This window comes from Spodoptera frugiperda, chromosome 12 (assembly GCF_023101765.2).
Source record: "Spodoptera frugiperda isolate SF20-4 chromosome 12, AGI-APGP_CSIRO_Sfru_2.0, whole genome shotgun sequence".
Classification (NCBI taxonomy): Eukaryota; Metazoa; Arthropoda; class Insecta; order Lepidoptera; family Noctuidae; genus Spodoptera; species Spodoptera frugiperda.
The window spans coordinates 206,678-411,427 of record NC_064223.1 but is presented as its reverse complement, the minus strand read 5'-3'; the positions used below and the strand labels follow the sequence as shown (position 1 = coordinate 411,427).

Below are 204,750 nucleotides of genomic sequence, written 5' to 3'. Positions count from 1 at the left end.
GTGTATACGTAGGTAATCGATCACGGACTCCTAATTGTATTTAACAGGCAATCTATCCTTGGACCTAACCGCGTGCTAACTTAATAATGACATAAGTAAGAACTACTTCCATTCACTATCACCTCCGTTAGTTCCTTTTTCGATGAATAGCGTACCTGTGAATGGATTTTCCGATTATTTATTTTTTTCATTTCTTATTTTCGATATAGGTAAGTACTCGAAACCTTTCGGTTAACAGGCGCACTAGCAAATATGAAGCTCTAGAAATATTTATTGCACGAGTGCCTAGAAAGCCGTCGCAGCGAAGTATTCGTTTTTTTTTTAAATAGTAGTCGCCGCCTCCCGTCGACTCGAGGGATTTAAGGGTTTTTGGGGAGTTGAAGATTGGGAAGGGTTAATTGGGGCTCCGGTAACCTCACTCACACAACAAAACACAATGCAAGCGTGGTATCACGCAGGTCAAGCCGACCCATTCGTGCCGAAGTATCGGCACTCCCACACTTACATTTTTTTAAATCTCTGTGAATTTGAAATTGTTTATGTGCGCCAGACATGTATCTACAGAAGCGATCACTTCTTTACAAACATTAATTTTTCACTCATTCTCTGTATAGAAATGTTTTTGTTTCAGAGGTTCCATGAAGGAAATGTTTGATGAGATGATACCAAGACCAATTTTATACTACTATTATTTGGTTTTAATAATTTTAAGATTTTTTCTTTTTACAGCTCGATATATCGAATAGTATGATGATAAAATATAAATTCGCGATAGTGAAATGTTGCTGTAAAACAACTAACTACTTTACTTGTTAAAACCATCAACATAACTCTGCATTACTTACGAGTTAGAGAAGTTCTAGTAACGTCAAAAAATGGTACATTGTAGAACTTCATTTCAGTCCGCTTTTTTAAATCCTCATGGACTTTCCACGACCGGGATTCTTACTGGCTTAAATCACTCACCAATGAAAATTAAAATAAAAGTTGTTTTGGTAAAATAATTCCAACTTAATTCTACATAAATATAAACAGATTTAATAGTAGATTTAATAGATTAGATTAGATTTATAGATTAGATTACAGATTTAATAGACACTAGTTAATCAAAGAAATCTTGCAATATCAAATGAAATGGCAGAAAGAGTTCGGTACAGAATAAAAATATTACTACGGCCTCCAAGCCTCCATGTAATCTGTACCCGGACCTTCCTTAAGGCTTGCTTCAAAGCTTTAAAGCTTAACCAAACCAATTCGTTTCAGTTACGGCTTATATTTCAACTGGAATTTCTAGCACATAATTATAATTATCTTATTCGTGTAGGTAACTTTTTTATTTCTTTGAATTATATTTGTCAATAAACTAATAGGTACGTCTCTGTTTTGGTATTACGCACTGTTATTGGTGTAGTAGCTGGGCGACCGGCTGCTGCGCAACGTGTTGCGAGTTCGATTTTCGCATAATTATGTGTGCTGTGTATGGGGCTATCGATCGTACGCAAATTAACGCATTCTTAAATTATACTAAATATTCAATATCCAACCAACTTGAGATGATTAGTAAATAAGTAATTTTGGGCCAAAAAATTCATAAAAAATGTTTGTTTGTTGTTTGATTAACGTTGCCCCACACTAGAATTTTTCCTGTGTCGTGGGTGTGTTTACTAACATACAATTTCACATGCACATGACACCCAGACCCGGAACAACAATCTGTGGATCACACAAAGAGTTGCTCTGTGCGGGAATCGAACCCGCTACACGTTGCACGGCAGCCAGTTGCCCAGCCACCGCGCCAACCGTGCAGTCAGTCAAGTAATTACTTAGAGGTAAAAGTAGAGGTAAGGCTGATGGTAAAACTCTACCCTTTCGAAAAAAGAAAGGTGTGATGTTATTCAAATTTTGTGTCAATTACACCATACAAGGCTAATACCTTTTATGGTGTAAGGCCATGTAAGGTGTAGCTCTAAATTTTATAACTGAAACATTCTAAAAACTAATTCTCGTTACAAAATAGTAAATATAAGTTATCTAACTATTCTTGTTTTGAAAGCACTAGTCGATTAAGATTAGCTCCGGTTTTTATGATTTCATAATAGATATGTTATCCTTAAATATAGTGTCTACTTGCATTTTGCAGCCATATAAGTATTTTTTTTTATGTTTTCAAAAACCGGTTTTTGCACCGCGCGGTAGCGCTGCACTGTTGCTTGCATCATAGACTATGCTAGAGAAAGCAAAGATGAGACAGCGCAATGACTTATGAGTTCGACCTGTTAGGTACCTAATAACATACTTGTTGGTTGTTTTTTATTTTTTTATGGATCTCCAACAAATATAAATATATCCATTACCTATTATTTCAAAATATTGAAAATGTGGGTAGGTAGACGTGTTAGTGCTAGTCGATATTCCATTTTCAGATTTGGACAATAAATCTTAGATTTATGTGTAATAAAAATCCCTTTTTATGCCCAAAAATCTTTCTCAATAACTTTTCTATCATAATAATATCGTAAATTCGTAACGAATCAACATAAAGAGGCATCTGTATCTAGATTCATTGGCTTTTTGAAACCAGTTAAAGGCTAACTTTGCAATAGTTTTATGCAACTAATTAAATGTACCCATATCATTAAATAAATCTACCTGTACATAAATTCTCTCACCTGTGCACTGCACGCATGATCTTTGACTGCGCGGCGCCGTTCGTCGCCGCCGACCAGCCACCGCCATTTTTGCCTCAGTCCAGTTATACCCGCGCCGAGTTAACACGTGTCAGTGTCGATTTTGCCGCCAAAAACGATCGTCAACAAAAATGAATCAGTTTTGTGTAAATATTTAAATAATCCTACGTCTCTAATTGTGTAATATCGTTGAAAATAAACTTTTTTGTGTGTGTAAATCAGTAAATATTTAGATTTGTTTGCTAAAAAGTAGTGTTGCAATTTTTATCTAAAACTTTTCGAATAGATTTGTTCGGTTTGCTGTTTTGTGATTTTAAAGTGTTGTAAACAGTGATTTTCTGGTATAGTTAGTGTCGAGTTGGATTCTAATTGGAGCCGTAGCGGTCCGGTGGTGATATTTCGCCGTTCCCAGGCGTACTTTGGCAACAGGTTAGTTGTGAACATTCAACCCGCATGATTTCGGACTCGGTTGCATGTAAACTGTTTATAAATAACGGGTGATTATACAACGACGTACCTAAATATTACTCTTTGTTATTACAATATCTCACATGACTGTAAAGTTTTATTGATATTACGATTTCTGGAAACTTACTTACTTTTACATTTCAATCGTAAAATTTACGTCGATTTGTGTTGATATGAAACCATCACAGTTTAAATCAAGAATCAGACAAAAATCACGGATGTTTACGAATAAAATTCAACTACATTAACACGTTTAATTAAGACTTATCTGTTTGATGAGTATTTGCAGCGTTATGAAGACGATTCTTGGCTCCTAAACATACCTACCTACTTCCCAAATGGCTCCTGATCCTGAGATCCATCCAGTAATAAGGACCTGAGAACATTGTCTGGTATTCATCATCCCTTTACCTTTCTCCCGTCATCTTAGTGCCATTGCTCTAAGTTAAAAATAAATACCTAGGTCTGCAGTAATTATGACACTTACAATATTTTTACAGTAGAATCAAATACTAAAGTACTTAAGCAAAATAGGTCTTGTAGATGATGATTTGATTGATGATTGATTTGTCGCATTGCATAATCATTTGTAGTGTAGATTTTAAATGTAATGTGTGTGGTTATGGGACTCGTATTTTATATCAGTCAGTAACTACATAGACGTAAAAGTATTGTTAAGAAAGTAATGTACCTTTTATAGCCTAACATTAATTAATTTCACAAGAAATCAAAATATTTTTGTCCCAAGTACAATAACCCTATCAAAGACACACTCATTAGTTCTATTATGTAGCAATTAAGTACCTACCAGTCATTACCATTAGTTTTTAGATCTTCTAAAGTACCTTAAATATCTCTGCCGTACTTAGAGTCATTTAATGATTACTTATACAATTGTTTTTGGAACAAAAACGTTACCTACGGAATAGTTTAAATAACCGTTGGATGTCTCTGAGTTCGACAGTTTAGATACTTAACAAAAAAACCCAGTTTTCTCAGAAAGAAGGTGAGAAGAAAGAGGATTAGGTATACGCGTGTATGATGACGGGATCCCTAGTCAAGATTAAAATTTGAATCTAGGAAGATGAAGAGACATCAAGGTTTTTCCTTTAGCCACGAATAAACTTTATAGCATATAGTTAGGTAAAGAAAGTACCCAAGAAAGTGGTCCGTCAACACGGACAGTACCTATTATCGAGTCACTAGGTAACTACTTCGATATCTAAATACAGATAACAGACCCATACTGTTAACACGTTCATGGTCTGTTGATGTGATGTGACTCAACAATAGTTACTGGTTCCTCATTATCATTAGCTTGTTGTGATAGTTAACTGTTGGGCTATGGGCTTCCTCTACAGAAAGGGGTTGAAGATCGCAGTTTAAAAGGTTCAGGGTTATCAGCGACTTGGTCTCTTGGTACGACACCCGCGCCTTGGGAAGGGTATGGATGGATGGTGATACAATGTCTTCAAATGTAGCAGCGCGACAATCGCTGCGTCGTGTCGCGGAATGCTGCTCATGAATATGAGCCTCTAGCATGGCTTGAAACTAGTCGAGTTCCTCGTCAAACAATTACTTGAGTAAGTCGATAACTTACGGTTGACAGACAATACTATACCTATTTGAATAAAAGCAAATTGACAACAACTTGATGTGCTCGAGTCTATTCTTGCATCTGTTGTAAAGTCGCCAACTTAGTACCTAACTAGGTACTCGTAGCTTATGGCACAAACTTGTTGCCTACTCGCAACCACAGTCTCAACTTACAAGTTCCAACCTACAGCATTATATTGTTCAGGAAAGTAATTTCAACATTTTCAATTAAAACCTTAGTAAGCTCTTGTGATTTCTATTATTTTGTGTGCTAACTATGTTCTTTGTTCCAAGGTTTTGTCGTGTTATTTATAGATTTGTATTGGTTAGACTGATCTAGATTTTAGAATGTTTTCCGTAGTGTTGAGAATTCCGCTATTGATTTTTATGACGTGTTGTTGTTCATTCACGTAGTATATCACACTTGTGAATTTTTCAAGCAAAATCTATTCTTGTTAGTAGAATCTCTATTTACGTTACTCATTTAAGGATATCAACAGGTACAAAGGGTTGCGGTTATCAAATTCCTCGGGTCGTAGAGTCCTGGCATGTCTTCCTATCGATAGTATCAAAATATCTCAAGGTTTATCCGTATTTACGATATTAATCATTACCCACAATTTAATTACTTGGTGCAACATTGTTATTCATTGCTTTGCTCGTTAGATCACAACGCGTCACCCGTGTCTTTTCTACACAGAACAAATATTCTGTGTACCCTGTCCAACGGACCGCCATGTTTGTTTATACCAGAGCTCTGTGATTTTAAAACTACCCACGACAAAGTAAAATCCCAGTGCGGGGGTGCCAGCTAAAAATTAAACAATTTTAATTAAATCCTTTGTTTCATATTTTTTCGGTGTCAAATGTAGGTGTTACATTTTTGGATGACAGAAAAACAAGCTTGTTTTGTTTTTTTGAAATTGGTTTGTGAAGTCGAAATAGTCGTGTAGTCACCTCGAAGATCCGTTATGTTAGGTATCACGTGTTGGTACTCATGCGTGTGACGAATCGAGGCTCTAAAAAGAATCTAACTATCAAAACGTGAGTTAGGCTTACCTACGTTGTTTAATTTTTACCTGGAGACGATTTTAGCCGCCAAAATTAAAAAAGAAGGACCTACCTATAGGTACCTACTTTGATGAATCAGAGAATCTTACTACCAAATACCAATTCGTAAACGATTTTACGAGTTTTTTTTTGTAATCTTTTTTTATTTGTTTGTATATTTTGATGGGTCGACGTTTGGTCACTATCTCATATGGTGGTAAGCGATGACAATGATAGTTTTCTTTCAACCTCTTCTAGACATGATACATGATAGATTTCTCTACTAATTTAATAAGTTGGTATCTTAATTTTAAATTATTAGCAATTAAGTAACTACTTTGTCTCCTACTTAAACTAGACACGAGTTATTGCTTTAATAATGATGAAAGTAGTCTGAATTTGCAAACTCTAAGATGTTTAAAGACTGGTAATTCGATTACGTCATTAATTGCATGGTTTACGGACATTAAACGATTGACTTTTGATCATGAAATAGTTCATTAACCTTTGCAATTAGGCATGAACCGAGAAGTGACAAAAGATGCAATCAGTTGCCATCCAGCTAGTTAAAAATGTCGACTTAAAATTGTTAGTTTTTTACCAAATAATACATTTCAGGTATTAGTTATGTCGTAATAGTTTTTTTTTTTGAGGGGGTATGATCATCCAGTGCCTTTTCTCGCCTTTGAGCGATGCAAGAGGGAGTGTCAGACTCTTACTGACTAAAAACCACCCCATTCCATTTCCATCCTGCTTTTGGAGCCAGAGCCCCGATTATCCTGCTAGGTTGTCCGTAGTTAGCTCCAGATGGCAATAGGCTAGTCCTGCCATTATCTGTCTTCCACTATTAACATCCGCACTCGATGAAAACAGTCAATAAAAATGCTTTATTTAGAACTAAGTCAGTTTGTTTACCTCACATGGACAAAAATAAAAGTTGACCTACCTAGCAGGCAAATTGTACCTATATCTTGTTTTATACTCGTGTTTAAATGTTTACAAAATCGTACATAGGTAGTTAGGTACCTATTTTGATTAATTGTGAACAGAGTTCAATGACCTGGATTATATTCTATTGAATTTGAAGTCATTGATCGCAGTTTTATTACGAGTTTTCCTGATAAGCATGTTAATTGTACCACTACTTATTTGTAAAACAAGAAAGGGGATTTTATACTAACTTGTTTGAAAGAGTTTCAGATACCAGTACCCTTAGTATGAGTTTGTTTTACGTAGAAAGTAATCGAAACGATAGCGTGTTCGGCACTCTGATTGGTTGATTTATTCGAACCGGCTAATCAGAGCGCTCTCGTTTTGTTTACTTTAAACGTAAAGCAAAATCGTACTAAGGGTACAGTATTTATTATAGGCAGATTTCTTTTTGCTGTTGCTTGAAATACGAAATAAAACCAAACCCCCAAGAAGATATTTAGGTATTTTCTAACGACTGGACAGTTAATACATCGAGCTTTATAACGGTTAAAATAATTAGAAAACTCATTACTCCAAGAAGTCAAAGGAAATATATAAAATCAATCAATACTCTCCCGCATAGTTACCTCATTTTCACCTGAATAGGTCCATCAGACTATCAAAGCATAAACGCATAGACACTAAACACTGTACAATCTTCAGTCAATTTTCTACTTTAATTACAAACCGATAAAGATCATTTGCTATTAGACAGATTGGGTGTAGCTTGATGTGCTTGTACTAATACCTTTACTATTCTAAATGATTGAGTGTTTAGTCACAATAGGCAATGAATACAATGATCTTGGACACAAGGAGACTGATTTGCCATGTATGTTACGCTATTGAGTGATTGAATGCTCCTAGATTTCAGCCTAGGTCTATTGTCTAGAAGCTAACTGTACTAAACTACTAACTATATGGTGATTAGTTATGCTACAATGATGTTACCGTTACGGTAGTGATGTTTCGGATGTGGATATGAATATAGAAATAACATTAAGTGTAACTATGATGAAATAGTGGTTCTACCTATAATAAATCCGGAGCTGCTGAGTCCCTAGCAGGTTTTCTGGGGATCTGGCTCGAAAATCAGGAGTAGGAAAGGGGTGGTCTTTAGTAGTGTTGCCCAGCAAGAGTCTTGCAAGTCTCGCATTTACCAAATATACAACTTTAATTTTTAATACGATTATGATTTAACTGTATTAACTGAAATTTAACTTGCAGATTTAACTACACAGTTATATTGTAAGGTGTGGCCGCTATTAAATAACCTCAAAATATAGTATACTAGCTACTCTGTTTCGTCATTGTAAGATCAAAAACACCTAACATATAAAAAATAGCATTAGGCTAATAGGTATTTATTTGTAAGACTAGCAAGACTCTTGCCGGGTAGTTATTACAGTTAAATCATAATCGTACAAAAAATAAAGTTGGCTAATTGGTAAATGCGAGACTTGCAAGACTCTTGCTGGGCAACACTAGTCTTTAGTCAGTTAGAGTATGACACTCTCTCTCGCCTCGCCCAACGTGGGAGAAGTCATTGGATGATTTTCCCTCCTCAAAAAGAAACCTAGTTATAATAAATATCTCACGTAATAATTCCGTTTTTAAATAGGTATATTAGCTTTTAGATACCTAGATTAAAGTAGGTAAAATATAAATAAGCAGTACATCTACGTAATTACAAATCTCATTAAGATAACCTCCGAATCTTTTATATCTGTCGATGTAGATTACAGTTTACGGATACATTTAACTATATCGGATATCCAATACATAATTTCGGGAGCTCTATAACATCACTGTACTTTAACATAATGTGAGATCCGTGTATTGAGATTGATCCTGTCTGTGTCAATATGTGTCACTGAATTACCTAATAATTAGACAAGTGCTTAGTAGATATATTGTTAATAATGGTGAACGTTAACAATAAGATAGCTATAGTTTCGTTAATTGTCTAATAATTGCTTTGCATAGATACACATAATGTGTTGATGTTATCAGCAATTAGGCTGCTATTTTTCTTTGTTCTTGAAGTAAAATATTTCAAGGATTTCTGTTGATGTTATAAATCAATACAAAGGAAGACATTAAAAATATGAAATTGTCACCAAGAAAACATTAAAATGTACATCTTCAGTGTGGGAGTGCCGAACGAATGGGCCGGCTCGACCAAAAAGCCAGCAACGCTCTTGTGACGCCTCTGGTGTTTTGGGTGTCCGTAGGCGGCGGTGATTGCTTAACATCAGGTGAACCGTTTGCTCGTTTACCGGTTACTAACTACCATAAAAAAACATAGTCACGTAGATCTGACTAGGTAAATAACTTTGTAAGAAATCGCGTAGCTTATGAAAACTTCAATATACTTAACGTCTCAATAACTACATACATATACGTTGACTTAAGAACTTCATAATATATTTTAAGACCTACAGCAACTCGTTTAACTACATACAGATATAATTTCTGAAAGTTAAACCTTAATGTCGAAGCAACAAAGTAATTCAGACTTCATTTAATTACCGCGCCTTTAAAACTATGAGCCTAATTATATATTTTACGATTATTGTTTAACTAGCTTACCTACTGCGGCTTTGTTTGCATTGAATTTTATAGATGTTTTAGATCCCAACCCGATCTTGTAGGAATATCGGGAAAGTAGCGTAGATGTTACCAAATCTCCGAAGTTTTCCAATGGCGAAAGATATTGAAATATATTCAAATTAGTCCATTAGTTTAGGATGCTGTTCAAAGCAAACAAATAAATTCTTCCTCTTATGCGTAGTTTCGGTTTTCGGAGAAGGGAGTACGGGTTCCCAACTCCCAACTATACATCGAACTATGCAAAATTCCAAGAAGATCGGTTGAGTAGTTAATTGAAACGTAAAGAGAAAGAGCTATCAAACATACAAACTTACTTTCATTTATAATATTACTAGCTACTTCAACGCGGTTTCACCCACTCTGCTCGGCTCCTTTTGATCATAGCGTGATGTTTATAGCCTATAACCTTCCTCGATAAATGGACTATAGAACTCAAAAAGTATTTTTTCAATCGCGCGAGTAGTTGCGGCGTTTAGAGCGTTCAAACAAACAAACTCTACAGCCATAGGATTTAGTGTATTACTATTAGATTAGATGAAGTAAATTAGTATATAAGCTTTTGTATAATACATTACAAGAGTTGTAAACGGTGCACGATGCGAAAAGGTCACCATTGTCACAGTCGCACAGAACACAGAGCAGAGACTATTAAAGAAACAATAACCTCGGATTATTTTAATACATATTTGACAAGAGCCTCTGTGAATAACAATTGAAGGCTCGTGTTGGACTTCATAGCTTTTGTTCTGAGCTCGTAACAATGGCGCTTGATGGTTTAGAAGTGTTTTCGTTAATTCCCTAAGGTATTATCGTCCATTGACTGTTTTAACGGTATAGGTAGAACACCTAAATTAAGGCTGGTAACGCACTTGTTACTAATTTCTTTAGTTTTGTAGGTTATCGATATTTTTGGGATGGAGTTAATCACTTATCGTATAAAAATAAGTTAATTCTTCTAGGTTTACTACCTAATATCATATCTCTCATTTAGGTATCTCATCTTCAACAAGTAAAGAAATGTACAAAACTAAGCTCAAAAATGCCTTTTAGATACTTATTTCGAGACTTAATAATAATAACAGTAATTGGAAGCATAAAGGACAGATGAAACTACTAACTAATTTCCAACTTCCTGGGGAAAAGTTAGCAGCGCGCGCTCAGGTAGGCTTTGGTTACCGAGCGATTAGATTTAGCTACTGTTTCACTATTAAGTTACACTGTTCTACTGATGTAGTATGAAAATAGAATTGCATTTTAATTATTATGTTATCGGCTTACTCATATAACTGTTTGACAAGGAACTCGACTAGTTTCAAGACATGCTAAAGGCTCATATTCATGAGCAGCATTCCGCATTCATTCATTCACCGAGCTGATACTGAACAACGCGACAGCATGGCTTGATACTAGTCGAGTTTTCGTCAAACTAACTGTTTGACGAAAACTCGTGAGTAAGCCGAGAACATATTAATTACAATGCAAGTCGTTTTATCGTTCGTAGTCGATAACATAATAATTAATTTAGAATGTCTCACGAAAGTTGTAATAAAATTAGGCATTTTAATTCGTCAAGGATATTTGGGTCACCCATGGTTATGCAGATGGATATTTTTAGATTTCGGTATAACAGTCATTCTCTATTATCGCAGTAGGTACAGCACTTTTCGCCAGTTTTTTTATAAGCACCCTAATACAAAGTAACGAGGGTCCGTTAGCAGTTTTTAAACCCGCATTACAATGTAAATTACCGAATAATTCTGAGTTTACTTGCAATTTTTAACTTAGGATGAATACAACTCTGCAAAATTGTATTGTGAGGATTTTGTAAAAGAAGATTACTAAAGCAAGTATTAGGGGAAATTACTTCCCTAAAATTCATTACAATACATTACATTACAAACTTTCCAACTGGTCAAATTCATTACTTTTATAGAAACGTCAAAACAATATTTTCTAGCAGACTTACCTATTTCTAGAATATTAACTAGAAAAAAATCGAAAATCAAGTAGGTACCTAGATCATTAAATCTATGAATAAAAGGTGATTATTTTTGAATATTTTATCGTATTGAAAAATCTAAATATTTTATTTTTGACTGAGGAAACTACCCAATTTAAGGTATCGATCGTGTCACAAGAATACCAAAGACTTATTACCAAAGTGAAATGGTTACGTTTACCAATCAATCACATTACGTAACCAGTAACAGAGCTCTTTATCGAAACAATACCAAGATTTTATTTCTTCAGACCTATTTGGTTTTTCTCCAGTAAATATGGCCAGCACGTATATTCTTGACAGATAAATTACTTTTGCATGTACCCTGTCAGATTATGTATGTATTAAGGCTGAATACGAACGTGCAAATGCAATCTGTCAACCAAAAAGTATCGTTTAAGGTTTGAAGTCACCACTTACTTGCGAGGTGCTCCAAAAATAAATATCGAAAGTGGGTCATTGTAAAACCAACGTGATATTGTCAAATGTAACAGTTACTCGATATAGTTAATAATTGGCAATAAATTATCGAGTTTCGTAATAATAAATGGGTATTTTAGTGTTCGCTTTTATAAAGGATAACTGAAACACTAGTTAACAACCTACTCAGCATTTTATTTCTTTTTAACATTAGATTTTTTAGCAACATTACGTTATCGTTTGTCCGTAAATGCAGGAAATAACACCATTTACATTCGTCCCAGCCAAATTACTTTTTTTCCTGTTGGGCGCAACTTTCCAACTTCGAATCTAAACTCATTAAGGATCTTCGTATTATTGCGTCACCTGATGAGTCTGACGTTAAGATGGGAGAATTAATGTGATTTTATTCATCTTAGAAAAATGTGTCAGTACAAAGGCCGCGGTTAACAGTATGCTTTGGTCGATTTTTTCCATCTTGTTATCTGTAGGGTGGTGATCTAAAACACCTACAACTACCAAAATTTCGGTTGCATCTTTTTAGTGACTCTTAACCTATGTCAAAAAGGAGGTACCTAGTCTATTTTTTTTAGACCTTTAAAAAAACATTTAGACAGATATGGATCAGGTAGACATTACTGGTGTTTAGAACCCGTGTTAGGTTCTGCATTTGGACAAGAAAAATCATAACTAATATTCTCTTCTAAAGGGACAACCAATTACCTATCATCTTATTATATTCTAAAACTAATATCACACCACAAAACCCATAATTACTATTATAATAACAGGATATCGTTCCCCTTTCTATCCAACATAAAGCAATTTCCTCCATTAAACTATACACGGTAGGATGCAGAATGTTCTGGAAATCTAATATTCATCCCATCTCCTTGGTATGTTACGGCAGAGATAATAACGTTACATAAACTATCATAATGTTGGTAGACGCGTGGCGGGTGGGCGAGTCTACCGTGTTGTGAGAATACAAGGGCCTGTAGACATAACTGGTAGCTTCCTGGAGACGTCTGGAGATTTTCCGGGATCGGTATATTGAGCAAGTTTTGATATGGACTAAGAATGAAGTCATTGGGGGTGGTCTATATTCAGGTTTTGTGGTTGATTATGATGATATAATACTTAAATATGAGAAGCTCTACTCCCGCACGTTTTCACCTACTCTGCTCGGCTCCGATTAGTCGTAACGTGATGTTTTATAGCATATAGTCTTCCTTGATAAATGAACTATCTAACACAAAAAGAATCGTTCAAATCGAGAAATTACAAATGGAGAATATACATCAAATCAAGGCAGTCTATTTTTGAAGTATATCTGATAAAAAATCACGTTTTACCTTGATGACAAAACCTTGTACATTGATTGCAGTCGATTTTAATATTGTAGAGAGATTGGGAAACATCATCAGTATTCAATTAATTTACTCAACAAATCAATTCACGTGTGACATTATATTATGTATATTTAGGTAAAAATATTTTATCTCTGTGTCAACATTCCAATTTTTCTACATCGCACCACTTTATATATTTACTTAGATTAGGTATTTTTAAATGCCTTATGCACTCCGAGTCGATCAAATATTATTTTCATGTAACTAAGGTTTTCAGTAATAGGACAAAGTTTGACTTGTTCTGGTGTTTGGCAATTGGTTTGCTCTTAATCAGAATACTAACACAATTGGTATAATTAAGACGGATGATCTTAGTGCATCTAGGTGCCTCTACCCACTGCTTCAGAGAAACATTAGATCTCCTCAAATGTTTTCCAAAATAAACCCAAAGCCATTAGTTAGAATTCGCATCAATCTCCATTTGGCGTATCTATCGTATTTGAGGAATCTATATACAGGTACTAATATATAAAGTTGAAGAGTTTGTTTGTTTATTTGATAGCGCTAATCTTCGGAACTTCTGGTCCGATTTGAATACACAATTATTTTTGTGTTGGATAGTGCGTTTATCGAAGAATGCTATAGGCTATAAATATGAACGTAACTCACGTTTTTATCTCTTTTTTATACCTAAACATTTCTACTGATTTGAATAATTCTTTAGGGCAACTATAGACTAGATAACATCACGCTACGATCAATAGGAGCCAAGCAGAGCGGGGGAAGTAGCTAGTGAATAAATACACAGACACATTGAAGTTTTCCCCGAGGTCTTACACAACTCTGCACTTTCCGAAACAATAGTTCTATTTTTATTTTCAGCATTTCAGTAACTGTTTCTCCCAAAACACACATTGACTTTTCGCATCTAATATGAAAGAAGCCTATTGCTGCCCTTTACCAAAACATAATACGGTAGATGACTTATTTTTATTTTAATGTCCGTCTTGTAGATTATTTTAAAACATAAGACACGATTTTTTTTTACGGAAACTTATACTTACGGAGATAATATCGCGTCACGTCACTTCTAGAGAACTAACTATATTTTATACGTAGAAATGATGTACTTCTAAACTTAGTGTCAAAATAAAAAAAATACTTACATGTCTAATATTTTTTCATTACCTAACTGACGGTCTAAATAGATTTTTTAATTTTCATACCCCGTCATCATCCCTATTTAAAATCTGACATAGTTAGAACTTGTATACAATATCAATAAATTATTATCGTTAAAGGACCACCACCACAGTCCAAATACCTAACTAGACTACTACAAACATTAATTTGTCTGCAATATTACTTAGCTAACAAAACATAAATTGTTATAACGAAACTTAGTCCTAATCGGTGTACAGAATTAGCAACATAATTGCGATCCAGTAATAGTTTCTAATTAACAAACGTAATGCTTTAATTTATTAAACGATTTGCTTGAGGGCAAAACGCGCTAATTTCAACAAATATGTTCTTAGCCAGTTACTTATCATTTGTATTTCATCTTTAGATTATGTACGTGTAGTTAAGTAAATGTATAAATAGGTACCTAATTAGTTTACATTTAATGAATTTTTCTAATGAAACAGTAAACAGAAATACATCAACATACGTTCCCACTGAAACCTAAATATCAGCTAAAGTTACATAATATGTATGTCGAGTGGTCGCAAGTGCGACTGCCGGGCAAGGGGTCGGGCATAGTATTACTTTTTTCGGTTGTTAGAAAATTTCTCGGTAGTAGCACGGAGTCTGGAATTGTCCCTAGTATTAGTCAATAGGCTTACCCCCTATTATATGAGACTTATGTATAACATAAATGGTGAAAAGTGGGTGTAGGTCCATTTTACAGTGGCGTTACAAGCCGTAATGTGACGATTCTTTATTAAACGACGAACAAGAGCCTACAAAGACCATTAAACCTCGAAGAAACATAATCTTAAGTTATATAAAATAAACACCTACTAAACTTCCATTCAAAATCAGTAAACAAAACGTTAGGAACCATTGTCAGTCCATTATGTGTCCTTAGATAGCAAAACAAAATGGTGGACGAAACAAAATGGCCTCCAAATGACCGTCTTTTACCTGGTGAGGTCAGTATCATTAGTATGAGTTTGCTTTACGTTTAAAGAAATTGAAACGAGAGCGCGTTCGGCGCTCTGATTGGTTGGTTTATTCGAGCTGGCCAATCAGAGCGCCGAATGCGCTCTCGTTTCAGTTTCGTTCAACGTAAAGCAAACTCGTACTAAGGGTACAGATTAATGTTTGATGAAGGGAACGCAATAAAAATCCATAGAAGCAAGTGTTTGTTATGTACCTACTCTGTGTATAATGCTTGGCTTTGAATAAATAATAGCACTTTCTTGATTGAGTTTTAATCGTTTTCCTTTGTCATGTAACGAGGAGATATTGCTGCGGAACCTTTATTTATTAACCTGCTGAGATGTCGGGGAGTGTACAATGGGGAAATGTTTGAACAAGGAGATTTTAAGAGTGGCGAATTCTGTATTTTGTTACGTTTAAAGTTTTGGCAAATAAAGCCTTACCGTAATCAGTAAAAATGTGTTCTCTATATTTTCAATGTCATGGTGTCGTGTGGGTTCGAATTTCGAAACCTACCAACGACAAGTACCAATGTGAGTTTTTCCAAGTTGAGTATAGGTATGTACTTTATAAGATTATTTAGACACCACTGACAAAAGAAAAGCCTTGTGAGGAAATCTGGGATTATAATTTTTAATTGTCAGTTTGAAATTGCCAACCCGTAGTGAGCAAACGTGGTGATTAATGATCAAACCTTCCTCGTGTAAGAAGAAGCTTTTGGTAAGCAGTGGCCACTTAAAGGCTGATGAAGATGATGATGTTTTCAAGTAACTAGTTTAACCATTTTCGTGTAGGTAATTTTGCATCTATTCCGTGGGTTGATAATGGATCTAAAAAAGTGAACAATAGTGTTGTCTGAAAAATAAACTGAAAGTGCTGGAAGGAATTTCTTTATTAAATACCTATCTATTCTTAAGTACTTACCTATACATTGTCTATTTCAATAGTGCTTGGGTATCGGAAACTTGGAAAAACTGTAAAAGAGCGCCTCGAGGAGAGCACTTTGTCGGTTATAATGAAACATCTGTATTTTGTAGCCGGTATTTTTTGCTATATTTTCTTGGTTCACTTTTTAATCAATATTTTATTATAAAAGAGTTCAGTAATGTAAGTATTCTAGGAACGAAAAAGTAATTATGCTTTTAGAAAGCAAAAATAAATCAAACAATAAAAAAAAAAACAACAACAATACCTACTTACATATACTTAAAACACAGATTAAAATATATCATAATACTACTATTATTATAGTAGTCGATATGTACCTAATAGAAATAAACCTACTCGAAGGATCGCGTTTGTGGTATCGACAGGCATCCTAATGAGACCTCTCATCGGATTACGGTGCAGATTATAATATTCATATTAATTTATCCTTGGTTCTAACTCCGCTCCGTAACTAGGACTTACTTGCAACAACAACGTCACACCTTTTATCCCCGAAGGGATAGGCAGAGGTGGGCATTACGGCTCGCAATGCGCTATACAATGTATACCCAATTTCACCATTTGTGCTATAAGTCCCACGTAATAGGGGGTGAGCCTATTGCCATATACTGGACACAATTCCAGACTCCGTGCTACTACTGAGAAATTTTCGAATAACCGAAAAAAGCCCAGTACTTTGACCTACTTGCAACTAGTGAAATAGTCTTAATAACGTACAGGAATCAGCCCGATTATCGGATCATTTATTTTTATTTGTGATCTCTTAAAATATAGCGTACCTATAGCACAACCTTCACGGTTGTTACCTTAAGAGTATAACTGTAAAATACGGAACTGTGCTTTTATTACAGGAATCTTATTGTTCGCATTGACAGATCGTTAGAGTAAATTTTACGAGCACTATATTTTGTCGACTTTTAGTACCTGTACTTGGTGAAATACTGGTTCTTATTGCAGCCAGAGAATAAACACCATTGGCCACATAAACTAAGAACTTCTTGAAAAGTAAGTATCTCTATTACACAGGGTTAATGTTACGCCCTATCACTTTAAATAAACTATCTTTCAAACGAAACAAGCCTATAAAAAGTTAACAAGACCATTATTTTCAATATCGCAATCTGCGGGTAGTTGCAAAAATCGATTAAACGTACAAAATTACAACTACCCTCGCTCAGCTACAAGCTAATCGAAGTAAGTACTTGTAGGTAGGTAGATATTTGTTGTTCAATCGTTGTCTAAAGGGCAATTTGCATGAAATTAGCGCTTGCGGTACCTATAAACATGAATGAGTTGCGCTTTAACGTTTATCCGCGAATTAAGGAGGAAAACGTACCTATTTACTTGAAAAGTATGTAGTTAGTAACTGTTTTCTCAAAGATAAGTGGTTGCGGATAGTTGAGTGTACGGTTTTAAAGCCATTTTGCTGGTAAACTTAACTTAAGCGGTTTTAGGAGATGTCTTCACTACTTGAAGGTTAAACAAGATGTTTGCGTATGTACCTCATACATGTAGCTATTTGGTAAACATGCAGGAAAAGGAGGATCAGGTGACTCGTAAGTATTAAAAGCATTTGCGAAATAAAATTTTAAGCTATGTCAAAAGAATTGTGAAGTGTGGTAGAGCCATACTTCGGCACGAATGGGCCGTATAGACTGGAGTGATACCACGGCCTCACAGACAACCGACGTAAAACAACGCTTGCGTTGTTTTTTGCTGTGTAAGTGAGTTTTACGGAGGCCCAATTACCCCCTTCCAAATCTTCCCAACCCCGAATCCCCAACAATCTTCAATGTCCTAACCCCCAAAAGGCCGGTAACGTATTTGTAAAGCCATTGGTGTTTCGGGTGTCCATGGGCGGCGTTGATTGCTTACCATCAGGTGATTATACTTATACCATAAAAAAAATGTGCCATGGGAATCAGAATCAGATCCAAGAAGATGCTACAAAGAAATCTCAGAAGAATGCTATGGCTATAGTGTATGTGTCGTTATAGTTAAGGAGAAAGACCTCTAAGCTTGCAGTTTCATTAGAAATCGTTCAACGCTTATAGGAAGATAAATAATACTAGAACTCTGTGCACAAACAATAATTCTTTGACATTCAAAGGCAACAATAATTTGTAAATATTGATAGTAATTGCCTCATTTTCTTCGAATAAAACAATACAAACGGTATTGATTCTTTCGATTTACTCCGTAACAAAGTAACGTAACGGAATTTCTTTGTTATGTCTCAGTAAATCACTTCTGTTTGTTTGTCCATCTGTTTATCAGCTTTCAGTGTTGTTAGTAGATTGCTAACGTAATGGCTAATAATATATTTTTCCAGGTTCATCACAGTGATGAAATATTCTATCCATGAGTGTTGATTAATAATTTAGATGAGAAATAAGGTTACCGTATTATTCAAATGCTTTGATCTTGTAGCAAGACAAAATGATTCTTGCTAAATTATGTTTGTTTGTGTCTAATGCTTCCTGTTTCGAGTTTTTGCTGTACTAAAGATTACAAATGCGATAATCAGGTAATTTATCTTTTCATTATACCATAGACAGCAAATGGGTGTCGAAAGTCAAATCATTTATTCCAATTAAACCATATACTTAGCTAACTTTTAAAACGTCAACGGTGTAAAAGGAAATGAGCGAAGCCACAGACAGTGCTGCAATTCTGCATTTATAATCAAATCAGCATACAGAAAAGAGATGAAATAGCAACGCTACGTAACCATGACCTTGGAGCATATACCACTAAGTTACATACAATCAATATTCCACTAAAGTAACTCACCCAAACTTGTTATACCTACATAGTACATTAGTCAACACAGCTATTCTGTCTCCAACACAAAAATAAATGAAATATTCAGCGACGCTAATGGATGGAAGAACAAACCCGACATAAAAATATAATATTAAGATGCGGCTGTTTACATTAGCCTAGACATTTTCGTGACCTGCTCAAGTTGGGAATTGTGAGATGGAAATAAAAATGGCTAAACATTCGCTTCGGCTTAAAGTGATTAACCTTTCTTCTTGTATTTCATCCGTTCTTGATGTCATTTCAAATATTTGTTTTTCTCAAATTATTTAGGGATTGTACGTCGTCGTTGGTTTTTAACTAGATTTTGTTTTGATATGTCATTTTAATATTCTGTTCCTTTTGCTTCCTGTTCCACACTACACTAAAAATACAATAAATGTTTAGTTTTCATTTCGTTTATAGATGTATTTTCAGCATGCGGTGTGCAGTACATTAAATGTTCACGCACCAGAGGCAAAAACACGCACGAAACGCAACAAAACACTTGGACCATAATTGGTCTCCTGTCCCTGCTCTATCTAGATGTCAAGATTTATGTTCTTCAAGCCAAACATTAGGTATGTTGCTCAAAAATCAACATCTGCAAGCATTGCCTATATTCATTATTATGTTATCGGTTTACTCACATAACTGCTCCACGAGGAACTCGACTAGTTTTAAGCCATGCTAGAGGCTTATATTCCGATAACATAATAATAAAATTAGTATGTCGCACGAAAGTTAAAATGAAATTGCCTGTAAGCATTGTAACTCAACCACTACTTCCAAATACACCAGACTCCACAGTAACGAGAAATATCAGACTAGTTAATTCAATTCCAAGAATTCTAGTAAGACATAAGGAGTATCGATTTCGATTACCGCACTTTGCATAAGCAGGTTGATGGCCGCCAGACATTTTATATGCCTAATACGAGTATGAGCGAGTCAATCCAGTTTTAAACGTATGTTTTGATGTGTTCTAACCCATTCACTGTGGAGAAGGAACAACATAATCAAGTTTTATCGCGTTTTACTGAGCTATGATTTTAACTTCAATACTTAGTAACTAGTTAGAGTAGAGAAATGTATGCAAGAATCTGAAATTCAATCACTCAACTCTATAAAGTTTTGAACAGTTTTTATTTGTATTTCGGTTTTAATTTTTTATTTAATTTACAAGACATACCTAAATAGGTCTTTATTAAAGAGTAATAAATATATCTTTAACCTAAATAGTATATCCTTAATGAAATTTAGTCAAATAAATATCATACTCCTCAAGAAACGACGGAGAAACATCACCATAAATTACCATAAGGTGCTCCGTCTGCTCATATGCCTTCCCTATTCCATAAAAAAGAAAAAAGACCACATAAAGGTATGAAACGGCTTGATTACAAGATTTGCAATCACTGCCATCATATCGCATGGAGATCTGGAAATGCGTTCACATGCGAACCGGTGTTCTATTCCGGTCTTTGCATAGTAACGTAACGTGTTAGTCTCCTTATGATATAAATTATAATCCGCTGGTATCTACTAAGGGTGCATGACAGCAACATGGTTATGTACTTAGGACCCTTACGTGTGTGTTGTTATTTTAGGGATAACATAATTTTGCCAAAAGGTTTAATCATTAACGGCCCGTCTCATAAACCTGTTCATCGATCTAATGTAAATAAAATCTGCGGTCTGCCTATTCGGGTTATCGGGGCTCTAGGCTCGAAAAGCAGGAGTAGGAACGGCGTATTTTTTAGTCAGTAAGAGTCTGACATTCCCTCTCGTCTCGCCCAAGGCGGGAGCAGAGATTGGAAGATTTTTCCGCCATCTCTACTCAGGCTAAGGAAACTGCTTACCACTAAGCAGTCTAGTGTAAACTTTGTTGATACTGATTAGAAGAGGACACAAATAAATGTTCGGGGCAGTAATACCTAACATCTTTTCAGAGTAGTTCATTAGGAAATGCAACCTCATCTATTTTTTCTATTTATAATAATATTGACATGTAAAAGTTCTCTTTCGTAGCCCATTTTCAAAATAAATTAATTAATTTCATTACCATTTCGAATAGGAATTCTTCTAGTAATCAGTAAATATGGTCCAACGTCACCTGCCAACATTACAAACGCGACATAGATTTAGTTTCTAGACCATCTCATTCTCAATTCTGCTTGTAGGCGACCAAACTTCGTTTAATATAGTATTCGCATTAGTTTCTCTCTGCAACGTTGACAATTTGACGTGTCTGACGTTCAAATGATTGCAGTACGGCAGTAGTTGGTTCGGAACTTACAAACGACGAATTAGGTGAGAAGTAATTAGTTGGTTATTAGATGCCTCATCAACTATGGAACAAGTCTGTTTTTAATTAGTTCGGTAAGTAAAGTCTTGTTGGTTGTGCTACTGACTGGTAAGCAATAAATTATGTTTCGAATTAATTTGAGACTTGCTTTTTTATGAAACACGCCGAGCAAACGAGCCGACGTATCACCTGATGGTAAACAATCGCCGCCGTCCATAGACATTGAAACACCAGAGGCGTTACAAGTGCGTTGCCGGCTTTTTGGGGGTTAGGAATTTAAGGGTTGTTGTTCGGGAATTGGGAAGATTGAAAAGCCGGGAATTGGGCTTGAAATCTGGAATGGCGTATACTTGTGGATGCACCTTTATAAATAAAACTACGTTTAAAAAACCATAAACTAAAAACCGAAAAATAACTGGTTATTATTCGTTGTATTGCTTGTGTCTACCTACTGCTAGTTTAGATTAGAAGAATCACGCAAATCGGTCCATAAACCCTCGACGTAATCGATGTACGAGAAAAATAAAAACAATGACCGAATTGAGAACCTCCCCTTTTTGAGAAGTGGTTAAAAATTAAACGTATGTACCAGTTATTCATACATACAAGGTGAATGAATATTTTTCAAAGACACCTGTAAAATATCAATCAATTTTGTTAATCTTTCTACTCATACGTTAAAATCTATTAAAATACAGTTTTGTTTCATCGATCATAGTAATTAATATAGGATCGTCTTGTAACACAACTTAATTAATTCCCGTTAATCATGGGAATGGAATTGCAAGAAAAAAACATCTTGAAAATCGAGAAATTTGTAATTTATTATGAGAAACAGTCACTTGAGACCGTTTTTTTTCTTGATTGTTCATCTCAACTTTGTATAAAACGGTATTCTTGTCAATTAAGCCTATAATTGTGTGGCACATCGATTCGTTTAATTGTACACGAAATTTTTGCTCAGTAAGCCCACTCTATTCTCTATTTTTTGGATTAAAACTTAAAATTGTTACTGGTCTTCCAGTTTTCGATGCATTGAGTTCAACTTTATGAATCCTTATTGAAAGAGTTTTTTCCTGTTGGCTAAAAATTAAAGTTATGTGATGTGGACGGAGATTGCAATTTTAATACTTATAATAATGGCTGTCTCTAGTTCATTTCTGAAAGATTCGCTTAATCTGAATGAGAAAAAAGTTTTCAAAATCGACTATCTAACTAATAATCCCAGAAATTATTACTTTTAGCGCCTGTTTCACCACCTACATATAAGCCGCCCGATAAACTTATGTGACAAATATAGTGACTTATGTGACTTGACTGCACGGTTGGCGCGGTGGCTGAGCAACTGGATGCTGTGCAACGTGTAGCGGGTTCGATTCCCGCACGGAGTAATTCTTTGTGTGATCCACAAGCTGTTGTTTTGGGTCTGGGTGCCATGTGCATGTGAAAATGTAGGTATAGGTATGTTTGTAAACGCACCCACGACTCAGGAGAGAATTCTAGTGTGGCGCAACGTTTTTTTAAAAAAGAAGAAAAAATGAAAGAAGTAGTACCTACAAATTACGTTCTTAATTCAAATTTATCTGGGACATAGCGGCTATCCAGTTATGAAACAGCCCATAAAACTATCAAACTTAGCTCTTCTAACTACCTAATCACTGATTTAAGTTTGAATTACTAGTTACTTATTTAAGATTAGGTGTAATTTACACATCTCACCAACACAAAAGCACCTCTACATATCAAAAACCACGCTATCAGCCAAAAACAATCACATCAAGAAAACGTCCTCACTGTAACAATACCAATATGTAAATCAGCTATTATCTTTAAACGGATACAATAAATCACTTTCATTTGGACAACTCGGCTAGATTGGGACAACATGGCCGCACATATATTATACACGGCGTAATGTAGCGAAAACAATGGCGACCCGTTTGTTGTGTTGACAACACAACAGGTGTATTGCATGCAAAATCAATTGTCACACGTAATGGAATTAAAAAAGTTGGGTGGCAAATATGGAAGGCTGCCGTTTATAAACAGACGGTCTATTAAAGATGATAGATTGATAAAACTGTGGATATAAGTGTGGGAGAGCCATGCTAAGTATGGGAAAGCTATTCTTTTGCACGAATGGGCTGACCGGAGTGATACCACGGTTTCACAGGAAACCGACGTGAAACAACGTTTGCGTTGTGTTTCGTTGTGTGAGTGAGGTTACCGGACGCCTAATTACCCCCTCCCCAATCCTTGATTCCCCAACAACCCTTAAATTCTAAACCCCCAAAAGGCTGGCAACGCACTTGTAATGCTTTTGGTGTTTCGGGCTGCGGCCGGCTATTGCTTACCATCAGTTGATTCGTCTGCTCGTTTGCCGATTTATTCCATACAAAAATGAATTCTTGGGTGTTATAATCTTGGGGATGATTGGAATCAATACACAGACGTGGCTTTTAGTGATTGACACAAATAGCTACCTACACACGTACTTATACTACTTGAAAGATGACATAATATACTTGGAAGATAAGATAATAAGTTAGTCCTTTAACAAAATGTCAAATGACGCAACACGCCCCTGACGTTATGTGTCAAAACAATAAAACAAAATGAAAGCCAGCAAACAGCAAACTATCAATTTGTATGTCAAAATTAATTGTCTTGTCCGTTCACGAATTAATGGCTTTATGTACATACATACATAAATATATAAACATATGTATTGCATATTTATATTGATTGTGTATTTAATTAATTAATACAGCACTTTCGACATATTGTTGCTGCACTGACAAGGTAATGTAAATCTTTGTTTTACGCAAAATCTTACAAAATTCTTGACAAATTGTTTGTTTTAATTAAATAAATAATACAAAAGATTGTTTGTTTGGTTTCTTCATCTTTCTAATAGTTGTAGGAGCAGCTGATCAAGTATTTTAAAAGTTAATAGCTCAGTCACAAAGTGGTGGAAAGCTATATGTAACTAGTAACCTTTTCCTTCATTTGGGATTGCCAAGGATGGAATTCCACTCATTAGTGGTTCTCAAAGGGTATTTGATGTTTTGTATTCTAAAACATATTACAATTCTTGTTCGCACAGTGTTAAAATTGTACAAATATTGAATCTTAACAAATATATTTTAAATATATTTATAACTTATAAAAATTAATCTAACCTGTACCTTACCTTTGACCTATCTCCCATTGGTGCAGGCATAGACAATGAATCGCCAATTCTAACACACCTCTTTCGCTTCATCAACAGTCATCAGTCTTTTCATGCATACTCGTCGATTAAGGGTACTTTTAATTTGGCCTTACTTTAAATTATCGATCAATCTGATCAGTATATAACTCCGTCTAGAACCCTACCGACCATCAGACTAATTTAATAAAAAAAAGTACGTACGGCAATTTAGTCCCAACATTCAGCAATTGCTTTAACGATGCAATACGAGAGTACCTTCAGTCCATAACACGCTAATTGAATAGCAGTTTGTACCAAACGTTGTAGTGTTTGTGAATAGAAGTACCCAGTAATTCTCACGATCTCCTGAACTTTGAGTAGCACGACATCTGATAGTGCGGGTAATGTTGCAGAATGCAGTTGCTATGCCTTCGTGGATGCGTGGATGCTGGAAGGTCAAGGATTAAGAGGAAAGGATAAGATTGATTTTATAATCTTAACTATGTTGAATGGTAACAATTGCTGTGTAACAGCGTGTATCGTCACGCCTTTTATCCCTGAATGCGTAGATGCTCATTATGGCATTTTCACCATTTGTGTAATAAGTCTTATGTAATGTGATCCAATTGCCATATACTGGATACAATTCCAGATTTCGTGCTGATACTAAGAAATTTTCTAAAAGCCCAGCAATACTTTGCCCGACACTGGAATCGAACCCGAAACTTTTATAAGGACAAGGATACCAGCGGCAAGCGTCAGCGATCAAGCTATCCCAATTTTAAAATTATGCACCTTTGTTTGATTGGATGAGGGAATTTTGATCTTAAAAAGTTTTAATTCTTACAAATCCCTGAGTAGTTGTTATAGCTATATGACACCTCTGACGATTTAGATCTTGTAAGTCCAAGTTTTTCGCCACAATTACACCTATTTTATATCTATTATATTTTACAGGTGAAAATTCTTTCTGTCTAAGCATCCTCTCCTGGATTAAAAAGCTTAACATTATGTTAAAATTACAATTAATTACGAGAACCAAAAGCAACTTAATTGCCTAAGCATCACAAACAATTACGTTCAGTACTGGCAACGTTAAACGAGCCGTTTTAACTGAATACAAATAAGTAGTTAGCGTTTAATCTTCGAGCTAATCCTAATTGTCTAACATTGATGTTAATGTTTTATCGTTCAGAACAGCTGTTTGCTAAATACTCATTAGTTTCGAGTTAGTATCTCGTTAAATTGGCATTTTTATGGTATAAGCCGGTTAATGAGCAGACGGATCACCTGATGGTAAGTAATCGCCGCCACCCATGGACACCAGAGGTGTGACAAGTGAGTTGCTGACCATAACTATGGATACCTGAAACACTAAGACACCTGAAGCGTTACAAGTGCATTTCCTGCCTTTTGGGTATTAAGAATTTAAGGTTTGTTAGGGAATCGGGGATTGGGAAGATGGGTAAGGGGACTAATAGGGCCTGCGGTAACCTCACTCACATAACGAAACACACGCAAGCGTTGTTTCACGTCGGTTTTCCATAGCCCAGCCATGGACTTCTAGGGTTGTTGATGATCTTGTAGTTGAGCTTATTACTAAAAATGTTACAAGTGACAATTGGGTGTACAATAAAACGACCTCACAACTCATTGAGAAATAAAACTTGTTAAGTTTAGAAACAAATCATTCTAGAATCAAGTAACGCCCTTCTTCAACACTGAAGACAGACAAGCAACATTAAGCAATAGGCTACACCGCCAATGTAGCAACAAAGCAACAAAATTAATTGTAAAGCAATAGTTAAGTAATTAATTGTTCTCTCATTGTTTATGCTCAGTTTGGTCCGCCCCCTCGTTGATTGGAGCATCGGTGTGACGTCACTATTACTTGCAATCTTTTTTTTAAATCAGGGGCCTTAGTACGAGTTTACTTTACGTTCAACGAGATCGAAACGAGAGCGCATCGAAACTAGAACTCGTTTCGATTATTTTAAACGTAATGCAAACTTGTACGAAATTTACTGATGAAGTGCAAGTTGCTTTGTGTTTTTTTACGTGCTTGAAAGAAACTAGTTATTAGAGGTAAACTAATTAATGTCAAAATTATAAGTCGACACATCGGTAGAATAAATTATACCAAAGGAGACATTTTTACAATCTTCTATATAGACATCACATATGATTGTGTATAAAAACTAGAGCTCTCTCCACAGCCATAATCTTCATGTGACAGAAAAACCAAAACCGCGTAGTCCACGTGCTGTTCGAAGCTAGCAAAAGTCACGAGATAGTAATTTAATACAGCAGGCAGCATTAATTGAAATTGACAGACCGCAGACTGTCTATTTTTTTTCATTTAACTTTTTACGTTAATTATATTAAAGTAGATAATGAAATATGACAGAAAGGAGTAGGTTGATTCGCTGGTATCTTTATACAGCCTGATTTTTTTATGACCAACCAATTTTTTCCAAAACCGACTTCACTGAAGAAATGCGGTCAAAAAACATTAAAATAATCAATTTGACTATGATTTCTAAAGTCGGTGTTTCTCAGTATTCTTTGTTTCCTATTTAAAATCTGCCTTTTTAGTGTTCTTTTTAACGTATTTTAAAAAGGACACTAAATTTTCTTCAGTGAAGTCGGTTATCCATTTTTAAATAAAACATTTTTTTTGCAATAAAATAGTTTTATTTAAAAATGGATTGTTTGAATGATACCTAACTCTCAGAAAAAAAAATGGCTGGTGATAAAAAAAAATCAGACTGTATAAAAAACAAGAGTCACCGATATACACCATAGTGGCGCCCGCGCCGGCATAAAAAGATTGCCTAATGCCATGCCCACGTGGCTGTGGTAAGGTTACAAAAACTACGTTCCATATTGATCGCTTATCGATGTGAGGCCCAATTGAGGTTACTATGAAGCTAGTAGATGAAGAAACCATAACAGATTGATATTTATCTTAAGATGGAACAAAGAAAATGGAATAATTAAGAGCAATTTTTAAGTGTGGGAGAGCCATGCTTCGGCACGAATGGGCTGGCTCGACAGGAGTGATACCACGGCATTACAGAAAACCGACGTGAAACAACGCTTGCGTTGTGTGAGTGAGATTACTTTTCCCAATATTCCCTATCCCCGTTTCCCCAATAACCCTTAAATTCCTAACCCCAAAATTGCAACGGACTTGTCTCTGGTGTTTCGGGTGTCCATGGGCGGTGGCGATTGCTTACCATCAGGTGATCCCTCTGCTCGTTTACTGGTTTATACCATAACATAAAAAAGACAAAAAAACATGTTTCGCAATAACCCTCCGGAGTACCAAAAGGGTGTAGTTCTTAAACTGAGGGTCCAATTCAGAACCCACTCAATTACTATGATACCGAGAATTTTAGAATGGACAAAAATATATTAGACATATACAACATAAAGACACAACAACACATAAGATAGCCAAATGATAGCTTATCCAATTAGCCATTACAAGAACTTATTGCAGCCTACACAACCTATAAAAAATATTTGAAGAACAATAGTCACACTTTTTTAACATTTCGCAACACCACATTTGATGTACTCAAAATCAAAATACCTACAACTCCATAAACAACACATTTCAATTAACAAGCAAATAACATGAAAACATTATTAATCAGAGATCCTCGTTATGGATCGAAGTGATTAACGCGATTGCGCCGGAGCATCGAACGTGCGACCCACGCGGCTGTAGCAACCGGTCGTTATTTGCACTTACCGTGAGAACTGTGTTAAAACGGGCTGTTATACGTTTTTTATTGATTTCGAGGTTAGCTTTGTAACAAATGGTTATTTTGTGGTTTTTGCGAACGGTCTACCAATTTGGTATGTGCTACTTGCTTACCTTAATTCATTAAGAGCGGTGTTAAGTCATAGATATACTTGGTTTGTGTTTATACGCCGCCCAGCACATCAAGATACCCCAGAACTGTTTACTTCGATTTTATACAAAAATATTTAAGATAATCTACCTAATATACCATTAACGTTCCTTTAAGGTACGCGTCCATAGGTCCGTATCGCACGCATCGTACAAAGTCTGTACGATGCGATCCTCGTCTCGACGAGAAAAGCAATTACACCCATATTACAATAGTTTTTTTACTACCTAGGTATTACTCCTGATTAAAAACAATTCAGTCACACTCATAACAGTTATAATAGTATTTATACCTTATATGACTTCACAGTACTATAATTACCTTCTTTTGAGGGAGAAAAATCATCCGATGACTTCTCCCGCCTTGGGTGAGGCGAGAGGGAGTGTCAGACTCTTACTTAAAAACAACCCCGTTCCTACTCCTGCTTTTTGACCCGGAGCCACGGTAAACGCGCTGGATAGTCCGCGGCTCCAGATTGGGCATCAGCCCTAATGTGGTCTGGACCAACGCCAGACGCGAGAGGTCGCCGTCGCCGATCACATCCCTGAGAACACGGTGGTGCTCAGCCCATGCAGGGCACACCGCCACCGTATGCTTCATCGTGTCCTCCGGGCGGTCGTCGCAGTGATGACAGTATGACACCCAGGCGTTCCGGTAACCCGCTAGATAGTCCGCAGCACTATAATTACCCAAGTCTAAAATTGCGAGTCAATAGTTTTAATTAATACAATACAATTTTCACCAGTACACTCTCGCTTACATACAGAGTGTTGTTATTAAAATTCAGCCTCGCAAGTGCTTGTCGTAGTCGCCAATTAAGTTCCCTATGAATATTTAAAGCGGTACTCGCGTGAAATAATTTGGTTAGCTATACGTAATAGAATTCTTAATTAATCAACGTTCTTTGTGTGAATGCATGGGGTGGCTGCGTTACGTGGTCGCGGAGATGATAGACTGAGATGAAGTATTAAGGATCGTAAGCGGATTGGTTTCGTATCTAATGACAAGGTTAAAATTAACCCTAAACTTGTGCATCAACATTAATGATTGCGTATATATGACAGACGTCAGACGAAGAGACGAAAATTAGATTTATACCTAAGTGTGGGAGAGCCATGCTTCGGCACAAATGGGCCAGAACAACAGGAGTTATGCCACGGCATCAAAGATAACTGACGTGAAACAATGCTTACGTTGTATTTCGAATCGTTACGTTACCTAAGTTATCGGAGGCCCATTTACCCCCTTCTCAATCCCCGTTTCCACCTTAAATTCCTAACCTCCAAAAGGTCGACAACGCACTTGTAACGCCTTTGTTGTTTCGGGTGTCCATGAGCGGCGGCGAGCGTTTACCATCAGGTGATCCGTCAGGATCTGCAATCAAGATCAAACAATTATTGGATGCTATTAAAAGCATACGAACAAAAGAGGTTGATAGCATTACTTTGAGAGGCGCACAACTCACACAGTTACTAATTTGACGAGTTACTCAACGAAATAGACATTTAACCGTAATTGTTTTAGTGTTAAAATTGAAAGGTTTCACATGTACTCGTAATCGTCGACAAAAAGTGGTAAAACAAAATAAACCTGGTTGTCTAACTATAGCTAACTCTTGCGTAACTTCACACCTTTAGAAAGAACAAGGTACTTATGGAAAAAAAGAAAGAACGTAATTTTGTAAAACAGTTACATTAAGGTAAGCGTCCACAGGCCCGCATCGTACGCATCGCACGCATCGTACGCATTCCATATGACGTCATCAGTACACATCGCATGTAGGCATTACTGATGATGCGGTGCGTACGATGCGGATCAGTGGACGCAGTTGTACGAGTTTCTATACAAGACAAACTAAAATCCGTTGCGTACGATGCGGATCAGTGGACGCAGTTGTATGAGTTTCTATACAAGACAAACTAAAATCCGTTGCGTACGATGCGGATCAGTGGACGCAGTTGTATGAGTTTCTATACAAGACAAACTAAAATCCGTTGCGTGCGATGCGTACGATGCGGGCCTGTGGACGCGTACCTTTATTCTGTACAGCTATTTACTAAAGTAGGACATCTTTCCCGCCCAGTAAAGCAAAGTAACGCACGCTCTGGCTGTTTGTAAATACGTCTTTGTGCGCGACTTGTCTGAATAGAAATGTCCACTTTTGCGTAAAGGAACGTAGAGGCTGTGTGAGAGAACGCCTTTGTCTTTTTATAGTAAAGTGTAATGTTCTTTCTGTTTACTCTGTTTGTCGGTTTCAAAAATAGAATAATGGTGTATTTGGCGGGATTTTTGTTTCGCATAAAATCATTTCTGCATGCATTAAATGGAATATTTTATGTCCCTTTGTATGCTTAAATCTTTAAAACTACGCAACGGATTTTGATGCGGTTTTTTTAATAGACAGAGTGATTCAAGAGGAAGGTTTATATGTATAATACATGCATAATATATTACCATTGCACCCATGCGAAGCTGGAGCGGGTCGCTAGTTATTGATAGTTTCAAAAAAATCATCGTCTTACGTTACGTAACGTAAGACATAATTCTTAACTTCGTGCTGTAATAAAAAAAATAAAAATATGATTAAACCTTTATTACACCATTTTTCTTTAAGCAATAACCATTTTCATGGTTAAAAAGGTTCTCCAATGACGTTGTAAATCATTTGGAACGAAACACCTTAAAATATTGAGCTCGTTCGTAATTGAATTGGTTATTCAATTAAATATTTTTGCTACTCAAAGTCAATAATAAAAGCTTTTGTTTCGCAAAATTGAGAGCGATTTAATTAAGCTACTGCGCGAAATTTTTCGATAAAAATAGTTTCGAGAGGGGCATAAAATTTTAATAATGAATTTATAGTCCCTCTCTCTTTGTTATAGTGACTTTACTTCAAAGTTTATTTACGTTCGTTGAACTATATCTTTACTTTGTTACTGAAATTCAATTACTTTGGTATGCGTTATTATTAAATATAGAGAGTAGAGTCACTTTTGTGATATTATTTCATGAGTTACGATGCCAAGATAAACTTTGAAAAGAAAAAAACATTTGTTTAGTACAATACAGAGAATAAACATTGTACTTTTCAACAAATTTCTTGTTTTTTACATAAAACTTTGCCCTACACTAGGATTTTCTCCTGTGTCGTGGGTGCGGTTACAAACATAAAAGTTCGCATACACATCACACCCAGACCTGAAATAACAATTTGTGGATCATACAAAGAGTTGCTCGTGCAGGAATAGAACCCACTGCACGTTGCGTTGCAGCCGGTTGCCCAGCCACCGCGCCAACCGTGCAGTTCTCGATAAAAACAAAAAGATAGACGTAATCCAAATCTTTGTTCTACAACTCTACAGATAACCATCCAAACTGGATTTTAATGTAGCCATAATTTAAATCTGTCAACTTTAATAACAATCTGTTTGTCTTGTCAACGAACTGTCAAGATTAAGCAAGTGATTTGATAAACCAGTGTAACTTGAGCTGCGAGGTGGCGCTAGTGGCAAAGGGTAAAGTTTGGACTTAATTTGTAGATGCCTGTTCGATTTTTGAGATTATTTTCGAATTGAATGGTATAAACACTAATTTTTATGATGTTATTTAACATGATCATTATTGGTATCCACAAAAGCAAAAGGTTCCGTGAAGGGCATTAAAGTATGTTGTAGTTATCACCAATTGAAGATTGTGCATGGTAAATTTACTATTTTATTTTTACATTTAATAGGTCGACATTGGGCCGCTATCTCGCCTTATGGTAAGTGCGGTCTACGATGGAGCACGTCTGCCCATAAGCAATCTATTCACTCGGGCTTTGAAGTTACTCATGCACTATTGCTAAAAATAAAAGGCAAAAATATTTAAATCAGACAAAATGAATTCTTATTAATGACAAAATAAGACATCATTCTTCATTATATCAGGCATTGTATAAAAAGGAATACGTTAAGATTTTAGTTCCAATATCCACCGTGTACCAAGATATACTGGTTCTGGATTAACTCGAGTAATCGGAGTTTAATTAAAGTTTTGATCAGCAGCTTCATTTGTTCAGGCAAAGGGTTGCGTAATCGGATACGCCAATCGGTGTAGCAACGTTTTTACTCTGTAGTAATTAATGTTTGTACATTTTTCTGTCTTTTTTTCTGATGGTTACGTTTAATTAATTTGTCATAGGTACCTACTTCATCACTACATAGTATAAAACGAAGTCGCTTTTTCTGTCCCTATTTACAGTCTTTTCATCTCGTCGCTTAACGGCCAATTCTAATAATCTACCTATCGGTAGATTTGCCTATCAAAGGTAGAATTTTGACATTGCATTTTGTATGGAGCTTATGTCAAATTACTATCTCTAGTAAGCAAATCTACCGATAGATATGTTATTGGAATTGTCCGTAAAAGTACTTTTAATTCGGCCCTTTAATCATTTCGCTATATGCCCGTCTGGGGCGCCCTAAGCTATATGATATCTAGTTTAATATTTCTGGTCAAAATACCTATATATTGGTTCGGTTTGCAACCTTTTGGTTCAGTAGATATGGGTCGCAATATAGCTAGTTTTCCTCTTGCTACAGTGAGCATATCAGTCAGTGAGAATTCCTAAAATACGAAATTGATCTCAGAGGTAAGGTTGTTTGCAGCTTTGATCGAGTTATTTTTATAATGAAATTAGTGAAAAGCATAGTCTAGTTTAATTAATTTAGATCAACCCCATATTGGTTTAATTATAATCCATCAGCAACTTTTATATCTCTCCATCTAATCAAAATTTGTCCAGCTATTTCAGACGTGAAAGCGTAACCAAATTCACATTTTCATTTATTATATTATCCAAGTTTATTCGGTAGATTACCTTAATACCTTACCACCATACTCAGAGACATTTAATGATTACTTAACCCAGTCCTTAGCCATTGTTTTCGGAACTAATTCGCTACTAAGGAATAGTTTAAGTAATCGTTAATTAACTCTGAGTACGGTAGTTAGTGTTGGAAATATAGCCGACATAGTGTTTTTACATACATATACATATATGAGTGCCAAGCTTCATGGGATTAACAAAATTGCGCTGCAAATTGTAAATTATCATGGCGGTTAGCCAACGGTGCTAACTTCACTATAATGACTGGCATTTTGTGCGAAGCTAAATACAGTGCTACTGTGGGTTGTGGAGACAGAAGGTTTGCTGTATATTATGGGCACCGATGGAGCAAACCTTTATTGGGGGTTTTAATTAGACGAAGTTGGTTTTCTGAAAAAATGTTTGCTTCGAAATTTTAGTTTGAAGCTACTATAATATAGATACATCACCATCATTATCAAATCACCCACAAGAAAGGAGTGTGTAAGTGTGACAGAGCCATGCTTCGGCACGAATGGGCCGGCTCTACCGGAGTGATACCACAGCCTCAAAGAAAACCGACGTGAAATAACGTTTGCGTTGTGTTTCGTTGTGTGAGTGAGGTTACCGGAAGCCCCTTCCCAATCCCCGATTCCCAATAAAGCTTAAATTCCTAACCCCCAAAAGGCCGGAAACGCAATTGTAACGCCTCTGGTGTTTCTGGTGTCCATGGGCGGTGGCAGCGGCGATTGCTTACCATTAGGTGATTCGTGTCCTAGTTTACCACCTTATACCATGAAAAAAACAATAGTTACGAACGTCCTTGCACTATGTTATGTGAACCTTCTGAACTCTGCTGCATTGTGGCATTGTTTTGAGGTGTATAAGCAGTAGTATGCGAACTTAATTGGATTTTAGTGGCTAATTAACCTACTTAGCACTCACCAGGATCTGTGAAAAGAGTTTTTCTTGGTTTTCTTTTTGTTACTCACACTGAGTTTAATGAGTTGAGTGTAGCGTTGGTTTAGTGTTTACCGTACCCTTAGTATGAGTTTGCTTTACGTACTTTGCTTAGCAGTTACTATGGGTATTGGTTACAGATATGTCTGAGTTCTTGTATATTTCTGTGTGTAAGATTTTCTATGCCATATCCCTAATATATTTTCTCGGTTCTTGGTATGTATTAAGTAGGTTTCGATATGATATGTGGAATACAGAGTGTAAACGAAACGCTCCAAAGTGTGTGGCGTTTTTCGGGAGCTTTCCGTTTACACCCTGTAGCTAACGCCCATAATACGTGAGAATGATATAAATTAATTATCGACTTAGTTGTCAGCGGTACTGCATATTAGAACTTGAATTAACCCTAGTATCGAAGGTTACTTTTATCTATATATATTTAATATATAAAAATCAATTGCTGTTCATCTCGCTAAAATTGGAGAACGGTTGGCCCGAATTGGCAAATTTTGGTCTTGAATTATTTGTGGAAGTCTAGGGAAGGTTGAAAAGGTATAAGAAAGGTTTGAAGCAATACGAAGTTTTCCAGGTCAGCTAGTTTATGCTAGATTAAGTAAAATGGACTGTCTAGTTTTACATTAGGATTAATTAGGAAAATATAGGTAATAACGGGCTATAGGCATGACATCTACTCATTCAGGGACTAGAGACGTGTTAATATATTGATATTATAATATGGTTATTTAACATGAATAGAACATCAAAATAACATATTGGCATTTACAGCCGACAAACAAACATACAGTTTTAGTTATGAGGTAAACATTTACCCAGTAAACTTTCAATGTGTGTACGTAATCAGTAGGTTAGTAGTGTTTGTAATTACCGATTTTATGGTCCGTCTCGTGTTACTTACGTGGTTGATTCCCGCTGTGAATTGGTAGACTTAGTTATCTAATATTGGATTTATATTGAAATTGAATGTATGTATTAACTTTGACTGCTAATAGAAAACTGTTGAAGGCATATCCTCTGCTAATGTCGGTCATCGGTGACCCCCTTGGCGTTTAAAGTGCTCTAACTTTTGTCCGCGGTCTTGCCTATGTGTAATATGGCCATAGTCTACCCCCTGTTTCAAATTTCATCCCGATTCCTTCAGCCGTTTTGACATGATTGAGTAACAAATATACATACTCTTAAACTTTATGTAATCATTAATCATCTCTGAGTACGGCAGTTAATATGTAATTGTGGAGATTGTTTATTTAGCTATTTCACATGCCTAAATAACAAAAATAATTTTCATTAAAAAAGATACATTATCTGCATTCAGAGACATTTAATAATTACTTAAAAACTACGTATAGAGTTAAGTGACCATTAAATGACTCTGAGTACGGCAGTTAAACACATCTACCTATCTCAATACATTTTCTTCAATACATTGTATACTATCAGTGTTCCAATCGCCCTCTTATCGTTCCCATAAATTGTCCTTAACTTTAATATTCCAATAAAGTGTGATGCGTAGGAGCATACAAAGTTCACATGCGTAGGAGTCGGGCAAAAAACTTGCTTCAAGTTTAATGTACTAACAATGTTCTAGTACGTATTTGTATAAGGCTTTATTTAGACAAACAATGGCTATTTGTTTAGCTTCAACTATTGGAATTACTCGTATTGTGCCTATATTTGGGTATTTTTGGTCTGGCTTGTCTAGGTAACAAGGTAAACTACTTAACTTGAATTTCTTGGGATTAGCAATAATACCTAATATTGGTTTTAGTCATATGGCATAAACGCTAATCTCTATATATTAAAATCAATTGCTGTTCGTTAGTCTCGCTAAAACTCGAGAACAGCTGGACCGATTTGGCAAATTTTGAGTATATTTGTAGAGGTCCAGGGAAGGTTTAAAAGGCGAGAAAAAAACGTTTAAGACGTATGTGATGTGAATACCTACAAAAATTGGCTCAGTGCAGGAATCAAATAATATGGCATTGATACTCCTTGAAACTATACCTATCCTATCTACACCAGTTTTCAAACCAAAAGAATATACCGACCTACAAGTTCACAAGTAATTTGCGAAGTTGTCTGTCCCTCGCACAAGCTCCACTTACATGAAACCTCCGCTTTATTTTTACTGGCCATTCGCAGCGCCCTCTCAGCAACAGGTCTATAAGATCCCTCTCATAGATTAGAGGACCCTCTCTATGCTCCTCACATTGTAAGTCTTACAATAGACCTGAACACGGAGTATGGAAGATAAGGAGTGCTATTTATGTATCAAAAATAGTGTCCGTTAAAATGTGTTGAATGGAAGGGTACTGAGTAAAAAGCATTCTTTGAATGTTTTCTCACTTTAACTAGTTACTCCTCAAGCTAAAATTATTGGTTTTTCCATGTAATATGATATTTAGGTAGTCATAGTTAAAGTGATAAATCTAGCTGCCGTGCAACGTGTGGCGGGTTCGATTGCCGAACGGAGCAACTCTTTTTGTGATCCACAAATTGTTTCAGGTCTGGTTGTCATGTGTATATGTGAACTTGTATGTTTATAATCGCGATAAAATCCTAATGTAGGGCAATGATAAAAAAACACAAATAGGTACTTATGCTACAATGGCTGTACCTAATAAATTAGCTTAGCTGACACAGAAACTCTGGACCCCTTGTAGTGTTGTCGGTGTCCATGGGCTGTTCTGATTACTTACAATGAGTCTCTACATTTCTCCAATTTTTAAAAAACGACTAGTAATTTCAAGGTGGTACTCCTTTCAACCATACTCTATGGATCTTCCCGCGTATTTTTATACATTACTCTCTGTCTCAAGTCGTTTTGTGTGATGTTCAAAATGTCTGCCATTTTGTGGCGCGAGATAAGTTACATTTTTGTTTGTCAGTGAAACTGTTTACTCTGACTACATTGTGTTTTGGCTCTTTATGAAACTGATAATAGATTTCAAAGCGTCAACCGTCGTCTTTTCGTTTAAAAATATATTTTCGTCTAAAACATTTCAATTCAGGCTTAGGTCACTAGCCTTTACTTTTAGGTCGTCTAATATTATTAACTTTACAGAAAAAATAACAATATTAAAGGCGAAATGTCACCATTTTTCTATTAACGCAGATATTTTTCTCATTACTTTAAATTATGTCAACAAAAAGGTTACATAATACAAAATACGGAAAAAAAAGAATTGAAAGTAACTGGCACATTAATGTACAAAAATAGATAAGTAAGTAGTTATTCAAATTTCGAACACGATCTTTACCCTTACCCATACACAGCACGCAAATGCCAAGTCCGCAACAATCACTCTTCCGACTCGTCTTGACGTAAAACGCAAGTTTGAAAATGTTACTTATAAAATGTTACTTCCTAGTTCCTACACCAATTAACACTAACTGTCGGGTAAACCCGTAGATAGTGAGCGCTGTCTTCGTGTAACAAAGTCGTGATTTTAATTCCGAGCTCTTGGTAGAAATAAGTACTAAGTTACTAAGTACAGTGCCGGCGTTAGGGGGGGCGTGATGGGGCGATGGCCCAGGGCGACAAATTCTGGGGGGCGCCAAAAAAATTAAAAAATATAAAATGTAAAAAAAATATATACATATATAAAAAAAGAGGAGCTACAAAACTTTCTACGTCCGCGTCGTTAGCTCTGGGTAACGCTAAAGGAAAGATGAAATTCTTAATATAATTTTACTTGGGATCAGCAAAAAACTAACACTTGATATTGCTTCCCTCAAGTGGGCGCCACAATATTTTCGCCCGGGGTATCAGTGGCCCTTACGCCGGCACTGACTAAGTACGTAGGGTATTGGAATCGTTCGATAGTCGGATCGTGACTGGCTGGCTTTATATTTTATAGCGGCTCTGGATTGACGAGTCGAGTCTGACATTTCAAAGGAGAAAATCGTTTGGTTGTTATTTCAGTGTTTTGTGAAATACGGTACTTTAGGCTTCGTAGGTTTGAAGTTCCTCTTTGAACTTTATTAGTCCAATTATAAATCGATCTTAGAGACTCGGAGACGTTTACTTTTGATTTTAATGGAGTTTTGCTTATGTTTAATACTTTATTGGTTTGGTCTAAATAAAAAAATATACTTTAATCTCAGTCTTATATAGTCTCTTAATCTAATATACTTAAATAGAAATATAAGGCGAGTCGGACGAAGTATTGCTGGGCTTTTTTCTGGAAATGTGCCCGGTATATGGCAATAGGCTCATCACCTATTACATGGGACAACATAAATTGTGAAAAGTGGGTGTGCACAGTGGCATTACGTGTCATAAAGTGCACCTCTGCCTACCCCTTCGGGAATAAAAGGCGTGACGATATAAAAAAAGAATTATAAGCTCATCTAGAAATCATCATTGACATGCAAATAATCTTGACAAAACACAATCATATATTTCTGTGCCCATGTCTGTTTGCGCGAAAAAAGCCATTATTGAATAACTCATAATAAATCACTTTTCAGCTCACAACTCTAACGAAATATTTTCTTGTTTCAGGTAAACACGCAGATTTATTTGGGAGGGCAGACTAAATGTATTCAGGAATAAGACATCAAGAGTATTACAGGGGCCACAGGGGTCGGGGGCCGGTTCATTCGTTGGGGTCTCGACATAACAACGGGAAAGAAAAGGGTTTAGTCCTGTTGGGTACTGTGACCTCCAATTTTTAGGGTCCCGTTCTTAAAGGGTGTAAATGGGTCCCTTTTATTATGAAACTATTGTCCGACCATAGCGTGACTAGGCTGTATGTCATGAACCATGGTAGCTAGATGGTTGATAGTTGCAGTAATTGGGTATAACAAAAATCTGAATAAAATAATAAATAATGAATGATATTTTAACAGGTGATTGTACTCTTGATTACAAACAACTTTACCAAAGAAACTTTTTTGTATACTCACTAGTTTCGTTTTTATCACAATAACAAAACAACTGAATTTCGTGCGCGCGTGTCCTTTCGCATCTGTTAGGAGCTAAAGTTCCAAAATACCTACCTAGTTACTAGTCTTCCGATATAGCGGCCACGGACGCCTCGGCTCGCGAAAATTTGTTGTTGAGCAACAAATTCGAATATTTAGTTAAGTACTTATGGACTTTGAAAGTTAATTAAATTATAATAAATCTTTAAGTTAAGATCCACGACCAATTAGCTTGATTTTTTGCTGTTTTCTTTGTCTTTGATAAAATGGTACGGAACTCCTTCAATCGTGAACCCAACTGGAACTTGTTTTTATTTTGTTTTGTCGAAGTTTTCTCATGACTGAATTACGTTTGATTTTCCCTAAAAGGTCCTTCCCCTTTTCACTAGGTATTCAGACCTTTTGTAATAGAATACGAGTCTATTGAAAAACAAGAATTGAGTTCTAGATTCTGAGAATTTAGGAAACCGAAAAATGTTTTTAAGTGTGGGAGAGCCATGCTTCGGCACGGATGGGCCGGCTCGACCGGAGTTACACGGCCTCACAGAAAACCGACGTGAAACAACGCAAGCTTGCGTTGTGAAAGTGAGTTTACTGGAGGCCCAATTACCGATCTTCCTAACCCCTGATTCTAAACAATCCTTAAATTTCTAACCCCCAAAGGTCGGCAACGTACCTGTAACGACTTAGGTGTTTCGGGTGTCATGGAGCGGCGGCGATGCTTACTATGAAGTGATCCGTCTGCTTAAACGAGCAGCGGGTAAACACCGGCTTATGCCTTAAAAAAATGTGCAACGCAAAACCGTTAACAAAGAACCACAAAAATATTTAACCAATTCATTTGAAAACATGAAAAATGTCTGTCTCATTAATTTACTTAATCATACATACATTCAGGAAGAAATGCATCACGCTCTATTTTCTTTGATCACCGTAATATTTTGACGTTAGGTCCACGACAGACAAACGTTACGATCGCGCGTAAATCGACACACGTTTCCATTTGTGTAGTTAAATATTCTAGTCACGTTAGCTGTATGGAGAGTGAAAATTGGCATAGTCGTGCGACATGTGGTCAATCTGAAGTGAGCCTTAAGTCTGTTAGCATTGAATAAAGTCGCGTCGCATGTCGACATTTTGTCTGATCACGCGATCGCAGTTGCGTTTAAATATGCTTATCTATGTACGATTTCTTTGTTTTGTGAGGTTCGAAGTAACATTGCGTAAGAGTTTTATTGACAATATTAGCTTCTGCCTGTGTCTTTGCTCGCGTTCTCGTGGGATATAAAGTCACCCAAATCAGCTCATGCCCTGTCTGTATACTAAATTTCATCAAAATATGTTCAATAGTTTCAGCGTGATTGACGGATAAATATCCAAACAACAAATTTTCATATTTATAATATTAATGTGATTAGTTGAAGAGCTTTTTAATTGTCATATTTATTCATCAATCATAAAGTGACACGATTTAAAAAATCATACTATCATCTTGTCTTTTCGCTATCAATTATTTTGATTTCTTTTCCAAAAAAAACCTGTTCAATACCCAATTAAAGAACAAAACACCAAAACAAACGAAGATAACATTAAAAATCTAATTACCTACATATTACATTACAATATCTAATAAAACGTCTAATTAAACAACGTTCCAACTCATTTGCTCCATAAAAAACATGAGAAGTCTATAAAAAGCAATCCAGCAGCGCTCTGGTTTCCTAACCTTGTCCCGGTCTCGAGTTTCCATCCCTGGGCGAACCTTGGCGGGACCCTGAATCAGATACTGAGAGCCTTCAACTGACATAAAAACAACTGTTTATGGCGTTTTTATAGATTAAAGACTTATATTAGAACTCGAAACGGGATATTTACCATGTTTTTCTATTTCTATGAGTTTCTTAAACTTATAAAAACTTTTTTAATGCGTTTTATTTTTGTTTTGAATGTACTTAGTTTCCGCACATTATGTTTTTCGTCATGTGTCATTGTGTTGTGTTAAAATGTCTAGATTTTAAAATTGCATTAATTTGTGACGTTGGGGAATAAATAGAGATTTAAAATTCGATTGTGCTAATGTCGGATAAATAAATATAAGATTTTTTTTTAGTACCTAATTTGTCATTCATAAAATAACATAGGTAGGTAAATAACATGTCTCTTATGGTATGCAGAAACAATGAACCGCCAATTGCTACGAATCTTACACACTTCTTTCGCTTCATAAACAGTCATCAGTCTTTTCATGCATGCTCTTCGGTTAAGGGTACTTTTAATTTGGCCATTCTTTAATATAAAATTTTGTTTTCTATAAAGTTTAGTGTAATTATACACAGCTCGCAATTCTATGTCTGCACAAATGTGTTCGTTAGTTAACCAATATTAACAACATACAGCTCATAAAATAACTGCAATATTTTAATATTTTGTCCTTCTGGGAACATAAAACATGATGCTATGTTATGCAGTCAATCCTTTTCAGTGTATGACTTCATGTGATTGTATTTATGAGAGTTATTAGTTCTAATCTAAACGTAACCCAGCCTTGGCACACAAGAGAATGTTATAACCTCTGAACATTTTCTGTTTTAATGTCAAATTCGTTCACAATAGTGACGCAATGGTAAGGCTGCGGTTCCACTGACGGAGCGGGGCGGAGAGGGCTTAGCGGTGCACGAATTGACCAATCACTATACTCCAAATCTCCGCTCCGCTTCAATGGAAAAGATTTCGAGCATAGTGATTGGTCAATTCGTGCACCGCTAAGCTCCTCTCCGCCCCGCTCCGCGTCAGTGGAACCGCGGCCTAAGGCCGGTACACATAGAACCGATAACGGGCTGCATAATGTGAGAATGGATTCCGTTCTCAAACAACAATGCTTTATAAAACCTTTTCAACTAAAATGTGTCTTATTTTCAAGGTGAAATTGTTTAAGTGAACAAATTGTTTGAATAATATATTTATTATAAGTATTTTGTTTGTTAAATACTACGTTTTCTCACGGGTTTGCTGTCGTTTGTAGATTCTATTATTTGTATAAAATTCTATTGTACTTATAAAATTATATTGGACTATAATTTTATTATAACTTTCGTGAGACGTACTAAATTAATTATTATGATCGGCTTACGCAGCGCGACAATCGCCGAGTCGTGTGCCGCGGAATGCTGCTCATGAATATGAGCCTCTTACATGAGTAAGCCGATAACATAATAATTAAGATATTGCACTAATAATTATCAGAAATGAGATATATAGGACAGAACTGGATATAACGTATGTCATTGCTGTCATACAATTTTCATAATAACTATAATAAGACGTACCAAATTAACACTGTTTACTCACGTATATTTTATCTCATTTAGTTTTTACTGTGCTTTTAGGCAGACTCCATACTCTTTTGTTAGGCCACGATCATTTAGTAACAGGACAACGTCTCCTTACAATGTTTACAGTCGCAAGATACGTCTGTGACGCCCTTTATTCCGATTAAACATGATTGATGAGTATTTAAGCGACTATTATTGGTATTGGTAATAGAATGAATTGAATCCTTTTAGTGTAAAAAGATCTATTTAAATATTTATCTGTCCTGTGTATAAGAATAGGTTACGCGAAGCCATTTTAACTCAAATGCCGATGATATAACTAGTAAAATAGGTTTATCATCCAATATTGTATAGTAAACTTAATATGGAAGAGAAACAGCCGATAAAAACACATACATGTAATAAAAATCTGATCCCAGAATTGTTTTAAACACAAAACAATATAAACAAATTCATATTATCTACAAAAAAAACTAAAAAACTGCATGTTCCACACACTTTCGCTTCAAGTGAAAATTCAATCTAGACACACGGCAGTGTGTCCGCCAAGTTCGAGCAAAAAAACCGACACACCGGCCGTGGGTTATATTACACGAACCATTTCGGGCCAAGTTCGACCCACCTATAACTCAAAATCTATTTTATCTACGCATATGAAATTTCTAGTATCTGTCGAGATCTACTTATTTATCTAAAATACAAAATTTCATTTATGTACCTATTGTAGGTCTAGAGATATTGACATCAGAAAATCGCTATTTTTACTATACACTCACTGACTGACTGACTCACTCACTCATCAAAAACCTAGACCACTTCCAATGGTCGTATTGACTTGAAATTTGGCATGGAGGTAGGTCTTTAGGTCAAAGTAAAGGAAAAAATCTGAAAATGGCCAAGTGTGAGTCGGTTTTAAAAATAATGAAGGTGTAAATATATACCCCTAAGGAAGTAAAACAAAAAAATTATCTATATCTTCCAATGGTCGTACCGACCTAAAATTCGTTACGAAGGTTTGTATTTAGTCAAAGTAAAGTAAAATAAGAAAAAAAGAAAATAAACCTTACAAAAATAAATGAAATCCCACCCAAAACATAAATGTGAAAGGCTGCCAAGTTCGATAATATTGGAATGCTTCGCCTATAAAAGAAGTGAGATCTAAATAAGTACCAAGTTCCATACACAGACCTCAGTTAAAAATGATATAACTTGGCAAGTTTTAATAGAAAATTATATACTTGACTCATTGTGTTTAGTAGGTTTATAACAAAGTGTGTGAAAACTTGCCAACTTGTTATATCATTTTTAACTGAGGTCTGTGTATGGAACTTGGTACTTATTTAGATCTCACTTCTTTTATAGGCGAAGCATTCCAATATTATCGAACTTGGCAGCCTTTCACATTTATGTTTTGGGTGGGTTATACTAGACGCCATGACATGTCAGCCATAGACAATAACGTTTTGACGTTTTTATTTTTTTATGCATTCTCTCGGTACCTATGTACGTGTGAACTATGGCCAGTCACCTTTCGACCCGTACACCTTCTAATGGGTTTAAGACAATGGTTACCATCATAACCTTTTAAACCACGAAATCATCATAATTATAGTTTTTCGCTAGTGAAAGTGGCGGGTAATGTGCCGCCATTTTGTTTTTTTTTTCGTGAGTTATTTGCTCTGACGTAAGAATGTTGTCTTATGGAAGTGTTATGCATTATGATGCGTCGTTAGACGTGTTGTTGGATTTTCCGTATTGGAAGTTAATAACTATTATATGTTTATAGATTTAATAATGTTTGACTGCCTCGTTGGTCGAGTGGTCGCAAGTGCGGCTGCCGATCAAGGGGTGTCTTCCAGTTTATGGCAATAGGCTCACCCCTATATTGCATGGGACTTATAACACAAATGGTGTATAACGGCACATAATGACATTATGTGCACCTCTGCCTACCGCTTCGGGGATAAAAGGTGTGATGATGTTGTATAATAAGGTTTGATCATCGGTAATATCGTCTTAACTGAATAAATACCAGAGATAAAATGCCCGTTTCCTAAGCTTTAGCAACGTAGAAATAAAATCGCACTGTCTTTTTACTTAACCAAAATCTTTCAGTAGCTCTTAGGCACTGCAAGTGACATTGCTAGAAGCGAATTCCAACGTGACTCAATAAACCATCTATTAGTTGATGATAACAGTGATTAACCCGTTTTTGTATCAAAGCCACACCTACAAACTCGCCTCGCATCGAACCCAAATAAAACACTTGACAGTCTATCATTAAAACCGCATATTGTTCAACAACCTTACCGCACCAAAATTGGAGACTACGAAGACACTTATTACGTAGGCAGTAAGGTCGTGATTCCAATGTTAATAGGGATGATGACAGGGTATGAAAATTAAAAATCTAATTAGTCCGTCAGTTAGGTAATAAAAAAATATTAGACACGTATTTTTTTATTTTGTCATATAAGATAACAATACTTAGATAAAACGAATCAAAGTTTAGGAGTGGGAGCTAACTACGTCACTATAGAGTATAAAACGTACTCTAAAGTGACGTCACGCGATATTTAAAATTGATATATCTTCGAAAGTATTTGTTTCCGTAAGAAAATAAAAAATACGTGTCTAATATTTTTAAATAATCTACAAGACGGACATTAAAATAAAAATTAGTCATCTACCCTATTGTGATGTTGAGCTAACATTGTTGAGTTTCCGCTCAATTTCAGATGGATTTGTTGCAGTCCATTAAAGTTGGTGGTAGTCGGATGTTCATGGTTTGATTTGGTACTGGCTTCCGTACTCATATTCTCACTGAGTGGACGGGAAATGGTGACTCCACCTAGTTGTGTTTTTTACGTAATAAGGATTATAAATGGAATGGAATGAAAACATTTACTTAAATGTAAGTCGTAATATCACATTTTTAGGGGGACCTTAGAGAAAATATAAGTAAATATCTCAGTAATTAGGTAATCTATAATATAAAAATAAGTCGGGTTTTCCTTCCTGACGCTATAACTCCAGAACGCACGAACCGATTTTCACGGTTTTGCATTCGTTAGAAAGGTCACGGGCTCCGTGAGGTTTGTAGAGAATTCAGGAAAAAATCAAGAGGAAAGCAGGAAATCAGAAAATCATTGGTGGCGAAACGGATTTCGTCGGGTTTGCTAGTAACTATTATAAATAAAGTATGCCCTTAAATCTGCAAGAATACCCTTAAACTGGTGAAAACTGTTCACACAGATTCCACGTTACCAAGTTGAGGAAAATTCAACCGAAAACATGAATACAATAATGCCCAATTTCAACTGTACAGTAGTGAAAACAAAATGGCGTTGCATAATGTGGGAAATAGATATTATGAGGGCTAACACGACAGCCGCCACAATGTGTAGATAGCGTGCTCATACTGCTCGTCGCATCGTGACAACAAATCCTGGCTGTACTGTCGACGACATAAGCGCTTTGTATGAATGTTTATTTATTTTTTTCGTAACATTTTCGTTTTTATTTCGTTTTTATTTAAGTTTTGAGGATATAGAGGGGAACTATAATGTTTGTGATTTGTCTTTTGTTTTACTTTTAAGCAACATAAACTACCTTTCTTGCTGGTGAACAGTATCTTTATTATGAGTTTGCTTAGTTTTTAAGGTAATCGAAATGAGAATGCGTTCAGCGCTCTGATTGGCCTATACCAACCAAGGCATATACCAACCAATCAATGCGCTGAGCGCACTCTCGTTTCGTTTTCGTTCAACGTACAGTTGTTGTAGACACTGTATCTGACTAATTTACTTACGACTACAGCTTTAGTTAATAAAGAGTATGGCGTGTGAATTAAGTTATACTATGTTACGTGAGTTAACGAAATCAAAATATTGAACTTTATTACTCGCTACCAACAGAGTTGGAAACTTGCACTCTAAAACTTCAACTTAGTTTCTCAGCTCTTAAATCGAGTATGTTCAAAAGCCGAGAATATTCCACTTGATTCCATGTACCGCAGTGCGAAACTCCGAAACTAATATTTAGAATTTCGCTTAACTTGATACATACGTGTGACTTAAACTGGAGTTTCCTGAATGCTGGAATTAAACTGTTCGCATCTAATAAAAGGTTTGAAATATTAACTTCTTATGTTAAGCGAAGTAGGGTAGGTATTGAGAAATTTAATATAAATCAAAATCAGAATTAAATCATTTATTCCAATTAAAAAAAGTTACCAACAATACCATATGCGAAAGTGCAAAACTCGATATACTTATATAAAGTCACTATACTATAAATAAGTCATTGTTCATCTCGACTAACTTTCTTGCTTCACCATCCACTAATTTTACAAGGCAAAGATAAATAGCTAGAAGTAGCCAGCTGTACGTCTATCATTTTTCATCATTCAGCTTCCAACTTAGGGAAAATTGGAAAAGTCTGCTTTAGATGTCGACTCAAGATGTCATGAAGACCTACTTAGATATTATAATGTACTCTCTTTCTGTTGTATTTCTTATTTAGTTATGACCAGTGACAGAGAAAAACGTATTTCTACTTCGTAACGCGCATTTTTAACAAAAGGCCGCGGTTATCCGGAAAACAAAAGTAAATTACCCAAGATGGCGTTTACTGAAAGAACAAAAGCACTCACTTAGTTCTTTTTATGACGTTTCTTAGACGGTGTTTGAATTTTTCGAAAGCAATTTGTTTTGAAGAGCTGGTTCATTCAGTAAGTGGGCCATGTCCACGTGCATAGGCTGTAGGTTTATTTAATTTTTTGAAGGGCAAACAGTAGCCTCTGTTTGTTTGTTTGGTGATAAAAAAACAAACCTTGTAGTACAAGAGACAAATTTACCAGCAATTGGCGTTGTTCTATGAATAATTCGTCGCCAACGCCGCAAGGGGGCGAACCTCATACAATATTTTATTTAGAGGTATCGCATTTTTATTTCTACTTTTCAGACTCTTATTCGAAAAAAAAAACCAAATTGGAACATGGTCTGAACCAGTCATATACTTTTTTTTTTTGAGGGGGAAAATCATCCAATGACTTTTCTCGCCATGGGCGAGGCGCGAGGGAGTGTCAGACTCTTACTGACTAAAAACCACCCCGTTCCTACTCCTGCTTTTCGAACCGGAGCCCCGGTAAACCCGCTAGGTAGTCCGCAGCTCCGGATCAGGCATCAGCCCTACTGGGCCCCATCTGTGGTGGTTTGATGGCTCTTTGAGGCGCGCGCGAAACGCGACGCGCCGCACGCACGGGTCTGGTTCTGTTCGGGCGGTGAGCTACCCTATCTCGCCGACCGCAGGCCCGCACTACGGTGGCCGGAGATCGTCACGTAATCCCCGACGCCCGGAGTGTCTCTCGCGACGATTGGAGTGTGAGAAGGTTTCTTCTCTCACGCGCCCCACCTCCTCCTTAGCTAGCATGACTGCTTCGTAGAAGGAGGAGACGGCATCCCATTCCCCCTCGCTCCGCACCATGGCTTGTACCAATGCCGGACGCGAGAGGTCACCGTCGCCGACCACATCCCTGAGGACACGGCGGTGCTCAGCCCATGCAGGGCATTCCACGACCGTATGCTCCACCGTGTCCTCCGGGCGGTCCTCGCAGTGATGACACCCGGGCGTTTCCTCCCGCCCAATCAGAAACAGGAACCTACCGAAACTCCCATGTCCGGTAAGAACCTGCGTCAGGCGGTAGGTGAGGACGTCGTGGCGCCTCTCAAGACTCCTCAAAGAGGGGACTTACCGCTGCAATGACAGCGAGCCCAGCCCTCGGTTGCGACCGAGTCATATACTACTGATATTTTAATGACAAACACAACAACTTGTTCCCAACAAAACCTAAGATTAAACACACACCTGGAAAGCTCACAAAACTGCTGATCCAAAAGTACACTCAGCAAAATTTATTGTTACGACTTTTGTGCGCGAGTACACATCTGTGATCGTGTGTAACGGGTTATATGCCACGTTTTAACGACTGCCCGCACGCGACGCTGTGATATTTTAACTTAATTACATTGCTGACTGTGACTGTACCTGCAAGTGATTTCTGTAAGCGTTTTGTTAATTATATTTTTCTTTTTGACTAGGTTTGGATGTTTCATTTAAAGGTGACAGGTACTTTTTGTATGTACCATTTACGTATAGTTACTAGTTAGTATCTAGTTCTTGGTTTGTAGGTACTTATGGCAACTAGCCATCATTGTCATCTTTATCGGCAAATTTATGTGAACATTATTTGTTTTCCCTGTTAACAGGCAAAACAAACCTATATTACTCTCCAGTGCGAATGATCTCCAGCGCTTGTATGTTAAGTAAAAGTTTTTATAGCAATAAACTGACGAAGATTTATATTTTAGTAACAAAATTATCTAACGAAATCTATTTCTGTAACTAACATCAAAAACACACTGATATACTGACACCAGTCTTAATATAGCCAAAAAGAAAAGAAATAAGGAAACGAAATGCAAATTATATTATGATTATGTAAATCAATCTCCATATTAAATTAGTGAGACATAATGTATCTTAGTCAAAGCATCCTTCCGTTCTTTCCTCTAACCTAAAAATTTACATTAATTCATAAAACGGGGCCAAGACGTCGGAATTAAAAATGTCATTTGCGTCCTACATTTTAATTATTTAATCTGTTACATAAGTCCGCCATTTTAATTGCAGTTGTTATGTTGGTATTACGCAAGTCTAGTTAACGTTGAAGATCGATTATGGCAACTCTATAATCTATGATTTATGCGTGTTTGATTGCTTATGGTCGATTATTGATTTTTATGATGTTGGCTATGGTATTTTTAAGCGCCATTTTTTGGGCCAGTGGGACTTTTTAGTTATTTATTTATTATTATTGTAATTGATTTTGACAAGGTCATTAATTACTCCGGAAGTTTTTATGTATTTCCTTAGCATTTTTTATTTATTTATTTGACTATCATATCCACATTAGACTGACATTTACGATCAATCTTTAATAGATTTGACTACCTGTACCTCGTTGATCGAGTAGGTCGATTACAAATCCAATTCAGATTACGTCCGAGGTATTGGTCCTGTGTCGGGTAAAGTACTATTAGGCTATTGATGGATTAATGTCAAAATTATACATATATAAGATACGCGCCAACAACAGCAATAAATACCCTTCCTACAGTCGCCTTTTGTACAAGTATGACAATTATGTATTGATCTTTTACGTTTTTTAACTATGAATGTTCATTTCGAAGTCTCGTTTACAATCACAAATTAAATATTTATTGCACTACGCAATCTATCATATGAATAAATAAACTTTCGTACTTCCCTAAGGATTCGCTCGTTCAGTATTGAATTACCATGTAATAAATTTACTTACCGATAAAATATTAAAGTTAGTACAATTTAGAGGAAACCTCGATATCATAAATCCTTCCAAGATAATACAAATAGGTACTTAATTAAAATAAGTATTCTAACGTATTTAATTTATATAAGTACTTCTGTACACTTAACAAGCAACGAACAACTAAGAACTCAAGCAACAAATCTAACAAGAGATAATTTGAACAAAAACGTAGCGAAATTCGTTCAAACCGATTTTCCTCACGTGCTCAAAGTAACATCATTTTCGCTCGAAACTCAAGTACCGTAGAACCTGGAAAACCGCTGACAGAGAGACAAGCCTTTCCTTCATTACTACAATCCCGAGTTAGCACCTGTGCAGTGCCGGATTAACTATGTAGCAAGAGTATTTGCAACGGGCCCCACGGTAAAGGGGCCCCGAGAAATCAAATTCATTTACACTACACTTTTTTTATTAGTGAAACAACATGTGTTTTAATGGGGAGGACTAAGGGGGAGGCTTTTGTCCAGCAGTAGACGTCTTCCGGCTGTTGATGATGATGATGATGATGATGCAGTGTCCCTGGGATATTTATGATTAAGAATTGCACTGTCATCCTCAGATAGACCCTAAAACACATAAGAGACGACCTTCTCAACGTTCCCTGTTTAGTTCTATCTACACTTTCAGGACTATCTACATAGTTCAAGGGCCTCCTAAATACTTAAGGGCCCCTGTAGCACTCGATTAATCCGCCACTGCACCTGTAGAATTAAACCTTTCTTTCTTTAACTTGGTCGTAAATTTCCTCACAATTTTCTGCCCTCCAGGGCTTAAATCAATGTTTAATGGGACACGTGACACACGTGTGAAAAGATATTATGAGAGATTTCGTGTAAAAGGACCAAAGATTTTTTGGTCCTTTCGTCCGCTCTTTGTCACGGACAGTCAATTGAGCAGGTATGTTTTTTTTTAACTGTTCTGATCGAGTTATGAGAGGTTTTGGGTTGATTAATGAAATGTGTTTGAGGTAAAAGGACGTTTTCGTTGTTAAAATTAAAACAGCTTAACGTGAAATTTCTTTTAACTTAGGTTACTATCTTGGCAACTATATTATCAAGTATATCGTCTTTAGTTGCAGTTTAGTTTTAAAAAGCGCATGCATGTGTCCATTTACAAGGCAACAGTGTCAATATCTTTATTCCATGTATTCGAAAAGGTGCAACATTTAAAGAGAGACCGCTTACTTATTTTCCTCTTAAACAAATTACCGTAATCAACTATACTTAGTGTTAAACACAGGTTTTAAAAATAAACACACCAGGATCCCGTTATTATAGACTTAAGACAAAAAAGGCAACTGTCGATAAAATCAGTCATTTTCTGGTTGTAACCAGTCTAAACTAGTTCTTAACCCGGTTAAGTCCAGTTTTTGTCCATGTAATTATAATGTATATTGTAATTTAATCGATTGTTATGCATTTAAGTTTTGACACAAGGATTACGTGTGTTGGATATTTAATTAACGAGTTTGTGAGCAGGATTTGGCATGGTTTTGGATCTAAATTGCGAAATATTAATCGATTTTAAGTTTTTAAGCCGACAGTCGCTTGAATTTCTCTCAGAGAATGTTAAAAGAAAGAATTAAAGAAATATATTCTTGATTGCACTTGTTATTATTTTGTTTTCAGTGTAAGTACTGCTAGTGAGATTTTTTTAATTTGGTCACAAAATACTGTTTGTACTTTGAAATAGGAAATTGTGCTTAAATACTGGAAAAAATATAGTTGAAATACGTATGAAAATAGCACTGAATTTGTAAATGTATTACACTTACATTATTGTCATTAAATCTTCCAGATAAGGGGCTAAATTGTGTGTTAAGCTATATGTTTAAACTTAAGCACTAACATCATGACACTTAAGGACAGCTGAACAAGACCTAACTGACAATAACTGGTATTTGTAATGGATATTTGATCTTGTGTTAGCACCCATGTCATGACAAGGGATATGTTAGGATCGACCTTAGTCTAACGACATGTCATATTGACACTGACAATATAGGACACGACGTCTTCAAAGAAAAATGGATGACTTTTAAAAAATATCTTTAGTAAAATTCGGTCCTTCGAGACGAAAAAAAAAAATGGTGATCCTAAATAATTTTTATTTCTAAATGATTTTTTAGTTCTAAATGATTCTAGATGTTAATTCATATTGATTCTACGTAAGACTCTTGTTTTAATATTAGACTCCAGAACCATTGTATTCTCTTTTAAGAATCAAATCTATAAAACTTACAAATTATAGTTCCACATTACAGTATTTACTTTCACAAACTTTAAATAGCTAGGAAATAGTTAAAAAATGCATAATGTGAATACAGAATTAAATTAGTTTTATCCAAGATCTTTTGAATTTGCAAGTAGCGTTGCGTCGCGTGTTGTAGCACGGCGCCTAGTAGATCATACTAATGGGCTAATCTATAATCATACATGCATCCCCGAGACTAGGCAGTCGTGCACTTTGATAAACTTGAACCTTTTAAAATCTACAACCCACTTTTTTCGAGCAAGAGGGGCGAGTGTCAGTCTCTTACTGATTAGAAAACACCCCATTTCAACTCCTGCTTTTCGAACTTGGCCTTCTTCTGGGCTATGGCCCAGAAGTCGGTCGGCTTCGGCTCGAAGAGCAGAAGTAGGAACGAGGTGGATTTTAGTCAGTAAGAGTCTGACACTATCTAAGTACGTCTCACCCAAAGCGGGAGAAGTCTTAGGATGATTTTCTCCGCTCAAAAAATAAAAATACTCCAGCAGTGCACTGTCACAGGCTGTTGATATGATACAATCTTTATGACATTTTATTTCTCCAACTTCACAGGAAAATGCTCAACTCCTTAACTTTCTATTGTTTTAGTCCTCAAGGCAAATTAGATCGGAAACTTTTCCACTAAGATATAAACTTCCTTGTGAATATTTTTTCTTTTTGCCTTTTGTAAATGTCAGCTACAGAGCTAAGGTTATAAAATAAAAAGGAATAACGACCTTGGGTATTTAGCATTTAGGTATTATTTCAAATAACCTGAATTCAGCTACTGCACACATATAAAAACATTATACATTTTTAGATCATCGTCAAAACTTTACAATCTGTTAAAACATTTTGATTCTAAGGCGTAAAAATCTTATGTGTGTTTCTTACGATACCTACCTATAAAGCTTAACCGACATTTCGAAATAGAGGTATAATGTTCTGTGTCCGATTGATATCAGTTGCGAAACATTGTGTTATGGGTATATGGTAGTTATAAATATTTATGGCGACTAGTTTTGACTTAGATCTAATATGTTGCGGTTGTATCGTATATGACGACAAAAGTCTTGGTGAATGGTTGAAGTTTGAGAGTTGTTTTATTTATTTGTTGTTGTTTAAAGTTGAAACATTTTACTATAAGTATAGAATTCAAAACTTTAATAGTCAACCTTGGTCCTACTTAATGCAATAAGTTTATTACCATACACTGGATAAAATTCCAGAATCCATGCTTTAACCGTATATTTTCCGATTCTGATGATTATTTGCTTGAGGCCTACACATAATCATTATACAGCTACAAGACGTCCTCTGCTGTACCTCCACCTTTCCCCTAAAGACGGAGGGCTCACCACTCTATAACTAAAATTAAACTTACTAAAACAAAATCACTTTTGCCTTTAACAGTACCAAACCATAAAGTATAACTTCATTGACTTGTAAACGGTAATGATCATGTTAGGTTTTTGTGTTCAAAGCAGTTAGCTCAAATTTTTTGCGACTAACTTATTTAAGTCCTTGTTAAAAACTAGTTATATTCGTTATGTAGAAAACGAGTTTGGTTTTTTAAACTGTCTCGCCTGTTGTTATCTAGGTACTTTAGAGTAATTATGTATCTAATTATCGGTGTGTAGGTGTCATACATTGTGTCATTGAAGAAAAAGAGAATAAAGATGGACGTTTACAACTTTTTATGGACATATATTAAATTAGTTTTAGCTTTAGATTTGGTCCTTAGGTCCTTGAACAACGAAATTGTTTCGTATTATTCTCAGCATGAACTTTCAGATGTTTAGTAGAAACTTTGTGGATATTATTTAGATTTTCATGGACTCTCAGTAGTAATTCAGGTTCAAAATAGTTTGAATTTCGTCTTGAAATTGTTCAATAGTTCTTTTATCGACATTAAATTATTGTATTTTATTTAGTTATTTTACCAGTATAGTACCTTTAAGATATTGCGGTCAACACAGTAATAGACCGTAATATTCAGTTTATTAATTTTCACATATCTACTAATGATCTACGAATTTTAACCAAATTGTATCGAAGGACCAAAACTTAATCCATTATGAAACGCCTAAAACTATTTCGATTTAAACCTATGTTCTGAATGAATATTAATCCGTGGTAGTTATACAAGAAAATCTAGAAATACTAATAATTAATTGTTTTGTTTAGAATTCTAGGATTACATAACATACATAAGCCATTGTAAGTTGTTATTCGATTTGTTTCATTGTTTTATGTATTGTTTATTAATACAGAATTCCTTTATTGTTTCTTTGTAATACCAGGTAGAAAGAAATAAGTAACGAAGTGCCAGAAAATATGTCCTACCTATTCGACCTTTAGAACCCAACAAATTTTCAAAACTAAGTCTTTGACTGCCAATAGAAAACTGTTGAAGGCAAATCCTCCGCTAACGTCGGTCACCGGTGACCCCCGTGGCGTTTAAAGTGCTAATAGCCTAAAAATGTATCATGTATCTCATTGATCCAAATACCAAAATGGACACGGTATAATTTCTAGCAGTTGACCATTACGTCCATTGTTGTAGATAAAGCGATAGACATCCCAAACTGGTCTAGATCGCATAGAAAGTTAGTTCCAAACAATGGGCCGTTTAGTCCAAGTACTTTCTCCTGACTGAAACAATGAGTCTAGTGTAAAATAAGTAGGTACTGACTACCTAAGCGGTATTACGTGTACTTTGTTACGATAAAAAGATATTCGTGTGCAGTCGTGGTTGAGTACAGTCACTGGACTGTTTGGGCGATTAAAAGTCGTGTGAGAGCGATATTGATAGATTATAAAATTGGACAGATTAAGTTATTAAGTTATGTCCGTACTAAAAATACCTGTAAAGAATGTACCTAAGTATGTATATGGAATTTGATGGTTAGTAATACAAGAAGATAAAATATATTTAAAGGTTTTTTTAGAACCGATGTACTCATAGAAATTACTAATCTCCAACTCTAAACTCTTAATAAAGAAACAAATCAAAATCGCGTTTCCTCTTTATTGCTCAGTTCAATTTAAATGAAAGGTTTTGGTTACTTTGTTGTGATGTGAACTGGTTGTGTTGTCGACTGTACATCCTGACACTTTCCCTAGCTTCTGGTACATTGTAGGCTAAAAGCAAATAATTGTAGCTTGATAAGGAAGCCAGCCTTTTCAGTGAAATGTAGGAAGAAGGAGAGTACAAAGTAACACCTATCTACATCTACTTGTAATAGACAGTACTACTTAATAAGTAATGTAAATAATTATGATTTCCTACAATCCTAAAGATCGTTGGATTGATACTAGGGGGAAAGGAAAACGATTTTGCGTATCTTTCTTTTCTCGATAGCAATCTGCAGTTTAATACGGGTAAATGTATGAATAATACAGGTGGAGTTAACAACACCGTTTAATGTATTTTTGTTCACCAGATGGCACAAGTGTAAAACCTCTCGTTTTTTGTCTATTATACTTATATATAGCTAGTTTCACATGGTTGGTCTTTCAATATTGGATAGCTGCTGTGATTGGACAAAAATATTTCTTCCACAATTTGCACCATCACCCCAAATATGATAGCCCCCATTGTCAACAATTATTATTGAGTCTAATTTTAAATATTCTACCCCCTTTTGTTTGCTATCCACATTTCCCACAATGTTAAGGTTTGTCACTACATATAGAAACACTAACAAGTCTTTGCTTAAGCTGAGCGCGGTTACAAAGAGATTAACCCAGCTTGCTTGCTTGGCTGAAGCCTGACGCTTAAGTAAATACTCTACGTCTGCCGGCTTTGTGAGCTATCCTTGGTACATTGTCTGTATAACATTCAGATAAAAGCTAAATAGATTTTTGTAGAAATTGTATGTTATATTCATGTCCTGTTCGGATTTTGCTTCAATATTTGAAGATGAAGTACAAAATAACGTTGTTTTAGATTTCCTTTAACTACAAAATAAAATCATGAAAATTTAATTCTGTAAAAACTGACGAGGGTATATACCGTCGAAGACAGCTCAAGCATTTATTGAACAGATGAATGAACAAAATCTATAAATTATAGTATCAACTACTTGTACGAAAGGACCATGAAAGTCTGTTCGTACCTAAGGACCATATATCAAAAACTTCTACCGATCTGACATATGGGCGTGCGACTGAGCCATTGATTAATAGTTTGGGGTATTTACTCCAAAAATTATATGTACATAAATGACAGGTTTCATTATACTGCCTATTGATCTATGTTTTAGATTGCTGTCACAACAGTGTGTTGAGTTTTCATTAGTTTTCGTTATTAGATACATACGTCTTATGAACCAGTGGATAAAATGCGTTTTAGGTAATCCCAAAATTAAGTATGGATATGATAAATCTGGGAAGATTTCTACTGTAGTAGTAAAATGCTTTTTTTATTTTATCTAAATACTAATTTGTAGTTAAAACTTAGCTTGACCAAAATCTACTGCTAAACACTAGCAACATCTCACTGCACTTTCCCGAAACAACAAAATTAAAAATAACATCTTATACTATCACCAAATAAAGTTAAAACTAAACAAAACAAGCTCAACACTAGAATATTTAATTACTTAAAAGTATATTTCACAGCCATCTCAAGTCTTTAAAACTATCAAATTACGATCTGTTCCCACGAAGTTAAAACTCATTTGTCAGCCATGTTTCCGTTGTGTTGCGGTTTATAAAGAAGTGAAACATTATGAAATATGTTCCCACGTAGCCAAAGGTATAATTAAAGAAGTTTGCTAGCCATTTACTCGGATATATTCGGATTTACAAGTACTTTGTTTAAGTTTGTTACTTCATTAGCGAGTATTGCCGTTTTGTTGTATACATTGTAGAAACAACATGCTTTGATTTGATTCAAACGAAGTATACTTACAAGTATCTATTAGGTATAATATTTATTTATTAAATTTCCATTTATTTAATATTTATTTACTTTTTAGTCAGTAATGTGTTTTTATGGAAAATGGATTCAAGAAGCAGCAGCAAAGCAAGCAAGCAACCAACCAGACGGATCATTATTATCAATCGAAACTGCTCTAGATACCGGTAACATCAAGTACGTTGCTGGTTTTGTGGCGTTTAAGGGAGATTAGGTCTTCATTTTAAATGTTGTTTATTAGTAAATTATTTGGGCTAGACAGAGACACAGTAGCAACATGGAAAATATTCTATAGATAATTTGTTTGAATTGGCAGTCAAACACGGATTGTTATCAAAACATGAGAAATTTGTTCTTTATTTGTGACAGCTAGACTAAACAATATGAATTCGTCGTAACACCGACGAATTACAGTTATACATTCTTTAAGACATTTCGACACTAAACTGTATTATATTAAAGTCGACAATAGAATGAAATAAAGGGTGACATTTTATACGAAAACCATATCATTTTACAAAACCCATTTCCTAGTTTATTTCAAAATAACTTTTCAAATTGAGAAGTCTTCTAGGTAACGAAGGCTCGTCGTCTAGGTAATGTATCCAGGGAAATAAACTTTCTTGAAAACTTTCCGTTTGAATCTGGTCCTTAATTAGAACGGAAGGACCAAAATGTCCAAACTTGGTCCTAATGTCCGTAACTTAGGGGACCTAAGGTAATATACGGTTGTACCTTCGTTCCTACCTTTATTTTGTAAATCTACAGTTATAAAAACTATGTTATAGCTTGATTGATCAGTTTTGTCTGACATCTTAAATACATGTTTAGATTTTTTTAATGATTATGACGAAACTACGAACTCTGCAGTTTTGAACTCAGTGGTGTACTTTTGGTGGCCTTTTTTTGAGGGAGGCAAATCATCCAATGACTTCTCCCGCCTTGGGCGACGCGAAAGGGAGTGTCAGACTCTTACTGACTAAAAACCACCCCGTTCCTAAGCGAGCCCCGGTAGCCCGCTAAGCTCTCTGCAGCTCCGGGTATTGTAGAAGCCTAAATCTAGAATTGGATGAAAATGAGTGTTTAATGGAGTGATAATGATGATGCCATTCTAAAACTTTCTTGTTTATTATTGATATTAATAACAATTTCTAGCTTCAAAAATAAATCTAAGCCCACTCCAAACATAATTTTATTGATGCTCTAAAATTACTGATTAATTAGTTCTATTTTAAAGATGGCCGCTAGAATGGTCCCATGCAGACGTGGGCGACCTTCACCGCCCACAGACAATAAAGGGATTGTGCAAGACGCCATTATTCACAACTAAATGGAAAATATTAATCAGCTAATCAACTCGGATTATAAGAACACTGGATACTCCCACAGTAGTTAATGTACAAAGAATACCAACCAACTATAAGGTTAAAGGTATTAAGACATATCCATGCTTAATTATAATCAAATCTTTGTTATAGTACACATATCAAGCTATACATACCAGTATAAATTGAACTTCGAATGCGTGGAAAGAACATACAAAGCGGGTCCATAATAAACTGGTTGATTAGCTATGATTAACCAGTATAAATTGACCGTCGCATGTGTGGAAATGTCATATAAAGCGAGACCATGATATAATGGTTTGGTATAGTTTGATGTGAAATGTGTACGTGGGAGGTATTATGAAACGATATCTCCTCTCCTGTGTTTTACTTTTGTTTTCAACAGATAAATTAATTGCATTGATTGTCTTTTGATTGTGCTCGTGATTCGTTGAATGAGAGAAGTCCATTTTAGGACCTATTCCTGGGGTCGTTACAAAGCACTATTCGTGTTTCATAATCAGCCAAGTCTGTTACAAAAGAAAAAAGAGAGAGAGAGGCAAAGTCATTTGATACATTTAAAAAGAAAACACACAAAATGTTGAGTGAAACCTTGGAGAATTGTAGCCATGATACAGCAAAACGAAGTGCTAATTAAAATCACCGCTCACTTTTTTCAAAATATGTACTATATTTTTTTATTTCCCGACATTAGGATTTTCTCCTGGGTCGTGGGTTAGCAAACATACAATTTCCCTTACGCATCACATCCAGACCTGAAGCAACAATTTGAGGATCATACAGAGTAGTTTCGTGCGGGAATCGACTCGCTAACCAGCAGCCGCATCGACCGTGCAATCTGATAAAAAAAAAACTGACAAAAACCTGTCTCCACATTACTATTAGTCCAAGAAATGATGTATTTCGTTGGTGTCGTGAGAATAATGTCCCGTGCGTGCTCAGAACGGGACCTCAACATCTGTTGGGACAGACAGACGTGATATACAAACCAAAAACAATATTTATGTCCCTAAGAAAAATAGGAAAAAGCAATCGTTTTACCCTAATGGAGAAAAGGACTTACTTTTTGTTATAGAAAATGATTTTAGGCCAAAGGAACAGATTGTCAAAATATTTTGTAGGTAAATAGGCTTCTTATTATTAGGTTATTTAGTACTAGTTTCTGTCAGTGGATTCGCTCGCGTTCCCGTGGGATAAAAAGTATCCTATGTGTTATTTCAGGCTATAATCTACTCGTGTTCCAAATTTCATTCCGATCCCTTTAGCCGTTTAAAAGTGGTTGAGTAACAAACATATACAAATACAAACTGATAAGTTTTCACATTTAATTATATCAGTAAGATTGTTTCAGTACGTGTAAGGAAAACAATGGAAATAATTCATTATTTCGTTGACATTTTTACAAGATTTTGTTTTGTAATGAAATATGTGTGTCTTGATAACATTTTTTTCACTATGCCACATACTAGGATTTTCTCATGTGTTGCGTTATAAATAGGTTAAAATTTTACAAATAATCGTAATTAACTTTAGTCGAAATTATTGCAATTAGTATCTATAAATTATTATTTCTCTTTAGCTTTTACTTAAAACATACGACAGTAAACCATCTAAAATCAGACACAATTGGTAAATAAAGTGAACGACAAACAAATCCATAAAAGATACTCCTCATTATGTTATTCGATTACTGAAAACATAGAAACAGTTCAATTTCGTTATGCAAATATTTAACAATACATTGTCCACGCTTAGAACAAACATATTTGAAGACAATATCGACAGACAGCCATCAAATTATGATACAATATGTAAAACACACAAAGTAATGTGAGAAACTAGCTTCTGCAAGCGGCTTTGTCCATGTTTCCGGAAAAATGACTAACTTTATATCATATTTTAGAATTTAATGTATGTCGAGGTCAAATTTCATTCACATCGGGTATTCACCCGATCTAAATCTATTCAGATTTACCATGAAAGAGTAATAAACACACAAACAAACAAAAAACACCTTGCTTCACTGAAAGAAATCATCATTACCATCATCAACAACAGCCTATAAGTGGTCACTGCCGACCAAAAGCCTCTTCTTACACGGAGAAAGTTCAAGCATTGATCACCAAGCTTGTTCAATGCGGGTTGGCGATTTCAAACTTATATCTATATCAGAAATTATTAGCCCAGGTTTCCTCACTGAAAAACCTTAAGTAGGTTTTTCAGAACAATTACATAAAGCAACTTTTTTGGTTTTTCTTTAAAATAAAAACATTCATACATACATAAGCTTTCACATATAATATGAAGTAGGACTAGGATATGTAAGCAAACAATGTATTATGGAAGACAAATTCAATTGGACATAAATTTATCCCGACGAGACGAGCGCTGAAATACATTAGGACCGCAAGAGAGTGAAATAAAACGTGACATCATTTCCGAAAGAAAAACTAAAGAGCTTCTAGATTCTTTTTCTGAATACTCGTAGTACTTAACATGCGTCGTCGATAAATTGAACACAAATCTTTGTGCTAACTAGATTGTTACAATGTTGTGCAATGCTGCTCATCGAAATGAGCCCCTATTGTGACTTGAAACGTCGTTACCATTTTTGGTCCTTATTTAGAACAAAAGGACCAAACTAATTTATTGAATTCACAAATAAAGTCTAACTACCGTACTCAGAGTCATTTAATGGTTACTTAACCCAGTCAATTAGCTTAGCAATAATTGTCTGAATAAAATTGTTACTTAATGTACGACATTTATTCGCCTCTTTCTTTCTTTACATACTATCATTAGAACTTGAGATGCATCCGTGATGAACAGTGCCGAAATATCGAAAACACAGAGACATAAATAAACATAGAAATATCCCGTCTCAAGTTCTAATGATAGTGTTAGTGACCAAACAGTTTAAAAACTTTACATAATAAATTTTCTACAAACAAAACAAATGCATTTCCTTCTTCAACGAATCAAATCAATCGGCCTTAACATACATCTCTATCGAAACAAGCTTTATATAGAACCCGTCAAATATGCAGCCTTTATGCTCCAGCCTTTGACTACCCCGTACTGTGTCCCATGAGACCTCTATGTTCTATTGACTCTCTGCTTGACTGTAACCCTTTGTCCTTAGGGGACTTGTGTTTGTCGTTGAATAAAATGGTATGACTATAGTAATAAGATTTAAGTTATGTTTTGGAAATTGTTTTTGAGCTATCAAGAAGGACAGTCTATTTGTCGATCCGACGATATTTATCTTAAAATCAATATTGAATAATAAATTTTCTACACACAAACCAAATGCATTTTCTTCCACGAATCAAATCAATCGGCCTTAACATACATCTCTATCGAAACAAGCTTTATATAGAACCCGTCAGTGTATGCAGCCTTTATGCTCCAGCCTTTGAATGCTCCGTATTGTGTCCCATGTGACCTCTAGGCTGTTCTATTGACTCTCTGCTTGATGTAACTGCTTTGTATAAACCTTAGGGGACTTGTGTTTGTAGTCGATGAAATGTACGTATGACTGTTTTAGTATTAAGATTTGTTATGTGTTTTAGAAATTGCTTTTTGAGCTATCAAGAAGAAAGATATTTGCGATCCTATCTAAAAATAATGGTTTACTCACCCATTATTAATGGAGAAAAGCCCTACTAGTTTCGTTAACCTACGTGGCTATTGACGAAAATGATAAAGGCTATTAAGTTTTAATATATGATTTGTGAAATGATCAATGTATTAATAAGTATATTTCTCTTTGTTTCAGGTAAACTTTTGAACCATTTCGCAAGAAAAGTGTGTAGGTTCCGCGACACACAGCGCGGTGATTGTCACGATTGCTAGATGCTAGACAGAAGAAGCAATGCGGATTGCAACTCATGAACATGAGCCTCTAGTATGGCTTGAAACTAGTCGAGTTCCTCGTCAAACAGTTACGTGAGTAAGCCGATAACATAATACATAATTAAAAAAACGATGATGTCGACAAAATTAACTGTAGTAATAAAATGACCATGGCATACGTGCAAACACAATATTATTATTCGTCCCCAATTTTGATAAATTGATAATGGTCCTTATTACCCATCTGTGTACCAGGAAACGAGGAAATTTCCCAACAATTTGACATCGAAATAAAATAAATAATGAAATCTTCAAGTGGATGTCGAATTGTTTTTCTCTTAAACTGAAGTGAGTAAAATAAATAATGATTTTAACTTTGGAATATTAAACGTAAAGTACTTTTAAATAAAGGAGAACCAAGGAGTATACATTATACATACCTACGTGGTAGATATTTTGTTCTTTCTACTTAGGTATAAGTAACTATGAGAAAAGTAAAGTAAAATTAACTATTATACTCAATCTGTAAATGCTTTTGACTATGACCTAAAAAGACAAAAAAAAATTAGTTAAACTTCTATGCCCTTTATTATTCTAAGTCAGAATGACACTAATATTATAATGTGAAAGTTTTGCTGAAACTTTTGTCCGCATTTTGATGAAATTTGGTATAGGGAGAGGGTATGAGCTGATAGGATACTTTTTATCCCACAGGAACGCACATGGCAAAAACTAGTCAAACATAAGAAAACTACACGCATTGTTTATACAAAACAAACAACAAAATGGCTTCGTTTGAAATCGAAAGACATTGTATCAAAGCATTGGAATTGACTATACAAGCGCAGCCCTCTGTTTGTCGATGCAAAACTGGTATAAATCCAAATAATAAGGAAATGGAATCGTCCTAGAAAGCAGTTCGATTCTAAGGCACAAGAGACAAGACACTGCTGTGTTTGTTTACTAGAATTGTGTTGAAGATTGAAGGTAAACTGATATGAATGTCCGATTGGAACGTCACGCCTTTTATCCTCGAAGGGTAGGCAGAGATGCACATTACCGCACATAATGCTACTGTACAATGTACAACCACTTTTCCTTAATTGTTTTATAAGTCCCATGTAATAAGGATATAAGTGACCCTATTGTCTGGGCACAATTCCAGACTCCGTGCTACTACTGAGAATTTTTCGAAAAACCGAAATAAACCCAGTAATACTTTGACCGACCCGGGAATCGAACCCGACACCTCTTGCCCCATCGCAATTGCGACCACTCGACCAACGAGGCAGTCCAAATAATAAGGAAATGGAATCGTCCTAGAAAGCAGCTCGATTCTAAGGCACAAGAGACAAGGCACTGCTGTGTTTGTTTGCAAGAATTGTGTTGAACATCGAAGGTAAAGTGAAATGAATGTGTGATTGAAATTGAAACATCACGCCTTTTATCGTCGAAGGGTAGGCAATACCACTGTACAATGTACAGTGTACACCCAATGTTTTCACCAATTGTTTTATAAGTCGCATGTAATAGGGAGTGAGCCTATTTTCATACACCGGACACAATTCAGACTCCGTGCTACTACTGCGAAATTTTCGAAAATCCAAAATATACCCAGTAATACTTTGTCCGACACGGGAATCGAACCTCTTGTCCAATCACAATTGCGACCACTCGACCAACGAGGCAGTCCAAATAATAAGGAAATAGTTCGATTCTAAGGCACAAGAGACAAGGCACTGCTGTGTTTGTTTACTAGAATTGTGTTGAAGATTGAATGTAAACTGATGAATGTTTGAATCCAATTCAATTGTTGCCTGCCAAGACAATTCGGTGCTACTGAAGCGAGTACTTGTCTACGAGCTATGATGTGAAATCAAAATTAAATGTAACAACAACAGACGTACAAATTCACATATAATGCAACCGGCTGCTGCATTATGTCAAATTGTACGTCTGTAAACACACCAACGATACAGGAGAAAATCCTAGTATGGTCAAATTGTACGTCTGTAAACACACCAACGATACAGGAGAAAATCCTAGTATGGTCAAATTGTACGTCTGTAAACACACCAACGATACAGGAGAAAATCCTAGTATGGTCAAATTGTACGTCTGTAAACACACCAACGATACAGGAGAAAATCCTAGTATGGTCAAATTGTACGTCTGTAAACACACCAACGATACAGGAGAAAATCCTAGTATGGTCAAATTGTACGTCTGTAAACGCACTCACGATACAGGAGAAAATCCTAGTATGGTCACATTAAAAAAGAAGGAAGTGGAGGTATCTTTTGGATGAATTAAATTCAGACCTAATTGGTACCCAGTAAGAGAAAAGCTCAGCAGAGAATTGTTCATTTCGCGGAAATGGATGTAGGTACGGGAATAATGGCTTTATGAAATTCCACACGTAGAGGTTTCAAAACAAAGGTATTTTATTTTGTTTTCTGTTTTGGTCCTTTCGTTCTGAAGGACCGTGGACCGCTCAAAACGAAATGGTACTTAATGGTAGTGTGACATCATAGCATCAGTTCTACATAATCGTACTACATAACTAAATTCGGCTAATGCTTTCATAAAAGTCACTTTGGTATTTATCTGTTCTATCTACATTAAGATATATGCTGCCACTCCTACATAGCATGCATCACGTGTTGGCGACAACTCTTACTTTCAACCCGATACGTGGCCATTCGTGCGCCGGCGCCGACCGGCGGCCATCTTAGATCTAGAATTCTAGATCAAATTAGTATGCACTACATGTTCTAATAACTAGATTTGACGTTTAAATTACGTGTAGTGTATTTAATTGATTTAATGGATTATGATTGGTATTAGACGATAATATGCTAATCAGTTGTGGTTTTTGGAAGTGTGCTATAAATATAAAGTAAATAAGTTATGTCACTAGCTTCGTTCTGAAGGTAATTGAGACCAACCTTATTATTTTTGTAAATATCTTTTGTAAGGAGTATAGTTTAATTTTAGAATATTAATGTACATAATATAGTGAAGAGAATGTACAAGATGTCAAGACCTATCTTGACATCTTATACATTCTCTTACTTTCTTTTTTGGTCTTTACTTCTCCTCCTAAGGAGACACAACGGTCATATCTTTAGACACCCTTATTAATTTCTATCAACACAAGCCAAGAGATTAAACCCCTCAATTCCTAATCAGACAGACGACCTCATTAACTGCACTGCTATTATTGAGCATCAACCGATCAGACCCCCTAGAATCGCCAACACACCGTGAAAGGGGGTCCCTTTGACACATAGCGGGATTTATTCAACTCGGTTGTCAGAGCGTCGACACCGGTTACATATTCACGCATGGTTGCAAGAAGCTTGCTGGCTTGTATTGGATTAAATCTGGCTTGAAGTGCCGGCTAAGTCAGTTAGGGAAGTGTCCAGCGGGTATCAGCACAGATTGCGTTATATTATGTGTGTCCTACGGGTGATAGATTCAATTAGTGAACTAGTTAGCTTGTTGCAAGAACCATGGAAGTTAATAAGCTACATAATATGTAATCCATCTGATATATTATATCAGATGGATTTTGTCATAAAAGCTGTAGCACAGTATCATTTAAATATGTTCATTTAAATGATACTGCGAAAAGTTAATGAGTGGTGCACTAATTATAGGTTTCTTAAATACTTACTTACACAAGAAACCATGGCAGCCATAGATGCCTTTTTTGAGCGGGGAAAATCCTTCTCCTGCTTTGAGTTGGAGCCCCGTAACCCGTTACGATCGAATTCAAACCTACCGAAACTTCCGTGTCCGGTAAGCACCTGCGTCAGGCGGTCGGAGACGTCTGTCATACCATTGATACTTTTTTTATTTGTAATGAAAGAGGTATAATATCTTCTGAAAGGCTAAAAGGATGCCTACGAGAGATGGCAACGAGCTTTGGTCCATGTTATAAAATGTCCATTACCATACCTAAATTATAATACTTTCATAATTGAGATCAGTATTATTAACACACACCTTTAAATGAATGCAAAAATAAATATATCTAATAGAATAGTTAGCATCAGTCGTCAGCACAAGGTTGCTTTTTGCAATTAAACGTATTTCAGACTCATAACGTATTCTGTAAAATAATTAATGGGAGGGATGGAGGTTGTACGGGAGGGAGGGAGGGTTACTCCTCCCTCCCCTCTGTTGCATGCACCTGCAATGTACGTATCAAGGTTTTGCTTGTTATCTGCTTCATACCGTGACTAGTAATTACTTTTATGAATTTCTAAAATATTGTATGTACCCGTATGAGAATATTCCGTAAGTAATTTGCTGTATCTGGAAAAAGGATTTCCTTTTTAGACGAGCAGATAGATTACATGTTGTTTTATTTTACCGTTTGTCAGCGGTTTCGAACCCTCATGCATGAGAAGCGGGTGTCTCTACTGGGCCATCACGACCGCACGCATCTTGCTTAGAAAGATGTGACACTCGCATTACGCAATTTGATGTAAGAGCGGATAATCATCCAATAACTTCTCGCGTCTTGGGTGAGGCTAGAGGGAGTATCAAACTCTGACAGACTATACCACACCGTTCCTATTCCTGCTTTTCTAATTGGAGCCCCGATAAACCCACTAGGTAGTCCGCTGCTCCGGAACCGCATTCAGAATACTTGGGGTATTAATTTATACCCCGGACCCCGCAACTTTAGGTTTTATTACTTGAAGTGGTAAGAAATAAACAATTTCAAAAAACACTTGAAAATATTGCCCCAGTTATGAAACCACGTTAGTTTGCTCTGAACTTCAGTGTGCCACTCAAAACTCTTGCAATTACAAATGTTCAGTGCTTTCAGTATGAATCTGACCTATTTTCAGCCTGAAATAGTGATTCCTGTTAATTGGGGGCGGTTTAATTAATGTCATTCGGCAAATTTTGAGGTTATTCATGTGGTGTTAATTTAAGTGGGTGTATGTTTACATTAGTGCCTCGCTGCCTCGCTGGTCTAGTTGGGGTAAGCAAGATTGCTGGTTAAGAGGTTTCAAGTTCGATTACTGGGGCAAACAATTTTGAGTGACTTGTTAGTTGAGTAAGTGCGTTCGGGCAACGAGTCTCGGGTTCAATTCGTGGATCGAGCAAAGGACTATTCTGGATTTCGTGACAAAATTTCTTACTTATTCTATAGACAACATTATGATTAGCGTTAAAGATTTCTATCAGTAGTATCTAAACAATTGTTTATAATTTATATACTTAAGTACTATTTTGGCAATAAAACTTATCATTTGGCAAATATCCAGAATAAATACGTGGATCCTCAAAAACATGATTGGTCCCATAAACTAGTTCCAGTCAGTATAAGGAGCGACGAAAGTTATTTATTGTTGTAATAAATTATTTACGATATTGAGGCATTTCGTGGAAGAATTTGATGAGGACAGAAAGATCCTGTGGAATAAAGATAAAATATTGTACTTATAGCATAATACCTTCTATAAAAACGTAGACAGAGGTGAACCTATTTGAGAATATTCGGTTTTATTATAAACTAGCTTCTGTCTGCAGCTTCGCCTGCTTTTCCGTGGGATAAAAAGTACCTATCCTATCACCCAAGTCAGCTCATACCCTGTCTGTATACCTACCAAATTTCATCAAAATCAGTAATTTCAGCGTGATTAACGGACAAAGATCCAAACAAACTAACTTTCACACTTATAATATTAGTGTGATTTAAAAATGGCAAAAAACTGGAAACTCTTGCTGAAATGCTTAAACATTCTACTCAGCTGTTGTAGCTGTCCATAAGTCACAGAATTATAATACGTTTGTACACATCAGGAACCATTTGGGAACCACTGCTATACATGAACCACCTGTGACCTATATCTATGTATCATCTTTTATTTAAAAACGAACGCGAAAAGTTCTGAAACAGTGAATTTCCAACTCGAAACGTTCAACCTATTATAAATGCCAGTATATGAGTCACAATAGAAAACTCATAGTGTCATGAAGACAAGTTTTATATCCAAGGGTTTAAACGTATTACCGTAAATATTACAACATTTACGAGGTTTATCGACACTTCGAACCCGGAACCTTGCTATTACGACACCACTATATTAAGGAGGTGCGATAACATACCTTATGCGGTTGTAATACGGACTTGTACCTTATTTGGGGGCTCATTGTGTTAGCCGTTTAAGGATTGATGAATTACATTGTACTTTAGTATGTGGCTTACATACTTAAGAACATGCCTTTTATTTACAAAAGAAACAGGTTTAGGCATCGGTACATATATTTTGTACTACTTAATGTATTTAATTTAAATACGGAGTGTAAACGGAATGCTCCCGAAAAACACTACAATATACTTACGTATATTTTTGTTTTCATAATAAATCCTTTTTTATCGTGTTATTCAAGCAACGTTAGGCTTAAGCAGTTGATTACAACTTTTATTACATACGATAAACATTGAATTCCTTATTTTTTGTAAATAGTTTTTTACCAGCACCTGTTTGCGTCGCTTGGGAGTGTTCCGTTTATTAGCCTGTATAATATAAGTATAGTGTGAATCTAATGCCATATGCAGGAGACAAATCTTAATTCTATACTAATACTACTGCTACTTGCGGATATAAAAAATCATAACTATGGCTGGTCAAAACTCCAATACTATTCTTACACTTAAAATCTTAATTCTCTTAAGATTCTACGTGTACGTGTAAAAGTACTGCGGGTACATAGCACTTTTCCCAAACCTACTCCAGAAACACAAGAATCTTCCACCAACGAGTCCAAATTAAAAAAGAATCCAAAGAAATACCAATTTATATTAAAGAGTAAAATCGCTAACCCTGTTCCCATTAATTTTTGAGTTTCATAAACCCTTTAACGATCGCTTAGCCCCACAATAAATTAAAATTAACAGAAGCTTCGCTCGCAATCAGTGGAAGAAGGCTATAATTGGCTTTTAAATTGGTTTTAGAAAGAGTAAATTACTCATTATTACATTATGAGCAGTATAATTATCTAATAATTCATTAAAATTTAATATAGTCGTGGTGGTACGGATGTTTAAGACGCTTCTCATGCATGGGAATGCGGGTTCAAAACCTACCAACGGCAAGTAGCAATGTGACTTTTTCTGAGTTATACGTAGTTTCTAAGATTATTTAGACACCACTGACAAACGGTGAAGGAAAACATCGTGAGGAATCCTGGGCTTAATAATATTTCAGGTATTTTCTAGGCACTCTTTTGCTGATCCGGAACCACGAACTACCAAGCGGGTTTATCGGGGGCTTCGGCTTGAAAAGCAGGATTAGGTACGGGGTGGTTTTTAGTCAGTAAGAGTCTGACACTCCCTCTCGCCTCGCCCAAGGCGTGAAAAGTCATTGTATGAAATTCCCTCCACAAAAGGGTCTCTTTTAAGGCCGGGAACTAAAAGGTGTAACGTTTTAATTATGTTTCGGTTACGATAACAATATTTCGAAGTTAAAAGTCTGCTCGAGTGTTATAATTAATTTTATTGGCTTCTTGACCTGATTTCGGTCACAGTCTCAATTAGACCCCTCTAATTAGGTGCCGTAAATTACCAAAAATGACACCCTTACTCATTGGAGCTAAGTCTAAAATGATATCACTAGATTTTAGGTTTCAAAATTATGTAAGTGGATTGTAGTCAAGAATTCTAGTGTATAAACGGTTCTAGTGGAAAGTCGGGTATCTAAATCAAAATAGTCTATTATCTAATTTCATCCTATCGATTAGAATACTAAGAATTAACTTAATGTAGTTAATAACGACAACGAGACTTAAACCGCTTGTGGCGCCACCTAGTCAGAGCAAATATGCTTTATGACTTTTAAACTAGCGAGAAGTGGTTATAAAATAATGCTCCTATGGCCATCTTATGTGGGGAAATGACGCGTGATATTGTTTCAAGCTGAAGAAAATATATGGACCTATAAAGCATTACTTTATGAAACATGTGTGCACGATTTGTCTTTGGCGTCAAATGATAAGAAAATGGGAGTGGTGTTGGTAATAAGCTTTTTATTAGGATAATTTTTTGTGTGAAACTTAGTCAATTTTAATCCGATCGGACTGAAACTTTGCGTGCATAAAGCTATTATGACGTGAGCATCCTCTAAGAAAGGATTTTGATAAATTCCATTACTTCCTAACGCGGTCGAAGCTGCGAACAGAAACTATTAAAAGATAAAACCAATAATTTCTTCAACAATATTCTTCTTCACTTCATCTCAACAATTTATTTCCATGTTCAATAAAAACTATCTATCCACATTTCCTATAAGATTTCCACATGATTGTACTGTACGTTTTCTAGGGTGGGAGTTTCCTATAATAAGGCATTGTCTACCATTTCCAAGAGTCGGGATTCCGAGACATATTGCGGTATTTCTTTGCTACTAAAGGAATACCTTTTCCAAAGGAACCTAATGATGGTTGATTTACTGAAGGAAATGTTGGAATTTTTTCATTCAAACAGCATCACAAGTTACACAGAATAGTCTAATTTATGTAGTACATTTTGAACGTTAATATTTTGAAATTAAAGTTGAAGCTCCTTTGAGTAGTTTAGTGTAGCTTTATGGGCTGGTGTCTCTACTTCATTTGATATCTGGTAGCAAAATAAATTTAAGGCATTTAGATATTTTAAGGGTTCGCTGAAAAACATTTTCTTAATTTCTAGGAACACTTTGAAGTTTTTCACCTTAAGTAGTTACAATCTGTTGTTGCCACGCACAAGTACAAGTCTTAATTTAATTTCGTTGTTGTTTCTAACACTTCTATAGTCCTGCAATACTAAATACTATTAAGAAACTGAACCAGAAGAATTATCAACTGTGACTGCATGGTCGGCGCGGTGGCTGAGCAACCGCCTGCCGCGCAACGTGTAGCCGGTTCGATTCCTGCACGGAGCAAGTCTTTGTGTGATTCACAATTTTTTTTTCGAGACTGGGTGTTATGTGCATGTGAAATTGTATATTTGTGAACGCAACCACGGCATGGGAGAAAAACCTTTTTTAAAATGTTTTTAAAGCAAAATAGAAGAAACTTGTTGAAATTTGGTATACAGATAAGGTATGAGCTCACTTGGGTGATAGGACACTTTTATTCTCGTTTTTAGGTTGTATTATTTTCAAAGAAACACTAACTAATTCACTTCTCATTCTAGACGTTATTCGTCACTAATAAAGCGAACTAACTAAAAACCATTTTTAACCCTTAAACAGACACTACAACCCAAAAAGTCCCACTCAAAATAATCCATTACTTAAGGATAACTCACGATAAAAGACCATTTGTTACCTCTTCTCAAACATTATTCCCTTAGCTTTCTCCGCAGACAATTTATCAATCTGAATATTTATTGGCTAGACCGATATCTAGGCGCAATTATTATTTTATCTAAGTCTAGATATATCGTGGGATATTTAAGCGGATATCGGAAGATAAGATCTCTCTTTGATTTATGTTATAAAGCTGCTGAATGGCGTATTTACTTATGTGATTAATTGTGTGTACTGGCCGTAAGCCAGGTTTTATTAAAAGGGTATTTATTGAAAATATATTAAACTAGCTTTTGCCAGCAGTTTCGTTGATGTTCCTGGGATAAAAATTACTTCATGTGTTATCCCAGACTTACAATCTACCTCTGTACCAAAATTCATTCAAAAAAGAAGAATCACAATACACAATTACCCCACGTCCATTAAAATGTAAAAAATATCTTCTTCCTAATTTAATTTTTTTACACATTCATACGAAAACACTGCTATGAAAATAGTTCTGGCGCCGTTATTAGAATATCTAAGTTGTTTTTAAGTGTTCGAGAGCCATGATTCGGCACGAATGGGCCTGCTCGACCGGAGTGATACCACGGCCACACAGAAAACCGACGTAAAACAACGCTTGCGTGGTATTTCGTTGTGTGAGTGAGGTTACTGGAGGCCCAATTACCCCCCTTCCCAATCCCCGATTCCTCAACAACTTAACCTAACCTCCCAAAAGGCCGCAAACGCTCTTGTAACGCCTCTAGTGTTTCAGGTGTCTATGGGTGGCGGTGATTGCTTACCATCAGGTGATTCGACTGCTCGTTTGCCGGCTTATTCAATAAAAAAAATTGTCCATGTGTTCTACGCATCTCAAAGAGGCAGACAAATGAAATAAACAGTTTTGACTAGCATAGCTGTCTACAATAACAATTCAAGTTAGCTTACAATAAAGATGGTGAACTAATGTCTGTCGAAAGTCCCAAGTTCTGGGTTATTGCCAATGATTTGTGTGTTTACTCGCTTCCCTGATAACTATTGAGAGTTTGTCATGTTATTCCTACGCCATTGGATGAAATACTAGCACTAAATGACGTCATACTTTAGGAAAGTACTGCAAATACTGACTTTGGTGTAGAAAAGTATCTCAATATGTTATAGTTTGTCGATTTTTAACTCTATTTACATAATGGTAAAGTTGATATATTATCAGCTTTATCGATTACTACAGAATTTTCATTAAGAGGTGTCATGGCATTGTGCTCAAAACTTGGAACTAAGGCTTTTCGCAATGAATATGAAAGTCTCGGTAATGCTCTTTTGTCGATTTTAACTACATGAATGCCGTATTGGTCGAGTGGTCACAAGAGCGACTGCCGGGCAAGAGGTCTCCGGTTCGATTTAGATCTCAAAGTATTGTTGGTCTTCGCCAGGTCGGGCTGGGCTTTTTAAAAATCTCTCAGTAGAAACACGGAGTCTGGAATTGTGCCCAGTATATGGCAATCCCCTATTACATGGGACTTATAACGCAAATGGTGAAAAGTGGGTGTACATTGTAAAATGGCATTACGTGCCGTAATGTGCACCTCTCTCATCTTCCGGGATAAAAGACATGAGGATATGAACGAACTACAATATTGATCATTCCGCACATGTAGTATTAAAAATTTAGAAGCATTTAACAAACCAATCTTCTTAATTATTTGTTCTAAAAACCATTTCCCGCAGTGAATTGTCGATTAATTGATTATTTAACCAATACGTAGAACTGTATTCAATGGTTTGATTTCCGAGTAAGTTTTAAGTACATTGTTGGAACTATGAAAGTATGAACTAGGTCACAATCGTTTTGCGGTCAGTTTGTCAAGTTTTTATGTCGGTATCGGCAGTTCGAAGTCTTTTCAAGGCAACAAATCAATAAATCAAGAGTTAAAAGTATATTTAACATGTAGCAATGTCCTGAGCCAACCATACGCAGACCAGATACTTTCGTAGACACAGGGTTTAAATCCGGTATCACTCGACCAACAACCACATCTAAACTAGTTCTTACTTAATTATAAATAAAACATATATTTTTTTTATAATAACTCAAATCAAATCACTTTAATGCATCCATAGTATATAGTGTGGTCTACAATACAGTAATATGTCCCAACTATGGGCGATATGGTTAATTAACTAAAAATCAATAATAAATTAATTAATGACCGCGTCCGCACACACTGCTCATGATAAAGAATCCTTCTGTGAGTCGAAACTAGTAAAGCTTTTCACCATTAATTTACGTGAGTAAACCGTGATTTTTAGTTAAAATAAGAATCTTTAAGCGGTTCATAAAAACATAAAAATAGAAAATCTTATAATCTTAATATTTTTATTCTCAAGCATTAGTCTCAAGCCTCACCAAAAACAGAATTTACTATTCACAAACGCGTTAATCAAAACGCATTATAATACAAAAAACAATTCTAAGCAAATGTAATTCGAATTGAATTTCTAAACCGTTTACTAAAGAACTGAAGAAAAAATAAACATATTAAAAAAAGCCCTTTATATTTTCTATTGAAGAGGTTCGTCTTGATTCTGCTCGTAGATAGAAAATTAAATAGTGCTCGAAACAGATCTGCAGTTCAGTGAATATTAAATATTAAAATATTTGTTCTGTAAGTACACGCCCTTAGTTGCGTTTCGAAATTTGAATTCGTAATGATTTTTACAAGAGTTTTTGTAGATATGAATATTTTAATTTATTTTTGTTATTAATCCAAAAAGCCACAAGCAAGAAGGGTCAGTGAAATCCCTTGTATCTAGATCTAGCAATGGTCACCAAGTGAGAATGGTTGGACATAAATCCTCCGTTCCTCGTACCCAGTGATTGAGATTCCGTTTACCTGGGCTCCACGTCGAAAAGCGAGTCAGATAGAGTCTAACACTCGCTTTCACGTCGTCCAATGCAAAAAAGTCATTGGATGATTTTCCCACCTGAAAAAAGCGATTGAGATGTTAAAAAACAGTTTTTTAGGGCGCAAAGAGAGATAAATACAGTTAATTAATCCCATATAGTACTTAGCGTAGCTAAACCTAAACATCTACTTTAATCAGAGTTTTCTGTAATTCGAAAAAATCATAGTAAAACAAACCTAACGATTAACTTAAGTACATTCTTTCAAGACAGCAAAACCATCCTAAATAAAACATACCGACTACATTACCAAAACAAAACTCACACAATAACGAATACAACTTAAGAATGCTAATATAATAATAGCAACACAAAAATATGAAATAAACATTCCATTTCCATATTGTATCTACGGTCCACAGTACCCCACTATGCGTGACGGGTTAACCGTAAAAGCCACCGGGTGCGTTGTGCCAGTGTGGCTGTACGCACCACATCCCTAACGTTCTATGTAGGCTGTGGATACGAATGTAGGTAAATAAGGGCCCGTACATAATGTAGCTAGTGTTGTAATGATGGATTTATTGAGGAAAACGTTTCTTGGATTTCCTTGCCACCAGAAATGTGCTATGTAGCTATGCTACGAAGATGTGAAATTTTGTGACTGTTTCCACTGATCCTAAACTATGTAGCAGTGCGAGGGATATGAGTAGCTCGAGCCTGCAATGTATCGATTGTAGAGAAGCCATCCATAGCGCGCATCTTTCCATAAAAAACATCGATTAGCCTAGTCCGTTTTCACCAGTGCTAAGCTATGTATACCAATGAATATGATTAGTGGAAGCCAAACGCATCCACAGCAACATAGCATAGCACATCTCTGGTGGAAAAGCACCCTTGCGCTCTATGTAGGCTGTAGATGCGAATGTAGGTAAATAAGGACCCGTATATAATGTAGCTAGTGTTGTAATTATGGATTTATTGAGGAAAACGTTTCTTGGGTATTATTGTCTAAAAGGTGTGTGGAGATTCTGTTCTTTAATTCATACATAAGTGCAGATGAAGCGTTAGTTCACAAACTGGCAGGAAAGCTTTCTTCTATTTGATTGCCTTTCGGTTTATTTATTTTCAACACTTTTTTTTTATATATTTCCCTGCGACCTTGGTCAGGTCCCTGTTTACCTTATGGGAGGCAGGTCGCATCCAGCTAGCCTATCCGAAAGTCATTGAGAGAAGCTTATGTTCTCTTATGGCTGATATGATGTGATGATATCATGCTGATATCATGATGATGAAAGATTACTTGTCGATTAAGCATGGTCCTCTTTTAAATAAACTGCTTAACTATTTGACATTAGTTTGGTGATGTATAATTAAAAGAACTAGTGGTCGCCTAGTGGTTGAAATTCAACCATATACGATTTAATTTACAATACCACTTAACATACGTTCAAGGATAATTTTTATTTAACTCAAACTCAAACAAACTCTTTTATAAAACTCTATTCATATGAGACGTCAATATCATCGCAATGTCTATCGATTTTGACGTTTTGTCAAATACGATCAGATACTATGCATGTGTGTGTAATGTTTTATTTATTAATTTAATGTACTTTATAAGCATTAATTTTGAAAAATATTATCGTCCTGCACTTCTCCTACACATAAACTATAAGTGTACCAAATTTTATGCTCCTACGTCCGCGCAATTTTCATAAAAAGCGGTCCAAAGTTTTTGCATCACGTATTAATATATAGATAAAGACACCATCATCCCTAGACCACTAGAAGTGGAACTAGTTTTAAAAACCCCTTCCTTCCTAAATAAAATCAATAACTTTAAGACTACATTTAAACCTAACACTACTGTAACCTAGCTAATCTCTCAGATCTATCTAATAGACTACACCAGCTATCCACACATTCGTCAGACCTTCCAATTGAGGATTCCAATCTGGTGATTAATTGGGAAATTGGCCCAGCTTCGATCTTAGATATCTGTAATCCATTTAATTAACTGACGGACACGATCTGTTTTCAGACCCAAATCAGTGTCAGTTTAAACCCAAAAATATCGAACAGTTGTTCTCCATTGAAAGTATTTCGAAAAGGGTTACTATGTTAATGGGTTTTGGGTCTATTTTTCAACGATTTAGAGATTGGATTGAGCTGTTTCTAAGAGCTTTTTTAAAGGGGATAATCGTCCAATGACTTCTCCCGCCTTGGGCGAGGCGACAAGGAGTGTCAGACTCTTACTGACTAAAAACCACCCCGTTCCTACTCCTGCTTTTCGAGTCGGAGCCTCGGTAACCCGCTAGACAGTCCGTAGCTCCGGGGTTCTAAGCTTAGGGTGATGTTAAGCTATCTAAAACTTTTTTTACCCGTCGTGTGCCCAAAACGTGGATCTACGCGAGACATTATTATTATATTATTATTTATTATGTATTTTCGAGTATTTTCTATTGTGTCTTGTAAACAATACAAGAGGTTAAACATTCCTTACACATTCCTCCCAATCTTCTCACCTTTTTTAATAAGAGTGGAAAAAATCAGTTTAATTTACAAAACCTACCTTTTCTAACTGAAAACCTATTTTGACCTCAATATGTCTCGACAATCAGAATGCTATTGTAATTTCAACTTAACCACAAACAGAATACAGTACTATAACATCGTTTTAATGCGTACAGACACTACCAGACACACGTTTTCTATCCTTTGTCTGCATATCAGGCGCAGCAGGCAGCCCTTTCAGCCAGACACAGCGAGGAGCGACTTTAAAAGCATTCCAGAACACAAATTCAAATGCTTTAGGCCTCTTCTGTGTGAAAACGTTAGAGCTGTACTGAACCAGTTTATCGTGGCCTCGCTTTGTACCTTATTTACGTATATTTGAGGGATCAGTTTATACTGGTTTTGTATAGGTTTATGTGTAGCTGTATATTAGTGTGATGCGAGGTTTATGTGTAGTAATATTAGTTTGTGTTGTGTTTTGTCTTTTATTACTTACTTGCTTGCCGCTTTTGCTTTGGTTTGGCCATGTGGAGAAGATTTTCTCGTTTAACTATCAGGAATATTGATAAAAATTACCCTTAAAATGTTACGCCTTTAAATATAGGAATCAAAATATGCGTTATGTTATGGTAGGTTACAAACCACCTCTATCTAAAAGCTGCAGCTAGTGGGTTTACCGGAGTTCCAGCTCGAAAAGCAGGAGTAGGAACGGGGTGGTTTTTAGTCAGTAAGAGTCTGACACTAACTCTCGCCTCGCCCAAGGCGGGAGAAGTCATTGGATGATTTTCCCCCCTTAAAAAAACGAACCTTTCTAACCTTAACAAGTTAAGAATTAGAACTTATCATTAAGTTCTTAAAAGACCACCAAAACGTAATATCCTTTTTAAAATTAAAAACAAAAGATAAGAATAACAAATCTCTTTAGTATTGTTTTGTAAAGCTAAAGGAAATGGAATAAAATACTCTATTGTTCCATGTAACCGAATACCGGCTGGTTTAGGTGTCATCATGTCATAACTAATTGGATTCCAGGGGATTCCAGTTTTGCGGATTCCTTCTGGATTTTGAGGGACAGGTATTATAGTCCTTTTTAGCCGCAAACGCCAAAAGAGTGGTGTTATTATTTTTAACTGTATGTCGTGTACGTTTCTTTATGTAGAACTGGTTGATTTGATTAAAGGGTTTTTTATATAAAGGATTAATAATGCCTTTCCTCAAGATCATTTTGAGATAATTATACATAATTATGTGTACCTACCATTGTTGTGATGGCCCCGAGGTTTAGGACGCCTGCTTCTCATACATGTGACTTTTTCCAAGTTAAATGTACATTTAAAGATTATTTAGATACCACTGACAGACGGTGAAAACATCGTGAGGAAAGCTAAGCTTATAATTTCTGCTTATAACCCGCATTGAGCAAGCGTGGTGATTAATGCTCGAACCTTCTCCGTGTGAGAAAAAGCCTTTGGTCCGCAGTTGCCACTTATCGGCTGTTGGTGAGAAGTGATATGTACCTTACAAAGTTGGTGTTTTTTTTAATATTTTTTTTAATTGTGCATGTTAACATATTCTGCAGTTTCGTTTGTTCGAGCAGTTTAACTGAGTTTGGATCAGTAGTGGGATTGGGTTAACTATTTTTCTCTACGAAACCATGCAACAGGCTTCTATTTATCATCCGTAGCTTTTACCGTATGCAGGGATCCAACACGGGATGTGAACCTTGGGACTAATAACATAAAGATATTATGTTATTTGCGAAAAATTTATGTCACATTTATTATGTCTGTGTGTACCTTTGCCCGTTCACTAAGGGAATAAAATGCGAAAATATTGTTGTATGTGCTGTAATGGATGAAACAGAACTATATCATGAGACTCTGGAGGGAAATATGTTATATTACTACTAAATTATCAACTTAACATCTCCACTAAACTTCATATTACATACATACATAACCTCACGCCTGTCTCCCATGGGGGTAGGCAGAGACAACGGAACGCCAATTGTTACGATTCTTACATACCTTTTTCGTTTCATCAACTGTCATTAGTATATTTTTATGCATCCTCGTCGGTTAAGTCTTTGACTGCCAATAGAAAACCGGTGACCACCTAGGCGTTCAATGTGTTAACTGTACTTTTAATTTGGCCCTTCCTTAATATATCACCAATCTGTTCGCTATATGTCCGTTCGTCTAGGGCAACTTCCCGACAGCCCCATTCATATCCGCCTCGTATACTTCTTTCGTAAATCTGCTTTATCCTTTCTACATGTACAAGAAAGTCATATTATTATAACCTAAACATCTATAGTATACTCCAGTCAACATGACTGGGCCTCTCAGCCGATCAAAGTGTAAGGAGCACACGATTTTCCATATAATGGTGGCGAGACAGGACCCGATTGGGGCCAACGCTTGTTTATTCCTAGGCAGCCTTTAAAGCAGGCCACAGCTTCAGCGAGCTAGGAGCGGACTCATCATTTCTCTTTATTTAATGGAATAAGGGGCAAGCGAGCAGACTTGTCACATGATGGTAGCGTAGCGTAACGTTCAGCGCCGCTAGCTACACCAGAGGGGAAACAGGTGCGTTGCCGGTCTTTTAAAAATAAATACGCTCTTTTAGTTTCGGAAATCATTTTTGAACCCTGATGCAAAAAGATGTCATACGTTTTACGGGAACCCGTGGTATGTATTTAGTATGAAAGGTTTATTTAATTGAGATTTGATATTGATCTTAAATAGCGTGGAAATCAAAATTCTCTTATTCTCTCTTCTCTAATCTTTACAAAATTAAAAAAAAATTGCTTCCCCGCCAAAAATTTGATTCGTTTTATCTAAGTATTGTTTATTTATTTATTTATTAATACGTGTCAAATATTTTTTCATTACCTAACTGACGACATAAACAGATTTTTAATTTTCATACTCCGTCATCATCCCTATATTAACATCATTAATTTTATTGTTTACTGGTTATTTGTTTGCTTACTCAATCGCTGATGTTGTGGCCTACAGCTTATCGATCCTCGCGTACGGTAATGGCACGGAGTATATATTTCCAAATACAGACGGAGGCTAAATCGGAAAGGTCTGACGTTTGTGGTCACACGCGGTAAGGATTCGATATTACTTACCTCAACCGATTGAGTAATGTTTCATTTGGTTTGAGGTGTCAGTTGTTTAGTGGTTTTATTGTCCAAATATTTTCTGAAGATTTGTAAAAGATATTGTGCTTTATAGGTACTATTAGATGATCAGTTTTGCTTTGTTAAAATTGATATAATACCTGACATAATCTTAAAAATGTAGCTGCACTAACATTAGGCCCAATCACCTCTATTTCCAATCTTCCCAATCCTCGATTCCTCAACCAGCCTTAAGCCTTAAGTTCCTAACCCCCAAAAGACCGGCTACACACTTGTAATGACCACCTGTTTCGGGTGTCCGTGGGCGGCGGCGATTGCTTACCATCAGGTGATACGCAAGTTAGTATACCGGCTTACACCTTAAAAAAGATTTGATACATTTTTCGTGCATGGCTAATTCGTTAAAGGTATTTTTATCTATTGCAATTTGAATACACAATATATTACACCTAAAAAGGCTAATATAAAACTCTTATTACTTGGAACTCACGATACACGAAGCCTCACAAAGTGCGCCACCGCTCCACAGTATCATATTAAAACGTTTCAATAATAACAGTCTCCTAAAAGATTACATTACCATACAATTACTGACAAAAACATTTACCAAGAAAAAGTCCCACAATTTGCATTGATACCTTGTATTATCTTATTTGCATTAAACAGTAAACTCCGTGACATTAAAAGGACTGCTATTCATGTGTCTAGTCTAGGCTAGACTAGTCTGACCTTAGTATTCACTAATCTCATGATTTAAACATTAACTTTAAAACTTAGAGACATAAGGTTTAGATTACCTTAACTTTTACACTTGATCCGTTTAGGCTACGTCCAAATTGACCTTTGTTGAGCAAATATGGAATTGGAATAGTTGTATTTCTTCGAAATGGATCGTCATGCTCCAATGAACTGGAATCGTGAAATATCCGAGAATGTCTTTTGTTTGTGAGATATTATTTATTTACTTCAGCTCTTGTGCTCTTGTATGTACGACTTGTTGATCATGTGTTCAGATGGTGTGTAAGGTTAAGCGTCCACAGATCCGTATTGTAAGCATCGAATGGATTGCATCAAGCGGATTAATTTTTCATCGGCATCCACTATATCCACAGCGATCGGACTGCCAATGTGAGTATCAGCAATCGGATTGCCGATCTGGTGCGGATCAGTGGACGCTGTTGTATGCAATTTAATACAAGACAAACTAAAATCCGTTGCGTGCGATCCCTCCGATCCGACGCTTAATTTTACATGTATTATCTTCCCCAACTTTGGTATCCACACCATCATCACAAAGTCATCCCTGTTGAGTTGAGGACTCCACTTCTAAATACTTCTCTAATAATTCTAATACTTCTTCGACCTAGCTCCTTCAAAAAGACTTTTCCCACTAGTATTTTCGTCACAACTACCGCAATCCTAATCTGGTTACCACTTGAAGGTCATATAACGTGACGGTTTCCAATAATCTTAAAAGTAACTGTCGAAGTTAATTTCTTAGAGTTCCTACATTATAAATAGCTGAGAAAAACTTGGTGTCATTGTAAATGATTGGTTGTTTTCCAAGGTAAAATCGTGTAAGGATACATGTATGAATATAATATCCTTTTTCTATTTTTAGTACTTCATGATTTTTATTGTGTCATGGTCATGGCCAGTCAGCCATGCAGTTTGCAGACGGCTTAGTATGAGTTTGTTTTACGATTAACGAAAACGAAACGTGAGCGAGTTTGGAGCTCTGATTGGTTGGTTCATTTCTGCCGGCCAATCAGAGCGCCGAACTCGTTTCGTTTTATTTCAACGTAAAGCAAACTCGTACTAAGAGTACAGGTTTAGTTGTATGGTTGTTTGACAGTTATTGTGTATAAAAAACTGGTCAAATGTGAGTTAGACTTGCGTACGAACGAATGAAATCTTTATTAATAGGTAATTAAAATGAATGTGTAAGCAAAACCATTAACAAGACAATTAAAACAATAAACTATCAATTTCATTAAAATTTCACAAAGGACCGATAGCGTGAAATGTAATGTCCGTAAGATGCGCGGGCGCAGAAAGGGCCGGACGTCAATGTTGCGCCTACGTGCACGAAATCAATTAAGATGGGAACAATAACTGCGTGGGATTGTATTGGTTTATTGGCTAGTTAATCATTACATTTCCTGGCAATATTATTTATAAGGAGTCTTTAAGGTAAGGGTCTTTAAGGCTAGAGTGAATAGGTCACTTCCAGGTAAGCGTGATTCATCTTCGACCACATCATCGCTTCCCATCAGGTGAGATAGTGGTCAAACGCGAGCCTATCAGCAATAAAAAAGGGATCTATTAATTTTATGGCAAAATGGCTTTTGTATTTTATTATTTTATTTCTTAAATTAATCTGCTGATATTATTGTTCTTACGACTAGTGTATTACCTTTTCTTGGTCAAAGACCACTTTTATATAATTTTTGTTTGGCTAGATACCACTATGACTATTATTTTTTTATGACTAGGCCCACCAGGTGTCTAGTGTTCTTTTTTTTTCATTTCGTGAACCATATTTTGTTTTCAGCGGACTCCTTTTTTTCCTACCTCGATGTATACTGCACATGTTTTACATTTCGTTTCATTGTAAAATCAACTCATTCTTCTATCTTCTTCCATTCGATAGGTTTTATCAGACCCAAACAGTGTCGAGACGAGAAAGCAATCTTCATCCAACTTCCCCACGACTGGCATCACGCCAACTTGGCCACGCTACATCCAACCGAACGAATATTGCATTTTATTTGCAATCGAACAAGTTTTCCATCTCCTTTCAATAAAAACTAAATGTTTAAAGCTTTCTCGAAACGAGGTCGTTTCATTTCCTCCCTTTAGGCTGTGTTTAGATTGTGTGGTGTTGTGAGTTTGTTCATCTAAATCTTCTAAATTCTGTCGTTATGGCTTTCAAGATGGACCGCTATGTACGGCAATTTTGTCGTGTATCCTAACTTGAGGATTACATATGACAAAGTACTGACTGCATGGTTTGCGCAGTAGCTGGGCAACCGGGTGTCGTACAACGTGTAGCGGGTTCAATTCCCGCAATGTGATTTCGGGTCTGGGTGTTATGTGTATGTATGTGAAATTGTATATTTGATAACGCACCCATTTTTCATTTAAAAAAAAAGTTAGAATCATCATGAGTCCTTGACTAACACTTCTGGGTTGCTGAACTGTTGAATGTTAGATTTGCTTAACATTAAAGGATTTTTCATATCTCGTTTGGCGGGCGGGTTGCAGATTACAAATTAAAAAGGAGTTGCGTTTACCAGGGAGCGCTGACGTCCAGTGTCTTCCTTTTGCCAGCTCTGAAGATAAGGTTAGGGGTGGACCAATGTATCCCACTCCAATGTCACTAAGTCACAAGTCAACATTTTCGTGATCTATCAATATTATTTCAGTTTAAGTCTTAGTACACATTTGGGAGTTGTGATGTTTTTCTTTAATCTATCTCAAACGTGGATCGAGGGTTGCGAGGGCTAGATGTTTATAAATATTCAGTAAATGTTACTTGTTGACACACTATGTTTGTATATGGAGTCGTTTTCTTATGTTTACAATTGTTTTTCGTGGGTAATGAGAAGTTATTACTGGCTTTAGCAAGCAATATGTCGGCTTTAGATGGCTTTAAGCAGAGCTTAAGTTACACATGGTTTATTAATCGTTTGTTGAATTTCATATTACTTACTATTTCTGTATTCTTAGTATAAGTTTGCTTTTATTCGAGCCGATTACTTTAAACGTAAAGCACAAAGGGTACTTACTGATTTTGAAATCAAACTGGCCATCAAGTGGAGTTCTGCCATAAAATAAACTACGCAACTAATCTGCACAATGGGACTACCGTATTTTTGCTCACCGTCAAGCGCTAGTGTCAACCTGTCGTACTTTATCCAATAGGGAATTAGCAAGTATCACACCATTGGACGATCAATATTTGATGGCTGCTGTGATTGGACAAAAAAAGCTCTTCCTACGTTTGCGCTATCTGGTGACTAATCATCATCAATCATAAACAATATTTCACAACGTTTTAACTATCTCAAAATCGTATAAAACAAAAATCAATCAACATAAAACAGTCCCATCTTTATTCTTTATTAAATAATAACATCTATAATCCTTTTACGAGTGAACCCGTAAAATATGACCCGAAACGTTTCAATAAAAGCCGATTTTCAATAAAGTTACATTTTAGCGGCCCATTCCTTTAACCGTCAAACCCGTTTGATTGATATTGGTTATTTTAGGGCTCGTTTTAGATAACAGATAATCCATTAATGAGAATGAATGATAACAGCTGAAATAAATGTATTTAGAACTGTGTTCAGTAATAATTTTGTATTTTCAGTTATTGGGTTATTGGGTCAGTCCAGTTTTGAGTGAGGATTATTTCCTTGGGATCATTTTGAGGAAAGGTTCTCCTAACATAATATTTGGAGGTGTTGACAGAAATAGATATAGTTTGTGTTTCTTATTATAAGGAAATCGAACCGATTTCGTGAAACAGGACCGTCGAGCGGTCACCAATCGAACGGTCAGGATGTGGAGGAAATGCAGAGATTCGTTTTTTAATCTAAAGAAGGAAAAATATCGTATTTAACGAACGAATAACGAATAACGTATTTGATTTATATTATTCAATATCTATTACTTATCCATTAATTTATGCGAGTAACCCATTAGTTTTAGTTAATTTAGTATGTCTCACGATAGTTATTATAAAAATATTCAATATTTGTTATCTTTGTTACAGGTACGCATTGGTTACTGGAAGCGATCTGTCGAAGACTACTCATCATGATGGGACCCTGGTGTGATTTTTACGTAAACTAAAGCCTTTATAAATCAAGACTCCGTCAAGAACATGATTAACTAAAAATCACGGCTTACTCACGTACTTTAATGGAGAAAAGCTCTACTAGTTTCGAGTCACAGAGGGATTCTTCATGAGCAGCAGACTCTGAGTGAGTACGTGGTTAAACCGTGGTTTTTAGTTAATTTAGTATATCACACAATAGTTATTATAAAAGAACATAATCTTAATATAATAAAAGCTAGAAACCAAGGCCCATGTAGGAAAATAAGCAAATTCCTATTCTTAAAATACAATTCATACATACCAAAACAGCAGATAAGTCCATGTTTACATAGCATAATAAATCACATTCTACCCTTTTTAGGGACCAAATAAGACGATCATCTTATTCTAAAGGTCCAGCTTAGTAAGCCAATCTAGACCTTATATTCATGCGTCAGACCTATTTCAATATTGTCACTTCGAAGGCATATGATTTAATATTTAGACCCTAGATTTTGATCCCTATTACACCCACCACTTTAGGCTGTGTCCACATGATCTGGGTGTGGGTGTAACGATCCCTTCTATTCCTCACTCACTTGACAAATATTGAATTTATTAGTCATTTGGAAATGAGGTCTGTTGAATCAGATTGGGATTTGAAATGTCAATAATGCTTTAGATTTCAATATTGTTTATGTAGTGGTAGTGAGAGTGCGGGTTTGAAACCTACCAACGGCAAGTACTAATGTGACTTTTTCCAAGTACTATATGTACTTTCTAAGATTATTTAAACACCACTGACAAATGGTAAAGGAAAACATCGTTACTAAGTAAATAACTTTTTATTGAAAACATCACGGGTTTTATTTTGCTCTTAAATTAATCTCGGGATTTGAGGCATATTCACTTTATTCTTTCGCTGTATGAAATCAGTGTAAGTATATGAATAACTCTACCCAAATCCGACCTCTGGTTATAAGTTTGAAATCGCCAATCAGCCTTGAGCAAGCGTGATTAATACTCAAACCTTCTCCGTGTGAGAAGAGGCCTTTGGTCCTACATACATACATAACGCCTGTCTCTTATGGGGGTAGGCAGAGACAATGGACCGCCAATTGCTACGACTCTTACATATCTCTTTCGCTTCATCAACAGTCATCAGTCTTTTCATGCAAGCTCGTCGGTTAAAGGTACTTTTAATTTTGCCTTTCTTGATTCAATCAGTCCAATATATGAAACTTCTGAAATATTAACCTGTAACACGACATAAAGCAGGTAAAATCTTTTTTCAGTAAAACCTTTCAGCCATATTGGAATATTGATGGATGAGGTGGCACTTGAGCGTGGATGTCGGGATTGGGGGCGTCATACATTTTATTTATTGTTTATTTCGCGGCTCGATCGGGACGTTATGTCGGATTGTATTGAATTTGTGACATATATATTGAATAATATATTGGGTTTTGTTATTGAGACGTTGTGATTTTGATATTAAATAATGTTTATTTTATTATTGGACTTCGCGAACTTCGTCTTGATTTAGAAACTTTTCTATGTCTTTGTTACTGTTTTCTTACAGAAGAACCTTATATTAGCAATAACAAACTCAACAAACAAGGATTACCGAAATCGGTATAGCTTTTCTCGAGATTTGCGCTAAGCAACATATTCTACAATTAGCAAATGTTATGGAAATTAAAGAATTAGTTAATGTTATGAATGCACGATTGGTGCGGTGGCTGGGCAACTGGCTGCTGTGCCTCGTGTTGCGGATACAATACGATTCCTACATGGAGCAAGCATTGTCGTTTTGGATCTGGGTTATGTGTATGTGAAATTTGTATGTTTGTAAATGCACCCACGATATAGGAGAAAATCCTAGTGTGGTAAAGTTTAAAAAAGTAGTGTTAGGTTCAATAATATTTATTTCTAAAATCAGCTAATCACATTATTATTCGAATATTTAAAACTGGGAACACTGCCCCACCACCTGGTGGTGGGATCTGGGAATTAATCGGCTCGGTCGATCGACGAGGCAGTCTGTGTTAAGAGTTGCTACGGTTCGGTTGTCCGAACAGGTAGTCGTTATATTTACGTCCTTCTGGTGGATTTTGTGTGTGTAATTATAATTATCTATTGTGTGAGAGTTAAGAGTCTGTTGTACTGGTAATTGTTATAGTGTAGGGTAGGAGACTTGTAACAAATAAAGTGATACTTACCTGCATACGGAGTTTTATTACATATCAGAAGTGGTAAGTACATGCTCACATACTTTTATTCTAAACAATAACGGTAGATAATGTTTTAAATCGCTATGAAAATACCTAAATAATTCGAAGATTTTGCATTAGAATTAGACGGTATTTTTATTTTTGTTTGCGATCTTTGTAGCTCATTTTGTTAATAATTAAATAACACTGATGCTAATCTTATGCTTTTATTGTGCTTTGTGTGATATTTGTTCTTAATTTATTTTAATTTTTATTTATATACCATAACAGCTAAGCTACAAGATTACATTATTAGACATTTACATTGTTGCTTTTCTGTTCGAGTTGCTGATATGGACATGAACCGGGACGTTCCAAGGCAACGGAGTTTGAGGACGCCCTCGCCTGGACATCAGCGCTATGAGGGTGGGTCAGGCGGCTGTCCCAACTATAGCCAGCGGCCTAGTCGTAGCCAGCGGCGTAGCCGTAGCCAACAGCGTAGACGTAGCCAGCAGCGTAGCCGTAGCCGCAGCCAGCAGCGCAGCCGCAGCAAGCGGCGCAACCACAGCCAGCGGCGCAGCCGCAGCCAGCGGCGCAGCCGCAGCCAGCGGCGCAGCCACAGCCAGCGGCGCAGCCGCAGCCAGCGGCGTAGCTGTGGCCAGCGGCACAGCCGAAGCCAGCGATGCAGCCACGGTCCACCGCGCAGTCATGGACCGCAGTGCAGCAGCAGTTCGAGACGCAGTCGAAACCCGCGACGCAGCCGTAGCCAGCACTGCAGCCATGGCCTGCGTCGCAGCTATAGCTCTCAGCACAACCACAGTCCGCATTGCAAATGTGGGCCGCAACATAGCCGCAGCCCATCCCGCAAACGAAGCAGACAGCACGATTCTTCAGCAACGCGGGACGTGACAAAGGTCAGAGATCATAGTGTATCTTATTCGTCAAAAGATATTATTGATATTTTAAAATGTATCAAGAACCAACCGTCAACGGCTGACGCACTCAATCATTCTAACGTCGTTAAAAACCATAAAAACATATTGCCTGATTTTGACCCATCGTCGAAAAATCAACGTGTGGATATATGGCTAAAGAAAGTAAACGAGTGTGCGTCCGTTTACGGTTGGGATGATAAGACTACCATCCATTTTGCGATGCAGAAGCTTCAGGGACTGGCCAAAACATGGTACGAAAGCCTTGATACGATTTTGTTTACATGGACCGAATGGCAAGAAAAATTAGCTCATGCTTTTCCATTTGAACAAAATTATGGCCAGTCCTTGGAGGATATGCTCAAACGCAAAAGTAAATATAATGAACCGATAGAAGTCTACTATTATGAAAAGTTGGCTTTATTAAATCTTTGTGATATAGTTGGCAAGCGGGCGGTCGACTGTATCATTCATGGTCTGAGTGACAGAACAATGAAATCGAGTGCTCTTGCATTAAGATGCTCTCATCCTGAGCAATTGCTACAATTCTTGATGAGTAACAAGGATTCTTCGAATCCTCTTGATCGATTCAATGTACTTGCTAAAAATAGGTTCGGGTCCACGCCTGTCGGCAATAATTCGGGTGTAAAATACAATAACAAAAATAATAATTCGGGTGATATTACTGATCCTTTCTGTTTCAATTGCAAGGAACGAGGTCACGTGTTTCGGAAATGTCCTAAGCCTTTAGTTCGCTGCAATCAATGTCATAGAGTAGGGCACAAGGTCGAAAAATGTCCAGCAAAGGCTGAAGACAAAAATAATAAGGTTGCGAATACCCAAAACACAATGTGCATCTCTTTGGCTAATTCAAATTCAAAATTTTACAAGGATGTTTTAGTGAACGGCATTCCAACAAAAGCTTTCATAGATTTCGGTAGTGACGTCTGTCTTTTAGCTAGGTCAACGTCCGAAAATTTGATGCTTGAATGTGGCGGCGTACCTAATCCAATAAGGGGATTCGGTAACAATATAGTTTATTCCTTAGGAACAGTAAATGTTGAACTAATTATTGATGGGGTTAGTGCGCATACTAATTGCCAAGTAATGGAGGACAAATTTTTGGACGTACCATTATTAGTTGGCCAAACTTATACCGAACAGTCGCACGTTTTCGTACTTAAGACTGCAGAAACTTTACAATTTATTGACATTAATAGTGAATTGCCCTTTAATAGAACTGAAATAGATAATGATCGTTTTGTGAAAATTATATCCATCGCGGATTTGGAGATTTATGGTCCTGCTGTGGTCAAAGCTTATACTGAACCAAAGTTGGACGGGCCCGTTATAATAGAGAATAAAGTTATAGGAAGACCGATGTTTCAGTACTTTGTATTCGGTGGTGTCTATACATCTAAAAGCGGTTTTATTAATATCTATATTATGCCCATATCGGGATACTGTAGTTTGTATAGAGGTACAATCATAAGTCGTGCTAGTAGCGTTCAGGCAGTTAATCGCATAATGAATGAACTTAATGATCCAGTTACCGACCCCATAGAAATAAGTAAAGTACGCATTGGAGATGACGTAAACGACGCGGACAAAGCTAAGTTATTGAAATTGCTTAACAAGTATAGAGATTGTTTCGCGACAAATTTAAAGGAACTCGGGAGTACTAATGTCACTCAAATGGATATAGAATTAAACAACAAACGTCCAATAGTATATAGACCATACAGGCTTTCGCACAAAGAGCGCGATCAGGTGCGAGATATGGTAGGCGAAATGATGGAAGCCGGTATTATAAGAGAATCCAATTCCGAGTACGCTAGCCCCGTAATCCTAGTGCGTAAAAAGGATGGTCGAATGAGAATGTGTATTGATTATAGAATGTTAAACTCAGTAACTGTTAAAGAACATTACCCAATGCCAGTCATAGAAGACGAAATTGCTAGACTGTCCGGACAGGCATGTTTTATAACATTAGACCTATTTTCTGGCTACTATCAAGTGCCGATATCAGAAAAGTCAAAACCGTTGACGTCGTTCGTCACCCCAGACGGACAATACGAGTTCAACCGTATGCCGTTTGGGTTGGCGAATGCTCCTGCCGTGTTTCAACGTATGATGAACAAAGTGTTAGGATCAGCTAGGTATAGTCAGGCCACGGCTTATATCGATGACGTGTTAATATATGGCAACTGTGTACAACAATGTTTGGAAAGGCTGGAGAATGTTTTACAGTTACTACAAAGAGCTAATTTGACTCTCAATCTCGCCAAATGCGATTTTTTGAAGGATAAAATCGATTATTTAGGTTATGAAATAAGCGCATTAGGCGTTAGGCCAGGTGATAAGAAGGTTCAAAGCGTTATTGATTTTCCTCGACCCAGTAATGTCCATACAGTACGTCAGTTTCTCGGTTTGGTAGGTTATTTTAGAAAATTTGTAATGAACTTTGCACAATTAGCACATCCCTTGAATAAGCTATTAAAAAGGGACGCTGTCTGGACATGGACTGATGAACAGGAAAACTCATTCAAAACCCTTAAGGAGAAATTAATTGATCGTCCGGTTTTAGCAATTTATGACCCCAATGGGGAAACTGAACTTCACACGGATGCCAGCAAATACGGCGTAGGTGGGATTTTGTTACAACGCGTAAAGGGAAGTAGTGATAGTTTTAGACCGGTGGCATTTTATAGTCGACAAACATCTCCAGAAGAAAGAAATTTCCATGCATATGAGCTAGAGACTTTAGCTGTAGTATGTTCACTAAGGAAGTTTAGGGTCTACCTGTTAGGGCAGAATTTTAAAATAATAACAGACTGTAGCGCCTTGCGTTCCACGTTTACTAAGCGCGACATAATACCACGGATTGCGCGTTGGTACCTATTACTGCAGGAATTTCAGTGCACGATAGAATATCGACCAGGGAACAAGATGGGTCATGTTGACGCCTTGTCACGTAATCCGATCTTAGATGACGGGGATAATTTCAACACAGATATCGACGTTACTGATCAATGTCCAAAAGTTCTAGCCATCAGCGGCGATGATTGGCTTCACACGTTGCAGTTAGGTGATAGTGAATTAAATCGTATTAGAGATATTCTAACTTCAGATTTGGATGTAGAAGGACTCAAGCAAATTAGAGATAATTATATTATAAAGGACAATAAGTTGTATCGGGTCATTGATGGTGATAAGGAAAAGTTACGTTGGGTGGTGCCAAAGGGTGCAAGATGGCAGTTGTGTCGGTTAAATCACGACGATATTGGTCATTTTGGTGTGGAGAAGACCCTCGAACGTATAAAAAGCGCGTACTGGTTTCCCAAAATGTCGAAATTTGTTAAAAAGTATGTTGAAGCCTGCATTGAGTGTGCCTATTCTAAGAAGACCTCCTCTAATGAGGGCTATTTGCACACTATCTCTAAGGTCGAGGTGCCTTTTCACACCGTACACATTGACCATCTTGGGCCTTTTGTGCGTTCCAAAAGAGGCAATTGCTATATTTTGGTGTTGGTCGACGCGTTTACGAAATTTACGTTTATTAAACCAGTAAGGAACACAAAATCTTTAGTTGCCATAAGAGTTTTAGATGAAATCTTCTGTACCTTTAGAGTTCCCGATAGAATCATAAGCGATCGCGGTACGTGCTTTACTTCCCACGCATTTAGGAGATTTTGTTTGGATATAGGAACAAAACATGTATTAAATGCCGTTGCCAGCCCACGTTCAAACGGACAGGTAGAGCGATATAATCGCACAATACTTGCTTCACTTACTGCTCAAAATCTAAATCATAATGAGAAGGATTGGGATGACAAATTAGGAAAGATACAGTGGGGGATCAATAACACAGTGAACAAGACCACTGGTAAAAGAGCTTCTGAAATCATGTTTGGTAATTGTATGAATAGCGAAGTAGATCCAAGATTAAATGTAGTTAGGCAAGAGAAAGGAGAGGATAGCTTAGTAAAAATTAGGGAGGATGTTAAAGACAAAATTGATGAAGAGCAAGTTAAGCAAAAAGAACGGTACGATAAATCTAGACGTCCTGCCCGTGTCTATTCGGAAGGGGAGTTGGTCAAAATTAGTAATACGAACTTTAAAAATGACGGTAAAAGTAAAAAGCTTCTTCCCCAATATACAGGACCATATCGTGTCATATCGGTACTCGGTAATGATAGATATAGAATTGTAGCAATACCAGGACTGAGTAGCAGCAAACATAAACGTAAGACGACGGTCGCAGCAGACCGAATGCAACCCTGGGTGCACGTGGCTGCTTTGGATTTAAATGATTCTGATAACGACTCAGAAATAGAAGAACATGATGAGTAATACAAACTAAATATATTAATCAAAGATTTTGTTCAGTAGATTAAAATGCAGTATTTACTATGGAACTAATTTAATAATTATGTGATTGTTTTTCCAGTTTATCTGCCATGTGATTGGCATTATAGTTTAGCAACCATGTGATTGGTTTGCCAGGTTATTTGCCATGTGATTGGCATTATAGTTTAGCAACCATGTGATTGGTTTGCCAGTTTAGTTGCCATGTGATTGGCATTATAGTTTAGCAACCATGTGATTGGTTTGCCAGGTTATTTGCCATGTGATTGGCATTATAGTTTAGCAACCATGTGATTGGTTTGCCAGTTTAGTTGCCATGTGATTGGCATTATAGTTTAGCAACCATGTGATTGGTTTGCCAGTTTAGTTGCCATGTGATTGGCATTATAGTTTAGCAACCATGTGATTGGTTTGCCAGTTTATCTGCCATGTGATTGGCATTATAGTTTAGCAACCATGTGATTGGTTTGCCAGTTTATCTGCCATGTGATTGGTAGACAGTTTAGCAACCATGTGATTGGTTTGCCAGTTTACTGTAATGTGTTTCTATTTGTGCCATAAGTTTGTAATCAGTTTCTTTCAGATGACATTATTTTATTAATAAGATTGTGTTCACTACTTGCCCTTAAGTCTAATTTATTAAATATATTTTAATTATATACAAAATATAAAACCTGTTATATTGTATACTTTCGGACCATTGAACATTGTTCGTAGAGAGTTGATTACAAAATTATATTCATTATCATTTTTGAAGGTAATTTCGTTTTCCAATTTTTGTACTTGTTCTGTAAAACTTGTCGATTGGCCGAGTGTTAGGTTCGCTCTGACTTATGTGTATGAGGACATACACAAGGTCAGGATGGACGAGTGTTAGGTTCAATAATATTTATTTCTAAAATCAACTAATCACATTATTATTCGAATATTTAAAAACTGGCAACACTGCCCCACCACCTGGTGGTGGGATTTTGGAATTAATCGGCTCGGTCGATCGACGAGGCAGTCGGTGTTAAGGGTTGCTACGGTTCGGTTGTCCGAACAGGTAGTCGTTATACTTACGTCCTTCTGGTGGATTTTGTGTGTGTAATTATAATTATCTATTGTGTGAGAGTTAAGAGTCTGTTGTACTGGTAATTGTTATAGTGTAGGGTAGGAGACTTGTAACAAATAAAGTGATACTTACCTGCATACGGAGTTTTATTACGAGATTATATGAGACCTTAGAAAAAAACATTCACATAACAACACATTAATTGTAACTATTAATAACACGACTTAATTACAAACACATATATATATCTGTCTACCTCCCTCTAACAAAAACAACAAACGAACTTCAACCTTTACAATCAAAACTTTGAGTTCAATTTTAATTGAAACAAACCGCTTTATAACCAACATTATGTACACACATACATATATAAGTACATATGTATGGTATATATTAAACAAATTACTTTGGTTTGGTTAATTATTTTGTCAGTTACTTGTACTTTGTGTTAGACACCCTTTGTCTTAAGGTGAATGAACTTTGGGGGGGGGCGGGATGAAAAGGTGGAAATTCTTAATTATTTCAATTCTAGTTTTGTTTGAACAGTCTGCTGTATGAGTAGGGTGGTTGTCTTTGTGTTGGTTCTTGAGATTTTGTTAGTGAATAATTTGTTGGCTATGTTTATAAGTGTTGTGTTTAGTTTCTGTAGGATTTTGATGCTTAACAGTGCTTTTCCACCAGAGATGTGATTAGCTAAGCTATGAAACTATGTGACCGTTTGTACTGATACTAAACTATGTAGATGTGCGAGGAAGATGCGCAGCTCGAGTATGCGATGTATCGATAGTAGGGATGCCATTCATGGCACGCATCCATAGTCCGTTTCCACATATGCCATGCCAAGTGTACTAATAAATATGATCGGTGGAAGCCAAACGCATCCACTGCAACGTAGCATAGCACATATCTGTTGGAAAAGCACCCCTATTCTATGGTCTCGTGTGGAGATTTATATGAACACTAGTTTTTCTAGCGACATGCTGCAAGTTTCATCATATATTTAATGAAGATAATGATGAAATGAAAAAAAGATAATGTAAATCATGAAATAATCATGACTTTGCTGAACAAAGTTTTGCACAATCTTTCAATATGTAGAACAACATTTTTTACAAAATGTCGCGCCGCAAATGTTGGTTACTTCACAAAAAAGTTTAATATAGTGCATAGTCGACTTCAGCTCAATAACAAAACAACCAAATAAATTAATTTAATATTCCAAATAATTCAAAAGCATACGAAATAAAATAAGTTCTTATTAATCCCGTCTGAAAGCTGGCAACCCCATTAATGTTCTCGGAGCAATGCCAGCAATTTCGCGCAGGTGTTGCCAACTACCTACACGTACCCAAGAAAATACACAGAGCTGCAACAGGTACATTGTTTCAGCACTGAATAACAGACCTGAAAGCTTCGTTTTAAGCTGAAATGTATCGTAAAAGTAAGGGATAAGGTTTTAAATCTGTTGTGACAGAAAAATTCTATTTGGTAATTAGTTTTTTTTTTCTTCAACGCTCAATATAGCTGCGTTGAAATTGTTCAATTTGTTTTAATAATGTTTAGTTTAGTTATTTGTAACGTTTGTTAGAGAACGCAGTTTATAAGGTTTAGGTTTATCTTAAAATAGAGAAAGGTGTTCTTAATTAATTATATTTTAAAATGGAGATATCACACTATATTGGGATAACTATAAAGCCGGTAATGTGGGATGTAGATTCAGCAATTATTGTGCCGATAGTCGTACCTGCCATAGCCAAAAGCCTCGACCAATGCCTGAGTAGGCTAACGTTAGTTGGTTAGGCCAAGGGCATGATGCAGAAGGACATGCTAGCAGAAGGACATGTAGTGTCCAGAAATTCCTCACTCTTGATCCCTGTCTGGAAAGCTTGAAAATCTCCCGATACTAGTGGGCTACTGCTTTTTAATATTTTTTTTTAAATGTGGAAAACAAGTATTAAATATGAGAAATAAAAATAATATACCTACGTAATATGCCTCATAAACAACTAATTACTGTAGCAAAAGCCAGACATATTTATTTACTTTACAGCATCAAACATATAACACACACACCAGACGAGTAACCTCCATATGTCTTAATTTTCACTCTGAAAATACGCCCGAAAGCCTGAAAACGCGTCACGTTATGTTATTACCTAAGTAATGTCAGTAAACATACATTAAATTTAACTTAACTACCTTTCTTCTAACATCTTAACTTAATGGTAACTTAATGTTCGTAATGAAGTATTAAGTTACTTCGACCTTACTTTTGTATCAAGGTTAAGGTGAAATTTATTCGTTACCAGTTAAAGTTCAAGTTTGTAGAGTTAATTGACTGTTTTAGGATGAGTTGTTGTAAGAACGGCTGTCGAACTCGAAGTTTTATGGTAGCCCAACTATCCCCCTTCCCAATATTCCCAATCAACTCTTAAATTAATTATTATGCTATCGGCTTACTCACGTAACTGTTTGACGAGGAACTCGACTAGTTTCAAGTCATGCTAGAGGCTCATACTCATGAGCAGCATTCCGCGACACACGACGCAGCGATTATCGTGCTGCTACTACCAGTGTTGCTACCAGTAACAGCGCGACTGAAACTACTCGAGTTCCTTGTTAAACAGTTATGTGAGTAAGCCAATAACATAATAATTAATGTAGTATGTCTCACGAAAGTTATAATAATATTAAACCCTTAAATTACTAACCCCCAAAAGGCCGGCAACGCACTAGTAACGCCTCTGATGTTTAAGGTGTCCATGGACGACAGCGCTTGCTTACCGATCCGTCTGCTTGTTTACCAGCTTATACCATAAAAAATAAACACTTAAAACTCACCACTGTTAAAACAATACTCCATTAATTATTTCACTAAAAGTTTACAATGAAATTCTGTTGAGAACAGTGCATAGCAGTGTAATTTCCTCGCCCGAGTAACTTTGTCCGGTAATATAACTGTTCCGGTTAAATGCAACATTTTCAATTGACTTAAACCGGGTAACTTAAATACTAACTATAGTTTTGAGCTTTGCAAGCACTTGGTAAAGTAGTATTAATGTAAGTAGGTACTTGTTAGACTGTTACTGAAACTGAAACGGTTTTATTTAACTTAACCTGTATTAAGACCTGAATTCCTAACCCCCAAAAGCCCAGCAACGCACTTGTAACGCCTCTGGTGCCCATGGGCGGCGGCGATTGCTTACCATCAGGTGATCCGTCTGCTCGTTTACCGGTTTATACCATAACAAACAGCTATATCTGTATATACTAGCCTAGACTTACAAACAAAAGCTCATAATAATGAGGAAAGCGACAGCAAAAGCTTTGTCTCCACACAGACAGCTTAAAAACAAGCTTAACAATCGATACACCCCTTTCATATTCACTCACAATATTGACAAAGCTGCAACGAGAAGCTACAAGCTACAGCTAGTCTATAAGCTAATTACGTCCCCGTCAAAGCTATCAAAAGCGATAGTTTCAATCGGCTACCGGTCGGTAGAGGGGCTCCAGGTCGGTAAAGGGGCTCCCACGCGGCCGCTTTAACTCAATCCATTATCGATAATAGTTAACGATTTTGCCGTCGATTATAATCTAATTGAATGTGTTTGAATATTGTATTTATAACGATTAACCGTATTATACATTTTAGCGCCATTTTATGATGATATTGAGAGCCATTTTTATGAGTTACGTTGGACTTAAATAACTAAACAATGACAAAATAAAGAACATGAATAAAAAAATCAAAATGTTCGAACCTGCGGTTTCTTATGGGAATTCGTTTTTCATCAAAGATAATAATTGGATTGTCGCCTAACCGTGTTAATGAGGTGAAAATGTGAAAAAGCTGCGTTAGTATTTCACATTTGAACATGAGTACCAATGTATAACGCATCCATAACAAAGGAGCATAGCTGATGGAAAAGCAGCCTTAGTACTATGTATTGTTAATCAATCAAAAATATGGCCCGGTTCTTATTAACTTTTCATTTGTTTTATGTCGACTGGCGAGCATTTCTGACAGGAATATAATGAAAAATGTTTCAAAGTAAGTGCAATACTTGAGTGACAAATTATTCCACTCTTATTGGTAACTGCAGTTATAAGTATATTTTAATAACATGATATTTGTTACATTGATAACTACTTTCAAAGGGAAAATTAATACTAATTATGAATATTAAGTATTTATGAAGGAAGACAAGGAAGCGATAGTACTTACTGAGGAAATTGGATGTTAGACTATTTATCTGAGATATGTATGTGTCATCTGTCCGTTTATAAATATGTTTAATTTAATTTCTGCAGGCATTTTAAGTGTGGGAGAGCCATGATTCGGAACGCATGGGCCGGCTCGACCGGAGTGGTACCACGACTTCACAGAAAACCGACGTGAAACAACGCTTGCGTTATTATTTGTTGTTTACCCAATTACCCTCCTTCCCTATCTTCCTTATTCCCTATTCCCAAACATTAAAATCCTAACTCCCAAAACGCTGGCATCGCACTTGTTACGCCTCTGGTGTTTTGGGTGTCCATGGGCGGTGGCGATTACTTACCGTCGTGCATCTCGTCCGTTAAGGGTACTTTTAATTTGGCCCAAATATATCATTAAACTAGTCTATATTAATTATTAATAGTAATTAATAATCAAGATTCATCACTAATTCTTTATAACGTCTCAAAATAAATCACATTTAAGTTTTCCAAAACATTTTTTTCTCCACAAAAAATAAAACTGCGCATATTTATGCACCTTTACATGTATTCACTAGTAACATTTCACGGACTTTTCAGGCGTCCAGTTACATAACGTGTGCAAGGCCGTTCTCTCTGAAATACAGCTATGAACGGAGTTATTTTCACTCGATCGATGTGCGATGTAGTCTGGCCTGGCTTTCTGTGTGAAATATTCAAATATGTGTATGTTTGTTAAATTCTGGACTTCGTTGGTTGAGTGGTAGCAAGTGCGAATGTCGGGCAAGGGGACTCGGGTTCGTTTCCTTACTAAGGATTAGTTGCTTATTTTGTTTTTCGAAAATTTCTAGTAGTAGCACGGGGTCTAGAATTGTGCCCAGTATATGGCAATAGGCGCACCCAATTACATGGGACTTATAACACAAATTGAGATAAGTAGGTGTAAAGCGGCATTACGCGCCCTTATGTGCACCTCTTACTACCACTTTAAGGATAAAAGGCGTGACGATACGATACGAGGCAGAACTGATTGCCACAACTACTGATTTTACCCCACAATATCAATCAAAATAATCATTCAAATAACTCCTATATAAAAAAAAATAACTCATTCCAACCCAACAACTCTTCAAACAATACATTTTATACCGTCCAATAACAAACAAACAGGAAATATTCTCAAATCACGACTGTACTTACAGAGATCTCTTCAAAGTTATTGATCACTTTCCGTATACGATATTTGAAGTAAGATCCAAGATCCTAAGATCCGATCCAATCATATAAATTGATCTTTTATTCCTTATTATTGGAGTTGGAATGAATAGGGAAACGGAATTGGGAATACGAAAAGGTTTTGTTGCATTTGGGATAGTTTTGGACACGTGATCGGGATTGTGATGGGATTGGGTGATTATTTTCGAATGAATTTATGTAGTGTGATAGTGCTATCAGAATTTTGAGCCGTAAATGCGTAGGTGCGTATATTACCGAATATTCGATTGACAAACATAGAGTTCAATTTTAGATTTTATTATTTTTGTTTCTGCAAAATTAGATTAAAAACTTATCGAATGTTTGTCTCGATGAGATTCTTAGTTGGAGCTGCAGACTGCCTGGCGGGTTATCGAGCCTCCGGCTTGAAAAGCAGCAGTAGGAGCGGGTGGTTTTTACTCAGTAAGCATTACACTCCTTCTCGTCTCACCCAAGGCAGGAAATGATTATTTCCCACCCTCAAGAAGTACAAGACTGTGTGTCTTGATGTTCTAAAATAGTTATCTCATATTCATTTAAAACATGAGATAAAAGAAAACATATTATAACATCTTAAGACGTTATCAAAATCAACTTTACAATACCTAAATATGTACTTTAATCATACCCAGAATTTGATCAACCGCGAAACTTACCCAGACCCAAATTAGTCACACTCAAGTTACCTAAAGACCCAAAAATCATGTTACACTAGAACCTAAAAGCCTCATTAACTGCGCTTTAGAATTTGCTTAAACTCAATATTACATAGAATAGACGACAGCACATCAAAATACACTAAACCAGTTTACCATGGTCTAGCTTTGTATGTCCTTTCCACACAGCCTACGGTCAGTTTATACTGGTTATACGCATAACCAGACTAGCAGCATATCAAAATATACAAAACCAGTTTATCGTAGTCTATCTTAGTACGACGTCTTCACACATTGGACGGTCAGTTTACACTGGTGATGCGTAGCTTGATATATTGTGTATATAAGGTAGTCATATACCGAGGTGTATGAAAGGCACCGTGTAGCCACTAATGTGGCCACAATTTACTCATACATTGGGACCGGTGTTGAATTTAAAATGGAAAATGTGGTTCGTATTTGAAATTCGCGTTTAACTTTATTTAAATTTAAATAATGGCGGTTTTTTGTATTTTATGTTTGTTATATTATGAGTTTCATTCCCTAAAAGGTTGGGTCATGTTTGTATAATGATTTATATTGTTCAATTTTAATTTGGCTCTTAGAATTGTCATTGGATTATCATTTTCATGATAATCTATACTTATTTATAAATCTGGTGAGTTTATTTATTAGTTCGAAGGCGCTAATATCTGGAACCAAAATATATTTTGTGTTGGAAAGATATTCGTAGGTTATATAAAACATCACGCTACGACCCGTATGAGCCAAGCAGTGTGGGTGAAATCCCGCCGGAATAGCTTATCTAATCTATATCTAAACTAAACATTGAATATATTATAGGTAATTGTATATGTCGGTCTAGATATCACATCACTTATACTTGGTGAAAAAATGCTCTTCTGTCTATCCTTTTGTGTTCTTCTACCTTTTTGTGGAAGACTATTCCCTTGCAGTAGACGTGCATTGTCATCCTACACAATGCTGCTGTCATTATCCGGTACGCACTCCCGTAATGATGCGTTTTGTTCTCCCAGCCGCCAACTGACTGCCAGTGCTACTCCCAAGTCTTAATGAGAACGTGTAAGGAAAATAACTTTTTTATTTTTATATAAACGTTGCCCACTCTAGGATTTTCTCTTATACTTACATACAAATACAAATTCACATACACATTTTTGAGGCGAAATATCCTCCAATGACTTTTCCCGCCTTGAATGAGGGAGTTTTAGATTTACTGACTAAAAACCACATCGTTCCGTCTACTTTGAGCCAGAGCCCCAGTAAACTGTTACGTTGTCCACAGCGCCTGGTAATAACAACCAGATCTGGACCAACAATTTGTGTATCCCACAAAGAATTGTTCCGTACGTTGCACAGCCGCCAGTGGTTTAAAAACCAGCCACTGCGCCAATCGTCTAGTCAAACTGAAAGCCATGCGCCATTTTGTTATCAAAAATAAAATAAAAATACTATTTTGACATTGACATTTAAGAAGCTGTCAAAATAAAAATAGGTTTCAATATGGCAGAATGGCAGAACCTTTGGCTGAATTTCAATACGAAAAAAAAAAAATCATTTTGTCAGACGTTTGAGATTGATTGTTTAGATATTTTTGGCGGGAATTTAACCTTTTGTTTGACGGGGTGTAATATTATTATATTTCTATGAATACAAGCCTTTGTAGTTATTATAACGTAAATACATCAAACAAAACATAAAAAGTAGGGTTTCTGAATGTATTCCTAAACACGGAGAGAAAGAAAATACTTATTTAGAAGGAAATTATTATGCGGTCAAGGTCGCAAGTCAAGTCAAATGCCAGCTTGAATATGCATATTGGAAACTAGCTTTCCGCGTGGTTTCACCTGCGTGGTCTAAGGAAAATAGTAGAATATTACTCTTCAGCCTTCAACGCGATACGACTCAAAGAACTATCAGGCCACAAAGATAGGCCCACAAGGCCGATGTTCTATTTTAAGACACAAAAATCATATCGTAACTGAATAGGCTGGATTTCTACGTGATATTACAAAAAATACATACTTAACACATTGACCGCCGTGGTGGTCACCGGTGACCGACGTTAGCGGAGGATTTGTCTTCAACAGTTTTCTATTGGCAGTCAAAGACTTAATTAACGTAAAAATAAGGATCAAAATGATTGCCTATCTAGCATACCAGTCAATTATTTTTCCAAGAGGCTCGACGCTAGATCCTCTTAAAGTCGGAAAAATATTGCTAATTGGAGATAAGCTGAGATTAAAATACAGGAAGGGAATCATAGGAAGCAATTACTGAAGCTTTGGAAAATCAAAGTTAATCCGTTTTTAATTGGGATTATGGAGAAAATATGTTTATTTTTTTTATTGAACAAGTCCGCCACAATCTCCCTAAGTCAAAGTCAAAGCATTTATTTCTGTTAATCCTAATTTAGGCACTTTTGAAACGTAAATTGAATTGTTCGTCATTCTATCTTTCAGTGGAGCTAACTGTTGCAACTCCTGTAAGCCAAGATCTACAGTTGATACAACCATGAAAACACTGGAACACTGAAGTCCGGCGCGTACCAGGAATAACTGTCTTAGACCCCGCAACGAAATAAATCAGATGAAATAATTAGAGGAGAAGAAAAGAAAACGATAGTTTCCATTTCACTCAGTGAAATTTAACGTAAGAGACAGAATGACAAATGAGGAGAGCCTAAAGGCACAATAAAAAAAGTAATTTAAAAAACATAAAAAACCCGACTGCGTTTCTTTATAATATTAAAATGAAAAACTATCCTAAAACAAGAAAGTAATCGTAAAATTTTCGGGACCCATTCTAAATATAAAGACTTTGTGAGGGCACATACGGCTTGCTTTCTAGAATGGGTCCCGACTGCTTAAATTTTACGATTACTTTCTTGTTTTAGGTTTTTTCATTTTAATATTATAAAGAAACGCAGTCGGGATTTTTTACATTTTAGTCAATTACTTTTTTTATTTATTTATTTTTAGTTTTATTATTTTTTCGTTTTGATATATCTAGTGTCACTCTGACAGTAAATACGAATCAAACGACCCCTACAAAGCGGAAATCCATCGAGTCGTTCGAGTGAGTAATATTCGAATTTGGCGCCAAAAATCCGCCATTTTGTTTTTTTATTATTTTTATATATCCAGTGTCACTCTCACAGTAAATACGAATCTAACGACACCTTTCAAGTCAAAATCCGTCAAGCCGTTTAGGCTAGAGAGTGAGAAATATTCGAATTTGGCGCCAAAAATCCGCCATTTTGTTTTTTTTAATTTTGATATATCCAGTGTCACTCTCACAGTAAATACGAATCTAAAGACACCTCTCAAGTCAAAATCCATCAAGCCGTTTAGGCTGCAGAGCGTGCCAAACAATTATACATACATACATACATACATGCACTCGAAAAACATAACCCTCCTTCTGGCGCAGTCGGGTAAAAAGAGCAATTTTGATGGCACATGTAGTAACTACCACATTAAACATTTTACGTTGTTAAGTAAATGTTCGCCATCTCAGATCTAGTCAAAGCTTACCACTAATTATACACCGTTATATCTACCCAGCAATTAAACATCAGAATCTGTCATAAACACAACATCGATGTTATGATATGCAACACGCGATTTTTACATTAATTACTATGTTGAACGGGGTGTTTAGAGATGTGAATGCTTTGAATGTATATAGTATGGCAAATTATTTGCGTGGAAGGTTGGTATTGTTGTCTGGTCGTAGTTGCTATATGTGAACATCTGGTGTCTTCCGATATGTGATTCAAGCGATTGATGAGACAATCTTTGTGTGATTTTGAAAAGGTATAGACAATATGCCACTTTTTTTTCGTATCTAGAGAAGTGTATCTTAATACCTACGTATAAATGAGGATAGTAATGAAAATGTTGAAACTTTTTTGGAAATAGTAAACAGTTGAAAACTTTTTTTTTTTGAGGGGGTAATATCATCCAATGTCTTCCCACGCCTAGGGCGAGGCTAAAGAGAGAGTGTCAGACTCTTAGTGATTAAAAACCTACTCCGTTCCTACTCCTGCTTTTCGGTAACCCGCTAGGCAGTCCGCAGTCTCCGGATCAAACAGTAGATAACTTAAAATCCGTATTGGAAAACAGCACCTCCCAATACCTACAGAGAAAATAAGCAACACCCTTTCAATAACTAAACTACTAGTACCTATGTATTACAGAAGAAAATCGTAGTGTAGGACAAAGATTCAAAAAAGTTCCCTTAATCCTTCAGCAATTTGTTTACACGGATATAATCAAAATTCAATCTTAAAATCCATTACAGTACGATACAAATTGCGATGCATGAGTACACCTGAACAGCGCATACGAGTGCAATTTCAGCCTCGTAATACTGAAAAGAAATGAAAGAAATGCATCCCTGTAAATGTAGGACACTTCATTACGGGAGTGTGCTGAAAAGAATGACTTTCAGGAGAGTTACAATTGAAACTGTAGCCTACTTTTACAAAACATTTTTCTGTTAGGATATGTGAGTATTAAAATATTCGGAGAAACAGTTTTCATATTTGCTGTTTCAAAATTACTTAATGCATGTTGTGGCAGCTTCTCATTAAAGCTACAAGATTATTTAATATTAATATTAGTTAAGAAATCTATCACCTTCCACTGATGTTAAGTTATGTAGCTGTGCGAGAAAGATGCGCAGCTCGCATCCATAGTATGCATCCATAGCACGCATCTTTCCATATAAAAAACAAAATATAGCTTATTTGAGTTTATTTCCAGCAGTGCTATGCCAATGAATATGAATGGTCGAAGCTAAACGCATCCACAGCAACGCACGCACATTTTTGGTATAAAAGGACCCTTAGGATTAGACAGCAGAAGGTTACAGACAAGTCAAAACAACTGCGAGTCCCGTTAATCCCACTAATCAACCGAAGAACTAGACCGTTACTCCTAATCACAGATCCTAATCACCACATCAGTCCTAATCACCACATCAGTCTTAATCACATGGAAATCAAGTTCAAGATTAAGAAAGCGATAAACGGAGGACAGGAACTTTTGATAGGTGTGATAGCCACGCCCCTAGTTATCAGTCATTAGCTAAATACTTCACATCCTGCTATAGATGGGGCAATTACTGCAGAAATGTATATCCGTCAGTCAGACGAGAATTTCTACCGTTTATATCATAATTAATCTTGGAAGTAAAACGGTTATTTCTGGTGGATTTAGCTGTAGGTAGTAAGAAGTTACTGGGGAAATGAATGGTGCGTTTTGATGTGTTCAGTTTTTTTATGGTATAAGCCGGTAAATGAGCCGGCCGGATCACCTGGTAAAAATACCCAAAACACCAGCAATTGCTGCCGAAGTGCTCTTTCACGCTTAAGTCCTTTTCGGGTCAAAACAGCTGAAAAGTAAACTAAAAAATCAATCAAATCAGTGCTACAACATAACAACATTTCCTGACTTGGACTTAAAACTAAACCTTAATCTTTTCACTTGGACATGTAGCTATCCCTATCATACGTAATTTCATAACTCAGGTATAATATAGGTAAACATGAGCTCTCATTCCTTTGTGCAACACAAAACAATATGACAGTGCATGTCAAGTTACTGCGTATAATATGAACGGATCGTATCACTGGGAGATGTATGCGGCAAAGGAAACAATTTAGGTGATTGTTAGGTAACTAGTATACAAAGGTGCTGAAGCTACGTTCAAAGGAACCTAAGTGAAATTGAAGGATGATACAGTCTACACTCGCTAATTAGAAATTGGTAGGACTCTTCAATTGTTTCGAATGACCGATTGTTCGAAATATCAAATGGTCGGAAATTTGAATTTGCCTCAAAATGTCGGTACTGACATTTGCAAGTTCTGAGATTTTTTGTCCCTGCATAGTTTGATGCGGATAAGTTCGAATAAAGGTATGCGTCCACAGGCCCGCATCGTACGCATCGCACGCAACGGATTTTAGTTTGTCTTGTATAGAAACTCATACAACTGCGTCCACTGAACCGCATCGTACGCACCGCATCATCAGCAATATCTACATGCGATGCGTACTGATGACGTCATACGAAATGCGTACGATGCGGGCCTTACGGCTTACCTTTAACGAGTCATTTGGTGATGTATAAATTGTTCTTTTTCGTTCGAATTACCAAATGTATAAAAATGTATTGATTTATTTAAGTACGATTTTTTCGGTTTTTCAGTATTTTTTACGAGTACTTACCTAGTTACGCGGCAATTTAAAACTCAGAGTCATTTAATGATCATTTAAACTATTCCTTAGCGACGATTTTGTATCGAAAACAAATGCTAAGGACTGGGTTAAGTAATTATTAAATGACTCTGTAGATTAAATTTGTATGAAGTGCAAAAATAGCATGAATCAACATGGCGGTTTATTATGCAATCACGTGGCGGGTTGTAGAATTGGTCGTCAAACCGTAACGGGCCGTAACCGAGCTATTTTCAGGTTTTAATTGAATTTTTAACAACTGCTTCTATATTACAGTGTGCCATGAGAAGCTTCTGCAGTATGTCTTAAAAATGAACATTAATTTTCTGCTTTATTTGTCAGTCAATAGAGTAATTTTTACTTTAATGTCCGTCTTGTAGATTATTTTAGAATATTAGATACATTTTTTTTATTTTCTTACGAAAACAAATACTTTCGGAGATAAATTGATTTGAAATATCGCGTGACGTCACTTCTAGGTACGTTGATTCTGTCTTAAGTCTCATAACTGACAGACCTTATTATCCTTATTATCTGCTCCCCTTGGCTATTTTTAAAGGAATGAAAAGGGTACACAAATACACCAAAAAATAGTCATGACAAAATTGTATTTGGCATGCAAAACAGAAACCAAGCTACATTATAACCCCCAAAAATCTTTAAAAGAGCCATAACATAACTTCAAACAGATCAGTCGAAAACTTCAAAAACCCGCCCCAAATCTCAGCAGGCTTACTTTAAAATCCCTATTTATATTATCTATCAAAATCGAACCATTTCTTAAGAACTTCGGTCGAACTTAAAAACTCCATTATCTCCTATTTGGAACATTCTGGATCTATCCCGAATCCCGACGTTGATGTGTAGCTGTCTAAGTTTCGACACGGTTCAATTGATGGACCGCGTCTATAAAGTTTGGCAGACCGTGGTGTTGGTAACTTGGAACTCCCATTTATAAGGTCAGTTTGATAAAGAATTGGTTTATTAGAGGTTTTGCTATGATATAGATATATATAAACCAAGTGTGGGAGCCATGCTTTGGCCTTATACGATATCACAGGAAACGGACGTGATATTTTGACGACGTGACGTGATTTCGTTGTGTAAATGAGGTTATCGGAGACACAATTTCCCAATCTTCCCAATCCCCAAATCCTAAAAATCATAACGCCTCTCAAAGGCTGACAACGCACTTGTAACACCACTGGTGTTTCAGGTATCCATGGGCGGCGGTGATTGCTTACCATCAAGTGATAGGTCGGCTTGCTTACCGGCTTATCTCATAAAAAATAAATAAGACTTCAGAAAGTTAACTCCATTGTATGAGACCTATTAAGATTTATATCATTTTGGATCTATCCCTACGATGATGTGTTTCTGTCCAAGTTTTAATGGAATAGGAGGCAAACGATCACATGATTTTCCGGCAACGCACCTGTGACTCCTCTGGTGTTGCAGGTCTCCATGGGCGGCGCTGATCGTTTATCATCTGGTGACCAGCTCGTTTGCTGCTATTCCATTAAAAATGGTGGTATGCCACCACACAGTGTTTTAGAATCCCTTGGAGGAAGACATTCTTAGCTAATAGCGTATATCGATGTTAGTTTTCGAGAAAAAAAAATACTAAAGTTGCTAATTCGGAGTGTGGTTTAAAAAGAACTTTTTTTTATTTTCTTTTATCTTTAAGAGCAAAATTTAATATCCGGATTTTATCACATATATTTCACTTCCCCCAAGGGATTCTAAAACACTGTGCACCAGCACTGACCACGAACAGCACCAGAGGAAATACATTCGTTGCCAACGTTCTTAAGAAGGAATAGGTACACTCTTTTATTGAATGTGTGACACAAACCAATGAATTGATGAACCGTGTCTACGAAGTTTGTAAGTCTTTGGTATTGGTAACTGCTGACATAGTTTGGAGCTGCCAGTTATAAAGTCAACTCTATAAAAATTGGGTTAGAACAGAATTTGCAATGAAGTCTGCTATTTTAGTAGACTTTTAAGGAGATTATAGTAAAAAGGTTGTTACTGAACTCTTTACATACGAAATGTTTTGTTTGAAGAATTGTAGATGATACAGTGCCTATATTAGTTTCTTTTGTGTCATGTATTCTATTTTTAGGTCAAGGATCTTCTAAAGAGTAATGTGAAAGTTAAAAGGGAATATAATGTTAGCTCTGGTATTATTTTTGTTTCGTATTATTGTCAAAATACTAGAGCTGCAAATCTGATGTCAATGGATGAATACGATTTTCTGATGAATAGGACATCTAACAACAATTACATTAATAATAGATGTTTTTGGTGACTTTTTGCACTATCCAACTACACCTGAAAATTACCTCAAAAGAACTCTTATGTAATTTATCACAAGGTTCATAATGACTATTCATTTTTTACACGTGCCATTCCATTTTAAGGAAAACGATAAATTGAATTACTTAGTTGTAGATAAAGAAACTCGCAACACAATACTAGACAACCGAATTGAAGCCACGAAGTCGCAAGAAGTCATAAAAAGCGTAAACAATCTATATTAAAAGCGAAAATCGATCTAAGAGGCGACTGTGAAATGAAATACAAAAAAGTGGCTAATGAAAAATCAACTCTGTCATCTGTTGTCGACAGTTGAAATTGAAATGGACGCGAAAGAAACTAGATTATGAAAAGAGCTACAAAGTGAAAACGTAAAACTGTTATCGTCTTCACAATATTCAATTTCAGTGACACTTTGAGACCTCTTGATTTGCATCGGGGGTTCGATTCCGAGCGATTGTAAATTAGCAAGATCGAAGGGTATGAAAGGAAGAGAAATTGTGTCTCGATTTCAATAAACTTGGTAATATATTTTTTCTTTGACAATAGATACTTAGGTTATTGCCCTGGTGTGATTTTTATCTAGGTTCAGGGTGTGTTCTTCTGCTCTGTTAATATTACGTTTAACACGGATCATTTCACTTGCCGTATAAAGTTCTAAGTGGGCAAAATCATCCAATGACTTCTTCCGGCTTGGACGAGTCGAGAGGGAGTGTCAGACTCCCACTGACTAAAAACCACTCCGTTCCTACTCCTGTTTTTCGAGCCGAAACCCCGATAACCCGCTAGGCAGTCGGCAGCTCCGGAACCTAATTAGAACAATAACATTTCATTACAATTTAATAACCTTGTACCTTTAAAATTCGATAACAAACTGATGCTCATAGATATGAACAGCACAATAGGAGATTAAGTCAAGCAAAGCTTAACAAAACCCGTCAGAAAAATGGAGGAACAATAGGAATCAAAAACACCGCTACAGCGTGCAGCGTCCTCATTTCCTCACTCCTGATTAGAATCTGGTCCCTCTCATTGTGCCCATCTCTTTAGGCTTGCGCCATCCGACGGTGGATCGTCGATGTAATCGGCAGCTGGGCTCGACAGGCTCGATAAACCATTTGTTTGTGGTGCATCATTGTCATGGTAACTGGGTCTGGTTGTGAAATCCATATCTTATTTATGGATGGTTTCTTCGTTATACAAGGGGTTAGAGGTAGTTAAGTTTTTAAAGGGTTGTGAAAGAAAAATATTGGTTTGTTGTTTATTTTTATGTGGGTAAGGTTGCTTTTTTGAGAGGGAAAATCATCCACGGTCTTCTCCCACCTTGGGCGAGACGAGAGGGAGTGTCAGACTCTTACTGACTAAAAACCACCCCGTTCCTACTCCTGCTTTTCGAACCGGAGCCCTAGCAGCAGTCCGCAGCTCCGAGGGATAAGGTAGCTTGGTATCACACTATTTTGCGTTGAAGGATTACTGACATGAATTGATTTGTTGGTATCTACAGATTAGTTCTAAGGTACGAACTCGCTACAAAACACTCAAAATCATTAAAACAGTACCTAAACACTAGACAATAATTAACCACTTCTTAATTAACATCAAAGAAAGCTTAGTCAAAGAGAATAATAAAAGTACCACGTGCAAGAACATCAAGAAAGTTTCCAAGCTAAGAACTGATGCATCTGAGTCTGACGGACTTTCCAAACTTGAGACAAGTTGTAAAGTTGCACTGAGGAATTCTTTCTATCACTTCTTTTGAGAAAAATAATTATTCTAGCGTTAATAATGAATGAATATTCGATAAGAATTTGAGGAAATGACCAAGTATTATTTTTTTATGGTATAAGCTGGTAAACGAGCAGACGGGTCACCTGATGGTAAGTAATCGCCGCCGCCCATGGACACCCGGAACTCTATAGACGTTATAAGTGCCTTATCGTTCGGCTTTTTTGGGGAACCTAAGGGTTTTTTAAGAAATTGGGGATCGGGAAGATTAATAAGGATTAGGTAATTGGGCCTCGGGTAACCTCACTCACACAACAAAGCCGGGCAAGGAAGGGGTCTCGGGTTCGATTCCCGGGTTGACCGCAGCATTGCTGGGCTTTCTGTTTGTCAAAAATGTTTTAGTAGTACCACGAGTCTGAAATTGCTGCCCAGTAATGGCATATTACATGGGACCAATAATAGAAATAGTGAAAAGTAGGTGTTCATCGTACAGTGGCATTACATGCCGTAATATGTACCTCTGCCTACCCCTTCGGGGATAAAAGGCGTGACGTTATACAGTAACTAATGAACAAAAATCCGAAACAATATACCTACATAGAATTCCTCGCTTCCTGCTACAACTTAAATCGATCATAGTTTGAAATATCGATACCTGTCGACGGCAGCGCGGTCGGAGTTCGATGCTCAATCTGCGAACTTAATGAAAATGGCGGAAATTGTTACGGATAACCGCAAAATTGTTTTAACAGTTCTATAGTATTACTATACACCATGTTTTAAGTGTTTAGTGGTTACATTTGATAGGTTTAGGAAGTTCCATGTAGGTTCTGATGAGTTCTGTAGCAATTAAAGGTTTATAATGTTTTCTAATAGCTTGTGATGTTTTTCCGTCTGTGTAAACTTCTCCCACTAATGTTAGGAAGTCATAACTTATTTATATATCTTGTTTTCTGGTTTATTTTATACATTTACTTTCTTGGTGGTCGAGGAGCAGCTCTGGAGGTCCTGTCCGGTAATATAACTGTCGTAAGATATATTAAATTAATTCTGTTTTATTACTTTCACAAATAACTGATGTAACTGTTAGATGAAGTAGCTCGATGGGTTTTAAGCTACGCTAGGGGCTCGTAGTTGTGAGCAGCGTTGCGCGACAATTGATACAACGAGTTTGAAGTCACACTATGAGCCCCTGCATGGCTCGAAACTAATCCAATTACCTCAATTATGTTCTAGATTTAAGTAGTTATAAGAAAAACTGCAAAACATTATTAAATATAGGTTTTTCCATTCTTGAGCTTCTCTGAAACGACAGTACCGATAGTAAATTAGTATTAAGCAGAATCTACGTAATAGCTTATAATTATAGGAAATTCTAATTATCCTCCTGGCAATAGGCACTCGAGTGTCAATGTCCATTAGTGCTCGAGTTCGTGACGGGTTTATCCCTGGTTGTGGCGTTACCTAGTGGAATTACAGTCCTCGAAATAGATTGGTAGAGATATGCCTTTGATAATAATGTTTATTATTAGTAACGTAGAGACGTTATTTCTCCAAATATGTATGTATAAATACGAAGGTAAAATATTTTAGCATTGTTGTCTTTATTTGGTCACAGTATGAATATCTATCAAAACGAAAGTAAAATATTTTAGCATTGTTATTTTTGCCCACAATATATTAGTTTAGTCTTGTTTGTTCTTAAAACGATTGTTATCTGATTACAATGATTTTAATTAATCAGCAAAGTGATTTTATATACCTAGCTTTTGTTTTTAACGTTGCCACACACTAGGATTTACTCCTGTGTCTTAGGGGCGTTTACAAACATACGACTACAAATTCACATACACGTGACGCACAGACCCGAAACAACAATTGGTGAATCACATAAAGAATTTCTCCGTGCGGGAATCGAATCCGCTGCACGTTGCGCGGCAGCCCATCTACCGCGCCAATCGTGCAGTTAATGAATATAAATCCTAGATCGCCTTCTAATTTATACAGATTGATTTTTAAATTGAAATCTTGTTTATTTTTCATCTGCTATGATTTATTTTATAGTTTGTTTTTCTATGTTTCAGTCAAATACCTACTTATCGGATTTCACTATAACATATGTAAATATTTATAACTACCAAGTAAATACCTGAGTGAAAATATTTCAGTTGAAACTAATCTAAACGCGATGTGCGTCGTTCAGGAAATTGCACTGAAATAGCTCGGAAAAAATGCACACGGTATTACGTCGAGATGGAAAATGCTCGCTACGTGCCCTATATGGGGCATTACTTGTATATCTCCTATTATATGTAGTTTGTATATGTATGTATATGTAACTTGAGTAAATTGACGCAGGTTTTGCGATCTTAGGTTTCCTTAAAAGTACGGTGGAGTTTTCTTCAAGTAATAAGTAAAATCTACAAAAAGACTAATTTGTGTTTTGGAAATCTTCTACGGAAATGCAAAAATAATATGGATAAGTGTGGGAGAGCCATACTTCGGCACGAATGGACCGACACGACCAGAGTGATACCACGGCCTCCTAGAAAACCGACGTGAAACAACGCTTGTGTTGTGTTTCGTTGAGGCCCATTTACCCCTTCCCAATCTTCACAATCTCGATTCCCCAACAACCCTTTAATTCCAAACCCCCAAAATGTCGACAACGCACATGTATAACGCCTCTGGTGTTTCGGGTGTCCATGAGCAGTGGCTATTGCTTACAATCAGGAGATTCGATAGCTCTTTTACCGGCTTATACGATAAAAAAATAATCTATCTACGGGCGGCGACAGTATGCTTACCATCAGGGGATCTGTAAGCTCGTTTACTCGGTTTACAGTGCAGAAAAAGAACAGATTTTTTCTAGTATCTCATTAGATGTGGAAACATTCCCTTTCATAGTTGAGGAGAACAGTTACCAACCAGATAGATCTTGTCTTCAATGAATCCAATCCTAAATAGGAAACAAGTCCATAACAAGAAAGGATGACCATTTACAACCAAGCGCCATAATTTACCCACCCAAAACACTAAAACCAACACATAAAAACCTTTAGTTAATTACTTACCTAGTTCTAGAAAATATATCGTTTAACCGAATACGATAGTTTCCAACTGTCAAATTCTAGTCAATACTTTTATCGAAATGTCAAAAACGATACTTTCCTATGAATTTTGTAGGAGATCGTAGATCGTATTGTAGGAGATCAACTTATGACGTCATACAATTTTTGCGTCAAATAGTATACTCATTTCTCAAGAAATTGCTAGAAAAAAATTTGTATATTGTCATATCAATTAATGAAAGTATCTACGATTATTTTAGGACAATATATTTATTGAAAAGTACAACTAACTTAGACGTAGGAAACTAACTACCAAATTCTACCGACGTAAAAACAAAGACAGTTATTTCGCATCATCTGCCTCAAGATTAAGAGATACGGAGTACTTACCTTAACGATCCTCTTACCTCTTAAGTGAAGAGGGAACTGTGCCAATGTTTTTATTGTGAGTTAGTGGCCATTTTCATGACCGTAATGCGAATTAACGTGGAATGGCCATCTGGGAACAATTGAGTTGCCGATGTATTAGGAACGAAGGCTTTTTTTAGACTTCTATTAGTGAATTGGTTTGTGTAAATTGTCTGATCTGCCTGGTACTCCTAAATTTGATAAGTTTTTTTTTAATCGTTTATTCACATAATACATACATATAAAAATACATACAAAAATCGCCAAACTGTGAGTCAATTGTTGTATGATTTTGAAAAGGTATAGATAATGTGGCACCTAGTTTTCGTATATAGAGATGTGTAACTAAATACTTACGTTGGAATGAGGATAATAATGAAATTAATGAACATTTTCGAAAGTAGTGAACAGAAAAAACTTTTCTTCTGAGGGGGAAAATCATTCAATGACTTCTCTCGCCTTGGGCGAGGCGAGAGGGAATATTAGACTCTTACTGACTAAAAACCACCCCGTTCCTACTCCTGCTTTTCGAGCCGGAGCCCCGGTAAACCCGCTAGGTAGACCGCAAAACACCCTAGGTGTCTAAAACAAAAAAGATTTCCTAGCTTCATGATAAAGCGCTGGTTTTTGCTAAAATGTAAATTGGAAACGTGTGTAAGAATATGAGAGACTCATCAAGTGTCTGTCTGTCACCAGAATGTGACACGTGGATATATATTTTGTATTTCTTCGTTCAACGACATTCTGAATATATTCTTCAATATCACTATAGGTAGATAAATTGGTGCGAAATTGTCATTTTTCTCGAGTAAACGCGCTGTTATATTGAATCTGTGATTGTATTTGATGCTTATAGGGTTTCTGTTATTTTTTACTTGATAGTGATTTTATTAATATGAGAATGTGTCGATTGAAGTGGTCGTTGCAGATTTTGATTGATTGAGTATAAAACATTTATCACCAATCCCTACTCTTCCCCAAGATTTCTACTACATATTGATAGAAACCAGACAGCAATGCTGATGTGAATGATAAGTCAGAAACTTTTAAACTTCTGATCTCCAACCTGCTTGCCAATCGTGGAGATTATGGCAATCCCTACATAACATAACTTTTTCACGAAATATCAAACTTACCAGCGTCAATAAAGCGTAATTACATACAATATAAACAAAAAACTTGGTAACATTTTCATTAGCAATCTTCCATAGCCATAAGCAATTAACGAAATACAACCTTAAGAAAATCGGATGAAATCTTTCGCCTCCACAATTTGTTCGGTAAATGTAAATAACTCCTGATTCATTTGAGACGTTTTTCCTTTGGCAGTACGTGCTAGGAATATTTATGTACACTTGTTGTTTTTAGCGAAGCTAAGTATCTGAGTGCTTTGCTGAATGATGTTTTACTTACTTTTTGATTCAGATATTGACTTTTTAGGGAACAGAGAGTAAAGTTACCTAAGAAAAGGAGGATCCTCCGACCAGGCGAGGTGATCGTGTCTGACGGGCTGTTTGCCCCATGGTTGTTCGTTTGGATTTTCTATCCACGTTTATGTTCGCATGTAAATGTCATATGTGCGATGTAGGATTTATGACGTCATCCGTTGATTTGCTCGTCGATCATCTATGTGCAATTGTTGTCTGTGTCCCCACAATTTCTTCTTTAGGGTTGCGGTGAATAAATCTGCTTAAAGTCATGTTTAAGAGCTCTGTCTTGGTTATCGTTTAACTTACAAAACTTCCACCCACAGGAAGCATTCGTTGAAGGGCGTCGAGTTCTACTTTATCGTCTGATCTTTGGTCATCATCACACGTTGGAGTCAGCATCCAAATATTGTCTAGACTGTAAAGTCTACAACTTTTGAATTATTTTAGCTGTAAACCAGTCCTCTTCAGTAAATCTAATAACGCCAAACATAAAACGATGCTTCGCGAGGGAAAATGGAATTTGAAAGTGCTACCTTAGCTCATGAATTTAGTTACACGTGAAAATTTCATTCACACTCCCTAAATTAACTGAGTGTGGGGAACAGGCGAGAATTTCACTGCAGTTCTACTGTTTGCTTGCCAAGTATGAATAATTATTAGGAAACTTGGTAATTAGCCAGCAGTGTACTGCGTGCTGTATTCGTTTGTAGTAATTATTTGGCTAGTATTGGAAATGAAAGTAATTTCTCGGACAATGGATGTTGTGTATTGAATTAATTAGTATTATATTACTAATGGAAAGAGAAATGTGTTTCGTTTTTGTTTTTGTGTTGTGTTAGCTCTGGGCCAGAAATGTCGAAATAAGGCTCCTGGATTAATTCTAGTAATTGCTCCGTGATATAAATAATCAAAGACAAAATATTTATTTCAATCAATCCACATAGGTACCTACAACCGTTTTTGAGTCTTCAGAATGGAATTGTCTGTCGATCGGTTTGTCAATGAAGGTAGGTGATGGGCAGACATACTCCATCGTAGACTGCATTATCGCTTACCACCAGGCGAGGTAGTGGCCAAACACCTTCCCGTTACGTATATAAAAATTAATCAGCCTCTAAGACAAATAATCGTCAGCTTAATCACCTCAACTAAGTATTGTCCAGTATTTCATTCCCGCATCGTAACTTGGAAACTCAAGTTTTGTACTTCAACACTTCAATCTGTCTGTCTATATTTATAAAGTTATTAGATCTGGCAAAGTTTTCGAATTCGTTGGAAATAGACTGGCAACCCTGTTGTAACGTTAATGGGCTGCCAATCATTTCGCTGGAGCCTGGCTTTGGATGTCTGGCAGTAAATCCCAGCCAGATATATTGTGATATTGGTTTACTAACGGGCACTGTATTGGGGGTTGAGTGGTTGTTAGTGTAAATGCTGAGCAGTGGCCACTTATAGGCTGTTGATGTGTAAGATGACATGTAGTAGAGGATGAGACTGATAGGTTATAATTAAACATTCTATAATTACATGGTTAAAAGAGGATGTTTTAGTGTACCTTATGTTTATTATACAGATTGATTTCGTTATTAGAGAGTCTTGAATGGCATACATGGCATACGCCATACAGTGATATAGAAATGATGTGTTCTATAACCCCATACAAGATTCTGTTGTAATAACAATTATTCTGTAACCAAACTTCATAATTTACAATTCATATTTAAAACAAAATTCTGAACAATTGCCCCTTTTTGTGCTTTAATCATTCTCTTTAACATTAAAAAAAATATTTACCGAAGATATTAAAACACTTTTACTTCACAAAGAAAGTTAAACAATTCATAACTTTGAACCCTTCAGAGGTTTTAAAAACAATAAAATGCAATGAGAATGTAAATTTACTCTTACAGATTGTTTTTACTTTATTCCCAAATGGTTGAACTTTCTCAAGGGTATGTAAAAACTCTTTTAAGTTGAGGATTTTGGAAAAACAGTTCGGGATTTGTAATTTTTTTTAATGCTGTTATTTTAATGGACTGCCTCTTTGATTAAGCGGTTGCGTGTGCGTCTGTTGAGGAAGGGTAGACATCTTTCTACTCAATTCCCGGTTATGTTACGATGTTACTAAGAGTACACAATAGTAGAGTATTCTTCGATTTATAAGTTTTTAAACTGACATGGTCACCAACACTAACATTAGAACTTCAGACGGCGCTCATGGCGCTTGCAACAGTGCCGAAATATCGGAAACTTATGGACAGAAATAAACGTGGTAAATATCCCGTCTTGAGTTCTAATGTCAGTTTTTCGATTTGTCAAAATTTTTTAATGTTATTTTATTCCGTTTTGCTTTTATGTTTTTAGTCGTAGTTGTGTATCTAGAAAGCTGACGGATAAAGGCTATATTTTTCCTTTAATCCTACGGGCGATGTCGCAGGCAGAAAGCTAGTAAGGAAATTTAGAAAATATTTGTTTGTTTAAAGATTATACAAACAATAACTTAACGATAGGTCAATAGGTTCCCTTACGTGTCACACACTTGAATTTCTAGTACCTACACAAACGTCTTCCTAGCTTTTACACAACTTTTCCAACAAGAGGGAAAGTCCTCTTTTGCACCTCGAGTACCTTCGTGGAGATCAGCTCAAATATTCACTAGTTATCCTTAAGTGACTGTCTGTTGAGGAGTTTGGAAACTGCTGAGCGTGAGGTTCTAGTAATAGAGTGCTTTTCCACCAGAGATATGCTATTATAGCTAGTAGTATAGTATGTGCTATCTGTGAAATTATGTGGCCGTTTCTACTGATATTAAGTTATGTAGTCGTGCGAGTAGGATGCGCAGCTCGAGTATGCAATGTATCGATAATGGGGAACTTATCCATAACGTATCTTTAAACATAAAAAAATTGCATCCACAACAAGTTAGTTACTTAGCACTGCACATCTCTGGTGGAAAGCATCGTATTGTATTGAGTAGAGCTTAGCTTGGTGTTTGAATTTCGTTCTAAAAATGTAAAAATGTAAATTGTTTATTTGTGATAGTTTTTTAATAAAAATTTCTTTTTGTTCACAGGTACGTATTAGTGGTGATCGACATTAAGAAGAAATTAAGAAAATGGTGCTCAAGATATCGGCGGATAAGTAAGATCATAGTAATTTCAATACCAAAGAAGGCATGTTAGAAAACAATGCTTTTGTCAGGTTTACCTAGTAGGTACAAAAGCATTCCTACTTTTTAACCGACTTCCCAAAAAGGAGGACTTTCTCAATTCGGCCGGAATGTTTTTTTTTTTTTTCTATGTATGTACACCGATTACGCCGAAGTTTATGGACCGATTTGCGTGATTCTTTTTGTCTTTGACGCGAAGTTTCTCAACGTTGGACCCATTTCAAATTTAATTCAGATTGGTTCAGTAGTTTTTATTTTATTAGCATTATAATAAATACATGTCGTTAATTTTTACGATAGTTCGTAGATGATCGTAAAACAGTAACTTGCAGAAATAAGTATCTTAAAAATCATCTGACAAAAGCAATCCACAGCCATAAGTACAAAACCCAACACAAAGACACATTATCCGCTTTCAATCTCCAATCTCCATAAAACGTACCGAAAAGGTACTTCATTCATACCGTATTGTAATCTCCGCAGGCTGTAATCAATCCAGCGATCCGATCTCGAAACTCAATTAGTCTCAGATAACAGCTTCAATACAAGTCGATTTACCTCGTAATTTCGCACCCTACAATATTTCATCGCTGTAATGTATGTTACCATTGCTTGAAATGGTATAAAACCATATTCGGCCATTTTGAATTACCTAGACATAAGTTCTGTTTGTAACCGTTGTCATTTAATGATTACTTAACCCAGTTCTTAGCAATTGTATTCCCGGAGCTGCGGACTACGTAGCGGGTTTACCGGGGCTCCGGCTCGAAAAGCAGGAGTAGGAACGGGGTGGTTTTTAGTCAATAAGAGTCTGATACTCCCTCTCGCCTCGCCCAAGGCGGGACAAGTCATTGGATGATTATCCCCCTTAAAAAAAAGCAATTGGTTTCGGAACAAAAACGTTACTAAGGAATAGTTGTAATCATTAAATTACTCTGAGTTAGGCAGAATATTACTTCAATATGGGTTGGTTCGTCATTCATCATCATCAGTCTTAAAGTTGATTGTTGAACAAAAGCCTTCTTCTTGAGAGGGGGTTTGCCAGATTTCCTATGATTGGCAGGTGGCTTGGGGGTCGCAGATTCTGCTCTTCATCCCCTGTTAACTGGATGCAGTTTTAAGATAGACGTCTATATGTACGATCTATGTGTACCTAGGTTTGTTTCGTAGTTTTATTGGTGCATGTTTAAAAAGTCTTTATTTCCCAGCAAAAAATTGTGCTAGAATTTTTCACAAACGAGGAACGTCTCTTATTGAAATTCTGTTCACTGTTAAGTTTGTAATTAAATTCTTATTTCCGACATACATTCGGAATTTCTCTTGAACAAAAAACGTCCCGACGGACTTATTACAAATGTCGAATACCTATAAACGACCCGATAAAAAGAATGAAAATATTTTCAGTCCTTTGATGCTAAAGGGCACAAATTCTGCCTACCCAATTTTGACTGAACTTCAAACAATGGCTATTGGTCCCGAAGGACCTCTTCCAATAAAATATTTAGGGCCCACTTTTCGTACGATAAATAAACTTTTAGTATCCCACTCTGCGTATTGTAGGGCTGTCACGAACCCTCGATGAGGATCATATCCTTAGAGATATTAGGGATTCGGATATTGTTATAGAAATTTGAAAATAATCCTTTATCAGTTAGCGCCATGATGTCTCTTGTGTCCTTGGGTTGTTTGGGCGATGTGGGACAACCCTACTTGAATATTAAGGCGTTAATACACGGTCGAGTAGGCCGTTGGGATGTGAATTGTTTACGTAGTGATTAGCAGAGTTTGGATATTGTTGGGAATAAATGTTTAACCGGCACTTAGATATTGTTACTACGGATCTCAAGGCCAAGTTCCGAACAATTCGGTTCGACAAACTTTGGAACTCGTTAGCGTAGTGAGCGGAATAGTTTAATTTTAAAGGGACTGCTTAAATCTTGATTTTGGGTTTATAAAACATTCATCTTCAAGTATTTTAGCTTGATCAATATAACAAATTACATCATACACATATATCAACAGCCTGTAAGTGGCCACTGCTGACTATAGGCTTCTTCTCACACGAAGAAGGTTTCAGCATTAATCACCACGCTTGCTCAATGCGGGTTAAGTGTGGGCAAGTCATGCTCCCGATTCCCTAATATCTCTTAAATTCCTAACTCCCAAAAGGAAACGCACCTGTAACGCATCTGGTGTTTCGGGTGTCCAGAGACGGCGGCGATTACTTACCATCAGGTGATCCGTCTGCTCGTTTACCGGCTTGTACCATAAAAAAAGAATTCCGTTTGGTATAATATTACGTTCCTAGCCAAACCGTTAACTCTATTGTAAGAAAACTTGTTATAATGATAATTAAATTTGAAGATCCGCATAGGCAGTGTTAATATATTTTTTTATGGTGTAAGTCGGTAAACGAGCAGACGGATCACCTGATGGTAAGCAATCGCCGCCGCCCATGGACACCCGAAATACCAGAGGCGTTACAAGTGCATTGCTGGCCTTTTGGGAGTTAGGAAGTTGGGAATTGGGAAGGGAGGTAATTGAGCCTCCGGTAATCTCACTATTATCACGCTATTTATAGACGTGACAATTAACTATACACATAATTCATAGTTTGCAAATTTTGTGAACAGAAACTAATTATTATTAAATAACGAGATGTGTGTATCTGTCCTGCCACTTTATGTAAATTGGTGCGATGTTATATAGCTTTCTTGTTAACATTAATTGAACATGCTGAATCACAATCAATATCAATTATTTATCGTCCTTATTAAATAAAATCTGAACATGTGCAGAACTGGCCACATCCTGCCTTTTTGCACCTGCCTACCGGAAACTTTAATTTAACTTATTACAGTTTTGATGTAACTTCTCTATAAAAAAGTTTTACACGCGAAATACAACTTTAATCTTAAGTAGATAAGATCTACAGTGATTTAATAGTAATTACACCTGAACGGAGAGTTCGGTGACCCTGCGCAAGAGTGATCTTTAGTTCATTCACGCGCGCGCGCACCTGCTAAGTTGTAAACCGATGATTTTCGTTTGAGTACAGTCGTGCACAATGGCGGTTGATTAGAATTGATTTAGTTATTGGTCGGGTAAATGACAAACGGTATTTTATTGGGAAACTGTTACTTCGTGCGATGCTGCAATTGATATTGGCGGGTCAAGTTTTAGATTATAAGTTTGTTAGAATGATGAGCTAGTTTTATTTATGGTATGCCATGAAATGTTATCAAAATACTTAGTTCAAATATTTTACCACCTTAAGTCGTTGAAAAGCTTAAAATCTGCATATAAGGCTGAAAAGTTCGTTTGTTTGTGAAATAAAGCCTGGTCACAGCAACTTTGAGGTTGACAGCGAAATGTAAGATGTCAATAGATTTTGTGTATACTGAACGAGCTAATCTCCGAAACAACTGGTCAAATTTGAAAAAATATTTTTATGTTACATAGTGCATTTATCTAAGAAGGGTATAGGCTAAAAAACATTACGCTACGTTGCTAAAACCGCGCGAGAGTAGCAAGTTATCTAACAAAATACTTTTATTTAAATCAATCCAACCCAATAGATTATTCCCTTCACCACTAAGTACCTATAAAAACATAGCTCTAAAACCGTTAAATTCGGGAACAAATCCTTAAATAAAATAAAGACAACTTCGGCCTTACTTTAGCGAATCTTGTACTACCCACATAAAATTATTCAAACGACGTTTTACAGGATTACAGTGAAACGTTCAGCGCTGAAAAAAAAAGAAAGCCTCCCTCCCTTACCGGCAAATCGGTGGTAGTAAAAACAAAAAGGGGAACCGGAAACGGATCAACCCTCGTTTCAGCCAATTGACCTCTTTTTTGTTTGAATTTGGAACGTCGGTGTTTGGTGCGCATGAGTGTCTCTTGGGTATTATGTGATTTATTGCATTGTTCTTTTGATACGAGAAGTGAAATTTGTCTAGTGTTTTGTAGAAAAATATTGGATATGGGTGCAGGTGAGACAAAGAAAATACATGTATCCTTAAGTCTTTGATTGCCAATAGAAAACTGTTGAAGACAAATCCTCCGATAACGTCGCGTCGGTCACCGGTGACCCTCGTGGCGTTTAAAGTGTTAACGACTATTATTTTAATAATAAATCTGTTAAAGAAAAATGCGACTGAAGTGACGTTTGAAAAAATTTAATGTCATTTGACAAAGACGTTTATTTGAAGTATGCTATGTATAAATTTGGATATTTTTATATTGGCATACATATACGTACATAATGTGTATATTCCAACAAAAATATATTAATGTTAGTAGGTATCGAATTTGCACTCTCATGCATGAGAATCGGGCGTCTTAAACCACTGGGCCATCACGATACTATTCAATTACTTCAATAATATTACATAGCTCACGTTCTTTGAAACTCAGAATTGAAGGCTTTAGGTGTAACTCAGTAAAACTTATTAATTTTAATCGTGTTAATTAATAAAACTGAAATTAACTTTCGATGTCTATACCTCGAGGTTGTAAATATTTGATTGTTTTATAGTTCTTTGTAAATGACGTTTATTGAGTACTTAAATTAATTAATAATACTCAATTATGATATAAAAATGGCGGCTTGTCGTTCTACGTGGAGGACTAAGAGGCCTTTATTCAACAGTGGACGTCTTCCGGCTGATGATGATAATCATATAAAAATGGAGAGTAATGACTTAATGATAGAATGGAAGGAGCTTGAGTTAGTAACTAGCTACTTGCGCGCGGTTTCACCCGCTCTGTGCGGGTCCTATTGATCATAGTGTAATGTTTTATAGTCTATATAATCTTCCTCAACAAATGGACTATCCAACTTTAAATAATATTTTAAATTGGTACAGTGATTTTGGAGTAAAGAAGTGACAGAGACGTATGTAAGCTACTTTCATATTTATATAATTTATTATTCACTGCTCGGCTACTTTTGGTCATAGCGTGATGTTTAAACCCTATAACGCTCCTCTATAAATGCACTATCCAACACAAAATAATTATACAAATCGGACCAGTAGTTCCGGAGATTAGCGCGTTCAAACAAACAATCTTGAAGCTTAGGTATTAATTCTATTAATTTACATTAAGTATTTATTTCAAAAAAGTATGTATCGACGCGGCTCCTGCTCCTACACACTTGTTCTATTTTTTTTGTAAACTTATTTAATGGTCTATGAACTACGCATACAGCTTATTGTAATTATATACAATTATAGTTATTACGTATGGAGCCTTATGATTTATGTGATATTTGTAATTTTCTTCAAAGGCAAAATTACCATAATTTCCGCTTAATGTTTCGCGAAGCTTTTTGTAGTCTTATTTGGTACTTTCCAGTGATGGGTTAACGTCTTAATAACAAAAAAGCTGAACATTAAAATAAAATATACTCTTAGGTACATACAGCAGAGTCAGCAGAGATAGGCCACAAGTATTAAAAAACCGGTTTTCACGAAATATGTTATGAGTTTGATAAAAGAGAGGTCTATGCCAAATTAGCTAATGACTAAAATCTTACAAGAAACCTAACAATAGAAACCCATCCATGGGATCGTAAGCAGATGCGAACTACCTGGTGAGTTACCGGGGCTCCGGCTCGAAGAGCAGTAGAAGGATAAGAGTCTGACACTCCCTCTCGCTTTGCTCAAGGCGGGAGACGATTTTGGATATATTTCCCCCCACAAAAAAAAGGATCGTAAGGAACACCTTCCTAGGCATACGTAAGCCAATTGCCTTCAGCAGTTTTCTGTCGGCAGTCAAAGGCTTAATATCAATTAGCACGTATTTGTTACTTACAACCACAACTTTAAAAACTAATTCAAAATCATAAGACTCATGTTGTCGACAGTACCTTTACCCAAAATATTGAATCAACAACATAGCCTAGGAGTTGTGTGGCTGTTTGTCCACATCGCACCTCGTCTGACAACAGACTGTCGATGTCGGGGCTTTGAGTTCGATGCCGGCGCACGGATTTTGTTTACCCATTGCATTTAAATATTGATTTAAGTGTGTTAACATGGAATTTATGAGTTTCGGCGTTATTTGGTCGGCAAACTGATGTTGGTGAGTTAGAATTTTTGGTTAGACTTGGTGTCTGGATGATAGGTGTCTGGTTATTAGTTGGGAGTTTTAACGAATGGGAAAGGTGAAATTAGTCTTTTTTTAAGGAGGAGGAAATCATCTGATGACTTCTGTCTCCAGGGCGAGGCGAGAGGGGGAGTGTCAGACTCTTACTGACTAAAAACCACTCCGTTCCTACTCCTGGTTTTCGAGCCGGAGCCCCGGTAACCCGCTAGGTAGTCCACAGCTCTGCATTATTCTAGACTTGGACTTTTATTATACATCGATTTATTACGTCAGGACAGGTTGTATAACTTCTACCAGACACCGAGAGATGAGCAGTAGGATACTTTTTGGTGACCTAACTGCGATACCTGAGCGCCTGCCAAGTGTGGTGACATCGACAATCTCGTCATCAGCCAGATTTGTTCAGCAACGTACATTTTTATATAGGTGAAGATGATAAAGATGCCTTTCTATTATCCTAGTAATCTACTAATATTATAAATGCAAAAGTTTGTATGTGTGTTTGTTTGTTACTCTCTCACGTCAAAACGGCTAAAGGGATCGAGATGAAATTAGTTGTTTATCCCAAGGGGATGCGGGCGAAGTCCCAGGCAGAAGCTAGTAATTTTATAAAGCTCACATTATTACGATACAATAATGAGGGTTGGCTTAAAACTTACACCAACATTAAAAGAAAAATACAATACTGACGCTACATTACATTTCCTAAGTACTAAAACCTAAGTAGGTACATAAGATATGTACATGTATTGTGTACAGAATAATTTATGTATCGAGTGCCCGAAATACCAACCAATTCAAGCATTTAATGTAATAATGTTCAGTACATTAGCTACGGATTGCTTATTGTAGATGTTGAGTATTAGGCAACAAATGTAGGTACAAGAAGGTATTTATTTATGTTATGAAAGGGGTAGCTTAGATAAAGGTGAGAAGGTAAGTACACATTAAAATGTTGTATTTGCATAATAAAGATGGAAAATGGAAAGGAAGAATACGCACTAAGAAATGAACGAGTCAATTGCCAAAAAACCAGTCACAATTCCAAACTTCAATTTACTGATGAATTACATTTTTTTAATTAAGATTGAACCTAAGGTCTCATACTCTGCAGTCGACATAACAACCAATAGACAAACGAGGCAGTCATAAACTTAAAGCCTAGATATAATAAACTATCTAGCATTAAAACCTGCGCAGGAGCATGCAACATTGTATGGTAATAATGAGACGGTTTATGATTGGTTCAGCGGCGTTTTTCATCTGTTTTATAGCCAATATCTCATACCTTTACCTACACTTTGCAGCATGTTTTTAAACCTGTCCCAGAAGGATATTTTATTATTAGATAGGTATTGCATTCTTAGAATTATTTAGCTTTTTTATTTTTCTTACTAGCTTCCGCCAGCTACTCCGTCCGCGCGGATGTCGGTCTTCGCGTGGAAGTTTTATTTCTCCATTTTGAGTAACTCTACAGATTTATTATAATATGAATGAATGAATCATTGAATGAATGAGAGTGTTATAAACGTAAGAGTAGACAAATATAATCAGAAAGCTCCAAACTACTAAGCTATTGGAAGTTATACGTGTTATTGTGAGTCAACAATAAGAGATAGACATTTGCTGTCGTAGAATATTTTTTAAATAATTTTAAGGAGAACATTTCCGTCATACATGATTACTGTGTAGCTTAAACCGTTAAGGCTGCACACGCGACGGAAGCTTAAAAAGTGGAGTAAGTTCTCCTGTTTTCCCAACATTTCCCTTCACTGCTCTGCTCCTATTGGTCGTAGCATGATGAAAAGTATACTATAACCTGCCCAGGAGTATGAAGAACAATTGTACCAAGTTTCGTTGAAATCTGTCGAGTAGTTTTTGTTTCTATAAAGAACATACAGACAGACAGACAGACAGACAGACAGACAGACAGACAGACAGACAAACAGACAGACAAAAAATTTTCTGATTGCATTTTTGGTATCTGTATCGATCACTAATCACCCGCTGATAGTTATTTTGGAAATATATTTCATGTACAGAATTGACCTCTCTACAGATTTATTATAAGTATAGATTAAGGCTTATATTTTATAATATTACAAGATGTTTGTCCGTCAATCACGCTGAAACTACTGAACGGATTTAGATGAAATTTGGTATACAGACAGGGTATGAGCTGACTTAGGTGATAGGATTTTTGTCCCACGGGAGTGCGGGCGAAGTTGCTAGAAGAAGCTAGATATCATAATGAATGGATTTTGATTATTTCAATACTATTGTTAGAACAGGTATTCTATGGAACCCTGTGTTATCCTAAAGGCTTTTTTAAGTAGGTATACTGACTGAGAAATATTCTAAACACCGAAAAAGCCCCAGTAGTACTTTACCCGACTTTGTAATCAAATCCAAGCCCACTCGTTTGACAGACACACTCGCGACCAGTCGACCAACGAGACAGGCTTGACAAAAATAGAATGTTGTCTACAATAAAAATAAACATAAATAAATCAAGTTCTAAATGTATTTACAATATAAACGTAATAAATAATTCCATTACATAACAATTACTTAAGCATAAAAACTTTAAAGTGAACGATTCTAATCTTTTATATTATGCGCGTGGGCACACCACCGACGCGTGCGCAAATAAAAACCGCTGCACTAACAATTAACGTCACTTTGTTACTAAATACTCTAATAGTATTGCAAAATGGACTCAAGTACTTTGGAATCAAGGTTTAAAATCAAAAGACTGTGTGGGTGTCAAGATTACTAAGTGTTTTGTTTTGATTTCCTAATTTAGATGAAAGAAAGACAAATGTCTTAATTAGTTTTATTATCTCTTGTCTTTGTAGAAGTGTTGGTTTTTAGGCGTAGTAAGGCTTTAGTATCCTATGATTTAGGGAAAGTTCATATCTGACGTAAAAAACCGACTTCACTAAAAAAGTTAAAAATAACTTTAATTTCAGAAGTCGGTGTTTCTCGGTATTATTTGTTTGTTACACCGACTTCCGAAATTAAAGTTATTTTTAACTTTTTTAGTGAAGTCGGTTTATTTTTTTGTAAAAAGTATTTTATTTCACACTTTTTAGTTGCGATATTCAGTATCGCAACTAAAAAAGTCGGTTAAAATTCTCTATCTCAATAACCGACGTGAAACAACGCTTTATTTGTTTGAGTGAGGTTACTGGAGGACCCCTTCCCAATCCCCGATTCCAAAACAACCCTTAAATTCCTAACTCTCGAAAGGCCGGCAACGCATTTGTAACGCCTCTAGTGTTTCGGGTGTCAAGCGGCGGCAACTTTATTGTGATTATGTGAGTATGAATTCCATTGGCCATTTCTGGTCTTCTTCATCAGTTCCACCTCTTCAAAGCTTACTTTTTTACTGTAAATGCTTCAATTCTAGATGAATATACCAAAATCAGTATATAGTTCCCTATAATATTTGAGGAGTTCCCTCGATTTCTCTAAGATCCCATCATCAGATCCTAACTTGGTGACAATGGGACCACCTCAGAACTATCTACTTTCGAACAAAAAAAATTTTGAAAATCCGTCGACAATTTAATAAAGAAACGGAAACCGGCGCTTCCGTATTTGACCGTCGAGTGCGCACCCTCGAATAGCCGGACGGTATCCGGGTGTAACCGGGACCGGCACGGACGGCAGCCTGTCAAGTGATACTTCCGCAGGGCAACGGGAATCGGTACCCCGGCTGGTCACGACCACTATTATATTGCGGCTGGTGCAAGTTGGAAGCTGAAGCGATTTGGTTGTTTTGAAATTGAAGGTGTTTGTATTAGAACTCGAAACGGGATATTTACCATGTTTTTCTATTTTTATGAGTTTCCGATATTCGGCACTGTTGCAAGCGCCATGATCACGGATGAACTGACACCAACAGTGCCGAAATATCGGAAACTCATAAAAATAGAAAAACATGGTAAATATCCCGTTTCGAGTTCTAATACTAGTGTTAGTGACCATGTCAGTTTAAAAACTTGAAGGTGTTTGTCTAATTTTGTTATATGATGCATGCAGTGGGTTGAGTACTATTGGAGCTGGTTTATATGATAGGTGTTGTTTTGTATTATTTAACGTCTTACAGCTATGTAATGTTGGTTTATGTGTATGTAGGCGATATTATAAAGTTATCTTGTCTAAGATATTTTTTTATTTTTGTGTCGAGATTGTCCAAGAAGATAGTTTTATTTGAAATAAAAGTATCTTCTGTAAACAGAAGAGTCCAATCCAAAGTAGGCTTAAACATACATTGTGTAGGTACTTTTTTACTAGATACATTTACAACCATCTAAACCCGTATTTCCGATGCTTCCTAAAAGCCAAAGCTAGGGCAACAACTTATACCTTAAGCCATACAAACCAGAATCTTTAGAGTTGGCTGCATTATCGCCCACGGGCGCACGGACAGACAGGCGGAGGTCAATATTAGATATCAGATACTTGCATGGAAATAAATCGGTTTATCCAATCGATATCTGTACCGATTGCTGCCTGCACTGCACTGCTCGTGATTGTTGATAATACAGTTCTGGGGTATGAATTTATTTATATTTATCACCATACGCCATTAGATGCTACGTTCCGCATGTGCTTTAGGAGTTGCGAGGGTAAAATAGGAACATAACAGGTATGAAATGTGACAATAATTTGAAATGTTTCGGTTTTTACCGACTTCATAAAAGGAGGAGGTGCTACGTTCGAATATTAGTTTGTTTTTATTTGTTACTTTTATTTGTTCACTGATTACTCCGTCAATTGTGGACCGATCTTTTAAATTATTTTTTGTTCGAAAGGCTTCTAACCTATCAGTGGATAATCTATTAGTACTTATCTGGGGGCACGGTAGTGCCCCTCCCAAGACGAGCCAAGCGAAGCGCAAGGGCACTACCTACCTTTTCTCGAAGCGCTTCGTCGTATTTTTGAACCTTCATAACTTGAGTTTGGGTTATACCAGATAAACAAAATTTTCAGGATATAATGTCAGTGGTAGACTTAATAAACCTCTAAAGTTTCAATTGCATAGCTCTTATACTTTAGATTTTATTGATATCTAAAATACCCCGATTTCGTCACTCACTCACTCACTCACTCACTGATGATCAACAAAATTCTTAAGGTACTTCCTGAAGTCCTAGAAAACTGAAATTTGGTATGTAAGCTAGTATTAGTACCCAAACAACAAAAAAATCCTAAAACTTGGAACTTTTACCCCCAACCCCTTAAACTAGGGGTGAAAGTTTGTTCGAGACTTCCGCAACTTTTGACGCTAGAGGTCTGAATGCGGCCGCGGAGGGTAAAAATCTGAAATAGGGAAACTTAATTCCCTATTTCCTGCTTGAATCTGAAAATTATACACAAGTACATAGAACACAAACTTTTCATCAAATCAAAACATTATCCTACCCATAAGTACTTAGATATGAATAATATTACTACACTTCACTTCGGTAAGTGTTTATTAATCAACCTATACTTTTGAACATAAGCATCGTAAGTATAGTATGCGCCAACGCCCGCCGCCTGCCCCCTCATCCCCGCGCAGTAGCTAAAAATAATCGGCCCGTCAGCGAGCGCGGCACCCGAACGCGGGCAGACGCGCGAGGGCAGACGTCGTTGACGGTTGTCTCGTTGAATGAAAAGTTTTCGGAATATTTCGGTGATTTAAAAGTTTGCTATCGCGGAGAAAAAAACCATTTGCCTAATATTTAATTGTTAGTAGTTTAGTAGGTAAAGGTTTAGATAATAGTGTTTTAATTTTCATTGATAAAAAGTATTAGGATTACGTTTCCAATTTTCTTATAAATTTAGTAGTTTAGTAGGTGAATATGTCGCTCATTTTATCTTTCTATCATAAGCAACCTACAAAAAGAAATGAAATCCCATAAAAACATTTCATGTTAAATGTTGCCAAGACGAGACCATATAGCTCGCACTGTCAAAAAGTAATCAGATCCCGTGTAGAGCCAAGTTTCTAACCCTATACTTTTGAACTGGCGAGTTGGCTGCACGGAAAGAGTTTAGAAGATTGAATAGATTTTTAAGCTCAAGCCCATATGACGAATAGCAAAAAGTCCGTGCGGCCGACTCGCCAGTTCAAAAGTATAGGGTTAGAAACTTGGCTCTACACGGGATCTGATTACTTTTTGACAGTGCGAGCTATATGGTCTCGTCTTGGCAACATTTAACATGAAATGTTTTTATGGGATAATATTATTTATTTGCGTTTTAGTTTTTACGTTTTTTAATTACCTAGTATAGAAAAACAAAACTATTTTACGATATAAATTAAAACTTCAGCGCAAAACAAGACCTCTAGATTTTATTTCATAACCTTCAAATACAAATATCTGTAAAAATATTTCTCTCTTAAACCTACAAAAGTAACTTGGAACCAAAACTAAATACATAAAGAGAGACAGTTTAACTGTAAAAGTTTGACAAGACAACGAAGTATTTATTCATGGCGAAGGCTTTCCTCGAGCGCCGCACGACGCTACCTCGACAGGACTTGGAAACTACTTGGTCAAATCCGAAATAAATGATTCAGTGGTTTCGCCAACATTGAAAAGTTACATCCAAGATTGTTGGAAAAAATAGTATTTGGATGTCGAGGTTGGAATTGTAGTTCTGGGGAAAATGTGGATTCAAATGTCGAGATGGTCTTTTCAAAATGTGAAACCTACAAAACTCAAAAATTACTCCAGAGGAGAGACTTGTTCGTCGTCGTCAATGTCATCTTTATCCCCGAAGGGGTAGGCAGAGGTGCACATTACGGCACGTAATGCCGCTATACAATGTAAACCCACTTTTCACCATTTGTGTTATAAGTCCCATGTAAGTGAGAGTGAGCCAATTGCCATATACCGGGCACATTTCCAGATTCCGTGCTACTACTGAAAGATTTTCGAAAAACTGAAAAAAGCCCAGCTATACTACGAATCGAATCTGAAACCCCTTGCCTTTACAGTCGCCCTTGCTTGAAGCGATCACAGTATTTTAATGGATGAATCCTAAAAATCCTCTAAGATTTTAAATTAAGTATTTTGCTTACACACTTATCTGTTAGCAAGCTACACACACTGCATTCAAGCAAGATATCCAGTTATTTACTACATAAACTAATTAATGTATGTAGGTATGTATGGGATAATTAATCAGTGTCAGAGATGCCTTCACTGGGGTCTCGGACATGGGATAGGGTCCCATGGGCACATTATAGCAACATCATAAAGATAAAACAGTTTATTTTCTTTAAAGCTAATGCCTTGCACGGAAATGTTAATGTATTGTAAAATAATATCTAATCATGAAAGCTTTTACTGAGTTCAGTCCTTTGGGTATTTTATACGTAGACTCTGTTCTAGTTTGCATTTTTTTTTCTTTGTAATATTTAATTGACCTACTCGTGACTGAAAATATTGGGATCAAAATATCACAAGCTTCTACATTTATTATATTACTATGATTTTACATACATACATAACCTCACGCCTGTCGTCCATGACTGAGACAATGGAACGCCAATTGCTACGAATCTTACATATGTACCTCTTTCGCTTCATCAACAGTCATCAGTCTTTTCATGCATGCTCGTTGGTTAAGGGTACTTTTAAATTGGCCCTTCTTTAATATATCACCAATCTGGTCAATACATGTCTGTCTAGGACGTCCTCTACCGACGGCCCCATTCATATTCGCCTTGTATATTTCTTTCGTAAATCTGCTTTCATCTATCCTTTCTACATGTCCAAACCATCGTAACATTCCCTATTCAATCTTTTATTTGATTTTCCATGTCCTAAATCAACTTCCTACTAAATCAGGTCACCCAAGTCTAATCAATATTAAACCCTATTGCTTTGATAAGAGGTATTAAAAATTAACCATATTGTTACAAACTATAAGGATTAATTTCCTTTAAAATCCCAATCCTGTTTCAATGACTTACCGCACTTCACAAAGGCGTGCTATTAAGACTCCATATTAGACCGAGCACCCAAATCGGATGCACTAAACGCAAATAAATCCTAAAGCCAAACTCCGGCTAAGATTTATTGGCGCCGGCGTTGTTATAGGACGCGCTTAATGGATACCAGCTTTTGGCCTTTTTAGCCACTTGGGAAGGGTTAGGTGTTAGTGTAGAAGCGATAGCGATTTAAGAATGTTCGCGTAATTGTAAAATAATAATAACAACACAAAGTCACGCCTTTTTATCCCTGAAGGTAGAGGGTGCACATTACGGCACGTAATGCCGCTATACAATGTACCTACACTCGCTTTTCACCATTTGTGCTATAAGTTCCATGTAATAGAGGGTGAGCCTATTGCCATATACCGGGCACAATTCCAGACTCCGTGCTACTACTGAGAAAGTTTCAAAAAACTGAAAAAGCTCTGTAACCACTCGACCAGGGAGGTAGTCAGTAAAATAACAATGTATTAAGAAATAACGTAATAAAATAAAATAATAAAAATGCGTAGATAATGTGTCAGTCTACTGCTGGACTATGGGCCTCCTTTACATAAGAGAGTATGACATCATTACGCTCGTGAAGTGTAGAGGTTGACAATAAATATATTCTACTCCTTCATCATTACCCAACTTTACTCAATAAACTCAAAACAAAACGGAAAACATCAACGTCATTAAACAGCTTCTAACACAAACCTATTGCGAAGTAAGAGTAATATGAATCTGCAGAGCAGCCTCCTTAACGAGTCATCTGTCACTATAGTAATTTCTTCGCGCTATATTGCACTATTCATCACGCGAGACAAACGGAATCTTTGTCTATATTTCATTACCGTTTCTTTCCTCCCAGCTTTGCTAAATTACACGGCGCACTAACTAATGGAGTGTTAAGGTGGTTATTTTTCTTATTAAGACCGTCTAGACATGATAGTTTATAATCTTTGATTTATGAAGAGGTCATAAGGTGTAAATTGTTTAGTGTTAATAATAGTTTTATGTATCTTGAGTTAAAGATCATTAGGGAAAATAGATAGGCTTGGGTTTAGCTATGGACGGGTTGATAAAAATGATGACGTGTCAGACTTTTATTCACCAAAAACCACCCCGTTCCTACATCTGCTTTTCGAGCCGGAGACCTGGTAACCCGCTAGGCAGTCCGCAGCTCCGGGTCGGATATCACAGATGCTACAGAAATGTTTTTTAACTCATAAGAAGAAATAAATTAACATTTATCATTACCATCTATTAAAAACTCCATGTATAATTATCACAACTGTAACTCATAAGTCACTGATAAACAAGAGAAAATATACCACAAAAGAACAATTTCGCATGTCATAACGTTACCATGGCAACCTTCCCACATTAGCACTTCATTTGTTTACGAATCAGTGGCACGATTGCCTCACTTTCTCTGTAAAATATGTAGACCTAACTATAGTAATTCTTCTTTACGGCAGTAAAAACCGTTCCCACAATCTATCTGTTATGATCTATATGTGCCAATAGTGTTAATGAAGTATGGTATAGATAGAAATTGTTCGGTTCCCATCGAGCGCTATTGTCTAGCCTGATAGACATCTGGTCTAGTTCTAAGTGTGCTGCCTGGGATATTTATCTAGATATTGTTTTGTCGAATCGTTATGTAGGACACAGATTTTGATATCGATTTCATTCATTACAATAGGCTTTGGTTTTTTGGGTTAGTGTGTATGTACTACTGTGTGTTCCCAAGAGAAATTCGAACGTAGTTTTACCTTAGTACTTGGTTTTTTAGGCAGTGTACGCATAATAAAGTAGTAAAGTTTATGTCTTTGGTCGAAAAGGTATCCTAAATATTGAACAGTCGAGTTTTTGAAGGACGTGAACTTTTAAGTAAAAATAGTGATTGAGCCTGATCATTAACTATTTAAAACCCTAAGGAGGTAACTTTTTTTAAGGGGCAAAATCATCCAATGACTTCTCCTGAGACAAGAGGGAGTGTCAGACTCTTAATGACTAAAAACCACCCCGTTCCTACTCCTGCTTTTCGAGCCGCGGTGAACGCGATAGGTAGTCTGCAGCTCCGGTGGGTAGATAACTACGTATGCACAAATAAATGCTACATAACATATCAGGAATGTAAAACAAACCACCATAAAAACTATCAACAACAAAACAGCAACCATCAAAGAGAATAAACAAACAAAATCAATCGAATCAGAAACACCACTTCAGCGCAAAACGCAACAAGTTTCGAAAAGAAATCTCATTCACAGCAATAAGGAAAAGAAAAAAGATATACAAAAAACGAAAAAATAAGTTCAGTAGGTATTCATTTCCCAATCCTCTCACACCCGAATTAACAACGGAAATTGAAAACAAAAATCTTGGTTTTTTTTGAAGGAAATTTTCTCGAAGATTCTTCATAATTTGGTTTAGAAGTTGGAATAAAAATGTTGGACTGGCGTTGGGGGACACTGAAGTTCTTCCATTCATTTTGTAGTCCTACTTAACAGCTTGCGTTTGGTGCAAGGTGCGAGATTAGAGCGATTTGTGGCGAAATATTCTGTCATCATCTACAGCCTAAAAGTGGCCATAGCTGACCAAAAGCCTCTTCTCAAACGGAGAGGGTTTGAGCTGTAATCACTACGCTTAATATTCCGTATGTTACATGATTTGTAAACTAAATGAAGTAGTAGCGTAGCGTGTTAGTAGGCTGCGCGACGTCGCCACGTCTGCATACGTTGCTCATGATGAAGATTCCCTCTGTGACTCGAAACTAGTAGAGCTTTTCTCAATATATTTACGGGAGTAAACTGTAGTTTTTAGTTTATTAAGTTGTAGCGTTGCCAAAGTTTTTATTACCGGTAAATCACCTCCAATTATTAAAACCCAGTGAGAGTAAGTGAGTATAGACACATGCTTGACAAGTCTAATTCTTTTAAAATTAGTTCAAAGGACTATAAGTCGACTGATCTCATCACCTCTATTATTAAGTAGTTTCACCTTATTTGAAAAATCTACCCATTTTTACCAGTTTCTTAATCGCTGTCGCTCATACCTTGTACCAAGCTCTAAACAAATCGTATTTCCCATACAAACGAGCCATTTGTTTAGTTGCACTGGTTTATAAAACTACTTCGCCTCCAATCGCTGTTTGCATTTATTGCACGATTGCGGAAATGCGCTCAGATGGGATTGTAGCAGACGTAAAGGAAAGAAAGTGCGCACAATATGATAGAATTACGTAATGTTTTTAGATGTATTTATATTATTTTGTTTTACATACAAAGTATGTTAGAAAAGCTTGTGTGTAAGTTTATGGATACTTGTAACGGTTTGCAGAGTTATTTCAACAAACCTTTAAGATTATTATGTTTATACTTGGTCTTGGCCAATCCGCATTGAACAAGCGTGATAGTTAATGCTCAAACCTTCTCTGTACGAAAAGAGGCTTTTGGTCTGCTGTGGCCATGTATAAATTATTGATGAGCTTGAGGCTCTACTCGCCCTTATCTTCCAAAACGCATTTAAAATTGATTAAAGTGCGAATTCACCATATGTCATATTAGGATGATACTTAATCAGTTATTATTTACTAGTTATTTCTTTTCCTATCACGGGACCACAGGGTCCCGGACCTTTGGAAGGCGTACGAGGAGCCGAAGATAACTCTCAGAGGCCCGTTGAACAATTTTAATCTAAATGTAATGGGACATCAGCCTAGTTATTTTATTATAACAATAATAAAGCATTTTTAACATTCATACACAGTTCTTAATTCTATAAGTAATACCTATTAAATTTAGGTATAACCGAACAGTGAACAGAATTCACAGCTCTCCACAATTTAAGCCTACCCCAACAACTGGACCAAATATTACTATTCATAACATCACGTTTTATTCGAAATATTCCGCTGACCCAATTCGTTAACATTCGGACCGTGTTTGCGTTCAATTATAACCAAAACATTTGAACTTCACTGTTTTTGTTACAGTTAACCGGGCGCTAGCAAAATTCGTCAAAACTGGATACCATCTGAAAGCTTAACCATGGATTCGGAGAGGTAAGCGATTGTGAACTTTAGCTTGGTATATTCAAAGTATCTTTTTGATTGACTGTTTTTAATTTTATCGATGAAATGACCATGATAATCGGCAATCTATGTTTTGGGACGAACTCAAACAAATTGCTTCAGTAAAGTAATAAACGATCGATTTAACTTCTTGTGATCTTCAAAAGTGTCTACAGTTATTATAACTTTCGTGAGACATACTAAATTAATAAATGTGTTTTTGGCTTATTCACGTAATTATTTGACGAGGAATTCGACTAGTTTCAAGCCATGCTAGAGGCTCATATTCATGAGCAGAATTCCGCGACACACGACGCGGCGATTGTCGCGCTGCTAGCTGCTAGTCAGTAGCTTAATGTGAGCCTCTAGCATGGCTTGAAACTAGTCGAGTTCCTCGTCAAACAGTTACATGATATACAATAATTAATTAAGTGTCAACTGTCCTCAATATACGGAGTGTTATTTTAAAAATGATTCTAAGATTTTAAAATAACAGAACTTTACTTTGACATAATTATAAGTACAGGACATCTTTTATTAGATTGACCTAAAAAAATATCTAAACCGAAATCCGAAATCTCATACAATAGAAACGCATTATACACGCTTAAGTAAACAGGCTGTTCTCAAAATAATACAATCTATTCAGAATATTTCCTGCGTGATTTAAATATAAAGGGAACGTTGTCCGCCATTCCCCCAGGCCGGCTTACTTGCTGAAATTCAGGACAAAATGAACATCCTGTAATTTATTTCCATTGCTTCCTACCTACCTATCTATTTTCGTTTAAAATTCGTGTCTTAGTCTCTTTAACAAAGGGACGACATTGCTGCGTATAAATCAGGAAAAAAACTACTTAGTTAGACTAGAGATTTAGTCCTGAATGGTTCCGCAATCATAAATAAACTCAAACTTTAGATACCCAGACAAATACATTTTTATAGAACAAGCCGGTAAAAGAGCAGACGGATCACTTGATAATAAGCAATCGCCGCCGCCCATGGGCACACGAAACACCAGAGGCGTTACAAGTGCGTTGCCTTTTGGGGGTTAGAAATTTATGTGTTATCTTGACATTACATATTTGTCGAATGTCAAAGTCAACCCTCATACATCGAATCTTTTCTCTCGTTCGAGAAGCGTTCTAATTTCATTTGTCTAAAATACAAACTATAGGAGATATCAATGAGAAAGACAATGTTATAAGTTTCGATACCATAAGTTATCTTTGTAATACCTACTTAGTTGTTAGAATTTATATTTATATATCCACAAAGGTCTTTAGTATCCCGGATTTCTTGGCTCGGATTGAACCTATGCGTAAAAATATATGACCCCGAAGGGATCATTTCGGTCTGAAACACTAAAATGTTTGGTAAAAGGATCCAGAATATTGCAAACTTTCTTTTAAACGAAAAACTTTTTTGTTTGTTTTGTAGAACATTTGTGGAAATCAGTTGCGAAACAAGGGAGTATTTATAGATGACGTTACGAATTTATAAGGGTAAAGCCTTTTTCTTGGTTTAGAGTAAAAAAAAAGACTTACCGCTGTACTACTACCGATATACATCGCATACTCGAGCTGCGCATCTTCCTCGCGAAGCTACTAAACTGAGTATCAGGGGAAACGGTCACATAGTTTCACAGCTTAGCTATTACATCTTTGTAACCATTTCTGGTGGAAAAGGGCCCTAAATCTACTCTATACAAAATAAATCTTATTTTTGAAGTCTGCAAATAAATAAAACATGAAGGAGTATCTTAGAGACAGCCCGTCCACACGGCCTGGTTATATTTCCCTCAGCATATCAAAATTTAATAAAACAAAAGAAAAACAAGATTGACGTCAAGACATGTCATGGGGTTTTTGAAAAGGGTTCAATTTTGGAGACGGAACATCAAAACACACATGGTGACGTAAAACAAGGGGTTTGACATGTACATACAAGCGTACAATTGAATTTATTTATAGGTATGAATTTATGAATGTGTGTTTGTATTATATCGAAAGGACACAATTCAGTTTCTTTTATTGCCGAATTCAAACAAAACTTTAAACCAACAGACGGAACTCTAGAGGCGTTACACGTGGAATGCCTTTTGGGGGTTAGGAATTTAAGGGTTGTTGGGGAATCAGGGATTGGGAAGATTGGGAAGGGGGATAATTGGACCTCCAGTAACCTCACTCACACAACGAAACACAATGCAAGCGTTGTTTTACGTCGGTTTTCTGTGAGTAATGATTATTATACATATTTTCATTGTATTCAATGATAAAGCATTCATTATTAGGACAGGAACGGACATCAAAACATTGATTCGCTATTCAATTCGAAATATTGACTCCACAAATTAATGAATTCCCGTAATACAGAATAATAATAGAGTAAGCATCATTGGAAATTCCGGTGAATTTCAATTTGCGATACGAATGAAATACACACAAATAAAATACTTGGAAATACCTGCATTGCTGTATTAGATGTAGGTATCACATCATCAGCCTATAAATGGCCACTGCTGACCAAAAGCCTCTTCTCACACGGAGAAGGTTTGAGTATTAATCACCACGATTGTTTAATCGGTCCACAGGGCCGCATCATATGCATTCCGTATGACGTCATCAGTACGCATCGCATGTAGGCATTGCTGATGATGCGGATCAGTGGACGCAGTTGTATGAGTTTTATACAAGACAAACTAAAATCCGTTGCGTGCGGTGCGTGCGATACGTACGATGCGGGCCTGTGGACGTGTGTGTACCTTTAAAACTCCGAGCCACCGTGACATAAACACCGAGCCACTACGACATAAATATAGGTATACCTAGAAAATAATTTCCCTCTAGTTTTTGATATTTCAATCCCACTGTAATAGCTTGTATGCAGTATGTTGATGCTCTAGTATTCATAGATGCTCATTTCGTATGAATAGCATATGTCTGCCTTCAAGATATAAAGCTCAAAATGTGATGTTTGCTTTCTCGTATCGTGTAGAATAATCTAGAATGTTAGTTCTTGAGGTATTTTTGTTATTTTGATGTAGCTTTGTATTATTGTAGTAGTGTTTGTTTTGACTACCTAATGGGTTTACCGGAACTCCGGGTCGAAAAGCAGGAGTAGAAATGGGGTGGTTTTTAGTTAGTAAGAATCTGACACCCCTTTCGCTTTTCCAGGCAGGAGAAGTAATTGAATTATTTTCCCTCTCAAAACAAAAAGTGTGATGAATCTTCTGTATATAAAAAAAGCATTTGGTCGGCTTTTATTATATGTGCTGTGGGCTATTACTACACCCGTAGGAAGTGTAGCGATGGTGATCAATTGTATTCTACTCTGCATCACCTCGGGGTTTACACAAACATGACTATTTGTCTTCAATTCCCCAGCTTCTAATAGGTCACAGAAATATAGCTATCGTTTCTACTTCGTATTTCAAAGCAATTTTATCAGCTACATTAGAGAATTGGTCCTGAATATTTCAGTAGTCCGCCAACTCTATGGAACAACTTAGGTGATTGAAATATCTTTAGTAGTCTATGAAACAACTTAGGTAGGAAGACTAACAATCTAAGAAATGTCAGAAGTCATCTATCTACCTAACATAGGGGTAATACAAGGGTTACCAAGTTTTTCCTCAGAGCACACCGCCTGATACCTGATCCGGAGCTGCGGACTACCTAGACGGTTACCGGGCTCCGGATCGAAAAACAGGAGTAGGAACGGGGTGGTTTGACACTCCCTCCCGCCTTGCTGAAGGCGGGAGAAGTCAATAGGATGATTTTTCCCCCTTAAAAAGCCTCACCATGTACCACGGATCCTCCCGGCGGTTTTTGCAATATCTAACGGCTACCTTGCGACCTTAAATCAGGTCGTCTGTACAGCAGTGGATGTCTTATAGCTTAGCTATAGCAACACTCATTAAAAAAATATCTGTAACCAACAGTAGTGTAAGAATTTCCATTGAACATTGCAAGAAAATCATGTCATATGGTTTTAGTTTTAGATGCCTATGACTGAGAGAAATCTTCAAAGAAACACAATAGATTCAGAATATAAATATTTTTGCACGTGGCTGTACAATAAACACGGCGGCCGACCGATTTGTCAACTCGGTCAGGGTTGCCACACTTGCCACAATTTCGCTGCAAAAACGTTTCTAAGGTCGAGTTGATGACAAACATTCGACCAACCAATCTTGTGGCGACAATCTTGACAATTTTACTGACAAGTCGTTATTTATTATTTACTAGCTTCGGCCATCGACTTCGTCCGCGATCTCGTGGGATAAAAAGATACAAATATCCTATCATGCTCGTTTCTTTAGTAAGAAGACAAACTACACAGACTTGAAAAAAAAAGATGAACAAAGAGCGAGACAAACGCAAGATAGTTAATCGCGTACAAACATTCATCGCCAAGTGGCCATGGTCGCCAAGCCTGACCATAGTAGCCAAGCTTGGCCATGGCCGCCAAGCTTGACCATTGTCGCCAGGCTTGGCCATTGTCGCCAGGCCTGGCCATGGCCGCCAAGCTTGGCCACGGCCGCCAAGCTTGGCCAATGTCGCCAAGCTTGGCCATGGCCGCCAAGCTTGGCCATGGCCGCCAAGCTTGGCCATGGCCGCCAAGCTTGGCCATGGCCGCCAAGCTTGGCCATGGCCGCCAAGCTTGGCCATGGCAAGCTTGGCCATGGCCGCCAAGTTTGGCCATGGCTGCCAAGCTTGGCCATGGTCGCCAAGCTTGGCAATGGTCGCCAAGTTTGGCCATGGTCGCCAAGCTTGGCCATGGTCGCCAAGTTTGGCCATGGCCGCCAAGCTTGGCCATGGCCGCCAAGCTTGGCCATGGTCGCCAAGCTTGGCCATGGCCGCCAAGCTTGGCCATGGTCGCCAAGCTTGGCCATAGTAGCCAGATAGGTTGGGGTAGGTTCGGGTGTCCATGGGCGGTGGCGATTGTTTACCGTCATGTGATCCATCTGCTCGTTAACCGGCTTATATCATAAAAAGATTCCACTTTTTTTTTTGTTTAAAAAACGTTGCCCCACATTAGGATTTTCTCCGGTGTCGTGGGTGCGTTTACAAACATACAATTTTACATGCACATGACACTCAGACCCGAAACAACAACCCACAAAAACATTTCATGTTAAATGTTGCCAAGACGAGACCATATAGCTCGCACTGTCAAAAAGTAATCAGATCCCGTGTAGAGCCAAGTTTCTAACCCTACATGCCCAGACCTAAATCGATAAGGCCTAATTTCACACTCAAGTTACGGGGAAATTCTACAGCCATAGCTCGTACTGCGTAGTTCGTAGCGCGTAGCAGAGTTTTTACGCTATAATCTCGTAGGCGTGCAAACCTTGGACGTAACTGGCGAGTTGGCCGCACGGAAAGAGTTTAGAAGATTGAATAAATTTTTAAGCTCAAGCCCATATGACGAATAGCAAAAAGTCCGTGCGGCCGACTCGCCAGTTACGTCCAAGGTTTGCACGCCTACGAGATTATAGCGTAAAAACTCTGCTACGCGCTACGAACTACGCAGTACGAGCTATGGCTGTAGAATTTCCCCGTAACTTGAGTGTGAAATTAGGGCTTATCGATTTAGGTCTGGGCATGTAGGGTTAGAAACTTGGCTCTACACGGGATCGGATTACTTTTTGACAGTGCGAGCTATATGGTCTCGTCTTGGCAACATTTAACATGAAATGTTTTTGTGGGATTTCATTTCTTTTTGTAGGTTGCTTATGATAGAAAGATAAAATGAGCGACAACACTAGATTAACAACTATCAATATCGTAATTTTCTACCTACTATACAATATTCAAACCGTACGTAATCCTAAACTACTTAAGTTAAACCTATTAACAATGAAAATTAAACAATGACCTACGTATCAAATTATTCTCACTAAGTCGTACCTACATAAACAACTATAAACATATTATACCTACTAACCTATACTACTTAATTGCAAATACCTACTTATTCAATCTTTGAATTTCTTAATTAAATTTGTGAGAAAATTGCAAACGTAATGCTAATACTTTTTATCAATGAAAATTAAAACACTAGTACCTAACTAAACCTTCACCTACTAAACTACTAAATTTATAAGAAAATTGCAAACGTAATCCTAATACTTTTTATCAATGAAAATTAAAACACTAGTATCTAAACCTTTACCTACTAAACTACTAACAATTAAATATTAGGCAAATGGTTTTTTTCTCCGCGATAGCAAACTTTTAAATCACCGAAATATTCCGAAAATTTTTCATTCAACGAGACAAGCGTCAACGACGTCTGCCCTCGCGCCTCTGCCCGCGTTCGGGTGCCGCGCTCGCTGACGGGCCGATTATCTTTAGCTACTGCGCGGGGACGAGGGGGCAGGCGGCGGGCGTTGGCGCATACTATACTTACGATGCTTATGTTCAAAAGTATAGGTTGATTAATAAACACTTACCGAAGTGAAGTGTAGTAATATTATTCATATCTAAGTACTTATGGGTAGGATAATGTTTTGATTTGATGAAAAGTTTGTGTTCTATGTACTTGTGTATAATTTTCAGATCTCAAGCAGGAAATAGGGAATTAAGTTTCCCTATTTCAGATTTTTACCCCTCCGCGGCCGCATTCAGACCTCTAGCGTCAAAAGTTGCGGAAGTCTCGAACAAACTTTCACCCACTAGTTTAAGGGGTTGGGGGGTAAAAGTTCCAAGTTTTAGGATTTTTTTGTTGTTTGGGTACTAATACTAGCTTACATACCAAATTTCAGTTTTCTAGGACTTCAGGAAGTACCTTAAGAATTTTGTTGATCATCAGTGAGTGAGTGAGTGAGTGACGAAATCGGGGTATTTTAGATATCAATAAAATCTAAAGTATAAGAGCTATGCAATTGAAACTTTAGAGGTTTATTAAGTCTACCACTGAAATTATATCCTGAAAATTTTGTTTATCTGGTATAACCCAAACTCAAGTTCAAAAATACGACGAAGCGCTTCGAGAAAAGGTAGGTAGTGCCCTTGCGCTTGCGCTTCGCTTGACTCGTCTTGGCGGGGGCACTACCGTGCCCCCAGATCTGTGGATCACACAAAGAGTTGTTCCGTGCGGGAATCGAACACGTTACACGGCAGCCAGTTGCCCAGCCACGGTGCCAACCGTGCAGTTTCGCCTTTGTCTGACCGGTATTTCGTCCCTAAACGAACGAAAATGAAAACCTAAAGGAACATAATCTTCACATCTCAGATAGCATAGACCTGTCTACCTATATTAAGTAAAAATAAACTTAATTTCAAAGCTGTTAGCCTTTATTTTACAAAGAATAGCCTTCTTATCTCACGTCTGAATTTCCCTGAGGTACGGAAACCTTATTAAGTCCACAGTTCAAAGCAGACAGTTCCATTAGAAGCTAGAACGTTTTACATCGAGGAAACTGTTTGTAGGTAATTGCATGCCACATCTCGAGAACTGCTGTGTCGTGTTTGATGGGGTTTTGGAGAGGATGTGATGATTATCTTGGTGTGGTTTGCGAGATCTTTGTTTTATTTTTGTTTCGTTTTATTCTTTGAATGGTGATCGCATTACTAGGTACTACTTTTAGTTGTAGTTATTTAATTTAATTATTTTGTAAGTAATTATGAGATTAGGTGTTTCAATGACAATCGTTTCACCATACAACTAACGGCCTTTCTTTTCTTGAGGAGGGACAACCATCCAATGACTTCTCCCGTCTTGGCCGAGACGTGAGGGAGAGTCAGACTCTTACTGACTAAAAACCATCGTCCTCTTACCTGCTTTTCGAGTCGGATCCCCGGTAACCCGCTAGAGTAAGAATGAAAAATTGAGCCTTTCAATCACTCAGCTAGTCATTCAGGTCGTTAGTTAAATTGTGGCTTTATTAAACTAGTTGGATGCGACAGCCATATACTATCCATATACCAATTTTTACCGAGAAATCGCCAACACGTGTTACAATGAACTCCGAAACAGTTGAACCAATGAAAAGCAATTTTGACCCGCAGATAAATCAGGCGGTCCCTTGAAGATATAATCAGTTTAACGTTTCAAGGACAATGAGAACATAATAGATCGATTTGTTCGATTATAAAGTACTTATGACAGGCTATGTTTTATTGGAAGGTTCTTAGATGACCGTGAACTTAGATAACGACAAGAAATAAAAGTGCCGCTGGCTAGAATTGAGGACGGCGTGTTTTTGTAACAAGCTAGTGTTAATAGGTTTTGAATTGTGGGTGTGCGAAAAATTATATGGAAGGAAATTGGGATGATGTCACATAGGGAAGGATGGAGAAAAGGGGACATATTATTTAGTAGTGTTTTAGATTACCTCCCTCTAAGGTATTGTCATTTTATAGTTGCAATTTTTAAATTTCTAATTATAACGATTTCTTTCTTGATAATACATCGTTTCCCATTTCCATGTAATTTAGTAGAAACGGGCAACACATGTGGCGCGACTTACAGAACTGAGTTGAAGTGTTGATCTCAGATCTATTGCCTAGTGAGCCGTTGCAAGTTCCAGGTTTCAGGTTTATTCATAAGAATAACAACTTGGAACAGTCCAGCAGTTTATTAAATTTATTCCCAGTATCAAGTACCTATCCAATTCTTATTTATTACCCACAATTTTTATAGCAGATTCAAATATTATATCATACTCATATAAACTTCCTATAATATCGTATAATTTTTCCCTGGGGTTATATTTGCGACTTTTGAACTATGTTTTATTCATATACCTAACCGGTATTTGCATGAGCTAACCGACGCGGCTGCCAGAAAATTACCATTTGATGCTATTCTTTCTTTCTTATTCTTTTCACACGGAAATTGTTCGTATCGTCACGCCTTTTATCCCCGAATGGGTAGGCAGAGGTGCACATTACGGCACGTAATGCCACTGTACAACGTACATCCACTTTTCACCATTTGTGTTATAAGTCCCATGTAATAGGGGATGAGCCTATTGCCATATACTGGGCACAATTCCAAACTCCGTGCTAATACTAAGAAATTTTCGAAATAATATAACCTTATAACTAAGTGCGACCAGCAGTACTTTGTGCGACCTGGGAAATGAGCTCGAGACGCTGTGCCTGGCTGTCGCACTTGCAACCACTCGACCAACGAGGCAGTCGGACGGAAATTGTTATGTTTTAATATTTAAAAGGGAGATAAAAGGAAAGTGGAATGTAATTATTGCAATGTCAACTTTACCAGATGGAGTTAAGTCAGTATTTATGTAAAGAAAAAGTTAGATTGTCCCTGTTTTACTAAGGAAGAAAACTAAATGTTCCTCTGCGCGTTGTATTGCAAAGACTGCAAACGCTATAAAGTTATTCACGTTTTTAATACGGATGATAACCAGGTATGAAAATTAAAAATCTATTTAGTCCGTCAGTTAATTAATGAAAAAATATTAGTTTTTTTTTTATTTTGTCTTATAAGAATAATTAGATAAAATGAATCAAAGTTTAGGAACTTCATCAAATCAAAATCAAATACGTCATTTTTACGTATAAAATATACTTAGAAGTGACATCACGTGACATTTAAAATCAATATATCTTCAAAAGTATTTTTATTAAAAAATAAGTGTCTATCAGACAAAATCAATCTTTAAAATAATCTACAAGCCGGATATTAAAATAAAAATTTGCCATCTATCCTATTGTATTCAAAACTTTGGACTTCTACTTCGGACTAATCTGATTAATATTTTTTAGATGTCTGTAAAAATAAAACCACTGCTCGATAATCAGTATAGTAACACTGCTCGATCACGGGCCTTACATATACATAAGAGGGTTTGCCAGAAACTTCACAACGGCAAGCGGATTGGACGAAAATGCATTTTTAAAGATTCAGGTTTAAAACATGACAAGTATAAAGAATTTCAAAAACAACACAATAAAATTAAATACATAACACAGCCATACCGCTCCATATTAGTAATGTGAGCGAGAAATATTTATAACTTGTGTTGCGCAAGCGCGCTTGTAATACAATGATAATCACTTTCGCTGAGCGTATTGACATGCGCGTGAGTGCTACCGGCTAACGCACTGCTATGTTCACCATCGTTCTTGATGATATTAGGACAGTCCTGGTTCTTATTGTGTATTTTATACAAAATTTATGTGTTATTAATTATTATGTTTTTCGGCTTACTCACGTAATTATTTGACGAGGAACTCGACTAGTTTCAGTAGCAGCGCGACAGTCACCGCGTCCTGTGGTGCTGTGTCGCAAAATGCTGCTCGTGAATATGAGCCTCTATCATGGCTTGAAACTAGTTGAGTGTCTCCTAAAATAGTTATGTGAGGAAGCCAAAAAACATAATAATTAATTTAGTATAGCTCACGAAAGTTATAATATAAATTAAATTAATGTGTGAGACAAATCATCGAATAATCATATAATTTCACTTAAAAATCAAGAGGATCCTATCCTATAATAAAGTGATTGTAAAAACAAACGCGTACAAAATAAAGAAAAAGAATAATATTGTTACGTACCGTAACGAAACGGTAATTTGTAACACAACTGACCCTAATGACTTGACGAGGCCCTATGGGACAAGACGTCATCAATATGATATCCATATCCACTAAAAATCAATTAGTTCCACCTCATAAATACGGGACATCAGTACATACATACATATTATGTAATTTGTTTTGTTTATTATGTTATTTTCGTTGTAGTTTTGTTTGTGATTTTACAATGTTATGTCATGGTTATTCTTGCCTGTAAATGGTGTTGTGTTTACAGTGGATTTTACTCATTTATCTACATTATTTTAATAAATACAATATATTGTATCGTATAGGATACTTTGTATCGTTTCATATTTTATTGTATAAGCCGGTAAATGAGCATATGGATCACCTAATGGTAAACCATAACCGCTTCCGTGTACACTCGAAACACCAGAGGCTTTACAAGTGCGTTACCGGCTTTTTGGGGATAAGAATTTAAAATAACTCCTTTGTAAAACACTATCAAAACAGAAATACCACTATTAAAATGATATTTTCGAACCATCTCTCAAATTGTTTTTTTTCCTACCGATACCACATATCGCCCATTTTCAACTTAAAAAACAAAATCAATCCGTTCAACAAACAACCTCACAGCCACCCTACTCACATGACGTAATTCGAATCATCGGCGCCGGCGCACGGCCGACAAACAGTGGCATGCGGCTGTCACATTGTTATTAGTTGTATACGTGTTACCACATCACCTGTTCCATTACCAGACACTGTTATGGGATCAGCAGGTACGGTGGTAGTTTTGGTAAATGTTACTAAGATGGACTATTGGTTTTTGAAGTTCTATGGAGTTTTAATTAAAATCTTTGTTTATATTCATTTCGAATAACGGTCTAATACTTAATAATATGAACATTTCGATATTTTTTTATCACAAATAACTATTTAAGCTTAAATTAAGATTACTTATAGCTTAAATTAAAATGAACCTTAAATAACCCAATCCGTATTGTTGTATTAGTTTTATTGTAACAATATTCGAAAGAAGTTAGCTTTTTTAGGGGCAATCATCCCATTCCTTCTCCCGCATTGGATGAGGTGACTAAAAACTACCTCGTTTCTACTCTTCGAGCCGAAGCCCCGGCAACCAGTTAAGCTTTTCGCGATTAATAGGTATATGAAATAGAAGGATTCAAAACCTCTCTCGATCAATCTTTTCAATGCACAAATACCTTAGTAATGTAGTTTGCAACAAATTGTCTAAGATTGCATCGACTTAGCCAGCTTATGTGCGGTATGAAATGTATGAGAGAGCTTACAGTGTCGTATTAAATTACTTGCGAAGAAAAATACTGCTCGCTTAGCTTTTTATTTATATGAACGTAGTTCTCTACTACATCTAGATTTCTAAACGAAATATGATTGTTTTGGATTTATAATAATTCTAATCTACTTTATGTTGTACACTAGCTATAGGCTGCGGTTTCACCCGCTCTGCTGAGCTTCTATTGCTCGTAGCGTGGTGTTATATAACCTCTCATCTTTATCCATAAACGGAATATTAAACGCATAAAGAATTTTCGAACTAGTAACTCCAGAAATTAACGCCTTCAAACAAACAAAACTCATATTTAGTTATGGCTGTGAGGTGAAGGTAGGCTGTATAAACGCACTTTTTTTTTGAGGGGGGAAAATCATCCAATGACTTCTCCTGCCCTGGCCGAGGCAAGACGGAGTGTTAGACTCTTACTGACTAAAAACCACCCTGTTCCTACTCCTGCCTGTCGAGCCGGAGCCCCGGTAAACCCGCTAGGTAGTCCGCAGCTCCGGGTATATAAATGCTAAGGTGGCATTGGAGACAGGCTCACGTGACCTAAGTCACTACTTAAATCACGTGTATCACTCACGATTCTCCAACCCGCCTTCCAAGAAGTCTACACAACCTGTTATGATTTCTATACACTTTTCATAAATTTTCCCTTTCTATACATTATTTCAGCATGGTAACAGTTTGCTGCACGTGGTGACAGTAGTCAGAGTACATTGTAGTACACGTGCGCGGTCTGACCTTCGCAGTGACCCTGGACATAAATCCGGGCGGGTTCACACCTGACTCCGGTCGCCAACAATCGAAAATTGGAATAGAAGGTTCACGTTTCTTAGTGAGTTGTAAAGGAATTCAGTTTAATTAAGTTAATAGGTATGCATGTGACTTAGAAAATTAATAAGTTAAGCTAAGTTTTGTAGAAAAGTGGCAATTCCAATTGCATATCAAATGATCTGGGAAGAACAATGAATATGACACTTGTCTTCTTTTTTTGTGAGGGATGAAAATCATTCAATGATTTCTACCGCCTTGGGCGAGGCGAGAGGCAGTTTCAGACTCTTATTGACTTAAAACCACCCGGTATCTTCTACTGCTTTTCGAGCCGGAGTCCCGGTAAGCTAGGCAGTCCGCAGTGCCGGAGATGCAGCACCTACTCCCACCACCACCTCCTTAGTCACGCTTGAGATCACTCGACTTTAAGGCAGCTTTGAAACAGTTTATTCTTGGTACTTCTATATTAAGGGTAGCTGATCCACCTTTAAGCCCTGGTCAGCGGGAACAAAGATCTAACCGAGACAATGTATTTTTATTGGATCTTATATAGGAGCCGATGTTCACAATATTTTATTGACTGATACTTCTGCTACAAGCCCCTACGGCTCAAGGCCCCTGGACCAACAGTTACGATTCCAATCTTATTATAATGAATTCAGCCGGTTCTTATATTTCACCCTATTTATTTAGGCTGGAGTATAACAAACGTTTTACGACTTTTCCCTCACAATTTAATATTATTTATTCACTTTGACCACCATTTTTCGACGAAATCCGATGCCTTGGGGAATTTTGGAAACTCTTTTTCTACGTAGTTTACTTTCGGCTTGAGGAAGTTTTATAAGAAATCTTTAATTCTTCAAGAAAAGTGCGTACTCTGTTTAAAAGCTCGACAATGTTGTTCTTTCTCCTCTTGTGTTGTGGGTATCCATACGCGGTGTAAAATTATTATATTCGTCTATTACTGAATCTCTTTGACTGAATATTGGTGTTACATTGTTCTCACATAATTGAACTAACGAAACAATGTAACCAAGAATTGTATTGTAAACTTGATTGAAAAAGAGTAACCTATGGAGTTTTTTGCTCGTTTTTCTCCATCGGAATCTACATTTCGGAACGAGCAACTAGCTTCACTAGAGAACTGGTCTACTTTGAAATAAACATTTTTGACTTTGACTTTATTGACATTACTACAGACCTAATATTTAGAAAAATAAATGGCGATAATAATCTTGTTCATTACTTAGGTCACTCAGTAACCAAAATAACTCAAAACTGCAGCAATATTTTAACTCTGTGCTCTCGCAAAGAGCTAAAAAGTCACCGTGGACGCTCACAATGATGAATAGACGAAAATAAATGTAAAACTGGACCTATTCATTACTCTAGAACTTTTTCAGACATTTTCTATTCATTAAAAGTCTGCTGGAGAGCTTTAAAATCTAGGCATTGTAGCGAGATTAATTAGTTGGTTTCAATGTTGTCGTAGGTCAGGGTTTAGAGAGAGAGAGGGAGAGAAGAGAGAGAGAGAGAGAAAAGAAAAAAGCATATTAACGTAGGTTGGGGTATCGGTGTATATGCAACGACTTTTTGCTAGTTAATTTTTTATCACAATGAGAGTGTGAATCTGTTTATAATATCAGTTTTAATTCTAGACTCTATTACCTTTATAGCTTCTTGCTACATATGTCTAAACAAAATGTATGTAAAATGCATGTAATATAGGGAAGATGGCGGGGTAGGAAAATAACAAATCTATTTAGTCCGTCAGGTAATGAAAAAATATTAGACACGTATTGTTTATTTTGTCATATAAGATAACAATACTTAGATAAAACGAATCAAAGTTTAGGGGTGGGAGCAAATACATCATTTCTGCGTATAAAATGTGCCTGGAAGTGACGTCACGCGATATTTTAAATCGAAATATCTTCGAAAGTATTTGTATCGGATATTTTAAAATAAACTACAAAACGGACATTCATTAAAACTTGCAAATCCGGTGAATGTCTCTTGTGACATAAAAGATATTAACTAAATTATGTAACATCACGCCTGTTCCCTAACGACTTAAGGCGTAGGTAGGGTTTAATAACACACCCTCGGATTGACATTTATGTTGTTACATAGCCTCCCTACAGACCAGTAAATAATCTACAAGTAGGTATTTCCTACAAATGTCACATGGGATACATTCTGGATAAGAATATAGAAAACTCAAATAATTGATTATTTGCTTCTAATAGATAGTACGGCATTATATTCGAATTAGCTGTAAGATGTCATGTTGATAGGTTTTATAAATAAGCTCTAGCTTCGCAATGATGATGTATTATGCATATAAATCTTCCTTTTGAATCACTCTATCTATTAAAAAAACCGCATCAAAATCCGTTGCGTAGTTTTAAAGATTTAAGCATACAATGGGACAGAGAAAGCGACTTTGTTTTATACTATGTAGTGATAAATAAATAAATATCGCCAATCTGCCCGTCTACGGATAAAACCAAAAAATTATAACACTCAAGTAAACTTTTGGCCACCCTAAAACCTAAAAGAAAACTATAATCCTAAATTCTAAGATAAAAATCTTATAAAATTGCGATTGTTAACATAAAATGTAATGACATCACCCCGATCTTTGGAATTCCGAAGCGAATTCGTTTGCAAAACCATGTAAATGGCGTAGTTATTTGAGACAAGTGGTGTACAGCTGTTGAATACATAATTCAGAGAAAGCCTCCCTGCAACGCGGCTTGAATCCTAGGCGGCCATATTTATTTGTTGACATACTTCTTGACATCGATCTCAATTCGGGGTTTTTTGCAAGTGAATGTAGAGCATGGAGGATTTTTGTTTATTATTATTGGAGTATGATGATTTTGGGTTATAATTACCAAGAGGTTAAAGATTTTGGAAAACTTTTATCGACTAAGTGATATATTCAACTGTTAAAACGTGTATATTCTAATTTAGTTGGCAACAAACTGATTAGTATTAATTTAGTTACTAGACTGCACGCTGAGGCTGAGTCTTGGAGGCTGAGTCACCCTCGTCCGTAGGAGAGCACCCATAAAAATGAATCCCTACACGTGGCCTCTGGGTGGTGCTAACCAGGTGACACTTTGGTGGTAGGCTTCGGCCGACGGCATTATAACCACCCACCGAGCAAAACCGTGTCGCCAAGCGGCCTAGCCGTGTTCCGCCACGATGCTCGGTGCCGCCGTATGAGAGGATGGGTCGAAATGTTTGTTCCACTATGGGTAGACCGGTCTGGCGCGCGCTGGTGTGGCTGCATCGGGTGGCCAGTCGAGGAGGGTAGCGGGATCCGAGGCACGGTGCACCGCTGGCCGACCGCAGATAGTTGGGGGCCCAATTAGCGTGCTAGCCACACGTGAAAGGCTGCCCCGCCATCTAGCGAAAAATCCCATGGATACGCCATCGTGCCGGTTGGCGACCGGACGAGAGGGCCCGATGGATATTCATGGGGGGGCTCGGGCGTCCCCGCAGTCTCCAGGCTGGCCTCCCATTGATGTAGCTAACTGCAGTGCGCGTCTGGGGTCGCCTGTGTGGAGGAACATTTCACTGCCATCCTCTCAGCAACCTCACACTCCTTAATGAAAACAAGAGCTAAGAAAAGGGTTAAACAGCGGCTGCACTCCTCTCCCTCAAAGTGCACCTCTCTAATATCCGAGGCTTGCACTCCAATCTCAATGCGGTCCATCACCATCTTGAGACCGAGAACCCCACGCTCTTGTTTCTCTCGGAGACCCAGATCAGATGTCCGTCCGACGCTTCGTACCTAAACTACCCAGGTTTTACCCTGGAGCACAATTTTGTTGCCCGTGCAGGCGTATGCCTGTACGTCCAGGACGGCGTCTGTTACCGGCGTCTCCGTGACTTTGAAGACCCCAGTTACTCTACATTGTGGATACTGGTGGACACAGGCATGGAGAAAATTCTCTATGCCTGTGTCTATCGGTCGCACAGCGGAGATTTGGAGACGACCAGATTAGCGCAATACCTTGAGGAGGCGGCGGATACGGCTCGGCAGAGGTACCCTTCGGCCCAGTTGGTGTTACTGGGGGACTTTAACGCCCATCACCAGGAGTGGCTGTTCCCATACCAGTGCACTGACCATGCTGGGAGGGAGATGCGTAAGCTTGCGCTGACGCTTGGCCTGACCCAGCTGGTCCATGAGGCCACCTGATGTCGATACGCAAACTGCCAACTGCTTAGACCTTCTGCTGACAACTGATCCAGACAGCTACTCAGTGTCAGTTTCATCACCCCTGGGTAGTTCTGACCACTGTCTGGTGAAATCTGTATCCACACACTCCCCGCAGGATTCCAGTCCCAGAGGATCTCGGCGGATGTGGCGGTACAAGTCAGCAGATTGGGATGGGATGCGATCTTTCTTTGCATCCTATCCTTGGCGGCCTGTTTGCTTCTCATCCAGTGACCCGTCAGCTTGTGCAGATGCCGTAGCCGGGGTGGTGCGTCAGGGCATGGAATACTACATCCCATTCTCGGACGCACCATCTATCGGTGGCACTCGTCCATGGTTTGATGCCGACTGCGGACGTGCTGAGGCGCGAAAGCATGCGGCATACTTGGCATGGGCGGATGCCAGGCGCCGTAAGGCTGGCGACACTCCTCAGAAGAAGAGAGCCTTCAACCGGGCTGCCAAGTCGTGCAAAAAGGCATTGCGGATGGCTCGGTTCAACCACATTGGCCGAATAGGGAACAAACTGGCTTCCTACCCAGCGGGCAGTAAAGCGTTCTGGTCCCTGGCCAAGGCGGTTGAATCGAACTTCTGCCGCCCCTCACTACCGCCTCTCCTGGGGTCTGACGGGACGCTGGCTCACACCGCAGTAGAGAAAGCGAACTTGTTTGCTTCTCTATTTGCGGAGTCTTCACGTCTTGATACTGGTGGCGCTATACCTCCTTCTCTACATAACGTATGCGAGACGAAAATGTCCAAAATTCGCATCCGACAGAAGGAGGTGTATAAGACGTTGCGTAATCTCGACGTGAACAAGGCCAGTGGACCCGACGGAATCCCAGCCGTAGTTTTAAAAACCTGTGCGCCTGAGTTGTCTCCAGTCCTGACACGTCTGTTTCGCCTTTCCTTGGAGACGGGTCAAGTGCCGGTTGCATGGAAGCTGGCCAACGTGCAGCCTGTGCCCAAAAAGGTAGTCGTGCCGACCCTAATAATTACCGACCTATCTCGGTCACGTCCATACTCTGCAAGAGTATGGAACGTGTACTTAACAACAGGCTCCTGGCATACCTTGAAGGTAACGACCTCCTCAGCGATCGGCAATATGGGTTTCGCCGCAACCGATCTACTGGGGACCTTCTTGCGTATGCCACTCACATCTGGAGCGAGGCCATCGAGAAGCACGGGGAGGCATTAGCGGTCTCGCTCGATATATCAAAGGCCTTTGATAGGGTGTGGCACGACAGCCTTATCGGCAAGCTTCCTGCATATGGACTTCCCGCTGATCTGTGCAAATGGATTGCAGACTTCCTGAGGGATCGGTCAATTCGAGTAGTCATCGATGGCTGCTCGTCTGACCAATTTGGCATCAACGCCGGAGTTCCTCAGGGGTCAGTACTTTCAGCAACGCTCTTTTTGCTGCACATCAACGACCTGCTTAAGCCCGGTATCTTTGGGTATGCAGATGACAGCACAGTTGTTGAAAGGTATGTGTCCGATGCGCGGACTAGCGGAACACAGATCCAGTCTCTAAGAGAATCCATGGTCGAACGGTTGAACTCGTCCTTGAAGGCGGTCTCCGATTGGGGAGACGCCAACTTGGTCAAGTTCAACGCTACCAAAACCCAGGCGTGTCTATTCTCCGCCAAACGGAGTCAATTTCCGCTGGCTCCTACTTTCCGAAATGTATCTGTTCCAGTATCGGATCATCTAGAGCTTCTTGTCGTAACTCTATCGCCAACGCTAAACTTCGGCTCATATATAGAGTCGAAGGCGCATCTGGCTGGTAGGAAATTGGGTATCCTCTCGAAGGTGAGACGGTACTTCACACCAGAACAACTGCTGAGCCTGTACCAAGCGCAGGTTCGGTCATGTATGGAGTACTGTTCTCACCTTTGGGACGGCTCGGCTAAATGCCAGCTGGATGCGCTCGAACACATTGAAAGGCGTGCCAAGAAGCTCATCAACGATGATGCGCTTGTGGAGGCCCGGCTTCAAAGCCTTGAACACAGGCGCAAGGTCGCAAGCCTTTCCGTTTTTTACCGGATACATTTCGGAGAGTGTGCGGGGGAATTGCACAACTTGATTCCTCCTAGTCCTTTCCATCATCGAACCACAAGACAATCGGCGAGGCGTCACCGATTCATGGTGGATATCCCACCCACACGCACGAAGCGCTTCGCTTCAAGCTTCCTTGTGCGAACTGCTAGGGAGTGGAACTCCTTGCCGGAGTCTGTGTTTCCTGATGGGTATAACCTGGGTGTCTTCAAAGCCCGAGTGAATAGGTTGCTAATGGGCAGACGTGCTCCATCGTAGGCCACATCATCACTTACCATCAGGTGAGATAGCGGCCAAACGTCGACCCATTTAACAATAAAAAAAAAAACGGTTGGTGCAGTAGCTAGGCGACTGACTATCGCGCAACGTGTAGCGGATATGATTCCACGAAGTAATTCTTTGTGTGATCTACGAATTGTTGTTTCGGGTCTGGGTGTCATTTGTATGTGAACTTATACATTTATAAACGCACCCACAACATATGAGAAAATCCTAATAAGTATGGGGCAACGTTTAAAAAAATACAGTATAAGAAATCACTAATCGAGAATTGATAGCAATTCTATCATAAACACTATTTAGTGTTACCGCTTCTAATATCCGTACAAATAAACACATCACGTAAGCAGCAATTTCTTTGTCAAGTAACAAATGGTCTGTTGCGTCTTCACACGTACATAGTACATAGCTACATACATAACCGACTTCCTAATATTACGATATTAAAAGATTAATCTTCTGTACGTACGTAACGCACATTTGATTCTAGTAATGGATTGGCGTTGGCGTTAGGAAACAAAAGATAAATGTTTCATCTCCTTTCTTTTGCTTTTATTAGAAAGATGTAAGAGAAATTATTAATATAAGACTTTTTGCCTTTTCGTCAGTTGTGTTATTAATACTGTGATTGATATACAATTCATTTTTAGTAAGGTTATTCTGTTTTAGATTTTTAAGTGTGGGAGAGCCATGTTTCAGCTCAATCGCAGTGATACCACGATCTCACAGAAAACCGAAAAACATTCAAAGATTCCTTTCGCCTTGGCTGACAGGAGAGAGAGTGTCAGGTCTCTTACTGACCAAAAATCACCCCGTTCTTTCTCGTTTGAACCGGAACCCTGGTAACTTGCGCTTCTTCGCAGTCTCGGTTGGGCGTCGTTGATTTTGAAATCTGTTTATGGCAAAGAACTTGGTCATCACCTACATTCACCTGTGGAAGTAACTTCCCTCATCACAATTACACTGTAATCAAACATAACTTCCTAACTCCAGCCGATAAAGATAGGCACCTTCCAATCACCAATTAGACTCGTATTAAACCGTTTTGATCTTCTTAAAGACCTTGAAAGGTCAGACTCGATGGAATCAACAAGTTAGCTTACAATTTTGATCGAGTAAACAGATGGTTAACTTGTAAAATCTATACAGTTTATGAATATTGTATTTTTTCGTGTTTTTACGAGTAAGTACGGCGTTGTTAACTTTAAAATTTTGTGATTTGATTAAACTGAAATGGATTTTTACTAGGAACAATATTTGTTCTCTAGTTTTATTGACAGTTATCATCGTATGGTTGATTTTGACATACTGAGCTAACCATAAGGCTTTATTCTATGATCGTACCACGTTTTATTCACTTACACTCACTCACTTACTTACAATAATATTATTATTGCTAGGGCATACAAAAACTCATTATATGCCACAGAACGGAATGGTAGGGAATGGAATTGTATAATATGGAGGTTACATCGTTCACTACATAAAAAAAAAACTACCAACGCGGTCAATGACCGACTTTAGCTGAAGATTTAGGTAATTACTAACAGTTTTCTATCTACAAATCTATTTGCGAAAACTTATAAAAAGGCTTTTTACTAATTATCCGGTACATTCTGATATAAAAGAAGAGATTACACAGTCTTCTCTAAATTCTGTTTCAATGCTATAGAAAAAGTAAATAAATACTTTATCGCACAAAACATAAAGCTTAAAGTATTTTAACGGGTCGATGATGTTACCGAAAGTGAATTAACATTATAATGAAGTATTCAAATTGTTTATTTAATCACTGAACTTATTCCGTACTTTGGAAGTTGTAGACTTAAAGCCTCTGCCTGTCTCCTTGGAGTTGGGTAAGCGCAAAAATGTTTCCAATGTATTTAATTAATAAAGTTCGTTTTTAATTATCAATCCAGTACGTGAACATATTTGCGTTAAGGCATTTGTTTATTTATTTAATTGAATAGAACTGTACAAAATACCAATAACACTACTCAAAACAATATAAAAATTAGAAGGGAAGAAAATAGTGTTCTTTGAGTAAAAACCTACTTTTACTTTAAGTAATGTTCATAAGTGCCAAAATAATTTTTAGTTAATAATACCTACTACTAAACAACAGATACAACACCAGATGCCAGACGTTATACTAGAGATGTTAGGTGTTTGAGTATTTGCTAAGAAATTGAAATTAAAATGTTCAATCAGACTGCACGGTTGGCGCGGTGGCTGGGCAACTGGCTGCCGTGCAACGTGTGGCGGGTTCGATTCCCGCACGGAGCAAGTCTTTGTGTGATCCACAAATTGTTGTTTCGGGTCTGGGTGTCATGTGCATGTGAACTTGTATGTTTGTAAACGCACCCACGACACAGGAGAAAATCCTAATGTGGGGCAACGTTTATTTAAAAAAAAAAAAAAAAAAAAAAAAAAAGCTCGATTATTAGCCGCAGTGTGACCGACATGCACACTTCTATTTAATGTTGATAACATCTTATAAAGTACACAAGATAAAACTAAAACTGTTTTTTATGGTATAACCTATCACTTGATTGTAAGCAATCGCTGCAGCTCATGGGCACTCGAAACACCAAGTGCATTTGCTGGCCTTATCGGGGTTAGGAATTTAAGGGTTGTTGGGGAATCGAGCAATGGGAAGATTGGAAAGAAGGATATTACATCACTGACTTACTCTTCATACATTACATCTATGGGGTATTTCTTTCTCCCACAAACCCCATAGTTTCCCCACACAAACAACTTGCATTGCACCACAGATAGTACCACGATATGCACACACCGTCCTGTTATCGCGCGGCGTCGGAAGTCGCAACTTGTGTCAGCTGACATCCGGCGGCGCCGGCGCTGCCTCGACTCGAGTATTGTTTGCAGACTCGCTTGCAGCTGTTTGTGATTGGTGGACATGTTTTGGTTACACTGTTTAGTGTAGTTTGTGTAGTTGTAGGTTTGATTCGAAGATGTAATAGGGTTTTGTAGCAGAATGGTTTTTTTTTGTTTTGACATTGGTTACGAAATGTGTGCATGTAAAACGTTTAGAGTTTTTAAGCTAAATTGAATCTTATTTATCATTCATCGAAGTCTTTATTCGTATACACTGAAGCTATTTGTTTAATGCTATTGCTATGCTGAAGGGTTTAATTAAAAATGACTTCTTCATATTTCTAATTTAATCATCCTCATCATAAGCAGCGTCCGCAGACGCGGCGACGTCGCACAGCCTACTCTACTACTACGTCACCGCATCGATGAAGAGTCCCTCTGTGACTCGAATCTAGTAGAGCTTTTCTAATCACTACCAACAAAGCTTAGTAACATAAAAAAAAAGATTGTGAAAATCATAATACAGTATACAATATTCACCAGTTCAGGTTAAACACCTATCATTATTTCCAACCCCTGCATAATTATATCGATCGCCATTTCACAATAAGGGGGGAAAAGCCCATTTTGTGGGAAAAACGACAACTGGCCACCCTGTACTTGATTATGTACCTTAAAGTTTTGTTTTAAGATTGAATTTCCTTTTGAGATTATTTGACGGTTATGTCAAAGTTTATAAAACATTTATTTTAAAGTAGGTATTTCCTAAGCCTGTCCTTTTGAATTACTAAAGGGTGATATTATAAAATGGTTTCCGTATAATCTTGTAATTCTGTGTAGCCTTAAGAGCAAGAATAATTTGGTTAATGGAACGGAATATTGTTATCTAATTTAGAGATATTAATATTCGCAATCAATACCAAGAATTATTTAATTTAATTTAGAGGTTATTTTAGACTTTTTTTATTGAATAAGCCGGTAAACGAGCATCACCTGATGGTAAGCAATCGCCGCCGCCCATGGACACCCGAAACACCAAAGGCGTTACAAATGCGTTGCCAGGCTTTGGCGGTCAGGTATTTAAGGGTTGTTGGAGAATCAGGGATTGGGAATATTGGGAAGGCGAGGATTAGGCCTCTAGTAACCTCACTCTCACAACGAGACACTAGGCGAGCTTTATAGAATAGACGGTATAATGGCCATAAAAATAAATGATCTTACTATCTTCTAGTCTGCTGCCTCCAATGATGTTAAACAGCCATAAATATAAACACTCATCTTTTCCATTCTTGCCTATAATCTACTTTCTAAAATTCTAAACAATTTATTCGAAATCACATTTAAAGTATCAACTGGAACATTGGAAGTCTTTGAAAGCGCTAGAAACTAAAATTGATCCAATCTAGATTTCATTTTCATTCGAAATGTACATAAGAATTTAATTAAAACTGTGAACTGAATGAACGCTTTCATAAAATAAATATAGGTATAATAAGATTTGAGAGACAAACTTTGTTAGTCTGTTCGGACACGATTCATTTTAACCGACTTTGTCAAAAAGAAGGATGTGATCATTCCTGTTCTTAAAATATCTTTTACAAGTGAAAAACATCGTATTTTCTCATGTACGAGTAATTTTATAAGAAGTTAGCTAATATTGTATCCAGTAACATATGAACTTAGAATCGATATCCAAATCGTAGGTCAATACAGCCTACACACCTTACGATTTAACTGTACAGTCGGACTGTACAGTTCAAACTGCACAGTTAAATCGTAAGACGTGTAGCGTGCACAATACGACTGATTTTTTTAAGGGGGTAATCATCCAATGGCTTCTCTCGAGGGGCGAGTGCCTAGGGCGAGGCGAGAGGGAGTGTCTGACTTTTACTGACTAAAAACCACCCCGTTCCTACTCCTGCTCTTCGAGCCGGAGCCCCGGTAAACCCGCTAGGTGGCCTGCAGGTCCGGTTTGCACAATACGACTCTCTATTTCTATCTCTTTACATTGAAAATTGGACAATAGAAAATTAGAAAATAACTCGAATAACTCCTCTATGAATACGCTTACAATTCAAATAATGCATATTGTATGCAAAATTTCCCCATTTCACCTTTTTGCATAATGAATGCAAAAGTTCGTTACAATCGCGACAGCTGTCTGCAAGGCACTCCTGCGCAGGCCACCTGTTGCGCGTGCGCCGATGTGTAGCCAACCGTGTCCAAACTCGCTTGTAAGCCCTAAAATAACATTATTATTTTAAGTTTATAATAATTAAAGGATAATTGACCTAAACGTACATGGCAAGTTTAAAATAAGACTTAAAAAATATATAAAATTAAAACTGCCACTAGAAACAGAAAAGCTGGTAAATAAGTATCGTTAAGAAATGTACAGTAATATTATTCCATCCCCCCATTTTTGTATTAATCCTGATGATAGAATATGGTATAATATTTTAGACATCTGTAATATGAATCCTTTGTATAGTTATCATTAGAAAAGAGTTTTCGAACAGCATTAATATCTGATTTCAGGATTACGAAGCCATACTAGTTCTCAATAGACCGTTAAGCCAATCCCGTAAAGGTTATTAATCTTTTTAGCAAAAATCCTGGTAAAGCAACTGCCTTATCCCCCATTAGTGGGCAAGTACCCTCGTGTGTTGCCCATTTCCGTTTATCTACTCCATATCGGCCTAACACCAGCCATCATGAGTCCATACTCAATTCGAACACGAACTCTTCCGTCCCTTTCCTTTCCACAAAGTTAGAAAGAGATAGCACTCTCAAATCGAAGCTGACCCTTGAAAGGTGCGGTGTCCGATGTTTCGCTTCCCTGCGCAGGAGTCGATTTTTTTGTTGAAAAGTGTATTATGTTCAAGTCGGTTGTGGGTTGTGGGTGCAGTACATTTCTTTTGCTAGTTTTCTTTTATTTTAAAGTCGGGTAAAAGTATTGTGTGTTTATGTTTAAACTAGTGGTAGTTTTGTGTAAATGTGACATGAGGGTGAATTATACGAAATTGGAGGAGGATTGGTGAGTTCTTTTGTTTTAAATAGATATTGAATACTAATGATTGATTTATTTTCATTCTGATATATATAAAGAGATATTTTCATTTCTATATTTATTAATCCTATCTACGAAGTTCAAATTTATTAGAGACCACTGTAGCCCTGTTTCTATCAAATGTACAGCTCCTTACAACTCAGAACCAAAGTTCTGATGACATCGAGTAAATTAAATTAATTTCTATTCTTTCACATGGAAAACGGGGTTATTAAAGACAGTTAAATTCTTTTTTTTAATGGTACAAGCCTGCCACAGCCTCTCTTATTGCTGCGACTCCAGTAGATACAACCAGGAAAATACCGGAACACTGAAGTCCGGCTCGTCCCAGGGACATAAATGACTGACTGTCTTGGATAGTTAAATACTTATTATAAGGTGTTTATTAGGTTCGTTTATACCTAAGCCTAGTTTAACTCGATCGTTGAAGCTATAAGTCTTCTGACTTACCGTCTGTCCTAATGTAATCTGCATATTGAGTGCTTCATAATCTTTTAATCTTATTTGCTGTTTATCTGCTTAGTTCGTACTCCTATACAAATTTAACGCAACGAAATTAGAGGTTTCGCGTTCAGATTGGTGTCAAGCTGATTGCAGACGTTTGTAGGTTTTGAATTACTCTGACACTATGTTTGTTTATTAATCTGTCTTTTTATGGTATAAGATGATAAACGAGCTTACGGATCACCTGATGGTAAGCAATCGCCGCCGCCGTATCGGTCTTCTGGGGGTTAGGAATTTAAGGGTGGTTGAGCAATCAGGAATTGGGAAGATTGGAAAGAGGGGATTGTTATAATTTGATAGTTTTTAGTATAGAAGTTATTTCTCCGATAAAATTTATCAAGTCTTTGAAAAATTGGCTCTAAATTGGCTAAGTATCTCTATTTACATTAAGAGTATTATATTGTTTCTAAGTTACCCATAGTTTCAATTAGACCTGTTAGTGTGCTTGAAAAACGTGCATAGATATAGTGACCAATAACCATTAATACGATTCGACATGCAAAGCTAACTTGAACAATCAGATCAAACTACAATATTAGTTACAACAATAATTGCCCAGTAGGTGTGTACAATACAAACTATGTATTACATTATCTCAGATCTCCCGTTTAAGATAACGGTTTCAATACACGCAGCTCTTATCAACGTATCTTCATATTATGCTAAACTGTGTAGGTGTTAAATTTGCATTATCTAGTATCATTATCGAGAAATTCAAGACTGCTTTCTATTTCCTGGTTCGTAATAGCTAAATATAGGTAAGTACTAAGTACATAGTGAAGGTATTGAGGCAAAATATAATAAAATGTTACCCTTATGTTTATGCGGTTTAATGTATAAATGTAGGTCGATGTTAAGACGCAGGCATCCACTAAGAAAGGATTTTGATCAATTGTACAACCAAGGGGATAAAATAGGGTAAGTATGGAAGTTTGTATGAAACTTTGTCAATTTTAAACCAAACAGGCTGAAATGTTGCGTGCATAAACCTATAATAACATAGGCATCCCCCTAAGAAATGATCTCAATTAATTCCATTAATAATAAAACGCTTTTAACGTCCTTAACGTTGTTATACGTTGCATAACTGTAGCCTATCCTTTTTACTTTTAAATAAAATACAACTCAAAAATATGCTCAAATTACTTACTTTTCAATAAAGGAGCCATCATTATTTCACTAGATACCGACAGTCTTATACACTCTTATAGAAAAGAATAAAGTTACATTGTATTGAATAACATATACATAAGTACAATAAGTCCCTCCTATTATGTACAGGGAACTTGCGGTTAAGTAGATAAGAGTCATTTTATTGATTGTCCCAGTCAAGGTACGGTTAGCAGGCATTCATGGGTGCTGACCGTACATCCTTACCTTCAGGAACTTTGCTTTTTGTTAAGTCGGTGGGTGGAGAATACGTCAATAGAATCAGAATTCTATGTTGGGAATTGTACTTCGGGTTTAACAAAATGACATAATTATAATTAAAACTAGCCATACATTTTAAAAAGAAATTGTAAATGGAGTGTTCTAATAAATTATTCAGTTTTTTTGAGGGGGAAATCTTCCAATGGCTTCTCTGATGAGGCAAGAGGGAGTGTCAGACTCTTACTGACTAAATACCACCCCGTTTCTACTCCTGCTTTTCAAGCCGAAGCCCCGATAGTCCGCAGTACTATTGTACGTTGTATTTCATTCGAATCGAAAGCTTAGCAATACGCAAGTACAACTCAGACGAAACCTTACGATTAAGACATTCAATTCAGACATATCCGACTACAAAATTATCAAGGAACCAAATAACTAACAAGGAAAAGAAACCAAATGACCTTTCAAATAAAATATCATACGGACAAATTATTATATAAACAAATATGTAATGGCAGTATGTAATTTCGCAATATTATCACTTATGTATCTGTCTGTAATGAGGGGTTACGACTGACAGACTTCAGTCTAGCTTTCGTACTAGCTAGACCTTAGAACAGGAACTAAGATGGCGTCAAATTATAGCCCCGTAGCACTGAGTAACGGACGCGTCATATGTGGGGCGCGGGACGAGTGATGAGCGGTAGCGATGAGTGTCAAGAGGTTTTGTTGGAGGAAGTGTTACATTAACTGCCACGTAGGTCACCGGTGACTGGATTTAGCAGAGGTTTAGCCATCAACAGTTTTATGATGGCACTCAGAGGTAGTTAACGCAGGGGATTAACGCTGACTGACATTAGACAAATTGTTAAAAACTATGTCAAGCGCTAACATTGACTTTAAGTATACTTTGACTCGGTTTATTGTAGTTGGATAATAAAATAATAAAGTTATGATACATATTACATAACAAAGGTTATTCCTTTGCACCATAACTTTCAGTTACATTGTACCAAATACATAAAATTGTTCTTTCTACCAAGGCTCGGATACCGGTTAAATTTTCAAACCGTTATTATGTACTTGTACGCAAAACCTTTACATTGGGTTTCGTTCGCGAAACCGGATTTTTTAAACCGGTATTTGGAACAGTATTTTCATAAAGGTTTTTTCGGATTAACCGGTTTAGAGCAATAAAAACCGGTTAATACGACGCACATCAAAGAAACGCCGCGCGCTGTTCAGCTTATTTCAATAATAATATTTCAACGCGTGTACCGTAATGCCCCTCGTCGAATAAACCGGTTAATTTAGGTTAAAATAAAGTTCTTTAATGTTCACGTTCTTAAGAAAAGTTCGGAGGAAAACCGATATAAACCGGTATTAACCGGTATTTTTTAAACCGGTTCCGAGCCTTGCTTTCTACAACCAAAATTCAAAATACCAGTAAAAATAATAAGTTTTATTACACCATGAAAATCTTAAGTACTTAAATAGACTACAAAACGACAAAATAAAACAATTACGTAGTACCAGAGCAACTGTTAAATAAAATAAAAATGTCTTAGGACTATTATCTCATAATCGCTTGCCTCTCATCGCTTACACCCACACACGCGCCCACTTACCGTATCACGAGCGCAGTAACGCTGCTTATAAATATTTCACGTAATACTCGTGGAAAGGCCCACGGTACCCCAGCTGTGGGCTTATTGACTGTGCACTCGTGGGCTATGGACGGGGAGCGAGCGCTACGGGTACTAGGTACAAGATCGAACCTTTAAATATCGTTGAGTTTGAGTTGATTTAGTTGGAAATGTTATTTGTATATGTGCTGATTTTGTTTAGCACTTTTTCACATAAATACTGTGTAGATATATCGTGGTGTACTTTATGGAAAATCTTCTCATGTAGAGAAGGCCTGCAATCCAGCAGTTTTACTGTAAGAAGCTGTGAATGTAGTATCGGATGGCGCGGTGGCTGGGCAACCGGCTGCCGCGTAACGTGTAGCAGTTTCGATTCCCGCATGGACCAACTCTTTGTGTGATCCACAAATTTTTGTTTCGGGTCTGGGTGTTATGTGTATGTGAACTTGTATGTTTGTAATCGCACCCACGACACAGGAGAAAATCCTAGTATGAGGCAACGTTTGTATTAAATAAAAAAAAAAATTGGCTAGCACACACTGGTTGGTGTCTAGTTTAAACCAGAACCACGTAGGATTAGTGTTTTTGTCTTTTCTGAAAAACATCAACTTTTTTGCCAAAGAAATAATCATGTAGGCACTCAAGTAAAACATGGATAAAACTAGCCTACATTACCGCATACATATTCAGCAGCTTCCACTGTAATGCACCACTGATTGGGTTATTACGCTAATTATGCACAAACCACAAAATTTACATTAACCACATTAGACCAGCCCCACAAAGATAACTAATGTGTTTTGTTTACAAATACATACATTATTATGTTATCGGCTTAGTCACTGTAACTGTTTGACGAGGAACTCGACTAGTTTCAAGCCATGCTAGAGGCTCATATTTATGAGCAAACAGTTAAGTGAGTAAGCCGATAACATAATAATTAATTTAGTATGTCTCACGAAAGTTATAATTTAAATTATACTTGAATTGGTGAGATTACCAGCGCGACTGTCCCGTCGTATGTCGCGGTATGCTGCTCATGACTATGAGATTGCCATGGCTTGAAACTTGTCAAGTTCTTCGTCAAATAACTCGAACTCAAACTCAAAATCTTTATTTGCATGTATGTATTACACAGGTCTTAATTTAAATATTTTGAACAGCTTAACGGCCTTTTTCAGGCGTTGCAAATTTGAAGGCTGTCACTAACTTATCGTAAATTACATTTACTTAATCTAGGACTTAGTGTAAGTTTATAATAGTAGTTATTTCTTATATGTATATCTTATAGTATATTATGTAGAAATAGTTACTTAAGTAAGCCGAAAAACATACTAATTAAATTAATTAATATCCTGAGATCTAGCCTCAGATGATAATGGTGACGCTAAAATACTATGATAAAAACCAATATTTAAGTTCGTAAAACTAAAGATTTGATACCTCTGAAAATCAACTCGTCGACATTACATATTTGATATTACATGCATTCGTAGTTATTAATTTGCATGAATAACAATCAAACTGAAACTAATATCAATTATGCATAACATTTCAGATTGATTTACATACACAAACATATCCCTACTTTATACTTATTATATCTGTGTATGTATTATGTATGTACCTACTTCAACATAATGTAACTACATATGAAATTCATAGAATATTTACCGACAGTATTGATTGTAACAGCTTTTAACCTCAGTTGCAGTTTGCATAATTTATTTTAAAATGCTATGTTGTACGATTGTTGGTTTCAAAATGATATGAAATAAAATAACATACTATTTAAACTTATAAGGTACGAGTCGTGAAGTAAATACAAAGAGATGTCATAAGTCGATTTCCCTTTAACCCTTTAACGGTTATAAGGATCTAGATGAGATAGAAAGATTTGGTTTCAGGTCGAAAAATAAAATTGCAAATAGAAATTTTGTTCCATTTTTATTGGTTTTTATTGGTGGGAAAAATATTCCCTCTAACTGCAAAAGGGTTAACATAATGCGTGACACTTTACGGGAAGCGTGAGGCGTTACAAACATTAGATGTCCCATACTACAAAAACGTTGCCAATTGTCCACAATTTAATGTGCCACTTCCGCGCTTATAGACCTATCTACAATTTTGTACTTATAATATCATATATATGATAGATATAATATTATAAGTAAGATATATATAGGCTGATTTTTTTAAGATAATGGGTCGATTTTGTTTAGAATACCAACAATGAAACCTGTTTCACAAAAATGAACTTTTCTACCGTATCTAAATCCTGATTTCATAGAACGTAATCGTAACATTAGTAGGTACATTAAATAAATCAAAGATTGTGCAATCGATTTCATACACGCTGTAATTACTGTAATTGAAAAATCGTAAAACATACTTTATTTATGTATCTACTAGCTTATGCCAGCGGCTTCGCCCGACCATAATCTACTCTTGTTCCAATTTGTATTCTAATCCATTCAGCCGTTTTGACGTGATTGAATAACAAACATACATGAAAACTCACAAACATTCGCATTTTTATAATATTACTAAGATGCACTTGTAACACGCATTGATTATTAGGCACCTATGTGAAACATTACAATTTATTATTTAAATTCTGCTATTTGTGTTTGAAATGGCTATAGAAATATATCATGTAACACGAGATAAAGATACAGACGGACATTGACGGACAGTGTAGCAATAGAGTTATTGCATATATCCTACAAGTACGGAAACATAATGTTTCGACATATAACTTAACTACGGTTTAAATCCCGAGCTTTGGACTGTCTAGCATGTTTACCAAGACTCCAGCTCGAAAAGCAGGAGTAGAAGTAAGGGTGGTTTTTAGTCAGTAAGAGTCTGACACTCCCTCTCGCCTCGCCCAAGGCGGGTGAAGCCATTGGATGATTTTCCCCATTTAAAAGAACTGTGTTTTAAGGAACCCTATTACATAGGTACGTAATAATCACTGCAGTGCGAATTTGAACATTATTGAACATATACATACATACATACATACGTCAATCAAAACCAATTACCCAATAACATTTAATGGCTACGTGTGTGCGTGCATGCATCACATGCAGTCGTTTGGGTGTTATGATGCAGTTTATTACTCATTAATTATGTTATGTGCGTATGTTATAGCGTATAGCATAATTATATCAACTTAATGGCCAGACTCAAATATGTCGATTGTACTAGTGGCCGATTTCACCAACTTCTCCTTTTGAAGAGAGGCTAAGCTAAAATAGATGACACTTTTTTTTTGAGGGGCGAATATCATCCATTGACTTCTCCCAAGCTGGGATATTCGTTGAGGTGGGAGGGAGTGTCAGACTCTTACTGACTAAAACTACCCCGGCCGGCTTTGAACTGGAGGACCGATAACCCGTTACGTTGTATGCAGCTCCGGATTGGGCATCAGCCCTACTGGGGCCCATCTGTGGTCTGGCTGTTAAGAGGCGCGCGCGGAAATAGACGCGCCGTACGCACAGGTCTGGTTTTGGTCGGGCAGCGAGCTATCCTTGCTCGCCGTCCGCAGACCTGCAATTTTCTTTTAACTAACTATTATATTAGAAACATTTACCGCGTAATCGTCTTTTAACTAACAGCAAGTGATTCTACTAGAAACATTTAAACAAACAATACGTAAAACACTATACAGTAAACATAAACAAACACAAAAAAAAATCCTTATCTCCTATATATTTCCTTACATTTTTCGTAAATCGATTCGTATACGATCACGTTTCACGGCTGATCGGTTAATGTTTACAATTCCCAAATAGGCAGGCATTTTTACAAAATTATAGGTACTTTTACAAAGAAATCCAGAGATTTATGAGGACTTAGAAATAATGATAAATGCGTGTTATCGGATTAGTAGGCACTCATCTGGAATTGTGAGTAGCTAATGAACCTGTTTTAAGGAAAAAAATTCGTAATTTTTTCGCTCTTGATTATTTTCGTTTAAGGAAAGCTTATTAGATCCTTCAGTTTGCGTTTGATTACGTCTGTTGTCTTTGGGAAATGATAAACGTAAGTTGGTTATATTATGCTTAATACACTTAATAAGGGAGTTTACAGTACTAAACACTGTACAAGTTATAAAAAAAAATCGACCATTTTTTTTGTGAACGTTTGTTATTTCGGTTCAACCTCTGAGCACAAAATCTCAGCTACGAACCTTAAAAGTTAGCGTCCACAGGCCCGCATCGTACGCATTCCGTATGACGTCTGATGTACGCATCTTACGGATCGTACTCATTCCATATGACGTCATCAGTACGCATCTTACGCATCGTACGCATTTCGTATGACGTCATCTGTACGCATCTAATATAGGCATTGCTGCTGATGCGGCCCGTACGATGCGGATCAGTAGACGCAGTAATATGAGTTTCTATACAAGATAAACTAAGTCCGTTGCGTGCGGTGCGTGCGATGCGCACGATGCGGGCCTGTTCAAACATCTCTCTTTGGTATTAGACGAAAAACTAATTCAGAAATCTCTAAAAAGCATTCATATCCATTTTAAACCAGCACATGCAAATCCAACCAATTAATAAAAAGGTACAATACAAACAAACAATTTACTGAATAAAATAAAACCTCTTTGCAGTGGCAATGCAATGAAAACCTCAGTATTTTCACTCTTGCATTGTAAACACCGTGTATTGATACACATGGGTACAAATACCAGCATAACCTGACCGTTGTATGTGAGGAAAGACCGTAGAAATCGAGATCATGATAAACTGGTTATACAGCTATGTAGAACCAGTATAAACTGAGCTTTGAATGTGCGGGAAGATCAAACAAAGTGGGACCATGATATACTGGTATTAGCTATGAAGAACCAGTATAACTTGAGCCTTAACTGTGTGGGAAGATCATACGAAGCGAGGTCATGATATACTGGTTTTTATATCTCGATATGTGGCCGTGTACACTACGTGTTTTTCACTCTGAAACAGTTTTCAAAGGATTTTTCAGTTTCATGTTTGTCCATCGAATATTTGCTCTTGTCATTTTGTAACATGCACTACGAATATACGGTTACCTATCATGCGAAAACTGGTTTAAAATAGGTGATCTGCAATTTTGTTAACTATGTATTTGATAGTAGAGTTGTATATTACTTATACTATAAATGCGAAATATTATGAGCTTGTGTGTTTGTGTGCATGTCAGTATGTTTGTTACCCAATCACGTCAAAACGGCTGAAGGGATCGGGATGAAATTTGGAACAGAGGTAGATAATAGACACAGGAGAAAATCCTAGTGGGGGGGCAACGTTTCGCTTAAAAATATTGAGAATTGCAGATCACCTTTTTTAAACCTTTCTTCGCGTGATAGCCTAGACATAACTTTCATGAAAGACAGTGTATAATTAGAAAACGATCGCAAAAGTATGTCCAAAAACCAAAACCAAAAAGAAAAATACGACATCCCAACACGCCACATTGCTTTATACATAAATATAAATATTCATTTACAGTATCAAATAAATAAATATCACGTAACAGCTGTATGATGTTACTGCACACTGAAAACAAACTGTAAAATGATATTTTACACGAATCGCCGCCATTTTGTGTTAAACAAAGCCAATTAAACGAAGTACTCGATATTTTGTGGTAGAAACGACAGCACTTCAACCTATACCAATCTGTTAAATGTCTGTAATGGATTGTGGACTCTATTAACGAAGTGTTAAAATTGAAAATGCATTAAAAGAAATTACATTATTGAACGATTGGAGTAAGTCGATCTGAGGTTGTAGTATTATGTGATTGCGTGTTTTTTAACTCCCAAATATGCGTGAAAAAGTTAAATAAATATATTTTTTTATTTATTAAACGTGCGCCTTTGCCCTGCATTGGGACGATCATGGCTGAAATCTAAATCTAATCTAATCTAATTTATTAAACGTTGTACAAATAACGTTCTGCCTCGTTGGTCGAATGGTTGCAAGTGCGACTGCCGAATCACCACGCTTGCTCAATGCGGGTTGGCGATTTCAAACTTTAAATTAAAAATTATAAGCCCAGGTTTCCTCACAATGTTTTTCTTCACTGTTTATCAGGGGTGTCTAAATATTCTTAGAAAATAATATAGAAGTTTAAAAATTTATAGATAGGTAATTGGTGTTGGTAGATTTCAAACCCGCATACTCATGCATAAGGAGCGGGTGTCTTAAACCTCTGGGCCTCATACAGGTACATCATCAACAGCCTATAAGTGGCCACTGCTGACCAAAGGCCTCTTCTCACACGGAGAAGGTTTATAGGTACGGCAATAAGATATTCACAAACTCACTAGTTTCTCAATTAAAACCCCAACTAATTACAGTAAAAGCTAATTTATTTCCAATTCCCCTTTTGTTAGGGAATCATGTTAAACAGAGCTGTTTGTTACAAACTTAACCAGTAATGTACGCTAAGTGAGAAGTTCTCGCTTTTGCACAACTTTTAATGTTTGTTTTACTTTTATTGACGAGGGTACGTAATTGGAGAGTGAAAATGCTAATTTGTTCTGTGTTCTGTACCATTAGTACGAATTTGCTTTACGTTGAACGAAAACGAAACGAGAGTGCGATCGGCGGCTAATACCTACCCTTGACGACGCTCTAATTGGCCCGCTTGCAGTGCCGGCGTTAAATCACCAGATGGCCCAGGGCAATCGTTTCGCCGATTACCGATGAATTCGCAAAAAACTAACACTTGATATTGCTTCCCTCAAGTGGGCGCCACAATATTTTCGCCCGGGGTATCAGTGGCCCTTACGCCGGCACTGCCCGATTGAATAAATCACCAGAGCGCCAAACGCGCTATCGTTTCGATTACTTTAAACGTAAAGCAAACTCATACTAAGAATACTGATTGGGCGGTGCGAATGAACCAACCAATCAGGGCGCCGAACGCGCTTTCGTTTCAATCTTGTACTAAGTGCTCAATTGGGTACAAAAAGGTTATTTGATAGTTAGGAGAAAAGTAATATTAGTTTCTACACATTAATCGCTTTAGTTTATGCAGATAAATGAAGCCTTTGACGGTTTCATGTGACCTTTTAACGAACTAATAAAACTTTTCATTCGACTGTAGATTTTGACTCCTACGTTATTTAAACTTATATTAATTGAGTTGTTTGTCATTTCAGTGGAAGACTTTGTTGATCAACTTGGTTGAAAAATAGTCAGAAAAAAGATTTTATATTGCTTCAGTGATGATGATTTTACCAATAAATAAGATCTTCTCGGCGAAATCTTAACTTCTTTTTCTTTCTTTGCTTATTCATTACAATTTAGCTAGTGTTAACTAAAACTCACTGTACTACTACTACGCAGCCAACTGGTCTTAGTAGTCTGCGCGAAGGCGCCGCGTCTGCGCACGCTGCTCATAATGAAGAATCCCTCTGTGACTCGAAACTAGTAGTGACTGACTTTGACTTTGACTTATGAGTAAACCGTGATTTTTACTTAATTTATTATGTGTCACGATAATTATTATAAAAATATTTGACTGGTAGAAGTAGTAGGAGGCTAGTGAGTTTCTGTACCTATTTATTTATTAAAAACGGTTTAAAAAACTTCAGCTCTTCAACCGTAACATTGACTTTCAAGCAAGAGTGAAACTACAGATGAACCGTAACATTGTATCACTAATAACCGTCCATATTGGATCCAGATTAAGTTATTTCCAAACAATGTTGAACTTTGTAATCTTATACGATACGGGTCAAATCTCGTTACACTTTGTTGTCAATATCTGGCGAGTAATCTTTTCGAGTTAGTTACTGTGTTCAGTAGAAACTGTAGCGAATAAAAATGAGAGGGTACAGGCAATTTGTTTTTGTTATAAACTTTAACTAATGTTAAAAACTTTTTTTAAAAACATTATCTTTAGTCTGATAAATATTATACTGAAAACCACATCAGAATCGGTTTAGTGCAACGCGGGATAATACAGGATAGATGGCGTACAAACATATATACGTACATACATACAAGTCAACTAAGAACCTCCTTTTTTAAAGTCGGTTAAAAAGTATTTCATAATTATCAACAGAAGAAATAGAAAGTTTTCTTAATGAAAATTTTTGTTCAGTAATTTTTTGAAACCTCAGGATCTATTGGGATTGCCTTACCATTCTATGATATGACCGTCAAAACTCCAAAACAAAGAAAGAAAGAGAGAACTACTTTTCAATGGTCTGCTTCACACAATGTTCACTCATGGATAGTGGACACACCCCTGAGACGCCATTTTGTATCACTACTACATTACGACTTAGTACGTTGTAACTAATGACTGATTTTTGTCCACAGCCGGAGTGAGTCGGCTCTGAACAGCCCAACGGAGCCTGACGTATCGCTTGCGGCATCCCTCACCGACCCTCTGGAGGCGCACACCTTGGAGGAGGCGCGCAGGAGTATCAGGTAACTGATCACTAAAGTACATTCTTCAAAGCCCGAGTGAATAGGTTGCTTATGGGCAGACGTGCTTCGTAGGCCGCATCATCACTTACCATCAGGCGAGATAGCGGCCAAACGTCGGCCCATTTAACATAAAAAAAACGAAAATCAATCTACTGTTCTTTAAGTATAGACTTTTTACAATAATAAAGGATCTGACGCAAACAAGACGCAACAGTAAATCCTAATATGTTTTATTCATCCACGAAAATGTTTCATTTACCAGTATTGAAAGGACCAATACATCTCTATAGAAACGAATATGTAATTTTCTAGTCACCACGAAAACACATTTATAAAAGTTGAACACAGAAAACGTAATATGAAATAAATCAATCTCCAGTCAGAATGGGATTCAAGTTCAAACTATAAATAACGTGAGAAGAAATACCAACGAGAATTGTTCGAAATATTTCCACCAACTCATATAACTACGATACGAGTATTACTCCCAACTAGTGTATAAGTTTCCTGCGAAAATAACTTAGGAAACAATATTATCTATCGATACGGTCCAATTGTTGGGCAACACGCGACAAGAATAAACTCCACACCCCGGGGTATAGGTGTCGTAATAAAGTAGGGATTGGGGAGATAACGGATACCGACTGACAGCTTGATAGATAGAATTGTCTGAGACTAAGATGCTATACTAGTTTGTAGAATGGAAGTGATTTATTTCTTTCTCTGAGAGTAATCGAAAAATAACGAGCTTATCGTGACCGTAATTTGTTTTCTGCTGTTACAGAGATCTTCGCATGAAGTATCGCGCTCAAGCTCACCAGCTCCTGACATGGCGCCGCGCGCACCGAACTCAAGAGGAACTAGTCACACGCCTGCAGAAAGAAAAGGCGGAACAACTCAAATCTCTCTCTAGCCAACTTCTTCTCTTTGAATCTCGCCTCGTTCGGAAGCAGAAGGAGATCTCCAACATGCTCGCGTTACGTGAGACTATCATCATGAAGCAACAGAAAGTTATCGAATCTCTGCAAGCCAAGCTTTTAGATAACGGTATCGAGTCTCAAAATATTCCAGACTTCAGAGACATGCTGCAAGATACACACCTCACAGGAGACTTCGACTCACTCAATGACTCCGACTCCGCTGTGATCATGGAAGACGTTGACTTCGATAGCGGGAACACTCCTCATGTGCCAAGGTTCAGGTCGACGAACCCTGACAGCGTCACCATTGTCCGGTCAATATCGGATGCCATAGACCCCAACCTCAAGTACAATGTAGTACGGCGATCGAATGGCTTCCTTCGACGACCAGAGATTCTGGAAACAGTATACAGCGTCGAGGAAGAAGCCGATGGAGATTCTACTAAAGGTCTGAGTGCTCAGAACAGTACAGAGAAGGAACTGAACGATGCCAACAAAACCGACGAAGAGAAATACAAAGAGACGAGTCTCCTCGCTCAAAGGCGGGATAACTTTCGAATGAGGAGCGTAGTCCTTACAGCTGAGGTGAAGAGCATAGATAATGACAAGGAGCTAAAACCGAAGAATGGTAAGGAGGTGTGGTCGTACAGCTATGTGCCAAAAAGGATGACTCCGGCCAACGAGTCTGATGACGAGGGCACCTCGAACGCTGAGAGCGACGAGGAGCCTGAGCCGAAGTCCAACCACGTGGTGACGTACAACCGAGTGATGTCCAACCACCGGAACGTGACCAAGCCGAAGGATGTGAAGTACAAGAGGATAAACAAGGCCAAGTCCAAGAGCTTGGAGGAGCTGCGAGGGAGGCTAAAGAACTGGGTGGACAAGGGGAACAAGCTGACGAACTTACCTCTCGAGCACGCGCAAAGTTACGCCTAAGCTGAAAGTTCCTGTAATTAAGTGCCGAGTCCTGCGTGAACCGCTTCACAAGTAAACAGCGTGTTACTTCTACATCACAGTAAAGTAGATCACAAATTAATCGTAGTATCCAAGTACCTTTTAAAGTAAGGGTTGTAATGTAACCAGCTTTATGTCAGAGGCAAATCTATTGAAGAAAATATTCTTGATACTCAGACTATTGTAAATAGATATTTCTTGTATGTTTAATAGATATTGTGCAACATTCGTTAGGGTTTTATTTTCAAGTTCTCTATTGTTTAAGAACTGATTTTATTTAGGGAAATCTTCTAGAATAATTTATTTACGAAGATGGACGTACTCATATTTACTCGTTGTAGTGAAACTATACAGAAAACGATTGTTGTGTATATTGTTGTTCTCTTTGATATTCTCAGTGTGTACAGAGGACTTAGTACGAGTTCGTTTTACGTTTAACGACCGGGTTCGGTACTCTGATTGGTTGGTTCATTTGAGTCGACCAATCAGAGCGCCGAACGCGGTCTCGTTTCAATTTCGTCAAACGTAAATCTAACTCGTACTAAGGCTACAGATTTTTAATGAATCTTATTGGCCTAGAAAGTATATTTTAATACCTAGATACAATATATTCATGTTTACAATTTTGAGCTTAAATCGACAGTGTAATTTCAATGTTTAATGTAATCAATTATAATAGTCACCGTTTTCATAATATCGCTTGTCCTCAGAGGTAATCAAGTAGGCATTCATTCTCTTGTTAAAGTAGATTTCATTTTACATAGTACAAATGATGGTTGAAAGTTCTATAAACAATAGAAAACTGAGAAAAAGTTATGTATCTTCGCGCGCACGACTGATTTTGAGTATTTCATTTAAAGTTATTTAAAAAAAAATGTATAAAAAATTCGCTTGTTCGAAATTTTTGGAATTGAAAAATCTCCTGTGATTATGTGATCGTCTCGTCGTATTGTTTTCGCCAATTCGTATATAATTCGTATATATAAGATAAAAAATTATATATAAATGAGAATAATAAAATTATTATTCTAGATATTTATAATAATTTAGATATTTATTGTCTCGGTGCCAATTATTAAAATAATTTTTCTCTTGATAATAAATAATAGTATATAATTATTATTGTTTCTGTATACAGGGTGGTCGCTTATTTTTAAACATATATACATAGTGTCCTTTTTATAACCCAACAAATATATATATTTATTAATTTAAACAAAGTATAAAACAGTGATCAAAACATTACAACTGTTTTAAAATTATAAGATTGTTTCAAAAACTAATTAATCCTATTACACACAGAGGTTTCAAATTTATGAAAATGCTCTCCATTTCGAAATACCTAATCCATCTTAGTTGAACAGACTGTGAAAAAAAATTAAAATACATTTTCTATTTCGGCTTGGAGTTGGAAATTAATTTAGGTTTTCAACAAAAAGAGTACTAAAAGTCTTTTAGGTCACATTAGTCTAATTGCTCGGTCTAGATTGGCCCTAGTTAGCACGTGATATTTTAGCTCTTGGAATTAGAGGGAACGTGAGGACAGCCTTTACTTAGCCAACAAACACGTGTTTATGTTTTTCTCAAGTAATTACGACACAGCGTGTTTTTGTTCATTCGAACCTGCTACCGTTGCCAAGTTTTACTTGAGTAGTATTTTTTGGTGTAAAAGAAAGTGATGTTTTTTGTGTTTTTCTGTTAAATGTATGGTACAGGTGATTAATGCGTACATTTTTCGTTTGCCATGTTATTTTATGTGTAGAAGAAGAAAATGCGCTTGACAGATCTAAGGGGTAGGCAGTTTGTCGTAGAAACGGTTGATGTTTGTGTTTTTTTTAAGAATTGAGAGGGTTGTTTCGTAACTTCTTTATGTTTATTTTGTCTTAGGAAAGATGTAAATATGTAAATGTCTTAGATCTGTATTTCGGGCATATTCATTACTTTGGGGGTGAGGGGTAGAGAAGTTTAAAGTCTCTGTATTCGAAAGGCTGATTTATTAAATACGTGGATTGATTTGAGTCGGGAATTCATGATATAAGTTTGACTTTTTTTAAGGGGGAATCATCCAATGACTTCTCCCGCCTTGGGCGAGGCGTGAAGGTGTGTTAGACTCTTACTGACTAAAGACCACCCCGTTCCTACTCCTACTTTTCGAGCCGGAGCCCCGGTAACCGCTAAGCAGTCTGTAGCTCCGGGCATAGGTATCCATTACTAGAGTTGGGTAGGATTAGACTTTTTTATGTGACTTTCATTTTCATGTAAACGCCTAGAAACTCTTCAGCTTTATCGTGTTAGTATAGAGTTGAGAGTTAAAATGTTACAAATACGACTTGTATCAAATGTTACTCGTATCATCGTTATTAGATTGTATAAAGATATCTAAATGTAGATATAACTGTATACGATTCTATGGTAAAAATATTTAGAACAACAAAAAACACTTTAATTCAAGTATTTATGAATGGCTAGCTGCCCAGCAAACTTCGTACTGCCTCCAACATTTAACCTTTTACACCTCCCTTGGACTTCCACAAATAGTTCAAGACCAAAATTTGCCAAATTGGTCTAGCCGTTCTCGAGTTTTAGTGAGACTATCGAACATTTATAGATAAGATAGTAGATGTTGAAATTATTTTTATTTGTCTCTTGTTTATCACATTCGAACTCAGATTAGAAAATTGAATTTTCCTTCGACATTATTAAATCGAACTTAACAACCAGAATACTGTATTTATTGATCAGATGACCTATGTATAATTGTTCATATAATATAAATATTAACATGTTCCCAATAAGCGACCACTCTATATACAATCTACATATCACTTCCCGCTGTAAAATGGACGATAGCTTTGGAAATATATTTTAATATAATAACTGTGTACACCGCATTCCTATTGATAGTCAACACTGATATTGAATTGAAAATAAATATATCTATGAAAATATATAAACCTTTCTTTGTTTCATTTAACTCTACAAAAACCGACTTCAACAACCCAAAAACAAAAGGTTCTATTTTTCCTGAGAAATACAACCCGGGTCTTTTCAAGGTCAGAGTGAATAGGTACTTTCTAAGTCTGTGTGCTCCACCTCCGACCACATCTTATCTTCGCTGTCCTAGCAACAAGCGGGTTGCAGGAAAAACGCAGATTTATCAACGTTAAAAAAAAAACAAAAGGTAAACACTAAAAAGCAAAAAATATAACTATTATTTGTACTGATACGTTAGAAGCTGGACAAAACAAACATCCGAACATAGTATCTGCTCCTTTTTTAAGTCGGTAAAAAGTAAGAAACATCGTGTTTTAGTGTCGTATTATTATGACTCTCTTGACACTTCTGCATTTCATGACTGCAACAAAAACACTTCTTATATTTTGACAGTATTTGAGATACATTAGATCAGCACCTTCGCAGGGACCTGGCGTAATGAAGACAGCACGGTTGGTGCGGTGGCTGAGCAACTGATTTCCGTGTAGCGCTAAGCGCATGGAGCAACGGCAATGGCGTGTGATCCACAAATTATTGCTTCGGTACTGGGCGCACAAAACGCACCCACGACACATACGAATACGAATCCTAATGTTGCCCCAATATTTAAAAGAAGTCGAATTTCTTAATGACTTCATACATACATACTAAAAACCGTAAAACTTCTTAAGACACTACAGATTATAATTAGAGACTTCCGACATCAGCTTTGACACTCGTGACCATATCGGGGCTCTCAAGACACTCCTGACACCAGTTAAGAACCTCACGGCTCTGGCGCTAAGACCCTCAATTGCCCCAGTGCTCTAAGAAGCACTCCAAGCTAGTTTATTGTGCACATAATATTTAACGACTGCTTCAATATCGGATGCTGTGAGTTACCCAACTTTATGACACTCTATACAACCTTTTTCAGTAGTAAAACCGTTCAGTTAAGTATCTGGACATAAAACACGTAAATTTCACTTCGGAGTTTGATATTAGAAATCGGAAATTTTTGTTTTATTTTTCTGGTGCACTTGCAATATTGCAAAATCGAGGGGTTCTATCCTAGATCAGTCCGCAAGATACGCAGACGGAATGGGTTAGACCCAGGTTGCACCCAGACTGGGTCTCTAGGACTGATAACTTCAACACATAACTTTGAGATTTTGTGTTAAAATAATACTTATTTTATAAGTGGGCCCACTTCTGTCCAGGTCATTTCCACTTCACGTATACAAAATTCAATACCATATAAGACTTGTTTACAGGTTTAGCTTGCCCTTAAACATAAAATAATTAAATGTTAAAATGATCTAGCCTGATGATAATGATGATGCTAAAATACTACGATAAAAACCCAATATTAAAATTCTTAAAACTAAAGATCGGATACCTCAATTTTATACTGGTCCTAACCAGTACAGGTTAAACTCTAAAAGTAAATATCTAGGACCTAGGTATAGAATAGATGCCTAAACCTAATTTCCTTACAGTCTTCATAAACTTAAATCTTCTTTGTGATCGCATCGTTATTTAAAACGCCAGGCATCCAGCCTCCATTGTCAACGCTATGAACGAATCAATTTCAGCAAATTACTGAAATTCAGTGTCATTTTAACACAAACTCCGGACCTTTTGTAATTTTGGCGCTGAAAATATCGACGGTTAAAAGGAAATAGGGTATAAGCGACAAAAAATTAAATGTTCAGGAGAGCCGTTTAAACTCGTCGGTTGTCGAAAGAATACTAGGAAAATGTTTTTTTTTGCTAAAAATGTAATCGTAGAGCCATGAGAGTAAGTGCATTCGAAAGAGCGGAAAATTTTACGTAGGATAGCATAATAAACTCATTTTTGACCAAAATGTCGCTTATACCCTATTTCCTTTTAACCGTCGATATTATGAACAGCAATATGAGCCAGGAAACCTGATATTTTTTTATTTTAATAACGATGCTATTTTGGTATAAACGTGTGGGTTGTCGTATGAAATACCTACAATATTAAATTTAAGGGTTGCGAATTTGATCATGCATGAAGTCCCAAGTGCCCGTAATCATTTTTTTATTAATCTTTATTTTATAATCACTTTTTTCTAAGAGAAAGTCCTCAGCCCCATTATTGGATTCAAAATGAGTATATACTAAACTGTTTACAGGTTTAGCTTGCCCTTAAACCTAAATATAAAATAATTAAATCAGAGATTTAGCCTCAGATAACAGTGGTGGTAATTTCTTAAAACTAAAGACTTGATAAAGACCAATTCGTCGACACTCACACAAGATGTGGCACAGCCTATACAACACCACACAAAGCAGTTGGTAGACTGGACTTGGGTCGAATCGAAGCACCATGAATCCGTAGGAATGGAAACCACGTGACTCAAATTTGAATAAAAATATTGAAAATTATACGCCTCTTTTTTATGGTATAAGCCAGTAAACGAGCAGACGGATCACCTGATGGTAAGCAATCGCCGTCACCCATGGACACCAGAAGCGTTACAAGTGCGTTGCCGGCCTTTTGGGGTTAGGAATTTAAAGGTTGTTGAGGAATCGGGGATTGGGAAAATTAGGAAGGGGGATAATTGGGCCTCCGGTAACCTCACTTTCACAACGCAAGCGTTGTTTCACGTCGGTTTTCTGTGAGGCCGTGGTATCACTCCGGTCGAGCCGGCCCATTCTTGCCGAAGCATGGCTTTCCCACACTCACACACACTTTAATATTATCACCTTATTATATTTTCTTTACGTGTAATATTTAACTTATTTTCTTAAGTAAGTAATTTGTTTCAACCATAGAAAAAATGGCGACTGTTTTTGTCCAACCACGCGACCTTTTAGCGATATTAACACACAGAATATAATCCATTTGTTACTTCCTAACCATAAAGGAGCTTTTAATATAAGAGCATAGGCAGTGAGGGCTCATTGTAGAATGTAGGTTATGTTTGTTTTCACATTTTAATCTCGGAGTATTAGATCTTTCATTTAAAAAGAATATATAAGTACTCTAGAAGTCTAGACAAAATGTAGGTACATACTTAGATAATAATATATGCAATATATGTATTTTTTAAGATAATGGATTAACTTAAAAATCACGGTTTACACACGTATAATAATGGAGAAAAGAGCTCTTTAGTTAATTTAGTATGTCTCTCGATAGTTATTATAAAAATATAAGATAATGGTTTTGATCCTCGAATCTGACCGAGAATGTAGATATTTCACCAGTCAATATTGTAATAACGAGCTAACTGACGAAGCTATTTCCCTAATATCGGGCACGATGCCAGCAGATGAACTAGGCAGATAGATTTGCAACCACTAAGGTAACGAGAATCTCATTTCGAATATCAACCATTAAAAATACGAAACAGTAATAAAGCATGTCTCATTAAAAACAAATCAAAAGCTTTATTCACGTGCAAATAATCCCAACACACAAAGCGCTGATTACCCATTTAAGCACAATACAAAAAAACAAATGAAAGAAATAAAGAACATAAACAAAGAAATACCTTAAATAAAGAATTTGTTGAAAATTGAATCAACATCTCTAACACGTCTCACAAAGCGGGACTCCTAATAAAGGGCAGTGGGGGAACTTGGGGTAATTGCAGTTCCCCCACTCCCCAACCTCCCAAGTACACCTCTACGACCCTTAGTACCTCAAGTGCCCTTAACACAATTACTTTAGCTTGAATATCGCGAATTCTTGCGTCAATTCTTCATTTCAAATACGTTGATTGGACTTTTGATGTCAATACATTGTTCTGGAAATATTTTTGTATTTAGTTTGGTATTTTCTATACTATATTGTTTTATTTGTAGAAGAAAATGTCTGGAATTGAAGCTTGAATTATTATATTTGTAAAATAATGATGACAATAAATCACTGATTACGTAGATATAAAACATAGAATCGTAATGTATTTGAACATGACAAACAGTAAGAAACATTTCTTTGGTGATTTGTAAAGAGTGTCCATATTAGCTCAAAGAGAATAATGCACTTTTCGGGCCTATTTCGCTCATTTATCATATATTATTAGCCAAGTTTATAACAAACTAGCAAACTTAACGAACTCCGTTTCGCCACCAATGACTTTCCCTGTTTTCCTGCTTTTCAGTTGAATTTTCAGCTGATTTTTTTCTTTGGTATAAATCTCACGGATTCCAAGACCTTTCCAACGAATGCACAACCATGGAAATCGTTCTGCAGTTATAGCGTTAGGAAGGAAAACCCGACTTCTTTTTATATTATAGAAAGATATGTGGTATAAATTAAACCATAAGAGGTTTCCCCATACGGTATATGCACCTCTGCCTATTCCATTAGGCATTAAAAGACATAAAATACCTAATGTAATGTCAAAAATAACTAAACCTAAAATCTTGATTAAATTACAAGCACGAGAAAATTAAATTCAGTGTCAAAAATAAGAATAGAATGACCTGCCTATTATTCCGAAAATTTCCAGCGAATCTAAAATCAGAATTCATTCAGGGACAGCAATCTAGAATTAAATAAAAAACGAGATTGAATTATTGTCATCCAAATCAGATTTCCCTGGAGAATCTATTGGTAATTCTGTAGGAGGTATAAATGTGCTCCTGACTCCTCAAATTGGTATTGACGAGGCACAAGCGTTGAATACTGAAGCAACGAACTCTGTTTTATTAGGGTACCTTTACTTTAAAACTAATCAATGTTCAGTAGGTTTTACGTAGTTAGGTAGGTAAGTAGAGAAATAGGGTACCTATTAAGTTTGTGTTTACAAACTAAACTGTTTTGTGTTACTAGTAGACCTAGGTTTGGTTCAGATTGAGTACTAATTAGGTTCGAATTGAATTTTGTAATTAGTTACGGATTTGGTGGCTGAGCATGCGATTTAAGATAGACTTCACTGTTGAGATCTACAAATTGTTGTTTTGGGTCTGAGTGTCATGTGAACTTGTATGTTTGTTAACGCATTCACGACACAGGAGAAAGTCCTAGTGTCGTCGTCATTTTTTTAAAAAAAGCTTGAGCTAGAAGTCAGAGCTTTTAGCCAAATGCCATGACTTGAAAGTAGGATAGCCTTTTGAGAAGTCATCAATATTCTACGTAAAGTTTAGTAAGAATAATCAGAACTTTGGTGGATATTTATCCCGATAGCAACACAATTAAGTACCTATCGAAAAATACAACAACTAAAAAAAAGTATCAAGATATTCATTGAACAAAAAAAAAAAGAAAAAGAATATAATAGGTACGAAACATTCTCAGAATTTCCAAACAATCTGCTACTCTACAAAAATTACTTTTAAAAGAATATCTCGAGTACGTAACGAACTTCAATAATTATAATTAAAACTCTTAATAAATTCCGTTACACTTGATTACTTCTTATTCTTATTATTATGAAGGTGGATTATATTATTTAATCCGCCATCTTTATTGGTAGGAAGTTTTGTAATTAAGACGTTGGGTTCGATCGCTGAGCTAACACATCAAGCTACACATCCAGTATATCTTGATCTCCCTTTGTATGAACCCCCCACACATTCAGGGGTCTGTTTATACTGGTTATTACTTGATCCAATATATCTTGATCTCCCTTTCTATGATCTGTCCACACGCTCAGGGGTCTGTTTATACTGGTTATTCTTAATTAGAAGCGGCACAACCTTGACGAGTTAGTTGCTAAGCTGAACTTCTGCAGAAGCAATTAGATCCAGTTTCCCTCTAGTAACTAGTATGTAAGATGCAGGTAATATTCTCTTTGAGAACCGTGTTTTGGTATCTTCATAGATTTTCCGTATGATATTTCATTGATTGTGACTTAGGCAACACATTAGGGGTAGGGTATGTATAGATACATATGTATAATCATTAATGTAAATTAGGTGCAATAGAGGCCTTGCTCGATATGACAAAAGAGTAACCTATGGTTAACCTACGGAAATGGAGTAACCTATAAATTGAAAAAGAGTAACCTACAGAGTTTCTTGCTCATTCTTTTTCATAGGAATCTACACTTTAGAACGAGAAAATAGCTTCACTAGAGGACTGACCGACAGAAAGACATTTTTTTTTAATTGTAAGTAATATGTGCTTTGACGTTCTAAAGCGCCTTTCTGGTCTATTTGAAATAAAAAAAAAATATATATTTAACTTTGAAAATAACTTACTATATATGTTTTTTTGCTGCAATAATAAAATAAAAAACTTATGAAATGCTTTTTTTTTTTTTTTTTACATTTAATGGGTCGACGTTTGACCGCTATCTCACCTGATGGTAAGTGATGATGCGGCCTACGGTGGAGCACGTCTGCCCATAAGCAACCTATTCACTCGGGCCTTGAAGACACCCAGGTTATACCCATCAGGAAACACAGACTCCGGCAAGGAGTTCCACTCCCTAGCAGTTCGCACAAGGAAGCTTGAAGCGAAGCGCTTCGTGCGAGTTGGTGGGATATCTACCATGAAGCGGTGACGCCTCGCCGATTGTCTTGTGGTTCGATGATGAAAAGGACTAGGGGGAATCAAGTTGTGCAATTCCCCCGCACACTCTCCGAAATGTATCCGGTAAAAAACGGAAAGGATTGCGACCTTGCGCCTGTGTTCAAGGCTTTGAAGCCGGGCCTCCACAAGCGCATCATCGTTGATGAGCTTCTTGGCACGCCTTTCAATGTGTTCGAGCGCATCTAGCTGGCATTTAGCCGAGCCGTCCCAAAGGTGAGAACAGTACTCCATACATGACCGAACCTGCGCTTGGTACAGGCTCAGCAGTTGTTTCGGTGTGAAGTACCGTCTCACCTTCGAGAGGATACCCAACTTCCTACCAGCCAGATGCGCCTTCGACTCTATATAAGAGCCGAAGTTTAGCGTTGGCGATAGAGTTACGCCAAGAAGCTCTAGATGATCCGATATTGGAACGGATACATTTCGGAAAGTAGGAGCCAGCGGAAATTGACTCCGTTTGGCAGAGAATAGACACGCCTGGGTTTTGGTAGCGTTGAACTTGACCAAGTTGGCGTCACCCCAATCGGAGACCGCCTTCAAGGACGAGTTCAACCGTTCGACCATGGATTCTCTTAGAGACTGGATCTGTGTTCCGCTAGTCCGCGCATCGGACACATACCTTTCAACAACTGTGCTGTCATCTGCATACCCAAAGATACCGGGCTTAAGCAGGTCGTTGATGTGCAGCAAAAAGAGCGTTGCTGAAAGTACTGACCCCTGAGGGACTCCGGCGTTGATACCAAATTGGTCAGACGAGCAGCCATCGATGACTACTCGAATTGACCGATCCCTCAGGAAGTCTGCAATCCATCTGCACAGATCAGCGGGAAGTCCATATGCAGGAAGCTTGCCGATAAGGCTGTCGTGCCAAACCCTGTCAAAGGCCTTCGATATATCGAGAGAGACCGCTATTGCCTCCCCGTGCTTCTCGATGGCCTCGCTCCAAATGTGGGTGGCATACGCAAGAAGGTCCCCAGTGGATCGGTTGCGGCGAAACCCATACTGCTGATCGCTGAGGAGGTCGTTACCTTCAAGGTATGCCAGGAGCCTGTTGTTGAGTACACGTTCCATACTCTTACAGAGTATGGACGTGACCGAGATTGGTCGGTAATTGTTAGGGTCGGCACGACTACCTTTTTGGGCACAGGCTGCACGTTGGCCAGCTTCCATGCAACCGGCACTTGACCAGTCTCCAAGGAAAGTCGAAACAGGCGTGTCAGGATTGGAGACAACTCAGGCGCACAGGTTTTTAAAACCACGGCCGGGATTCCGTCGGGGCCACTGGCCTTGTTCACGTCGAGATTACGCAACGTCTTATACCCCTCCTTCTGTCGGATGCGAATTTTCGACATTTTCGTCTCGCATACGTTATTTAGAGAAGGAGGTATAGCGCCACCAGTATCAAGACGTGAAGATTCCGCAAATAGAGAAGCAAACAGGTTTGCCTTCTCTACCGCGGTGTGGGCCAGCGTCCCGTTAGGCCCCAGGAGAGGTGGGAGTGAAGGGCGGAAGAAGTTCGATTCAACCGCCTTGGCCAGGGACCAGAATGCTTTACTACCCGCTGGGTAAGAAGCCAGTTTGTTCCCTATTCGGCCAATGTGGTTGAACCTGGCCATCCGTAATGCCTTTTTGCATGACTTGGCAGCCCTGTTATAGGCTCTCTTCCTCTGAAGAGTGTCGTCAGCCTTACGACGCCTGGCATCCGCCCATGCCAAGTATGCCGCATGCTTTCGCGCTTCAGCACGTCTGCAGTCGGCATCGAACCATGGACGAGTCCCACCGAAAGATGTCGCGTCCGAGAATGGAATGTAGTATTCCATGCCCTGACGCAACACCCCAGTTATGGCATCCGCACAAGCTGACGGGTCTTCAGTAGAGAAGCAGACAGGCCGCCAAGGATAGGATGCAAAAAAGGATCGCATCCCATCCCAATCTGCTGACTTGTACCGCCACATCCGCCGAGATCCTCTGGGACAAGGATCCGGTGGGGAGTACGTGGATACGGATTTCACCAGACAGTGGTCAGAGCTACCCAAGGGTGAAGATACTGACACCGAGTAGCTGTCTGGATCAGTTGTCAGCAGAAGGTCTAGGCAGTTGGCAGTGTGCGAGTCGACATCGGGCACCCTTGTGGCCTCCTGGACCAGCTGGGTCAGGCCAAGCGTTAGCGCAAGCTTACGCATTTCCCTCCCAGCATGGTCAGTGCACTGGTATGGGAACAGCCACTCCTGGTGCCATCTTACATAGCTTCGATGCTAACAAAAGTTTTCTTTCTCGAAAAATATAGATTGTAACTATACCAATTTCCTTATAGGCATACGAAAATAATTTTGGCACACGTATATCCTCGCCTCGTCTCATATATTGCATGTAGCTGAGCTTTATGACCCATACAGCCTGTATTAAATGTATTAAATATTCAACCAGTACTCGCATCTTCCTTATTACGGACACGCCGAGATATTTACTAGCAGAAATACTACGAATGGAGTTATTAGTTCTTAGTATTTGGTATCTCAGTATTTCAGTATACTGAGATTCTGAGATACCTCATTTTAGAATATACTCAGTGTAGAATATACTTCTCCAAAGCATCTACAAGTAAATAAGTGTATTTCTGCCGTGCTTGGAGACGTTTAATTATTACTTAAACTATTCCTTAGTTACGATTTTGTTCTCTATCTCCCTAACCCTCGAGTCCCCAAAAACTTTAACTCGTAACGCCACTAGTGTTTCGGGTGTCCATGGGCGGCGGCGATTGCTTACCATCAGATGATTCGTCTGCTTTTACCATAAAAAATGCATTTTAATATTACTACCTAATTCAGCAGTGATCGGCTTGTGGCTAGTATGGTATTCATTTCGATAAGATTTAGAGTACCTAGTGACTAACGAAATAACAGTTGTACATAAACAAAATACAATTTCTACCTCGTAGATCGTAAACTTCGTAGAGCCTCTAAAACTAGAATGGGGTCACTCATTCATACTTAACCAAATACATAGAGGAGTAGGTATCTTAAACCTCTATTCTAGAATTTCTTACCACCTCCATAAACTATCGGAGATGAGGCTTACCTACCGTGCTTAAAACAAACAAATACAGGCAACAACCACTTATGTACATTTAAAGCACTTGTGTACGAGTCTATACACATATTTACTATGTACAAACAAACAATAGATACATACGGATTTATCAGTTTGAAGTAGGCTCTTCCAGTGCCGGATTAGTCATATAGCAGGAGGCAAAAATGCTACGGGTCCCGCGCCTTGCCCCGCGCCTGTGCCCAAACCATAAAAGAACCGACTTCAAAAACCATGAACTAAAAATAAAACTAATAACAAAAATAAATCATTGTACACTGAAAGTTTAGAATTTTATGAAATTGTTACAATAAACATAATAAGAGCTTATAATTTGAGGGTTTCCACCGATTTCTCTGAGATAGTGGGATCTCATGATAAGATGCTCACCATGTGGCAACAGACACTATTATTATACTATTCAAATTAAAGTAGAACTGAACAAAAAAATAATCATGCATATTTGTCCAGAACTGCTTAAATAAATGGATACACCTATAAACCTACAAAGAAATTCAGAAAAAAGCCTTTTTGTAAACGTTCTGGTTTATTTACATCCTAAATTTCAATAGGCAATTTAACTAACGGGTCCCCTGTTCACATTTACTTAGGGCCCCGGCCTAATCCGGCACTGGACACTCGTGTCTAGTGCCCTCATAGTGTCAAATTTCCCAACTCGTGTTAAACTAACTTGTTCCTAGCAGATTCACACTTGAGATTGCCTAACTTAGACGCAGAATAGTTTTACTGTATTATAGATAGGTACTATATGAGTAGACATTGTTTTGGGTATGAGTATTGTACAAGGATTGGTTCAGAACAGTACCCTTAGTACGAGTTTTCATTACGTTGAACGAAAACGAAACGAAAGCGCGTTCGGCGCTCTGATTGGCCGACGCGAATGAACTAACCAATCAGTACCCTTAGTAGTTATTACGACATCAGACCACCACATCATACCACCACAGATGGGGCCCAGTAGGGCTGATGCCTGATCCGGAGCTGCGGACTACCTAGCGGGTTTACCGGGGTTCCGGTTCGAAAAGCATGAGTAGGAACGGGGTGGTTTTTAGTCAGTAAGAGTCTGACACTCCCTCTCGCCTCGCCCAAGGCGAAAAAAGTCATAGGATGATTTTCCCTACTCAAAAAAAAAGTACTTATTACAAGTTTGCTTTACGTTTAACGAGATCAAAACGAGAGTGCGTTCGGCGCTCGTACCCATAGTACGAGTTTACTTTCGGCGTTCTGATTGGCTGGCTCGTAAAAATCAACCAATCAAAACACTGTACGTAAAGCAAACTCGGAAAGGGTACAGAGCGCCGAAAGCGCTCTTATACTAAGGGTACTGATGATATCTGAAACTCGTACTAAGCCTTCAGGATTATAATCACTTCAGAATATTGTGTAATATCGTTATATCACTATCGCTTTCCCCAAAGGGAATTGTACCTAAATACCTAATTGTACTTAGTAATGTTTGTTTTGAATCTGTAGATCTAGGCTAATGAAGTGTGAATTGATAGTTGATTAAGCTATATTACATAAGGTTTATAATGCTTTAACAGAATTTGAATACCTAAGTTTTGGTTTATTTAATACTTAGGTTTATTTTCAATGGAGGTTTGGTTTAATACCTAGGTTTATTTTCAATGGAGTAGGAACGGGGTGGTTTTTAGTCAGTAAGAGTCTGACACTCCCTCTTGCCTCGCCCAAGACAGGAGAAGTCATTGGATGATTTTCGTCCGTCAAAAAAACTTTTTATCTTTGACTTTTACAGGTTTTTGCAATGAGCACATCACATTAAACACTATTTATTAACTTTTAAACCATTATTTGTTGCCTTTCAAGAAAGAAGAAAAACTTTCAAACCGAAAATGTAAGTTCTTTAGCTAAACATCCATACAAAAACTCTGAATCACTTGAAAACAAATAGTCGGGTTCCTATAGATTTACGAGTTGAAACAACTTTCGTGTAACACCGATGTATCAAACGTTTTTGTTTGCCAAACGTATCCTTTAAGTTGGAGCATTCCTCTCGAGTGGCGACGGGAATAGAATTAATATTATAGAATATTTATTTCATCAATGTTACAGAAGATTTATTTCAAGAATGGTGATAGTCACAATGTCTTTACTTGAAAATAATATCCAGCTTACTGCCGGACTCAGAGACATTTAATAATTACATAAACTAATGCTTAGTAATGATTTTGTTCCGGAAACAATTGCTAAGGCATTTAGCAATTGTTAAGTATTGGTTAAGTAACCATTAAATGACTCTGAGTACAGCGGTTAGTTTTGCAAATGTTTTTATTTCCAATGAAGATGAAAAGTGTAAAAGTGTACCAACAAGTAATAAAAAAGTAGATATAAAGAAAAAAAATATTTTACTTTTACTACCAAACGATAAATTTCCTGCCTATCGCGAAAAGGGAAACGCACTTAATGCATTTAACGCTATAAAAAACCTCGTCGGTTTCAGAGATTAGCGCGAGCGAGACGGACGAACAAAACCCCATTAAACTACACTATAGAAGAGCGGGGTTTCAATTTATTTGAGGTTTTGTAAAGAATTTTGAGGTCAACCCTTGGGGTATAAACCTTTTAATTCCCTTGAAAGGCAGGGCTTCGCTTTAGGGGGTCATGGGTGACCCCCATCATTTCTTTTATGAAAAGGATAATGACAGACGTTATTTTTGGACATGCTCCATTTCTTTGCCTCTTGCCATCATACATCATGACATGACAAGTCTCATGTTTAAGGGGTAGAGGAAATGCATCTAACCTTTTCGACACTCTTAGTAATATTTACTGTGAAATTTTAATACAGATAGAAAAACCGGCCCTTCTCCCATTTTGCAGTTCAACGTTTCTTGTTTCTACAGCTTTCTTTTAGCTACAGTGACCAGTTTTATTTTGACTTAAACAAAAGCATACAAAGCCGCCAATAATTGTTACATGCCGCATTGATGACTGAATTTGTTTCTTTCATTTTCTTTTAAGGGTTAGGTACTGTATACATACGTCATATAACTTATCATATCACCTACTTCTGCGTTCTTCATGCATTCTTCAAAGAATATATATACAATTTTACGGTGAATCAGATGATTACCGTAAAATTGTATATATATAAAGAATGGTTTTAAAGAAAATATTATATAAAGCGTCTCACATTTTCAAGGTAAGGGCAATATGTCACCGCCATGTTTTATGGCTGGTAGCCGCCTGTAAACTGTAAGGCTATATATTTTCAGCGGCTGATTTACAATGCCAGTGCGTACGGCAAAGTGCGGCGTTGTATCATGTTTCATTTTTTTTTTCTTTAAAAATTTTGCGAGTAATTTTCAAGACTACTGAAGTGACTGTGCTATTGTTCGAATACGAATAGTCAGGAGTATAGACATCGTAGTGTCAGGGAGGTTTTTAAATTTGGTTCCCTGAGTCGGGAAAAGTAGTTTTAAAACTTTCTTTTTTCTTTTCTTTTTCAAAAAACGTTGCCTCACACTAGGATTTTCTCCTGTGTCGTGGGTGCGTTTACAAACATACAAGTTCACATGCACATGACACCCAGACCCGAAACAACAATTTGTGGATCACACAAAGAGTTGCTCCGTGCGGGAAACGAACCCGCTACCCGTTGCGCGGCAGCCAGTTGCCCAGCCACCGCACCAACCGTGCAGTCAAACTAATTTTATCGTGTGGAAATCATCATGGATACCTTTTGTCCTACAATGTGCATCAGACAGCAGGTTATGTCAGACTTTTACCGACTAAAACCTAACACACCTTCTGTAAAAACAAGAGGGTCACAGAGTACTCTAGTAAGCGAAGTTACCAGTGACGTTAAAAGTAAAACCTATCATAAGGTTTATCATTTTCTAGAATCTAAGCCTCGAGCTTTTCGGTGTTCGGTAATACTGTAAGATTATTAAAAGTATAAAATAAAAACAAATGTGTAAATATTTATTTACAACACCTCTTTGTAAGTAATATCAACACCTTGGTTAGTGAGCATAAATTACAATTTATTTAATTCTTACACTGTGAGATAATGATACTTAATTCAGTGCGAGAAAATGAGCGTTGAAATAAAGCGCTTTCCCCGAGGCAATAACGCTGGCTTATTACACAAGTATACATATAATTAGTGTACATTGAAAATGTTAAAAAAATATAGTAATAGGTGTTACTGGATAGAGAGCGAACTTAAAAATGGTATTAAAAATATGTTTGTTTGTTTGTATGTGATGCGTGACATCACGCAAAAAGTACCGGTTCAATTATAGGCCAGTGCAGATACCTCTAATAAAGGTAAAAAGTAAAAGAAATTTATAGTAGAATGAAACCTATTGGAAATGGAAGAGAATATGCTAAAACAAGAAAAAAATAAAAATTCCACTCCATCCGAGTTCGGGAAGTGGGGGGGAGGGAGGTTTTAAGAGTAAAAATCGGTTTATCGCAATTTTTGGCGAAACTACAAGTCCAATGAAAAAAAGTTAAATGGCAAAGTTGTAGGTAATAAAAAGATCTACAACTTTTGTATTTACACTTTTTTTATATTACTTCAAAATTTTATGGAAAATTAAAAAAAACTACGATTTCGGTTTTTTATTCTTATCTTTGACAAAAATATTAATTTTTTAACGAAATTTTGTGAAAACGTGTCTTTATACGTACCAAACAAACTGTAAATTTTTGAAATTGAAAAAAATATTTTTTTACCAGATATTGTTTAAATACCGAAAAATTATCCTAATTTTCAATCGAAAATTCACGCGTCAAAATATCAGCTTTTTTATAAAATTCGGTAGGCTGTTTGTTTGATGAAATCTCTACTTTTCGATAGTGTAAAAAAAAATTACGTTACCATGTTACAATGTTCCCAAAAAACGCAATAAACTAAAAAAACTCGAATCGAAAAAAATGTTTTTCATCATTATGCACAATATTGAGCTATTTATTACAATTAACCCATGTAGCGTAAGATTTAATGGTATGTGGCGACACATTGACAAGTAACAAGTGACAGATGACAGAAGTCGACGAGCAAATCAACGGATGACGTCACAAATATCCTGCATCGCACATATGAAGTTTGCATGCGAATTAACACGGATAGAAAATCCCAACGTACAACAGTTGGGCAGAAAGCCCGCCAGGCTGATCACCTCGCCTGGTCGGAGGATCCTCCTTTTCTTAGGGAACTTTACTCTCTGTTCCCTAAAGTGGTGACCCCGACGTGATTGAAACCAACCTTCACGGAGCAGATCAGCACCGTCATCCTTATCGCCATCTCCCTCACCCATCACTTCTCCGCTGAGCGGTAATCAAGTCGCAGCCAACCAGCATCCTCGGCCTCATCAGGGACCACCACACGCTACATCGAAGATATGCAGCCTGGTTCTTCCCTACGGCCTCATCAGCGTCTAGGCACAGCACTCTGCACACGGTCTGAGGACGTCTTCCTCCCGTCAACGCAGACGCCAGCCACTACGCACCTACCCTCGCAGCATCAATTCCCCGACTCACCGTGGGACACTGCGACTACTCCGACTCACTGGAGTATCACCCTGCACCGCTCACCCGACTCACTGGGCATTCGGTGGCACAGTTCCGAGTCACTGGGACTAGGCACATTCTACAATGGCTCTGGCACTGCTCATCTCAAGCATCGACAGCCGTCTCAACAGGATCGACCTCCGGTCTTGGGGGAGTGATGTGGCGACACATTGACAAGTAACAAGTGACAGATGACAGAAATCGACGAGCAAATCAACGGATGACGTCACAAATATCCTGCATCGCACATATGAAGTTTGCATGCGAATTAACATGGATAGAAAATCCCAACGTACAACAGTTGGGCAGAAAGCCCGCCAGGCATGATCACCTCGCCTGGTCGGAGGATCCTCCTTTTCTTAGGGAACTTTACTCTCTGTTCCCTAAAGGTACATTGACAAATAAAAAAAATATATAAATTAAAACATTCTACTATGATTAACAATCAAATAAGTTACAAATGTTTATTATTTGATAAGACATCTACAATGTTATAAGAAAGTTGTAGAATTTTGTTTTAATTAAATACGTAGATACTTATTTGTTGCTATTTGAAGATAATTTATAAAGCTTTTTTATTTTTTAAGGTAGCAAAATCATCCAATCCAATCCAATGACCTCTCTCGCCTTAGATGAGGAGAGAGGGAGTGTCAGACTCTTACTGACTAAAAATCACCTTGTTCCTAGTCTTGCTTTTCGAGCCGGAGCCCCGGTAAACCCGCTAGGTTGTCCACAGATCCGGATCAGGCATCAGCCATACTAGACACCATCTGAGGTGGTCTGATGGCTCTTTGAAGCGCGCGCGGAACGCGACGCGCCGCATGCACGGGTCTAGCTCTGTTAGGCCGGCAAGCTACCCTTGCTCGCTGTCTACAGACCCGTACTTACGGAGGCCAGAGTTCTTTGCGCGATCCCCGATGCCCGGAGTGTCTCTCGCGAGGGCTGGAGGGTGAGGAGGTTCGTTCCCTCACGTGCCCCGCCTGCTTTTTTGCTAGCATGACTGCTTCGCAGAAGGAGGTGACGTCATCCCAGTGTCACTCGCTCCTCCAGAGACACTCCGGGCGTCGGGAATCGCGGGACGATCTCCAGCCACCGTTCACTATCACCTGTTTTTTCAGAACATTTTTCATAGTAACGTTTATTTTTTTTTACACTATCGAAAAGTAAAGATTTCATCGAACAAACAGCCCACCAAATTTTATAAAAAAGCTGATATTTTGACGCGTGAATTTTCGATTGAAAATTAGGATAATTTTTCGGTATTTAATCAATATCTGGTAAAAAAATAATTTTTTCAATTCCAAAAATTTACAGTTTGTTTGGTACGTATAAAGGCACGTTTTCACAAAATTTCGTTAAAAAATTAATATTTTTGTCAAAGATAAGAATAAAAAACCGAAATCGTAGTTTTTTTAATTTTCCCTAAAATTTTGAAGTAATATAATAAAAGTGTAAATACAAAGTTGTAGATCTTTTTATTACCTACAACTTTGCCATTTAACTTTTTTCATTGGACTTGTAGTTTCGCCAAAAATTGCGATAAACCGATTTTTACTCTTAAAACCTCCCTCCCCCCACTTACCGAACTCGGATGGAGTGGAATTTTTATTTTTTTCTTGTTTTAGCATATTCTCTTCCATTTCCAATAGGTTTCATTCTACTATAAATTTCTTTTGTTTCAAAACCTATCTGCACTGGGCTATTACGAAGAAACTTGGTATAATTATACTTTAATATACTGGACACTTTTTATCCCTAAAAAGGTTTTCAAGCATGGTCAAAACGATAGTGCTGTCAAAATGTAAATCCAAGATGGCCGCTCCTCGAATTTACTTAAATTAGTTATACATATAGTATGATTACTTTTTGTAATTAACAATTCTATTTAAGTAGGTATTTTTATTTTCTCTTTTATTGAATATTTTCGTTTAAATCTAGCATAGCATAGGTAACTTTTTTAATGCCTCCAACTTTCGTAAAACAGGAGATTGTGGAGCACATAATAGAATTTTATCCCAGAATTCCCGCAGGATCAAGATCCAGAATCAGGACTAAGACGGTAAAAAGCTACTACAGTAGTAAGTCCCGACACTACTAGTACCTAATAAAACTAAATAACATTGAACAGCATTCATTTTGTTAGCTCAAAATGTCGCAAAGGAATATAAGCTCTGCAAATAGCATAAAATGTAGGAAATATTAAATATATTTCTCTGAATCTGAAGTAAATTTTTATGTTGCAAGCTTATATTTGTCGGACTCATAGAAAATTCTAGAATTTTATGAAATATCTTTAAAATGTTAGCTCTCGTTAACTTTGAAATATAAAATATAAATTGTTATATTTATAAATTGGATGTAGTTTTCTTTGACATTCTCGAGCAAGAACCTCAATTTAAGATTTATCTTGAATCTGCAGCAAATTGGACGTGATATACTTGCAATAAATAATAATGCATTAAGGTTCAAAAATGAAAAGTAATTCTATAACGATTGAAAAACGTATATGGCCAGTAGATACAATACTCTCACTTCTTTCAAGTACATTTTCACATAGGACAGTGGCCATAGAGGAGTTCATTGTTCAGCCGTGGGCCGTGGACCTACGCATGAAACAGGCCGTATGTGACGATAAACTCGACTTCTATTTTACTTGCTTACGCGATGCATCCTGCGTGAGCGACCTACGCGAAGGTGATGCGGTACGGCGCGGCGCGAAAACAACAAACTGTCAAAATCTATTGACGTAGCATAAATGCCCTACGGCACGTGGTATGCGGTGAGGCGCGGTGCAGCGCGGCGCGAACGCGAACTTGATATTTTCGCGCGAACTGGACGCGGTATCGTCACTATATTGTTTGTAATGTCGGATACAGACAAAAACGAAACGATTCACATGCATGTAGGACATAGCCGCCGCGTCACACCGCATCGCGTTGAATTCGCGTGTCACCGCACCGCTTCGCTTTCTATTCGCTTCTAGATCGCTTACGCAGGACGTCGCGTTAAATTATCCAGTAAAAATGCATATAATCACTTCTAACACCATTTCAGGAAATAAAAGGCACCATTCATCATCCTCAGATCGGTGATATTCCTGGAAATAGCATTTCCATTTCCCGTTAAAAATAAAGCGTTGTTGCATGGAAGTTATTTACGTGGGATGTCATAAAAGGAAAAACAATGGACAAACGTCAGCGCCATGTTCATTCCTCTTGTGTAAGTACTAGCTTTGTGCTAGATAGGTACCCGGCTTTGTTTACATTTATAATAATTATTTGATTTTAGTCCTTTGTCTTCGTTTCAGAATATTGTGATCTAACTTTATCTATGCAAGCAGCAACTAGGTATATCTTGGTAAGCAAAATTCTAATTGAAGTTTTGTAGACATGAACTTAGCCCAATCTTTACACTTTATTTGAGGAGTGAAAATCATCCATCCCGCCTTGGTCGAGACGAAAGGGAGTGTCAGACTCTTACTGACTAAAACCACCCCGTTCCTACTCCTGCTTTTCGACCCGGGGCCCCGGTAAACCCGCTAGGTAGACCACAGCTCCGGCAAAATTTCTGCTATATTTTGTAGAAATCTACGTAACTCATTTTTTTCATATAGGTTAAACAAACGCTCACTCACAACACAACTCTGATTTACAAAACATAAGTACGTTAAACAAAACATTTTTAAAAATAAAGTTGTCTTCAAACACAGTCAATATTTTATACGAGTTGTTTCCATTCCATTCGTTCAGTAATATTTAATTGCGAAAAGTCACACGAAACAGTTCGAGCCCATTTCATTGCAGTAAAACGTCCGCCATGTTTTCCGACGTGTCAGCCATTTTAAAATTTTCCCGCCACACAAAATTGCCAAGCGTTCGCTTTTAGAATATTTCTGCAGCGAACTGTTGAAATATTCAAATGATTTTACACCTCCCAAGTGGCATAGTGGTCAACTTGAATAGAATTTTTAATTTAAATGTGCCTAGAGATAAAAGTAGGTAATATGTTTATTCGCAAACGTTTCTGTGTAACTATTTTTGGGATTGATTGGAAATGAAACAAAAATTTTACAGCCATTTTGAAAAGAACACAAATATGACGACTCTTGTAAATTATTAAACGCCACGACATGCATTAAACAAAAGAACAGAACATTACGACAAAAAGTTCACTTATCCAAGAAAAAAAGAAATCTTAATAACAGGCGTTAATTTTTTTGCTATTGAAAAAATAGTATAATTCTGTGTGAATGTCCTACGCAAGATAGCTTTAACTTTATTAAGGCTGCTACAAAGTTTATGAACCATTGACTGCTTACAATCCTATGTGATATAGATTGCAATGAGTCTAATAAATAAAAATGAACGTAGTACAAAGAAGCTAAAAAATCCAACATCAAAATAAATTTCGTTGCTCCAAAATTCGGTTGCAATATACACCGAATGTAGCAATTGAAAAATCAAAGCAACTAACGTGAGTGTGGCCGTACTTTTTATACTTTTTCATTGGAAAATCTTTTTTCTCGTTCGTTTTTACCTCTCAGCCTCTCTGAAGCGAATGAAACTTGTTTTGCCGAGGACTTCGATGGGAAAATACATCAGTCATCCCCTCTTCCCTTTGAGGAGTACTCTTTGAAATTTCCCTCCAATAAAGTACACTTGGTAACTTTGTAGTGGGCAGGCTTTGACGTTTAATGCACAGCCTCTATTAATAAACAATTTTGAACGCAATATCCAGCGAGGTGGTTCAAAGGATTTCAAAGGAATTGGTTGGTGAAGTTTGGCATTGTCAATATTAATTGATGTACTTTTAAACATGAGATAAATATGACATGAAATGTTGTTTATATCAGATTTTGAATAAATGAAACTTCCTTCTTACTGATCTACGATGATGATGATGATGATGAGATGAGATTTCCTTTTAGAACAAGATTTTGCTTACCTACACTTTTGACGCGATACCTAGCAACTGGCTGCCACGCAATGTGTAGAGTCCGATTCCGGCACGAAGCAACTCCTTGTGTGATCCACAAATTGTTGTTTCGGGTCTGGGTGTCATGTGTACATGTGAACTTCTATATTTATAAACGCATCCACGACACAGACACAGGAGAAAATCTTAGTGTAGGGGCAACGTTGTTTTTAAATAAAAGACAAAAAGTGAACTAGATTTACTCAACTAACTTAACATACATTGTTGTAAAAACATTTTATCGAAATAAATACCTACTAGAGAAAACGTGTATCCTCCACCGCGATATCTCCGCGATGCGAACAATGTCATATGCGTTGCGACATGAGATAATCCTGAGATGAAGGCGACGTATTGAATATAATAATATGACGAACATGTTATTTTCACTTGATTAAGTATCGATGTTAAGGCTAAAGCTGTGCATTCACTAAGCAACGGTGTGTGAGAATATAAATACTATGTGAGAATAGCTACAAAAATACTATTTGTCATACTATGTATTTTATGATGTCTGTAATTATCAAATAATATTTTTTTAATGGTATAAGCCGATTCACGATGTTTATGTGTTATTGTGTGGTTAGTGTCAAGTAAGTTAGTAATTGGCTTAATAGTTCTCTTAATGTATTATTTTCCATTTACCAAGGAGATCAAGACTTTTCATGTTCTTACAACATTACTGAGTCTGTCGTGATTGTTTGTCTTTTTTTACATTATAGCATGATATCTATGCGTCGCGTTCCGCGCACTTCAAAGAGCCATCAGGCCACCACAGATGGGCCTCAATAGGGCTGATGCCGACCCGGAGCTGTGGATGCCTAGCGGGTTACCGGGGCTTTGGCTCGAAAAGCAGAAGTAGAAACGGGGAGGTTTTTAGTCTGTAAAAGTCTGACACTACCTCTCGCCTCGCCCAAGGCGAAAGAAGTCATTAGATGATTTTCTCCCCGTAAAAAAGACACGATATTTAACAAGGTACAACAATCTATGAAATAATACACTCGTCTGAAAATATTCCAAACAATACTTAAATACAGCACATCAGATATGAACAGTTTTCCAGCAAAATTCCGATATCAATTACTACAAAGCGTTTCGAATTGAATGGCCTGACAATTTCGATCGCAGTCGAGTTATTGGGAACAAAGGTTCGAATTATTTGCACTAACTACGGTTGTATTGGCTGGTCAATATTATTCCTAGGTGGAATGTTGTATCTAATTAAATATTTCATGAAGTTTTAGCTGCTTGCCATTTGTCAGCTTTCCTTTAATTAGAATAGAATTCTAAATATGACTGAGCGTAAATACTTATTTTAAAAAGAAAAGTTTTAAAAAATACGGCATTATAACAGCCGCGCCATACTTATGTCCGTAACATACCTAGACAACCTACAACATTACAGCTCTTCGGTGGTCAAGAAACAAGAAGCTTATCTCACAGAATTTAATACTTGATTAATTTCATAATTTATTTTGTTTAAACATTTATTTTTTTTAATTTTCGGTTTTCGTTAAAATATTTAGTTGTATTATGCTTCTGTGGATGAGTAATACTTGTAGTTTCATTTAAATCATATGAGTGATCTCCATACTGTATAACAATTAAATAGCTGTTTCAACAAACAGGTATTAATAAGACAGGGTACTGTAGTTTTAGTAGCATTGGTTCATACAATAAAACAAATCGTGTTGGATGGTATCTTATCAATACAAAGTACACTTTAATAGCTTATTGTTTGACTTAATAATATTATTGCTGTTTTCTCATTAAAACAAAGCATCTCAAACCGTAGGTTACAAGACGCTTAGGTATTTGTAAGTAAAGGAATTTCCCAAATTCCGTCCCTAAAGGCTTCAGATGAAGGGTGGAAGTTTTAATGTGACCGAAGTCAGTGGTGGTAGGACAGGAAATTAGGAATGTGGGTTGGACCGAGACTTATGTTATGTGGATAAGAATTAGGCACATTATTAGGGCCAGGTGGTTTAAAAACGCATGAGAGTGTGGGTTCGAAACCTACCAACGGCAAGTATCAATGTGACTTTTTCCAAGTTATGTAGCTCTAAGATTATTTAGACACCTCTGACAAACGGTGAAGGAAAACATCGTGCGACAACCTGATTGAATTATAAGTTTGAAATCGCCAACCCGCATTGAGCAAGTGTGGTAATTAATGCTTATTGCTCACTTGTGACGCCTCTGGCGTTTCGGGTGTCTATGCGCGGCAGCGATTGCTTACCATCAGGTGATCTGTCAGTTCGTTCACCGGTTATTTCCATAAAAAAAAACAAATATTTTCACCCTGTTCAAAATAAAATCCCTTTAAAAACTAAAGTATCAATTTTACCCTTATTTTCACACTACCGCGTACATCGGATCCACAACAAAACAACGGGTGCATTTCTTCCATCTATTTCTTGGATCTGTGATACACATACAGCTGGTGTCGACTCGAGAAAGACTGGCAGATAATGCTTTTGTTCAACATTGTATGTGCAGGGAATGAGATAACATTGTGTACGAGATTTGTCTTAGAAAACCACGACATGTGATACTGTAAATCTTAGTCTGAAATGTGTTCTGTAAGAGAGAAATGGAAGTTAAGATAGGATACAACATAGTTCTAACCTATACTACGTTGCTGTTGAAGCTTATGATGATAGCATAGCAATGTGGAAACGCACAAAGCTAAGCTATGTTTTTATATGGAAAGATGCATGCTATAGATGTGTGCTTTAGATGGCTTCCCTACTATCGATACATCGCATACTCGAGCTGCGTATCTTCCTCGCACAGCTACATAGCTAATAAAGCAGCATGGTACGAAGTACTTCGTACCATTTTTTCATTTTCACATCTATGTAAAAATGAATAAATGATAGTGTTGTTTTGGAAAGTTTGATATTTTTTTTAATAACATGTTTTACAGTAGTTAAACTTACGTTACGTTTTGTCAACTGTATTAATATCAACATCATTTCAATTAAAAAAATCCGGGCTCGCAACAAAATATCAACTCAGTCCGAACTCGCTCAAACTACGGTAGAAATCTAACAATTCTTGAAACGTTATCCCACTTCATTTTCTTCTCTTACCTTTTGTTGTTCGAACCGTGTTATATTCCCTTTAATATAACCGGTTTCCACCGGGTTTTCGCGTAAACCGGCCGAGATTTCCCGGTAAAGTCGGGTTGATTAAATAACTTACCGTAAAGGAACACTTTTTGAAAGAAATCTAATATTGCTATGTATTTTTGACGTCGTCTCTACTTATCCGCTTCTTTTGAGATGGGCTATTATGTATTTCTTTGAAGTTAATTCACATGTTTATACTAGCTTATATAGATTTTAAAAACGGATAAATACCTACTAAGTATTTCGTCTGACCGTGATTTTGTTTTAGTTCATATAATGTGTTATCGTTTGTTTTCCCAACTAAATAAATAAATAACAAAACTAAAAGTTTTAAGTTAAATCTAACTGTTATAATTCAACTAAACATACTTCCTAGCCTGTTAGTCCATTCCATTCTTAATATCTCCATTGATAAAACACAACAAACACCCCAGCAACTACGAAAAATATCATCACGAACACAATTACTAAAACGACATCACTTAACAAATGATCCCCAGTAACATTTACAACCGCAGCTTATAAAAAACAAAGTTTGCTAAGGAAACTCTATTAAAATTCGCCTCATAACTTATACAGATTAAACTAAGCAAAGCATATTAATTACTCCAGACAGCAGTGCAGAACTGGGGTAGGTAGGAGTGTCTTGAAAACTGTCCATTAATTATTCACGCTGAAATAAAAGTATGCTAACGAGTAGAGCTGCGGTCGCGAAAATATTATACTTGTACAAAGACTTATAAAGCTTTGGAGACGGTGTATTTTAGTTTTGGTTTTTTTTTTGTAGTCCGGTCCCATTTGGGCGCCAAGTTCGGTTATGAAAACGTAGTATTGCATTGATTCTATGCAAGGATTCTTTCCACTGATTCTAAACTATGTAACTGTATGAGGAAGATGCGCAGCTTGAGTATGCAATGTATTGATAGTAGGGAAGCCATCATAGCAAACATGCATGGCATGCATCCATAGCACGATTATCACGCATCTTTCCATATAAAACATAGCTTAGCTGAGTCCGTTTTCATCAGTGCTAAGCTATGTGTACCAATGAATATGATTGGTGGAAGCCAAACGTATCCACAGCAACGTAGCATAGCACATCTCATGTGTAGAAGTACCCTAAATCACGTATTTGTTTTTTTAATAACCATAATCGTTAATAGACAAGTATTATTTAAGATATTATTGACTACACTAATAAGCATGTTCTTGACAGCAAAATGTTCCCTAAGTCTTTCTTAACAAGTAGCAGAACATAAATCTTAATTTCCCCACACTCTTCCTAAACTCCACATTAGGCTCATCCATTTAAAAAACTTCCCACATCGGGGCACCATAATACCCCACCACTCGAATGGCGGGGAATTATAAAAGTTTTGAACGAAACAAAAACGCTGTTGAACGTGGTGTTTTTAATTTTGAATACAGCACTAGTAGAGTGATATGAAGAGGGACGCGGGAGCCTTTTGTTTGTATATTAAACGCTGTGCCTAGCCCTGGAGGATCCAGCCGCAATCAGAAGCGATGCGGACTTTATGAGGACTTCTGTCTGCGCAGTTATTTTCGTGATTACACGTTTGTGCTTGCGTTTTTTATTAAAATTGTCTGGACTGTCTGTTTATGTGTCGTGGGAGCTCTGAAAAACTAATGCTTAAAAACGTGGCAGTTTATGTCATATTAAAAAAAGTAAGATAAAAAATCTGGGTTGCGAACGCAAGCGTGGTAAATGTGTAAATGCACTGGTTCGATCGGAGTAACACCACAGCCTCACAGAACACCAACGTGAAACTCCGCAGACCCAATTACCCTCCTTCCCAATCTCCCCAATCCCCGATTCCCCAACAACCCTTAAATTCCTAACCCCCAAAAATCCGGCAACGCACTTGTAACGTCTCTGGTGTTTCGGGTGTCGAAAGAATTTACATTTTCATGAAACAAATGTTTTTTCGGACTTCAGCAATTTTGTTCATAAAACAGAAGTCATAAATTAGACTGCGAAATGTAAGTGTACCCCTAAGTAAGTGCTTCCCGTTTTACCGTCAATTACTAAGTACTTATGTTCGTACCAGCACCTGGTCTCCTGTCTACCCTACTCTGATACTAAGTTGGAGTTGTTTCCAAATTACTTCCGAATTTTCCCAATTGTAAAATACTACCAACTTTTTGAAATTCGTTACTCTTTTGATACCGTTTTATGCGGGAAAAATAGTCGAAACGCAATAATTAAACACATTAAACTTTTTACACATAACAGCCTACTAAGTGGCTAATGCTGACCAGATCTTTTCGCAAGGAGAAGGTTTGAGAATTTATCACCATGCTTGCTCAATGCGAATTGGCGATATCAAACTTATGATTACTAATTATAAACCGAGGTTTCCTCATGATGTTTTCCTTCGCCGTTTATCAGTGGTGTCTAAATAATCTTAGAAAGTACGTATAATTTGGAAAAAGTCACAGAGGTACTTTCCGTTGGTAGATTTTGAACCCGTCTCATGCATGAGATGCAGGTGTTTTAAACCTCCGGACCACCACGATTAATAATAAATAGTTCTTTTTTTGTAGCAAGTAAGCTCCAGAAATACTTTTCACCTGAAGAAGAAATTACATTTGAATAATATTATCGCTTTTCTTTGTCCAAAAATCATAATACCCAAATCCAACGCTTCGATACAAAAGCACCTCTGTATTTCGAAACCCAAACAAATAATGTGTAGAGAACAAATATTTGGAAATACGTGGTATAAGGGATTAATTCCATAAATAATTCTATTGAATATGGCCGACAGTTAATATTTAACTGCGGTGAAACACCAGTGTAGGGTTGGCGGGATGATTTGATTTCGGTAAAATCAAATATTGATACAACGTTAGTGATATTTACTGGAAAAAAAGAATATGGGCATATATTATTCATTGGGGTTATTACATATTCTATTCTGTGTGATATGAATGTGTAGCTAAGTAGATGAGTTTTATTCATTAAGTCATTCTCATTGGGTCATGTGGATCTACAACTTTTAGAAAATGATTTTATGTTTTGTGCTTTGAGGTTATCACTTTGGTTTCCTATTAGACAAAACTTACCTAGCTGTGGACTACCTAGCGGGTTTACCGGGGCTCCGGCTCGAAAAGCAGGCCATAGTAGGCAACGCGGCCACTCTTAATTTTTCGGTTATTTGAAATCATAGCGCAACGTTGCCGTTCTATACGTATAACCAAACTTCCCGCTCCGCGCCTGTCACTCATTTTCAGGC

The 204,750-nt window shown here is 37.1% G+C and overlaps 2 protein-coding genes across 4 annotated transcripts; one reads left to right on the top strand and one right to left on the bottom strand.

Annotated features, from left to right (window-relative positions):
• The first annotated feature begins 2,738 nt into the window (after window positions 1-2,738).
• On the top strand, window positions 2,739-177,657 carry LOC118262279 (uncharacterized). Of its 3 annotated transcripts, XM_035574332.2 has the most exons (4): window positions 2,739-3,116; window positions 136,237-136,305; window positions 173,263-173,373; window positions 174,158-177,657. In XM_035574332.2, exons 2-4 carry the CDS (start codon window positions 136,292-136,294, stop codon window positions 175,227-175,229), a joined length of 1,197 nt encoding a protein of 398 aa, XP_035430225.1. In that variant the 5' UTR covers window positions 2,739-3,116; window positions 136,237-136,291; the 3' UTR covers window positions 175,230-177,657. The 3 variants fall into 3 exon arrangements, with proteins under 3 accessions (XP_035430225.1, XP_050553377.1, XP_050553376.1); XM_050697420.1 differs by lacking the exon at window positions 136,237-136,305; XM_050697419.1 differs by lacking the exons at window positions 2,739-3,116; window positions 136,237-136,305 and adding an exon at window positions 161,218-161,369.
• Window positions 87,741-88,139, bottom strand: LOC126911305 (chorion class high-cysteine HCB protein 13-like). Its single transcript, XM_050697832.1, has one exon. It carries the CDS (start codon window positions 88,137-88,139, stop codon window positions 87,741-87,743), a length of 399 nt encoding a protein of 132 aa, XP_050553789.1.
• Window positions 177,658-204,750: the final 27,093 nt, after the last annotated feature.

What these genes read in the sequence shown, in the direction of transcription:
- LOC118262279 (XM_050697419.1), top strand. Translation starts at nt 161,299, where the DNA reads ATGTTTAAACTAGTGGTAGTTTTGTGTAAATGTGACATGAGGGTGAAT. An exon ending in ACGAAATTGGAGGAGGATTG is followed by an intron (nt 161,370 to 173,262) that starts GTGAGTTCTTTT and finishes TTTTGTCCACAG; the next exon opens with CCGGAGTGAGTCGGCTCTGA. An exon ending in GAGGCGCGCAGGAGTATCAG is followed by an intron (nt 173,374 to 174,157) that starts GTAACTGATCAC and finishes CTGCTGTTACAG; the next exon opens with AGATCTTCGCATGAAGTATC.
- LOC126911305 (XM_050697832.1), bottom strand. Translation starts at nt 88,139, where the DNA reads ATGGGCTGCGGCTATGTTGCGGCCCACATTTGCAATGCGGACTGTGGT.